We start from the raw sequence: 215,495 nt of genomic DNA, 5'->3' as shown, positions 1-215,495 counted from the left end.
TGCTTTTAGTTCTAAGTACTGACAAGGGCCTGAACTAAAATGCCTGCTCCAAACAAACTTTAGGGAAGTTCAGATCCAGATCAAAACTTCAGTAGACAGTGCTGGGAATAAAACTCAAAAGTTCAGACTCACAGTGTCCTGCTGAAATCTCTGATGAAGACATCCCCTTTCTCCCCTCCCTCAGGAATCAGAAAGCCATGCATTGCGGGCAGCTAAGGTGTCTAAGTGCAAATGCTGGAGGTGTTAGAAGACCGAGCAATTAGAACTACGAGCACAACATGGGTAGGGTTCAGACATTAAGGCCTTGACTTCAGCAAAGTCATTACATGCCAAATGTGAGGTGTAGTAGGGGTATGAATCTACTTCTGAAGGAGGCTATGAAGGGCCAGATTTTCATAGGCGCTTACCACCTGCCAGCTCACATTGACTTCATTTGGGAGTTGTGGGTGCTCAGCACTTCTGGGATCCGTGGGTTACCACAAAGTCCACAACTGGTGGCAGTGCAGAGAAACAGCTCAGAAGGAGCTTAGCCACTGCACCACTCTTAAAGAAAGGACAGAGTGTGATCCTACCCTGGGTGGGCTGAGCTCCACTAGCTAGTCTGAAGGGGCTGGGGTCACATCCCACACTTAGCCATGCCTCTTCTGGGGAGTCGAGAGACTTGCAATCAGGGGAATGCAAGGACAATTACGCGCAGCCCCCATTCTATTCTTTCAGATTCTTATTCTGTGCCCATCACTGTGGTATCAGAACCCTTTGTATACATGTGGGAGGAGAGAATGAATTGTCTGAGCTTCCCCATCCTCCTCCCAACCTTATACATGAGCCAGGTAAGTGAGCCCTATATATTTAAGGAGGTTCAGTAGAGAACTTGGGAGGAAGGGTAGACTGTTCATGGCCTAACATCAAAGATGGTGATTAGGGTGCACTGACAGCAGAGATTTTCACTACAAAGGTCAGGAGGAACAATCTAATGAAAAGTTCACCTGATACCGTTAAGAAGAACTGCACAGGTTGACTAGAAAGGCTAAACGCAACAGTTTGTGGAAAGGTTCAGGAAGGCTGTTGCCTGACCTATTGGGTTAGAAGAGGATAGAGCATGTGCTTGGAGAGGTGCAAAAAACCAAGATTACTCTGCCCCTAACCAGGTGAACTTTCTTTCACCCAACAGCCCTAGAGCCTTACTTGTGATGAATCGGATTCACTTCTGCCAGGGTCCCACCCAATACCGAAATTCTCTGACTGCATAAAATAAACTTCCCTAGCCCCACTGTGATAGGGTAGGACCTCGAATATATTTCAGTGCACTCAGTGCTTGGGAAAGGCATTGGCCTGGCTATCCTGGAGAATCACATTGTCTCTCTATCCAGGTACGGCCCTAACAGCAGCCACAGTTTCACCCACACCTCCCTACCACTGGGTAAGTCTCCGGCGCAGTCAGAGGTGTGACATACCTGAGCTAGCTTTGATCTCGCTAGCTTGGGTAACATTAGCAGTGAAGCACAGATGACAGCATGGGTTGGACAAGCCCACCCAGGGCCCTGGGTCTGTACTTGAGTGGCTAGGTTGACATGTGCTGTAGTCACATGTATTCAAAGGGTCTCAACACTGCCCAGGAGGAATCCCCTTTTGGGGCTCAGAGGAGGGTTCAGCCACAGTGGCCAGGTCAGTCCGTGGCCTCTCTAGTGAGGCTGTCAGTAAGCGGGCCACCTGTGCTGTGACAGTGCATTTGAGGATGTGGACACCTGTGTCCACTAGAACTGGATTGAGTCTGCCAGACCATTTCATCTATGAAACCAAACAGCTGTCAAATGCTCTAAGTGTGAACTTGGGCCAATTACAAACCCAGGGATCTAGAGATAAAAGGCTTCATATCCCATTACCAATTCATATCTGAGCCAGCCAGTGTCCCCAGAAAAAAAACAGCATATTAATGAAAGCCAGACGGCACTGATTTTCCAGTATTTGCAGCACTCCTGCTAGAATCTGAGTTGCCTCCAGGAATTTGCTCTGCCTCATGAGCTCTGGGTTCCATTGGGCAAATATGTATCATTTGTAGCATGTTTAGCAAACCATTATCCTTCAGGTAAAATGATGTGGCAAACTGGCCAGAACTGTCCTGGAGGGATTCACCTTCTTTTCAGAGACAAGTTGTATTACAAGGCCAACATGTTTTTTGCAGCCATACACATGGTGCAATAGTGACCTCCTGTGGCTGCTGTTCCATAGACATGACCTAAAGGAAAGAACATGAGTCTTGTGTCTTATTTCCAAAGTAGAGCACTGTTTAAGTGATATGGCAAAAGGTGCTGCAGAAATACCTATAGATAGATCCTCTCCACCTTGTCTCCCATGTATATTTCATCCCAGTGCAACCAAAGTCAAGCCTTTCCTTCTCCCATCTCCCCACCCTATATCATTCATAAAAGAAAACCTACTCTTACGAGATTAAATTAACCCCTAAGCATCACTCATATCTACAAAATAGGGTTTAAATGGTAAGTGGGTCTTATGCAGATCACCTGCAAAGGAGTGACTTTCACCTGATGGAGTACTGTCGATGTACCACTCTAAGGGATTGAGATCACTGAAGTGTCTTCCCAGCCGCCCAAGGTTAAATCTACATACAGAAATGGCATCATTTCCCAGAGATGCCCTCTTCAGAAGAAGGGACACTGGAAGAAGGTGGGGCTACAGAGTCATTCCCATGGATGCTGCCCTCTGGAGACAGTCCTTCTAGGTACGGTGCTCTGAGCAGGAGAGTGGAAAGTCTGCTTGCTGGGTATTTCTATGGTAATAGGTACCAGGTACTAAAACAATTAAACATCTTCAGCCTTGTTTCTTCTCTTCCAACAAGCAACTCCCTTCCACCAGAGGTGAGCACCAAGAGGAGAAATTTCCTTCGGGGAGACATTTGCAAATTCCCCATGATTTCCCATCAAGCCAACCAGCACTGCAACTCATTCCTTGCAGCAAGGAATCCCAAGGCAAAGGCAAGAACTTTTAGTCGGTCACCACAGCGGTGGTTTCCAAAACGCCAGCCACACTTAGAAACCTTCGGGACACATTCTATATAATATTGTCCGTTTTCATGTGGAGGTTTTATTCCAGTGAGTCTTGTTTGTGGTTGGCGGAGCTGCAGTGCGTCACACCACGCATAATCCGATGCACGGGGGGCGCTTTTTTGTTATTGTTATTCTTGCTTTGTTTCAAATAGTTGGGGATTTGTGGAGACTGCATGAGAACAGTAAGTGTAACCCTACTGGAGGGATACAAATCTTCTGTGCGTATATAGCAATTCACATAGGGTAAAATTCACCCCTGGGGAGTGGGCTATGTATCATTTAAGCCCTCTAAACAGGGATTAAGTGAGATGTAAACGGTGCATGACCCTTGTGTTGGCCATCAGCATGAGGTGAATTTCACCCATATGCAGTAGGGGGAATTAAATATATTCATGTAAACATCCTTATCATTCCACTATGTCCCTTAAAGCAGATGCCAGACTTTTTGGTCACTTTTCAGAACAGTCTTTTGACAAGCTATTCTGCGATGGCTGGAGGTATCAGAACAACTATGACTCACCGTGGTGATGTAGTTTTGTTAGTTTGTCTGGTTAACAGCCTTGCTCTCATTGCTGTACACCATTCCTGGATTTGTGGGAAGAAAGCAGCAGAGGTCAGATCAGATATTAAACTGGCACTGCACCTGATTTTAGGCAAGAAGCCACCATCTCTGAAATGCTTGATTCGTTACTGAACATTTTGCGGTTCTGTCATCGCTGATAGTGGAAGATCCCAGTGTCAACAGCCAGATTTGGATTCAAGTTCTCCCACAGTATAGGAGATAGGGTTAACACCCATGGCACCCTCTCTGCTAATTCCAGACTTTTAAAAAAAACAAAGGTAGACTATGCCTTTTTCAAAGAAAAATGCACTGTGTACATATGTCATCATCAATATATGATTAATTGCATGTGTGCTGTGACAGAGACACTGTCAACGGGAACGTATGTCTAAAGACACATAAAAGTGAAGAGACATGCCGTGACACGCTATCATTAAGGAATCATAATTTCCTTCCTATATTCCCACAACAGCTGTCACTAATGTCTTGAAGACAGGCCATGTTCTAAAACACCATGTCAAACACCTTCTCAGACAAAAAGGAAAGGAGGGCATGTTAACGAGGTGAACAGAAGGAAGAGTATTTTGACGGCTTGAATGAATTCAACCTCCCCATACAACACCCACATCCTTCGCTATAAGTCAACTTGATAAAGATCTTCAGAGCTGCACGATTCTGATATATGGGGCTACGTAATAATTACTACTATTAGGGTAGTGCCTAGAGGTTCTAACTGAGATCAGAGCCCCATTGTGCTTGGCACTGTACATGCACACACACCAACAGTAAGGCCTGGTCTACACCTAAAACTTAGGTTGACAAAGCTACATCAGTTAGGGCTGTGAAATAATGTAATGCCCTGTGTGAAGTAATTAGGTCGATCTGACCCCCACTATGGACACAGATAGATCGACAGAAGAATTCTAGCCACTGCCTCTCACAGGTGGATTAACTACATTGACAGGAAAACCCCCTCTGTCAGGGTAGGAAGTGTCTACACTATGGTGCTACAGCAGCACAGCTTGTAGTGCAGGCATACTTTAAGACAGAGTCCGTGTCTGAGACGCTTAGAATCTAAGTAGGAAAGACAGAGAAAGGAATTATTGTTGTACCCATTTTACAGAGGGGAAAGATTGATTGAGGCTGGAATTTTCCCAAAGACCCCAAGGCAATTAAACACCCAACTCTTATTGATGTTCTATGGGATTTGGGCACCTAACCCTTTTAGGTCCCTTTGAAAATGCCAGTCTAAATAAACTGCACAAGGTCACAGGGGAAATATAGGGCAGAGGCAGCTATTGAACCTTGTACTGAGTCTCACTGCAGTGCCATAGCCACAAGCACATCCATCCTCTCCCCACATCTACAAATTCAGCTGCTTCTCAACCTACCCATGGTTGTTTGGCTGAAATCATACATGCAGTCAGGAGAAAGTGGGTCTGGAGGATGGATTTGAAGGAGGAGAGAATAGTTGGCTCGTGGAAGGCATTTAAAATGTTGGGATTAGGGTTAACTCTAAATTCACACACATTTCCCATTATCCACTTTGGAAAATGAGATAGAGAGAGATGACGTGATTTGCTCAAGGTCACACAAGAAATCTGGGGCAGAACTAGGAACTAAACATAGATCTCCTGTCTCCTACTCCAGTGTCTCCATTGCAAAACAATCCACCCTTCCTCTCTCAGCTTCAAGGCTATATTTGTTACATAGGAGGTCAGACTAGATGACCACAATGGTCCCTTCTGGCCTTGGAATCTGTGTGCACAGAGACAGGAATGTCCTTCTGTTACAGCCACTAGGTAATTAAGAACCAGATCCTGAGATGCGCTGAGCACCCACAAACCCCACTGAAGCCTTCAGCTCTGACGTTTTGGTTCAGACCATTACAGAGAGAGGGAGCAGAGGCAAAGTTCTCGTCCAGGTCCGAACATCTCCATGGTTCAGTGGTAACTGGGTCGAGTGCTTGGGTTCAGACCCCTCTTTACTTTAAGCTAGAGTTAGTCGAAACTTTTCCAGTGCCAACAAAAATTTTCATCACAAATTTGCTTTTGGATGTAAAATATGGGGGGGAATGTCAGCAGAACTTTCACTAATTTTATCTTCCAGCAGGCTTGTCTACCAACTAGAGAGGAGGTTAGGTCTTTTTTTTTTTTTCAAAATGTTGACCAAAAAGGTAAAAGGCTCATCTCTTAAAAACCCAGGAATGAATGAAGTTGTATCAACATGAAGAAATCCGCAGGAGGATTGAGTTTGGGTTAAGTTGGAATTTTGAGGGAGGCTAATAGTGGTTAGACAGAGCGACAAAGGACAGGCTTGTTAATGCGTTGCACTAGAACTCAGGAGACCTGGTTCAATGGCAAGCTCTGCCACAGATTCTCTGTATGGCCTTGGGCAAGTCACAGCCCCCTTTCTATGCTTCCGTTCTCCAGGTGCAATATGGGGATGATAACAATAGACCCCAACCTCATGCCTGTTGGGACACTCTCAGGCCTTGTCTTCCCTAGGGAAAAAAACATGTGTTCTTAAGTCATCTTAGCTAACACATGGTAAACAACATGAGGAAATTCCTAGTGAAGACAATAATGTCAACATGTGTTAGCATGTCAAATTAAACTCTAGGCCCCCTTTGAGTCTTTACCTTAACCTAGGGTGACCAGATGTCCCGATTTGATAGGGACAGTCCCGATTTTGGGGGCTTTATCTTATATAGGAACCTATTACCGCCCACCCCTGTCCAGATTTTTCACACTTGCTGTTTGGTCACCCTATCTCAACCTGCTAACATATGAAAGCTACAAACTGCCTTGTCTTCATGAGGATTTTACCTGATGTTAGTTACAGCACGTTAGGCTAACATGAGTTAAGACCACATCTTGTTTCTAGTGTATTCTCTCATGGAACGTCTACACTGCAAAAAAGGTGTGTTCTTAACTGAGGCAAGCTTATTCAGCTTACAATAGCAATGAGGGCATGGCAACTCAGCTTTTAACTCAAGTTGGCAGCTCAAGTTAAAGCTTAACTTGAGCTACTACCCTGAGTTAAAAAGTAGAGTTGCCATGTCTTCACTGATATTTTAAGCAGAGCTAGCTAACCCAAGTTAGCTAACTCAAGATGAGAGTACACTTTTATTTTACAGTGTAGACATATCAGAGATTAGAGCGATGGGGCTACATAAATACCTTGAAACATAAGCAATTTACTCATCCTAACTTTCAATGCATCTTTCACGTCTTTTGTAGTTCTTATTGCAAGGCAGGTTGGAACTATTTCATCAAGCTCAAGCAAAAGACAATTAATCAGGACCCAAAGCCACTGAGTCAGTACAAAGCCTGGTTTAAACAAACCAAAAACAAAACAAAATCAGTGCAGAGCTGTTGGCACATGTCAACTCCTCTTGATTAAACTTACTTTCACTTCCAGGTGCACACACAGGACAAGGTTTGTTAATTAAACCTGCCACTGGCCTTATTATGCATTCAATTAAAAAACTTGATGCCTTGATTTTATGCAGCCTGAGCGATGTGATGGTGACAGACTCACAGGCCTGTGTTGTTACAGTGCATAAGATCTGATGGAACTGGGGTGGGAAGGGAAGCTTTAAAATATGGTTAAGTGTGATATATGCTAATTGGATACCCTCTTTGTATTTTTTTAAGCTATAGCTGAGTTTAGCATACCTGAGGCATGTGGAATGTAAAGTGAAGGTCTAAAGGTGTGGGGAAGTGCATTTGTCATCTATGGAAACCATATAGATTTTTGCAATATTCAGTATCAACTCTGGCAAGGTTAAGGGATGGGAAGAATGGCATCTAGATGCCCGATGGGTGCTATATAAATAGATTAAGCAGACAGACAGAGGCATCAAGGATTCTCTAAAGACACCACATTCCCACAGTTTTAATTTGGTCGAAGAATAGTCTTGGTGTTAAGGCATCAAAGGGGGACTCCGCAGCTCTGGGTTCAGTTCCTGCCTCTGCTACAGACTCCTTCTTGTATGACTCTGGGCAAGTCACTTAATGTCTCTATTCCTCTGTTGCCCATTTATGAAGTGAAGACCATACTTCCCTGCTCCCAGTCTTTGTCTTGTGTATTTGGGTTGCAAGCTCTTTGGGGCTGGATTTGTCTCTTCCTATGCATTTGTGTAACACCTAGCACAATGGGGCTCCTATCTGAGCCGGGGTGCAATAAATAATTATTTTGGTAATATATGAAATGATGAACTGTTGTGACTGTTCTACAAGCACTGCGCCTTTAAATTTTTAAAAAGTCTGCCTGGCTGCATGCATTTTGTGAAATCTGTTACAGGGGAGACAGACAGACAGCTCTCATGTGGAGACTTCATTTCTGTTCTTTCTTGTTTTTGTCATTTCCCTTAATATACAAGGCATTTGGACTGAAAAAACCCTAAGATAGCTCTTTGTATGTGGAAAAAACAAATTAAGGACCATTTTAAAATCACATCCTATACTATTTATCAGCATATGAAACAAATAAAAAGCTATTCTTTAAAATTGTAAGCTCCTTGGTACGTGATCCGAACTCTGTCCAAATTGAGATAAACTATCAGTAAAATTGCTCTATTTCCACAAAGACTAAGGCACTTCTGGTCATGTCCAATGGCTGATTAATCAAGGACCCTCTGCAAATAAGGATCTAGGCCCATATGCAAGGAAGCTGTTTGTTTCCCCTGATGAACACTGGCATTGTTGCCAGCCGAGAGACCAGCTAACTGGTGTGCCCAGCTCTGTAACTGCTCTCCATCCATGGGAGAGAGCCTTGATCCTCAGCCTTGGAAGGGTTAAGGTTCTGTGTGCTAATCTGGGTCCACACACATTATAACCACAGCACTTTGCATTTGCATCTAGCCTCTTTCATACAAGGCTTACAAAGTCCTTTACCAATGTGAATGAATTTAGCGCCTCTATGAAGTATCATTTCCCAGTTTTTCAGATAAGGAAACTGAGGCACAAACAGGGGACGGGACTTACCAAAGACCACAGAGTGAGTCAGTGGCAGAGAAGGGAATAGACGCCAGATGTCCTACATCTTAACCCAGGAGACCATCTTTGCACAGCTCCCACCTACTGTGCCAGGTACATGACTCCAGCCAGCACTGTTAGTTCTCCACTTTCAGGCACCGTAAATTTATCCGGACAAATTAAAAACAAACAAACAAGTCTTTATAAAACCATACCATATCAGTTCAGAACAAGCACATGGAAATGAACTGAGCAGACGGCAAGATTTTCTGGCCTAACATATACAGTCGACACCTTTCCACCACCCCTCTGGGAGGTGACTGTATGACCATCATTCCATCACGCTGTCACACTCCTCAGGGGGTGTCAGAAACATCTTGTTTCTTTTCATTGGGGCAGAAGGGCTCAGCACTCACAATGGACCCTTTATCAGACTGGCCTTATGTTTTCTGTGTCAGGCATAGGCTCCCAGGATTCAGAACACCATGGATACATGTAATTAATGCAGGCACAGGCAACTGGGGTGGGGAGATCACTGCTTGCTCCATTGCCACCTCTGAAGACAGTTTATTAGCTAGAATCCGTTTGCCTTCCTAGCATCCTCATGTTTCTGTTTATTCAGATAAGATGGCCGTTCTGCAGTAAAGCTGGCTTCCAAGAGTTTACCCTCATATTATTCTCTGACTCTGGAGAATATACACATAGACTTGGAAGGATTAGATTTTTATTGGGTAACGTCAATGTACATATTGATTTAATCGTACACACACATCAGCTGATGAAAAAATATTTCCACTGATAATATTCAAAATGTACAGAAGGCAAAGTCAGAGGGGTGCTGCTTGAGGACTTATTAGAGTTTGATTTCAGACGAAAATGTTGACATATGATATTGACCGTTTGTGTCCGAAGGGTTATTAAGCTTTAACTTTTTGAATCTCAGTGCCTACTGTCATTAAATAATTATTGTCTGACCCCCCCCCATCACTCTCTGACCTCCCCTATAGTTTCTTACCACAGTGAAAATTGAAAATCATAAATTTTTTAAAAATTGCTTAACAGCTAGATTTTTTTTTTTTTTGCAATTGTGGACATTTAAATCGATACAAATTGAAAAAAATGCTTACAAACGAACATCGACATTATCCATCGAAATGATAAAAGAAATAAAAATCAAATTCTGCCAAGCCTCTGTATACGCTAAGACACCAATGTTGAATCAATGCAGGCAGACTTGTGTGGTGCCCAGTAGGCACAGATCAGATTGCAGGACTCTTGGTCATTTATATATGAGAAAGCAAGGAAGCTACCTTTATGGAACAAGCTCGATAAGATTTAATAGGGATGAAACCAATGGGCGCTTCTACAGAAATGTAGGAATCAGTGGGTCAGGATCTTTGACCTGTGCTATGCAAGAGGTCAGACCGGATGATCATAATGGTCCCCTCTGGCCTTAATCTATGAAAATGTAATCGGATTCCACATAAACTAGTGAAGAATCTGAGAGAGAATGGTATTCTTTCTATAGTTTTTTTTTTTTTAAGAGCCTCCCTCTAGGAAACATGGAATTTTCCATGAAAGCCTATAAGGTTTTTCCATAAGAGTCTGATTATTTCTTAAGTACGGAGAGCATATGAGACGCATTCTGCAGGTATAGGATATCTGCTGCTAATAGCAATATTCCCATTACCAGAATCACCATTGCAACAGGCCTGTAGTTAGCTATGGTTATTTAACTTTCTAAATATGAAACAATGAACAAGGCCCACTATCCAGTTTTAAACTATCTTGATTCACCGGTAGAAAATTCTCCTTCCTGTCTCTCCTCATTTCCAGAAGAGGGAAAGCCAGGGGAAATAGATGGGGCTTACATACATGCATTTGGGCTCTCATACTGAAGGAAGCAAATTCCAGAGTTGAGGACATCTCATTGCAGGCACCAGGGGCCGGATTCCATGCTGACTCTTGCAAGATGCAACACAGAAGGTGAAGGTAACTTGAAGCCACCTTCGTGCCAACCAGAGTCTGGGATTCTCCAGGAGCTGACGTGCCCTCAACACAAGCTAGAATAGCCCCAATTGTACAGCTTTGCTGTGCGGCCAAGAATAACCAGAGCACAAAGTACTCAAGCCATTCCCCTCCCTAGCACCAATCCGCCTTCAGCCCAACCCAGGCACACTGCAGCCCTACCCTGCTCCTGCACTGAGGGAATTCCCAGCTCAGCTCTTTAACACTGCAAGAAGCTGCAGGTCTTTGACTTGCTGAGCTTACAAATTCTGCAGCCTTCAGCCTTGGTCTCTTCTGGGTAGCATTGTAGCAGCAATAGCATGGAGAGGGTGGGATTTACAGGGCCTTTGCAGTGCAAACATTCTACTCGATCAGGGGTTCTCAACCTTTTCCTTTCTGAGCGTCCTCCTCCACCCCACCCCACCGCCAACATGCTATAAAAACTCCATGGCCCACCTGCGCCACAGCACCTGCTTTCTGTTAATCCAGTAGATTAAAAGCCAGGACCGGTGTTAGGGGGTAGCAAGCAGGGCGATTGCCTGGGGCCCCGTGCCACAGGGGGGCCCCATGGAGCTAAATTGCTCAGGCTTTGGCTTTAGCCCCACACAGCAGGGCTTGACCTTTGGCTTTCTGCCTTGGGCCCCAGTGAGTCTAATGCTCTCTGGTTTATTTTGGAGGACCCCCTGAAACCTGCCTGCAACCCCCCCAGGCAGCCCCAGACCCCTGGTTGAGAACCTTTGCGCTAGATAACAACAGCTCCCCTCAGCAGCATCACAACCGAGCCATATTCGGCTCCCTTTGGTGAAGAAGCAGGGGGTTCTTTTCTTTTGGAACAGGAATATTCTAAGCATTTGCCAGGAGGATCTGTAATGATGAACTTTCGCATTCACGGGAAGTTAGGATGTTAAAAAAATATATATATATTAGGCCCTCTAGTCCATCCCCTGCCTTTTGATCAGGCTTATGTTATTACTGGGGTGATTTGCCTGCCAGGATCAAAAGGCTAAACATTCATGCTAGCTCAAAGGAAATTCAAAGTGGAAATTAAAAAAAAATAAAAATAAAAAAAAAATAGAAGAAGACGAGGAAAAGTTTAAAGGCCTTTGCTAATCCCTTCAGTGGAGTTGCTCATGTCCTCTATTCATATTTATTTGCAAGGATGAAACAAAAAGAAAGAGAACATTACTGGTCTATCTACAAGTAATTGCTTTCTTCCCCTGACCTAGAAAATAATAATTGATTGCTTTTTCTAGCTCCCTTCACCCAAGGATCTCTAAGCACTTTAATTATTGCTCTCAGCCCCGTGTGAGGTAGTTACCTGAGGTGCAAAGTAAGTGACATGCCAAAGTCACACAGAAGGTTACTGGTACAGCCACAAATAAGCACGCAAGAATCCTGGCTTAAAGTTCCTTGCTCTAAAAACTGAAACCCCGTCTATCAAATGAAGGGGCCTGATTCTTAGTCACTCCATTCCAGTGCTCGGGGTAGGAATGAGGGAATTTTGCACTTCTTGTAATCTGGAGCTGTTCAGCCCCTGGTATAAATTAGAGCAGCCTCAGGGCTTTTCTAACCTATGCTCTGCTTCTCAGGGTCCTGGAAAGCAGAATAGCCACTGTGCAGTGCACTCCAGCCATACCCCACTGTGCCACTGATTTCCCAGTTTAATCCCTATCTTGCCTTTCAATACGGGGGCTGTAAAGCCTTATGTCACTTTTACATGGGCTGGAGAGGTCCCTAGTCAGGTGGCCCTTCCCACCATCTTTACACAGCAACAGCTGTTTAAAGTGGCCTTAGTGTACCTGAGAATCAAACCTAAGAACTTCTGTGGGAAGAGTAATCCTGGAAGTTTCTAAATACAGTGTCCTGAATTACTCACGAGTCTTTGCATTTTCCCCAAGATCCATCATTGTCATTTCATTCCCCTTAACAAAATTTTTAAAAAATATAGATCCTCAGTGTCCTTAATTGATACTGAATTACTCTTTCTAACAGCAGAGAGGCAATCACTTAATTAGCAAGGAAAAATTACCAGCATCAGAACAAATTCACAGTTACTGAATTTAACAGTATTTAAAGCTGCTTTCTCTTTCTCTCCCTCTCCACCAGATGGCAAAGCTGCTCTATAATTGACATCCTGAAACATGCAAGCTGTGTTCACCATTTGCAGTCTTTAAATCAAGATACACTTTAACCCAAACAGAAATTATCATCTCAATGCAGAAATTATTGGGTGAGGTTCTTTGGCCTGTGTTATGCAGGAGGTCAGACTAGATTATCATAATGGTTCCTTGTGGCCTTAAAAGTCTATCAGTCTATGAAAGTGATGGTACAATAAATTGTTCTGGCAGCAGATAGTTCGGAGATGGGGTCCATATAAGTACCTAGATACATTAGCTAGGACAGGACAGACATTCAGTAATAGCTCCAGCAAACACCTTAAGTATGTGTCACATTTCTCCAGGAAAGCCAGGTTCATTTTGTGCTGATGTTTTAGTATTTTGATGTTGGTCCACGGTTGTCTGGTTTCTTGTTCTTTTACACACTGCAAGAATTTGGGGGTGGGGGTATCTGAATTTATACAAATGCCAAGAAGAGGGATCCTAATCAAATGCTTGAGACACTCTTGACATTATTTTAAAGACACATCCTAAATAATCTCTCGACATTAGATTGTAAATTCTGTGGGGCAGGGAACTTGTCATTTGGTTCTGTGTTTGTACAGCACCTAGCACGGTGGCATCCTGGTCCAGGATTCCTAGGCATTCCAGTAATACAAATAATAAATAACAATAATGAACAGAAATTCAGTGTAGCCCACTGTCACACAGTGTTAGCTGCAGCACCCTGGTCACTTAGATAATTGTGTAACAGAGAAGACTCCAGGCTTAATTGGAGGCAATTAACCTATTATGATGGAGATTGTTGACACTTGGGGCAATGATTGGGCTAAGAAGGTAATTAGTTCAATAAGGAAAGATATATAATTGGCGGGAACAGGAAGTGAGTGGGGGTAGGGGAGAGTAGAGAGAAGCTGTGTGGAAGTCTCCTCTGTCTGTACACTTGTGGTATGTTCTGCTAGGTGTTGAAACTGAAGGTTAAATACACACATGGTGAAAGGGAACCAGCCTGGGTGTTTTTGTGACTGAGAGACCACAAAAAACAGGCGAGGCAGCACAACTTACGGAGTCGCTGAAGAAGCGCCCTGTGACACCCACTCACAGCAGACATGGGGACTGAAAAGCTCAAGTCGTAGATGTGTTTTCTAAAAAGTAAATGATTAAAAATAAAATATTGGAGGTGAAGAAATACCAAGGAAGGCTTCAATGTGCTGAGAAAAAAAAATCCATTTTCAACTGATTGCTTGACCAAACCCATTGATTTCAGTATTGCAATATCAGATTTAAAATTGTGGCTTTAATCTCATTAGTGAACTGTTACTCAGAGGAGCGATTGCCCTGATTCCTCACCACTAGGATTCCATTTTAGGCTATGTGGTTTAGGGAGATGAATTTAACAGGTATTGACTAGTTGGGATTTGACCAAATGACCCGTTAGAGTACAATATTCTAACCAGAGAGGCACTGTAAACATGATCCTGGGGTCTCCTCCATAACGGCTTGGCAAGAAAGTTAATGGCTGTTTTTCCCTTATTGATTGACAGACATCTCTAGTGACCCATCAGCTTCTGAGACAGGTCTGCTGGAAAAGCTTCTTTTGGACCACAATAGATTTGCTTCCCACTAATTAGCAGACAGGGAAGCCCTAACTCTTCCGATTTTTCCCCTGACAGAACTCATCTATTGCCAGCAGAGAGGCTGCTCTCTCTCCCCTTTCTGTCAGGTCACATTGCCTCCTGGAATTTAACTAGAGCTCCTCCAAAGGCTGGCATCCCTTTCTGATGGCAGTAAGTAAAACAATATGATCATATCAGGCAAGACCTTGACAAACAGTAGGAGGACGTATATACATTGGAGCATTACTCTGTTAGAAGAGGGTTAGACTGTAACCTTGTCTTAATCAAGCAGGGTGGAGAAAGGCTCTCCAACTCCCTGCTCAGCAAAGTAAAACCTACATGGATCTGAGTCCAATCTGGAACAGTCTTTCTTCTCTGGATATTCCTCCTCTGCAAGCGAAGGGGCAGGGAAGGAATGGGGCTTTGTCTCTGCCTCTTGAACACAATAGTCAATAATAATACCGAGATCTTACATGATGCTTTTTGCCCATAGATCTCAAAGCACTTTACAAAGGAATTCAGTATAATCTACACTTTACAGATAGGGAAACTGAGGCACAGGGTGGTGAAGTGACTTGCCCAAGGTCACCCAGCAAGCCAGGAGCAGATATGAGAATAGAATCTAGGTCTCCTGAATCCCAGTCCAGTGCTCTACCCAATAGGGATCACTGCCTCAGCTGTCCCCTATTAAGGATGCAATATCATCCTTCCCTTGGGGATCAGGGGCAAAACAGAGGTGCCTGTGAGGCATGATGACTTCCAGTGCCACTCCTGGTTTCAGACAACATACAGAATACATATAAAATGTGCTAGGCACGGTACAAAATAAAATGTGGTCTCTGTCCTGGCAAGTTTAAAATCTGAAAAATCTTATCAACAAAATGTAAATCAAAACATTTTAAACAACAACAATTAACTTTTCTCAAAACAAATACTTGTGTGGAAAATTTGTTTCTTTTGAAATTTTCTAGTTTTCACAGTAAACTTTTTTTTTTAATTAAAATCAGGTTTTCATTTAAAAGAAGAACATTTCTACCAAAAAAATTGCAAAAAAGGAATTAGTATTTCTTTCAAAAATTTTCAACAAAGTATTTGACTTTTTCCAGCCAGCCGTTTACAAGCTAGGTAAATCAAGAAAAAGAGGTTAATACACACCAACAGTTATTACTTCCTTTATAATAACTAATGCTTGAAATATTTATTTCTCCCTGAGAAGTAATTCTCTCCGTATTTTTTTAGTATGCACAAGTATTAATCATAAAAAGCCTATGTGAAAAATGAATTGCCTTCATGAATGGCTTGGAACTGCATTTAAATGTGCTGAATGCTAAATTACTCATGGAGACAAGGTGGGTGAGCTCATATCTTTTATTGGAACAACTCTGATTGGAGAAAGAGACAAGACCTGAAGAAGAGCTCTGTGGAGCTCGAAAGCTTGCCTCTTTCACCAACAGATGTTGGTCCAATACAAGATATTAGCTCACCCACCTTGCGTGTCTCATATCCTAGGACCAACACAGCTGCAACACCACTGCAAATTACTCATAGTTGCATTGGAATCACTGTAATAGAAATGGCCATGTATGCGCTTTCTTAAAGAGCAAAATTAGCTGCTGATGAAGTTCACCGAGATCCAAGCTCCAGTTACAGGTGCCCAGCAATCGGATGCAAAGCTGCTCTGATGCTGGCTACCAGGGGATTACCAAAGCATAGGAGCATGAAATAGAGCTGACAAAACTGCTCCCATGCCATTTCTCTCCCCGTAACCAGACGAGGGGCATGGCTGGAGGCAGGGGGTGCGGCCAGGGCTTTGCTGTGCCCTGGTGTTACCCAATTATCACAATGCCCCGTTGAGGTCAGTGGCTGCTGGCACAAGTTAGTGTAGCCTGCAGGCTGAGCAACCCCAGGATCGGGGGGAGTGTAAAAGTGGCTTAAAAACACCTTTGCAACCTCCTTCCTGAGAGCACAGAGTTCTCCTTTGCCAGAGCTAAGGATCAAGGCTAATCAAGTGGTTTTCTGTCAGAAGCCTTCTGCTCAAAGCAATCTGCTTTCCCCCTCACATTGAATAAACCTGTGCTGACAAAGAATAACTTGAGGCAGCAACAGGAAAAGAATGAGCATCATTAATCCCAACCTACCATAAAGAAAATACTTAGACTTCTGCTTCCCTATCCTATTGACACGGGGCTTCTCCAAAGAGCAGACTGGTTTTGGCTGTAGTCTCAGCATTCATTTGGCACAGGCGGTCCTGTGAGAGACCCAAGTAATGGCCTAGTCAATTACTGCAGCAAGTGAAAAATCAGTCTGCATGCGCCTTTAATCATGAAACAAGGTCTGGAGAGGGAGTCATTTGCCAATGTGTTTCTCTCTAGTCTTTTGATCTTTCCCAGCAAGCAGAGACTAGAGAAAGAATCACTGAACAGCCTAAACCTTAGGCCACACACAGTCGCACAGGGCACAATGGTTTGATTCTATGCAATCAATTTAGTGCCAGGGGAAAAGTGCCAACGTGACAGCCCTGGAGACGGAAGCTCATGTTAATACAGTAAACAGGTGCAATGCAGGCAGTGCAAGCTTCAGCTCCCTCTCTTTATTTGCCCCAGACCTGACTTGGATGAGACAACCTCATTAGAGGCAAGAGGGGAGTTTAGTTATATACAGCTTGTCACCTCTACAGGCCAGGTCCTCAGGAAGTGTAAATAAATAAATCCATAGACTTCAAACGGAGATGAGGATCTGTCTCAAAAGGTTTCTACTTGAAATCCAACCCATTTACTGCACGGCCAAATGTTACAAGACTGATGGCTAGTTGGTGGTCTCTGCAGTTTTCTGTGTTCTGAGCTCCATGTTATGAAATGCATCCCCTCATTGTTGGCTGTCTCAGCAAAGAGGCCCAGGATGGAATGGGTTATGAAGACAGAATTGCTTTCTCACCCTTAGAAGTCACCAGAGTGGAGGTAAATTGTTGGGAGGATGACTTGCATTGCCACTTTCCCCACTCTATCTACTCCATGGATAAGTGGAGGGCCTGAGTGTCCAGCTAGCACCTTGGAATACCAATGCCCACTGCAAGTTATGACTAACCTCCCTTGAAGCCCATGGGAGATGCTTGTATGGAAGTTAATTCAGATCTCTCAGTGGGAGAATTGGCCCCTGGATGTTGTTTCTCTAAGGAAAGATATTTGCACAGAACTCAAAAGTTGAAAAGGCCCCAAGAAGCACGAAGCAGCATTGCAATTAGTTGTCACAATTAAATTAACATCTGCAATCAAGAGTTAAAAAACAACTAAAGCAAAGCTAGACTGTTACTCAAAGCATCTGCCTAGGAGGATGAGTGGACATCTCCTTTTCTGCAACCCCCAGCGTTAAAGACGAAGGAAGGGAATGCTCATTTGAACAAAGATCTATTAATGATGCAGAGCTCACCTGATTGACAGCTCAGTGTGGCATTAAGCACCACGTGAACCCGAAGCAGATGTCATGAACAGTTAGCTACGCAAATGCTGAGCATAAGGAGAGGTGGGAATTTTACCCCTTTGTCTGCCCACGCTCTCCCTTCGGCATGCACATTTGGCAGAATAGCTCTTCCCAACCATATGCTAGGGTTGAACAGTTGCCCCTGATTTTAAGCCCCTGTTTCTTTGGTCATATGAGAGCCCTTTGTCCAGACAAATGTTGATATTAGGCTGTGTTCTCCTCTCTGTTATACTGATGTAAGTCCATACACCTCCACAGAATTGCACCAGCCTGAAACTGATGTAATGGAGTGGGGAATCAGGCCCTTTGTTGTATAAACAGAGTGGGGAGGGAGATACACCTGTAGCCTAAATACAACAGGACTCATGTCAGGCAAATTACAAAAGCCCTTTCTGGGGGTTGTTGGGGACAACAGACTCATCCCAGTGTAATACAGTGCCCCTGGGGGCAGTTCAAATTGAACCTGGATCCAAAAACATTTCGGGGAAGGGGTTGGAATGGGTGCAGGGAAGGGGTGGGAAGAGGTGGGGCAGGGGTGGGGCCTCATGGAAGGGGTGGAGTGGGGGTGGGGCAGGGCAGCAGGGAGCATGGTCAGTGGTGTGGCCCTCGGGCCAATGTACTAGTCCTCATGTGGCCCTCGAGGTCATTTGAGTTTGAGACTCCTGGGCTAGGACATGTCTGGTAGCTACCCTCATTATTTCCCCTACTACAGTGTCCCCTCTGGGGTCTGCGGGGCTGCAGCTCCAGGCTGGCCACACACCTATCAAATCATGCCTCTCCTTCCACTTTGCCCTAGAAGGCCGCCCTTGCACACAAGGCCGCCCTTGCACACAAGGCTACTGCAGAACTGGTGCAGAGCTGACCCCACCCCTGGGCATAGAAGTCCCCTGTACTGAAGGTATTCCATGGCAGGGTCTTACACCTGAGCTATCGTGCAAAGGGGCACAAAGCAATAAAGTGTCAGGCCCTGGCTGTCTTCTGCTCTCTCTCAGACAGCCTAAACAGCAGACGCACGCACCTAAACCTGTACCTCAAGGCTATGGAATCATGGGAAGACACATTTGCAAGCACAGCTCCATGTCACAATAGTTTACTATCCAGACCTTTCATGAGGAGACACTGACCCACTGCAGGCATCACAGATGCACTGCCTGACACTAATACTCTACATTTAGCCAAGATCAGGCTCACGGCTTTGAAAGATTGATCCAAGGCAAGCACAATATTGGCGGCATCCACATGATTACAACTAGACGGTGTTTTAATGATGCCCGGCTGAGAAGCAAAAGAACCAGCTCTGAGAATTACTTGTATGCAACATTATTGTGTTAATACTCTGCCTGAGTAGGCAGGATTTCTTGGCCTTTTATGCTTGGATTGTACTGGGATAGAGAAGCAAATGGTGGTGGTGACAAACAAGGCATTTTCAAACCATAGCCATGACTACTTGTGGCTTCACTATGGACCTGATCCAAAGCCCATTTGCAAAAATGCAAGGAAAAGAAATTTTAAATGGAAGGTGGTGACAAACAAGGCATTTTCAAACCATAGCCATGACTACTTGTGGCTTCACTATGGACCTGATCCAAAGCCCATTTGCAAAAATGCAAGGAAAAGAAATTTTAAATGGAAGCTAGGCAAAAGTTTTGCCTAATAAAATGCAACTATCCATTATGAAAATTCAAAATTCTACAGGCACAGATTATTAGTTCAGTTTGGAGTCAAGAATCAATGCCCCTGCTTTCTTCAGATACACTCACCCCATCCCTTTCTTCCCAGAAATTCCTGCTACAACAGGAAATTCCTTTTTCCTCAGTTGCATGTGAGGGAAATTGACTCAGATAATATTCAACAATCTTGTTGCTTGCTACAGCTCCCACTGTTTTATCAGTCCCCTACTACTGCTATATTCTCCTCACTGGAGTTGGTCAAAAAATTTGCGATGGAAAAACATTCCACCAGAAAGTGCAATTTTGTCAAAATCACAACTTTTTTGCAGGAGTGTATGGATCTTAACAAAATTTCATTTTGACCCAAAAAAAAAAAATTAAAAAGAAGCATTTCAGTAAGTTAGAAACATTCTGTTATGACCTTGTCAGAACATTTTGATGTTTTGTTTCTACACAATTTTTCATCTCAAAATTTTAATATATTATAAATGATCATACAATTTTAGCACAGTTAAAAATCACAACAAAATGTGCCAACAGACACAAAACAAGATATTTTTGAAAATTTTGTTTGAAAGGAAATTTTAGTTTTGTTCCAATTCAAAAGAAACAAAAATCTGGAAATTGGAGTTTCCTGTGGAACAGAAATTCTGTTTTGACCAACTTTAGTTATCACCTAAAGAAATACCACCAGTCAATGCTCAGCAATGCCATTTCACTGAGAGAAATTCCCCCTAAACCCCAAAGCTTCTTTTTTTTTTTGAGCCTTAAGATCCAATTACCAAAAAAACAAATAATTTGTACTTAAAAATAAAAGCAAACAACAAAACCCCACCTTAAGTTAGAATCTACCCCCAATCTTCTAGGCTCCAAATGTGAAGCTCTGCTCAGTCAAGCCCTTTTAGCTACTATTACAGAATTTCCTTGATTGCCTCTGTGCACCTTTCTTGTTACACCACCTAAACACCTGTGTGAGAGCTGATCAGGAAGTTAACTCTTTGCTTACTGGAATTCAGGTCATGCACCCTATTGCAATTATGCATTGCTTCCCAGAGACTATTTGAAAATGGCCATTTCACAGATAAGATCCTGATTCTAGGTACAGAACTTTAAGCTTAGGGGTACACCCACTGAAATCACACTTGCACATCTCACTTTGTCACCCCGAAAATGAGGCCAGCCCTAGGCAGAAATGTGGTAGCTGTTTGACAGTGGTTAGGTTTAGGGCAGAAATTAAAGAACTCTTGTGCTTGACTTCAATGGGACTAACTCACAGGCTGAAAGTTAAATCCCATGCTGAATTGGATGGGAATTTAGATTATTAAATAAAACTAATTCATTTGGCTTCTTTTGTTTATGGATCAGACTGGCTTGGGGGTTATTTTTTCTGTGATGACTGAAATTCACTGTTAATAAGCAGCGATCCATTATCCACCACTAACAAAGCACCTTACAATATTCAAAGAGCAGGCTTTTGGCTCACACTCCTATTCCAGCTAAATGGACGAATGCAATCTCATTATAGGTCCAACGGCATGGCTGAAAACCTCATCTTCAATCTCATGCTTGGCCTGAGAGTCCTGTATCTTGCTTCATCTTTTCTTCTCCCTGTTTTGTAATAAATAATTGGCAGGTTTCCAGCTAGGAGAAAGTCAGTGAAAACAAGCCATTTCAGTCTGGCATTCAGATCACCTCTTCCCTCTTCACCTGACCTGTTGTAAACATTTCCTTCAGCGCTGTTCAAAATCAATGGATAAATGGCACCAAATATCCCTGGTATTCTATAGGCAGAACGTCAGGTAAGGAAGAATTTAAAGAAAGCCCATTTTATAAGGCATAAGGTTAACCCCCGTTAAACAGCTACTACATTTCACCCCACAGGAAGCTGTTTTTCAGTCATGGTAGTGAAGTGAGAGGCAAGCTGGCAGGCAAAGGATATCTCAATCTTTCCTGTCCAATGGTACAGCAGAAAACGAGTTGGTAATGCTATCCCCTAAAGCCCTGAAGAAAGGAAAGCAATATAAACAGGGGCAGCATCTAAACCCCGGATCCAAAGACCCACCACAACTTTAGGGTTGTTGAAATTCAGACCCAGGCTTTTTGACGAGACGCTCTCCCCCACCCCTAATTGCTAATATTACATGCACAGCTGGTTTACTTTTGCAATAAAATATTTTCACTGAAAAGGCAAATTCACAACACTATCTTTAGCACCTTTTTGTTTAGTTTTAGTTTCAATTCCAATGGTCATTAATAGAGCTAATAATAAGTTTCTAATTCTCGTCATAGTCAATAAGAGCGAATCATTCTAATTATTTTAGGGATGCCTGGTTGGGGGACACCTGCAGTCCGAGCAATTTTGTGTTACTAAAAAATGGTTTTCTAAAAAGCTTCCAAATCCTTTGTGAAAATGTACTGAAATCTTTGAATCCCCAAATCAGCCATGTTCTCCCACCCCTAGACCTCACCCTCAAAATCCCACTGTGCAGAAACCAGTAGATACAATTCTTCAGCCTTTGCCAGAGAATTTAGAAGAAGTAAAATAGTGAAATACAGAGACTGGGACTTACAGAGGTGCAGTCGGTGACAATTACATTCTAGCCCTGGATAACTGATAAAGCCCTGTTTGAAATACGGCATCCAGTTTTGTCACTGTCATAATAAAGATATGACATATTTAAAAGATGGTAGACCTGGGAGCAATTGGAAGGATAGAATGACTCAAGCATCATAATGACAGGTTTCAGAGTAACAGCCGTGTTAGTCTGTATTCGCAAAAAGAAAAGGAGTACTTGTGGCACCTTAGAGACTAACCAATTTATTTGAGCATGAGCTTTCGTGAGCTACAGCTCACTTCATTGGATACATCCGATGAAGTGAGCTGTAGCTCACGAAAGCTCATGCTCAAATAAATTGGTTAGTCTCTAAGGTGCCACAAGTACTCCTTTTCTTCAAGCATCATAGTCACTGAATGAGGCTGGAAAAAATAGCTCTGTGTTCTCTAAACAAGAGAACCATTCTTCCACTGACCCTGCTGTGTCTACACTGGGGCTTAGGTCACACTAACTACAGCACTCCAGCCATGATATTTTTCACAGCCCTGAGTGACATAGCTAGATCATTCTAATATAAGTGTAGGCCTGGCCTGAGAGAGGACAGTTTTAGAGGCATGCAAAATCCTGAAGAGAACAGGTAAACTGAAGGAGTCTATTTAATGTACTGTCAAACAGGAGAACAAGGGAACACCAACTTGACCCAAGTAAGATACAATCCCTACAGGACCTCAGGATGGATTTATTTAATTTGCAGAGTGAGCTCACAAGATAAGCAACAGGAACAACTATTAATTAGGGATGGTACCCCTCCTTTCCTTACTCTGGCGAGAAGTTATTCACACAAATAACTCCATTGCCTTCTCAACGGGGCTCACAATCATAAGACTTTAGGAAAATATCACCTGAACTCCAACTCAAACAGGAAAAAACCCAGTCCTATTTTTGCCCTCCTCAAACAGTTCAGGATTGTTTCAAAAACACTATAACTGGGATCTGATTCTGGTCTCTCCGATGTTGGTTTCAGCCAGGTGTAATCTCTATGCCCAGATTTACCTCAGAGAGAAGAGAACTAGGCCCTCAGTCTTTTTAAACATTCCTTTGGGCACTGCTTTTCCCCAACATGGGCTCTTCCACACAGGAGATGGGTAATGCCATAGTCCCATAGCACCACACACCCTCCCCTCAGCCTTAGGGAAATTCCATGCCTAATGCTGAGCCGGTCAACATGGTCTCCGGCAGTGTGGCCTATAGCACAGTGAAGCACCCTCCCTCAGAGACCAGCGGGAAGGCTACAGCAGGCAGAACTTACCTGGAGTAAGGGAAAGGATAATATTTGTATTATTATTTAACCTCCAAGATGTGCTAGGTGCTTCATACACACTTTTGAAGATAAGGTCCCTGGCTTCAGTCTAAATAGGCAACATACAGAAAAGGAATGAGGAATACCGACGGACCATGGGTTGGCAGCAGAGACAAATCCCTCTCATTTCCCCAGGAAGACACCCCTTCTCCTGATGGGGCCATTCAGTGGAAATTCCATGATTCCAGAAAAGGAATTGCTGTATTCCCCTCCCTCCCCCACACCGCACCTCTAGTACAAAGCAATGATTCCTCCTTCAAGCTGTTCTGATTCATCATCTCAACGTCCCATAGCTATTCAGGCATGTTCAATGGTGCCTCAGATATCCAATTTGTCCAGCTGCCCTAACTCACACACACACTCCTCCCTGCACCAACACCTTTCTTTTGATTCTCTCCTGTAGTTCCACAAATGGATGCATTCAGCTTTAGCTGTTGGGATACTCTGAGCCGTTTGCACAGCGCAATGAGCACAGAGCCCAACCTGGAACCATACAAGCTGCACTGAGAAAACTTCTCTCAGCCAAGGAAAAAGATCAAGGAAATCATCTTCATACGCGTCATACTTCAATCAATCAGGAAATTGACTGATGGACTCTTGCTGCTTGAGGCTCATCGATACGCAGTGAATACGTAATTCCGAAAGCAAAGATGAAATACAATATTAACATCAAACACAAGAGGGAACTAGAGCACCAGAATATGGTGCCGGTGAGAAGGCATACAAGACATTTAAAGCCTTTTTGAAAACCATCTGATCAATAACCAGCCTTTTCAAATAATTTGGAATCCTTACCTAGATAGAATGGTATAAAATAAACTGTTCCTTCCATTATAGTCCTTTTGCCTCAGTTCCTTAGCACAGACCCCCTGCATCCATAAGAAGTTCCATTAACATCAATGCAACTCCACATGGATGCAGGGGTCCATCCTAATAGATTACATATCCGAATCAGCCTATGCGTGTGAAGTCCTGCTAGGCATGGACCTGATTCAGGAAAGTATTTCAGCACATGCTTAACTTTAAGCATGTATTTAAGTTCCATGGGACCTGAATCAGGAATCTATATGAAACATTTAAAAAAAAAAGTGATCCAGTTTTTTTTTGTTTAAATGAAGATATTATTTATCCTATTTATTGACAAACCGGCTTTTAAAAGACAGTGTTAACACACCAGTATAACTGGAATCAGAATCTGACCTCTTATTTTGATGTCTATAGCACTCTCTGGATCGGTCCTGTGTTTATTTTTGTGGGTTATATGGGAAATCTCTATTTGATTTTATGGCAAAAAACGGGGGAGGGGGGGTTGGACTGCCCTTTAAATTTAATAAGAAATTTTATTCCTTCTGTGAACTGCTATGGGATGACTCAAAAACGTTATTGCAAGTTTATCCTTCTCTGTTAAATTCTTTAGGGATTACTGTAATTTCTATAAAACCCTATTACATTTCTGTAGAACCCTCTTGGTTGCCTCTCTGTTCTAAGAACTACAAAGAACTTTTCCATAAGGACATGGACTGACAGGCACTTAAGCAACTCTCATGAGAACTTCCTTGTTGCTTTTCTCTGAGGTTCAAGTCTCTTATGCTTCATTATTACTAGATTTACACTGCAAGTAGTGGCCAGAGGCTTCAGCTGGGGCTAGGCCCCATTGTGGCTGGCACTGTACAAATGTATAGTAATTGACAGCCCATGCTCCAAAGATCATCTTCATTATTAAACAGATGTTTGGGTCTCATTTTGATTTCCCGGCCACTGCTATGAAATCAGCGTCACCCTGTTGACTTTAGTGGGATTAATGTTAATTTACAGTGGAGTAAGTGAGTTCAGATCCCAGTTCAAGGACAACTAAATAAAAGCATTAATCTCAAAGCCAAACTCTGTATTCTCTAAAATGAGGACTGTACAGTGCAGAAAAGTTATCTGGAGTCAAACAGAATGAGAAACAGATGGAAAATGGTTTGCAAACAGGTTTTTGTTTTGTTTTGTTCTGATTATCATTCAAAATCCTAATCAGAAAAAATGGAGAAAAATACAACTGCAAGTCACTTTATATTGACGTGCACTGTGTAAATGAAGATACAAAGCAATAACAAAGCAAGACATTTATTTCTATGTTATGTGTTGAACATGGCATCAAGTCTTACTTTAAGCCTAGATCTGAAAAACACGTATGCGTGTGCTTAACTTTATGGCTGGCAACAGTATTCCTCCAAGTAGTGAAGTTAAGCACACAGAATCATAGAACAGGAAGGGACCTTGAGAGGTCAATCTAGCCTAGTCAATCTGCCACTTGTGGCAGGACTAATTATCATCCCTGACAGATGTTTGTCTAACCTGCTCTTAAAAATCTCCAATAACCTCCCTAGGCAATTTATTCCAGGGCTTAACCACCCTGACAGTTAGGAAGTTTTTCCTGATGTCCAACCTAAACTGCCCTTGCCGCAATTTAAGCCCACTGCTTCTTGTCCTATCCACAGAGGTTAAGGAGAACAATTTTTCTTCCTCCTCCTTGTAACAACCTTTTACATACTTGAAAACTTGAGGATACTTGAACACTGTTATGTCCCCTCTCAGTCTTCTCTTTTCCAGACTAAACAAACCCAATTTTTTCAATCTTCCCTCATAGGTCATGTTTTCTAAACCTTTAGTCATTTTTGTTGCTCTTCTCTGGACTCTCTCCAATTTGTACACATCTTTCCTGAAATGTGGCGCCCACAACTGGACACAATACTCCAGTTGAGGCCTAATCAGCATGGAGCAGAGTGGAAAAATTACTTCTCGTGTCTTGCTTACATCACTCCTGCTAATACATCCCAGAATGATGTTCACTTGTTTTGCAATAGCATTACACTGTTGACTCATATTTAGCTTGTGGTCCACTCTGACCCCCAGATCCCCTTTCCACAGTACTCCTACCTAGGTAGTCAATTCCGTGTTTGTATGTATGTGATTGATCCTTCTGAAGTGGAGTACTTTGCATTTGTCCTTATTGAATTTCATCCTATTTACTTCAGACCATTTCTCCAGTTTGTCCAGATCATTTTGAATTTTAATCCTATTCTCCAAAGCACTTGCAACCCCTCCCAGCTTGATTAGAATCATGAACTCGATTGTTTCATGATCACTTTCACCCAAGCTGCCTTCCACTTTCAAATTCTCAACCAGTTCCTCCCTATTTGTAAAAATCAAATCTAGAACAGCCTCTCCCCGGTAGCTGTCTCCACCTTCTGAAATAAAAAATTGTCTCCAAAAGAATTTATTGGATAATCTGTGCCCTGCTGTGTTATTTTCCCAACAGATGTCTGTTGAAGTCCCCCATCACCACCAAGTCTTGTGCTTTGGATGATTTCGTTAGCTGTTTAAAAAAAGCCTCATTCACCTCTTCTGCCTGGTTAGGTGGTCTGTCGTAGACCCCGACCACGACATCACCCTTGTTTTTTATCCCTTTTATCCTTACCCAGAGACTTTCAACAAGTCTGTCTCCTATTTCCATCTCAAGTGTATATATACATGTTTAATATATAAGGCAACACATCCTTCCTTTTTTCCCTGCCAGTCCTTCCTGAGCAAGCTGTACCCTTCTATACCAATATTCCAGTCATGTGTATTATTATCCCACCAGATCTCTGTGATGCCAACTATGTCATAGTTGTGTTTATTTACTAGCATTTCGAGTTCTTCCTGCTTTTTCCCACATGCATAAGGTTTTCTAGAATCTGGGCCTTAGTTTGTGAATCTGAATAAAGCTTTTTTGCAACTGAAAAGTGCTATGTTTGTGCTGACTGCTATTTTTAAAGATTAATGCCCTGTCCAGAAAGACAGAACGTGTTTTATCCAGTGCATTACTGAGTCAGATTAAAGCAATAGCAATTGAAATCAGCCCATCTTGTGGATTTAGATTCTATGCACTATGAACCCAAAATTTCATTCGAACTGGGACTAAAATGCTGTGTGGGCCTGCTGCTGGCTGTCTTCACGTGGGAGAATGTCATTCCCTAACAGGATAACAGAGCCAGCAGATCATGTTTAGTTTATAATACAGTGTAGATTTAGACGATCCATTTAAATATGATCTGATCCTCAATATTTGGTGGCTTAAGTGAAACTATTCTTTATATCACATAAGTCAGATCATATTTAAATGGATTTAAAGCTATATCTATATTTTCTTCCCCAATAACCCTAATTATAATTTTATTTTTGTGTACTAAGGGAAGGTCCTCTGGGTACACGTAAATATACACACACGTGCACAACAGACATACACATTTTTAAATAACCCCTCTTCTGTGTTATAAGATATGTGCTATTATAGGGCAGCTTCAAGCTAAAAATCGTACTGTATCTTTAAAAATGGTTGACCTGTGTTCCAATTACTAAAACTGAAACATCTGAAAAAAAATAGAATTTGCATGGACCTTTCTCCATTATTGCTGTTTTATTTTACTTTTTTCCCATTTCACTTCGGTTACCCAGTGAAACTAGATTAGTCATTTTTGCTATTATTTATAGTCAGACTTTCACGGTCTATTTCTCCTGCATTTACACAATGTTATCGTATCCAAAACTGCAGAGGAAAATTTTGAGAAACTCATTAAAATGGGCCAAAGTTATCCCTGGTGTCACTCCACTGACTTCAGTTTATTACTAATCTCACTGATGCCAGTACAACCCTACTGATTTCAATGGAGTCAACACCTGGGACATAAAATGTCTAATAATTCTGTTCCTGTAAGAATTAGTTGTTGTTGTTAATTTGCTTTAGTTGTTTATCTTCCCTACCTTTGTTGTTTTAAAGCTGCAGAATCTATTATTCTCCTAAACAATTTGACAAGGATCTCCCTTCAAGCATATATGAATGTGGCCAAACACATCAAAACAAAAATAATAAAATAGAAAGCTACCATAAAAATATAAGCCTTTTCAGACATTCTGCAAACTTTGTATTACCTCCTGCCGATGAGCATATTTTGCTGTGTGTGTGGGAGGAGGGAAATCCCAACAGCTTTGCATTGTATCAAGTTATTTCTTGGCTCACACCCAAGCAAATAATAAGACAGTAATAATAATGAACCAGATACATACACCTATAAGAGAGACAGACTTAAAAATACAGCTGATGAGGTAGCTCATGTACAAGATGCTTTTTAGTTCAGATGTTCTTTTTAGAATTCTGGTGCAAATTATTTAATCGATTGCCAGACTCTAATTGTCATTCTGCTAAAAGGGATGAAGATTTCAGAACAGAGCAGGACAGGAACTAGTTAAGCATGCATCTCAACCAGAAGGGTGACCAGATGTCCCGATTTTATAGGGACTGACCCAATTTTTGGGTCTTTTTCTTATATAGACTCCTATTACCCCCCACCCCTGTCCCGATTTTTCAGACTTGCTGTCTGGTCACCCTACAACCCAGCATAAGTGGATTTGATCCTGACATTCTAATTGGTGGCTTCAAGGAAAAGATTTAGAGGGCCTGATCCCTCTTTCAGTAGGAGTTTTGCCATAAAATTTCAATAGGAACAATATTAGGCCCACAGAACGCGAAAGAGTATACCTCCAAGCAAAAATATTACACTCTGCAGAGGATGGATGGAGAACATTCAGTTCCATAAGAATGCTACAGATACAAATGGGCCAGAAATAGAGCAAACTCAGTATTTTTTTGGCATGCTATGTCTATAGCTTGTCTTTAGGGCTTCCTTGGAGTAAGTTACATTACTGAAGACCAAAATCATTTGGGTTGGGACTTCCGTAGGAGCCTATGGGAGTTGGGCACGCAAAACTCCCATTATATCTGGGTATTGATCTCCTTTATTCCCCTTTGAAAATCAGAGCTGTGTTTATTTACTCGACACACACAGTATGGGCTTCCCGTCCACACTACCCGACCTCTCACCCTGACCCAGAAGTTTGTTCATTCTTTATGATCCATTCAATCCTGGGCCTGTCTGCTAAACCTGCTAAACACGGTTGCCAGCTGTTACCAAACGCAGTAATTCTGCTCTCACTTACGCTGGTACAACTCCACTCACTCCAATGGAACTGCAGTCATGTAACTTTGAGGAGAATTTGGCTCAAGAGGAACAAGATTCAAATCAGCAACTCATTTCACACACAGACGCACCAGAAACGAAAGACTCCAGCTGCCCTGACTCACACAGAACTTGCCATTGCCTTCAAGCCAAAAATAGTTCAACCTGCCTTTTAAAATATTTTATTAATGATTATGATTATTTATTAACCGGGAAGGGGGTGGAGTTGAAAGTTATGCAAGCTCAGAGCTGGACTAGAGAGCAAGAAAGTTCAAAATGATCCTAGTCATCTCCTACCCTGAATATTCTGCATACACACCTCTTCACTGATCTTTCTCCTCTCATGTCAGCGTGTCTGAAGAGAATATTAGCAGTTCACTCATAACTGACTCCAGTAGTTAAAGCTATGATTTGCATCTGGACTGGCCTGCTCAGTACCCCAACCCTAACCAGGATCTGTCTGTCTGTTTCTCTTTGGGGGCAAATGGAGGGATTGGGGGATTTTATTTTTAATCCAGAAAATATCTCCTGAACTTGAAGTAAACCCAGGCAAGTACAATCAAGCTCTTCCTTCTTTGTGGCCTGTGTGGACAATCTGCGCCAGATTCTCAGCTGGTGTCTATTGAAGCCAATGGAACTATGACAAATTACACTAGCAGAGAACTGGCCCTTTCCCATGTATTCCTGTTGCAGTTTCTGGAGCCATTGGCTCTGTCGCACCAAACGGTTTGATCATTAAAGGCAAGTGCTGAGGACCTAATGAAGCCTGAGACTCAGGACAAAAATCTGAAGTTAAGCAGGTACAATCCTTCTAATACCTTCTGGACAAAATATGGATTCCTGTTCTCCGATAGCAAACTAGAAGTTATTTTTATTTTTAAATACTCTGGAGAGACTCAAATATTATGGTGACTGGGGAGACGGGCATATTAACAGACAGACAGCTGGATGCCAGAAAAAGGAAGAAAAATCTCCCCACTAAGCAGAACCCTGTTCAATTATCATTTCAGCCCAGTTATTGGACCCCAGAGAGGTATAAGATCTGGACAAAGTTGTCTTAGGCTTTAAGGCTAATGGACATCAGGAATGTCGTTCAACCGCATTCCCCAAACAGCAGTACTCGCTCTGAACTTGTCTAGGTGAGCCTGTAAGTTTCTAGCAGTGTGAGCCACACAATGGCAGCCACAAAGAAAAAGTCAGAATTACAGAGCGAGCTGGTTGAAATTTGCTGAATTTCTATTTTTTGGCCCCCCAAAAAATCCACGACAAAAAAAGGAAATTTTGACTAATTGTTCACAATTTTTTTTGGTGCTTTTCAACCAGTTAATCAATTTTTTTAACGTTGACTAAATTTTCTATTGAAATGTCATTTTGATGGAAAAAATGCAAAAGAAGCTTTCGACGATTATTTTTTGTTTGCATTTTTTCAACCAGCTCCAGTTTTTGTGTGTTCAAAAGCTTGATCCTGCAAACACTTTAACAAATTGTTAACACACACACACACACACACACATATCCCTTAGAATATTTGTGTCAGTAAAATTACTCCAGTGTGCAAGTGGTTGCAGGATCAAGACCCGAAAGGCCTAAAAACACATGTCTTATTTTACCTTACTGTTTAATTTACTATTTTTTGGATCAGGTTTAGACTGCAGGAGCTTTGGGGTGGGGACCATCTTTTTGTTCTGTTTTTGTGCAGTGCTTAGCACAACAGGATCTTGGTCCATGACTGGAGCTCTGAGGTGCTGCAGCAATGCAAATAAATAATAATTATTGTTGGCTGCAATAGTTTTAGCCATGTTGGTCCCAGGATGTTAGAGAGACCAGGTGGGGGAGGTAATATCTTTTATTGAACCAACTTCTGTGGGTGAGAGAGACAAACTTTCATGAAAAGCTTGTCTCTTTCACCAACAGAAGTTGATCCAATAAAAGATATTACCTTCCCCACCCGGTCTGTCAAATAATAATTTTTATGATTATTCAAAAGCAAACTCTTGTGTGAGCTTTTTCTGAAAGTATTGGGACCTTTTTAGGAGGAGGAAGTTGTGGAGGAGGAAGACAGCCCCACCCCTTCCCCTGCTTTATGTCTCCTGCTCTTGTGGTGTTTATTTCACCATATTTCTATTGTTAGTCAGTAAACCACTCCACTAGAGCAGAAAGGTGGGTAGCCTTGACCTAAATTCTTTATGAGCATAATCTTGTTCCTATTGAAGTTTACAGCAAAACTCTCACTGACTTCATGTGGCTATTTCAGAGGACTTCCTCCCAAAATAAATAAAATATAAATGGTTCTGTAGCATTTCTTCCACTATTAAAGGAAGTGATATAAAGAGACCCCTCTAATGCACTTTTCCTGTTGGAGGAGAACAATATTTGTAAAAAGAAAAGGAGGACTTGTGGCACCTTGGAGACTAACAAATTTATTTGAGCATAAGCTTTCGTGAGCTACAGCGGAAGTGAGCTGTAGCTCATGAAAGCTTATGCTCAAATAAATTTGTTAGTCTCTAAGGTGCCACAAGTCCTCCTTTTCTTTTTACAAATACAGACTAACACGGCTGCTGCTCTGAAACCTGAAATCATATTTGTGATTCACTGAGGACCACTGCTATTCCATGGTAGTAGAATCGCATTTGAGCACGGGACATGCAGCGGCCCGTATTCTGCACAGGCATACGTATGTGCATTGTGAGTGGCAAATCAATAGAATTACTCTCAGTGCATAAGGTTAAGCACTTGCATAAGTCTTTTTGAGAGAAGAGTAGGTGGAGAAATGAAATGGGGTGTGTGTGTGTGTGTGTGTGAAAATTTTCAAACATTTTGAAATTGTTTTAATTTCACAGGTTTTGGCATGGGGCGATTTCTCAAAAGTCAGGAATTTTTCACCAATATATATATATATATATAGAGAGAGAGAGAGAGAGAGAGAGAGAGAGAGAGAGAAGTGTCAGGATCAAAAAATGTTCAGGTTTGTCCCTTATTGATTCTACCTTTTCCCTCCTTTTGTTCTGTCACTGAAGACAGGGGAAGGGAGAGGGAAGGAAAAACCAAAAACATGAAAAATCAGACCACTGGAAATATTTCTGTTTTCAAGTTTCATTAAAACAAGGATCTGAAAAATTTAGAAATCAGGAAATATTTTGGTTTTGGGGTGGGGGTGGGGACAGAGTATGTCCATCCTACAGTCATGGGGGTATGATTGCAGTTCAGGGGGAGTACCAAGGGGAGATGGGTACCAGAATTCTTTTATCCTGCCGTGCTTCCCCCCCCCAACCCCAAGAAATATCTGAATGGGTGCCACCCTTATTGACTTCAGTGGGGATGCGTGAGGGTGCAGCAATCCAGCTACAGGCAGTGAATTGCAGGATCAGGCCTTAGACTATACATGCTATAGTGCAGGGTCTGTCACTGACTATACATTTGTGCTGTGTTTAGCCCTGGCCCGGTTAAAGCCTCTGAGAGCTACTGCAATAACAAATTATTATTATTTCAAGGTCAAGTAATGCATCTAGAGCAAAGAAAATCAAGCAGTACCTGGAGCATATCCAGAGTCAGTTAAGAAACACAATAATCTGTGCAGATCTCTGCTGGCCAGCACCAACTCTCGCACTTGTTATATTTGCTTATCAGACTTTTCTAGACAGCTGTTCGCAGTATTTATTTCACTGTGAGAGTCGGGGAGTTTGGGTAATAAGAAAGGATTGATGCTAACTTGGGCTTTTACATCTCATCCATTACAACCACGGATCCAATACAAATGGAAATCTTTGTGCAACACCTTGCACAATGGGGCCCAGGTCCAAGACGAGGGCTCCTAGGTGCTATGGTAAAACAGATAATAATCCTCAATTTGAATGAAGAAAAGGAGGACTTGTGGCACCTTAGAGACTAACAAATTTATTGGGCATAAGCTTTCCTATGACTGCATCCGATGAAGTGAGCTGTAGCTCACGAAAGCTTATGCTCAAATGAATTGGTTAGTCTCTAAGGTGCCAAAAGTCCTCCTGTTCTTTTTGTGGATACACACTAACACGGCTGCTACTCTGAAACCTTAATTTGAATGGTGATTCCACCGTTAAAACTGCTACTGAAACTACTGGCCTGATTCTTGTCTCACTTAGAGCAGAGTAACACCACTGGGTGAAATCCTGGTCCCATTGAAATCAATGGCCAAGGTCCCATTAATTTCAACAGGACCAGGATTTCATTCACTGGCATGAATGGAGTTCCTCCTGATTTACACCAGCCCAGCCTCCTTGTTCTCACGTCTCTTTGAACATCACAGAGGTTCAAAGTGACTTCAGAACAAATACAGAGTTGAGCAAGTGGTGTTTTGTATATTGTCCACTTGTGCTTTAATTTTGATGGGACTTTAGCCCAGCTGTCACTGTGAGAACACAGATGCCAGTTTAATGCTGATGGGCTGATCACAAAATGTTGCTCTCTCTTACCCTGACTTTGGCTAAAGACTAAGGAAAACCCATTGCTGGGAATTCTCCTGCTTTGGCAAGAAGATGGAGTGGGGATCTAAAGGGTCATTTTCCATCTATTACTTAACTGATTCTGTGACTTGAAAGAGCTGCACATGTGACATGAAATTAACAAGAACATTTGTTTTCAATTCGTTTTTGAAAATGTTATTAATGATGCTGGGAACAATCCTGCCAACCCCAAACATTTAAAAATCATGAGTCATCACCCCTCTCAAAATCCCCCATGACACTGGCTTAAAAAAAAATCACAAAATTTATAAAAATAGTAAGTATGGGGTTCTTTTTATTTGCCTTCTCCTTTAAGGCACCAAACTTTCAGGCTTTTCTCTGCAACCACGAGAGCTAAAATCTTACTCTTATTTTTAAATGAAAGCTGAGATTCTTACATAACAACATTATTCCCTCCAGGAGCTAAGACTTTAAGAGAAACACCATATATCACAAGAGTTGGCAATACTGGCCCCTTTGTTGTTTATGGGTGGGAAAGAAGGGGTGGCCAATATTTGAAGAGAGAGGGACAGAGAAGTTTGAGAATGTAGGGAGGGGCGGGGGGGGATAAGAAAAAACTAGAGGGAAAGGAGACAAAGGAGAGATGAGGGGAAGAAGGATTTGCATAGATAGGATATCTTGAGAATAATCTCCCTGGTCCACCTCCCATGCACCCTAAAATGTGATACCCTGAACTCAAATACAATAGCACACAAACTTCAAAAATACTTACAGCACTAAAGAGCAAAACACCCACCTTGTTAAAGACAAAGAGAGGGTGGAGGGGGTTTGGAAGAGAAGGAAAGAGTCCTATACAGGAGCAGGCATTAAAGGAAGGAGGCAAACCCACGCAGAACATAGGTGCCATTGGGCAATATTTGACAAGCGAGGAATGGTGGGCTGTGCAGAATGATCCAAAGGCTACAAACAGGAGTTAAAGTAAGGGGATGGATCACTTGAAAATTGCCCTGTCCTGTTTGTTCCCCCTGAAGCATCTGGCATTGACCACTGTCAGAAGAAAAGATACTAGGCTAGATGGACCATTGGTCTGACCCAGTATGGCTGTTCTTATGTTTCTCACCTAAAGGGAGAAGCTTCAAAGAAGAGTTAAGCTCCCCCATTCCCATTCAAAAGCCAAGGGGGAGTTTACCCTGCTCGGTCTGGCTTGGGTAAGCATTCCCTTTCCCTCAATAGCTCCCTCTGCTCGTTGGCTGGTGTGATGAGAGCTTCCCACTCTTGTTTCAATCTTCTTTAACCACTGCCTACAAGTTGCCTACTGTCAGGGCTACCATAGCAAAGCCCTGCTCATCCGATAGTCTTAGGTAGAGCCCCAAATAGGCTGATGGTGACAAAGTGTGCATTCCTGTCTAGCCTGACCCATTCCATTTATTTATGTGGAAGATGATGGGCATTTCTGCATAATTCAAGTCCAAGCCATGCAGCATGTGATAACTTTCCATGCTTCTTAAAATAAAATAATTATTAAAATCTTCATTTTGATTAGGTCCAGCAATCGCTGGGGTTTAATATGGCAATGAATTGGTGAGTTTGCATGTGGATCACTGCCCTCTCTTGGCTGGAATCAGAATTGCACAACTGTGGGTCATATACCCTATAGTGTTAGGAGCAGACTGAGATGTTCAGGCTGTAGGGATTGTGCTTCAGGAGCAGGAGGAGTTGAAAGCTGTCCCCTGATGCTAGGAATCTCCTAATATGCAGCCTTAAAATGACAACAGCAAGCCCTAAAATGGCCACGGATTTGCTACAATAACAAGAAGTCAGTGTTGTAATTTAGATGTTCAGTTTCTCCAAACAAGTATCCCATGACAAAACTTTATTTTTGCAATTTCATGCTTTGATCAAAAAGCAGGAACAAGTACTGGGAGTTGACACATTTGAGTGTAGCTGTCCAATGCAACCAACCAACCATGTAGGGATGTTTTGAGGAACTAGCTTTTTAGGTTCACAAAAGCAGCCCCACAAACTGGGATACTGGATTTGTGTCAAGAACAGCAGTGCTTGTTCAAACCATTCAGCAAAGCACACTGGTTAAATGTCTGCGGCTTGGTATAAAATCCACTGCAGCTTTAAGAGAGGGGAGGGTTTCCAGGAGAGGAAAAGGCAAAGCCTGCCCACAAGGGCTTCTTTTTGCCTTTCTGATCCATTCAGAAATTACTCATTGCAAATTCCTGACTTTTCAAGAGGAGGAAGTGCGATTGCATGGATTTCATTTGCTGCACATGTGTGGCACAGAGTGGGAAAGAGACTTCTTAACTGGGGAGCTAGTCCAGCAACAGCGATGACTTTGTGAGAGCTGGGGTGGGGGGTTGCTTTACACCAGGAAGCTGTGCTGTATGTTTCCACGCTCAGCTGCTGAGACAGAGAGAGAGACACACACCAACACAACAGCAGCCGCTTGCCTTTCTCGGTGTGTGGATCAGCTGTCTCTCTCTCTCTCTCTCTCTCTTTTTTTTTCTTTCCGGTGTGTTGTTGTTTGTGTGTTGCGATGGCTGAATGATGGCCCAGTACAACTCCACACCACACACCATGGCTGCCAAAGAAGATCTCTACAGCAAAGTCACCCCCAGACGAAACAGACAACAACGAACGGGGACAATCAAACACGGGTCGTCTCTGGAGATCCTTTTATCAATGGGATTCCCCAAAGCCAGGGCGTAAGTTGGGACATCTTTACTTCCCCCTCCACCCTCTGAACCCCCCCACCACCCTTTTCTGGGATACAGGCGAGCTGGTTAAAGGCCGTGGGGGGGGGGTGCAATTTCTGGTTTGCATGTTGATCCAGGGTAGAAGGCGTGTGTGTATCTGGGGCGTTCTCTCGGGGATGCAGGAGAACGTGGTGCGATGGGCAGCTGCCTGCGGTGGGTACCCGATCGCTCGGTGATGCAGGTGCGCCTCGGCCCAAATGGCCTTTGCCGGTTTCGTTTTTCGGAGGAGGGGTTTGTTTAGGAACCGGGAAGGGGGGGAGAGGTGGCTTTCGAGGAGAGGCTCCGCTCCGAGCTGTTGAACTGCAGAGGCAGAGCCCATCCACTGCAGTGGTTTGCAGGCTGGGGGTGTGCAATTTGCAGGGAGGTGGGAGCGGCGCGCGTGTATCGCATACTCATGGCCAGGGAAGAGAACCGGGTCCCTGGAAGGGTTGGTCTGTGCCAGGGCTTTAAAGGCAGGTGAAGAAATGAGCATGCATTGCAGCAGCCCCGGCTGGGGCGTTGCTATTTTACGGCGGCTCAGTACTGCTGTTATGCATCCAGGCTCAAGGTTTTGATGTCAGGATGCACAGCCTTGGCAAGGTAGCAACAGCAGCGGCGCACAAATCCCGCGGCTCTGGAGCAACCGAAAAATCAAGCTTGTTCACAGGACTGTGAAACCAGGGCCGGGCCTGGCCGCGGAATGGATGCGCTGAGCACCGCTGGCCTGTCTCCCGATCCTGGTGAGAAATTGCTTCAGAAGTTTTGGATGTCCAGCTTGCTCCAGCTAGACAGGAAACTGGACTTCAGCAAGGTGCAATTAGAACCCATGTCCCTTCGTCGTTATTTGACAGTGGTTATTCCTCAGCAGTTATTTTAGCTCCTGCAGTCACCTGAGATCATGTCTGTAACCTACGTGCCGGTGAAGTCAATGGAAGCAGTGTTCAAAAACCCCAGACCTTTGTAATCCAACGTCCCGTGTTTTTCATGCGCAATTTAGCAATAATCTGTTGTAATATTTCTTTGCTGTGCTTAAAAGTCATTGGGCAACAGCCTAAATATCATGTAATACTGACCCTCCCCAACCCCCTTGTTAAAATGATGACTACTGAGTGGGGTACTTTAGGCTGTAAAACAAACTAGGGGAATTTGGATGATTGCTTGATCTGCCTAGATTTGCCTTTTATAGTTGAGATATCAGAACTCAGCTGGTTTCCCACTATTTTCTGTCCAGATTTTTATAGGTTCACAGATACACATGATTTGAAGGACAGACATCATCTATAGATTCATATGACCACCGTGGCTTTCACTAGAACATACACACACACTCAAAATCCAATGTGCGTTTTCCATTGTCCTACTTATGCTCTTTATGTGTGTCAATGATCTGTAGCCATATAGAGAGAGTGGGATGTGGCATTTATCAGGATGCTTGCAGATTGGCACACTGAGGAAGCAATGACTTAATGCACCCAGATTGGATGGAAATGCACTAGCATATTACTCAGTCTAGATGGGGGAAAGAAATGCTTGATATGAAAGATAAAAACAATGATTACCTCTATGATGGTGATGTCTAGTTTGACAGCCAGCTATTTTACCTGAGTTACCATGCCGTTCACATCCTTGTTAATAAAAGCTTGCTTCATAGTTGCAGTACATAAAAATGAAACCAAAGCCTAGATAGACCAGCTGGGAGAGGTTAAATCCAAAGAACAGGTATCAAAAATACCCCCAAACTTAAAGGCTTATTATCATAAAGTATTTGGACTCAGAGGCGAAACCAGCTAGTTCTTTACATACAACCGGATACTATAATAGTATATTTAACTGATAAACTGTGCTGGAATTGGATGACTCAGTGTATAACATAGCTCTTGGCACCATATTCCAGTCTGCTGATAATGTTGCAATTAAATGGTTATTAAAATGTGAGTAAGAAGCAAAACAAAAATAAAAGTGGATTGGTAATTGCTGCTGCCAGTGGTGTGCTATTATGGAATAATCCACAGGTCAGTGGTCAGGCTCCCAAAAGTGCAGGGTTTATAAGCAGCACAGAGCACATTGTTGGGATGATTCCCACAAGATTGCTGCTTCCCAGAAGAGGCCTTTTATCCAAATGCTCATTTCTGTGCAAAGGGAGGAGACTCAGGCTGAGATTTTCATATTCAAGTTTCTAGGTTCTTCCACATTATAAATGACAACCACAATAAAAATATATAAGGCTTAATATAATTGCCGTGGCTCTGGGTAGGTCAGTCAACCGATTGAACCTGGGACTGCTGGTTCTAAAAGCATGACCCGCTGCTGCCAAAGCCCAGCTCTGTTAGCCAAAGCTGTAGCAGGCTTATCAACCTCTATAGGTAGGTCTGTACTTCCAGCTGGGGCTGCAATTCCCAGCTCCGAGGAGACACATCAACACTAGCTAGCTCTGGTTGAGCTAACACCCTACCGAGTGCAGCTGTGGTGGTGCAAGTGGCAGGTGGGACTAGCCATCTTGAGTATGTGCCCATCTGAGACAATAGGCACATGCTGGGGGTGCCCAGCTCGAAAGTGTAGACACACCCTATATGTGGTTCAGCCATCACTGTAGGAGAACAGAGTGGGACACCAAGTGGGAATGAGTTCCATGTGCAACTGGTGTATTCAGGAAGTTCACAATGGATCCACGAGGCTTCCATCCCACTAGATCAACTCTGCCACTTCCCCTACCGTACACGACCCCATGTTCCCATGGAGAACACCGGGTTGAGCTCAGCACTGCATCATCCAGGGGGCCAAAGAGGAGTCAACACACAAAGCTACACCACTTCCTGTCTCCGACCTCAGCAGAACCAAGACGTTGTCATGTTTTGGCCCTTGGTAGCTATGGAGTACCAGCAGGAGTTAGAATATGGGTATTTATTGCTTCACGATGGTCCTCAAATTAGAGGGACTCAGTCCAATTTCTACATAGTGAAATCTTTTCTCTCTGGTGTTCCAAATGTGTTTTCTGTGCTGTTAAAACATGTTTGCCTAGTAACAGACAGAGTAACATAGCAGCATTTCAGTAAAGAGGCTCCTATCCCTCCAGGGTTTGCGCTAATGCTGGGAGAATACTGAGAAAAAAAATAACTGGAGCCTGAAATAAATTCACTTCCCCCATGTGTGTGCCCCCATCCCGCTAGCTTTTTGCAATTATTCTAGGCTGAAATTCATCCTTGTCCACAGGAACAGCACAAGGTCTGTGCATCACTTAAGCTCTTTGGGCTTTAGTGGGACTTAAGGGGGATTCAAGTGGTGCTTTGAGCCTTGTGTTGACCTTCTGTGCAGGGATGAATTCCACCTCTAATGAACGTGTTTATTGATGGGAATGTTTCTTGACAGAGCAATTTTTAAGGGCATACTGGAAGAGAGTGAATTTCAAGTATGTAATCATGCTGGAGCCAATCGCATCCAGCCATGGAATAGAATATACCAGTACCATGTCCACAAGCTATTTGGGGCAGGGACTTCATTTGTACAGCACTCAAGACAATGGTGTCTTGATCCTGGCTCGAGCCTCTGTGTGCTACTGTAATACAAATATGCGTAGTACCACATGTCTAATCAAAACCACTTCCATTTCAAATACTGAACACTCAGAAGCAAGCTGCAGACCAAGGGATTATTTGGTCAACAGTTTTAAATAGCAAATTTGTTGAAGATCCCAATCTGTTCACTCGGTGAACAGTAATAAAAGAGGCATAATTAATTGAATAAGCAATCCCTTACAAATTACTCTTCCAGATCTGCTTTTCTCTCTGGAGTGCTTATTTTTCCCCTTTCGAGTACTTCTTTAACTGTTTTTGGAAGTAATGAGACAGAAGGCTTTTTGCATACTCTGGCTTTTAACGGATGAAATTCTGCATCCTGGCTTGAGCAATAGCTTGACTAATTAAATGGTCTAGTACATGTGCTGCAGTTCCTAGGTTCAGCATTGGGGCCTCTGAACAATTGTGTACATCTGTGCTGGAATGCATCCAAGAGGGAAGCATGGGGTTGTGCTGGGCAATTGAACATAGATACTGCAATTGAGTTAGCAGCTGTAGGGAAGGAACACTGGAGAAAGGTTTCAGCAAACATACAGTTGGGGCCATATCCCACTATCATTCCACATATGGAATTTTCATTGACTTCACTGCAAATTCTGCTCCAGGACTGAGGGATTATTGTTATTTTATTTGTATTACAGTAGTGCCTAAAAGCCCCATTGTGTTAGGCACAGAATATACACATAGTCAAAGACAGTCCCTATCTCAAAGATCTTTACAGTCCATATATACTACAAAAATAGGAAGTATCGATATCCCCATTTTAGAGATGGGGAACTGAAGCACAGAGAAATTAAGTTACTTGCCGTGGCAGAACTAGGAATTGAACTCACATACCCGAGGCTCAGTCCAGTATCTTAATCACAAGACCATCCTTCTTCTCTAAGAAAAAGAGAACATGTCCCTTTAGGAAATGAACCCTGTCTTTGAATGCATTTCCTACTGTTTGCAGCATTTTTGCAGCTGTGTTGGTCTCAGGGTATGAGGGCACAATATCTTTTAGTGGACCAACTTCTGTTGATGAGAGAGAGAAGCTTTTGAGCCACAAAGAGCTTTTCTTCAGGTCGGATATAACCTCACCCACCTTGTCTCTCACATATTTTACCTCTTTTTTTTCTGTAAAAATAGCAGAGTGAAACCGATTGGAGGAAATGAGAAAGGTGAATAAAAAGGGAAATGGAGTAATCATTCAGATAGATTGGCTGCAATACACCATCTTTATTTTGTATAGTGCTTTTAATGCAATCTGTATTATGAAATGCATTACAGATTTAAATAATGTAGTTACAACATGAAATAATAAACAGAAGGAACTAAACAATCAGAGAAGAGAGGAAAGAAAAATGTTCACAGGAGAGCTGGAAATCTGGATGGTTGACTGGGCAGAGAGTTATAAGGAGATTGTTCCATGCGTCTCAGAGAAGGCGTTTGCACCAAGAATGACAAGAGTGAAAAATGGGACAAATTAGATGTCTGTGGACAGAAGAAATATTAAAAGACAAAGAGTAAAAATTTTCAAAAGTGCCTACGTGATTAATTCCCGTTTTAAAACATGCCTTAGGAACTTAAGATCATAAGGGCCAGATTTTCAAAGGAATGTAGGTGTATAAAGATGCAGATGGGCACCTTGTGGAATTTTCAAAAGCGCCAAAGCAAGTTAAGTGTCTAACTCCCATGGACTTTAGTCCTTGAAAATCTGGCCTTAAGTGATTTTTGAAAATGGGACTTAGGATCTTAATCCTTTTGAAAATTTTGCCCCTGGTCTGCAAGGTCAAATTCAGAGACCTTTTTAGAAACCAGGGAGGACAGCTTGTCCTGAAATGAATAGGGAGCCAAGGGAGTTGTTTGAGGATAGGGGCTGATGAGGTAGTCTTATTTTGATAGTCAAGGAATATAGTGGGAGGCTAAGAGAGTGTATCCTATAAGGATGGACAAGCAAAGAAAAACTTGTTTTCCAGAACTACCTCGACATAGTCTGCGTACAGCCCTAACACCAACACTTCTGAAGCCCCACATAGCTGTTAGTGGGTCCACTGCTTATTCCTGGACATTGAAGCAAGGAAGCTACACAGTTCAGATTTTAACATGTCAAAGAAAACTTAAATGATACAGTTATTAGTGCAGAAAGTCACTAAATATTACAGAGGAGGTTGAGAAAAATATGATTTTACACTCTCTATAGCGCTTTTCATCCCACTCTGACGACCTGTGAAAGGGAGCCACCTCTGGGTTCAAACATGGCAGCTGTTTAACAGTGCACCCTAATGTTACACCAGCTTTTAGGAAAAGAAATTCAGGATACTGTAGGAAGTTGAATCTGCAAGGCAATTTGGGAAGACAGATGACTGCAATCATCTGAGTTGCATTCTGGACACGACATTAGATGTGGCATCCCTAATCATTTTTGAAGAGGACTTCTATTAATTACAAGTGGTCACTCTTTGTATGTCTCATTCAAAAGGCAGTGACTCCCCAGTGTTACCAGACACCATACTGGGACATTATTTCTATACTGGGTTAGGCCCCAGTCCTTCATTGAGCTCCTTGAATGCACACTCGCGTACTCTGGGGCTCTGGATGGGCAGGCACAGGCATCTCTGGCACAGAGCTCATTGCTGTATCTAGGCCTTAGAGAGAAGAGTGACGCCCATTGAATTGCCTTCACAAGTTCTTGCAGTGCTGCAAAAGAGACCATCTGACTCAAGTGCTGACCAACTCTGTCCCTGTGATAAGATCACAATCTAAAGTGCTGTGGGTGTAGCAATACTGCATCCTTGCTTGGAGGTATTTTATACATAAACCACAGCTTGACCTGTCTTCACAGTAATCCTGTTTCTACAGGAGGTGGGAGGGGAGCCGAGAGAGGTGAAACAAAAAGACACTTCTGCCACACTGACAACCAGGACACTGGGGAAACTCAGACGTTCTTGTCAACTGCTGGAAATGGCCCACCTTGATTATCACTACAAAAGGTTTTTTCCTCCCCACCCCCCACCCCGCTCTGCTGCTGGTAATAGCTCATCTGAAGTGATCACTCTGGTTACAAAAAGAAAAGGAGTACTTGTGGCACCTTAGAGACTAACCAATTTATTTGAGCATGAAGTGAGCTGTAGCTCACGAAAGCTTATGCTCAAATAAATTGGTTAGTCTCTAAGGTGCCACAAGTACTCCTTTTCTTTTTGCGAATACAGACTAACATGGCTGCTGCTCTGAAACCTGTTTCAGAATGGTGCAAAGATTGCTCATAACAACCATGCCAAGGTCAATGAGTCACTGGGATATTTGCTGTGTAAGTGAGAGTAGTGCAGAATGAAAGCTTCCCAGTGGAAGTTTTTCTTGTACACCCACCTTGTTTGGGGGGCAGGGAAAGAGCTGCATTGCACCTTTGTGCGGTTAGCTCCCCTTACTGGGATTCTGCATTTAAACATACAAATAGCATTAAGTAATGAGTTCCTGGTCTAGAGACAAGTCAGTGAGATCCCCATGATCCTGCATCTCAGAACTCTATATTGTAGGGCTGTCAAACCTTTACAATATCCTGGGAGGCATTAGCAACTTGCCAGAGCCCAGGGGACCTTTGCCCATTTCGATATCAAAATAAATGCAAGCAACATAACATTTGCTTGTTCTTGTCCTTCTCGCTGGTGATTTGTCTTGGGGGCAAAGGGCTGATCTTGTTGCCAATGACTTCACCAGCTTCAAAAGATAAGTAGATGGGGGTCAGGGAGAAGTGCCATGGCTCTACCTCTGACACACCAGCCAATAGGGCAAAACTTTAAAAAGAGAGCAATTTTGTTTGGTCAAATAGATTTTGTTTGTTTGTTTGTGTCCCCTGCACTCCCCAACTTTGTCAAATGTCTCTGGGACTTGGGGGGGTCTAGTGCACTGTTTCACGCCAGGCCAATGTCATGCAAGTCAACGCTTGTTAATGGGGGGATTATTATGGAAAAATACTGACAAAAGGTTAACGCTGCCGCTGAGCAAACCTAGAAGCTTAGAGGCAAAGTTGAAGATATGTAACTCTGATAAACAGCAAGACCTTTAATAGCTTGACACTGACAGAGGTTTTAACCATATTTCACTTACACTCTTCCCGTCACCGTTATTACAAGCAATTTAAAGCAAGTGTCATTTCTTCCTTTTACATATTATTAAGGAGGCACTGCAGTTCATGATAGTTCAGAATTAATCATTTGCGGATAGCGACTGCTAAATAATTTCTGCTGGAGAGGTGGGAGTGCATTAGACATATTTTTCCCCTCTCGATTCTTAAAAGCACAAAACTTACTATCTTCTCCCCCCCCATCCCAACAAAATATAAACAAATCTTACCCCACTAGGATCTGATCCAGTTCCCATTAATGCTCTGATTCAGCAAAGAACTTAAGCCCATCCTTAACTTTGAACATGAGTAGTTGAGAGCAAAGTGCTCTGTATTTTCCTCCTGATTATGGAAGGGATGTTTTCAGTAACATTGGGGACACTTGTGACACATAAAGCAGTACATTTCTTTTCCTAAACTATACCTTATTTTGGGGGGAAGGATAAGATTTTTGCTGCAAAATTCTATTTCTCCTGTTTTGCACTAATATAAAACATTACTGTTTTATTTATATTGTAATACAACTTAAGAGCTCTGATCATGGACCAGGATCCATATATATATATATAGTGCTAGGCGCTATACAAACACCAAACAAAAAGAGGGTGTCTGCCTCGAAGAGCTTGCAGTCTAAACAGATGACAAGAGACAACAGGTGGATGCAGACAGTCAGACACAGGGAGAGTACAGGAGACAGTGTTGGTTAGCACGATAGGTACTGATCTCAGCATTGTCTCCAATAAGAGCTTTTAGTCCTGATTCTTCTCATTAATAATATTTTGGTAAAATTCACCCCTGTGTAGAGGACTGGTGCAAAGGTCTAGGCACCACTCTTTTGAGGATAAAGTGGAACTTAAGTAGTGCATACGGCCCTCTGTACAGAGGTGAATTCCATCCTATGTAAGTTTCAGAGTAGCAGCCGTGTTAGTCTGTATCCACAAAAAGAATAGGAGTACTTGTGGCACCTAAATTTGTTTGTCTCTAAGGTGTCACAAGTACTCCTATCCTATGTAAGTGTAATTCTAGCTAATAGTTAGCACTTTTCATCTTCACACAAGGTTAAAAATAAATGAAATGAGCTTCCCAGACCCCATGTAAGGTGAGTATTCTCTCCATTTTACAAATGGAGAAATTAAATCAGAGAGGTGCATTGACTTGTTTGAAGCCACAGTGATAGACTTAATTATTTAATGTTAAGTTTTTTGAATAAAGGGTACAATAGAATTACATAGTATTATTCTGATTTCTCACGCAAGAACCACATTCCTCTCCACATCTGATTTTTTTAGTTTATTCTCCACAAAAAATATTTCCCTTCATCGCATGCTTGAAATGAGTCTGATTGGTAATTAATAGTAAATGTCAGATAACGGTATATTACCAGTGGATAAACTGCAATCATTTCTCTGAGTCAGAATTCAGACCGTTCTGAAACATGCTGGGGGAGGGGGGTCTGATTCTTGTTTAGGCTGGCAGTGTATAGGCTTACAATGAGCCTAAATGTCAATTACATATACACCCAGTATGTTACCTTCACGCTGCTGGAGTGGTGTAAAGTGCCTTAGAGTCTATGAGTATCTGTCCAAAGGGCCAAGTCCTCGGCCGGTGTAAATTGGCATAGTGCCTTTGACTTCAATGGAGAAATGCTAATATATATCAGCTGAGGAGTTTGCTCCAAAATAGCCTGGTTCTCATTTGCACTAAGACCCCTTCATGCCACTCTGCCAGTGGCTTCTTTTGCACCACTCAGGCAACGCAAACAAGTTTCAGAGTACGTAAGAATCTGTCCCCAAGTCTTTGGGAGAAAAGCTATGTCGGCAGTATTCCTCCCCTCCCCCACAATACATTTTTACACCAACAATGCAATATCTTTGTAAATGGTGACTCACTGCTTCTGTGCCTCACAGGCCATTATCTACACACCTACAAGATGCCCATTACTGCCTTCAATAAGAGCACCTGGGGGGCTTGAGCACACTTTAAAGAGTCACAGCACGTAACAGAGAATGCAGGGCTGTTTCCCAGGCACTGGCTATGCCGCTGGCCTCCTGCATGGTGTGATCATTCTGGTCTAAAATGTGTCAGTGTAAATTTAGCCAAGTGCAGAGGGCTGTGAGCAGAGCATGACTCAAGATGGCTCCACGACTCTGAGCCCTGTGCACTGAAGGAGGCCGGAAGCACAGAGCCCCTGTTATGGTGTCATGGTGAAATGGTATGCTGTTCCATTGCAACAGGGAAGTTGGGTGGCAACTGGCATCCTAATGTCCCACGGATCCATGTCCGCTCACCTTCCATCCTGTTCACCTACACTTAGGGTGACCAGAGGTCCCATTTTTAAAGGGACAGTCCTGTTTTTTGGGACTTTTTCTTATATAGGCGCCTATTACTCCCCACCTCGGTCCCGTTTTTTCACAGTTGCTATCTGGTCACCCTACCTACACTTTCTTCTCATCAGTGGCACCTATAGACCTATGCAACCTGTAGCCACGATGCTGCAACTGTATCATCTGCAATGGCAGACTCCCATGCCAGTGTGAACTACCCATGGAAGTCAGCAGGGCTCCATACATCATAGGTGCTGGAACTAGGGGTGCAGGAGCACCCCCTGGCTTGAAGTGGTTTCCGTCATATACAGGGTTCACAGTTCGGTTCAATGGCTTGCAGCACGCCCTCTACACACATTGTTCCAGCACCCCTGCCATACAGGCACAGGATTCTTCTTATCTGGAGCCAGCTGCAGGATCAGGGCCTCTCACACCACAGTGGGACTTGCCCTTCCAGTGTTTTTTGGACTTCATTTTGATTTTACAGAATTGGTTCAATTTTGGAACAACAAAAAAACCACCATAAAAAAACTGCAGTATTTGCTGTTTTCTCCCTAATGTCCTGCTCTCAAGAAAACACAACCCTTATTGGAATTTTCAGTTTCAAAATCAAACTTGGTTGCACTGATCCTTCGCAATGAGGTTTAGTAGATATGAAGACTCCTGCTCAAAAGCAGATGCATGGTAACCAGGATCAATGTATTTGAAATAATTGCCGACAATCTGAAAAGGGCTGTGATGCCTCAGAGCATTGCAAGTTGTTTTGATGTGAAAGCTGTCATATAGGGACATGGCTTTTAGCTCCCATTTGAAATGCAGGGCAGTGGGGGAGCTTTAGCAGGGATAGTACTTCCGTGATTTAGTCATAGATATACAGGGTACCTGACCAATGCATCTTGCTGGGGCTTCCTTTGTCAGTCAACCTTAAAACAGGGTCTTCGGAGTTCCTTTTTCAGTCAACGCTGGACTCCTGCTGGGATTCTTTTGTTGTTCTCTCAGGAAACTCCTGTGACCGGCTGTTGATTTCTCTGTCTTGTGTTTGGTTTTTGGATGGGCCATGCTGGTGCTTACTGGGTTTTAAAAGAAGTGAGTCAAGAGTGCCAAACTAAGTGGGAAATTAGACTGGACAAACACACAGTTCTATAAGAGGCATGTGTAAGAACTGGTGGCTGGAATTTGCTGCATGGAACTGTGCAGCCATGTAGTAGCTTTCCCTGTCTGAGTGCACACACCGTGGAAGAGAGTGCTGGAGCTCTCTTAGCACAAGGATTGTGTGGCTGGGTCTATACGAGATTATTAGGGCCCTGCCACATTCATGGCCATGAAAATGCATCATGGGCTGTGAAATCTGCTCTCCCGGTATGAAATCTGGTTTTTTGTGTGCTTTTACCTGATACTATACAGATTTCTCGGGGGAGACCCAGTGTTTCTCAAATCGGGGGTCCTGACCCAAAAAGCGCTTGCGGGGTGGGGAGGGGGTTCACAAGATTATTTTAGGGGGGTTGCAGTATTGCCACCCTTACTTCTGCACTGCCTTCAGAGCTGGGTGGACAGAGAGCGGCAGCTGTTGGCTGGGCACCCAGCTCTGAAGGCAGCGCCCGCCAGCTGCAGTGCAGAAGTGAGGGCAGCGGTATTGCGACCTTCCCACCACAACTCCTTTTTGGGTCAGGACCCCTACAATTACAACACTGTGAAACTTCAGATTTAAATCGCTGAAACAATGAAATTTGCTATTTTAAAAACCCCATGACCGTGAAATTGACCAGAATGGACCGTGAATTCAGTAGGGCCCTATAGATGATTCATCTTTAAATATTTCCCAGCCCCAACAGGAGCGCTAGTGCAGACCCATCATTGCTGTGTTAACGGTCTTGTGGTCTACCCCTGTATTAAGAGCAGGCCTAGAAGACATGGTAGTTGAACATTCCCACCATTACTACCCTAGTGCTGCTCCACCGGTGATCACAACAGCAGGAGCAAAAGTGCAGATGAGTTGCTAGGGTTTTTAATGAGAAAAAGGCCCAGTTCATGGAGGCCCAGCTTGTGATTCTAACACAACTGGAAGCTCTAGGCTGTCCAAAGGGCCCAGGATGAAGGTAAGACCTGAGCGTCACCCCGCCCATGGTGGCGAACATGAGGGGAATATACTCTACAGCAGAAGCACATGGTTGCTGCCCTGAAGGGCTCTTCCCTGCACCCTGCAGAGGGATCCAGGCTGAGTCAAATGGAATTCCTTCCAGGATTGTCGTGCATTCCCTTCACAGGCTAGCCCAATACAGACTGTAGCTTAAAAGCTACAATATAGCCCCCTGTGTACAAGGCCTGACGCAGCTGGAATGGCTATTTGCCACACGGTCCCCTTAATTAATTGCATGAGACCCAGAGAGATGGGAGAAGATGCAGTCATAGCAGGGGGTTTTGTTTTTAATTCTTTCTGACATTTAGAAGGTCAGTGGAAAAGCTTGTCAAATAAAACAGGAAGTTAGTCTGACATGTAAGCATTTGAGCACGGGATGAAAATCAGCCAAGGCAGCCACAAGCCCTTGTCTCTGAGCACCAAGCTTTCACACATGAAGACCAAATAGCATGTGAAGCACCAAATCACCATTTGAAATATCTCCCACAAATGATCTTTTGCTGTTTTTCAATACCATGACTAACTTTTACTCCACTGACTAAACGAAATTATCCTCCCTGTGGACTGAGTCTTCTGAGCAGACTTAGGGAAAGAATAGTCCCATGGCTAGAGTGCTAGCTTGGGACTCACAGGAGCGGGGGGGCAATTACCTGCTCCACCACAGACTTCTTTTATGACCCTGGGCAAGTCACTTAGTCTCTCTGTGCCTCAGCTAACCATCTGTAAAATGGGAGTAATAGCACTGCCCAACCTCATAGGGATGTGATGAGGATAAATATGCTAAAGATGGTGAGGTGTTCCGATACTGTGGTGATAGGCAGTCCTAAAAGTACCATAGATAAGGCACTCGCCTACACTTAAAATGTAGAAAGAAAAGGAGTACTTGTGGCACCTTAGAGACTAACAAATTTATTTGAGCATAAACTTTCATGAGCTACAGTTCACTTCATCGGATTGACTTAGCTACGTCACTCAGGGATATGACAAATTCACACACCCTGAGCACTGTAATTAAGCCAAATCTAATCCCTGGCATAGACACAGCAAGGTTGATGAAAGAATTGTTTAGTTGACTTAACAATTGTCACTCGGGGAGGTGGATTACCTACATCAATGGAAAAATCCCTGCTGTCAATACAGGAAGTGTCTACCCTAGGGTGGTGCAGCTGTGCTGCTGAAGCACCCATAATGTTGACCTGCCCAAGATGAAATTCACAGAGGACCAGCAAAGGCCCATGCATTATTTGAGTGGGTCCCAGCACAGGGATTTTCACCCTTTTTCTTTTCTTTTCTTTTTTTCTTTTTTTTTTTGAGTCAGAATTAATTAAATCCAGGACAAGATTTTCAGAAGTTACTAGTGATTTGGTATGACCATGTGAGGTTCCTGACAGGGGCCTGATATCCAGAGAGCAGCTACTCAGCACTTTCTGAAAACCAGGCCCCTTTCAGTTGTCCCAAGCTGGGCACCCAAACCAACTAATCACTTGTGAAAATCTTGGCCCATGGATGCTCAGCTCCTCTGGAAATCAGGCCACTTACTTCAGGCATCTGAAGTAAAAAAGATTTTGGCCTAAGTGACTTGCCCAAGGCCACGCAACAAGTCAGCTGCAGAGCTGGGTCTAGATCTCAGCAGCCTGAAATCACTGTTAGGCTGCAAATAACACAAAAATGGCCTCTCACGTGAACCCTTGAGATTCTAATCCAACCTTTGAACTCAGATGTGCAGAGGCAGTAGCATAAATTGAAAGAAGTTTTGTTAACTGAATATTTCAGAACTTTAAAATATATTTAGTTTGAGTGTCATTTTAGAAACGGACAAAGGGTTTTTATGGTTGCACAGGTTGGGTGTAACTGTGGCGAGGAAGGAATCTCATATTTTCTGAGCCAGTTCTCTTGCCCTTCGAGGTAACAAGTTAGTTTTGAATTTGTGTTGTGTGCAGCTGGCTCTTCTATTGAACATCCTTCCAATCATATGAATATTTGAAACAATTGAACAATTAATCTGAGATCATGAAAGCGGGACTGAATGTTGTGAGTAGATAATGATCCCTTTGCTACAAAGTAAACATCAAAGCAGGAGACAATTTTTCAATCACAATATAAAATTCACTGGAAATTCTTGCTACTGTACCCTATTTTTCTTTTATTAAATGAGACGAACATTACGATCAGGCTGTCCTCTGAAAACATCCAGAAAACACTGGCCATGCCCATTTCAAAATTCATAAAGGTCTGCATGAAGGTCATCCGTGTTCAGAGAGCTGGTGCATGGCAAATGCACCACATAAATTTCACTTGAGCTCTGAAGATTTAAGAGGGACTAGGGTGGAACATTTAGAGCCTGGTGTGGATTTCAAATAGAGAGTGAGTTTCATCCTACAAGCAAAGTGCTCTTAAAAACTGCTCAGGATTCCACAGGATCCACCACTGTGATCCAACCCAGAGGAGGAAATTGCTATGAATTGAGGAGCCAGACTGGCAAAAGCACTTAAGTACATTGCTTAACTTTAAACACATGAGTAGTCCCACTGCTTCAGCTGGGACTACTCACATGCTTAGGTGCTTTCTGGATGGGGGTCTTTCAAAAACCTTTATTTTTAAATTCCATAGCACAGTCAGAATTTCTGCTGATTCTACATCATTGTCAGTGTTCCAGTTAGCCAGCTCTGATCCAGCATTAGAATAGCTACATTCGGTTATCTGGATTAGCATCTCTAATTCCATTTCCTCGTGGTTTTCATCAGCTAGCTGGTTTTTTTAATGTGTACTATGTGTCCTGTTTGTTATGATATGTTGCGCAATTCAGTTATCTGGTTGCATGTGTAACTATCACTCTACCCACGGACCATTCTGTTGCTGGAGCCTCTGACCCAGTGGACGTACACATGCAAGGATTCACTCTTCTCTGGGTTTTAATTTCAAACCTACATATTATGCTATAATTGTATGCATCCCTATAATAACTGGAATTTGAGTATCGCAAATGTAAATCCTCATACCGCTGTGAGGCAGGGAATTATTATTATCCCCATTTCACAGATGAGAAAACTGCAGGACAGAAAGACAAACCCTACATTTTCTAAAGTGACTTTTTTGTGGGGGTGGGGGAGGGGCATCGCATTTTAAATGCTGATTTTTAGAGGTGCTGAGCATCTAGAATCTCTGTTCTGGGCATTGGGAAGGGTGGGTGCTCAGCACCTATGAAAATCGGGTCCCTTAGGTGTCTAAAATTAAGGCACCTAAAATTAAAGGCTACTTTTGAAAAGCTGACCCTAAGTAACCTGTCCAGAGCCAGGCAGCAAGTAAGTGGCAGAGTTAGGTATAAAGCCCAGGAGTAAAGTTTTCAAAAACACCATGAAGGGATTTACGTGTTACAATGCTGCACGTCATGGCACCTAACTTTTAGACACCTAGAGAAAAATCACAAGAACAGCACTATGATCCACAAAGCCGAATTAGGCACCTCGGCTCCAGACACAATGAATGGGGAGAGAAAGGGCCCCTAAGAATGTGATCCACAAAAAACAGTACATTGACCGGAGGGGTGACAAGACAGCAGCGCACACCCCTGTTTTGGAGATAGGTGCCTAAGTCCAGACTGCAGGGAGCCGCCTAGCTCTGCTCAGCAATCCACAAACAGGAACCTGCCCCCTGAAGTCAGCTGGCTGAGGTGCCAAAGGAAAGACTCTAAACTTGAGTCCTCACTAGAGCTGGGATCTCTGAAGCTCCTCGCTTCTTCAGGATCACTGTGTTTAATCTGGTCTTGGTAATTCTCCTAAAATCTTGTCAGTTTCCCTCACACGGAATTGTAGATTATCGTGGGACAGATTCTGCTGTAAACTTGGAGTCACTCCACTGAAAGCCATGGAGTCACTCTGGAGTCACACTGCTTTAACCAAGAGCAGAATTTAGCCTCGCCCTCTATTGTATGTTGGACAACAAGACTTGCTTTTGTATTATGGGTGCCTACAATCTTCTAACCATATTTCATGGGGGGTGTAAAACCTAATAAGAAAAGCTTTTTTTAAAGAAGTAGATTGTATTATAGGAAATGAGAGGCGACAGCCAGAGGAAGCTGTTTGTTCTCGTTATCAGCTCTAACTCTCATCTCTTGCAAATGGCTCTTTTAAAATCCATCATTGTAACTCTCAGCCTATGTTAGAAAAGGTCGTGTGGTTCTCATTTAAGGGCCTGATTCAGAGCTGACTGAAGTGAATGGGAATCTAAGGAAAGATCTTTCTCCTGCACCTGCATCCTAGTAATATCCAGGTCATCTGTAACCGAGCTTCAGCCAGTGCAGTAAAGCTGAATAGCCCCACTGCCGTTACTGGCATTTGTGCTGAGCCCCAACAAGGACATGCAGGAGTTTACACCAATTGGTTAGAGTTCGGCACTGAAGCAGCTGGACTATTTAGGGTTATTCCTGAGTGTAGACAAGAGCATTTGGGGTATGTCCGCACGGCCCTCAGGAGATGATTGCAGCATGTGTAGACAAACCCAGCCTTGATTGAACTTGCTCACTAAAAGTAGCAGCATAGCCGTGGCCTGGACTAGATGCATGAGTATATACCCCAGGTCGCAGCCACCTAGTGCATGCTGCTCCCCCTACATAATTTTTAGCAAACTAGCTGGGATATGCCTACGTGTGCTACAACTGCGCTTCCTGATTGCAATGTAGACATACCCACAGCTTCCCATTCAGCAAAGTCCTTAAGCACATGTCTAACTGCAGGCATGTACTTAGGTCCCACTGATTGCAGAGAATAGGGGGATAGGACTTAAGCCCTTTGCTTTGCCTTACCAAGTCAGAATAGGGTGCCAGATAGCAAGTGTAAAAAATCGGGACAGGGGGTGGTGGGTAATAGGCGCCTATATAAGAAAAAGCCCCCAAAATCGGGACTGTCCCTATACAATCGGGACATCTGGTCACCCTAAGTCAGAATAGCAATGTTTGCCACCCACTCTGCACAGGTGTAAGAGATTAAGCAAGGGGAAGCAGAGCCCAGTGTTTTACAAGGCTGCGTGCCTTAAAATCTATAAAGATGCTATGTAAAATGTTCAGAAAGCACCTAAGTGACTTAGGTGCCTAAATCCCATTGACTTTCCAGTGATGCCTAAGTCACTGAAGCACTTTTGAAAATGTCACCTGACTCCCCAAAGCTGCAGCATAGTTCTATCAGTGCCCTTGCTCTCCGATGGAATAATTCTCTCCTCACTGCCCCACCATTAGAGACCATTAAGTATAAATATAATAGTACCAGGGAGACTTCTTATCTCAGCACTGCTAACACTTTCCAAGCACATTGCACAAACATGCTGTAGATTTGCCTGTGTTGCTGTGTGTATTTTTAATCCTCTCGCTGAACCCTGTATTCCTAAGGTAGCTTAAGACAATGAAACAGTTGAATCCTGTCCAGAAACGCAGTCCCTTCCTTCCTTTTCCTCCGGTCCCTCTCCCAGACATGTATATCTGATCACAAGAGGCTGATAGACAGCAACACTACTGACCTTGAGCTCAGAACATGTCTGCCCAGTGCAGGAAATGTGTAATAGAGCAGTGGCTAAGGAGCGAACAAAGGTCACAAACCCGCAGATGAATAGTTGTAAATCTACATAACTGATCAGCTGTATTTTTAGCCTTCTAACTGCGGAATTAGGGATGGACACTGGACCCAGATGCATTGAGGGTGTATTTACGTACCCACCATAGCAAAATGTGACCTGCACAGGAAGTGTTAAAAGGTGGGCTTTCTTACTCTTTCCTCCTCCTTCATCATGTATTAAACACCACCTGCAAGTTGTTTGGTTTTTTTAAAGTGATTTTCTGGTTATTTGGGTCAGCCCCCAGACAAACCGAGGCCAGCCCTGGAATAAGCCCTAACTTGTACCCCTTCTTCAGTGACCTCTGTAGGCTGTTACAGGGGGCACAACGGGCACAGGGCATAAGGGACACCTCATCCATATCTTCTACATCCTGGCCCACCCTCTCCTCTGGGCTGCCAGCTGCGCTGGGACACTCCAATAGGCCCTTCTGCCAGGGCTATTATGTCTAGCCTCCGGCTCCATTCGCATCAGTCTAGCTGGCACAAAGGGACTATAGGCAGGCCCAGTGAGACAAACTGGTTCAGACCACAGGGTGAATATGTGGGGGCGTTACAACTGTACAAACACAACCTGCTTTACAACATCATAGGTCTGGTTAGGCTTTAAGGTGTCTTCCTGACCACAGGTTATGAGGTACGAGGTGCGTGCCCAATAATATCTTACATTTATATAGTGCCTTGTAGCTTACATGGCTGAGCAAATTATAGACTGTGCATGCAACACCCACTTCTGGGAAGAAGGGTATCAAGCAATCAGTGCAAAGGACACTGCACAGAGGGGGGAGGGAAATGGTTTGGACACCAGAGCACTCGCATGCCCTTAATCTTACTCAAAGGGCTTTAAATTTAGTGTCTGTGTATTGCCCACAGGACCTTTGATATTGCGGTTTTCTCTGAAAGAGTTGCACCACTGCATGGTTGCACACAATTGGAAGGGCAAAGGGCTCAGCTGACCCTGGCTGGGTACGAACCAGTGGTTTCAGGAGGTGAAAGGGCTTGATTCTGATCACACTTTTACACCAGCGTAAGTCAAGAGTGACTTCGCTGAACTCAGTGCGGTTCCAGGTTGTAATTCCGTTGAATTCCGTGATGTCTCTCCTGATTGACAGCAATGTGAGAGAGAGCAGTTAGTCCTTATATGTTTCAAACTCTGTGTTACTAAGCCACCCTCCAACACACACTGCAACTGAACTCCAAGTGCTCTTATTAGGGTATTATAGTTATTTCCTTCAACAGTCCTCTGGGGGGTAAAGTACACTGAGTAGCCCTGAAATAAAAAGATTAACATCCCCCCCTCCCGCCCCACCAAATCTACCCTAGTCTCCTTCTGATCCATTACCGTGTGTGCTCCTGATGTATATTACAAATCAATGGATATTAGGAAAAGCTGCTGTACATGGCATAGGCTTGATTCTTTTAGATGCGTTTAGTAAACGTTGTATATTATTCTAAGTCTATATTTTGCCAGCACAAAATACATTGACCAATGTGTCTAATCCATTATAATCCTAGCCTTCAACAGATATTAACAATTCAGTAGTACAGATGGGGCCACATGCTTTCCTCCTATAACTCCATTAAAAGTGCTACACCAGGGATGGATCTGGCCCATGGCAGTTCATAGAGACGTGACAAAGACAATACAGAAAGCCACATCAAAATCAATGAGCGTGCAGTTATGGACTGTAATCACATCATAACCAACATAATTTAGAGGAGTCTGATCTTATTGATCTGAAAAGGAAATGGAGGGAATTTAAGGATGGAAGTTACTGTAGGAGTCCAGAGAAATATAGATTTGTGTGAACAACAAAACCACCAGTAGAAGAAAATTATCCTTATTATTTTAGAACGCTACGTGCATGTGTATGATAAACAACTGAAATGCTCAGCATGAGATTTCAACATGTAGAGACTATATTGCCAAATAGCTGCTGGTTGGGGATCTTTTCTCACTAGACAATGTGCATCGGGGTGCTGGAACAGCTAGTACACTGGGCATGCTGAGAACCGAACTGTAAACCCTGTGTATAATGGAAACCACTTCAAGTCGGGGGGAGGGGGGGAGCAGCACCCCTAGTTACAGCACCTATGATCTGCATCCAGAATACCCTAATGTTCTGAAGCATTTTTATGTCACTTAGGCCCTGTGTACATTACAGCCAGTCAGGGTTAGCAAGAACTGTCTAAATATGGTCCCTTATCAGCAAGGTGTTAATGCAGTTTCCTGTGACCAGTATCAACAGGGAAGGGCTGGGTTATAAATCAGTTTACAAAATCATTTAATAGTTTGGACAGTGGACAGTATTAAATCCCAGGCACCTAATTCCCTTGGGTTCCTTTCAAAATACCAGCCTCGGCTCGTTAGACTCTAATAGGTAGCATAATACGTGGTTCTTTACAGGCCTATGAAACAAGGTCCCTGAGTCAAGCTTTTTAAAATCAGGGGGCAACATCCAGAGGTCTTTTTTATACTACTCCCAGCTACAACCATGTAAATGCAGAATGAGGTCATTGGCGTTACCTTGGATTCACACATATGTAAACGAGTGCAGAATCTGGCCCTCAGTTTTGTACACTGCTTAGTCAGGAAGAAATGCCAGTGCAGTGAACAGGAATGGGCATGAGTAAAAATTTGGAAGGACCTCAGGGTTTGTCCTGGAATTAATCTGATCTAATCTACACTTTGAGAGCCAGATCTTGCAATCAGTAAGAGTTTGGCCATTTACTTTCCTTTGGACCTTGATTCTATCCCAAATGGAAAGACCATGATCTCTACAAAGATAAAGTGGATGGATGCTAATAAACGAATAGGCAGGCCTTTGAAAGCACAAGAGGGCGTCGTATCAGCAGCCTGGGTGGCAAAACTACTCACTTCCACTTGATGGTTCTCTTGCCTGTTTGTACAGCTCACGAGATGGCACTTGGCGCGCCTCTGACATTTTATAATAGTTTCTGTTCCAAACGCTGCAACTTGTCTTCTGAACATATCCTCAGCTGGCGTAGACAGGCGTCACTCCATTGAAGTCAATGGAACCACGCCCATGACTTCAACTGAGCGACATCTATTTATACCAGCTGAGGATCTGGCCCTTTATGTTCAGAGCTATTTTTAATCATAGCAGGGATGTGAAAATGCTGTTTTTATGTACTGTGCAACTGACTGCTAAGTACCAAAGTGACGTCTCACTCCTAAGTGACCTAGGAACCTACAGGCCACTAAAAAGTCAACATGATACTGCAGAGTACCTAAGACACTTTTTAAAATTGGATTTCAGCTTCTAAATCACTTAGGCACTTTTGAAAATGTACTCCGTGTCTGAGTCCCAGTCCCACCTTTTGCATTAGTATATTGCATGGGTCTGCACACAGCTTGAGTGAGCCCCAATTTGCCGGATAAACTAATACTGGAGGTTATAGTGCATACAATCTTTACAGACAGCTGGATTAAATACACAGTCTCCTGCAGATTTGATAATGGCCTAGAACAAAGCTGCTTCCAAGATTTTGTTGAAGGTTGGTCTCAGCTAGAGATGGCAAAAGCAGATTTTGAATCTAAACCCTTTTGCATTAGCGGAGGAAGATTCAGATTTGGATTCCCCAGAGGCAATTCTGCCCCTACGGTTTTGGTTCCAAAATTACAAGGGTGACATTTTCTTGATATTACAAGGGCAAAACCCAGGTGATCTCACAATATTTCTACCATTTGATATGGTAGAAATCATGCAGATTTCAGTACTGTCTTAAGCCATAACCAAATAGGAACCCTAAACATGATTCAGCCTGGAACCTGATTCTCCCCTCTAATCTGGATCCAGACCCCATTTCTTTGACCCCACCCCTGGACAAAGGGAGTTATTGGTTTAAACTTCTTTAAAGGTTTGCGGGGGACGGGGGGACTTTCAGGGTAAGTGTGGAGAAAACACCACCATTTATAGGTTTGGCACAAGCCCCGTAACAGTGAAGAGGCAAATCAGTGTGCGTAGTATGAATGAATCTTTATTCTACCACCAAATGTGCACCAGATGCTGGGATTAAAATTAAAACCTTCTCCCAGTGTCCTTGGAAGGCTGAATGGAATCTAAACATGGGCCACTTCAAAGCTGTTCAGTGCCTGAAGGCTACTTTTAAGTGATCTAGGGTCAATCTTCTCGTAGCAGGTGCAGCTGTTACGTTCTACAGGAGACAAGCCCTGACAGTATATGAACAGCCTCGCACAAATGGGTCACTTTTCAGTTCCGGGGCTAAACTGGAAGTCCTGTGAACTACCAAGTGTAATAAGGGCAGTTTACAACCTCCCCTCTCCACCTCCTGCAATCACATATCCTGTGCATACATCTTACAATGGGTTTGTTTGTTTTTTTGTTTGTTTTTTTAAAGACTACAAATACAACTCGGGTAAATACTGAAGGAAGATATTAAGTAGTCTGTTGGCTTCTGTTGCACTGAATCGCTAGAATGATAGATCAAAGACTTAAACATTCCACCGTGTTGAATGTTCACGTTGAGCGATAAATCTCGATACGCTCCTTAAGAAAGACATCTATGAATTGTTAATAGGAATGTTTTGCATGTACATAGCATCCTTTATTGGGCATTTTATATAAAGAGGCATTCAGAAAAACTACAGCACATTTGTGAGGAAAGTAACTACTATTTTCCTCATTTACCAATGGAGCAGCTTGAGCAGACAGGTGCGGAAAGAAATGCAGCTTCCCAGAACTCACCCTCTCCCAGGCCCAGATGGAAGGTGGGCCTCCAGAATTCTAAGTCCTGCTCCAAACATGGAACCCACAGCTTCTAACCCAGAGAAAAACTCATTTCTAGTGCGTGCCCTTTCCCATAGGATGCTTCTCACCCCATCAGCACTGCTTCCATGGAGGACACGGCTATGAACGTTGCTCAGAACTCACAGTTCAGAACACATGACTGTAAAAATGCAAAGCAGCATGGGAAGCTTTAGGGTTATCAGACGTCTGAGAGCCAGAGGCATGCTGTGAGTGGGACAGGAGTATAGCTCTTCAGAAGGCAACAAGAAAGGTTCTGTTTTGCGTCTCTCAGGCTCAGCTGATGGAGAACAGGGCAAAAGTGGTTTTAAGCCACCTTTATGCCACCCGGATTCTGAGCAGATGCTGGGACCAAAATAATTCCCAGTGTAAGTTATAGCAAGTCCCCTCCGGCCCCTGACCAGCCTCATCTTGCCCCAGTCCTGCTGTCTAGCACACACCCTACACTGGGGCCTGCGAGTATCGTAGAATCATAGAACATCAGGGTTGGAAGGGACCTCTGGAGGTCATCTAGTCCAACCCCCTGCTCAAAGCAGGACCAGTCCCCAGTGAAATCATCCCAGCCAGGGCTTTGTCAAGCTAGGCCTTAAAAACCTCAAAGAGTAGGGGACAAGAAGCTGCTTACATCTGCCCTGTGCTGAAGGAATTCTCCTTCACAGCACTGGTACACTGCCAGAGTCAGGCCGGAATTGCCTCTGATGAGCCTGTGCAGTTCAAGGGAAAGTGCACTTAAAATCAGCAGTGACACCTGATCTGCAGTGGAACCTGCTTGCCCCTTCCCTGCCGCCATTGCATAAGGGAGAGGGGCCGAGGCCACACCTGCATCTGCCCTGACATGCTCCCTCTTGAGATCAGGAGTGCTGCAGTCGGAGCTCCATCTGGCCTTCCCCCTCCACACAGGCTACCTCCAGGACAAATTTCTCCGAATGTAGACACACTGTGTAGAGGGGGGAAATTTGTTCCTTACTTCTGCTGCATGTGCACCAGGGAGACGTAATTTAGCCCTTAGCAGGTTGCGTGGGGTAAAGGCACACAGTCAGCTCTGTATGATTTAATTTAGCCAGGACTTCCTTCATTCTTAGCAAGATGGGATCTTTACCAAACCTTCCCTCTGCTCCAGAGGGGGGGTGAGTGCCTGCAATTGCAGCTGAACCCCCGGTAACATACTGTCCAACTGAACAAGCAACGCTACCGCAAGACAGCAGAGCAGCTCTCTCATTGCATTCTTTCCATGGGACTTAATGCCCTGGCTTAATATTTGCAAAATGCTTTGAAATCCTTGGTTGAAAGAGGCTGGACAAGAGTTACCTTCTAGCCCAAAAAGTTGGCCACCCTAATACTCAGAACCCAATCAGTTACTGCCTTGAGCTCCCTTTTCAGCTTGCTTGTCAGAATATTTGCAGCAATCGGTTACAGATTGTGCGTCTCCTGCGTAAATGATGCCAAATCATTATTTATATACTGGCGGACTTGGCAGGCAGCTGAAAACTCCAGTAGGTAGCCAAGGTCTGTGCAAGCAATGCATGTGGGAGGGGAGACAGGGGAAGAAGTTGAACCTTAATCTCACTGCAGGAACAACACTGATTCATGAAAGAAAATCTCTTCCAGAAATATTTGGCCCTCCATCCTGACCTAAGTCACCTGGGCAATCCTTCTGGCCCCTGAGCCAGGAGTTCCTGCGTGACCACGTGTTCCCGAAGACCAAGCATGTCCCCAGTTTTAAGGGCTTGTCCTGATCTCCGCGTCAGTTTTAAAGTGCTTTGTCTCGATTTTGGGAACTATGCTGATTGGCTCTTGGAAGGAGCTATAAGTCAGCTGGGGAAAATGACAGCCAGCTAGCCGAGCACTTGTACACGTCAGGGACCAACTCCTAGGAGACCCATCACATGTTGACAACCCACCCATGCTCCTTCCAAGGAGCCTGCACAAGTCCTCTTGCCAACTCCACACCTGCATACTCATATACACACATGCAGAGCAGGGACATAGTGAGAGGAGCAAGTCCCCTTTCTCTTCCTTTCTTCCATGCACTCAGACCTGTGTCTCCCCACGCCCCTCTTTCCCCCTTGATAACTGGCTTTTCACTTTGCAAATCTGACCAGCCCATTCCAGCCACATGGGGCAATCTACCAGACCATGTTTGTTTTCAGGCTGAAATAGGCCCAACCTGAAACTGCAGATCTGCATTTTGGGGGGCTCAGAAACCTGGAGTTGCATCTGCATCTTAATTTTGATACAGCTCACTACCATTATAATGGACTGAAGCAAAAATCTCAGGCCCAAATGACCCCCAAACATTCAGACGTCACACCGAAATTTTACATCTTGAGCCCTGTCAGCAGGTCTAGAGAGGAAGGTTGGTCAGTCTTGTGGTTAACGCACTGGACTGGGACTCTGGAGATCTGGGTCTAGTTCCTGGATCCACCACATGCACCTTGTATGATGTTGGAGAAGTCACTTTGTCTCTCTGCTTCAGTTCCCCATCAGTAAATTGGAGATAATAATACTCCCATACTCCATCTTCACTGTAAGCTTTTTGGGGCAGGGCTCTCTCGTGCTATACAAATGTGAAGCATCCAACACTTTGGAGGCCTGATATCAGTTGGGTACTACCGTAATACCGATAAATAATTATGCTGTTGGTCATAGGTTTTATGGGCTGCAGATGGCATGATCCTTATTTCTATATAATAATTAATCAAACCATGGTTTCTCGACTATTGGGTTGTTCTGCACAGAGTGCTAGTGAGAATTTACGGTTTGTTCATATAGAAATAGACAAGTATTCTAAGCAAAAAAAAAATCACATCCTATTAGATGTGATCAGATTTAAAACCCATACTAAGCTACCATCTGCCACTTACACCTGGAAATTAAATCAACATGCTTGAGGTTCAGAAAGCTCCATGGGTATGACTGTTTCTCAGGTTATGCCTGCCCTCTAAGCAGAGATTTGTTCTGGTGCAACATTAGGAAAAAGAAGCGGAGTTCAGAGCATGCCTTGGGTATTTTGGCAATGCAAGATACAAAACTTCTTGAGACTGAGCAGCAGTTAGGTTTGTTTGGGCATTTATTTGTGTCATTGGTAACTGTCAGCTATGGGGTATATAATTACTCTCTCTCTACCATGTATTTATAAAGGGGGAAAACAGTGTTTAAAAGGTCATGCTTTTGTCCTTGTTAACAAAATGATGAGAACAGATGCTGTCTGCTTTTGGTTGGCTCTCTTTGGCGACCTGTAGAATTGGTTCTGACTAACATGAAACAGGCTGCATGGTTCATATGAATCCAGATACCACACAGGAAGTTGTTCTCTTAGTATTTCCTAGACAACCAGAACAAGGAAGTATCTATCATCTTTTGACGGAGGTGATTCTCACAAGACGTCAAGCCTGAATTTCCAAATGAAATGGGCTCGGAGAAGTTATTATTTGCTTGTGGTTGTACTTGCAACATGCTAAGTGGACAATCAAGAAGGAATGATCAAGAAGACAGAGAGGTGATTGTATGAGAAGCTGGCAAACAGGCAGATAAGGGCAAGAACATAATACACGGGACTCTTGGATGGATCTAAAGAGCACTGTGCGGTTTGCCCATCATTCCCTGGAGGACTGTCCAACTGAGGAGCAGCAACAGGAGGAGATTAAAAGGCATCACCATGGTATTGCACTGCGCATCCTCACCACAGCATGTTGGTGATGCCTCATGGCATTGGAATGCAAGATGGTATCATGGTGGCCTTGCACCAGCCCAGGCTACTTTGAGAGGAGATCTATGACAGGGATAGGGAAAATAGTTCCAAAAATATAACTACATCATGAACCTTTTTTCATTCCTGGAGATGAACTCTCACCAAAAAGCTCTCAGGTTCTGCACTGATCAGACAAGTGCTTTCACTTCCATTTTACAGCTGGAAAGTGGGTGAGAGGATAGGGAGAAACAGAGAATAAGCCAGCGCTTGGTTTTACGAGCGTTCCAGCCCATGAGTGAAAAGGATCAGATAATTCAGAAAAGCATCCAGGCTTTTGTGCCCTTTCCTGCACCAAACCAAGTGAGCACAAATTTGCCTAGATGAACAGCAGTTCTGAAAATCCATCCTCCTTTAAGCTGTTTCTGGTTGAGCATCCAGAAGACTGAGACAGTGGTCTCACGGCATCTCTCAAATGGAGTGAAACTCATATAAGCAAAAGACTAGAGCAAAGCATACAAGGTCAGCCAGGTGCTATGCAAATATCCTTTCTGTCTTAGTGCACCCCAGTCGTGATTTATATTAATGTGGTTACTCAGATGCTTTGTACATGGGGTCTACAGCATATGGGTTTTCATCCTGGGAGGTGTGAACAAGTTTCAGAGGGTCAGTGCCCTTTCTTTAAGGGTAGATGGGAGAGGGGGTTCTGTTGTAACATAGGGGTCCCTGGATGGAAACGGTTGTGAATCATTTCCCCAGTGATTAATGTGGTCTGGGTAACTAGACACAATGGCTAGAGACTTCTGTTTACCCTATCCAGAGCAGAGACTGTCAGTTACTCAACTGCACGGTAGTTTTGTGTTGGGAAGAATTTAAAGTGGGGATTAAGATAATGCCACTGGATTCAATTCAGTTATGACCTAAAACAGATTCAAATCCAAGTTTTCAGGAACTGGGCTGGACAAAGCCCTGCTTATTAACAAGATGATAGGTGTCATAAAAACAGTACACTGGAGAGAAGAGAACAATGCTCCATTGCCAGTAGAATGGATAACATGACCCAGGAGGGTTTTTCCATCTGTAATATAATTCCAAAGATGACACACTAGCTCCTATGGTTACCTTCCTCTTCTTCCTCTAAACCGCTCTCCAGCCACGAACCCTGCTGTTTAACTATGTCGATCACATCGGAATACATTATTTATTATATTGTGGGAAATCCTGGAGGCCCTAACTAGATCGTGGTCTTGTTATACATTCTGCAGACATGTATTAAAAGACAACTTTGTCCACCCAACAGTTTACAATCTTAGTTTAAGACAGGGTGTGGCAGGTGAGTGAAACACATGGGCAGAAGAAGAAGAGGGTGGAAGGTGTAACAGTAATAGCAGAGGGAACATTTTCTGATGGTTATAGTGGAGGGCTGAGAATGTGTGTCATTTTTTGGCTCTGACACCGACTTACTGTGTGACCTTAGGTGAGTCACTAAACCTGTCATCGCCTCCATTTCCCCAGGGACAATAAATATCTCAGAAGGGCACTATGAGGCATCATTGAATAATGCCTTTGAAGCATTCTGAACTTTTCAGGTGAGAGCTGCAACGTAAAAGCAAACTATAATGAGTAATTTAAAACGAAGGAAAATTAAAATGTGTTCCCATTTGGAGCACTGCCCCTTTAAGTCATTAAACACATAAGTGCAATATAGACACATTTAAATTAATTATTTAAAGTTATTTCCAGTTGTGCGTGGGAGGTAAGTGGGAGATGAAGTTGTTACTTAGTGGTTAGAGCAGCCTTAGCCTTTACATTTCTCTGTTTTTCACACAAGTGTTTTTCTAGCTTTTAACTCTTCTGCCTGATACAGACTAATCAGCCAGCTTTGATTGCGCCTTTGTCAGCTTATCAGAGCTTGCTCTATATTTAGAAAATTGTCGGACTGGTTCGCACACCTTGAAAATGTCAGTTTGCGACAACACAAAAGCAGTTTCATTCTTTTCTGTCAGAGATATGCAGAAAAGGCAGGGAAAGGCTAATTTCTCTGGGTTAATTGCTTTGTGCAGGTTTCAGTGCAAGGATTAAAATATCAGTTATCATGGGATTCTGGAGCTGTTTCATAACCCTTGCCCTACCTGTAACCACAGCACAAAAATGGTTTTCCATGCCTTAACCAGAGTCACGTGAAAGTTCCTTAATGAATCCAAGATTCATGATTGAGCTGCCTCTCTATCTATCACACTCCTAATCACGCAGCTAAACAAAATTCCAGTTCCAGGAGCCACAATGAATTCCCAAAATGTAATTATGGACTTTTCCCTTGTATCAGGTTTGTATCTCCCTTTTAAATACAAGGAGCCAGATTGTCTGCTCGGGCAAATTTGCAACACAGAATTCAGGCCATTATTTTTCAAGAGAATAAAGGCCAAATTCTGATCCCACTGTAGTCACTAGGAGTTTTGCCACTGAGTTCAGTGCATTCCAGATTTAACCTCTTGGACTACCAGTGAAATGGTTTTCTGACATGTTGTGATCAGAGAGGACCACAAGGCAACCTTAAACACTTGCAACTGGTTTACATACTGCAGAGCAAGCGTACACACACACTCCTGAAATCTGAACATAGTTTCTCTAAATGATTATTAATTTGCTTTCATCTGTATTTGCTTATGGAGCCCCACCCACCCATGCTTGTATTTACCCATCATATGTTGCTCTTCTTGTTGAGGTCCATTTAGAAATATGTTACTGTGCCCCAATATAGCATGATCATAGACAAAATATCTTTATACTTTAGACTAGAAGAGGCCCAATAGTGCAGGAAAAAATTGAGAAAATGTTTCCAAGTGTTTTCACAAAAAAAGTCACAACATTTTGAAAATACTAACGTTTTTACCCAGCTCTGCATTAGGCCCGACAAATATAAAATAAATGTAACCATTTGTCCTTTTGTATCTATCTTTCTCCAGAGATGTTAACACTGGACAAGCAAATACAAATGCTGGTCCCATCCCACATCACTAATTATTATTGTATTAATGTGTATTGTGATAGAACCTAGAGTCTCCAATCACAGCTCAAGTCCTAAGCATGCACTGTACATCCATGTAAGGAAAAGATGGTCCTGGCCCCAAGGAGATTACAATCTAAGTAAACGATGAGTGATAACAGGTGAATACAAACTAACAGATGGGGGAAGCAAAAGGAAGAATGAGATCATTATAAAGAAAGAGCTAGAACCCACTTCATGATGATACATAAACATACGATATGTCATGACAGATCAGACTGTTGGACTGCCTCTGTCTATCCATAAAGATTTATAGGAAGATAAAATCCCAGCTCTCCAGTAACGTACTACCTAGCCAGTTGGTCAGTAATGTTCATTTCCTTCCAGAACCCTGCAGGTTACTGCACTGAAGCACCAAGGGTATGTATCTTTTCATTTGCACCGCCATTTTTAATGAGCGATCAGTGCAATGTGGTTGCAAAACGTCACCGGCAGCTGGGATTTTCAAAGGAGCCTGAAGAAGTAAGACAGTCAGATTTCAATGGGATTCTTAAAATTTCAATGGGATTCTGGCATCAAAAACTCCCAGGGGCTCCTTTGTAAATCCCAACTCATGGCAGTTGGGGATGCATGGGCATCTCATGGAGAGTGAAAATCCCCCTTCATATAGCACTCATGAGAAAGACTCAAAGATTTTGAAAACAGAAAGATAAGCAGCGGAAAGATGTTGACAAATTCAAGGGAATTCAGAGAAGAGCAACTAAAACGATTGGATGAAAAGAACTGCATGGGTCTAGCTTGGCGAAATGGGATATGATTAAAGGGGATATAAAAACCATCCTCAACTAGCTGTAGGATGCCAGTGACACACACTAGCAAAGTGGCTGGTCCACACAGCCAGGAACAACCTATTACTGCTACCAGTGAATGGAGATACTCCTTTAGCTGAAGAGGTCTGTACTATGGTTCCAAAGATCCATGTTCAGGCCCTACTGATAGTCCATGCAGGGTGGTCTTTATGACACCAAGGAGGAAAATGCCATTGTTTAAGGTTTTTTTGGGAGCAATGGGATGAAAATGAACAAAGCCAAATTATGTTTGAAGGTTTGTTGGACAAAGGCATACTTTCCCGTGGGAACTGCTGGAGGCCCCATTCCTTGAACCTTTTAAAACTAGACTGGACAAAGCAACTGAAACTATCCTGTTGGGAAGAATCCTGTGCTGTATGGGAGCTGGATCGGATGAGTAATAGGGAAAACACTTTCCTAAAGATAATACACTTTTTTTCAGTCATTTTCCAAAAATCCAGCCACATTATCTGGCTCTATTTGTTTTGTAATCTTGTGTCTATAAGAAATGAAATCTCTGTTGCAAAGTTGTTTTTCCCTTTCTTCCTCAGAATGTTTTCACAGTATAGATTAGGCTAGGGTGGGTTGAACTGATTCAGGAAAAAAATAAACGTCTCTCCCCCATCCCCAAACTTTCAGCCATTTCTGGAACCAATTTCAAACAAAACTTAACATTTTTGGCTCTTATTTTTTGTCCATTTTCAGATTTTGGCGGGTATTAGAGCTGGAATTGCCAAAGTACTACATAAAAAAAAAAAAAAGCTGTTCTCAATATTTCCAGCCAAGAAGAGCTAGAAATCTTGCCTGTTCTTGCTTGATTTCCAGCATGCTTCTTGCAGATTTAAGAGTTTCTCATAGTTTAGTTAAGGGAGGTAGGGATTAAATCACAGGACTGGGAGGAAGTCCCCTTGGTTCTCTTTGAAGTTTTTTCACTCACTCACTCACTGTGAACAAGTCACTTCAGGCTATATTCACAAAGGGATTTAGACATTGCAATACCTAACTTTTAGGCACCTTGCCACCCAGTAAAATCCACAGCCTCGAGTTAGGCGCTGAGGCTGCCCATAAAATGCATAGGGAGAGTTAGGCACCTAAGACTGGGATGCACAAAAGCCAGCAAGCTAAGTGAGGAGCCGCCTAAGCTAGCTAATAGGAAATGCTGGGAAGACGAGTATGGCATAAACCTGGCCTCTCAAAGAGAGTTAAGTGCCTAAATCCAAGCCAGAGGAAGGTGCCTATCGCCACTTGGGATTCACAGCTGTGATCCCTTACTTGGAGTTAGGGGCCTAAGCCATTTCTTGCAAGAAACCAGAGGTGAGAGGAGGCGGGAGGGAGAAAGAGAGAAGGAGGCCGCCTTTAAAATGATTCACCCAGTGGTTAGAGCTCTCACTTGGGATGTCTCTGGCTGATGTGGAGAAAGGATTTGGACTTGGGTTTCCACCGCGCAGGAGAATGCTCCAGCCACTGGGCTATGGGATATTCTGGTGTGGGGCTCTCAACCTCCACTGTTGGAACTGTTCCTCTGTGTATAAATAACTAAATAATTAAATATGCATTTGGCCAGATAGAGGGAGAATGACTCTGTAGCCCAGTGGTTATAACACTCCTCTGAGAATTGGAGTCTTCTAGCTGAATGCCCTAACAATACGGCTAAAGTTTATACGGGAAGGCCTCTCCTACCCTGACTGCTTTATGCCTACTGGATCACGCCCTGGATGGGGAGGTTTACTTTGAGGATCCCACTGGGCTTAGGCATAGCTGTCTTTCTGCGCTGACAGAAAGTGAGACACATCAGGAACTTTCATGGTGGAAAGTCAAGTGCCGAGGGATTTCAGGCACCCCCAGGATTAGGTGGCAGCTGAGCAGGAATTTTGTGACACCTTGATGCTGGATTTAGGCATCTGAAGTGGCAGTTAGGTGCTTAAGTCCTTGTGCGGATCCATCCCTTCCCTATGCTTCAGTTTCTCCATCTGTAAAATGGGGATAACTACTTAAAAATACTTCTCCACCTTTATAAAGTGTCTTGAGTTTCTTGGCAGCACCGTGCACATGGAAATTAGCATATTATTATCCAAACAGAACCAGTACTTCAAATCCTTTCATATTCACCCCACCCTAAGAGGAGTAAGTATGGTGGATAAGAATACACATGTAACTTTTAAGCTCATACATTTCTGCCAAGACACCTGTGGGTGTTTATCCTTTTGTAGTACATATGAATATCTATCTCACACACATAAAGGGGAAAAAAATCACAAGATGGTGGTTAAATAAAGTTTGCGTAATTACCTACAATTTTCCACTATGAGTCACAGTAATTTACATGTAATCTAATACTGAGAAGTTCCAAGTTCATGTTACTTTCTATTATGGACAAGTAAGCATCTGATAGGAATTAGTTTATTGCACCACTGGCATGTGATCTCTGCTTAGGGGATGCATTCTCTGCACTGAAAGAGTTAACAGTTTGCTAAAATAATTGTCATCAGACCAAAATACATGTTAGACAGCTGAGCAAAAGAACAATGCGGCTATTGTATTGTAACCACAGAACTTGGCACATAGATAAGCTTGAAAGGGAATCATGTTTTGTTTATTACGGAAGTGATGAAATCCACTGAAAAGTTATTGTTCGACTTTAGAAGCAAACTCTGTCTCCTTTGTAGATGGCGGGGGTTGCAATCACTGTTGCCTCTAAGCTGTGCGCGTGTACACAGATCCTAAACCCCGTGCACAAAAACGAAACACGGCGAAATACTGCAAGCACAATAATTTGCACAGAAGAATTTTTTTTGCGCACATGGCCTGTCAGAAATTGGCACAGAAGAAATTTTTTGCACACACGGCCTATCAAAAATTAGAGGGAACATTGGTTGCAATCTCTGCGTAAGAGGAAGGGCAGATATTATTCCGTGTCACTAACTTTTGTCCAGCAGGAATGTGCTCGAGGATGCTTTCCATGACTATTTTTGTTTTGCCGAAAACCCAATTTTCCATTACACAAAAAAAATTCAAAAGAAAATGTTCAACCAGTCCTGCTCTACAGCAGTGCTGTACACAACCTTTAATGGCTGGGAGAGCCATTTTAGCTATCTGATGGAGTCTCCAGGAACCACAAACATCACCTCATGACGATCATAGCATGATGCTGCATCTGTACAGCTCCATTGGCCGATATAATTCCATCCCTCATGGGTGGAGTCATGCTGCTGACAGGAACTTATGCCCAGCCTTGTTACGAAGACTGATAACTGCACACTCTAGCCTCTCCTCAGTGGGCAAAGTCTTTCTGGAAGTGGCAGGTGAGATACTCTGCCGCCCTACCACTTGTGGATAGAGATCCAAACGAGCAGATACCAATCCCACTGATGTCTGTTGGGGCTATACCCTCTGATCCCACGGCTGAATTTGGCTCAGAGACTTTATTGACCTCACTGGGCTGAGAGTGGCAGTTGGGTTGGGAAAGAGAAGGTGTAAGGAGGCATTTCAGGGTCTGGCTGCCCATCTGTATGTGTAGAGGGTTTGGGTCTCCTTGAGGGCATGTGTAACTTTCTTTAGAGGCTGAATAAAATGCACAGACGTTGATGTGTATGTGTGGGTGGGGGGAATAGGAGGAGGTTTTAAAGAGAGAAATTGCCATATGTTTTGGACGTTCAGGCAATACACATTGCTAGACTATATATGGGCCTGATCAAAAGGCCAGTGAAGTCAATTGAAAGAGTCTCCTTTATTTCAGTAGGCTCTGGATGAGGACTTGAGGTAGGCATTATCAAAGGAGCCTAGAGAATTTGGCACCCAACTCCTATCAAAGATCAGTGGGAGTTGGGCACCTACAGGCCCCTTTGAAAATCTCAGTTTAACAACGACTGTAAACTTGAACCTTCCTCCCCCATCTATTTGTTACATCTTGTTTTAAGGTAGGTTGGTAAGCTTTTCATGGCAGGCATTATGTCAGCTAGCGCCCTTGGTACTGTGTTTAATACGACAGCTGCCATCTTAGCTGACACACCAGAGACTGAACCACTGACCTCTAGAGCTGAAAGCAGGAGCTAGTATAGCTTCCCAAGGCTCCCTTGTGCCTGTACCAGACCTGCTTGCTCTGTGGATCTGCACAGATGAGAGACCTGTCACACGCACGCACCTACTAGTTGAGCTGTGATCATGGTAGTGATGGGCACTATTGAAATACAAGTAACGATCACTACAGTCTAGATCACAGAACTCAGAGCAATTCTTCCCCTTTCTGAGCTCCTAACATTCAAAGTTACATCAAACCCCAAACATCACAAGACTGTCATTAATTAATTAAATTAATTAATTGTTTGCATAGCACTTTGAAGATGCATAGGGCTATAAATGCTTCATATTATAAGGGGTAATAAAACTAACATGTAAATAGCACTTTTCAGCTTCAAAGAGTTTTACAGCCATTAACTCACCGGCTCTGAGGGCTGTTTGAGTTTAGTGAGTGTTTGCTCAGTTTTTGTGTCTATTGGTCAGCTTGTGGGAGACAGCAGGGTCCTGTAGATAGAGTCTGCGAGTCAGGAGACCTAGGTGAATGCAAGCTATGGGTGTGCTGCACCTCGAAGGTTCCTGCCCTGAGAATGACTTCCCAACAGCTAGAGGACTTTGGCTTAAAAAAGGAGTGATGAATTGAGGGTGGGCTTCTCTTCATATTTGCACTTTCAAATCCTTAAACGAGTGGCTTTAGAGGAAGGATGATCTTGTGATTAAGGGTATGTCTATAGTAGACAAGTTACAGCATCACAGCTGTAGTGCGCACACTTACTACTGTGATGGAAGGAGTTCTTCTTTCCCTGTAGTAAATCCACCGCTCCGAGACACAGTAGCTAGGTCAACGGAAGCATTCCTCCAACTACCTAGCAGTGTCTACACCGGGACTCAGATCTGCTTAACTACATCTCTCAGGGGAGCAAAATTTCCGTGCCCCTGCGTGACGGTAGCTAGGTTGTCCTAACTTTGTCACGTAGACCAGCCCAGAGGGCCGGAACACAGACTCAAAAGACCTGGGTATGATTTCTAGCTCTGCAGCAGACTCCCTGTGTGATCCTGGGCAAGTCACTTCATCTCTCTGTGCCTCAGTTCCCCATCTGTGGAATGGTGAGAAAAATACTTCCTTTCTCCCAGCCTTGTCTATTTAGATGGTGAATTCTTTGGTGCAGAGCCTGCTTTGTACTTGGCATATGTGCTGCCCCAGCCCAATGAGCCCTGATCTCAGATGCGGGCCTCTAGTCGCCACTGTATTACAGATAAGGAGTGCTGAATATTTTATAGTATTATAAAATTCAACAATGGACTAACAATCTCATCCACATAAAACAATGTTTCTCTTCAGCAAGTATAAGCCCACCTTACCCCTTTACATGTGCCATGTACGTATGAATTCAAGTGGCCTTGATTTGGGGGAAGAGAGGTAGAACAGTGATGGTATCTGTAAGGCACCGAGCCTCTTTTAAAAAAAATATTAGACTCTCTCAGATGTTTCCCCTTCTGCCTAACCAGTAACAGATTTGCAGGACATGCTGACTAGCCACATCCCAACCACTAATCCTAGCATATTTCCCACATTCCTATGTAGAATTGCTACAGAATTCTGGGGGGACTGAAGAGTTAGACCATCTACTCCCCAGTACAGTATTGCCAAGCCTAAGTGTTCAGATATCACAAATCAGGAGCCAGAAACTCATGAGACTGGTTTAAAGATCATGAGATTAAAAAATTGGGAGGGGGGGTCCAATTTCCCTTCTGGGTTCTGAGCCTACAGGGTAGACTCAGGTCATGTTTTCAAGATTTTCTGCCCAGTCATGAAGACGGGGAACTTACTTTTTCTGAACAATAAACACCAAGATTCTTATATAATCACTTGACTCCAGGAGCTGGGGCTTTAAGAAAACACAGCCAATATCACATTTGTGATGAAAATCACAAAAGCTGGCAACATAGCAAATAGCACATAAAAAAGCTTTTACAATACCCGAAAGGATTTCACATCTTTGACACATTGCTGGGTATTTTTTGAATCCATAATTTCATCTGAGTGACTCCCCCTATAAATGATATGCTTAAAAAGTTATTCAAGACACCTGCAAAACTGAAACATCCCATTTCAGAAGCAATTTTGAATTATTCCCCCTTCTGCCCGCCCTTCCCCATCTTCAGATCAAAGGATATTTGTAAGCAAATGGGGTGGTTTGTTTGTTTGTTTATTTCCTTAGGGCTTGTGTGGAGTAACTTAATTACAACATGGCTGTTGACCCAGCACTGTTCCATCTTGTAATGTAGACATAACCTAACCATGATTTTAACTGTGTCAAGGAACAGCCACCTCCCTTGCCATGGTGATTTTTGTAGCACAGACAGGCCCTAAGATTCATTCCATTCCTGCTGTTTATTCCTCAGATGACAATTTTCTGTGACTTTGAATTCATTTGTGGCTTGATTTTGCAAAGTGCTAAGCACCCTCCATGAGGGTGAAAGACACTCTGGATGTCAGAGGATTTAAGAACATAAGAACGGCCCTACTGGGTCAGACCAAGGGTCCATCTAGGCCCAGTATCCGACAGTGGCCAGTGCCAGGTGCCCCAGAGGGAATGAACAGAACAGGTCATCATCAAGTGATTAATTTAGTCTTCGACTGGAAACATCAAGGCCCCCAACACTTTCACACTTGGATACGTAAGGTAAAGCAGCTAAATCCAAACAAAGGTGCCTAAATAAAAGTAACATGGTTTTCAAAGATATAGGGCACCTGCTGCTCCCATTAGAGTCATGGTTTCTTCTCAGTACCTTTGGGAAAAAACTGCCACTTTTAATTAGACTCCTGCTAATGAATGTGGGTGCCTGGCTTTAGTGGCCCAAGTTTGAAAATTTCAGCCTAATGAATTAAATCTGGCAGTGCCGCTGTGAGGCACAATAGGATATAAAAGTATCATCATCCCAGATACACATGGACACAAAGGCTCAGACCCCACACTGTGGCCACTTTCAACTGTGCCACCAGTGAAAAAGCAGCCCTAAAAAGCCGGCAGAGCTGGCCCTGGGAGGATCACCTCAGTTGAAGCAGCTGATTTAAAGGCCTTTCAAGTCAATGAGAGTCTTTCTACTGACTTAATGATCTTTGGAAGAAGCCTTTAGTGACAAATAATACCACCTCTCTCTTATATAGCACTTTTCATCCCTAGATCACAAAGCACTTAACAAAGGAGGTCAACATCATTATCCCCATTTTACAGATAGGGAAAGTGAGGAACAAAGAAGAGAAATGAGTAGCCCAAAGTCCCCCAGCAGAAGAGCTGGGAATAGAAGCCAGGTCTCAAGTCCCATTCCAGTGCACTATCTACTAAGCCACACTGCCTCCCCAGAGTCATCTTTGCACCTCTCTCTCCCTGAATCGTGCTTAGCTTTCTTGGATTGCAGCTGAGGAGCTCAGCCACTGAATAACTATCAACTATCCCCTGCCACCGCCTCTCTTTCTCTGCCTCTTTTTGATATCTCACAGACAGGGGACTATGATTTCGTGGATGGAGGGAAGGATATGCAATGGGAATTCAGGGGATTTCTTGTGTAAATTAATTCCTGAACAACAAAGATCCTGACGTCATGCAAACATTGCTGGCAATAAACAATAAAACAGGAGGAGGAATATTGTTTATAATCAGAATAGTCTCTACAGTTTTCCATAAAGCATCAGCCCCTATTTAAGCATGTTATTTGTAAGGAAAGAGCCTAAAATCTAAATAATGTATAAAAAAGGAGCAATATAATTTAAGGATTATAATGCACTTCAAAATAACTTAAAATTCATACATTTTATAACAGCCTCTGAGTGAGAATAGTTTTAATTGCTATTGCACATTCAGCAAAGGCAGCACAAGAGTACAAAGTGAAAGCTGTTAAGAAAGTTAAACAGTCCTATAACCAAGTGGCTGTGTTTGGCCAGCTTGTTGGGGAGAAGACCCAATCCCAGTTTGACCCCCTGGGGTTTTGGGGGTGGCGAAAGGGCACGGGCCGCATAAACCTTCCCACCTGCGGCCTGCGAGTGCTATCGACCACCCCCGACCTAAGGGAGGGCGTGAAACTGGAAGGGCCTGGTGTAACTCCTACCAAGGAATGGGAGAGATGCTGGGGCATCCATGGGAACATTGGTGGCTTCGAACTTCCCCAGGTCACTGGCTAAAGTGACCCCATTCAGTTCGATCTCGAAGGGGGGAGAGATGTGATGAAGTGGGACTGTTCTCAATGTTTCCTCTGAATAGTGTGGGGGTGCCTCACTTTCCCCTATGCAGTTCTTAAGTATCTAGGTGGTGGGGTAAGGGTGTATGATCATTGCAGAGCCCTAGGGGGCAGGTGTGTGGAGGGGTCTGGACACAGAGAATTGCCAACACCCTGTTTCCTGGCAACTGATGGCCAGCATTCTTTTTGTAGATCCTACAAAAACAGAAATTATAAATCTTTATTTTTAAGTTTATCATCAAGAGTAGCGTGTGTGTGTATCTGTCTAAATAGAATGTATATATGTGTCTATGGAGAATTTGTGTGAGAGAGAAAGACAGAGAAAGAGAGAGAATGAACAACAGATATTTCCACTAAATTGTAACCATTTTAAGATCAATTTTACACTACTAAATTCCACCTAGTGGTGTCCCCAAGGTCACTGATATGAATAGGTTACACATAAAATAGGAAATGTCACTGTACTCTGGCTTAGTTATATAAACATGAAGAGTGGATTGTCATTGAATATTTCAGAAACACGTTAAGAGAAATAAAACCACTGTGAGTCAGGGAGGTGCCTATTAATAGTGTCACTTTAAACATTACTACTGCTATGCCTACACTACCCGCCGGGTCAGCGGGTAGTGATCAATCTATCAGGGATTGATTTATCGTGTCTAGTGTAGACACGATAAATCAATCCCCGATTGCTCTGCCATTGACTCTGGAACTCTACCACCGCGAGAGGTGGAAGCGGAGTGGACGCAGGAGCAGTGGCCGTCGATCCCGCGCCGCGAGGATGTGAACTAAGCGATTCTATGTCGATGTAAGATACGTCAACTTCAGCTCATAGCTGAAGTTGCGTATCTTAGATTGATCCCCCTCAGTGTAGACCAGACCTTAGTTTACAGTTTTTACTATAAGGCACAGTCACATAACAATAGCATGCAACTTCTTCCAGCTTTGAGCAATGTGGATATAACATATCTCATGCAGTTCTGAACCACGTGGTAAAGTAAGTGTGTTTCAAGGAGCTATTTGAGGGTGTCATCCTTCAGAAATGCTCCAGCACACTATAGAAGGAATGATTATTGTTCACAGGTCAGCTGACTTTCCAACAGAGTGCCTTTCATTGATACTGGACTGTGTATCTAAGGGGACTTGGCAAGTTAATGATCTAAAAATACATGTCATATTTCAAAACAGAAAAGAAAAAAAGCTTTTCCACAAGGGACATTTTAGCAGAGTATAAAGAAATTATGAGTCAGATGTAAAAGATGGTTGCATGGCTTGAACTAGCAGAACTTCCTCTTTAGCTCAGTAGATAGTTTGGAGAGCACATTGTATACAACTCACCTCTCTCTGATTGCTTTTTCCTTTCTGTATTTATTAATGCACAAGTATTATTATTATCATAATTACAGCTGTGCCAAGTGACCCTCATATGCCAGGCGCTGTACAAACACACAGTAAAAGCAGCTCTGCCATGAAGACTTTATCCTCTAAACATACAAGACAAAGGATGGGAGAAAGGGACAGAACGTACCAGCAAGAGATTGAGAACCAAGTCAGAGAGACATTAAGTGACTTATCCATGGTCACATATGAAGCCTGTGGCAGAGCCACGTATTAAGGGCCTGATCCAGCTGCCTTGAAGCCAGTGCAAAGACTCCCATGGGAGCAGAAGTAGGCCATAAATATAGATCTCTGAGTCCCAACCCAGTTCCTTAGCTATAACACCATTCTTCCTTCCTCCTAAGCCCTGACTACTTGAAAGACCTAGGTTCAGTTCCCTGTTGCAGCACTCTGTCTCTCTGTGCCCTCAGTTGCCCCCCTGTAAAATGGGGATAATAAGCCTTCCCTACCATACACGGGTTCTGCGAGGATAAATACAATAAAGACTGTGAAGTGCTCAGGTTTGATGGTAATGGGAGCTATGTAAGTACCTAAAATGGACAGATCATTTGAGGCATTTTTTTTAATATAAACCTTTCCTCATTAATTTAGTCTGGTGAAAGGTGTGGCATTGACAGTTCCAGAGATGGAAGCTCTCAGTTCATCTCCAGAACAGGAACTGCCTGGGCAAGATTGCCTCACACGACCCTGTCAAGCCCCTCATGAAAGGGCTCTTCATTCTCTCTGGCCCAATCGCTGACACTGCCCACAACGTGGGCCGTTAGCACCAGTTGTGTCTGTTTATGTGATGTGAACTGAATAAAGTTCCCTCCATCTCCCCTTGGAGCATAAGGCATTAACTAGTCTAGCCTGCACGTTACATGAGCAATTCTTAACTGCATCCAGATTGACTGCTACTAAGGAACCGACTCTGCTTGAAATGTTATTGAAATATCTGACGGTGGGAAGGAGAAAAGCCTGCCATAAAGCAATAAAGAGCCACCCAGAATCGGTTTTCTTTTTCTCCTTCCCTGTTGTCCTGCTGCTTCATGCTAACTGCAAGTACAGAAAATATCTGGCCTCTGGGACAGATTCTGCTTCCCGTGACACAGATGGAGTTACTGGGGATTTACACTGGTGTAACCTAAAGCAGAATCTGGTCCTTCTTCTCCAGCAGCTCTTCACACTGTGCTGGTTTAACGTCACTTTGACGGGAAAAAATAAAACCCTAAAAGGTAACAAAGTAAGATACCACTGTGTGCTGGTCTCTGCCCCTGCTCAATGGGCTAAATACCTTGAACATACTTGATAGGTTGGTCCAGGAAAGTTTTTTCTTCTGGTGCTTGGGATCCTGCTGGAAAGCAGTGACTCAGCTAACATGCGCTCCCCTACCCCGGCAGAGCTGTAGATAGCCTTGGACCTCTAAGCTATTTGCTCTCAAGCTTTAACCTCTTGCCTGGGTGGGCAAGTTTGGAAATTAAGGCCTTCATCCTGCAATCTTATACCTGTGGATGAACCCTTACCTCTTACATTGAAGGGCTCTGCCCACCCAGATCAGATCAAAGTCAGGCTCATGCTGAGCCATTCTAAAAATCCCACCCGACCTATGCGATTCAGTACAGCAAACCATCTTGCTATATTTGCTAATTTTTCTTGTGGGGTGCGGCGATGTGCGTGCACCGCAATCTGTCTGCACAGAAGTCAGTGCAGGATCAGGCCCATTGTTTACAAATACCCCAAAACCTGGCATAAGAAGGAATCACTATTGCAGCATTCTGTTTTGTCTCTTGCAAACAGCATGCGTCCTGATTACGCCATGCATGTCAGCATCACTTCACACCATTTTAATTGCATCTGGCATAGAAACCAGGTCCTTCCCCCCACCCCCCCACAAGCTTTGCAGAGTTAAACAATGCAATGAGAGAGTTAAATTCTAAACAGTGGCAGAGGAAGAAACAAAGTGGCTTAGGAGAGAGGGAAAAGGGGTTTGTTTTCAGCTGTGATTTGAAATGAGAGCACACCAAGGATACATGGCAACACTTTTAGATGGCAGGAGCTGCAGAGTTGAAGGTTCTTGTAAGTTTATAATGATTAACTTATCATATAGCACTGTCATCTGAGGATCTGAGGGAGAGAAGCACAGAGGCAGTAGGAAATCCATGGATGCGACCTGGATTCCTAAGAGAATAGGGAGGATTGAGGCTAAGATGACATGATCTCACTTTCCTACACTGGGGTGCATTGGAGTTTGAAGATCTGGGGAGGCCATCAAGTGCGGCGTTGCCAGCACTCATGATTTTATCCAAATCTTGTGATATTTGGTGATTTTCTTAAAACCCTAGCTCCTGGAGTCATGAGACTGCTTGAGAATCTGCTACCATTGCTGATGTGTAGTGCTTATATCAGTGTAGCTTATGCACTTTTATACTGATATACCTGCGATTACACTAACGAGGGCTTTTAGTGGTATAAATATGTCTGCAAAAAAATCGCATCCCTAACTGACGTACCTGTAGCAAGTAAAACTTTTAAGTATAGACCATGAAAACATAAAAGTAGGTTTCTAGCTCTCCTCATTGCGGAAAAAGCTTGAAAATGGGACAGAAGTGACCCTACCAGCTGAAAACCAGACAGCAAACAAAAAGAACCAACCTTCGTTTTATTTTATTTTTTAAATCTCACGCTCTTTAAAAGCCAATCTAATGATTTTGGTGGGGACTGAGTCAAGATTTTTGAATGCTTAGGGCTGGCAATAGTGCAGCTATGCTGGTCTCCAAACTATAAAGAGCAGCTTCAACATGCAGCACACACCGTGCCAGTATCTGAACTCAATAAATAAGGCTGTTCAGGGGTAAAAATAGGCATGCATCTTTCAATTCCCAAGAAATGCATTGGACAGAGCTTCTTGGAAGTATGGGTTGACAGAGATTTTGCTTAAAAAAAAAAAAATCACATAGGGACTGTCTCTCCTTTATAGGCACATTAGGTATTCATGATTTACTGCAAAATTATTTAGCGTCAACTCCTTAGAATGCTACGGCAATGGCTTTCATTTTTAATTGGTGTTCTCTCCTCTTCTCTACCCCTCTTAAAACACCTCCTCAATATTTATTGCAAAGTAAGCCAGCATCAGTCTAGACACTCTATGGTAGTCATAGCAGCATGCATAGTAAAGCAGACTCTCAAAACCAGGAGAGTTTTAGGCCTTGGCTACACTTGAAAGTTGAAAGAGCTTGAAAGAGCGCATTAAATCAGCACCGGGCGCCTTAACTCCTGAGGTGTCCACACTGGCAAGGCACTTAGAGTGCCCAGACCCCGTGGCTGGAGCGCTCCTGGTAATCCACCTCCATGAGAAGCATAAAGCTTTCTGCACCCCAACTGGAGCGCTGGGGTGTCAGTGTGGATGATGTGTTGCATTACTGTGCTGTGATTGGCCTCCAGAAACATCCCATAATCCCCTGAAGTCAAGTGGCCACTCTGGTCATTGTTTTCCAACTCAGCTGTAGGCATGCAGATATCCCCTTTCAAAGCTCCATTTCTGACAGCCGGCATGCTTATCTGCTCTGGGACACAAAGTAAACCATTACTGTGGAATGCTCCTGCTGCAGAGGCAGGCATGTGTGTGTGCATGCGTGTGTGAGAGACAGACAGAGAGAGAGAGGTGGGAGGGTGGGGGCTGAGGTTCCCCCTGCTGCTGTCTGAACTTACAAGATAGCATGCTGACACACTCTGCCCCCCCATGCTTTGCAAACCCTTTCCAAAGCACACTGCAGCCACTTGCATGCTCGGTAGGGTGACCAGACAGCAAGTGTGAAAAATCGGGACGGGGGTAGGGGGTAATAGGAGCCTATATAAGAAAAAGCCCAAAATATCTGGACTGTCCTATAAAATCGGGGCATCTAGTCACCCTAATACTGGGATAGCTACCACAAGGCACTGCTCTCTGTGGCGTTGCAAGAGCTGCTAATGTGGACATGCTCCACAGTCACAACGAGCACAGTGTGAACACACAGCAGCGTTTTCCCCGCTGCTGTCTCCGAGGGCTGGTTTAACTCCCGGCGCGCTACATCTGCAAGTGTAGATGTAGCCTTCGTGCCAGTTCTTCCCCCATGCTACGCCTTTTCTAGATGGCTATCACTTTTAGGCTCACAGTTACGTGCAAGAGCCGTCAGTGTAGAAAGTGGTAGGGGCTAGATGCAGCACAGGTGGTGTTTTGTGATGCTGCACTGTGCTTTCCTTGAGTACCACTGCTGACTGAGTGTAGAACTTGCTAATGCCGCAGTTAGGGGACACACTTTGAACTGGCTGACATGCCATCAGCCACCATCTGGAGAGCAAGCCATTTAAGTGCAACCGTGATAGATGGCAAGCTGGCCTGCAAGGAACGGGCATTGCAAGTCATAGATTGCCTAGTCAGCGTGATGCAAAGAGCTGTGGCCTCAGGTTGAACTGTGATGCTGTTACACTGCTAGCATTTCATTTTCATGCAAGGAATAATTTGCACTTCTTAGAAAGCTGTCGGGCTATTGAACACTCATGCAAAATAGCTAGATCTGGATCAGTTGTAAAACTTCTGCATGACGAATAATTTTAGAAATACTCTCCCACGTCTGTTACTTCTACTCTAGAGCAGGGGAGAACTATGCTATGGCAACCAGATTATGCTAGCGTGACTGAAGAGTTTAAAATGGCAAGGTCTTTGAGTCTCTTACCCCAGACTTGGCTTCAGAGCCATTGATAGTGAGGTGAGGTGCTAAGCAGTCTGGAAGGTGATATTCTTCCAGAGAGATGCTAAAGTGGGGTGCTTTCTATCGGTCTTTGGCAGTTGTACAGAATAAAATGATAATAATACTTACACTTAGATAACACCTCTCATCTGAGCCTCTCTACAGGCAAAGAACTTTACAAAGGTGCGGCCTTAATCTCACAATCTTTACTTGCTGGCGAAGACCCATAGATGTCAACAGAACAGTTTATATAAGGGCAGCAGGATATGGCCCGTAGATATTATATTACTTTTATGAATAAGTCATTTTGAGTATGAGTGACTTGGACAGAGAGTCTGAGCTGGAAATCGAACGCAGATCTCCTGACTCTTTCTCCTTTGCTTGATCAGCCTTATGGCCTCCCAGAAGTTCAGGGTACACTAGTGATATTAGCCGGGGGAGCGGAAGAATAAAGAACAGAGCTGGCTTCTGGGACTTTCACAATCTGAGCTCAAGCGGGTTCCAAATTTGAAGGACAATCCCAAATATAACACATGACTGCCGTTTTCCGAGCACCTTCATAGCCAGATTTTCACAAGAGCTCTGCTCCTGTTTAGGCACCTCAGTGAAGTGACCAGATTTTCAATAGCGCTCAGTAGCTCCCATCGTTCTCAGTCAGAGATGCCGGGTACTGAGCCTTTACAGGGCCTCTCTAACGTGCAACAGTTACCTCAAGTTATTGCCCTTGAGCTAGCCTTGCTGGAGGGAGAGCCACCATGCTGCTGAATGGCACCTGACACACAGAGCAGCCTGAGAGCAGCACAGAGTGGCTGGATTAGCTCACGTTTCAGAGTAGCAGCCGTGTTAGTCTGTATCCGCAAAAAGAAAAGGAGTACTTGTGGCACCTTAGAGACTAACCAATTTATTTGAGCATAAGCTTTCATGAGCTACAGCTCACTTCATCAGATGCATGTGATTAGCTCTGTGACTGGATTAGCAAATGCTCAAGTTTTACAGCACCACTTCACTAGAGTTAGAGATCGTTGTGTGTGGACAGGTTCAGGTTTGGGGCAAAACTTGCCTTACAGTTTGAATTTTCACTACAGTGAAGACAAGCCCTTTAAAATCTTGCCCTGGTTGGGTTTATTCATAGAAAGATGGAGAAGAGACTGAAAGAGTGAGATGGTCTGGTAATTCAGAGTATGATGTTAGTGCCCAATGGAGATCAGAACCCCACTGTGCTAGGTGCTATACAAACATACAAGAAACAGCCTCTATCCTCAAGCGTTTACAGTCTAAACAAAGGAGGGAGAAACAGAAACATGGAAAGGTGAAGTGACCCACCCAAGGTCACTGACAGAACTAGGATTAGAACCCATGTCACCAGTCCAGCCTCTCAGTGACTGGACCACACAGCCTTTCACAGTACCGCTCTTGTCTAGGGGTGGGAAGTGGGTCATGGGGAAATAGATGCTTACAGGGGAAAACTGCATCCAAGATGCCCCTGTATATGGGGAGAGGGGGGTGGTAAAGGGCTTGTACTGGTTATTTAAAGGTAATACTACAATTTTTAAATTAATTGTAAAGAAATGGGAGCAATTCCAACCTAGCAAATACACATTGATTTGGTACTTTATCACACCAATTCTAGGAGCCTTTATCCAGTTTATACATGTTTTTACCCTGGCAAGTGTTCATTTTAAAATCCTTAGAAGTTTTGCCTGAATGAAGAATGAATAAAGCCTCAAGCCACGATCTGAGAAAACACTGAAGCATGTACTTAGCTCCATCCCTTTTCAAAAAAGCATTTAAGCATGTGCTTAATGTTAAGATCATGCTTAAATCCCAGCAAAGTCAATGGGATTTAAGCTCATGCCTGAAGTTAAGGGCACGTGCATGCACCCTTCTTGAACAAGGGTGCTTTCTGAATCCAGGCCTGATTAAGGGCTTTCAAGATGTGGCCAGTTTCTGCCTTCTAGTTTGCCATTTAAGGGCTCCATCCTACAAACCCTTACTTCCATATGTAGTCTCTCCTTTTCTGAGTCATCCTGTTCAGGCCAATGAGATAACATTCATGAGTAAAGACAACTCACACTACCAGTAAGACTCATCAAGATCTCATCCTACTGCAACTTTGGCTTTGATAAAACCAGAAAAGTATTTGGAGAAAAATGTTCCCCCCATTTGTGAAGAGTTTCTCACTGTGTCTTGGGATCCTTCTTTATCTCAGTGTTTCTCAGTATTGCTCCTTCTCACCATTCCTTATTTCCTGTTCCCTTTTAGACTTCATATATATTATATATCCCCCCTCCCGCACTGGCCTTGTCTTAACCCCTCCCACAGTTAACTCTCAGACATTTAGGAAACTTAGAACCAAGATATGCCTTCAAAGATGTAAAGCTGAAATAACGTCATTGAACTCAGCAGACACTCTCCAGATTTACACTGATGAAACTGAAATTAGAATCTGGCCCACAATTTAAAACTTCCAGTTTGCAGACATATACAACGGAATTCATTTTTATAACAGTAAAATAATTTTACTGTTCTATAGACTCTACCATCAAATGATTTTAAGGCTGGTGGCGTGGTGGGAAAAAGAGACTAACATTGCTATAGTAATGTATCACTCAAATCTGGGTCTTCTACATGATCAAAGTCAAAGGGTTCGTTTTTTAAAAGGTTTCAGCATTGCATAAATCTACTTCTGCTGGTATTCAAAGGGAGTGGAGTTAAGCCAATGGGGAGCCCCAGCCAAAAAGTTCTGATACATCTGTGTTTTACTGGTGCCATCCTAACATCTTGGGTCAAGCAAAGGTAATAACATCTGAAGACAGGATAGCATCAATACCATATCCATTTAAATCTACGGATGGAATTTAAGGAGACAGGATGTAGTTACCTAAATTGAACTTTGGCCCAAATCCTGCTAGCTAACTGCCTTACTCTTACGGAAATTTCCATGTGATCTTTAATTTTTTTATTGAAGTGCATATATATAAAAATAAGAGGTCAAGACTGCAGCTTGATGTCTCAGCCAAAGGATGCACATTCTAATACTAAAATGCTCCCAGCCCCCAGTATTATGCCATGGCATTGATTCAGTACTGACTCAGAGGGAAGTGTGCCTCACACTTTGAGTCACTTAAGCACTTGGGGTTTTCTCAGAGGTCTCCCTTTCAAGCATTGGACTGGTCTGAACCTACTTAGCTTGCAGGATCCCAACAAGATCACAGCCCCAGGAGGTATTATTTAAAAGACAAAGTAAAAAAGTTCCTGAACAGAGTTCTCCAGAGCAGAGTTTCTGCTTTGGCATCTAAACCAACTGTATTAGCATCCCATCGTTCTTCCTTCCACCTTCCTTTATTTCTCAGACTTCCTTCCTGTTGCATTTTGTGTGTCATTTTAGCTGTCAGATGGTGGTTAGCCTCCTTTTGGGGCATCTACTTCCCTATTTCCATCTTGTGGGTTTGCCTTTTCAGCCGTGTTGCAAGTGCTTTCCTACACATCCCTCATAATAAACAGATGCTTCCACAAGAAATGGGATGCAAGCACTTTGGACCAAAATAAGGACTTGATCTGCATGTACCTAGGTTCTTTGCACTCGTACACAAGTCTGTTGGGGGGGGAGTCTTCCATGCACAAGGAGTACAGTATAAGTAAGTTCAAAAAAGAACTGGATTAGTTCATGGAGGTTATATCCATCGATAGGTACTAGATAGTCAGGCAGGCAACCCTAAATGTCTGACTGCCAGAAGACAGGGGTTGATCAATCCATAATTACCCTGTTCTGTACATTCCCCCTGAAACTCTGGTATGGGCCACTGTTGGCAACAGAGAACTGGGCAAGCTGGACCATGGTCTGACCCAGTAAGGCAGCAATTGTGTTCTTATGATCAGGCCTACAGTCCATTTTTCAAACGTATGCATCTTAATAATTTATCCATGTCCTGCATTTAGATCTTCAATTATGCTCCCTTTCAAGGTACTAATCTGAACATCAACAAATAAATTAGGACGGCTTATTTGTAAACTGGATCCATAGTCTCCAATTACTTTGTATCTTGTTGAGTTAAATCTACATTATAAACAAACATGCCCATTCCTGAGAGTGGGGAATTTTAATGTTATATTTTGTTGCTCATACGTTTTGCAAACTTCCTGGCAAGTTTGGTCTTTGTTTTGTTTCTGCAAATACAAGGCAAATGTTTAAACATTTTCACTTAAAATGGCTTGAGCCAAAGTCCTCGATTCCAATCTGTGACTCCAATCTGTGGGGAAGTTTGGATCTGGATCAGAACTTTGTGTCACAGGGCTCATCTCTAACTTCAGATTCAATATACAGTAGACTGACACTTTATTTTCAGCCTCTAACTATTCACATTGATGCTTATTTCGTCTTAGTTGAGCTGGGAAGCCCTCCCCATAACTGGTTTGTTAGTCTCTGTAGAATGAAAGTGAATTCTCAGCATGACACATGGTGGGGTGGGGTTAGGAGGAATTAGCCCACAGTGTCTCCCACTGCTGCTGGTGGAAGTAACGCACCAAAACCTTGATGCATCACATTGAGAATTCACCCCAGGAAGTTACTAAGGCGGCAGCTTTTAAACTTGCAGTTCCTGGTGTAACTCTGTGCAACCGACTTCATAGAACAGCATCTGTCTGACAAATTGAGCAACTGTACCGCCCCCAAGTTTCCTGTTTTGAAACCCTGAGATGCTGGAAAATGTTAACACCAACACTTTAAAATGCTACTTGTTGCATTTATTTTTTCTCTTCAAGACCTCTGAGATACAAAAACTCCATTCAGAAAGCAAAACTTGGGGCTACACTAGGAAATGGCCATGGGGGGAGGGAGGGAAGTGTCTCTTTCTCCCAGAACTCTCTGGGCGAGATTGTAATCTCAGTGTGTTTAGCAAAATCTGCTCCTCTCTAGGTTTTAGGTTGAGCCTAGGGCCAGGTGTCAGGAGACCTCTCTCCTTCACTCTTCCAGGACTCACTGTGCAATTCTGGACAAGTCACTACCTCTCTGAGTTAGTCTCTAAGGTGCCACGAGTACTCCTTTTCTTTTTACCTCTCTGAGTCTTACCCCCCCTCCCATCTGTAAAATGGAGATAACTACATCGGGCAATAGAACTGGGGCATGCTGCATCATAGTTCTTATTTGTGTTGCAGTAGTGTCTCGTGACCCCAATCAGGGGTACTAGGCACTATACACACTATACATTACAGTACACACTATACACTATAAAGCACCCCTAACGAAAAGATGATCTCAGGCCCAAAGAGCCTACAGTCCACATATAAGATGGGAAGCTGCAGATGAACGCAGAGACAGAGAGACAAGACAGCAAAATAACAGAGACACAATTATGGTTAGCACATTAAGTAGCAGCTGCCACGGCCAGCGAACCCACCCGTCTCCTCGCTCTGAGAAGATTCATAATAGATCCATGATCTGTCAGAAAGCTACCTATGATGGGATCCTGCTCTAACAATAAAAGGCCCTTGCTATAAGGGGCAGAGATGGTGCAAATCTCTGTTCCGTTCCTGGTCATTTCTGTATGAGGAACACAGGAGTAAGAGAGAAAGCATCACATTTGTCTTCAACCCCTGTGAAGGAACTTATTTATTTCCAATCAATATGACAACCACTTCCTTTTCTGGCTATCACTGTCACTCCAGATGGTACATTTGAGCACATTTAATCCTCTAACTTGGCTCCTTGCAAAGACATTGTCTTCCTGGTTAGCTAAAACTGTATTAGTATTTGTGGGGGAAAAACTTGATCTCTCACACTGTTGAGAAAAAAAATTGAATAACGAAAGCTTGCTCGAGTCTCAGCTGTGGTGCAAAATATTAGACCGGGTTTAAAGCCACTATTACATCAAATGCAGTATGTGTAGTATGATGAGTTCTATTTCTACTGACTACCCCCCTGCCCACAGGGGAATAACACTGGAGTGATTCCATTTATTACAACCTGTACATCTGAAGGCATTTGCACCATCAAATAGAACAGCTCAATGAGTTTACTAAAATTCAGATTCCTGTAAATGAGTTAACAGAGATAGGGCGTTACCTAATTTCTCTTCGAGTATACATTTAATGTCACCCACCAATGTTAAACTATTCGTATATCTAGCATTCCTTTTCTCAATGCCTGCCTGATCCCAAATTCTGAACCTTTGGCCATTCAGCCGCCACTAGCCTAAGTATTGCCAACGTGCGTGTTTTTTTCATATGTCTTGATATGTGGGGTGTTTCTTAAAGCCCAACACCTGGAGTCATGTTATTTCCAGAGAATTTCAACTTTCATTAAAAAAAACAGTAGTAGTTACTGCTGGCCTCATGGTTGCAGAGAAAAGCTTGGGAAAAAATGTCAACTCAAAAGACTAAAAACCCAGAAAACAAAAAGAATCCAAAACTTATTTAATAAAAAAACAAAACACTTGAGGTGGGAAATACTGTAGTCTAAAGGCTCCTTGTTGTAATTCACGTGGTGTTAGCATTACAGTGCACTTCCAGGCCCCAACCTAGCTCAGAAGCCTTATGCGCTTGGTGCTGTACATTCTAGATAGACTGGGAGAAAGGAAGTGTTGTTTCCTCCATTTTAGAGGCATTAAGAGGAACAGAGGTACATGGAGGTTTTGAGGGAGATATGCCATTGTACAACAGTTGAGAAATTGGCTCTAAATAACTTGTCCAAGGTCACACAAGGAGTGTGGGGTAGAGCTGGGAACTGAATCCAGATCTTTTAAGGTCCAGGCCCCAACTTATTCAGAGGCCCACGCTGTCATTTTGCTTTAAACAAGAGATATTTTTTTTGAATGAATGCGTCTCTCTTTATAAACATAAAATGGCTGCTAGATTCCTCTAATTTTGCAGATTGCTTTTTTTTTAAAGCTGTACTTCCCTCTTTGGGGTTTGATTTAACAATCTGGCAAAGCAAAGAATTAAGGGGATGTCTTGGTGCATATGTGTTAAAGAAGAAAAACATCCTGCAGCACATATGAGTCTTCTGCCTTCAAGAGGTTACGTAACTAAAATATTAATAAATAACAATAATAAAAAAATAGAGCACACACACACACACACACACACACACACAGAGTCCCCAAATCTTCTCCACTTGAAACAAAAATAGTCACATGGCAGGATTGCATTTTGGGCAGCTGGATCACCCCCTCACGAAAACATCATTAATTATGACAACTGTAAATTCACAATGTGAACAGCGTGCTTACCAATCCTGTTTCTGGTTGGGTTTCCCACTTCCCTCTCTTTTCTATTAATTGCCTTTGGTATTAATGAGTACTGAGATATGGCAGCCACTGCTCAGGGAAAAGGCAGGAAGAAACCCTCAATCTTACTGTGTTGTCATGTACGTTCTAGAAATATTTATTTGACCTAGGGGATAAAATCTTCCAGTCTATCTGTAGACTGTGCAGCCACTCTGCAATAATGTTCATTTGAAGGTTCTTGTATTTCAGAGGGGGTGGGGAGATCTTTGCAGAGCTGTGACCTGTTTATGGTATTTGCTGACCTAAATTAGGGAGATTTTCCCAAATGGTGTGTGTATTTTTAATGGGTCTCATGATTTAGCAGCAGAAAATACACCCCAGCCTTGTGACTGCTGTAGTGGCAACTAGAGTTATTTGGCCAAATGCTAGGGAGGAGTGTGGGTCCCACATTTTGTGTTAAAAGTAGCAGCAGAATAAGCTAGGATAATATTTAAGGGACTGACACAAAGCCCACTGAAAGGAGGGAAATTTACGTGTCTGACCAAAACAGTATGGTACAGCATGGGAGTTACTTGCCTGCAATAACACCTATGAAGTTTAGTTCTTAAAATGTATGCAGAAGAGGAAAATCTAGTAGGAACTTGTTCCTCTCCTCCCCCCGGCACCCAATAGGAATGGAATCCTTAGGGATTTCTGTGTGCACTCAGCTTATTTACAGTGGTTAGGTCATCGGAACAGGCATCAGAAACAATATCATGTGATTTAGGTGACCAATCACACAGAGCGAATTCTGAATATTGAATACTCAGAGGATCAACCTCTTCAAACTGTTTGCAAAAACCCATCATGCCCGAATATGTCTGGGGAAAAACTAGAGGAGGTGGTTGATAAACTATTCAGGAATTTTAGCATTTTCCCCCATCAAATAATCAAGGAATTAGACTGCTTGAAAGAATCAGGGACAGATATTTCACTTGCAACTATTTATTGAATGCAGTAATTAGACAAATGTGTCCATTTTCCCACCTTTGCTAGTAAAAATTATTTGGTGAATAATTCTGAAAAATGAATATTCATAAAAAAAATAGAAAAAAGGCCCAAACCTGGCAAATTAATTGTTTGCAAAGGATACACAATGACTCTCCTTTACTCACTGGTCATCACCAGGGTTTGAAACCAGGGACTTCTGCCCCAAAGCTAAGACCTCTGCCACTTAAAGTAAAGGAATACTGCTATTATCTGTAAGCAGTAGTAGGTGGTTATGGCTGTAGGTGGAGAAACCACTCAGGAGGACACAGCATACAGTTTACAAGCACATTCCAATCTGTTCTACTGCTGAGTTTAATCTTGAAAAGGTCTGTATCCTGTTATAAGTCCCCTGAGCCAGCAGCATTGTATATTCTATTCTTTGACCATAAACCACAGCAAGCTGGAAAGTTAAACTTTAAATATAGATATATATTTAAAAGCAAAAATAAATATATTTTATAATCACAACAAAAACACTCCACTTTATAGCGCTCTTCTTTTAAACAGTCCCATTTGGCATAAATTATGACTCCATAATTCTTACCTTGCCATGTCGGGCAGCTTCAAACCAAATCTAATGTTGGAAAGAGCCAGATTTTTCCATCATGTTTAATGCAGTTTCCAACAAATCCTTACTTACGCAGCTAAATATTTTATGGACCAGAGATTTAGGGGCTACTTAAAATGATGAATTCTTCCCCCTGAGGAGCTTTGTTCACAGATAAGAAGTTTGTACAGGCATGAGGCACCATCATAAAATAGGAGATTTAGTTTTTCCCCCGTACTGTCTCTAATGCTTATGCTCATTCACAAATCCCACAATGCTTGCGTGGGCTGATGGCTTCATTTTAGCTGGCTCAGAAGTAGAGAATATTGGTAGCATATTTGTGCTTGTGTCCACAGGCACATACGATGGACCAAGTTCTTTTTGACAAACATGCAGCACGCAGTATCACCAAGGGCAAAATTTGACCCTCTGCTCATATTACAATTTTAGAAGAAGAGTGGATAGATATGGGGAAATTCACGTAGCTCTATATAGCATCCAGTGGGGACAGTTTAATTATATCCTAAACATCAATTTTGGATAAGCAATAAACTCTCTGGAACTGTAGGTTCAAATCCCACTGGGGTTTACTCAGCCCTTCCTCTTTCTGAGCTCTGTGTATTTTAATGGGTGGGGGGGTGGTGTTTAGGAGGAGATGTTAAGACAGGAAGTCTCCACTGCTCTGCAGTACTTGAAGGGCTAGAGTGAAGTGGAAGACACAGGGGTGTTTATTTAAATAAGTGAACTGAGAAATGATAATGAAGTCAATAGGTTTGAGCATGTGTTTAAGTCCTTTGCTGGAGCAGGGCCGGCACCTTGCAGGACTGACCCCTAAATAGACAAGACAGACAAAAGGGGGGAGATAGGGATGATTATTGTCCCCATGTCACAGATGGGGAACTGAGACACCAACATCACAAAAGGGCATCTGTGACAGAGCAAGAAACTGAGCACAGATCTGCACCCCTGTTTAGTGCCTTAACCACAACACCCTCCTTCTTCTGGATTTGAACATCCCGTCCCCACCCCCAGTTCTGGATAGTGTCCTTTTGTGGCTCAGGAAATACAGTCGCTTTTATTGTTCTGTAAAATGCACAGCAGGCAGAATTTGTTCTCCACAGAGAAAGACACATTGCTGTTCCAAAAATAGTAGTTTCTCCTTTTTCCTTTTCCACTGTGACATTTCATTCTGAAGATGAAAAGGCCATTTCCACCAGTACCTGTTAGCTCCTAATTCATTACCCCACAAGCTGCCACACCATTGATAGCAAAGGCGTGCTCTCTTTTAAATGGGGCTCCAGTAAGAAAGCAGAGCAATTAGCGAGAGGAGAAAAGATTTCTATGTGCTGTTACTGAGACTGAAGTTTCTCTTTAAGGTTAATGCATCATTCCCTGAAAGTCATTTCCCTTGAAGTAAATGGGTTTTGGCCATTATGCTTTATGTTTATTGACATGTATCTCTAAGCTGAATTGACATTCCCCCCTGTTGCTGTTTTTTCTCCACCATGAAAATTACAGGAAGCCAAAATCCTTTTACAGTAATGAGTTAAGTTGTGTAGTACACAGGGCTATATGCTTTTCCATTGAACAGCTGTGGGCTGAAATGGGTATTGTGTGCTGTTTACTTATTAACTGCTAAGGTGTTATTCAGCTGTCCCTGTGCAGCAATATACCATTTATGCTGTGGCCTTGCAAGATCTTACAACTCAGGGTGGAGAGTTTGGCTGCGAGACTTCCTAGGAACATTTAGGTGCTGTTTTACTGGTGATTTAGAACCCCCCATTTAAACAGAAGCTTACTGGTGATTTAGAAGTGGGTGCTCTTCCTTCTGACTTGATACCAAATCGCTGCCTTAGCAAGGTTTTAATGGGCACACAGATGACTGGAGAGTCCAAAGATTTGTGATGGCTGAAGATCTTACGGCACTTTCAGGAGAGATGATAGAGGTTAACAAATTCCAGCTTGCCCACTCTCAGTCCCCTCTGTAATTTCATTTGGATGCAGTATCCTCACCACCTCCTGCTCCGAACCGTTGTACTGTGTCCTTATTAAACACGTGCCTCGATCTCACCTCAGAGGTGGCTGCATGTGGTGGTGGATGAAGTGACTCCTTGTGTTAAGTCTGTTAAAAGCCACAAGGCTCAAAGGATTAGTAATGCTCTGTGAAGCCATTTCACCTGTAGGTCTCCATGCTGAGTCCAGCTCCAGTGAGTCACGACCTGAAATTATCATCTGATGGCTGCTTGGTGACCTGTCAGAACTGAGGTGGGCTCAGTCTAGGTCCTAACCTGAAGTAGCCATTTCACAAAACCACCCAACTGAAACCAGCTTCCATATCAGACAACAAATTTCAACCCCATGTGCCTATAGTTAAGCACCTAATGAGGTGGCTTGACTATGGATTTTCAGTAATTTTCAGAGGGGATGAATACGGTCCACCGGCTCCCACAGCAGGTGGTCTGCGGATGTAAAGATCAGCTCATTTATTTAGGTGACTGCATATAAATGCACGTACCTAGCTGTCAGCACCCAGCTTTGAAGGTGTCGGCCTGAGTGCTAACGGTGCTGCGGAGACTAAGCATCTTGAGGAATATCCCTTCCTGGCCTGAGTTGATGGCTAACGAACAGGGCATTTGCGGGGAATTCTTTACTGTCCCTGTTTTGTGGTGACAGGGAAGGCATCAGTCTGAAGCACAGTTACCTTTCCCTTCAACTAAATAGCATGGAAAGAAACCGTTTCTCTGCCTCAAATGCCATGACAAAAATTTACCTTACACAGTGTTTCCTTCCTTGCGCTGAAAATTAAACTGGGCTGTGGGGGTGGAAGTGGGGGCAGGGGGATGCTCCCTGACAGAACCGGAAGGGTGGGAGGGGGAAAGAAAAGGCATTTACCTTCTGAAGTTGCTCGTGAACATGGGTGCGTTTAGCCCAGACTAACATTTTTCTGGTTTCAGAGTAACAGCCGTGTTAGTCTGTATTCGCAAAAAGAAAAGGAGTACTTGTGGCACCTTAGAGACTAACCAATTTATTTGAGCATAAGCTTTCGTGAGCTACAGCTCACTTCATCAGATGCATAAAAGTGGAAAATGCAGCAAGGATGTTTTTATACACACAGACCATGAAAAAATGGGTGTTTATCACTTCAAAAGGTTTTCTCTCCCCCCACCCCACTCTCCTGCTGGCAAAGCCAGCAGGAGAGGGGTGGGGAGAGGTATTTTTTCATGCTTTGTGTGTATAAAAGATCTTCTACACTTTCCACAGTATGCATCCGATGAAGTGAGCTGTAGCTCACGAAAGCTCATGCTCAAATAAATTGGTTAGTCTCTAAGGTGCCACAAGTACTCCTTAACATTTTTTTAACGTCCTTCTGGATCCCTTGAGTACAAAAGGCAGCAGAGAGAGAGCTGCTGTCTATTCTAACAGAGCTTTATTGTACCACTCGTTCCAAGAAAACATTCATAGGTTCACGAAGAGAATGGAAGAGGGGTGGGTGGCAGCACACTATGTCCCGCTAAACAATGCATGATGCCTCGAATGATCTGCTCTGGGGTCTGGAGAGAGTAAATCAGGGGCGTGAGCCAGCCTGTCAGCCCGCACTATGCAATGGAGAAATGGCTCGTTTCAAAGCAAGTGGGGCTTTGCAGGAAGTAAATTTTTAATGTAAATGGAGATTTGCTGCTGTGGATGCAACAGAACTTAAATGCATTAGATGCACCAAGTCTATGGTGTGGAGAGTTACATTTCTACAGCATTTTAAAGGGTGTAAACCAGTCGTTCTTAACCTTTTCACACAACTGTACCCCTTTCAGGAGTCCGATTTGTCTAGCGTACCTCAAGTTTCACCTCACTTAAAAACTACTTGCTTACAAAATCAAACATAAAAATACAGAAGTGTCACAGCACGCTGTTACTGAACAATGGCTGACTTTCTCATTTCTACCATAGAATTATAAAATAAATCAATTGGAATATAAATATTGTACTTACATTTCAGTGTATAGTATACAGAGCAGCATAAACAAGTCATTGTCTATTTGAAATTTTAGTTTGTACTGACTTCGCTAGAGCTTTTGATGTAGCCTGTTGTAAAACTAGGCCAATATCTAGATGAGTTGATGTACCCCTGAAGACCTCTGTGTCCCCCAAGAGGTACTTGTACACCTGGTTGAGAGCCACTAATGTAAACAAGCAAGAAGGGAGGGGAGTTGTTTGGTTGGTCTGAGAAAGTTTGACTGGAAGCAAGTGGAAGAAACAGAGCTTAGGAAACTCTAGGGCCAGAAATGTAGCTGGTATAAACAGGCAAAGCTTCGCTAAAGTTAATAGGACTATAACAGTTTACACCAGCTGAGGATTGGCACTCCCAGGCTCTGCATCCCCAGGTCTTAGAGAACTGTGGAATAGTCTTCCACAGCTTCACTGTATGAGTCATTTAGAGCTATGCTAGACAAAATGCATCTAGGTAGAACACACCAGGGACACTATGACGCTATGCAACGTTATGTCCTAATAGGAGTCATGTCCCAGTGTTCCACTGATTGCAATGGAATGCTGGCAGATAAGGGCAGCACAAACATTGAGTAGGAAGTGTTTTCATAATCACACATTTGCAACACTGCCCTTTCTGCACCAGTATTTTTTGCCTTCCTCTTAATTTCTCAAAATGAAAGCAAGTATTGGTGGGGAGAAACAACTGAATAGAGGGAATGTAGCCAACTCAGTGGTTTGAGTCTCTCTCATTCATGCATGTCCATGCTATTCCTGCATGGATATCAGAGTGCTTTCAAAAACATTAACTAAGGGTAGATAGGGAAATGAAGGCATAGCAAATCTTCACAGGGAGCCGTTGGCAGAACTAAGAGTATAATGCTGGAGAGCACAGACTCCATTTCCCGGTTCTAAACACTAGACTAATTCCCTCCCAGAGCCGTGAACCCAGAAGTGCTGACTCCAGGCCCTTTGCACTCATTTGAAACCAGTATGTTCTCCAACCCCAACTGTACGTTCCCTCAGAAGATAATAATGCAGGATATTCTTATTGATTCTATCAGCTCAGCCTACATGCACTGTCAGCGGTCAGTTTAAAGATGTCAGGAAGTCTTCACTTTACAATAAGCCATACCATAATATTTAACAAGTTTGAGGGTATCAGCTAGCAGCTGAATAGAGCTTTTCCTGTCATGAGGCAAATTTTTACTGCACAGAGTTCTGAGACAGATTATACTCTCCATAGAAGAATATGAAGGCAGCTGCTTAGACCAGTTTAACAGCTGGCAAATAAAACCAGCCACTTCCTAAGCTGGTCCCAGCCCCATGTTCCTGGACCTGTTGTGAGGACAGCAAGCAGAATTGCTACCTTTACAGAAGCTGTCCATGTAGCTGAATGCTTCTGCTGCTTGATCCTAGGAAAGATGCCACTGTATGTATATGATTTATTATTCAAGGCTTCAAAGCCCTGAATTTCAATGTTGTAGACTCTCTGGTGCAACCACTGTGGTTCACCTCTCAGTGGGATCCGCTCAGTCCCCTTTCTCCTGATGGGACAGTGACACAGGGTCCCCCTTGATATGACATTTTGGAGGCATCCTTCGAAACTGAGGCAGTCTCTGCTGCACACGGCGTGTTTTGTCCCAGTGCCCTGCGTCAAACCTTCTCCTTCCCCATGATGTTGTACAGCAGGCAGTGTGCTGGGCAACACATACCTGACTGGATCAGACTAACGGCCTATCTAGGTCTAGTATCCTGTCTCCAGCAGTGGGTGGCACCAGTTGCTTCAGAGAAAGACACCCCTGCAGTAGAAGTTATGAGATAACCTGCTCCCCAGAGAAGGTTCCTTCTGACCCACAATTATGAGAGGTCAGCTTATGCCCTGAAACATGAGGTTTCTATCCTTTCCAAAGTTCTTCATGTTTTAATATACACAATTATATCCGTATAAACATCTACTCCTGTTCTGAATCCTAATGAGTTCTTGACCTCATTGACATACTGTAGCAATGAGTTCCGTAGACTAATTGCCCACTCAGGTATAATTGCTTTTCAGTGCAATATATCGATATTTGGGGAAACATTTTTTGGATAAACAGGTGCTATCCAAAATTAAATTGCAGTGTATTGATTTCCTCCTGTATTTTCCTGACTGCTCAACAACAGAACACTTTGGTGCATTTTTATTTAATCTTTGTTAGAACAACAGGGAATATTTATGCACTTAAAAGGGAAAAATCAGGACGGGAACGTGATCAGTTTAGCAGGAGCTGCACACATTTAAGGAGAGTAATCACTTTAGATAAGCTATTACCAGCAGGAGAGTGGGGTGGGGGGAGAGAAAACCTTTTGAAGTGATAAACACCCATTTTTTCATGGTCTGTGTGTATAAAAACATCCTCGCTGCATTTTCCACTTTTATGCATCCGATGAAGTGAGCTGTAGCTCACGAAAGCTTATGGTCAAATAAATTGGTTAGTCTCTAAGGTGCCACAAGTCCTCCTTTTCTTTTTGCAAATACAGACTAATGAGGCTGCTAATCTGAAACACATTTAGTAGTTTTTCTGTAGGTTATTCCAGGCTGAAAATATTTGCTTTGTGCCCCCTGGTGGTGGTTGTTTTTCTCTGCTCTTCTTAAAGCTGAGTGAGATGCCCCATATTTTCATATCCATCCCCTTTGATTTTCATGCTGATCAAAAGGCCAATAAGTAGGTCATTTTAAAATCCTGTTAGCAACGCATCTGAAACAAAGGGGTTTATCTATCATGAAGCACACCAGGTGAAAGAGAAAGAAAACAGACACTGCACGCTGTCTTGTGTAAATTGATCAGGCAACATTTAATTTTATTGAGTCTGAAATAAGGTGCATTTGGAATAGATCCAGATTCCATGTATGTTCACATTTAGATAAGTCCTGCTTACAAATGGTGCTGATATGACATGTGAAGTGCCATAGGGGCAGCTAAGAGGTTGAGCAGGGAGCAGGAAGACATTTTTGTAAGCAGTGGGAAACCATATTCTCTGTGTTTGTAAATAAAACACTGCAGCCCTTTGACAATGAAAACCCGAAGAGAGAATATACCTCCTAAGCCGGGTATTCTTGCAATGAGGCAATGTGTGAATGCTATGTTGTCAACCCCTCACCTTCCAAAATCATGAGTCAGATCCCAGAAAGTCACAAGATTGGCTAAAAACAATTATAAGTTTTTTTCTAAAAAAAGAAGTTTGGAGTACTTTTTGTTTGACTCCTAGTTTTTAAGCCTTTGGAGTGTGCTCAGGTCACTTTTTCAAACTTTTCTGTGCAACCATGAGCACTAGAAACATAAAAAGAAAAGGAGCACTTGTGGCACCTTAGAGACTAACTAATTTATTTAACACGGCTGCTACTTTGAAACTAGAAACATACTTTTCTTAAAATGAAAGCTAAGAGTCTCACATTATCACATGTCTCCAGAAGCCGGGGCATCACGTATGACATTAAATATCATGAGGCTGACAATAAAATTGGAAGATCTGGCATTCAACGCTGTGACTGGGTTTAGGTGATCTCAGCACGGCATGTCTCTGCCCCTGCTCTAACCTTGCTGCCTTGCAGAGAAAGCAACTCCACCGCCCTCTGCCCCATTGACTGTTCTTGGTGCCACAGTTGACATTAACTTTGCCGCTCAGGTTAGCTAAGGCCAGAGTCTGACTCAAGCCCTCATTTAAGCCGAACAATGGTGCCACTGCTCAGAGGAGCTGAGTTCTCTCTTCTCCCATAGGAATCCAGCTCACCTGAGGACAGGAAGTAGTGGGTAGGAAGGAGCAAAACTTCAGCCTGGCAGCGGTGGCTGGACCTGCAACAGCTGAGCAGACTGTCCATGTTTGGATGGCCCTTGCCACTACCACCTTGAACAGGGGCATGGTGCAGTGGGTGGGGCATCAGTTCAGGGGGCGTGTCTATGGGCCTGGATTGCCTTAATCTACCTGCACTTGACTCCACAAATAGTTTCATTGAGTTAAATTGGAGCATTCATTGAGAAATGCATTATTCACAGGGAGTTAGGACATCAGACTCTGGCCCTTAGTTATTGCCGCTGTCTGCAAATCCAGAACCACAGGTACCAGGGTTTCTGGTGGCTGCAGAGTCCAATTCAAGCAGCAGATGTTACTATCCACTTTCTGTCTACCCATTAACACTAACAGTGGAATATTCTTTTCCTCCCCCTCCTCAGACAAAAAGCACTGACATCCACTGGAGGAAGAAGTGTCCAAGCAGCATGTGACTGGTTGGTATGAAGTAATAAATAATTTTTAAAAGTGGATAAGATTTATTTACCATACTTTACAAACTGTAATGTGAAATGTTATTTATGGAAGCTCCACGTCATTGTTTGTTGATACGAGGGCAGTACCTAAGGGACACAAGAAAGATCAATGCCTCATTGTGCTAGGCACCGTAAGACATATGGTCAGAGACAGTCCCTGCCCCGAAATGCTGACCATCTCAATAGGCAAGGTCGAGAAAGGTGAGAGAAAGGAAGTTTTATCACCCCCACTTCACAGTTGTGCGAGTTTGAGATCTAAATTCGCAAAGGGAACAAGAGTTTTTGGGTGCCTCGGTTTTGAGTGTCCGCACTGAGAACAAGTTAAAGGGCATGTTTTACAGAGAGTACTGAAACTTCTGCCTTCTGGAAATCCGGCCCCTTTAACATGTTTCAAATTGGGTACCCAAAATTATGAAGCACTTTTGACACAAGGTCACCCAGAGAGCCTATGGCAGAACCAAAGACTGAACGAGTCCCAGTCCAGAGACTTAACTGAAAAAGCAGACGTCCCTCCTACTTAGTAATAATAACTGGGCCACACTGGACATATAGACAGCAGGAATGTACATTTCCATGCCTGGTCCCTTGGAGATCAGTGGCCCCAAGGCTAGTAACATGTGGGGAGTAGGGAAGAACTCTAATTTTGGTTCTTTCTGCTACAAAAATATGCGTCTTTTTAATTTAATCTCTTACTCAATATTTCTGCTGTTCTTGAATAACCACCTCTTCCCTTCTCTCTCTCAGGTTGTTCTCTCATGTGGGGGACCCATTCCTTGATGACCCCCTGCCTCGGGAATATGTCCTCTACCTGCGCCCCACCGGCCCCTTGGCTCAGAAGCTCTCTGATTTCTGGCAGCAGTCGAAGCAGATCTGTGGGAAGAACAAGGCTCACAACATCTTCCCACACATCACTCTTTGCCAGTTCTTTATGGTGAGCCAGCGCTTCTCATTCAATTGTCCTGTGCGTCTTTTTTGGCAGCAACCATTACCAGGTTCAAGCAGGTTGAGTTACATATTTCTCCACTCATTGTAAAATGCTTTGTGCTCGAGGGAATTCAGGGAATATTATTACTGGGTTTGCTTGATGCACACCAGGCTGGGAAGCAAAATGATTGTTAAACAAGTCCATTCCAAGCCACCACTGTCTTAACAGAATAATATCACTGGAGACTAGGTCCTTGAAATCTGCTGAAAAATATGTTTGCTCATTTTTCATTAGAGTTCTAGGAGATGGTATCCTGCTGGAAGTCCTGCTGATGCATTGCACTTCTATACGGTGCTATATCCAGGGATCTTTTTAAGCACTAATTAAGTCTCACAGTTCCCCCCGCTGAAGCAGAGAAGTGTCACTCTGCACACTTTACAGATGGGGAAACAAGCACAGAGGGGTGACATGACTTGCCCTTGGTCACAGAGTAAATGAATGGCAGAGCTCAAAAGAGAATTCATGAGTCCCTTGTACTAAATTGGTATCAGTCACAGACCGGCGTCAATATGGTCTTAACGATTGTCACGTGTATCGCTAAAGTTCTCATCACCATATCATCCGCATATCTCACTAAGTAGACTATACACAGATGCTCCTCCAAGAGGCCACTGTTCGGTACTTAGGGCAGTCATATCACAATCTGATTCGTTGCTTGGCTGGCCTTTCCCCAAAGAAAATCAAATCCATAACCACTTTTAATCTCACCAGCTCTCCTTCGGTACCAAACTGGAATAACCCGCAATTTTAATTACTAATAGCTCAAAACTCAAATCCTCCTGGCTAACCATGGACATATTAACCATAAAAGAGATTACTGAACAGACATCTTTAGCCTGCTTCACATATCTTCATGAGAAACACCAGCTACCCAATAGAGCAAGGTCCTTTCTACAATAAGCGTGGACTCAAAATTATAAAGGAGGTGGGGAATTGTTGGCAGACAACAAACAATCCACTCAAAGTGCACCTTAAAAAGTATGTTAGCCAAAAACATTTTGTGGGTAACACATACAAATGGTGAACTCCTTGATTTATCCTACTGACTGTACCATGCAAGAAAAATGGGAGAAGATGCTAAACATTTCCTTTTGCTCTGATAGGTGGGACAATATCTGGCATTGTATGTGCAGAACATCCAGTTCTGTTTTTGCATTTCATTCAGAACAAAATTCTAAAGAGATGATATCGGACTCCTGGGCAAATGCTTAAAGCTGGACTCGCCCCGCATAGCAAATATTGGAGTTGTGGCAGCTGCAATGCAAACCTGTCTCGGATAGTCTTTGAATGGCAAAATATGTCCATGTTTTGGAAGAAAGAGTTTGGTGCTCCGGGGTAGAGGTTTCCCCCACATCAAGCCTCTGTTTTGGGCATTCTAGGAAATCCACCTTGTTTGAGTAATGCCAGGAAATGGATTGCTGCAGCACTCAGTGGCTAAAAGAGTCATTTGACGGAAAGGGAAATCTGCTATCCCCTGCCCCACACACACATTCTTTGATTGGCTGGAGCTAAGCTAAAAAAACTAACACTAACCTACAGAGACACAAACTCCACCTATGAATGGAGCTCTTGAGAGCTTTACCAAGAGTCTCCCGCTAGATTGGGCTTCTGATGCTTCTTTTCTGGGGAAAAGTGTGGGGGGTGTTAGGGAATTATTTATCTTATACTCAGGAGTATTTATCTATGAATATTTCATACTGTGTTAAGATTAAAGCTGTACTCCTGCTTTGTCATTGTATTTGACTATATAAGAATGGCTATGGTAAAACTTCTGAAAAATAAAGTCGAAAAGCAAGACACCTGACCCATCTCTTCTGGGAATCACAAGAAAGAGAAAGTTCTTCTTCGGAGAGGGTCACTGATGTAACTAACTTTGGAAGGCTACTATGGTGATGGGCATGTTGGAAACATGATAATCACTGGTGCAGGCCTGGTTTGCCATGAGTAATTAGATATGGATGCGTCTTTATTTCTTGGGAGACAAGATTAGGGAGGTAAATGGATCAGTAATCTGTAAACAGAATGTCTGTATTAGCTAAAATAAAGGGGAACACCCAGGGAACCATTTACAATGGACGAGATAGCAATGGATAAGATAAGCCTGGAACCTAAGGTGAGGTAAAGAGTAAGTTGTGTATGGACAGTGCATGCTGTCCTGGGATTGGTTCCTATAAAGTGACCAAGCCAATCCCAAAACGTGTAATGTAATGTATAGTAAATGCAATGTATGGTAAACATATGTAAAGGAAGAGGTTTGCTGCGTAATTTTGGGGGTGTGGTCTGCCTACACCCACCCCTATGCTTGAATCTAATCAACTCAACATAACTTTGCTCTATGCCAAATAAAGGCGCCTGAGTGACGAGCGGAGATGAGCTCAGTTCTTGGGGAACCAAGTGGAAGAGGTCTCAGGGGAACCCCAACCACTAGGCCATACAACAAATGCAACAGGAGAGTGAATACCTCTGAAGCTGGTTAGCTGAAACATTTGAATGCAAATCCATGGAAGAGTTTTTTGTATTCACTCAGCTCTTGGTTGTTTCATTTTGTTTGATGTATATGCTAGTTCTTTACATTCTTCTACTTCTATGAAAGTCCAAGGTGTAAAACCATTCAGGTCCCTCACCCTAAACCCTTCCTTTCTTCTCTGAGTACACTACAAGGGTATATACGGTCCCAGTGAATGAATTCCTGCCCCCTAAGGAACATGTGTCCTGCTTTCATCGGCAGTGCGAAGACAGCAAAATTGATGCGCTCAATGAAGCCCTGCATGCCACAGTGATGCGATGGAAATGCAAATTCCCTGCTCCCCTGCCTTTAGAACTCTACACATCTTCGAACTTCATTGGGCTTTTCGTCAAGGAGGACAGCGCTGAGGTCCTCAAGAAGTTTGCGGCGGACTTTGCTACAGAAGCTGCTTCTAAAGTGGGTGAGTACACGGGAAAGAAATGTCAAAGGCAGGCTATAGGGGCTCCAAGCATTTTAGCTTGACTAGTGCCAAATACTCCTGGTATGTCATGGTAAAATGCAGCCATTGTGCTGCCAAAATCTTGCCAGAAGGTCCTGACAGAACCTCTGGAGGGGCTGTTTAGGAATCAGAGTCCAATCCTTAAGGGACAGATGCCCACACCACAACTGGCCTCCTTGTTAGCAGCCTAGACTGAAGACTGGGTGGGGAAGAGAGACTGAACTGTTTTCCCACAGATGTGGTCTTTCCAAATCAGGGTTGAGGCACTTTTAGTGGGGCAGTGTCACTCCCTGCACAGTATCCCTTCTGTGGTAATAGTAAGGGCCAGAGTCTCAGCTGGTGTAAACTGGCAAAACTCCACCCAAGTCACCAGCTAAGGATCTGACACTGAATAAATTCATTTGGTTCCCAAGGTTGGTCCTCACACTAAATTTACCCTCCCCAAAACATGCTCTTCTTACAATTGTATTCCCCTTCTGTCAATATTTCATTTATGCTAAAAAAAAAAAAAAGCTTTATCATAAAGGAAGCCCTTTTAAGTGACCATTAAAACAAATAGCTAATTTTGTCCAGTGAATAACTGTAATCAGGTGACAGCAGTAAGACTACTCGTGCTTAAAGTTAGTCAGGCGCCCAAGTGCCTTGCTGAATCAGGAGCCTAGTCAGTGTCAGTGTTATCTACCCTCCTTGCACCCTCCATGCAATTGTATTGCCCAGTTTGGTGCATGGTCTGGGAAGGTGGGAATTTCGCCTTCTTTGAAGTATTCAGCCTTGGCCACTGTCTGAGACAGGACCGAGATGGCCCATTGTTCTGCTCCGCTTTAGTGATTCCTCTGTTCATAGGTGCCCCAGAGAGCATTTTCAGATGCAAAAGTTTTGATGCCATTCAGAAGTAGGGCTTTCAAGCTCAGGGAAGTGATGTTGGATTTTTAAGCGAGGCTTCAGGGCTAGGAAGATGAGAGAGGAATACCCCACCACGTGTTCTGGGGTTTCAGTACCTCTTCACAGAACCTATTGTTTTCAGTTCAAAGAGCACAATCCATTTGCTCTGAAGTGTTATCTCCTGGAAGGGAAGTTGACATTTGACAGTTCTTTAACCTTTCAAACAGACATTTTGTCTCTGAGGCTACAAGTTCCTGCTCAGCTCACTACCTCAAGCTTTTTCCCCCACCACAGACAGAAAGCGCATTTAGTTTCCTTACAGAATTTCTGCTTCCCGGAAGCAAACCCGGCTCTCTGTGAAGATGCGTAAAATACCTCAACAACCAAAGGGAAACCCCTTTCAGCCTTTGTACGTCCAGAGGAAATTCACCACACCATCTTGGGGACCAGATTCTCGGGCCTGCTTACCATCACTTAGCTAATGCAAAGCGAGAGGAAACCTGCCCTAATTCTCTGCTGGAGCGTCCCATGGCATATGGGAGTGGCCAGCAGGCACAGAACCAGCAAAACTGACTCCAGTGCCTCCTTGCCCTGGTGCAGGGAGCACGACAGGGGGATGGAGTGGGAGTGGCCACAGCTCAGTGTGCTCTGGCGATCCCCCGGCAGCTATATAGCCCCTGAGGGAACAGCCACAAGGCTGAAGCAGCGCCTCAGAGAGCTGTAACCAACTCCGTGCCATCCCACCCCTGCAGCACCCAGCATAAACTGGGCACAGCAAAAGATGGTCCTAGATTTTCACAGGCTTACACCGCATGGGTTAAAATGCATCAAATCAGCGGTTCCATACATACGGGGTGGGGGAGGGACTAGAACTTCTGACTCTCAGGAGTCTGTTGCTGCTGGTCCAGCACAGGTTGTACAGCCGCACGCCCCCATCCAGAACTCAGAACAGCCACCATTTAGGTGCTGTAGCTAAAACAACGACAACTAAGTAGATACACTTGGCCTTGTAGAACTGCAGGTTGTTCTGAGCCCCCAGGAGTTTCACCTGACAGCGACCTAGAGACGCTCACTTTCAGAAGAGGGAGGAAATGGCTGGAAGCTTTAAACACCTGCTTTTTCTTTGTTTTGTTTTTTTTTGGCGTGTCCTAACACAGCATGAGCAGCTGCCCTCACCGCTTCTGGTCCTACCGGAAAAAGGAACAAGCACTGACAGTCTCCAGGCAGCCTGTCCCCATGAGATTTGTTCCTCTTAGACCAAATGTTCCTCTGAGCTGATTCTTACGGGTGCATTGCTCACACACAGCGCTGTCGCGTACCCACATTCGATGCCCCGGGCCCTTGTCAGAGATCACCCCTATAATGTGTCCTTTTTTGCTGAATGAGAGAGATTCAAATGGGCTGGGCAAGCACCTGACATTTTGGGTTGGGAACCAAGCCTCCAAATGTCTGCCAGTTTGTCTGTCCCTAATTTTTAGATGTGGTTGAATGAGGGAAAATAAGTTATTTTTACAATTTATTCCTGTTTGAACAGTTCTGTTTATTATGATTTATATAAAACATACGAATGGCCTTACTTGGTCAGACCAAAGGTCCATCTAGCCCAGTATCCTGTCTGCCAAAGTGGCCCATGCCAGGTGCCCCAGAGGGAATGAACTACTAGGTAATCATCAAGTGATCCATCCCCTGTCGCTCATTCCCAGCTTCTGGCATTTCCTAATTTCTTCACCTGTGTGTTCACCTTTTTTAATCCCTTCATTATGTAGGTTCTCTCAGTAGCTTTACCTCTTATCCTGGGAGTACCCTCGCCTCACCTCAAACTGTGTGTGTGTGTCTCATTTTAAAATACTTCAGCACCGTGGGTGAAGTCCTGACCTCACCGAAGTCTGGCAAAATTCCTATTGACTTCAGTGGAGCCAGGACGTCAAGCTGCGTTAACCTGAATATTTCAACTTCAACATGAACTCTAAGAGTCCCCAGTTTGTGTTCTCCACCTGTGGGAGGAAAAACGGCGCAGAGTGGGCGGGGGGGGGGGGGGGAGGGGGCGGAAATGCAACAGATGCACAGTATGACAGACAGAACAGATAGAAAACACAGAGTGGAGAGACCAGGAGAGAAAAGATCTTGTGTGGGGGAATTAAAAAGAAAAACAAACGACTGTCTGTTTTTCAAAAGTATTGAGCACCCATGTCAGAGGCAAATAGGAGTTTGAGAGTGCTCACCACCTTTGAGCATCAGACCTGCACCATATGCAGGAACCCACTCTGAGCAGCCTATTTTTGGAGAGAACGTCAACCCCTTAGATAGGGGGAAAGGCTGCCCGTTCGCTCGAAAACAACCTGGGACCTCCAGAGCTAACAGCATGAGCCTCTGTAGCTTGAGCCTAAGGACTGCTAAACCCTGGAGCTGCGGGCAGTCGCAGATTCCTCTCCTCTGTACATCAGGCACACAGGCTGGGGAAGCATAGGCTGACCAGATAGCAAGTGTGAAAAATCGGAACAGGGATTGGGGGGGGTAACAGGAGCCTAAATAAGAAAAAGCCCCAAATATCGGGACTGTCCCTATAAAATCGGGACATCTGGTCACCCTAGGGAAGCATAATGCAGACTCAATAGGCAGTGGGTTATACAAGATTTCATGAGACATCCCTGGTACCAAATGCTCCTCTAATCAAATTCCTAAGGGTCAGACTCAGATCAATGGTGCATTACCAGTGCGCAGCTCTATAGTTTTAATTTCAGAGACCAGACTGCCATTTGTCTTCCTTCGCTAACTGAAAAGTTTTGCTCAATTCTCCTGCACTAATGGGATGAATGCTTTGAAAATGGAGCAAGAGTCTGCTGTTCAAAGTGACAGTTGCTTGCTTTTGATTGCATCTTTCTCATTTCAGATGTTCATGTAGAACCCCATAAGAAACAGCTGCACGTGACATTGGCCTACCACTTCCAAACCAGCCACTTGCCCACGCTGGAGAAATTAGCACAGAACATCGACGTCAAGCTAGGATGCGACTGGGTCGCCACAATCTTCTCTCGAGATATAAGATTTGCTAACCATGAGGTAATTTTTGGAGTTCATCTCAGTTTAAAAAATAAAAAAGCAATCAAATACCATTGCAGTTGATTTGTATCTCAGAGTTGCTGCAAAGCTCCAAACTGAGATTGGGTCCCGCTCTGGTCCAAAGGCACATATCACAGAATATCAGGGTTGGAAGGGACCTCAGGAGGTCATCTAGGAGGGACCTAGGAGGTCATCCTAGGCCCTGTCCCAAGATGTTTACTGAGATTCAGCCTGTTCCCCAAGGTGTCTGTGGCAGAGCCAGAATCCAGATATACTCTCGGAATTTAAGGCCAGAAGGGAGCACCAGAACGTCCAGTCTGACCTACAGTTCATCACAGGCCACCAGCACCACCCGTCACCTGCACACTAATTCCCACAGCTGAAATTAGACCAAAGTATCACAGCCCACGGAAAACTAGATTATGATGTGCCACAGGGAGAAAATAAGAGGGACCAAAGTATATACCCAGCACTCCTATTGATTGCAGTGGGAGTAGCAAATGCTCAGCAACTCTGGCACTTTTATTAGGTGTACAGCTTTAGGCATGCCCAAGCGTGAAAGTTTTGGCCTTGGGATATTAAGGGACAGTGACTAGTTTCCATCTTCCTCTGAAGATGCTGGCCACTGCCAGAAACAGGATACTAGAATCAATGGAGCCACAGTCGGCTCCAGGCATGACAAGTCACATTTCCTTACGGAGCATACAAGGTACATAAAAAGGATAGAGTTGCTCATTAGATGTTTGCTTTGCGATGGAAGTTGCTAATGCAGAAGTCAGGCAACAAGCTTTTTGCTGAAGTGGAGGATGGCTGTGGGTATTTACCAGGAAAGTTACTGATCAATATTTGACTCCACTTCAGTTAGCAAAGAAGGTTACTTGCCATTCTATCTCATGACCTACAATACATTCTAGCTCCCAGCTGGCAGAAGGGAACAATCGCATTCAAAGCAATTTTTTTTCCCCATAAGAACATTTTTGTCCAGTTTTACAGAGCTTTTTGCCCTTTTGTAAACATGTAACAAAACAAAACAAAAATCGTTTAAATCCCATCCAGTCTCTCTTGAACATTACAGGTTATATTTGTACACTCACACCCCAATACGTGCACCTGTGTGCACATCAAATACACAAACAAGCATGAACACACAAAACGGGATATATATTTTCACAGTGCAACAGACAGAAGTAGAATTCTAATTACTTGCTACTTCTCTGCCTACTTTGAAACCTGAGCCCATTCATCTTAAGAAATAATAGTAAAACGAGACGGTCTAGGCAGTACTCTCCTCATCGCCTTTAATTTTGTTTTCTTCATGTCCTCGTAAACAGTTCTGAGAGCAGAATATCATGAGTTCAAACGTATTAGCCCAGTGACAAAGGGTCACTGCCCCACTTTCAAAGCCAATAAAGAGTGGGGAAGAAAAATGCTCTTTTAACTGGAAGTCGAGTAAACACATAGAAGATGATCCTTGGGAACCTCACATGTGTAAATGCAAAGTCCCCAATTCAACTGTGGACTGGAGCACATGTTTAACTTTTAAGCACATGAGTAGGCCCAAGTCAACAGGATGCTTCAAGTTAAGCACGTGCTTACATTTTTTACTGAATTGCAGAACAAGGAAGGGGAGGAATTATTTAGGATGGCACAAGGAGCAGCTTGACTAGGAGCAAGAGGATGAAAGGGAAAAATGGAAACTGAATACTGAAAACTTCCCGACAATAAGGACTGAATACTTTCCCGATGGGACGTGGCAGACACCACATTCTAAAGATGTCTTTTGTAGATGTATAAGGCCAGAAGGGACCACTGTAATCGTCTAGTCTGACTTCCTGTTAAAAACTAGAATGAATGAAGCACTAGGACTAGGTAATACAATGCAGAAAGCTGAGACTGCAGCAGCTGGAGTGTGGGACTGGGTGATTTCACAAGGCTTTTCCATCTTTAATGCCTGTCATTCATTTCTATAGTCCCCTTTGCTCTCTCTTTTACTGGCCTAAGAAGGGTTAATTGTCTAGTTGGGGGAAGGTAGTAGACAGCCGGGGAGAGGCATATGCGAGTTCATTCCTTCAGCCTTCTCGCATGGCCCAGGATTCTGTAATGCCCTTCTCACATACTCTCGCTTTCTCTTCCATCTCCCCAGACACTGCAAGTGATCTATCCCTACATCCCGCAGAATGACGACGAGCTTGAGCTGGTTCCAGGGGATTTCATTTTCATGTCCCCAGTGGAGCAAACCAGCACCAGTGAGGGCTGGATTTATGGCACTTCCCTAGCGACCGGCTGTTCTGGGCTGCTGCCTGAGAATTACATCACGAAGGCAGACGAGTGCGGCACCTGGGTGTTTCATGGGTAAGCAATGCTCAGGCTGGTTTCTGGCTGCAGGAAGCGACAGTGGAACTCAGCTAGTGGGATTCACCTAATGCAAGTGATAGTAGAGTAAACAAGGTCTCTCTTTGTCACTGATGTTGGGAGGAACATACAGTCACAGAAACACTCACCTGAACAAAAGGAATAGCAGGCTCTATTCCTCTTCATGGGACCAGCAACTCAACGTAACTACTCAAGGCGTTCCAACAACATGATTCAAAGGGTCACCACCAACCATTACAGGGCCAGAGGTAGATGGCAGCTGTAAAGATGCATCCTTGCAGTAAGAGGGGTGGGGAATTACGAAGTGTGCTGTCCCATAAAGAAGTTCGCAGTGGCAAGACCAGGAGCAAGAACCATAGTGGACCTTGCAGCTCCCTTTGTAATGGAATGTTACAGAGTGTGCATTCCTGAAAGACCATCTCTCTGGGGAGGTTAGTGCCATTGTGTGTGATGCCTGAGCATAAGGACCAAGGATTGGGTTAGATTTTCCAAGGTATTTAGGCAGATAGCTGTCTAGTGGGATTTTCAGAAGCACCTAGGAACTTATCTCCCATTGAAACCAATGCCTGCCTGCATCTTTGGGTGCCTAAATGCCTCTGAAAATCTAGCCCTTTGTGACTAGCCCTCGCATGGCACCACAAGATGAGGGAGGGGAGAGAAGGAAAGCGTCTTCCTACCCACTATCCCTCTAACAGGACATTGCACCTGCAGAATCCAAGCCACAATCTGGCCTCTAACTTTTAAGTTTTTGATGGGGGAAGTTGCAACATTTTTGGGAAGGAGTTGCAAACCAAATGTAGGCATGCCTTATTTAAAACTTCAATGGACACACAAGTCTTCTGGGGAAAGGCGGGTAGGGTGGAGAGTTAACAAGCCAGTGCTGGCCACTGTGTTAGCACAAGAGAGCCAGAAGCATGAAACTGACTAGGAACAAAAAAAGAAACCAACCAAAGAAATCTCCAAGTTGAGTGAAATGCAAGAAACAAAACAACAGAAAAGTTCAGGTTGGTTTTTTGTTTGTTTTTCACCCTTTCAGTTTTAGTCACATACGGTGCGGTTAGGAATAGATGTACGTACACCCAATGGCTAGTTTCATTCTGCAGCTTTGAACCCACATATCAATGCAAATGACTACCACTCCTTGCAAACAGGACCTGAATTCCCCCAAACCCGAAGGCCACATTCCCTCAGGTGGGCACCAACATACAACTTCAAAACAGAAGGGCTCACATTTTGTAGGTGTCTGTCATATTGCTCTAATCCACACTTTGCCAAGTTCTCCCCATGAGACAAGGGCTGCTGATACATGGTTTCCACATTTCAGTCAGATGAGGCAAACCTTTCTAGATCTCTGTGCAGGTATTTACATGGTACCTCTTCATCCCTCTAATATCGCCATACCTCCCAAGTAGTTATGAAGTTATCTTCAAAACACCCCCACGAGTGGAGGAAACATCTCTGGTAACCAAGGCACAGAACAGTGAAGTGATTTGACCAAGGTTAATTAGAAAGTCCGTGGCTGAGGTGGGAATGTGCCGCACAGTCTGGTGCCCTAACCAGACCATCTTTTCTCAACTAAAACCTCACCGACCGCAATGGGTTTGCGGTCTGTGTTCGCACACTGAAGCTATTCTATAGCAAGCTGGCCTATTTTATTCTGAAATCTACATTTTTCCTCAAGGTTTCTGAAGGAGTTTTGGGCCAGGGCACCAATACATTAAAAATATTAATTAATTATTATTACTACAGTAACTAAAAGGGAAGCAAAAGTTTGGCAATTCCAGCAGTTCTTTGTCTCCAGGAAAGGGAAGAAAGGAAATGCCCCTTTCCCTGATTACCATTAAAGAACATAAATAATGAATCAAAGCAGGCAATATGGAGCATTTATCAAAAACATTCTTACATACTCAGAAACAAACCAATTTTACATAACAGATTCCCACGGTACATATTAGGTAATAAAGTGCCATTTAGAAGAAAGCAAACTTAGGACAAGTTAAGCTCAACTCCCAAACTGCAGCCTAATGCAATGTACTGCAGGCTGGATTTTCATAATAATTGGAAAGCCTCTAGGCATTCAGACTATCTTTCCAGGCACACGGGTCCTGTTTTCATCATTGCCAATGAAAGTGAACATAGATAGAAATACTCACTGCAATACTACGGATCCGCCCTTGGGAAAAAATGGCAACCCCGTTCACTGACTTATGATCATGCGTCCGGCATTCAGAGGCACTCAGGTTCCAAGGGGGTTTGAAACAGGTGGCATGTCGTTGGAACTGGGGCTCACACCGAGAATACTGGGCAGCCCTGGAGTTGGATAAAAGTGATAATGACAGTGAATATTTTCCTGCTGGTCACAATAAACATACTTCGTGATCATATAGCATGTACCATCCCAAATGGATGCCGAAGCGCCTTCAACAAATTCCTTGTACACAACATCATTGAAAAGTAGCCATTGCTGGGGTGTTGGCCAGCATCCTGGTAGATAGCCAGCTGGACCACACAGCAGTCAGGAGAGGACAAATGTTCACCTAGGACATCGACGCAAGCCCAGTAGCCTACAAAATAGGATCTTCAGTGTCCAGGCATAACCTGGCTTTTGAAGGTCTCCTCTGAAAAACCCCTCTCTCTTTTCCTCCCCTCCTTGCTCTGCCAATATAGTAAACTACAAAAGCTGGAAGAGATTGATTCAGCTCTTCAGAACTTGCATGTTATTAATTAATTAATTAATGTATTTATATTGTGGTAGTGCATCGGAGCCCTAGTCATAGACCAGGACCCCATTCTGCTAGGTGCTGTACAAACACAGAACAAAAAGGTGGTCCCCGGCCCCAAAGAGCTTACAATATAGAGTCCACTGCAGGGTTCTGTAGAACACTAGGCCACCCCTTCTGCCTAAGGACAGCAAGCCTGGCTAGTCTGCCTAACAACGTGCAATGGGATGTGCTTAGAGCAGGCCAGCTGGGCTGTGTAATGGGAGCTTCTCCATGCCCACGGGCTGCAGAATGACAGTGGGATCACTTCTCAGCTGCCAGGGCAGCAATTCCTGAGGACCTCTGTGCCCAATAGTTGGGGACCCTTCCCCCACAGCCCTGTAAAATTGTGGTATGTGCATGGGCGGTGGGTATCGAAGGTCAGGGGAGGCCAAGCCTCCCCTAACCCGGGATGTGGCCCCACCCACATTCTGCCCCAAAGCCCTGCCCTCACTCCCCCTTTCCCATGAAGCCAATGGGGGCTCAGCTCCAGCTGGTGCCCAGGAGCTCGGGGCAGGGCCAGTGCTCCCACACCAGTTTTACACCAAGGTCACGCCAGCAACTTCAATGGGAGTGACGGCCAATTTCACACTCGCATAAAGGAGATGGTCAAGTAGTGGGGGTGCTCACCTGGGAATCAGAAAACCCAGGCTCAATGCCTTGTTCTGCTGACATCCCATGTGACCCTGGGCAAACCACTTAGTCTTTGTGTGTCTCAGTTCCCTTATCTGTACAATGAAGATAATAGCACTTCCCCACCTCACAGGCATGTTGTGGAGGTGAATGCATTCAAATGTAGGATGTGGCAGTGCTCACAATGGGAGCCATATAAGAACCTAAGAAATAACAATCGGGCTCCTTTGGTTTTGCTTTAATATGTTTTGCTGGTGTTTCCCCCGCAAGTAAGGAATGTAGAGGAAAGCTTGGAGTTTGCAATAAATGTAACCTAATGGCTGTTCTGTTACTGACACCACGGCATGTTTGAATCACACAGAGGAGGAAAACATAGGAAATAAGGACCACATCCCTCACGTGCTGTGAACTGGTCTAACTGTACAGACCTCTGTGGAGCTACCCTGATTTACACCAGCTCAGGGTCTGGCCATAAGTATTCCTCTCCTGCATTATTTAAAACTTCGGTCCTTTCCTTCTAACCGTGCTATTGTGCTGTAACAACTCAGAACCAATCTAAGCCACACCCCGAAAAAATAGTCCGTTCCAAGTCCTTCCTGGAAGAGAGTTGTCTGCAGGCTGTTCCCTAAGAACCCATTCGTCTCTGTGAATTACTGCACTGCCAACTCAGAGTCAGAAACTCCCTGCCCGCAGCAGAGTCCGGAGACTGGAAGGGAAGTGGGAAGCCCAGCAGAGCTAGTTATAGGCAGCTTCCCCACAGGAGCCACAAAACCAGACGCTCAGCACTGTGGGTCCCTTGTGAACTTAAAGGGACAGAACTGTAGAAACCCGCCCATTGTCATTGTGTGGACTCAAACCAGCTCAAGTGGAGGCTGCTGAAGCTGGAGGTTTGAGTACATGCTTGAGCTGCTTGGCTGGAGAGGTTTATCTTGTTTGCAAAGGCCGAAGTACTCTCCTCCCCCAGCCTCATACCAGCAGCGCTTGCAAACTGCTGCATTAGATATTACAAGGCTGCCTATTTCTGCTCTCACTTATAGGGCCAAAGCCACTCCTGGCCTCCTTCAACAAGTCTAGGAGGGAAGAGAAGAAATCCTCAATTCCCAAGCCACACTCAGTCACCACTTGGGCTTCAGTAGCCCCTTCCACTGCTGCAGTCCCATTCTACAGCTTGCAGCGGCTGGTGAATCCACTGGCTGTAGCTCCCATCTCCTCTAAACTCCAGTGAGTGGGGACATTGAAGGAACCTCCCACCTGTCCCACCCACCTCCCCTGAAAGCCTGTAGAGGATTTACCTTCAGCAAAATTGGTAGAGACCCCTTTGGCCAGCCTTTCCTCAGATCCTGCACCGGCCTTCCTGTGCTATATAGGAAAATGCACACTTTGCCCCCAGGGAAGAATCAACAGTGCTGGCAGCGATGTTGTCTGGAAGGCAAGGAGCGTAATTGCCTCACCCAGAAGACAATGGATATTTTTATCTGGTGTCTTCCAAACAATGAGCTATGTGTGGAAAATGACTAACTTGAATTGGCTCCAGTGGTTTCTATTTTCCAGTCACCAGCAGAGCAAGGGAGACATCGGCAAAGTCCGATTTATGGCACTTCTCTAGCCACAAGATATTGGAGGTTGCAGAGAGGTTCGTTTCTGCCTCATCCTAATTCTTACCCATTCCTAGCATCCATGAATGGATGCAACTCTGCTGCATGAACTTTAAGGAGGGAGAGGTGGAGAAACAGCATCTAAGAAGCGATGGAGCGATTGCTCAGAGATAAATGGAAAACAGGAGACTAGACAAGTCACTTTCCATCCGCCTGGGTCAGCATCTTCCCACACTATCACCTGACTAAGGCAGTGGGACTGCTGCTGGCCATCTTCAAGGGTTGAGAAAGGACCAGGAATATGCCAGCTGCTCACTGCTGCCCATTCCCATCGGGTCTCTCGGCTGTGCCTTTCGTCTGCACGGCCACTGTGGTGTTCAGCACACTATGGCTTGACAGTCACTTTGAAGGGGATCAGAAGTAGGTTCCAGCATGCAGATTTCCTATATCCTACATTTTGGGGGATATTTATGTCAGTTTCAGGGCAACTGCACTTTTATTCCCTCTCTGTGGTCCACCCAGCACGTGCCACCGAGGCTTCACCTCTCTTGGGCAGAGACCTGCATCTCTCTCCCTCCTGACTAGGATGTTTTTAAGGCTGCACATTTCCTTACCTACATTGTGATATTCCCAGCAAGCCAGATTACTTAAACAGGCCACTGTCTGTGTTTTGCTTTCTTTTCCAAGGTTATGAACAGCATAATTGCCAGCAATTATAAGTCACAATACAACTCTTTCTAGGCAAGCAGATTAAATTTTAAGTGAAATCATTACAAAGAAAACTTTTAAAAAAAACAATATAGGAACCTACACACATGCTAAAAAGCTTTCCAGAGGTCACCCCCAACTCCAGCCTTGGGCTCTGGTAGGTGTCAGTCCTTCAAAACCCACAACTACATTTCCCACCTGTTTACTAGTTCATAACTGTCTCAGATTCTGAGAATCCCGGCTGGGCAGTTCAGCCATTTCTTTATATGACGTGGGCCTTTGATCTCCAACCTCCAAGAACAGCTCATTAGCGGACAATGACTCAGCTCCTCAGGGCATAGCTTCAAAAGGCTGGAGTTTTGCACAACTGCAGAGGAGGAATTTTTGTTAACCTTTCCCTAGGTATTTCTGAGGAAATCCAATTCATACCTATTGTCTCCAAGGTCCATTCTTGTCCGGCACATTTTCAATATAGTCCTTTGAACTCTCCCAAGCCTCACATCACATCCCCCTCTGCTGTCCAGAGAGGTTACCAACAATCCCAGCCCACCATAATACATAAACTTTGCATTTAATACAATTGACCCTGAAGATACTTAAACTCAATTCATAAGGTCTCCCAAGGATATTGCAGGATTATTGCCTTATCTGTCACAATTCAGATCCAGGCTTTTGGTTCAGATCATCATCATTAAGATAGGAGCCAGCTACAAAATTGGATCTGGCTTTCAACCTCATGCATGGTGTGACCTTCCTGGGCTCATCTTTATGCCGCTGCCCTGCATACCTGTAAGTCTCTCTAAAAAAAAAACAAAAAACAACTTTCTGCCATGCTGCTGACAGTGGCCTGCATAGAAATTGCATATTGTTCTTCCATCTTCCCTTAATCTCTGTCTAATTATCTCTCCACCCTTCAACTGTGAGCTCCTGAGAGCAGGGACAATTCCTTGTGTATTTGGAAAGTACCCAACACTTGATGGGAGCTACTGTAAATTATAGCAATAATAATAATCCCTGCTTTCCTCCTGGCAAGTTCCAGGTTGTTCAGAGATGGGATTTCTACTTCAAGTATGAAGAGTGTGTGACGGAGAAGGCAGTCTCAAGACTCCACCCCAGAACAGCTCCCTGGCTTCTGTTGCTCAGGGTGTGCAGAGGGGCCTTTCTGTGGGCTATGAGGATGCTGTGATCTGGACAGAGGACTATTCTACTGTCTATAGATTCTTTTACCATGCTCACTATCTTAATATCTGAGCACCTTCCGGTTCTGCTTTGCAGCCCACACTCCCCTTGTTAAGGAGTTTCGGGGGGGGGGGGGCATCCAAGTGTAGTGTCCTACCTGAATGAGATAACCCTATACATTGCTCCACTGGTAAGCCCAAATATTTATTTTTCTCATAAGGTAAGGGGGCATTAGCATCAAGGGCATGATACTTTTTATTGTTTGCTGGCCAGGATATGATATGATCTCCTGGCAGATCGCCTACTAGCAAACACAGATGACCTATTTTCTTCCATTGGTAGAGAGAGACCCCTTGGTGCAAGTCGAGAGTCTTCTCCGGACACATTTAAAGCAATTAATCCGAGTGCAAAGAGAAAGTGGCTATCTCTGTGTCAAAGCAAATGACGGCACACATTAGCCCACGAGTTATTTTTAATAACTAAGAAAATGCACATCGCAGCAAGATCCACTGCAATCAATAGAGGGTTGGTTGAAATTCTGTAATTGCCTGTTTTAATTTACTCCCGAGGATGTTGGCCTAAGCCCTTGACCATCTTGCTGGGATGGCTTTATTCTGAGCATGCCTCATTTGATTAGCATATTTAATGAAAAAGAAAAAGTAGTCTATTCTCTAGGTAAGTAGGGAGAGAGACTCTCTTAAGGAGATGGCACAATTAATCCCTTTTCTCTCACACCAGCTGTAAAACTGGTGTAAACTCTATTGACTTAAATGCAGTTACTCACAATTTATGCTGGTATAATTCAGATGAGAATCATGTCTAAGATCTCGGCTGCTTTTATTGTTTACATCTTATCCTTTCTCTTGCAAGTATCAAAATTGGATGTTCCAGTGATACTTATTGTATCCATCTGTAATGGCCCCTTAAAAGCATCCTGATGCACTGGCAAGTTAGTCTCTCAAAAAGATTCCAGGATTGTCACTCTGTCTGCGTGCCACACCGAAGCCTAGAACACTGAGTCAGTGTGAAGCGATGGAAACAGCTACAAACATGGCTGAGAGCTCTTTCTGTTTAGAATATCACCAGGTTTAATCATGACCAGGAGTCGTGATCTGTTATCATCCATCCAATTTTAAAGTTCTCAGCCATTTTGACTTTACGGACTATACCCATGCAGTGAACAGCTACAGTAAGACACAAATCTATGCCATGCCAAGTCCTAGATCATTGTGATATCAGAGGTAACTCAACCAATTACCACTCTTATTCTACAGCTAATTTGCATGAAACAATTTCATTGGTTGTATGAGGAAGACTGCACACGTGGTATATTACTTGGGCCAGCTGCCACACCCATGTGATAACATGGGCTTTCAGCTACTTCTTTAACATGGTACACGGCAGAAGCACCTAAGGGGCATGACCAGGTTGGGCCCCATTGTGCTAGGCGCTCTACAATCATATAATAAACAACAGCCCATACCCCAAAGGTGGCTGAAGACTTCCTCCCACCCTATTTTTTTTCAGGTTGTTCTCGACTGCAGTGGTTCTCAATCTTTTGGGGCTCAGGACCCATTTGCAAAGACCTGTTGTAACCCTGGTAAACAGCTTTCATGCAAAAAAAAAATCGGAGTTACTAAATATTTCTTACCCACAATATATAAGACCCACATTAACTTAATAAGCATTAAATAAGTATGCCATGCCGATCACGTAGTCCCTTGTCCCATGGGGTAGCTGGGTACAGCTCCCCGCTCTGGACATTGTGGTATCTAGGGTTGCAGTGCCAGAGGGTTGGCTGGGTCAAACCTGAGTGGAGCCACAAACCTCATGCACCAGGTCTCAATGCCCAGATCAGGGAGCCAAGCCTGCCAGACCCGCAGGATGGGAGCCACAGGATCTGCTGCTTTGGGGGAGTGTGGCACGGGCTCTGCAACAGCTCCCCCCGCAGGGCCTCCAGCCACACTGTGACAGAAACCAATTCCCTCACTGGGCCTCCCACGCAGCCCTTGGGCACGTTCTGTTGACCCAGTTTGGGGTGATGACTCATGGGTTAAGAAACCCTGTCTCTAATGAACTGTAGAGTTCTTTGGGGCTGTCCTTTACTCTGTGCATTACAACACTGAGCACATACTGGAATACAAATAATAATAAAACCACTTCTTGCCCTCTCTCAGGCTCTGGGCACATCCCAGCACAACTCTGAGGACAATAAGTCAAAGGAACATTTTCTAAGCAAGTGTCTCTTTATTTGTGGCAGATCTTACTCGATTCTGAGTACCAGTTCTTCCCCATCCCCTCTAACCTTCAATGATGGAGCTCTGGAAAGAAGACAGCAAGAAGATCAAGGACCTGGGGACACAGGGCCACTCACTATCATCTGCCAGACAATGCACGTAAGGATTCATGACACTGTGAACAACACAACTAAATACAACTGAATTGTTGTAATATAAACTAGTAATACAATCAGTATAAATGCTAATTAGTAATTGGTTATATTAATTAGTGATTTTTAATTACGGCACCTAGAGCCTTGGGTAGACCTCTTTATATTATTTAAATTAACATTTAGAAATAGGGAACATCCCCGTCATATCAGCTTTACATCCCTTGCAACTGAGGAGTTTCTGGCTCAATGAACGTTGTTTCTGGCTCAATGACCGTTAAGAACTAAGGCAGTGGTTCTCTCAACCTTTTCCATATTGTGACCCCATTTAACGGCAGCAAATAGTTTCAGGACCTCTCCACTTTCCATCTAGCTTGGGGTGGGCAAACTTTTTGGCCCGAGAGCCACATCTGGGTGGGGAAATTGTATGCAGGGCCATGAATGTAGGGCTGGGTCAGACCGTTGGGGTGCAGAAGGGAGTGCGGGGTGTGGGGTGGGGGTGCAGTGTGCAGTGTGCAGGAAGAGGCTCAGGGTTAGGGGTTGGGGTGCAGGAGGGGGTGCAGGGCAGGAGGTTAGGGTGCAAAATGGGGTGCAGAGTGCAGGAGGGGTGCAGCAGAGGGGTCAAGGAAGGGGGTTGGGATGTGGGGTCCAGGAGGGGTTCGTCCCAGTGCCACTTACCTCAAGCGGCTCCAGGGTGGCAGCAGTGCGCAGTGGGGCTAAGGCAGGCTCCCTGCCTGCCCTGGCCCTGTGCTGCTCCCAGAAGTGGCCAGCATGTCCAGCAGCGGCTCCTGGGGGTGGGGTGGGGCAGGTGGCTCCACCGCACGCTGCCCCCGCCTGCAAGTACCACCCCAGAAGCTCGCATTGGCTGCAGTTCCCTGTTCCCAGCCAATGGGAGCTGTGAGTGGTGGTGCCTGCAGGTGGGGGCAGTGGCTGCAGGTGAGGGCAGCGCATGGAGCCCTCTGCTCCCTACCCAACCCCCAGGGGCTGTAGGGATGTGGTGCTGACCGTTTCTGGGAGTGGCGCGGGGCCAGGGCAGGCAGGGAACCTTAGCCCCACTGCACCATGGGGGTGGCAATCCCACAGGCCGGACTGAAAGCTCTGATGGGACGGATCTGGCCTGCAGGCCATAGTTTGCCCTTCCCTGATCTAGCCATACCCCTCAGACTTCTTCGCCACTCTGAGTTTGGGAACTCAGATTAAAGTAGGGCGGTCCTGGAGGCGAGTTGGCAGGAATTACAGCCTATTTCAAAATGTAGGTGGGCTTGCCCACAAGGACTCGGTGGCCTAAGGACTGGTAACAGACTAGGGAGTAATTTGCTGCTAGGCTGCCAATTGGAATCTAGCCTAGTGCTGGAAAGCCATTAGCACACGGGTATGTATGTCTACACTGCATTTAAAAACCTGAGGCTGGCCTGTGCTAGCTGACGCAGGGCTCGGGCTGAGGGGCTGTTTAACTGTGGTGTAGACATTCAGGCTTGGGCTGGAGCCCGGGCTCTAGGACCCTCTGAGATGGGAGGGTCCCAGAGTTCAGGCTGGGGCCCAATCCTGAATGTCTACAGCACAAGTAAACAACCCCCTTACCTGAGCCCGAGACAGCTGGCCCAGGCCAGCTGCCAGGGTCTAACAGCAGTGTAGACATACCCTTAGTGCTCAGCGGAAGGGTCCACACAGACATTTAGTGTGCAGCATGCTGCAGTGCTATAAATATATGCTCCAGCTTGCTGGACGAGCCCTTAGACTCAGATGGCTGTTTGGTGGCGTATCTTGAATGAGCTGCTTCTGGTCCTGCTCCCAGTGGACAGCGTCACAAAGCTGCCACCAGTGTTGACAGAAACGCCAAGAACTGAATGGGATGGGGAGGCGGCGGGGGGGGGTGGGGGGCAGAAACTGAGCTGTGGAGGTGGTGAGGAAGGAGACACACAGGGTAATGTGGGAGATGGTTGCACTACCTCTGCCTGTCGTGTGGGTGAAATGTGTGTCTCTCTCCAAAGATGCCAATGCAGCAATAAGTTTATTTTAAACTATTCAGAAGCACCCCTCCACCCCACCAGTAGCTAAAGGGTCGCCCTGTCAAGACCACAGGGGCCTAAACGTTAGATTGACCATTTCTGCGATTGGTTTGCGGTATCCGCACACACCATTACACCATCTTCCCATTCCGCCTGTCTGCTCTCTTCTTGCCGGAGTAATGAAACTTAAGAAACCTGAAGCTTTCACTGTGCTAGTGAAGCTCGCTCCCTATACTTGGCACTGGAATCTAGTCCCACTTGGGGTACATCAAGTACTGTTAAAGTAAACCCAGGTGAACAGGTTCTGTATGGTTTTAATGGCAAATCTCCAGCAGCTAGTTTCACACCAACAGCTCATTCTTTACAGCTGATTCAACTGGCTGTGCTGGGGAGCTCAGGTTACAATCCTCTGCTGGCTTTAAGGTGACATGACAGATCACAAGCTCCGAAGATAACATCTGTCCCCAGAATACCTATGCAGCAAGGATGCTTCTTTCATGTACACCACATTTATACTGGTATAAATGATTTACTTCAGTGGAGTGACCAGTGCCCCTTGTTCGTACTAGGATTAAGTCAAGAGTCAGGTCCTCACTCTTAAATAAATTGGAACTAAGAAAAAGGCACTTGGATTCTCACCATGGCCAAACTTCCTGTCATTTTGCTTTCAGCCCCTGAGAGTAACCAGCCAGCCAGGGCTTCAAAAACGATGTCTTTTTGTCTGCCGGCATGGGGAGAGAATGGATGTTGTGTTTGGAAAGTACTGGTTGTCCCAGTGTTTTGATGCCAAAGGTGAGTCAGTTGCTGCAGGATCGGTTACTCCCTAGCTTTTGGGGTGGAGTAGGGGTAATAACCGCACAAGAAAAGTTTAAATGGATTGTCTCCTGGGCAAACTCCGCTGGAATGTAACTCATCGGGGGAGGCTGATTGAGATACCATTCTGACAGCACTCTGAAGTGGTTAGGAAAGGGACAGTGTGAAATACCAACAGAACTGCTCCTTCTCTGCAATCTTGAATTAGGCCTTTGATTAAGTAGGGTTGTATCATAGTGGGGTTAGGCACTCAGTGGATCTAGCCCATCCACATCCATATTAATCTGTGGCTGCAGCCACTGCAAACTACCAAGCTGGGGTGGGGATGTGGTGGATGGATACTATGCTTGACCACATTGGTCTGCCCTGCAGTTGGGGTGGGAAATCATCTGAATAAAAGATGTCACTGAAACAACAAAACCTCTCCACAATCATTCTTATTTGTAAATTCAAGCCATTCCTACACCAGGGATTTGTCCTGATTCTACCCGTTAGCAATCCAGCCATTGGGGCCCAATGCAAACTCTTTGGGCATGTCTACACTTACCTCTGGAGCGATTGATCTAGCGGGGGTCGATTTATCGTGTCTAGAGAAGACGCGATAAATCGACCGCCGAGCACTCTGCCGTCGACTCCGGTCCTCCACCAGAGCGAGAAGCGTAGGCGGAGTCGATGGGGAAGCATCAGCAGTCGACCTACCACAGTGAAGACACCATGGTAAATAGTTCTAAGTACGTCGACTTCAGCTACGCTATTTTCTTAGCTGAAGTTGAGTAACTTAGACCAACTTAGCTCGCCCTCTCCTCCCCCCCAAGTGTAGACCAGACCTTAGTGCAGACAGGCAAAGCCACTCTTTGCACTGGTAATTCTTAATCCTAATTGAAACCAGAGTAAATGGCACGAGAGCAAATCATGGCTTGGAACGGTTTGCCTTGTCTACACTAGGATTTGCAGCAATGCCATTAGGTGGTGACTGATGGCTAAAATTGGGGTGACTCCCCAATACAGACAAAGCCTTAGTATTTCCGATAATAATAAGGTATCCATAGTAATTCCAGGCATAGTTAGTACTTGAGCTGGTTGGAATTTTTTCAATTATTTTTTTTTTCATCAGAACATGTTGATTCGTTGAAACCAACCCTGTTTGCGGGAAAGGGTCAGCTTCACCTTTCGAAAAAATGTGAAAATGTCAAAACCTCCCATTCCCATGGAAACAAAAAAATCATCCCAATTTTTGGTTTCAAATTACTTTTCATGTAGAAAATTAAGCTAAGTATAGTTAAAAATATTAAAATTTTAAAAGGTCCAAAATAAAATCGAACATTTTGAAATGATCAAAATGAAACATTTAAATTGGCCCGAACTGAAATTGTTCTCAGATTGCCATGGAAATCCTGAACATTTTCATGAAATTTCCTCCTGATTCGGAACAGGAAACATTTTGAATTCTGACAAGGCTCCCACAACGTGAAAACCCTTTCCCGCCCAGTTCTGGTTAACGTCTGTCGTGTGCAAGCCATTGTGAATGAAAGGTTGTAATAGGCATGATACTGAGTGCTTTTCTCAGTCATCCACTAATTCCAGCACCTGCTTCTAAACTTTCCCCTAACAGGAAGGTATATGCGTACAAATTTGAATATGCCTCACAGCTTACCTCAAAGAAGTGGTGGTTTCAGGGATTATGAAAAAGATGCACCAATTACCGTGTTTGGCTGCACACAAGCAAGACTTGTTGGTAAGCTCCCGTCGGCTGAGACAATAGTTTGCACAAGAAGCATTTATATCTCCTCCCACACGTGCCAGAAAAGAAAGAGCAAGTGCAATACAGAAAAATTCAATCAGGTGCCAGGAGCTAAAAGAGTTTAGACACGTTGAGAGCCTTCAAAAAGTTTCTTCAATGTAACTAGAAAAGAACTTCCTTTAAAGTCAGCCTGGCCCCACTCAGCTGCCATTGCAGCAGGAAGAACAATGCACAAAATCAAAGCCATTAGACGTGCAGCTGCGTAGCACATAAAAGTGCCCTGTAAATTTGCCACACTGTGGAAGATTGTTGATAATGACGGTCATAAAAGTACTGCAGTTAACATGACAGTTGCTGTATGCAAAGTATGTTCCTGACTTGATTTTGACAAGCTTAATTTTTGATCTGTAGTTTGCAACACAAACATGGTTTTGTCTCCCCAGTGGGGTTTCATATTTACACTGTCAAGTATAGTTCAAGTCAAATCAGGCATCTCCCCCATTCTGTTCTTGGCCTGTTTCATTAGGGGAATACGTAGCCTTCTACCACTCAACTTTTATAGAGAGTAAGTTATTTGCTGAGTTCAGGAACAACCCCTGAAAATGTTCCAGATTTTGGTTTGCACAACTTCAGACTCCTTTAAGGATCTGATTTTCAGAGCACTTTCTGAACATCAGGCCTCTTATGTTGGGCACCCAAGATTACTGCACATTTTGAAAACCGTAGGCCTTTAATAAAACTGGATCCGAATATAATAATAGTATGGCCAGACTGCAGGGGCAGTTCTCAGGAAGGTCAGTAAAACCTGTGCTTATAATACACACAACAGAAGGGCTAGATTGGAAGCAATGAGAACACTTTGCTGGCACCATTCATTGGGGTCTGGGTGTGTGAAATGTATACATGATCCACACTGCCCTACATAAAAGAGCTTTTTAGCACTGTTACAGCATGCCTGCCATCTACAGGCGAAAGCTCTGTTCTGCACAAATGCTAGCGTGACCTTGAAGAATCCCAGAACTATCATTTCAAACAGTCCTCTGACCTGGTTAGTAAAACAGCAGCTCAGAATCCAGCGGCGAAAGATTTTCATGCACAGCATCTCCTACAGCTGCACACTCCACTTTCCCCAAAGGTTCAAAAGCCAGTTAAACATACGTACAATTATAATTAAACATTTAACAAGATTAATAACCCTTGTATTCTCCCTCCCTTTGTCTGCCCCGTCTATTTAAATTGTAAGCTTTTCATAGGGCAGGGACCGTTTCTTACTATGTGAATGTACATGTACAGCATCTTGTACAATGGATTCCCAATTTCATTTGGGTCCCTGAGGCACTACTGTAGTATAAATAATCATAATGTTAGGCCTGATTCTCATCTTACTTGCACTGGTTTTACACCTGGTTAACTAAATTAGACTATGGAGCCATGGTAATTTACACCAGATGAGGCTCAGGACTACTGAGTTAAGTGGAGTTATTCCTGATTTACGTGAGTATAAATGAAATGAGACTCAGGCCTGTTATATTTTTCCCATGCACAAAGAGCAAATCTATGTTTTCAGTGTAAGATGGCAATCTAAAATAGAGAAATCTCCAAGAACAAATAAGAATCAAGTCTCCAGGAGAGAGCACAGTGTTGCTGTGTCTGTCCTAAAACAGGCTACAGCCATTCTGAATGCAAAATGGCTGCCGTCTCTCTGTACACTGACTGAGTTCTTAGAAATCGAAAAGGACAGTGCACAGAAAAAGGTATCACAATTTCACAGCTGTCTATGCCTCAAAGCATAGTATACTACTGAAATAAAATCTGATGGATAAATAGGTCTACAAAAAAATAACCAATCCAACTGGAGAACTTCATTCGCTTCCTGCTATGTTACAACTACATTGAAGCATGCATGCTGCAATTATTGTGATGTCTACTGTAACGTTTGTATCAGTGATGCTAAACTTTTGCTTGCAGGTGAAGCCTTGCTGGAAAGTAACACTGTTATTGAACATGTCTACTGTTCCCCGTCGCTGCGCTGCGTACAGACAGCGCACAATATTCTGAAAGGTAAGAAGCAGACAAGGGGAGAGTCTGGATTTTTCCTGTTTTCTGGGGAAGCCGGCAATGGAAAACCCATTTGTTTAATGAACGGCCTCAAAAATAGCACGTCTCTTCCCCGCGCTATACAGGTTAAGTTACAAGGGACACTGATCCTCATGCTTTGGGCATGAAGCCACTGCCAGCTGAGGCAGGAAATGGATTTTCTTTCCTTCTCCTGCATTGCATAGCACTGTACAATAGTCAGGCACAACATGAGGCTCTACTGCATCAGGATACCAGCTAGATGGATAAAGGGCCTGTTTCATATGGCAGTTCCTGTGTCCAAGCGCCGATTAACATTACATTCATTCTCAGTCTAACAGATTCCAATGCTCTAGATCAGTGGTTCTCAACCAGACGTATACGTACCCCTGGGGGTACACAGAGACCTTCCCCGGGATACATCAGCTCATCTAGATATTTGCCTAGTTTTACAACAGGCAACATAAAAAGCTCTAGCAAAGTCAGTACTGGGTTTTACAGTTCCATATACTGAACTGAAATTTAAGTTTAATTTAACTGAACTGAAATTTAAGTACAATATTTATATTCAAATTGATTTATTTTATAATTATATGGTAAAAATGAGAAAGTAAGCAAATTTTCAATAAGAATGTGCTGTGACACTTTTGTATTTTTAGGTCTGATTTTGTGAGCAAGTAGTTTTTAAGTGAGGTGAAATTCAGGCATACTCGAGACAAATCAGACACCTGAAAGGGTTACAGTAGTCGGGAAAGGTTGAGAGCCAGTGCCCTAGATCATGTGTGAGCTATTGAGTACATGGCAGCATATAGAGTATTACAGGGCATATTCCTGGGGGACAGGGGTCGAGGGGAATATTCATGGGTGTATGCTTTTCAACAAAGCAAAGCCCTCAGCAAATAGTTGCCTTCCCTTGATTACACTCTTAGTAGGCATAGATTGTGCATGAGTGCTGTGGGCAAGCCTGAGATTGGGGGCATATTGCTTAGATTGTGAACTCTTCAGGGCAGGGTCTGTCTCTTTGTTATGTGTTTGAACAAGTGCCTACCACGCTGGTCTCTCGGTGCTACGATAATATTAACACTGCCTTTGTAGTAGATATGCGAGCCTGTAGAGAGGTGGGGCAGGCTATTACCCATTTCCAGGTGCCAAAACACATGATTTTTAAATCTTTTGTGTGAGGCTCTGTATGTATAAGTTTAGTGTTCAGTATGTCCTTTTTAACTTCACCTTCCCAATGCAAACACTCTGTGATGTAAGGAAAGTGTGAGCTCCCCCTGCTGGTTCTGCAGCTGTTAGCCAATACTAATTTCTTTTACCAGTCAACATGCTGATGCAGACATCAGACATCAGACTGGACTGGGAAGCAAAGGCTAACATGTTAGCTCCCTTGGGCAAGGGTAGCGTAAGGTGTGCATGGAGCTGCCATCGTCTTCTCTTCAGAATCATCAGCATGCTTATCGGCTCTTGATCTGGAACGTACAGTCCAAAGAGGGCTCCATACAAAATACAGAGTTATGTCTAGATTAGGGGCACTTCTTTAGTTCTGTGCATCTACATGACACATACACATACCTGCCATTCATATATCTGGTTAACTGGCTACATGCACAAGCAAATACTGGAGTTGTGCACATCTGGCCCTGTCTCCCAACCAGTAGAAGAACTTGTTGATTTCTAATCAAAATACCACACGCACAAAAAAACCCAATCCTAAATCCTCTTGTTCCCAGTCCCACCTGCTGCTTCCAGGGATTTCCACCCCCCTGCTTTTTTTTTCTTTCAGGTTTGCAACAGGAAAATAACCTAAAGATTCGAGTTGAGCCGGGCTTATTTGAGTGGACAAAATGGGTCTCTGGTACCACATTACCTGCCTGGATACCTGCAGTGGATTTAGCTGCAGCCAGTCTGTGTGTTGATACAACCTACAGGTAGCAGAACTTGGCATGTCACTCCAACAGAGTTTCCTTAGCAATGAATAATCTTGAATTTAATGCATAGGAGAGAAGGAGCGAAACACCAGGGACCCAAACCTAAGCTCTGGCTGAGCTGTTGGCCACCTTTGTACTCCTTTGTATTGTCCCTGGGGCTGCTGGGAGCTTATTGAGTTCCCAGCCTAAATTAGAGCAGGCCCAGATCTGCTCTAATTTGCACTAGCTAGTAATGGTGCCCTAGAAGCCAGGGCTCACCAGAGAATTGCTGCTCTCTAGCTATGTCCTTGATAAACTGTGCCCCCTGAGCTAGGGTTCCCCCATTCCTGTGGAATCCTATATGCCCCCTTAGTGCAGCTGAGCCATGCAAAGTGGGGCATTTCATGGGCCAGGATTTATTTATTTTTTAACCACATTTCAAAACTTTGGGATTTGGGCTCTGGATCTGAACTCTACAGTCCAGCTTATCTCTGCTTCAAAAGGTAATTAAAGAGCTAGTTGAGCTGAGTCAGTTCTCTGTGGTGGACATTTTTAGCCTGGGCTAACTCATGACTTCAGTCACACCCAGCTACCCCACTGATGCAAATCTTGGATATGGATTTGGGTATCGGATTGCATTGCCCTTAATTATACACTTGGCAACTTGCTGAGGCACATGTTAGCATCCAGCTATAATTTCAAGGCATCCTTGGGACAGACACTTGTCCTCTTTCCACTCCTAGTGCCATCATCATCTTCCCAACTCAGGTAGCCCAGCCCTATCCAGCCAGCAGCCAGCTAGCACCAATCACTCACTCTTTCGTCCTAGCCATCTCTCCACAGGATTCTGGTCCCAAGACTCCTGCCTTTGTCCACCTCTATGATGCCTCCATTTTAGGGCCAGGCCCTCAGCTGGTGTAAATCAGCATAGCTCCAGGAGCTATACCAACTGACACTAGCGGAGGGTCTGGCCCTTAATGTTCAATTTTCCTCTGGTGTTTGTCCTTCCTTCCTGGGCTACTATTTCATTATGGCTGGGAAGGCAGCCAAAGTCCACAAGAATAGTAAGTTAATGGTTAATCAACATGAGAAGCTCCTGCAGTGACCCACATTTGACATTTCCAGGTACAAAGTGCCCATATAAGTCTTCAGTTTCCCTTCCAAAAGGCTCACATTCCCTAAAGTGAGCATTAAATGTCACTGGAACAAATGCAGAACACACATGTTTTTTTAAACTTTCAATATTATTGCAAATGAAACTCCTAACAGAGAAGGCTCTTTTCCCTCATGACCCTCTCCTGTAAGTAACAGGAGATGAGTCTTTAAAGCCAATTCCAGTTTCCTTTTTTTATCTGTACGTATACAAAATACAGCTGAGAGGTTAATACTGCTTAATAGTAAGCACTGATCGTTGTGCCTTCCATCAGAGAATCTCAGACATTAACTGCAGAATCCTCACAAATGCTCCTCTGAGTGAAGTATTCTTCATGAGAGGTGGAATGAGGGTTTTGTCTCCCCACCCAGTGAAAAATTTCAACCGTTTTTTTTTTTAATTGTTTTCATCAGAATTTTTGAGATTTTCATCTAAAAGCCTGAAAATAAACATTGTTTCTACTTTTCAGCAACCAAAAGCTGAACATTTTCAGTTTAAAATGTTTCGGTTGCCAGACTCAAAATATTTTAGTATTGGGGTTTTCAGCAAAAACTCAGAAATTACTGATGAAACCAGAAATGTTTTCATTAAAATTTTCATTTAATTGAAAAACCATTTTCCCCTCAAATTAACATTTTGATGGAAAGTTTCTGATCATTTTTCATCCGAGGAAACTGACAAAATTGGCACAACATGCATTTTTCTTCAGTCTTCTGGAACTTCCCCCGTGCTCCAAGACTTGTTGAAAAATCAACAGTTGATGGCCCTGTGAGCTCCTCAGCCAGCTCTTTTAAAACTCTATAAAACCCCTTTGATGTCAGCAGCTTCTGCTGTCGAATACCATTGCATTTAGCCTCAAGTTCTCAGCAATCGCTAACCACAGCTCCACCTTGCACCAAGGGAGTTGCTGCTTGAAATGTAAGGATGCTGACACATGCACAGTGCCTGCCTGTGTTATAAACAGCTGCAAGGCATACAGAGAGGCTAAATAAAACAGCTTGGTAGGAACAGTCCCACATATCGTGCAAGGAATTAAGGAATAGACAAGATGACCTGCTGGGTTTTCCCCGCTTCCAAATCTATGATTCTTTTATGCTAAACAGCTTCTGAAAAATCCCATACGGCAATAGATTCCAGGGAAAGGGCATGTGGTCCTGGTCAGCAGTCAGTCACATTGGTGAAATCTCAGGATTATTGTGAATTCTCATCAACAGTAAACCATCTGTTTTGGAGAGAAGGGAAGGATCTTCAATGCAAACTAAAAGGTCTCAGATAAAATCATTCCCTCCTTATAAATAATGTAACACAGGAAATTCCAACACATGAGGGTTTGGTGACAACTTATTTTGCAGCTGCTTTTTGTGGCTTGTGATATCATCAGAAACCCTGAATCCTTCTATTACACCCTCACTACTCTATTTTAAGATGACCGAGTAGAAATAAGCAACCAAAGCAAAAAAAAAAAAACACCCTTTCAATCCTTTCATGCCTAATTATACCATATAGCTGCTTATATTTTGTCCTCCCTGCCTACAAATTACCTTTTCGGGTCTGTGGAAATATATAGTCCTGGTGCATATTGCACCTAAATAGAGATACTTACACTGCACTTATTCCAGAAAGGGTATCATCACATTGCTAGCACTAAGCAAAACAGCTGGACCACAGGAAAATAGCCAGTTCAGGAAACACAAAGCTTCTGGGAAGACTATAAAGTATGTTCTCCTAGCCAAAAAGGAAACCTGTTCTTGTGTGGTCTGATGGTTAAACTAGCGGTCTGGGTGAACGCCTGGAGCCCTAGTCTCCTGCCGTCGGAGATGAGTAATTCCCTCTGACACTGATGGGAGTTTCATCATATCCTGGGATGGAATGAGGAGACAGAGCTTTTCCTTGTGTCCCACGGAGAGGAATAGGGCCTTCTGTTCCCCCACCCCAAGCTCCTCCAATGGCTTGCCTCCAATACCACTCCCATTGAATTCATTGGCCAAACTCACACTGGGCAAGTGACTTAACCACTCTGGCCTTGTTGCACTGAGCTGGTCTTAAACATTTCCCACAAGTGCAGTACCATACTTTTCTCAGGCAGCAGCAGCCCCTGGTGTTTTTACCACCACTTCATCTGGTCCTGCTCTGAGCAGGTCTAAACAACACCGTGATTAATAACACCAGCGCCTCATCTATACTAGAGTTCCCTCCATTGCTACCACTGGCAGAGCCATACTGGTGGGAAATTTGAAGAAATAACTCAGTAAAGACACAGTCTCTGTTTCATTTTACCCACCTCTAAAACAGGGGCAATATCACTCACAAACTTCACGTGGGTGCTGGGGAATTTAATTAATTGCTTTGAGATTCTCTGATCAAAGGACCTATTGAAGTGCAAAGTGTTGTTATTATTACTATTACACATGACTGCAAGTGTAACATGCTTGTATAAGTATGCTGCTTTCCATCTCTAGTGACTGGTGTACATAGAGGGAAACAGTTTACTACTGCTGCCAGCTAATGGAATTACTCCTTTAGCTCAAGAGATGGAGGTCTGTACTTGGGTGCTTAAAGGCCAGGGTTCAAAACCCACTGATAACCTATGGAAATGCTCCTTACACAAATGACGAGGTCTAGGGGTTTGAGTTATTTAGAAGAATTAGAGAAACAACAGGGATTTCTTGTTTAACACATGGGCATTCGCACGCATGTTTTCAGTCAGTGTGTACAGGGTCTAAGTAACTTGCATTTAAAATCTCTCCGCCTCAAAACTTACTGTGTTTGTTTTTCTGCCCATAGACCTCATATACCAGTCAGCAAGTTAGTGGTTTCAGAGTCTTACGACACATACATAAGTAGAAGCTATCAAGTAACGAAAGAAATCATAAGTGAATGCAAAGGCAAAGGTAAGCGGTTCTGCACCTTGGTACAAAGGGATCTAATGCCTCAATAGTGATCAAAAACCACAGATAGGCACTCTGGAACCGAACGACACTGGCTAGTCACTGTCTCTGTCAAAACCCCATGTCTGCATCCTCTCAGCCCACAGACATTGGGGATTCAAGACCTGGGTGAAACTGTGTAGTTCAGGCCCACTTCTAGGTAAAATATTCTATTGTCTGTTATTACCAGGTTTGTCCATACCCAGAACCAGTGGTCACTTGAGACCCTATTGTTTTAGGGGCCCTACAATCTATGCAAGCTGTGCAGGTTTCCCCTATCTTCTCTGGCCATGAAACAACTCCACTCCAGGCCATTTCCTCCCTCCCATCTCCACCACCACGGCCAGAAGGAGAGTCTTTGCATGTCCTAGTATGGATGTCTTAGGCTGGTCATCACTACTGCAGTGGCTTGTTTTGCATCTGAACAAAACCAGAATTTTTTTTCAAATAAAATGTTGAAATCAATTATGGTGCATAGAAACTGAACATTAATAGCATTGGGATGGGATATTTCTAGAACCCCAGCTGATTTATTTGTTTTTTTGTTTGTTTTTTTTTTGACTGATCCTTTCCCAAGGTTTTTCAGAAATAATTTGCCCCAAAAAGCAGGTAGAAGAACCCAGAGTGAAAACATTGGCCTCTAAAGAGACTGACAATTTATGCATGCCCAACTTGAGTCTCCTTAAAGGGACCTGATTTTCAGAGGATATGTATTGAAGGCTTTCTGAAAATCAAGATCCTTTAAGATACCTCAAGTTGGACACTCACAAACTGAGACACTCAGAATCACTAGTCATGTTTGAAAATCTTGGCCTTAACCTCTCTGCCTGTTTCTCCATCTGTTAAATAAGAACAGCCATACTGGATCAGACCAAAGGTCCATCTAGCCCACTATCCTGTCTTCTGACAGTGGCCAATGCCATGTGCTTCAGAGGGAATGAATAGAACAGGTAATCATCAAGTGATCCATCTCCTGTTGCCCATTCCCAGATTCTGGCAAAAAGAGGCTAGGGACACCTGCCCATCCCGGCTAATAGCAATTGATGGACCTATCCTCCATGAACGTATCAAGTTCTTTTTTGAACCCTATTATAGTCTTGGCCTTCACAACATCCTCTGGCAAGGAGTTCCACAGGTTGACTGTGCGCTGTGTGAAAAAATACTTCCGTTGTTTATTTTAAACCTGCTGCCTATTAATTTCATTTGGTGACCCCTAGTTCTTGCGTTATGAGGGTAATACACGTCTCACATGGATATCTGAGGCATAATGAGCTAATGTTTATAAAGTACTTTTAGAAGATGGAAAGAATTGGGTATGATTCTTGGATTACTATAGCATTGTTTTCTTTCAACATGTTTGATTCAGTGAAGTTATTCTATCAAATAGAGCTGGTTGAGCATTTTTGAAAATCTGGAATTTTGTGAGGAAAAAACTCAGCATGAAAATGTTTCTACCAGCTCTGCTACTGAATAGAATTCCTGTTAAGATAGGTGAACCCAAAACAATTTCTGCTCTTTCCAACATTTTTCAGTCGTTCTCATGAATTTCCTTGAGAATTTTACAACTAGTCGTATGTTGAGTTAAAAAAAATCATTCTAAAATAAAATACACTCTGGCTAACACTTAAGAACTGAAAAACCAATGGTCAGCATTGACATGGCCAAATTTGAATTTAGGGGGGGAAAAAACAATAAAACCCCACTTTTAACGCTGAAGGTCTGATCCTAGAAGTGCTTTCAGTCAAATGCAGTACTGTTAAAATAATGGTATTACTCAGTGTAGCAAGCACTATGCTCAGTATAAGGATTTGCAGATTTGAGCCCCAGATTATATTCAGATTTGTAGATTTTAAAGCCGGAAGGGATCATGATTGTGATCATCTCGACTGACCTCCTGCATAACACAAACCAGAGAATTTCACTCACCGATTCCCGCATCAAGTCTAATAACTTGTGATTAAACTGGTACATATCTTTTAGAAAGCCAGCCAATTGTAGCTGAGGGTTTGTCTACACTTAAAATGCTCCATCAGCACAGCTGTGCCACTCTAGCTCTTCAGTGTACACACTACCTATTCCAACGGGAGGGATTCTCCATCAGCATAGGTTATCCACCTCCCCAAGATGCAGTAGCTAGGTCAACGGAAGAATTCTTCCATTCACCTAGCGCTGGCTACATGGAGACTTAGATTGGTTTAACTATATCGCTCAGGGGGGTGGATTTTTCACAAGACTTAGGGCATGTCTACACTTGCCATTTAAAGCAGGAAAAGTCCCTTTTTTGCACAAAAACCATGAGAGCGTCTACACTTGCCAAATGACTTTTTGCCTTGAAACTCAGAAGTTTCATCGCAAAAAGAAAACCACCTCCACGAGAGGCGTACAGCTCTTACCGGTGATGCTTTTGCAGTGATGTGCAAGTGAAGACACGTTGTTCCTGTTTACACAGCTTTTAGCCTCCGGAGGCTATCCCACAATGCCCAGGTGACCACTCTAGCCAGCAGCTCTGCTGCTCTGATGCCAGGTAAACAGACATCCACTCCTCCCCCTGTAAAGCCCCGGGAACTCTGAAACTCCCCTTCCTATTTTCTTGGCAATTGCTCACTTATCTGGTCAGGTGACCATGCCTGCTCCAAAACGATCCCCCGCTTGGAGCAATGCTGAGCTACTGGAGCTGATCAGTGTTTGGGGAGAGGAGGCTGTGCAGGGACCCAGGATGCCCCATGATCACCCCCTTCCCCACCTTCCCGCAAGACCCATCATCAAACTGGAGAGAGCTGCACTGTGGGATAGCTAACCTAGAGCGCTGCTCTCATCCGGGATGGAAGTGCTGCTAATGTAAACCCTCTCTGACACCTGAGGAATTAAGTGAGTACACAAACCAGCGCTTTACTTTCACCAGTTCCCTACCACCAGTGAAATTTACAGTGCAAAAACTCTGCAAGTGTAGACATACCCTAAGTTATGCCGACCTAGTGTAGAACAGGCCTTAAAGGCTTCAAGTCACAGAGAATCAATCATATCCATTAGTAAACTGTTCCAATGGTTAATTATCCTCACTTACAAAAAACCCTGTGCCTTATTTCCAGTTTGAATTAGGAATATAGGCCATTATATTCAAACTTGGGTGCCTAAGATTAGCTCCCAAAACCATCCCTATCCATGTGAATGAAAGTGGCTTGATTTTCAGAAATGCTCACACTGAAATCAATGAGGGTGTTAGCACCACTGTTAATCAGGGCAATTTTATTTAGGTGATTAAATAAACTTTAAGCAACCTGGATTTGAAAATGTTGTCCAGAAGTAGGGCTGACTGAAAAGTATAGGTATTTTCCATGAGAACTTTCAAATGAAATGAAACATTTTATTTTAATTGAAAAAAAAAAAAAAAAAACTTTTGCTGAGATTTTTTTTTTCCACAAAACAAATCAAAACAAATATTTTGTATCATTTGAAAAATCAAAAATTTCAAAGCAGGCAAAATCTTTTCACCAAAATTCTTGTATTCTTCACAAAGCTATTGGTTGCCTAAAAAACAACAAGTGGGGACAAAGAATTTTCAATCAGTTCTAGCCATAAGCACTTTGAAGATTAAAAAGTGCTAGAAGTATTATTCATAAACAATAGTTTCCCACATATATCAACTGTGTTGTTCTGTATACAATTAAACCCATTCTTTAAGAACCTCAAACTGATAGGTTTTGCCTTGGACAGTTGTCACATCGAGCTTTTTTTCCCTGAATCCCAAACAATCAGTGTTCATTCATTTTGTTGCAGGAAATAACATTTTGATAGTGGCTCACGCGTCATCTCTCGAGGCCTGTACTTGTCAACTCCAGGGCCTCTCACCTCAGAATTCCAAGGACTTTGTACAGATGGTCAGAAAGGTAATTACCAATGGGTAAAGCTCTTCAGATAAAAAAAATTAAATCTCCTTACAAGCCAGAGGAGACTTTGTTCCTAGTGTCTGATAATTCAGTCCATTGTTTGAGCTATGCAGGCTTCAGAAATCATGTGAGTAGAGAAGATTGGTTTAAGAGGCTTATCTTACCAGTCCGTTTCACAACAAATAAAAGGGGAGTGAGCATACAAAGGGGCTGCATGTCTCAACTGCACTTTTATGCTTTTGGGGTGATGGCACCTTATGGTCCCCCTTCTTATGCACCTTGTTATAGTTAGGAAAGTGATTTGAAAAATGTCATTGTGGGCATCCAGAGTTATTCCTTTTCCTTGGCTTCATGTTAGGAGATAGTGTTGTCTGTGTGCCAAGCCTGCAAACACAACCAGGCAGCTGGAAATCCATCTGCGCTCTTTCTTTTTCTCATATCACAACGTTTTATTACACAAGCTGACCCGTGTTGATAAGTGAGCCAGAATCGAATCCAGGTCACTCTCCCATAGCTGTACTGACCCTTTATACTGTTAAGCCAGCCCACAAGACCTGGACATAAACACACACATAGCTAGGTGCTGTACGTTATTTAGTGGAGACTGTAAAGTTGGAGTCTGGCCCTCAAATATTTTATATTCACAGTGAAGTGCTTTAAAAAGCACGTCTGAATTAGAGATATACAAATAACTGATTTTTCAACCTGGTGGTTCAGATCAACTTGAAATGAAAAATTTTCAGTTTTTCTTGCCAAAATGAAAAACCAAAAATTTTTATTTTTATTTCTTTTCGCATCGAACAAAGTATTTAGTTCAGCCTGAAACAAAATATCTTTTTGTATTTGTTTTGAGAATTTTTTTTACCCTTTTTTGTTTTTTTAAAAAATGCATTTACCTAACTTTCAAAATGAAACATTCTTTCGAAACAAAATGGCAACATGTTGATGAATTTTTCAAAAAACTTTTCCCCCTCTTTTGGAGGGGTGGACCAAAACTATTTGTTGCATTTTACCCAATCCATGCATTTTTAGGTCAATCCAACACTGCATTTTACAGAAAATAAACTATTAAGTCTGAAAAAATTCACCCAGCTCGAGTCTGAGTGTTACTCCTGAATCCTGCTGTGTCTCAGATTAAAAGTATCTTCTGAATTTGAGGTGGAATGTTCAAAAGGGCCCAAATAGTTAGGAACACAAGTCCCATTGACTTGGCTCTTTTGAAAACTTCACCCTTGCTCCAGATCTATTCCTTCTCATTGCTTTTCTGTATTTTAATATTTCCTGACAGATTCCATACTTGGGGTTCTGTTCCTGTGAAGAATTGGGAGAGACAGGCATTTGGCAACTAACAGACCCCCCCATCCTCCCTCTCACACACGGACCAACTGGAGGCTTTAACTGGCGAGAGACCTTACTACAAGAATAGGCAAAGCTAAACTTACAAACAAACAAAAAATGGCCTTTCTAAGCATTGGAGAATGTCTCTTATTTCTTGTGTTTAATGACAGTGGAAAAAATATTCATAACATTTTAGGTGACTCGTTCACAAAAACATTCTAGCATATCACCTATAGAGTCGCATTTGTGCAAAAAGTTCTCATATGTAAAACTAGGCGAATATAAGAAAGGGCTTAATTGATGGAAGAATATAACTATATGTCCAGGCTTCTGCACTGCAGGAAATGTCTCTGTTATCTAAGGCTACATAGCCTGGATATATTTTTCATCTTGAACTGAACTCAGACAACACCACCTTCTGCACCATGTTAGTGACAACTAGGACTGTGAAAATTGTGAATTTTGAGTCTTTTTCATTTGCAAAATTTTGCAGAACAAACATTTGCAATTTTGTTCTGGGCTATGTTGGCACCTTCCCCATTACTCCCAAATTTTGCTAAATAGCAGTTTCGTGTTCCCCCAAAATAGCTACATTCAGTGTGTTCCATAAGATAACCTGTCTCATCTCCAGGAGGAAGGGAGTTCTCTATTCCAATTATAGACCAGCATCAAACTATTCCTTTTCATTACCGTATTAAATGCCTACATATTACACAGGTGGGTAGGTTGCAGATGCTTAAAATAGACAGAAGCACATGACGCTGATCTGCATCAGAACACAATTTTGAACGTCAAAGCTGTCAGAGGTAAAGTTCTCACATGAAAAATAGGATCATTTTTCAGTGAAGAACTGGAGCAATTTTGCTAAATGGAAATGAAAAGAGTACTCCAAATGTGAAGGTTTTCTGATTTTCTTGGTTGAAATTCACCACTATGCAGAAGACCAGGATAAAATCCTATGCATCACTCAAATCCTGTTTAAGACCTCACAACAGGGTTTTATATGAGGCATGGGCCTTCTCCTGATTTCTCTATACAGAGGTGAATTTCACCCCTTTGTGAATATTTCTCACAGCCCTAGTGATGTTCTACAGTAATCAGCCTTCATCAAGGATAATGATGAAGTCAAAAGGATATGCTAATAATTCAGATTTAAGGTGGGGGGGTTGTTGTTTTTGTGGGGGATTTTGTTTCTTTTTGTTTTTCACCTTTGTTTTCTTTACATTTTAAGTGCCGTTTGTAACACATAGAAAGCAGAGCTGAGAAAGGATACACTGTGATGAAAAAAGCAACACACTGAACCCAAGAAGCTGTTACTTATGAGGTGATTTGTTTCATATTGAGCTAAAATCTCAATCCCATTAAAGTCATGAGGAACTGCCATAGTAGATCCGACCCAATGGTCCTTTTAGTCCAGCATCCTCTCTTTGACAGTGGCCAGTGTCAGCTGCTTGAGGAAAAGATGCAAGAAAGCCTGCAATGGGCAGTTATAGGATAACCTGCCTCCAGGAAACTTCCTTCCTGACCCACAATAGTATGAGGTTGACTTATGCCCTGAAGCATGAGGGTTCCAAAGCTATTTTGTTAAAATATTTACTATTTTAGGCCCCAGTTCAGGAAAACACTAAAGCACATACTTATATTGAAGTAAATGGGAGTTAAGCACTGTCCTGAATAGAGTTGTTTTCCTGGCCATAATTCAGAATATTCTTGTTATCCATATAAATGTCCAGGGTTTTGTTTTGTTTTGTTTTGGGGGGAGGGAGTAATAATCCTGTTAAATGCTAGGCCTGTCAATAGCAGAATTCCCATTGACTTCAGTGGGTTTGGGATTTGGCGACTCATTCAGTATATCACAGTGACCTAAAATAAGAGAGCCTAATCTTTCATATGTGATGCAGGTAAAAGGCCCACCAGCTTCAATGGGAATTTTGCCCATGTGGCAACAGCAAGAGAAAATCTTAAGGGTTTTAAGCTCAGCTTGGTCTAGAACAATTTTAACTAGTATATGATGTGGACCTTGCCAAGGAATATACAGCAGATTCTGTACAGAATTTAAGTCAATAAACAACTCAACTTGTGCAATATGACCATAACTATAGTCTATTATTTGTACATTTACAGTATATGTAATACATAGTAGAACATCAATAAATGCATTATTATACCAGGGATGTATACTGAAAAGTCAGGGAGATAACTTATATGATGACAGAAAGAAACTGCCTCAGTATCTGTGCAGTTATATTGCTGTCACTTTTTTTATTTTAATTATAATTTAAACTATTTTTATCTGTGTACAGACATTCTGAAGAGTGTTTATTGCTTGTTTTCCTCCATGCTTACTTACCACAAACTCGCAAAGTAGTTTATTTAATTAAATGAATAAACAGACAATCAAACCAAAAATAATTTGGGTTTCACTGTATATTTAAATTCCATTGATAACTTACTGTTTTGTGCTGCAGGCTTGCAAGAGGTTGGGTAACATATGCAATATGGTGAAAAGCTATCCAGATTTGACCATTGTTAAGCAGCGTTTCAGGAATTTGTTTTGACAGTAGCACGTAATAGGTATGGAACAAAACCTGTATGCATAGACTGTTGAATATTGTAGTAATTGATCTTTGCATAGAGTTAGTATTTAAAAAAAAATGTTCTGTTTGAGAAGGGAAAAATGGTTAAAACATTCTCTTCTTATAAAAGTATATTTTTAGATGTTTGGGAAAGTATTTTGGCAATTGTTATCTGATCTCACATTTGAGTTTCAGGTGTCAGGAATCTCAGAAAAAAAATCTTGTTTTCTTCCAGTATTTCGCTTTCTAATGAGGGTTTTGCATTAAGGAAACTGGTGCTGATAAGGTTCTTTGTTAAAAATGTATCTTACATTATTTAAATGCATCATACTGGGAAAACCCTAGGTATTTTTTAAATGTTTTTAATTAGAACATTAAAAAAAAGCATCACTGCTTATATTTTGCTACTTTGCTGCTCACTAATGTGTATTTAACGTATCTCCAGTGTCTTGTCCCGGGGGAACATCGGCCTGATAGAGCTGCAATGAATAAAATTCCTTCCCTTGACTTCATTGCAGTGGTATCAGGCCTCATCAGTTCAGTCTGGATCCATATGGAATAACAGTGGTTCTTAGATTCTCGTGCAGCCCCTCAGCTAAGGAACAAGGCTGGAAATCTTGCGAGAACAAATTGTTCCGGAGAAATTCCTAGGTTGGGCCTGGTCAGAAATAACATGAGAATTAGAGACATATGGCTTGGGTGTATCACAGCAGTAGATTAGGGGTGATACCCAGCAGCCACAAGAGGAGAAAAAAAGGTAGACTATTTTTATATCATTTTTCCATTTTCTATTTAATTCAATCAAGTGTTTCAGTAGGGCTCAATAGATGCCTCCCTGATTTCTTGGGCCTTGAGTCCAGTATATCTTTGCCTTGACCTGAATGTTTTGCCTATACTCCCTCCCTTAAGTGGAACAGGTTGGGTTGCAACAATCATAGACCCTTATCCTGCAAACTAAGGTGACCAGATGTCCCGATATTAGCTTTGTCTTATATATGCAACTATACTGCCTCCCCACCCCCAGAAAAAAAAGTGTCCCGATTTGTCACACTTGCTATCTGATCACCCTACTGCAAGCTCACACATGCAAGAATGCCCCTTGCCCTATACAGAGCCCACTGAAGTATATTAAACCTTGCCTAGAACACTTTAGTCTCTGGCAGACAGGATGTGCACAGTTCCCAGTGATTTCAGCAATGTACCACTTTGTCCATTGTGCATGGGAATAATTGGATGTGTTGATGCAGACATCAGGTGCCACATTTTCATGAGTTTCCCTCACTATCAATGCACTGGTAGCTACAGTCGATTGCTTAAGTTCTACAAGTACGTATTGGGCCAGGTCCTCATCCAGTGTAAATGGATTTAAGTCCATTAAAATCAATGGAACTATGTCCATTTACATCAGTGGAAGGTGTGGCCCATTATTTCTAGAATGTGATGTTTTCCATTACATGGAATCTGAGCAAATCTAGAATAAATGGCCAACTGGTGGCTAGAAAGCATTTTTTTTCCTTTTCCCTGTGGAGTTAGTTTCTTCATGATCATTATTAATGATTATTATTATTATTAAAGTGATAAATCTATTATAAGCAAAGAGTGAGTTGTTTAAAAATGGCTCTTTGTGAAGAAAAAAATAATTACCACTTTGCAAAACAAAAACAACAACAACAAAAACCAAACCAAAAAAAAGGGGGGGGGGAGTGGTGAAATGATTCCAGAGTGGTATTATCCTAGTAAATCCTTTTTATCAACAGACCTGGCTTCTACAGGTTTTAATACCAGAAGGACTCAGATATGGAAATCTGCGTCACTCTGTGTACTGCGTGCATCTATTTTTAAAGAAGGTTTGGGGATATAGTTGTGCATCGCATTATTATTAACAGCCTTTCCACTAAACTAGCTGTTAGCATATTATAGTGATATTTTTCATTTCAATTGCATAGAAATGTTAGGAGCTAAGGGCCTGATCCAAGCTTACTGAAGCCACTGGACTTCTAACGTCTTCAGGGCTTGGGATCAGGTGACACAAGACCTGAACCTGCTAAGTGCTGTGTCCTCTCAATTGCCATTGAGTTCAGTGGAAGTTGAGGACACTTTACACATATCGGGATTGGCTCTTTGGCCCTGATTCAGGAAAACATTTAAGCGTGTGTTTAAATCCTGTTGACTTCAATGGACATTAAGCAGGTACTTAAGAACATTCCTGAACAGGGAAGCGCCCCTGAATTGGGGACCAAATGAAGAAGTCAGATTAGTTCAGGTCTGTTTTATTGTGAAAGAAAATCCTTTGTGCAGTGAATTGAGGCGTTTGCTATGAGACCTACCTGCATTACTACATGAGTATATCATTTAAAAACAGTGATGAATTGCTCTTTTGAATTTACACTAAATAATGAACGTAAACATAGATGAACTGCAGTTCATTTCAGCATCCTGTAGAGCAGTGGCAAACTCTATACACACTACTGTGAACTTTGGTAGCACCCAGAATTTGCATTTAAATTGCAGTCTTGTAGACGAAGACGATGGGAAGAAAATCTCAATAACTCATGTGTGGGGTATGGGGAAAACTTAACATCTGCTTCAGTTAACATTCATTTTAACAAGAGAGATGTAGGATATTTGAGTCAGGCAGTTGCCAAATAATTTTCACGTTTAAATACAGGACTGAAAATTGATTTGCAGTACTTCAATATTTAAAACATATTGAAAGTCAGGAGGAAAATTACTGATTATAATGGAAAGTCTAGTGGTAACAAAATTGAGCCTAAATGTAGAGGAAATCATTTGATTCTTAAATACATATGAAATGATGCGAAGAGCAGGCACATTTAAAGTGAATAATCAAACTGTAAATGCAATTGACTGCATACACTCTAATATGCCACTTAGTTGTCACTGCTGCCTCAAATACCTAAACACATTTACTGATTGAATATTTATGAAATATAAATGTAAGAGAATGGAAAATATATGACCAGATCCTTTTTATTAACTTGTTTTGTTGCCACTAAAAGTACTTTCTGAAGTTTCTCTCTGTGGACAGTTCTAAAAACTTGATGTCATCAATGGATGCATTTTTTTTTTCATTTTAAAGCTGTTGTATTGTTATGTTTACTATGTTTTCAGTGTGATCAGATTGTATTTATTTGAGAAAAACGTTTGACATTTAAAAAAAATGGTCTTGCCAAAAAAAAGAATTGCTGTAATTACTTGTGACATCCTTATTTGTTTTATTTTATTTTTTTAATCTTCTATTTCAAGTGCTAACAACTGTTGAAACAACCGTGCCATTTTAATTTGCTTGTTATATTAAACGGATTTCTCAAAAGTTAAACCAAATGGCTCACAGATGATTTAATAAAGATGAAATGCACCCAGAGTAATTCCTGCCTATTTACAGTTTTCCTCTCAAATACAGACGTATGCCAACCGGCAAGGAGTGAATCTGAAAGCGAGTATTCAGGTAAAGCATATGGGTGAAGTATACCCCTGTGGAGAGAGCAGAGGGCTTTGGTGGGATTTGCTATTCCTCTGCCATAGGTCAACTTCACCCTGCATGAATAATTTAGATCAAGGTTTCTCTGTCTTTTCAGGTTGACAACCCCTTTTTCTAAGGCAAAAATGTTCATGAGCCTCTTACATTTATAATAAAAGGAAGAGTAAAAAAACATATCAGTGATAACAGTGATCAGCCTTGATAAATAAGCACACACACCCAGTTTGTTTTCAAAGGACTGAGAGAACCTTGAATGATAAGGGCTTGCTTTGCTTTAGATTGTAATAAAATTTTCAATCCCTCATGCCTCATCTGAATGCCTTTTGTGATCTCGTCTTGACCTTACTTCCTTTGTTTGCCTTGCCACTCACTGATAAAACAGTTTGTATGACCGTTATGTGCTTACTTCAGGGAGGAAGGCGAATTAATTGCTTGTTGAAAATTCTCACTTGGTTCTGTCGGGGTGAAATTCACCCCTGTACAGAGAAAGGGCACAAGGCTTATTTAAATTCAGTTTTGATGGCCCACTGCACAGAGGTCAATCTCACCTTTGTGAGAGTTTTGCATCAGTGCGGAGGGCTTCATGATTTGGGGCCCAGTCCAGCTTCCATCAGTTTCAGTGGGATTTGGATCCCCTTTGTGCCCACAGTGACTTCAGGAGAAGATTTGGTTGTGCAGGATTGGAAGCACCAGTTCTAAACTGAAGAGATCCCTTACTTCACAGGCTGCATCTCCTTCCTTCTGTGATTTTTTTCCCCCCAATGTTAATTTTATCACCCACATCCAGTTACGCCCTTTGTTGATCAATTGCATTCATTAAAGAAGCTGCTTTACCAGAAAATGGAATGCTAGGCCATAATGTTAATTAACTGGTCGAGACGTTTAAGCAGAAAAATGCATAATGTATTTATGATTAATTGGTTCATCCTGGGCATCCAAATGTGTTCCCTACGAATGTGTGCAGTCTGTTCTAATCCAATTGGCTGCCTCGTTAACAATGCCCTTCTCAACTGAAAAATCCACCCAGAGACATATTTACTTGGGCTTGTATCTCCCAGGATAACAGACATAGCTTGTTGGTTGAGTTCACCAACAATAAAAACAAACCTCATGGGGTATTCACACACAGCCTCTTCCACAGGAGTAGCTGACCTGGGGCCTGAATGCACCTCAGCTTCCAAAGCACCCAAGAGATGTGGAGCAACATGCAGGATTAGGCTCTGGCTCCTCAAAGTTTTTCTTGGGCCGCCCTGCTACATCTGAGACTTAACAGGTACATCAGACCTCCAAGCAGCACTTTGGGGGCCATGTATTAACATTATGCTACCACTGTTCCACAGTGCTCATTATCTAGGGCAGGGGTGGGCAAACTTTTTGGCCCGAGGGCCACATCTGGGTGGGGAAACTGAATGCAGGGCCATGAATGTAGGGCTGGGGCAGGGGTTTGGAGGGCGGGATGGGGTACGGGGTGCAGGAAGGGGCTCAGAGCAGGGGGGTGGGGTGCAGGAGTGGTGCAACAGAGGGTTAGGGGGCTCAGGGCAGGGGGTTGGGGTGCGGGGGGCAGGAGGGGTTCGGGGTGTGGGCTCCAGCCCAAGTGGCTCTGGGGTGGCAGTGGTGCGTAGCGAGGCTAAGGCAGGCTCCCTGCCTGCCCTGGGCCCCGCCGTTACCGGAAGTGGCCAGCTTGTCCTGCAGCGGCTCCTGGGGGTGGGGTGGGGCAGGCAGCTCCGCCGCGCACTGCCCCCACCTGCGGGTACCACCTCCCAAGCTCCCATTGGCTGCGGTTCCCTGTTCCCGGCCAATGGGAGCTGCAGGGGGCAGTGTCTGCAGGCGAGGGCAGCACACGCAGCCCTCTGCCCCTCCCTCCCCCAGGGGCTGTAGGGACATGGTGCCAGGTGCTTCTGGGAGCAGCCTGGGGCCAGGGCAGACAGGGACCCTGCCTTAGCCTCTCTGCACCATGGGGCTGGCGATCCCGTGGGCCGGATTGAAAGCCCTGACGGGCCAGATTCAGCCCGCGGGCTGTAGTTTGCCCTCCCCTGCTCTAGAGCATTTGGCCCTCACCACCGTAGTCATCTGAACACCTCATAGTCTCTAATATATCTAGCCTCACCATGGCCCTGTGAGGCAGGGCAGTGCTCTTATCTGCATTGGACACACAGGGACCCGAGGCTCAGACACACTAAGGGGCAGATTTTTTGAAGCTATTTAGGCCCTGATGATTCAGAAAGGTGCCTGCTGGGATTTTCAGAAGCTCACCATTTTGAAAATCTTTGAATCTGAGAGCTTTTGAAAATCCAACTAGGCACCCACCTGCCCCTTCAGGTACCTACATAGAGTTAAAAATCTGGACCTAAATCCCAACATCACACAGGGAGCCTGGGGTAGAATAGGGAATTGAAACCAGCTCTCCTGAGGCCTAATCTCCAGACCATCCTTTCTCCACAAGTGCACCCCCTGTCTTTAAGTGGTTTCCATCATATACAGTGTTTATAGTTTGGTTCAGTGGCTCTCAGCACCCCCACTATACACATTGGTCCAGCACCCATGCCTCCCAGGACTCTATATTTCTTTTTATCATTGTCTCCCTCTCCTGCTATGTTCCTTTTCGCACAGCACATAAGTGGGATGCAACCCCTATGACATCTGAGTCCAAGTGGGCACAGAGTCATAGCATCTAGCACCTGTCAACCCACAGTTTAATAATTTTAGAACATGTGGGGTCACGCAGCTTTCTCCCTAGTGGTCACGGCAGGGGAAACAACCCAGCGAGAAAACATGAGCTCAAGTAGGAACAGCAGAAAAAGAAGAGGGAGGCAGTGACCTCAGCACTGATGAAGTCATGATAACCCCACTCCCCACCCCGTTGAAAAGGAACCCACTGCAAATCTGCACTTCTAAAGTGAAGAGGAAGTTCGTGCAGCATAACAGACAGAGACGGGCTACGCTTACATCCCACAACATGACTTTCACCGCCGTGCTCTGTATCGTGGCTTTGTTACCACTGCAAGGTAAGTGACATCGTTTAACTGCCTGTCTTAAAAGCTCTTAAACGGAATTATTTTGTTTATAGAACTTCACTGCACCACACGCCAGAATGCTTTTTATTATTAACTGCATTGCACTATTACCACCAAGCTTTTCAGCAGGATCTTCTGCCACCTAAGGGCCACTCAGTTCCAATTAACTGTTAAACCCAAGGACAATCATTTGCCTTATAAGCCTTGGAAACACAGTGTAGAGGACAGAGAGCCAGGAACTGCTGGATTCTCATCCTGGTTCTGATCCTGACTCACAAAATAGCCTTACATGACTTACATCTCTCTACCTCCATTTGCCCATCTGTAAAATAGGGCTAATGGCAGCTACCTTGCAGGTGTGCTGTAAGGGTAACCTAGCCTTGTTAATGTTTAGAGAGTGCTTTGAAAACAGAGAACACTATATAAATGCTCAGTATTATTATTCCTGCTACAGGATGTAGCCCTGTTTACATATGTTGCTAACCTGCACCTCATCACTCACACGCATCATCATGTGTGCAAGGATTGCCTGTGAACATGTCAAATAATGACCAGATTTAAACAAACAAAGGCCATGCAAGTCAATAATTCACACTGAAGGACACTTACAGCTTCCATTCCTGATCCTTGCATGATTTTTGCACTGCCTGCAGTAAGAACCCCAAAAGGATAGTCTCTCCCCACTTCTTGACAAAGATTTAAGAGAAGAAATTGCAGTAAGGTCTCATTTCCTGAGACTTTGATAATAGTGCAAAATATACTACTATACCAGTGTATTGTGAATCTGAGTCCAGATTAAAGAAAATAGACAAAATACACTTTACATTACATCATCCCTGGGATGGGGTATATCATTATTGCTTGTGTTTGTTAACTAAGTGATCACCTTTAAAACTGGTCATTTTAATCTTAAATTAAATTGATATGGTTATTTTGGTATTTACAGTGTTCCATATACTTACTCTAAGGAATACCCTGGGAATACAGTGAACCCTGAGATCATAGTATTAAGTTATTATCTGAGGCAATTGACCATCTTTTGGGGCCAACCACTGTACTCTAATTTGCAAAAATCCTGTTGTGCATACCATAAGCTTCTCAGATATCAGTGTAAATTAGCGAGGTTCTACTATATAATCAAACCAGTCATAGGCAGGGCCCCATGTATTCTGCAGTCATTAAATTTGCCACAAAATTCACTCCTTGCTGCAGAATTGCTCTCCAGAATCTCACCGTTCATTTCTTTGTTAATGATATTTCTAGTCTGATGGTTGTAAAGATAATGCTGAAAACATGAACTGAGTGTAAACCTCTGCAGTGATCTCTGTACGAGTCTGCAGACAGCCTATGACAATAGCTCTGAGAGATGTGAACTGCTCCATTCATCCCAGTCCTGCTACCTCGTGCTCTCCAGTTTTCCCCAGGAGGAGTAATGGATTGTACTACAGCGCACACTCTCTGTGTTGTTCCATGGAACTGGGAAACAGGGTGGTCATGGAGACAGCGCTTGTGGCCAGCTTGCAGCCAGGGAGCTGGCCTAGGGATATACACTGGGCTTCCCAACGGCGTAGCTGCCAAGGCCCAGGTGGCTGAAGTGATGAGCCATTGAAACTGGCTACCAGAGTCACCCCTTGCCATCTTCAAAAGTAATCAACAAATTTTACATCAATAAATATAGGCAATTCTGAGCCAGGGCTGAGTGTGTTTGCGTGAGGGTTGGGAGAAGGACGGGAATGAAGGGTATTTCACGGTGCCTGAATTAATTCACATTACCCTAGCACTGGAGCTGTTGTGAAATTTGGTCCCAATGTGCCTATAGATTTTACTTTAATAAGGTAACTTGATTCCCAACACTTCTATGGAACATGGCGCAATTCTGATGGGGAAGGGTTGTCAGGGACTCCCCACCAGCCAGTGCATTAAGAACGCCCACCCGAAAAGAAGGGTTCAGGCATTCAGAGGTGGACGCGACTAAGATAACACTGCCTCAGGCAGCATTAACACAGGCTGAGATATTCCACAGGCTCAGCAAATGGGAGAGGATGACGGAACAACATGCAGACATGACCATTACCTTCCCCCCACCAGTCCCACTTTCTTCCACCTGCAGATCCAAATGAGTTTCCATGGGGCTGGGTGAAGAGAGAACAATGCTGCAGAAAGGGCCTCCCATCCCCTGCAGCCACTCTCTCCATTATGCCCCTGGGGTTTCTGTCCTCCTCGCCCCATTCATGGAGATGGAGGAGACGTGATCTGGTCGCTGGTTACTCAAAGTAATGCTCTGAGGAGATACTGTGCAGAATGTGAATGATCTGCAATGCCCAGTCATCTGAAAACCCAAACAATACCATTGTTCACTTCAGTTTAGAGACAGGCCTCAGTCCTCATCTGTGGTTGAGAAGCACTTGGGACAACTCGAGGAAGGGAAGCTGGCCAAATCTCCACTCCTCCCTGCAATCCTGAGCTGGCTATGCACTGGGTTGCTCCCATGGAATAATTCAGCACAGCCTAGAGGTGGCTCTAATTTCCTCCAGGTACCAATGGCTCAATGGGGTCATTAGAGCAACTGGGGATCAATGGAGCACAGAGATAACCCTGACTGTATCCCCTACACTGTCCATAGGGAGTGGGGCAAGATGAATATCTCCCTATATTAGGATGACCATTTTGTGACCAGCTACAATGGCTTTAGAACCGCTGTGCTGTGGGAACAGGGCAACATTGACCCCAGACAGGGAGGGAAATGCGGCCCATGAGTCATGGCCGGTGAACATCCCACTGCCTCAGATGGAAAGTCTGTGTGTGTTCAGTTCTGGGCTTTAGTCTATTTTTTTAAACATGCTTTCCTATTTAGAGTCTGGTTTCTCTCACTTCAAAGAGTGTGATCTGACAGACCCCTCCACGCCAATGTTAGTGACAGGAAATAGTAAAGATGCAGAAAGGCCCTGTGGAAAACCACAGACAAGACTACCTCAGCTACACTAACAAGATGAACCCGATAACGCACTTCTTCATAGATGGAACTCCGGAGGGCTCACAAGAGGAATGTCTTCTTTTGCCACTGGGTCTGTGGCAATCATTTCTAAGTGCCATGAAACCTGAAAAACTAACTTATTGTTATTTCCCTCATATAATGGACCCTTTTTTGTTTCAAAAACTATTTAACACTGGGAGATGGAAATGGTATCCCCTGTAAACAAATATATGGCTGAGCCACTTAAATAGAACACAGACTGCCGCCAAAGTATCTTCTATGGGAGAAACACCAACCAAATCAACTTCTTCCTCAATCATAATTTCTCAAGTCACTTTCATTGGGGTAATTTTGGTCTGTGTGCCCTGAAGAGGTGTTAAAATGGCTAACTGAAAGCACAACATATTCATGGTTGTCACTATCTGCTTGTCTCCTACAAAGGCATCCATAAAACAGCCCTGGTCATTATAATTAGGTATATAAATTCGGCAGCAAAAAATCACATCTGTTGAATGACATGAATTGAACGATTTGCCAGCGTGTCATTATGGTGCTGAATAATGGGTTGACCACTGAATCAGAAAGAATTAGAATTTACGAACGCATCCCAATATATGGATTCTATGGCCACAAGGGACCACTGTGATCATCTAGTCTGACCTCCTGCACAGAGGTCATAGGACTTCCCTGAATTTATTATGGCTTCAAGTCCAGTAGCTGTGCTTGAACTAGAGCATAACCACAGGTCTCCCCTCACTTACACTGGGTGAGAATCAGGAGTAACTCCACTGAAGTCAATGGAATTTCACTGGGGTAGAATAATGTAAGCACGAGAAGAATCAGCCCCACGGTATCTTTTTATGACCAATTGGTTTGTATTGGATGAGTCACTCCTTCATGCAAAAGGACACCCTCTGTGCTTCCTGGTTCTGGCCCAGGTAGACAGCAAAATACTCAAGTACCATGAGAGTTAGTCCTGCAGCTTCATGGACCCTATAGATCAGACAGTGAGGGCCACATTGATACAAACAACTGAAGCCTTGGGTGTGCATCCAGCTCAATTTACAGTGACCTACCCTGGGGATGAAGTTTGCCTTCCATGGGAGCTCCCAGCTACACTGCTAACCATTTCTCTCTGCCACTCCTGGGGTGGGAGATGAGTAAGGACATGGAGGGGGACGTGGCTACAGACCTGCATGTCTACCACATTCCCTACAGCCAGCCCAATCCTGCTGTCACTGAAGTCAGTAAAAAACCTCCTGTTGACTTTAGTAGCAAAGAACCTAACATTGCCATTTTTGGTTCTTTTAAGAAAATAAAGTGCTTCCTATTTGTGCAACCAAGGCAGACTTATTGCCCCAAAGGTCCAGCACTCCCACACTCTGGCAAGCAATTTGCTGTAGGCAGCTACTTTAAAAAAAAACTGATTGAAAAACAAATTCCCTTAACTGCCTATTTACTTAGCTCTGACACAGTTACTGCTGTTCGCAATTTCTCCAACGCATGTTTGTTTGGAGGACGCCAAAAAACATTTAAGGCCATAAAACATGTTCACAAAGTGCAGTATATATCTCAGCATGGTCAATTCTGGCTGGGAAGAGGAACGTATGTTATTGCTTCACTGTAAAATGAGCCAGGAGAATGGAATTTCTTTTCAGTTACATATGTTAGGCCAGATCCTGACTTTAATGGAGCGCCGTACCAATTTACTGCAACTGAAGATCTAGACATTTGAATATAAAAGGGTTGATTTTTCAAAGATGCTGAGCACCCACAATTACTGTTAATTTAAACGGGAGTTGGGAGAGCTCACCATTTCTGAAAATCGGGCACAACGATGGGTAATTGCAAGACAGTGCTTTGAGCTCTGAGTCATTTGCTCAGATCTGGCCCAGGCTGGTGACTAAAAACCACTGTGTGTTTAAATGCATGAAACATGTATTCATTGAATCCACCTATTTCTGGCTCTTCGATGGCGTGTGTAAAATAAATTGAGGGGTCCCATTGTGGTGGGCAGGTGCGCAATATCACAAAACCCCCCTACAAGGGTTGGGAGTCTCAGCAGAGCTTCCAAAGATCAAACAGGTCATAACACTGAACCCTCTTCTAATCCATAGAGGGCTGTGGAAAGACGTCTGTGGGCTGTGGAAAGACGTCTGTGGGATTATGGCTGCAGGCTAAGACTCTGGAGACTTCAGTTCGGTTCTGAGTTCTTCCACAGACATTGAGGCCAAGATCCTCAAAGGTATTTAGGAAATTGATTTAAATGGAACTTAGATGCCTAAATACCTTTGAATCTGGACCTGAGTGTCTTTGTGCCTTAGTGTCCTACCTTCAAAATGGGGATAATAGCACTCCCCTGCCTTAGAGTGATGCTGAGAGGATAAATACACTAATAACTGTGAGGTGCAGAGATACCTATGGCAGATGAAGACCATAGAGATACCTACATTAAATAGAATGGCACATTCACGAACAGGGAAGCATGAGATGCCATTGTCCATCCTGTCCCTGTTCTGGGGATAGAGGAGTTCAGTCCCTAGATCTGTCAAGCCAGCGCCTCTTGTTGGCATGAGATTCACTCTCGGGGCTTGTCCACAAGGGGAAATTTACCAGTATAACTCCTATTCTAGAACAAGTGCGTCTAAATGGGGAGTTTTATTGGTATAAATGTACAATTATACCAGTAGAGTTATGCTGGTAAATTTCCCCTTGCAGACAACCCTTTTTCAAAAAAGCAGCAGGCTGGTGTATTGCACTGTGCAGAATGCTCTCAGTTTGCCTCACATCAAATGTCACAACTGTTTTTCTCTGGCAGGGGATTTTCAAGAGGTTCACACTGAAAGTGTAACTGTGGAGGAGGGGCAGGATTTAAGCCTACAATGTGATTTTACTGGAGACCATGAATCTGTCTTCACGTGGTCAGACCCTCGGGGGTTTCTCATTTTTCTAAAGAGCGACCGAGGTAAGTGTCAAAACCTGCTTCCAGGTTACTTTCCATTTGATAGGAAAGGGGTCAGTCACCGGTGGTCTTTCCTATCTCCCACCTACTGTAAGATCTGACTCACCTATAGGCCCACTTAGAGCTCTTGTACATTCAGTCTCTTTCCTACAGGAAGTTGATTAAATGGAAACCCCACCAGAGTGGTTTGTAAATGGAGCCTCAAGCAATAAACTGTATTTACCACTAACACCATCATCCCAGCTCAAAAACCCACCACCGACTGAAAGGACCTACGCGTGCTATAGATTGTGTCTTATCTAGCTGAGAAAGAAGGTTCAACGTGTTCCTTGCTTAGAATCCACATTGTTTTTTAACTTATTAAAAAAGTAACTGTTTTGATAAGAAGCTGGTGAGTGCTATAACCATGGAGACTGCTAACTGATGCAAACACACCCATGTTTACTGCTACCTTGTCTTCCACCCCACACCTGTCCATCCCCTAATTCTATCTTGTCACTCCTAGATTGTGAGCTCTGTGGGGCAGCGACTGTCTGTGTCTTACTTATTTGTACAGAGCATAGCATAGCGGACCCTGATCACTCTTAGGTGCACTAAAAACTACTGGGATTTTTCAAAGGGAATCCGGCACCCAACTCCCGTTGAAATTCAGCATGAACTGAGTACCCCACACCTAATGGGTACCTTTGAGAATTTCAGCTAAAATCATCATTGATATGATTGCTGAGTGGATAACTGCTAAATTTATTGAATAAATAATCTGACAAATTCATTTGCCAGATAATTTACTCAGTAAATTTTGCAAACATTTCCAAATGGAATACATGGTGAACTTTTTAAATATTGATATTATATTATACTATTATTATTATTTGCCCAGCTCCGAAATCACGTATATGCTTTTGAAAATTTTGTCCAATTCAATTGACCAATCTCAAAGAGGTATAATAGTAGGTTAGGATGGAAGATCATACAAAGAGTCTATAAACCCAGATCTTCAGCTGGTGTCAATCTGCATGACTTCATTGAAGTACGTGAAACTACACTGATATTGCCAGGGGTGCTGGAACAATCTGTATTGTGGGGGTGCTGAAAGCCATTGAACCAAACTGTAAACCCTGCATCTGATGGAAACCACTTCAAGCCAGGGAGTGTGGCACTATCCCTTGCTCCAGCACCTAGGGATATTGCACCAGCTGAGGATTTGACCCACCGTCTATTCCTCTGCAAAGGCATGTGATAATCTCCTTTCCGGGCGTATAATATTGAAGTGATATTAAACATGAGGATTAGTGTTTGCAAAGTAATTGATAAGTCTAAAGCACCAGTATTTTAGCTTTTATTTTCCATGTTAGTGGAGAAACAAATTTTATGCCCTATGTGGGCATTTGCATTCTCAGTCCTATCATCATAAGCCTCTGCTCAAAGAAGCAATGAGACACACAGCTTAACAAATCATTTTCTTATTCCATATGGTGAAAAATTAAACATGACGAACCATCTAGCTTACACACAACAGTGATTTGAAATTTTTTTTCTCATGTTTAGTTCTTTCCAGAAATTTAATCACCTGTGAGTCCATCACTCGCCTAAATATTTTTAAAGCCTTAAAAAGCCTCAACTAAAAAAAGAAGTTTCTGAGGTCCTTTAGTCTCTCCCAATGGATGACCCATTTCCTCAATTTCAGTTCACTTTAAAGGCAGGCTGTTACTTTCTGTGTTGTGATTGCGGTGAGCAAAGGCGAGGCCGGGGAGGGGCGGGGGGGGGGGGAAGGGTCACATGCCCCTCCCCAGACCACTGGGGGTGGGGGCACGTTCAGCAGCAACCGCAGCGGTGAAAGGAGCAGAACGTGGGGCTACCCGGCAGCCCCACGGCAGCAGCTCCTCCGGCATCCCAGCCTTTCCACGCAGCTGGGTCTCCTGGGGTCTGTACAGCCGTGCCAGAGGACAGGGCTGGGGGCACGACCAGTGCAGCCACGCCAGAGGAACTCCCGGCGTGGGGCTGCCCAGCGGCCGTACAGACCCCAGGAGACACAGCTGCGTGGAAGGGCTGGGGGCGGTACATGGGGCTGGCCTCTTTTGGCCTGAAATTGGCATCCTGTGCAGCGGGAGGACAGAGCCGCCCCAGCTGCACGTAATATGGGATGGGGAGGGGACAGGGACAGCGCGGGGGTCCAGGCTGGGGGACGGAGAGGAGTCACGTGCCCCCCTTTAGCTGGTGCCCACCTTTGTGTCCCTCCCATGAGTCGCCGGCGGGATAGCTGATGTGACCTGCTGGACTCAATCCCAAGATTCCCATGGGTCACACGGGGGAAAGAGGGAAGGAGTGTCCTGAAAGCCCAAAGAGATTAATCTGCTGAGAGATCTGGATATTCCAGGAAGGTGTCTCATTAAAGGGCAACTAATTAGGCAAAACCAGGATCAGACAACTCATTAATGCTTCAAGATTTATGGACGTGGCGCATTACATAATTCCACCCCCCTTTTGCAGATGGGGAAACAGGCCCGTCACCATGAGATGGTGCATAAAGTAACACAGTGAGTCTGTCTCTGAGAGGGGAATAGAACCCCACGATCTGGAGTCCTAACGTGCACTGGATCATGGTACAGCCCCTTCCATGTTGCCACTTCATAATCCTCCAAACATTTGCTGACATTTCCCTGCCTCGGGACCCAAATTCCATTAGTATCTTGAGAGCCCCCACAAACCAACATCAATCAATTTAGTCTCACAACCCTCCCCTGTGAGGCAAGGAAGTCTAAGAGGAGGCCAGGTGGTTCAGTGGATGGTGCACTAGCCTGGCTCTATTCCTAGTTCTGCCTGCTGCCTGGCCTTGGGCAAAGCACTTCATCTCTCTGTGCCTCTGTTTACCCTTCCACCCTTTAAACTGTCTGTCATCTCTTTAAACTTTAAACTCATTGGAGCAGAGACATCTCCTACTGCATGTCTATACAGCACGTAGTACAATAAGGCCCCAGTCTAGGTTGGGGGCCTCTAAGTACTACTGTAATATAAATGATTAACATTAGCCCCATTTGACAGATGGGAAACTGAGGCAAAGAGATTTGCATAAAGTCACACAGGAAATCCTTGGCAGAGCCAGGGGATGAACTGTAGTTTCCTGAGTGCAAGAAGAATGTTTTACCCACAAGACCCACCTGCCTCTCAAACCAAACTTCTTTCTGAGCTTTGAAACACACAGGAAATGTTATGACCTCCCTTCCCCCTCATATGCATTTTTAATTTATTGATATATCTCTATTTCTCAGATCCAGCTAGGAATGATTAGCACTAGAATTGTTCATTAAACACTGAGAACAAATGAATGAAAAAGAAGGTCATTCACACCTGATGAACAAAGCCAATCTCTCCTTTTATCACTTTGGTTACCCATGTCGCTCGTATGGACCAATGCACTTACTATGCCATTCTTTTTTCACTTACAGGTTTAAAAGATCAGAGATACAAACTTATCCATTATTCAAAATATAAATTATCTATCAGCCTGTCTAATGTAACAGTACAGGATGAAGGCACATACACATGCTTCTACTATGACGTACCAGTCAAAACCAAGAAAGTGAATGTTACTGTCTTAGGTGAGTTCCATTAGAGAAGCTAAATTTGCATAGGTTTCTAAGAAAATCCAACCTCCTCCTATGCTTTTTTTTCCTGAATGAAGGCTATCCCATTTTACTGTATTCTTTTGTAATGATATGTTTAAGAGGCTGTGTTGTAGTAACTAAGGCCTCAAAGTTATGAGTTATTACTATTCAAGAATTGCCCAGGTATCAAGACCTTTTAGAAATGATAGAACAGAGGGCTAAGAGAATAAAAACCCAATGTCTAACAGCTAGATTTCTTCAACAGGCTGAGGAAATGCAGAGTTGCGGCAACCTTTCACAAGAGCGTACTGCTGGTACTGCTAACAAGAGCTCCCCTGTTCCTTGTCTGTCAATGAGTTAAACATTAAATGCATATCAAAAGTGAAGATATTATATAATATGCCAAATAGAGCTGTCAATTAGGGAACTTAATGGAATCTAATTTTATTATTCAAATGTGTATAAGAGAGAAGTCAGCTATAAGTAGTACAGTATTGGGCAAAATATTATCAACTTTAATGACAGGGTTTACCTCATGGGCAATGCTTTTAGGAAAGCAAGGGACTGTGCTCATATTGATTTGTTTTTACTTTAAGTGATAAACTGAGGAAGTCAGGCTAATGCTTGCAATCAAACCTGCTTATGCTAACAAGTCAGTGAAATATGCTTGTGCTAAAAGAGGCAGTGAATAAAAGGAACTGAAATCAAATAGTATGTTTATAAGGACATTTGACCACAGAGAGGAATAACCAGAAATGTAACTATTTGATTCATAATGCAAAGACTCAGCTCAGCAAACATACCAAGATTCTACCATTCTTGTTAAAAAGAACAAAAACAGAAGATTTACACAGGTCTACCAGCCTGTTGAAGAACAACAGTTCTTGAAGTGACATTGTATTCTATAACGGGCTGTTAAAAGAAGTTTGAAAAGCATCAAAGACTATGGAGGGACTCTGTATACATTATATGAACCTTAAACTGAACATTTCAGCAACTAGCAAAGTGTTGATAGAGAAACTCCTACCTGTGTAAGCATAACTGCAAAGAAGGCCAAGGCATACACCGCAAAGGGGCCCATGAAAAGTGATTTGGTTTATAAGTTGGTAAAACCAGCTGGTGCTCAAGGTATGTCCCAAAATGTTTGCACCAACAGTTATGACCTAACTTATTTCAGATACGCTGGAGTGACCACATGTATTACACAAAGAGACTAGAAAATTCAAGTCCACTGGAAGAATTCAGCTGACATATCATTCTCTGATTGAATGGTGAGAGAGGACAACTTTCATTTTGGTTGGACATTTAGAATCTTGAGAAGTATGGGTCACCATCTGATTGAGCCACACCCAGAACCTCCAAGAAGAGCGACAAAGTTGGACCACCCAGCAAAAATAGGATAAAACAGCCTGTCTCCTTCGGCACATCGCTCCCTGAAAGCCAAAGACACCTGGAAGGAGGAAGAACTGAGTTCCTAGGCTGGCCACCTGGGAATCCTCTTCCATGTCACCTATCTCTTTCTATTTTCCAGCAACTCAGGTTACCCCCTAGCACACCAGGAAAAGACTATAGTCACGTCCATCCTTTGCTCCACCTATTTATACATGGTCAGCTCCTGCTGTGGAGATATCTGAGCTGAAAGCTAACAGCTGAGCAAAGATCTGGTGATAAGCAACACACAGACTTTCTTTTGGGTCACAATGCAAAACAGTCAATTTACCACTTACTGAAACTGGACACCTAACTAGTCAAGAAGTGTATATGTTCCCACGTGCTTTAAAGATGGTCAGAGAGTTGCAATGTGTGTCCTTATTTTGTAATAGATTCATAGATACTAAGGTCAGAAGGGACCATTATGATCATCTAGTCTGACCTCCTGCACAATGCAGGCCACAGAATCTCACCCACCCACTCCTGCAAGAAACCTCTCACCTATGTCTGAGCTATTGAAATCCTCAAATCATGGTTTAAAAACTTGAAGGTGCAAAGAATCCTCCAGCAAGTGACCCGTGCCCCATGCTACAGAGGAAGGCGAAAAACCCCCAGGGCCTCTTCCAGTCTGCCCTGGAGGAAAATTCCTTCCCGACCCCAAATATGGAGATCAGCTGAACCCTGAGCATGTGGGCAAGATTCACCAGCCAGATATCCAGGAAAGAATTCTCTGTAGTAACTCAGATCCCACCCCATCTAACATCTCATCACAGGCCATTGGGCTTATTTACCATGAATAGTTAAAGATCAATTAATTGCCAAAATCATGTTCTCCCATCATACCATCTCCTCCATAAACTTATCGAGTTTAATCTTGAAGCCAGATAGGTCTTTTGCCACCACTGCTTCCCTTGGAAGGCTGTTCCAGAACTTCAGTCCTCTGATGGTTAGAAACCTTTGTCTAATTTCAAGTCTAAACTTCCCGATGGCCAGTTTATATCCATTTGTTCTTGTGTCCACATTGGTAGTGAGCTTAAATAATTCCTCTCCCTCCCTGGTATTTATCCCTCTGATATATTTATAGAGAGCAATCATATCTCCCCTCAGCCTTCTTTTGGTTAGGCTAAACAAGCCAAGCTCCTTGAGTCTCCCTTCATAAGACAGGTTTTCCATTCCACAGATCATCCTTGTAGCCCTTCTGTGTACCTGTTCCAGTTTGAATTATCCTTCTTAAACATGGGAGACCAGAACTGCACACGGTATTCCAGATGAGGTCTCACCAGTGTCTTGTATAACAGTACTAACACCTCCTTATCTCTACTGGAAATACCTCGCTTGATCCATCCCAAGACCACATGAGCTTTTCTCACAGCCACATCACATTGGCGGCTCATAGTCATCCTGTGGTCAACCAATACTTCAAGGTCCTTCTCCTCCTCCATTACTTCTAATTGATGCATCCTCAGCTTATAACTAAAATTCTTGTTATTAATCCCTAAATGCATGACCTTATGCTTCTCACTAGTAAATTTCATCCTATTACTCCTGTTTACAAGGTCATCCAGATCCTCCTGTATGATATCCCAGTCCTTCTCTAAATTGGCAATACCTCCCAGCTTTGTATCATCTGCAAACTTTATTAGCACACTCCCACTTTCTGTGCCAAGGTCAATAATAAAAAGATTAAATAAGCGTTGACTACTATAGATCCATTCATTGGGAAGGGGACTTTGGTAAATTGGTATGTAAGTAATCAACCGAATTACCTTGTGATCTAGCTTTGTATTGTTTTTCTTCTGTTGTGTTCACAACACTGGAGTTGATAACCAATTGGCATAAGTGAGGCCCTATTCTGAGGGACTCAGTCAAAATCTAAACAAGGTCACTTTCCTAAGATAGTGAATGAGTGTAAGTGTTATTCCCTATTGTGGTTATGTAATTTGATTCTGCAAACATAAATAGTTATAGAAACCCATTTTCTAGTTTGTTAGCCAAATCATAGTTCAATGCTATTTTTTGTTGCTTTATATAAGAACATAAGAATGGCCATACTGGGTCAGACCAAAGGTCCATCTAGCCCAGTATCCTGTCTTCCGACAGTGGCCAATGCCATGTGCCCCAGAGGGAATCAACAGAACAGGTAAACATCAAGTGATCCATCCCCTGTCGCCTATTCCCAGATTCTGGCAAACAGAGGCTAGGGACACCATCCTTGCCCATCCTGGCTAATAGCCATTGATGGACCTATCCTCCATGAACTTATCTAGTTCTTTTTTTTAACCTTGTTATAGCCTTCATAGAATCATAGAATATCGGGGTTGGAAGGGACCTCAGGAGGTCATCTAGTCCAATCCCCTGCTCAAAGCAGGAGCGATCCCCAATTAAATCATCCCAGCCAGGGCTTGGCCTTCACAACATCCTCTGGCAAAGAGTACCACAGATTGACTGTGCGTTGTGTGAAAACATACTTCCTTTTGGGGGTTCACAGATAACTGCATTACTTGATTAGAAGAGATTGGTGCTTCTTAAGCTTTCTGGGCCCTTCAACTAGCTTGCCAGAATGCCTTTGTGCTTCACAAAATAGTGGGGCACTGATTTCTCCTACTTAATACTGTGATTGACTGCAAAGCTGCTGTGTGGAGCAGCCTACGTTCCATCATAGGCTAGAGCTGCAGAATTGAATGGGAAGCTGGGAATGACAGTGGCCAACAGAGAAAGTCAACACTAAGATAGGGATAGGGAGCCTAGAGTATTAGTTTTAAAGTCTGAAGTACAGTGAGTAAATAAAGTACCCTAAATGCAGCTCAGTGTGGATGGTAGGCCAAATTCTCTGCCCCCTCTCTATCCCTGGGCAGTGCAGGATGGAATCTGGCCCTCGCCTCTTTGCTGGGGAGGTTCGAGTGTGGAGATGTTTCCAGTGAGTACAGAGACAGCATAGCACCATCCCTGCTACACTTCATCCCCGGAAAAGGGAATGTCTGGGGGAGATAGAGGTGTTGTCACAACACACTGTGCTCTGGCTATGCTCAGCTGGGGAACAATCTCTTGGAAACTGTTGCCAGGTGGTGCAAGTTAGGACAGCCTCTATGCTGCTCTAACCAGTGATGGGGCCAGGGAAGGAATCAGGCAGACATATCCAGTTTTTTGGGAGAGGGGCTACATCTTCATATGCATCTGTATCGTGCCAAGCAACAGGGAGCCCTGATCCTGGCTGGGGCCTCAAGGTGCACCCTTAATTGAAAGAAATAATAATATAGGGTGAAGTACATGCAACCAATCATAAAACTGATTGCACAAGACTGCAAGAGCCTATCTCACCATGTGTCCCTTTGTTACAGCTGCTCCCTCCAAGCCACTGTTGGAAATATCAGATATTAGAACCAATGGCAAAGAAGAAAAGATTGTGCTGAGCTGCTTAACCCAGGGAAGTAAGCCCCCTCCTCAGATTACATGGCTGCTAAATAATGGGCTGGAAGTCTATGGTGAGTTTTAAATGGCCACTGAGTGGCGTGCATTTGTTGGAATATTTTTATCAGCCATTAATGTTCTGTACAAATACCCTGAACCAGCATTGGTCCCATTTGGAAAGGTCTCAGCACCTGGGGATAGGAGGCCTGAGAACTGGATACAAGTGCTAAATTCTGGGGAGCCCTCTTTTTAAAGGGAGGGGGTTGACTCAGGACAGCTAACAGTGGCTCAATTTTCACAGCACAGACATAGTAGTTAATCCTTAATCTGCCTCTGTGACTAACCCCATTTTCTATGTGCAGGAGCTGAGGAACACACAGGTTAAGAGCCACATTCTAAATCCCTTTTTCACACTGAATATAGCACTTACCCATGCCAGTAGTTCCCTTGCTTACTGAAGGTTGCACTATTTGTCCTTGAGTGACTTGCTCAAGCCCAAACAGCAAGCCCATAAAAGCCAACATTGGAACTCAGATCCTGGTTCCTGGCACTCAACCCACCAGATGCCTCCCAATGTCAGTTAATGAAGATCCATCTTCCCCAGTAGAGCTCTGAGCACAGGCATCTAAAGGGAGAGTAAGGAGCTACCGGTGCAGTTTAAACAACCATTCTAAATATTGTGATCTAATAATAACTGCCTTGCTAGCAGGAGCAGCAATACACTTAAGAGGAAATGCAGGTCACTCTGAGCATGTGGGGGATAGATCAGAAAGAATAGGTGTGAATGGTTTCCTCTCTTACTTTACTTGCTGTTTTGGATCATGAAGTGAAACTTGTATTTTGGGTCATGAAGCAAAGCTTGCAAGTCTTCACCTGTAGTCTTGGTAAAAGACATATTTTCAGAGTTCCCTATTTTAAAGGAAGCTTGGGGGATTCAGAGTTGTGCAGTCTATCTAGAAAGTAATAAAGATGTAGATTATATGGACAATATTACACCATGCAACCCAGAGAGGTCTTCTATGTCTTGTATAAACTGCTGCATTATTTCAGTGTGCCTTGCTTAGTTTGTTAGTCTGATTATGCAATTGTGCATGCAATACTGAGGCCTGGAGAATTTAAAAACTGCTGCTTACCTACCTGCTCTCTTGGCAGTTTGGATCTTTATGTAATAGGGGTGCAGCCCCAAGCTGGAGCATTTTATTCCTGATGCAATGTGCCCTTTGACCTTAAGTCACATGGACATCTAGTAATGTAGTTGTGTAACTAAGGATCCATATTGTTCCAGGCTTTTTTGTTTGATACCTGAATAGAGTTTTATGATGCAGGCTTTGATATTAAAGAGTGATGATGAATTCTCTCATCTGTTTGCAGTACATGCAAATTAAATGGATTATAGTTTTGAATGGAAAAATTTTAATTTTGTTGGGTGATAAATTTTATCTCCTTCTTTAAAGAAGGCTAGAACCAAGGAATTTCTCTGACTGAAAAGTCTAAATATTACCAGAGTTAACAGAGAGAAGGCTAGTTCTAGGAAGAGATTCTAGGCTAAAAGTATTAATGATCATTTGTCTTATCAATTGACAGATACTGTGAATTGATTTCAAGACCTTAATGCCTGCAGTAGAACATGCCATTAGCAGGGCCAGCTCTAGGTTTTTTGCCGCCCCAAGCAAAACAAAAAAAAAAGAAGATGGCCGAAATGCCGCCTCTGGAATTGTGCTGTTCCAAGCATGTGCTTGCTTTGCTGGTGCCTAGAGTCCATCCTGGCCATTAGAGATTATTGTGCCACGAAGAAAAATTTGAAAAGAACTGATTTAGCACACACATTTAGAATTTAGTCATTTATTCCTTGTCATCATTAACTACATCCTTGTTTTTCCACGTGGCATTGTTAATAAAGAGGTAACATCATCTAATAGGCTGAGGAGGGAATTGGGAGGGCAGGAATGCTTGTGTCCTCAATCTGGCTGTCCCATTAGTTTACTAGATGACTTTAGGCAAGTCACTTAATCTTTTTGTGTCTCTTTCCCCTGTTATAAAATAAGGATAGTGAAAGCAACATCACAGCGTTGGTGGGAGGATTAATATAGTGCTTTAAAAATTAAAACTGCTGTATCAAGGATTGTTAGTGTATGTGCAAATATTGGGCCACATGCATAATATATATTTATTTGCAGATTTAACAGCTGCAATCTGTGTGAATATGGTAACAAATCTAGGGCTATCTGGGAACTTCACTATGTGACTAGGGTGACCAGATGTCCCAGTTTTATAGGGACAGTCCAGATTTTGGGGTCCTTTTCTTATATGGGCTCCTATTAACTCCCACCCCGTCCCGATTTTTCACATTTGCTGTCTGGTCACCCTAGTTGTGACAATGTTGCACTCAGATCTCCGAGTTGACTGCAGAACCAAAACTCAGATCCTTGTCCTGTTTTAAAGTTATAGGCCCTTATCTCTTGAGCTTAAAGCCCTTTAGCAGTATAGGGCTATGACCCAGCTGATTCCATTCAGGAGAGATCAGAGGTGCTCATGTGGGCACACAACCCATGAGATCAGAGGTGCTCATGTGGGCACAGTACCCATAATAGTGTGGAACTTGCTTATATGCTTATAGTGAACTCTGATATAGTGAAGTAGAACAGAACTCCTAGGTTTTTTTCCATGCATGGTAGGGTGTAGATTGCAACTAAGCGATTCTGTCAAAAACATGACTTTGCTCTGCATGGGCTCTGCTGTGATCCATTTACACAATGGAAACACTTTTGCTCAGCATTCATGTGTTGCTTTAGCAGACCAAAAGTAAAGCAGATTTGTGACTGGAAGGTTTTTCATTAAATTGCTTTTGACGGTAAAGCACTTAAATGTTTTCTTCAAATGGTTACGTAGGTGACATCAAACACAAGTTTGAAAACGATGGAAAGAAATGCAACACAATCAGCACTCTCATAGTCCATGCATACAACCGAAATTCAACAGCCAGTTGTGTCATTCGTCATGAAACCCTCCGTGGAGAAAGACTGACAGCATCTTTCCAGTTTGAACATTTCAGTAAGAACAGCTTTTATTGAAGCATTGGTTGATCGGTGGTGATTCCTTTTTAACGTTTGAACTTGAAGAATAATACTGCTCTCTTGTATAGTGATTTTCATCAATAGATCTCAAAGCCTGTTGCAACACATAACAGTAGTATCATCCCCCTTTTACTGATGGGGAAACTGAGGCACAGAGTAGCAAAGTCACCCAACAAACCAGGGATAAAGCTGGGACTTGAACCTAGGTCTCTTGAGTCCTAAAAAAGTGCCCCCATCCACTAGGTCACATTGAATTACCCTATTATGTTTCTTCATAGATATAGATGCATAACTGAAGGTGTGGTCTACCATTCAGAGAACAAGGTCTCTTCAGTGTCTGGTTTTGGAAGACCGTACTCTCCAGTGGTTAAAGAAGGGACTTGGAGCTTGATTCCTAGGTTCTACTACCATTTCTGCCTCTGACTTACAGTGAACCTGATCCAGAACCCATTGAAGTCAGTGGGAGTCCTGGGTTCCCATGTTACATTGGAACATTCACTTCTGCTCCTTACGTATCAGAGGGGTAGCCATGTTAGTCTGTATCCCCCAAAACAATGAGGAGTCCGGTGGCACCTTAAAGACTAACAGATTTATTTGCTCATAAGCTTTCATGAGTAAAAACTTTATGCCCAAATCAATCTATTAGTCTTTAAGGTGCCACTGGACTTCTGCTCCTTGTACCTCCGTTTAAGCATCTGTAAAATGGGCCTGATACTTATTTACCTCCCATACATACTGTTAGATTCAGTTAATGCTTGTAAAGTGCTTGGAGAGCTTCGGATGAAAGAAACTAGGGAAATTCAAAGTATTATGATTGTTTTCCAGTGACTACTACAGGCTCAGCTCCAAATGTGTTAGAAATAAGCACGAGGACCTCTGAGCATCCTCAGCATTATATGGGTAAGTACAATAATAAAAAGCCACTGACTTAACAAAAAAAAGTTTTTTATTAATATCATTTATCAAGGTTCTCCCTTTAACACCTTGGTTGTTCCATTAGAATCCACAGAAGCTACCCCAAAATCTATAATACAGACATCACCTGTGAGCATATCTCTAGCAACAAGTACCCAACAGGAAGTTGTTTCTTCTCAGACGACTGTTGGTGGGTTCCACGTTTTAAAAACTTTTTACTGTTGTAAATTAAACAATATAAATTATAGAGTAGTGCTGAATTAAGGCAATCTGGGGCTTAGTGGGGAAAGGTTCAATATCATGGTCAAACTGCTTGGCCAATGTTATTTTTTATTATTTATATGTGTCCACATCATTGTGAAATAAATCATATAAAATTATTCGTAAAGTGCTTTTGCCCAGAATATGGGCTGCAAAAGAATACTAGGGGATAGTACTGAATGCTACTTGCATTGTGGTCAGAATTGGGTTCTTCTTTTCCAGTGATTGCTACAGAGTCCAATCCAAATATTAACGCCATCTTCTCTCAAAATCCTCTGCACTCTACTGGTAAGAATTTTAAATTCACTTTTTCTTTATTCCATATCATTTTGAAAAAAAAAATGGATAGTTAGCCCCATATCAAAACCTAGAGCCAAATATCTCTGGAGCTTGGGAAATTTCAGATCTGGATTCCATCTTTCTGGATTGGGTTTATTTCTAAAATACATCTTCCAATTTTCATGTCTCGTTTGGTGGATATTCCTTTAGGATCCACCCAACCAAACTTTCCTTCCACTGTACCTGAGAAGCCATCTACTACCAGCTTACCAGCAATACCTACCCAGCAGAGGAAACTACCAGCCAACACAACTATTTGTAAGTAAAGTTTTTTTTCTTAATGACATTAAGGCAATTTGTTAAAATGTCACATGCAGAGCAGCTGGAAATGCTGCTGAGAACAAATTTATATTCCAGCTGTTACAAGATCCTTGAAACACAAAACACAATAGTTGTTTCACACAGGTGAGCATTTTAGAATTGCATCCATCATAGAGAAAGACTGCCCTTCTCTACTTCTCTCTTTGTTGTGAAGACAAACACATGGAGACATGTGGGGGCAGGTCCTCAGGTGGTGTCGATTGTCATAGCTCCATCAATGCATGCTATGATTTTATTAATACCTATCCCTATGGAGGCACTAGGTGGCACTGTGCCACAGGCTGACAGAAAATAAGCATGTCAACACACCTTAAGGCTTAAGCTGTAAAGTTATTCAAGTGATAACAGCAGGATTGTCCCCAGATATAAAGAGGGTGGGAGGAACTGCATTACCACTACATGAATTGTTTGACAGTGAGAGACTTTCCAACCTTTAAAGGGATCTCTCTGGTTGTGCATAGTCATTTTATGGAAGAGATTTGGAAATGGAAATTAGTCAATTAACTTTTTTTTTTTTTTTACACCAATGCAATTTGTGTAAAATACCCAGATCCTCAAAGGTATTTAGCTGCCTAACTCCCATTAATTTCATAGAAGTTAGGCATCTAAACATCTTAAAGAATCCCAGCCTTTGAAAATCTCCCACTGTACATGTAATGTCATAGATAGACGCAGCATATAGAGCAATTTAGTTTTACGAAAGTGAGTTTAATTTATAGTCTGAATGTACATAGTTATTTGTGTATAAGAAAAAGAAAATATTTCTCTTTTCATTTCTGCAGGGTCAGAAGTAGCACTAACAGTAAATGAGGAAATTTCTAGTACAGAAGCACCAGCAACAAGTAGTGAACTAGCCACTCAGAATGCTAACGGCACCATTGGTACGTGTGCTACTGAATGTCCTTGTAAGCCAAGTGGCCCTGTGCTTTAGTGAACAGGGCTGGGAGGCAGGGACTCCCCAGTCCTAATTCGGGGTCTACCACTGCCTTATTTCATTACCTTGGGCGAGTCATCTAAAGGCTCCACTGAGACTTTTCAAAGCTGCTTCAGGAATTTCCATGTCCAGTTCCCACCAGGAATCCAAATGCTCTCAAGATTTAGAAAACATCAGCCTCTGATTCTGGTTCCCATACTGTAAAATGGGGATCATTAATGCAGGTGCCTGTCGGGGGTGTTTGAGACTCAGCTACAGCGGGTGTTGTACAGTGCTTTGAAGGTGGAAAAGTCTAAGTATTGTTATAATTAATATTAGCTAAAGAATACGATATCTTGTCTTCCGTGGGACTTTACATGAGTCAGAAGTGAGGAAGAACTGAGTAAGGACATCAAGGTTTGACCCTAAGGCACTTTTGAAAACTCCAGCCTTAAATAGCATTTATTAGAACTGTAGCTAAGAGTTTCCACAAAACATATTGTCAGAGTCCTGAAATATTTCCTTAGTAAGGCAGAATTTTTGTTGGACCTGTCAATAGTTTGGGAATCTGATCAGACTGCTGAAAGGGATAAGGAAGTCAAAATATTTTCTACTTTTATTTCTACAGAGCCAGAAATAACTTTGAACACCTCAGAAGAAACATCTGTTACAGATGTACCAGCAATAAGCAATGAACAATCAACTCAAAACTCCAACATCACCACTGGTAAATTTCTTAATGATGGAATAACATGGTAATCTAATGAATTGAACACGGGGCAGGAGCCAGGAACTCAAATTCTAAACTAATTTGTAACACTGGATCACACTGTAATGTTGGCCAACTCACTTAACTTGCTGTTTTTCAGTTTCCTCAATCGTAAAACAGAAACAACACTTGCAAACCTACTAGAGCTATTTTGAGGCTTAATTGTTTGATCCTTCTACACTGTGGCAAGGCTAGAAACCCTAAGTTTTATAATTAATACCACCTAAAGAATACAGAGCCAGATCATCAACTCATGTAAATCAACATAGCTCCATTGAAATCACTGTTGCTATCCCAGTTTACACCAGCTGAGAACCTGGCCCATATATATTCCTCAAAATCATTAAATGTTGAATTAATACTGCAAAATTTATATAATCTGGGTGACTGTGATTGGGCTAATCAGATAAACCCTTTTCATTCTACAGGATCTGAAATGACATTAAATATGACCTCTGGGACAGAAGAACCATCAACAAACCATGAAGAAACAACTCTGAATTGTAATGCCACCATCAGTAAGTTCTTGTTAATACTAAACATGAAATGGGCCTTCCTGAAGTCAGCCTGGTTCCCAGCAGCTAAGTGTCTACATCACCAAACCCACCATGAAGGACACTATAGGGCTGCCCTTGCTAAGAATCTCATAGGTGGGCCCATGGAGACCTAAAACAATGTTAGCATCTTGAGGCATTGGGCTAAATTCTCTGCTGGTCCACTGACTTCAGTGGAGTTTTTCCCATTTTTACACAAGCAGAAAATGTGTCCTGGTTCCTCCAGGTCAATGATGGGGAAGTTTACATTGCTGTTTCCTATGTATTTCTTCTCTAAGATCCTGGTCCAAAGACCACTAAACTCAATGAAAAGACTACAATGGATTTTGGCTCAGACCCTGAAACCAGTCTCTAGTATTGTCAACTTGCCCCTTTTGTGGCCAGTATGTTCTCAAACACAAAATTGAAGAACAATCTAATCATTAGGCTTAAAAATGATCTCACACTATCTACATTGTCCGCTGCTTTATTTCTGATGAAGAGGCCTCAGTATTGCTATCCTATCACCGGGCAATCTCTCTAATAGACAGTCCTCATCTTATTAGCTAAATGTCACAGGTAGTAACTACCTAACTATATTAAAAATATTTCTTTTATAGAAACCAATCTTAATTCTGAAGGAATCAGACAAAGGCAAACAAGTGTTTTGTTGCCAGTCCTGGTAGCTGTCCTTATTTTTGTGATGCTAATCATAGTCCTGCTCTTCATGAGGAAGCTGCAAAAAGCACACGGGATTTGGAAGAGAGGTGAGTGATCACACAATCTAAATCTCCAGGAATGTCTAAATCTCCAGTAATGTCTTAGGATGGGTGTGAGGGACTGGATAGTCAAGGGGACTGGTAACAGGATATGGGATCCTTGCATGTCTAGGTCATTGGTTAAAATCAAGCCTGTGTCAGTGGTGACTGAAAGTTATTACAAATAGCTGTTCAGGATCCAAGGGGAATGATTGGTGGTCTCAGGCCAAACCTCAATGGACAATAGTCTTTATCACAAAAGCTACCACCAATGACTGTCTCTAATCAGCTCCTTTTTGGCAGTCCAACTACTGAATGGACATGAGGACTGAATTGCCCTCTTAACCCTGGATATTCTTCTAGTTCAGTATTTGGTCATGCAGGGATGGAGGGGTGGGCAAATGTATGAAAAAAGCTGCAACTTCCTATTTTCATTTGTTATCGGCACAGAAAATGACACTTCAGAACAGACATTGGAGAGTTACAAATCCAGGTCTAATGAAGACAATGGACAAGGTAAGCTACCGCCATGACCTCAGGCTATTGAAGCTCCCATTGAAATCAGAGTTTTGCTACTGACTTCAGCCAGACCAGGTTCAAGCCAACCTCATTGTTTAGGAAAGATTTGCAAACTGCAAATCTTAAACTTCAGTCATATATTTTAGTCAGATCTTCTTAGTAGGCCCAATGCAGATACATGACCACTTTAACAGTCTCTCGCATTCACCATAATAACTGGGAAACCCATTACAGATTACATTTATGCTTAACGCTTTTGACTGGGATTTTCAAATGAGTCTAACAGTTAGTTGTACAAATCCTATTGGAATTTAGAGAGCTGGGTGCCCAACTCCCATAAATGTCTTTAAAAATCACTGCCTTTATTTGGTTTTTATTGGCTGGTTTTGGTAGTTACGTGTTCACAAATATTATAAATGACAAATGCTCACCTCTAAACTCATTATTAGTTATTTGGGGGTGACGAGATGTGAAAGATAAGGGAGGGCAAGGAGATTTTCCAAAACATTGCAGGTGGCAAAATGCTGCAAAGCAGGGGCTACCCAAATTTCAAGACACCAAGAACTTCCTTGGCAACTTGCTGTGAACCTAAGGGGCACACCTTCTCTAGGGAAGTGGTGGATACCCCATGACTTGCAGTCTTTAAGTCAAGACTGGTGTCTTTCTAAAGAATATGCTACAGCTCAAACAGAAATCATGGGCTCAATGCAGAAATTATTGGATAAGATTCCTTGTCTCATGTTATGCAGGAAGTGAGACTAGATGATTGTAATGCTCCTCCTGGCATCAAGATCTATGAATACTTACAGAAAGATTTTTATCAAAAATAAATACGCACACCTGTAATATTTGGTGGGACTTGTACCTTTGTTAGATTAACAGAAATTGCTTGTTTGTGGATTTCATCAGCAAAAAACACCTGCACTTCATCAGCTTTGTCCTCACTCTGTAGTTACAGAAAGAGCCAGCTGTGGGCTGCATTTTCAAACTCTGTGGGACACCTGGGTGTAAAACGTATTCCTACTGTACCATTGGAATCTATATAAACACATGCAGCTTTATGGCTAAAATGTCAGACGAGTCAAAAAAGGGAGGGAAATTTGCAAACACTTTTGAAATAAAATTTACTTTTTAAAATAAAAAATGTCCATAACCTTACACTGGACAAATTTTGATCAGCTCTATAATTGGTAGAAAAATGAGGGGGGGAGGGGGGAAAAATCAGACTTTTGTCAAAAAAAAAAGGGGGGAAAGATTTTATTTCAAAAATCAAAGTATTTCAACCAGCTTTAGTAGAAAGAACGAATTATTTTCTTGACCACAAATTAACCTACATTAGCTTACATCCTCCAGCTCAATCGCTCTTAGACATTGATAGTGCTCCTGTCACTGTAATATCTATACACCATCTCTTTTGGATTTATCAGTAATGTTGTAGCAAGAATGAATTTCCATCAAAATAAACCCCTCAGTCTATACGAAGACATCGACAAATTTGCATTTGTCTTTCAGTTGCCAATCAGAAGCCGAGCATGCAATACGTAACTGAAGGATATGCAGGAACAAAAAAGTCGAATTCAGAAGAAAGAGATGTTTCAGCATTTGAGAAACAGCTGGCATATGGAAAAGAAACTAATGTATAGAAGTCAGGACTTGTTGGCAACATTGTACTATGTACAGAATCAATATGGTGTGTTCTCATATTTATAGTGTGACTAATCTGATGGTATGTAAAACTGTCAATCTGTGACTTATCAACATCACAGCAGGATTTCAAACTGAGGAAGAAATGCCTGATAAAATGGCTGGTCTCAACCTGGATTCTAGTTTGGATCACCGTGTTAACATTAAAAAGACGTAGCTGGAAGAGGTGCTCATGGAAATCCATTAGCAATGCATGCTTTCAATTAGCTATTTAATCAGCAGATTTAATCAGCTATTTAAGTCAGCAGATTTAATTCATGGGTATCATAAATGGATCAGCCATATACCAGAGCAAGTCAAGGGTCCTGATAATGGAATGCACAACCAGCCATCATTATATGAGATACAAAATTACTGAGAGGTTCATGCAACAGTTCTGCAGCCTCCTGAGATGCATTGTCTAACGATGAGACTGGGAGACAGGAATTTCTGAGAAAGCACTTACAGCCAATATTTTTGAATTTGGGTGCCCAAAGTTAGGCATCTAATGCTATTTCACCTAAATCAATATTTAGTTAATGAAATAAAAACATCATGATTTTAGAGGTGCAGAGCAACCTGCAGTTCCTGTTGACTTCAAACATTTCTGCCTCAGTTACCCACCTGTAAAAGCAGGATAATACTACTTCCCTGCCTCACAAGGCAGTTGTGAGAATTAACTAGTTGTTTATAAAGTGCTTGACAATGAAACCTACAGCTACTAGTCCTGTCTCCACAGTCGTTTGCCTTTTGAGGGCTTCCATAAATGTTACTAAGGGCATGATCTGAAGACAATGGGGTGACACAGGCATGGCCGAGGGTATAATTTGGCCTTCAGATCTATATTTCTGGTGGAGCTGTCAGGGCCCAGGATGAGTTTGTGGGGCTGTTCGAAAAAAAACAATTTTCGCTTGCAGACTGAGTGAATCTGATATGAAAACCAATGACACACAATGACGACAGAACCCCACACTACCACTGTTAGTAACTTATTAGCACAGAATCATGCTTCAGTGAGAATTGCGGATCTGAATTAAGTCCAGGCCATGACATTAGATTTAAGGTAATCCTTAAAAGGATATTGCACCCATTTTGCTCATGTCAGATGATACCACTTCTCATCACAGGAAAGGGGTGAAAAAACAGACTTTGGACTAACCGTAGATGTCACTGCCATTACTGTTAGCAGTAATATGATTTTAATACTGGAAGATGACTTCACATTTGACACGAGGTGTGTGGACTCCAGTGGAAAAGACTACCAGTTTCCAGCAAGTTTTAATATTGGTTTAACAATCAGACTTGAATTGTTTAATATTTAAACAAAACCGTGAAAGAGCATAAACAACTGATTCTTTGTAAACTTAGTTTGTAAAATGCTCTGTAATGGTGAAGCCAGGTGTTTGTGAAAAAATGTGTCATAACTAATAAAATTTCAAATCCTGATCTTCCAGTTCCATTGGCACACAGTACCCCTTTAACTTCAAGGATAGTTCTATGTGTAGAAAAGACTGCAAGATCAGACAGTGTTGGTACGAGGCCTTGAAACAGCAGTCTATTTTAGGTTTCGGAGTAGCTCACGAAAGCTTATGCTCAAATAAATTTGTCAGTCTATTTTAAGTATTCTTAGTTCCTTTACATTTTAAAATGTCAAGTGAATGCACTTTAACTCTATATGGTTTGTCATTATTGTAAAAATGTTTATTTCTTTTATTTAAAGCAGAGTAGCACTTTAGGCATTTAGACACCACAGTTCTGATGGAGACCATCTGAGAGCCTAAATAGATACAGTATGGATATTTCATGCTTCTGTCTTGGAAGATTAAGGATACTTTTAATTGAAGTTTTGTTTCTAGCTGCAATTGTTGGTGTATCAGTTTTGTACTTTCCCCCCTGGCTTGTAGCAGACATGCTTATAGCATGCTTCATAGTAGTGCTCAAATGCTGCCATTTTAATAGTTCATGGGTTTTGTTGGTGAACCTTTTGGTTGCTTCTCTTAAGATAACAGTTGGCTATTCAGAGTGACTTTTTTAATAAACCAAACTTAAGTGTTAATGTACAAACTTAATGTCTTTCTTCTTTTTAAAGAATAGTTTGGTAGTACATCAGTACATACATACCAATAAAACAGGTACAGTGATAAGTACACAGAAAAGCTAAAAGTACAAACTCAGTAAAAATAAGGGGAACGCTACCGTATCACATCCTACAACAAATAAACCAAGTCAGATCCATCAAGAAATATTGATTTGGCACTATCCTCAGATGAAAAGTATTTGATTGCTTTACCCCTGGATCATCTTCAACATATTGAACAAATAAGGGCCAAGTAGCTATGTAACTGGCATACCAGTTATGTTTAGCATTCATCAGCTTTAAAATGGCTCGGACATCTCACACTTTAATAATCCAATTGTTTAAGGAGGCAGGCTCTGGACTACTCCAGTGTGTTGCAGTAACCAATCAAGTAACCAGCAATGGATGTATTAATAAACCATGACATTGGGGCTTGTTTGAACTTTATCATATTTTAATTGTTCCCCTGCTTTTATTATTTTTAAGCACCAACACTGCACAAAACAACAAAAGGCATGGCCCCTGACTGAAAGAGTTTACAAGTTTAGGAAACACTCATGCACATACTTAACTTTACTCACATGAGAACCATTTAACTCAATGAAACTATTTACATAACTGAAGTTAAGCATGTGCGTGACCTAAAAAAGCAAACATGGGGACCCCAGAGGATGGTGCTACTTCAGAGACGTTGTTCTTGTCTTTGTTATAAAGGGTGGGTTGTGTAGTAATGTAACATGTAACAAAACTAAATCTAGATCATTCATCCAAAAGCTTGACTCTAAATCACTTTGATAGCACCAACACCTTAGCTGTCCACAATACCATTAGGTCCATGCAGTGAAAGTAAATTATAGTATGCATATAGTACCACATCATTCTAATTACATGAACTAAGTATCAGCAGATTTGAACTAATGGGCCCACTAATCTAACCCAACAACATAATCTCCTATTACAGATCACATCTAAAGTAATGGTAATTTACCATATTCTTAATGGGGTTTTGATCTTATTGAAATGTAATTCTATTTTTACAATACTTTACCATCTAAGAGAGGAGCCTTTTCTCCTGTTTCCTGTATTCCATTCATGTGCAAATTTGCTATCATTAATGCTTAGGCCTGTTGCTGTGTTGTGTGTGTGTGGGGGGGGTTCCTCCATTTGAAAATAGTAAGCCTATACTCTGTAAAATCCAAGGCTGCAGAAGCATATATAGCCTGTTATGCTTTTAGATCCTGCTAAATATTTTACACACAAAGAATACTAACTTTAACTACTAATTTTAATCATTCTGAGAGTGCATCACATGGTTTCTTGGGTCAGGAAAATGGTCCCATATTGGTTTTGACATCAGAGGTTAAACTCAGACCAACAGCAGAATACAGTCCAACACATGGTGTCAATGGGGACGGGAATGAGTTGAACCACTCACCCCAGGACTGTATTTAAGGGAATGGTCTGAAACAGCTCTCATCCCATGTGAAAAAAACTGGTTTGCTTGGGGACTATTGGCCCAGTAAAACTTCCATTAAGAGTCAAAGAGAGTCTTTCCACTGACTTCCTAGGAATTAGATCAGGTTCTATGCACCTGAATCTGGTGTTGCAGTTGTTGTAAGTCAGGAGCAACTCAGCTCAAACCTGGTGTGAGAACAACTTCAGGCCTGGTGGTCTCCTATTCATTTGAAGAAAATGGCAACCGGAGGACCCGCAACAAGAAAAATTGTCACGTTGATCCTAACATCTGAGGTCTATTTCACCCCAGGTCACTGAATGATACCTCGCTCCTATATAGCGCTTTGCATGACAAGATCTCAAAGTGTTCTAGCAGGGAGCTCAGTCACATTGTCCCCGTTTGACAGAGGTAGGTTGGACAGGAGAATGACACCGATCCGGTGGCGGGAGCAGGGGACAAGGGCAGAGAGGCTGGAGCAGGGCTTGAAGGGATTTACATTTTAAATGGGCTTCTCCCCTTTTTTCTCTCCTTCCTTTCTTATTCCTTCTTCTCTCCCCTCCTCCCCCATCAACTCCTCTTTTCCCCTTCCCTCTTTCCTCCTCCCTGGCCCCCATCTCCCTCTGCCCTGCAGCCACCACCCCATCCTCAGCACTGGGCCAGGGGAGAGCTCACCCAGGCTGGAAGGTACCACACAGACTGGCGGGGGACGTTGGAGGAGGGACTGTCCCATTCAGCCGGTTGGTAGGTGCAATTGGAGGCGGGGTTTTGCGTCTGTGTACCGCCGCCATGGTGACACGACGCGAGCCGCGCAGCCGGGGTTGCGGAGAGCAGGTTCGGGAATAGCTCGTGGCGCACCGTCGCTGGTGGGGAGGCTGCTCTGCAGGGTCAGTGAGGGGGGGTTGAAAGGACTGGGGGAGGGGTAGAAGGGATGGGGGCGGGCTGAGGGGCAGAGAGGACTGGGGCAGGGGTAGAAGGGAGGATTTGCGGGGTGGGGAGGAGAGGTTTTGGGGGAGGGATAGAAGGGAGGGGCAGTGAAGATTTGGGAGGGTGGAGTGAGAGGACTGGGAGGGGGAGAGGGGCAGGGGTGGGATGAGAGGGGCAGAGAGGATTTGGGGGGTGGGGAGAGGATTTGGGGGGTGGGAGGAGAGCACTGGGGGAGGAGTAGAAGGGAGGGGCAGAGAGGATTGGGGGGTGGGGGAGAGCAGACTGGGGGAGGAGTAGAAGGGAGGGGCGGAGAGGATTGGGGGGGTGGGGGAGAGCAGACTGGGGCAGGGGTAAAAGGGAGGGGCAGAGAGGATTTGGGGAGTGACTGAGAAGACTGGGGGAGGGGTAAAAGGGAGAGGGCCGAGAGGATTTGGAGGGTGGGGGAAGAGGTCTGGGAGAGGATGGGCACGGGATGAGAGGACTGGGGGGATAATGAGCAGATTATGGGAGGAGGGAGTAGCAGGGTAGCACATATCTACTGTTCAGTTTCTTGTTCTTTTCAGATTTGCTCTTCACAGTGTGTATTAACCAGTAATGAAAGGGTGGCGAGTGCTGTTTTACAATGCAACACCACTGTCCCGGAGCGGGATTTAGGAAGGATTACAGACCCTCCTTAGAGGAGTTGCAAAACACCATCCAAAGGGCTGCAACTGTTCGTACACTTCCCACCATCACCACAACCATTGCACTCCCTTTCCCAACCTGCCAGGAGTTTACATAACCTCTGTCCAGGTGTCTCCATGCAAAATGTCCCTTCACTCTACCCCAAGTGACAAGATTCCTGTAAGGATGGGTGTTTCCTTAATTGTAACGGATATTTAGCTTGAGGCCCAAATAATAACATAACTCCTTGACCTTAAAATCTAAAATGCAGGTAGAAATTATGGCTGTTTAAAGGAGGATTTTTTTTTAAATTATCGTCTCTGCACTGAAAACTTACAAAGAACAGAGTCAGAAACCCAGTTTGATAGATGATATTTGTTTTCTTCTTCCTCAATTTTTACCTGAATTTTTGTCACTGTACTTGACACCTCCTAAACAGAGTGCATTAGAAAAATTTGAGCTGGGATTTTCAACAGAGCCTGAGGTGTTAGGCAAATCCCATTAAACTGGTCATCTAAACTTCCTTAAAATACTTTAAAAAAATCAAACTAGATTAATATAGATATATGACTCGCCTCCACCTCATGCCTAGCTGCTGGGAAGGAAGCAAAGTGCTTTTATGGTAGTGTTACCAAACCCTGCTCAGAGCTTTCACTTTTTGTTTCAGCCTCTGGCTGTTTGCATCTGACACCTGAACTACACAAGGTTTCACTGGTGTAATTTAACCTTGTTTTAAATCAGTTTAGCTAAAGTGGTGCAAATACCTGTGAGGCCATTCTTAGTTCAGAGCAGTTTATTATTCTTTATTATTCTTATTAAGAGCAGTTTATTTTATTTTATCTTCAACCGGTTCTCAACTGACATAATATAAACTAAAAAAACCCCACTCTTAAACCAAAATAACCATGTCCACATAGGGTTTGCACCTATTTAACTAAAATCATTTTAATTCACTTCTTAAGTTAAATCAGTGTCTTTTTTTCCTTTCTTTTTTTTGTGTCACCACCTCCTCTATGAATAGCTCTAGTGTCTCCTTTTGCTGATACTAGTAGATTTTCTATACAGTGGTAGTAGATTGAAATTGACTTGATTTTTGAAAGTTTCACTGTTGCCCACAATGTTCTGAACAGAAGCAACATATCTGACCAGATTTGTAAATTTTACTTTGCTGCTACTTTGAGAAAATAGGTACAGCAAGAGAAACAATGGAAATGGCTGTCTGAAATCTATGGTCCAAAAGTGCTAATTATTAAAGTGCTGTCTCTTTGAATATGCAATATACTTTACAAAGGTAGATCACTGTCATCCTCATTTCACAGATGAGGTAACTAAGGCACAGATAGGTGAAATAATTTGCCCAGTGACACACCGATTCAGTGGCAGAGCTAGCAGCAGAATCCAGGTCTCCCAATACTTGCCCTATCCACTGGACCACCCTTGCTTTCATTAGTTTGCATTTGTAAGGTTGTCTTCACAACCGTTAAGAGCTAGAAACTTTAAAAATGAATGCTTAATTTCTGTAGAAATTGATGGGTTAAATCCTGCAGCTCATCAAAGAAAGTTTCTTACTCATCACTGAGTGGGTGAATGGATATTTCAAGCCCCACTTTATGTTAAAACTGAAGCATAGCTATCAGTTTAAAAATCTATACAGACTAGTTGATTCATTACTTCTTAGCCCACAATGTACGCATAATCTCCCAACATAGATCTGCTGTTACATATAGTATGATCCATGCCAGAGAAAGGACAGTCATAGATATCCATCAGTGTGTTAATAAAAGGCATGATGAAGAGCAACAATTTTATGCCATAAGAAGTGTTGCCTCTGGAAAACTAAAAATTGATGCAGTGACATACATGACACATGGCTTCCTATACCCATACATTAAAATTAAACTTATATAAATAATCATTTTTAACACAAACAGACTTTCTTCCTGCTGCGTCAAGCACTCCCCTGCTGCTGTAACCTATTACGAAAGAAAATGGCACTAAAATGTCAACAAAAGTTTCCTATTTTCAGATGCTGACACTCTTGTGTTTTAACTCAGCCATTTGATTCCTTATGTATATAAAGTGATTGCACATGGATTGTCTGTTAACATAAATATGAAAAAAAAACTTGTCAATATATTTTTGTAAGTAAATATTCTTTGTCCTGGGTTTATATCTAGAGGGATATAGCTATAGCTATTCAACAGGGTGTAAATAAGATCACTGATGTCCAACATATGATAGAACACCATCCCTTGGAATCTTGCAACTAAAATCTGTTGCCTTATCTTTATTTCTCTGATAATATGTATAAACAGATTTATTGTTGTAGGGTTAAGTAAATTGTCACTGCCATTTTTTATAATGATTAAAGGCCCTATTTTGCCACGCTTACTCATGCTGAGTAGTAATTTACTACACAGTTAGGCCCTAATCTTGTGAACACTTGACTCATGCTTAACTTTACTACCGGGGTAGTCCCGGGATTTTAAATGGGACAATTAGTAATAGTAAAGTTAACCACATGTGGTTAAGTGTTGGCATTATTAGGGCCTTAGTGTCATTGATTTCTTATTGTACAAAATACTACTGAGTGTGAGTGGCAGACACGCTCCCTGAAGTATTTATAAATAAAGGAGTGCATCAGCTTTGCCGGATCAAATTCTGAGTCTGTCCACAATGCTACTGACTGTGTAAATAATTTGATAGGACTTATCTAAATATTTAACAAACATAACTGTTATTGACTATTTCAGTGAACAAATTGTTTGTTTACATTTAGTCTCATATTTCCTAAATACAGGTCTGATCTACACTGCAGCAGAAAATACAGAATGAATTCTTCATATCTGAATCATATTTTTCCACTCTTTCCTTTCTACATGTTTGTAACATGAATAATAGCTTATCTCAAAGAGTATTAATCCAGCCACATGATCATCATACTAATTTAAAAGGACCATCTTTAAGTGAAGGCAACTGGCATCCAAGTCTGCATGACTCTCAGGAGTCTGATTCTGAAAGCCTTACTCAAGAGATACAATATCAGTTAGAACTTCAGAAATGGATTTGTGAAAATGAAGTACTGGTAGGCCAGTCTTCTGATGAGCTGGAGAATGACAGCTTAGATGAAGATAGTCTGGAGGAGAAAAGTCTGAATGAATCAGAAGGAGCAAATTATGACAAAGTACAGTTTTCAAATGGAAAAGATTATGGAAAACAGAACCATAATAATGAAAGGTAAGGAATATATTTTTAGCTGTGATAGCTGACTGTTCTTGTCCTAAGTCCTTTCTAAGCCATTTGGGTAATGCATTAAAGTGGGCATAAATGTAACTTACACCTAATAGAAATAGTTCATTGGCACAAAGACTATATTTAGACCAGGCCTTAATGCGAATGTGAATTCAGGGCGATGTGTTTTGAAATGTACTGTGCTGTACAACTTTGTTGCTTTAGAAAAGAAGGGAGAGCAGCCATTCTTTGTTCACTGAGGGCTAGGTTGTAGCTTGCGCTGACTACACTCCCATTCAGGAAAGTAAGGGCAAGTCAGAACCTGCCTTACACCCATATATAAGCTACCTAGACATTGGTTCTGGGAGTGCAAAAGTAGGAGGGTGCTTCATACTCACTCACTTGCCCTCAAAGTAGGTGGGCAGGGAGGTGTGGGGAAATGAGCAGAGCCTTGTCTCTGTTCACCCACAGTGCCAGCCAGTACAGCTGAGTGATACAATTTTCTGCTGGTATAGGCCCAGTAAAAATAGACATCCATTCTTCTCTATGAGCTTTATCCAAAGCCCACTTAAGTCAGTGGAAGGAGTCCCACTAACTTGAATGGCCTTTGGATCAAGCCTTAAAGCACTTATGATAACGCACTGGATACTTGTTCAAAACTGATAGTTGGTGACTGTTGTTCTTTTCTATGCACTTGATAGGATGGGGCATCTTTCTAAATAATTTAAGAAATACATGTTTCACTGTTACATTCAGATAGTGATTTTTAATCACTTTGGTTTGCTGCACTTATATTAGAAAACTTATGTTTAAAACAATATTGAAAAAATTGGAGGGCTGAATAGATGCATTTTTATCCAGTAACTGTATAAATGCAAAATTAAAAATTCCAGCAGACTGTCTGTCATCCTCACACATTCTTACAAAAGCATTAACTTTATACATAAAATAAAATTGAATATGCTGTCATATGCATCAAAGGTTTAATGCTGTATAAATTGGGAATAATTGTTGTGTTTAAGAGAATTAAATTAAACCTGAAGCAATAATAATGTGCCATTTCAATTTAACTGTCTACTTAAAATAAAGTGGCAAACAAATGAAGGCTAAATGATTAATAGCGTGCTTTTATTCACCTCCTCAACACGCAAAATGGCCAGTTACTGAACATTTTATTGCCAGTGCAAAGGATGTTAATTGTGCTAGAAACATGCTCTAATTTTAGTAATTTTTTGACTGAATACTATGCTGAATATGAGGCTCTTCGTTAAATGGAAATTTTATTTTATTTTGTTTGAAGTTGTCACAGTAAGTACTCAAATACAGTCCATTAACTGGAGCAAATATGATAGTATATGCATTTGAAACCTCCTCTCTACATCCATTACTAACCTAGGAATTTGAAGAGGAAACCCTGCATCTGTTGTCTGCTCATCAACAGAAGTGCTGAATACAGAGTCCATCTAACCTTTATATCAAATCAGGGGGAGGAATAAGAGGTGTGTGTTTTGTCTACAGATGATTAGAGATGAAGGAGCTCTTCATACTCATTTTGTTCCAGTGTGGTGACCTGGACAACATAATACAATCAAGCCGCTGTGCACACATTTCAACACAATAGGCGTCTTTGGAATCGTATTTTGTTATTTGAGTGATTGTTTTTAGTAGAATATTACATATTTCTGTGCTTATGTTGTTTCAAAATAGGCATTTATTCTGGCATATGATTTACATTTATGAATAATGATGATGTTTTAAGACTGCTGTTACTTCATTGGTATAAATTATCAGGAATTGAAACACTTATCTCAAGTACAAAGTATATCAGGTCACCGACACTTCTCTGAAACAAAAAACATCAATATAGAACTAGATTCTATTTGTTATTTAGATCACACTTTATATTAAAGTACATTTGTAACTAGTTTAGAAAGTGTTAATAAATGTTGAGTAGATGCTTTAAAAGTTAATTGTTACAGATTTTATAGAGTTCAGCAGGCCAATAGGTTGATTGTAACCATGGCTTGAAAGCCAGTAAGAGTTGGGTGCCTGACTTCTTTAGACACTGTTGAAAAACCCACTTTGTGGACAACTGTTCCTAAAATGTGGTTCATATATGCCAGTTAAGATACTGCTGATCAACCCTTTACTCCTCTCTCTCTCTTTAAATTTCTTTTCTGGTCTGGGGCTTTTTCACATGGATGCATGACATAGTTGTGTTCCTCTTTCATCTCAGCTACAATCTGTATTCTACACAGAAGACTTTTGGGAAAGCTCTATTAAAATAGCGAAGGACATATCTTGGCATTGCATGGCAATGAATGGAGATAATACCATAAAAATCTATTGGCTGTTCCCTCTTAGGTAACCAGTACTCATGAGGGACCAATGTTAATTGGAATATCACTTTTCCTCAGAGAGCAGAGTCTCTGGGGAGTGACTGGAATTTTGTGTGGAAGATAAACCGTAATGATGGCCTTTTATAATTTATTCCCTCTTAAATGAAATTTTACCGGACAGTTGAAAAAGGTAGTTGTTGCATTTTTATAATTGCGTTTTCTGGGTGTTCCTCCCCCTCCCCTCTCCCCCCTGTAAGTGCCATGATGAATTTATATTAGGAAAATGTTGTATTCCTTGGTCAGATTTGATAGTTTTAAGCCTAATTAGCACTTAATGCCAATTAAAATTAAAGATTAAGAAGGTGCTCTTCGTGGATCTTTTGCTCATGTTCAGTGTAACTATTGGAGCCCTAATCCTAAAAATGGTCTCATACATGAGAAACTTTACACACAAATGGTCTCATTAAACTCAGTAGAACTTCTCACATGTGTCAGGGTATACACAAGTGTGGGCAAAGGCCGGAATATTAAATTGGTTAGATATAACTTATTCAAAGTGTTGAATGGTGTTTCTCTTTTTAAAATGTTAATATTTCTTTGCTGGTTTTCATAGCAAGCAGCAACCTACAGACAGATACTGTAACCTAAGATACAATCCCAACTGGAAGAGCAATAAAGAGGAACCAAAATTTTCTGAAGTGAATAGAAGACACCGCGTTGCTGAGAAAATCCCACAGGGTTCCTCTCAGGACTCATTTTACTTCCCTTCCAAGCACATCTTAGAGGAAAATAACCAGCTGGTAGAAAGACTGAATGTATCTTCTGCATTTGATACAGAATTGTTAAGCCTTGATGATCAACCTGTTGGGATAAGCAGTGCACCTTTTAGATTGCATACAAAAGGAGACCTATCAGCAGATGATTGTCAATACAAACACAGTTCCAGTACATACAGTGATGTTTTTTCTCCTCGATCTGTAGAAGTTCAGCAACAGAGAGCAAAAAAAGACTTTGTGGAAAAAAATAAACTTACTTTGGGATTAGCTACACAGAAACAGGATTCTTATCTTCATTGGCACAGTAGAAAGCGAGAGGAAGTTCATCAAGGGCAGGTGGGTAATGCACTGTATTTAGAACATCTCCTGACAGGTTATGAACTAAATGGATGGGCCACTGATTAAAGGGGCACACCTACTAAATCTCTTGGTTTTGCAGAGTGATTCCTGGATTTTCTGTCAATCACATAATACTCCATAGCACAACTGATGGAAGAAACCATTTGGGCTGTGTATCTTCCTTGCCCTTGATAGGATGATAGTGTTCTGTGGTGTTCATATTCCCAGCTGTAGCTTTTCAATGGCCCCCAGTTGTGCTATGACTTCTAGAAAGCTGGCTATGTCACCTGCTGTTGGTGCAGAAGCCACGCCTCACTCTTAGTATTCAGTTGAACAGTAGGTAGGAAAGAGGTTGCTCATGCCATTTTCTCCAAGCTCATCTATGCAGCAGAGGGCAGGACTTGAATTTTAGAGACATCCCAATGGAGGACTCAAATCCATGCCCTGATTTGGACAAAAAAATGTTTTGTGCCAATGCTAATTGATTACATTAGGTACATTAGCTAAAAGCCTGTTCTTTGATGGTTACCAGACTCAGGATTATATGTCTTGGGAGCAAGGTCCCAGTAGCAAGGGCTGTCAGCTGAGAATGCCCTTCGGTCAGTCTTGAAAAGCAAGTTCCGGGGACCAGTGACCGCATTGCCCTGGAGAATCTCAACTGTTCTGACAGAACAGAAGGGGAGAGGTGGTCTCTTGGGTAATGAGCCCAGAACTATTTGTAAGCTTCATGCAAAATGTTGAAATTTATTTTTTATAACTCTTGATTTTGCTTGGTAATAAAGTGATAAAGTTATCCATCTTACTTGATTCGATTCTTCATCACATCTTATTAATTGATACATTTTGTTCTGCACTGGAGATGTTTGGCTTAGCTTACCTGATTTTGTCCATTGCGTGCTCTTCTAATAATGTATGCACTTGTCTCCTTATGGGTGGACAACAGCAGTGTTGCAGCATGAAAGAAAAATGACTCCTAATGGTAGAACGCTGATAATACAATAGTTTTGAGAGAATCAAAAAAACTGATCCCATTAACAGTATAAAAAGTTTGCATTTGCAACTTTCCAATTGCTCTGATCACAATAAAAATACAATTTATATCCTTTTCTCTGATTTTTCAAGCTGCATACAATATAGATACGGTGCAGTCTGGGTGGATGCATTCACACATTTACTCAGTGACATTTAGGCCCACATTTTTCCAAGAGTATCTGCTAACTGTGGAGGGGCCAGATTTTGTGAGTCTAAACAGGTTTCAGAGTAACAGCCGTGTTAGTCTGTATTCGCAAAAAGAAAAGGAGGACTTGTGGCACCTTAGAGACTAACCAATTTATTTGAGCATAAGCTTTCGTGAGCTACATGCTTACGAATAGCTTATGCTCAAATAAATTGGTTAGTCTCTAAGGTGCCACAAGTACTCCTTTTCTTTTTGTGTCCAAACAGACAACTCAAGCTTGATTTTCAGGTTTCCTGAGCATTTACAATTCTATTTTAAATCATTGGAAGCTGCTGGTACTCCAATCCCTTAGAAATGAAGGGCCTAGTTTTCTCAAGTTCTGTTCTCAAAATTGAAACAGCCAACATTAGGGGATACTTTTGAAAATGTTGGTTAAACGTACTGGACTACAATGCAATACAGCACTATCCATATGTTACATAATGTGACGATTAGCAAGATAAGGTGGGTGAGGGAATATCTTTTATTGGACCAACTTCTGTTGGTGAGAGAGACAAGCTTGAAAGCCACACAAAGCTAGTAAAAGATATTACCTCACCCACCTTGTCTCTCTAATGTCCTGGGTCAGACACGGCTACAACTACACTGCATAGATTAATGCGAAAATGGAAGTTACAACATAAAAAGTTACACTGTTGAGTTATACCACAGATTTCTCTGACAAAGCTGGCTAGTGAGACCTTCCATAGTAAATTATGTACTGTTCTAAGAGGCTAATGAACAGCTGATGAAAACACTAGAGGGCACCTGCTGAATGTATTACAACAGTGGAATAGTGGACAAGCTCTTTGCTAGAAGAGATATTAAGAGCACTTGTTTTTCCATCTATAATTCAGTTGATGGCAAAAATTATTAATTTAGATTAAGGCTAATTAAAGGTTATGTTGATCTTTTATCTCCCATTTTGGGATTCTGAAAATATATTTGTAGGCTATGCCTAGCATTACATATTAGTAGTAAGTAGTAGTGTTGTTATCGTGGTTGCACCTGGAGGTCCTAATCAGGGATTGGGATTTAATTATACTAGTGGCTGAACATTGGTGCAGGGACTATGTCTTGTTATGTCAAAGAGTTTACAATCTAAAGCCCTGATCCTGCAATAACGTGTGTGTGTGCCCACATGTGCACAGAGCCATGTGCCTATGCAGACTCCCTTTGACTTTAGTCGCGCTCCATGCATGAGCAATACAGTGCAGAATTGGAGCCCCTAAATAACAGATTAGGGATAACAAGGTAGGCACAAAGTAAATGTGCCCACCATGATTAGGCTAATGAGCAGTCATCATTCTTTTATTTATTGTCATGTTAGGCGTTTTCTTTAGGACATACATGGACTAGAAAGATAGAGGTAGTTAAAAATATCCACTTTTGGGACAAGACATTGTGGGCCAGGCTCTGTCCACAGTTAAAATTGTGATTCCGTGGAATTACTCTGGATTTACATGGTTGTGACAAAGCAGAAACTGGCATTTTGTGTGCCTTACAATATCACTGAGTACCCTAAAATGCAGGAAAAAACAAGAGAGAGAAAAAGTCTGTTCTGCAAAACACATCCACCTGAAAAACAAAAGGTCCAAAAATGTCAAAATAATGAATCCCAGATGGATTGAGTTTGTGAGGCCATGTCAGTTTAAGGAATGTTGTTGTTTTTATAACAGCAATGTCCAAAATGTGCCTGGGGCTTTCCAAACAGCCCTTGCCCTGGTGAGTGTGCAACCTAAACACTGCTTGTGTGGTTATTATGGGGATGTGAGATGAAGAGAGTGGAGTATCAGGAGCGGAAAAGATAGACCCCTTCAGGTTGATCAGTAGATTGAAAAGTACTGGATGAGAATGTATTGATGTATCTGAGCTGAGGTAGTGATTCAAAAATTCTCTCTTTGAACTGAATGACTGGAGTTTGTGTCAAGTTTTGTTTTGTGTTTTAGTCTGGAGTTAAAAGTTTAGATAATCAGATATCTACTCAGGTACATTTGTGGTTTTAAGGTCAAAGAGATGATGCAGAGATACTGATTTTCATTATCTTAGATTTCAGAATAGGTGGAAGGAGAATTAGCCATTATGAATTACAATGATTTCTAGCCAAGCTGGGAGGGCCATATAACTTTCCAGTGGATCGTCACTGGCTAAATAAATGAACAAGTCTAACATTCTCTAAAGGAGTAGCATCCAGCCATCCTTGCTGTACCTCAGAGCCTTTGAAGGGTTGAAAACAATGGGAAGGAAACCCCTGGAAAAAAAAGGGAAAAACCACTGGTTAGATTGTTCGTGTGAGTTAAGGTCTATTTTTATAACAGAAGGAACAAAAACCTTGATTCGGTCTTCACTTATGCCTGTTTTACGACAGCGTAACTACGTTGACTACAGTGGAGTTACTCTTTATTTACTGTGGTGTACATTGGGCCCAAAGCCACAGATGATAAGGCCCTTAATATAAGTATCAATATTGTCAGCAGGCTAGGAATCAGAGGTGCCTCTCTGAAACACCTACAAGATCTCTATCAAGCATTCTAAAAACTACAATACCCACCTGCTGTAGTGAAGAAACAGATTGACAGAGCCAGAAGAGTACCCAGAAGTCACCTACTACAGGACAGGCCCAACAAAGTAAGTAACAGAACGCCACTAGCCATTACCTTCAGCCCCCAACTAAAACCTCTCCAGCACATCATCAAGAATCTACAACCTATCCTGAAGGACGATCCCTCACTCTCATAGACCTTGGGAGGTAGGCCAGTCCTCCCTTACAGACAGACCCACAACCTGAAGAAAATACTCCCCAGCAACCACACACCACACAACAAAAACACTAACCCAGGAACCTATCCTTGCAACAAAGCCCGTTGCCAACTCTGTCCACATATCTATTCAAGGGAAATCATCCTAGGACCTAATCACATCAGCCACACCATCAGCGGCTCATTCCCCTGCACATCTACCAATGTGATGTATGCCATCGTGTGTCAGCAATGCCCCTCTGCCATGTACATTGGCCAAACCAGACAGTCTGTACGCAAAAGAATAAATGGACACAAATCAGACGTCAAGAATTATAACATTCAAAAACCAGTCGGAGAACACTTCAACCTCTCTGGACACTCAATTTCAGACCTAAAAGTCGCAATTCTTCAACAACAAAACTTCAAAAATAGACTCCAGTGAGAAACTGCAGAACTGGAATTAATTTGCAAATGGGACACCATTAAATTAGGCTTAAATAAAGACTGGGAGTGGATGAGTCATTACACAAACTAAAAACTATTTCCTCATGCTAATTTTTCCCCTATTGTTACTCACACCTTCTTGTCAACTGTTTGAAATGGGCCATCCTGATTATCACTACAAATTTTTTTTCCTCCTGCTGATAATAGCCCACCTTAATTGCAAAAAGAAAAGGAGTACTTGTGGCACCTTAGAGACTAACCAATTTATTAGAGCATAAGCTTTCGTGAGCTACAGCTCACTTCATCAGATGCATATCGTGGAAACTGCAGCAGACTTTATATATACACAGAGAATATGAAACAATACCTCCTCCCACCCCACTGTCCTGCTGGTAATAGCTTATCTAAAGTGATCATCAGGTGGGCCATTTCCAGCACAAATCCAGGTTTTCTCACCCTCCACCCCCCCACACAAATTCACTCTCCTGCTGGTGATAGCCCATCCAAAGTGACAACTCTTTACACAATGTGCATGACAATCAAGTTGGGGTATTTCCTGCACAAATCCAGGTTCTCTCACATCCCCCCCACCCCCATACACACAGAAACTCACTCTCCTGCTGGTAGTAGCTCATCCAAACTGACCACTCTTCAAGTTTAAATCCAAGTTAAACCAGAACATCTGGGGGGGGGGGTAGGAAAAAACAAGAGGAAACAGGCTACCTTGCATAATGACTTAGCCACTCCCAGTCTCTATTTAAGCCTAAATTAATAGTATCCAATTTGCAAATGAATTCCAATTCAGCAGTTTCTCGCTGGAGTCTGGATTTGAAGTTTTTTTGTTTTAAGATAGCGACCTTCATGTCTGTGATTGCGTGACCAGAGAGATTGAAGTGTTCTCCGACTGGTTTATGAATGTTATAATTCTTGACATCTGATTTGTGTCCATTTATTCTTTTATGTAGAGACTGTCCAGTTTGACCAATGTACATGGCAGAGGGGCATTGCTGGCACATGATGGCATATATCACATTGGTGGATGTGCAGGTGAACAAGCCTCTGATAGTGTGGCTGATGTTATTAGGCCCTGTGATGGTGTCCCCGAATAGATATGTGGGCACAATTGGCAACGGGCTTTGTTGCAAGGATAAGTTCCTGGGTTAGTGGTTCTGTTGTGTGGTATGTGGTTGTTGGTGAGTATTTGCTTCAGGTTGCGGGGCTGTCTGTAGGCAAGGACTGGCCTGTCTCCCAAGATTTGTGAGAGTGTTGGGTCATCCTTTAGGATAGGTTGTAGATCCTTAATAATGCGTTGGAGGGGTTTTAGTTGGGGGCTGAAGGTGACGGCTAGTGGCGTTCTGTTATTTTCTTTGTTAGGCCTGTCCTGTAGTAGGTAACTTCTGGGAACTCTTCTGGCTCTATCTGTTTCTTTACTTCTGCAGGTGGGTATTGTAGTTGTAAGAAAGCTTGACAGAGATCTTGTAGGTGTTTGTCTCTGTCTGAGGGGTTGGAGCAAATGCGGTTGTATCGCAGAGCTTGGCTGTAGACGATGGATCGTGTGGTGTGGTCAGGGTGAAAGCTGGAGGCATGCAGGTAGGAATAGCGGTCAGTAGGTTTCCGGTATAGGGTGGTGTTTATGTGACCATTGTTTATTAGCACTGTAGTGTCCAGGAAGTGGATCTCTTGTGTGGACTGGACCAGGCTGAGGTTGGTGGTGGGATGGAAATTGTTGAAATCATGGTGGAATTCCTCAAGGGCTTCTTTTCCATGGGTCCAGATGATGAAGATGTCATCAATATAGCGCAAGTAGAGTAGGGGCTTTAGGGGACGAGAGCTGAGGAAGCGTTGTTCTAAATCAGCCATAAAAATGTTGGCATACCACCTTAATTGATTACTCTCGTTAGAGTTGGTATGGCAACCCCCATTTTTTCATGTTCTCAGTATATATATAATCTTCCTACTGTATATTCCGCTGCATGCATCTGATGAGGGGGGTTTAGCCCACAAAAGCTTATGCCCAAATAAATTTGTTAGTCTCTAAGGTGCCACAAGTACTCCTAGTTCTTTTTGCTGATACAGACTAACACAGCTACCACTCTGAAACCTGATCTCTGAAACATAATTCATCTTAAAGTTCTTGAAACTGAATTGAACAGTCAAGGCAGGTAAGTTAATCAGTTAACTGAAGTGACTAAATGAGAATAGTTAAGAAATGGATAATAGACATTAGAGAATGATGAGAAGTATACAAAAAATAGCATCTCGGATATCTGTGTCAGCATCCAGAATACATGCTTTGGATGTTGTCTTTATAAACTGGATCATTTTCCACTTTTCAGCAAGTTAGAACTGTCATAATTGTTAGCAACACAGTTAACAGTGAGGTATAGTGGGTATAAAATGTTGCATTAAAATACAGAGTGCTTTTCATGTAATTTTACTAAATCATCTCTGTAAAAACTTACTATGGAGTAAGATATTTGAATGTTTGATACGGAAGGATCCTTTTTCCAAGTTACTGTAAGATTCACAGCCCATTAGATCTGTGGGCTATATATACACACCCAAACATACTACAAATGCGTGTGTATGGGCTGATATGTATGTTCATTAATTCATATAGCATTTTATAAAGCATCAACTTTTTTGCAGCGCTGCCTGATTCTCTAAGAACCTGATGATGGGTTTCTTTGAGAGAGAGAAGTAGCTGCCCAATCTAGCTCAGCTGTACTCAATATGAGTTGCTTTCCTCCCTAGAAACCTCTTACTTCAAAGCGAGGAACATAATGTACAATTTTTTAATGGCTCTAGACCAAGGCACTCAGACTCTCTGTGCACTGCGCCTTACTTCAGTGTAAACACCTAATCAAGATTGCCTGCGCTTCAACAATAGCAGCCAAATGCAATTCGAGAACCACAAGCCTTTGAAGTCCTCACTGCAAAGGCCGGTTTTCTAGTCTGGGATAATGACATGCCATGATTGCTGTCTTTGTTGTATCTTTTCAGTAGAGAAGCAATTATGGGCCTCAATTTAACAGAATAGACATTACACAGCTTATGATGCTCAAAATGCAATTTCATTTGATCATTTTCTCAATTTGATTGGTATTAATAGAATAGTTCACAAAAAAATGCTGGCAGAGGTTGTGTCCGGTTCCTCTTTCAAAGAGATAATGTAGAAGTATGCTTTACCTGCCCAGTAAACTGTCAATGCAGTGAGTCAGTGGGTTCCACCAAAAACATCTTACCAATGAAACAGCTGTGTTCCTCTGTCTGCTGTGGAGAAGGAAACCTATGAAGAGTCTTCCTAATTTGTTAATTTCTTTCCTGTAAGGAGAGCTGGTAGATTCTTTCATTACCATTTGCAGCAATATGCCTCACCTGAAATATCAGCAATAAGAGCCAACCCCACTACTGTTAACTCATTCCTGTTCATACTAGCTGAGGCAGGTACCTGCATAGACCTGGTTACAGCATATTACCTGAGTCAGTGGTTCTCATACTGTGCTCTGTGGATCATTGGTGGGATACAAAGCACTTGCTGCTAGTCCAGAGAGAGGCTGGCCTGATGGCAATAAGTCAGTATGCAGTTCTTAAGAAACTGTAGCTTGACTCATGGAGCTTCCTCAGGTGCTAAGTGTCTGCTGTGCATTCTTCTGCAATCTGTGGGAACTGCATAGTCTTTCCGAAGCGCATGTGTGTGCGTGGTTTAGATATAAGTCCAGAGCATTAAACTAGGCATTTCACTTGTACACAGCACCCTGATATAACAGTTGGGTATTTTACCTGAGAACACCACCCATATGAATGCTTCCTAATTTCAAGTGATTTGCCCTGTGTACTCAGTTTGTGGATATCTAGTACTCACTTCACTGTTGGGTCATTGGTCTTAGGCAGCTCCAGTGTAATCCAGATGGCCTACTCCAGGTGGACCCTGAACAAGCTTGGTGTAGTTGTCCCTTAAGTATGCTCTTTGGATTGCCATGCTGTTATAAGCGCCCCAGCCACTACTGCTATCTGTGCTCTTCTACCAGCTAGGATGCTGATTGGTTGTGTGGAAAAGAGACAGTCATTGATGATCTGAGCTCAAGTTTGCACAGTTAGTAGTTCCACCGGTCACAGACATCTTCTCCCCGTGGCCTTTCCCAAATTAGCCATACCCACTCGTCAGTGGTGCTTAGTTATCCTTACTGCAGGCAATGGCTTAGTAGAGCAGCCGGGTATGTTGTCACAACAATGGATGGACTGGCTAATTGTCCGCTTATTTGGGTACTGTACTGTACTGTCATATTTAGCTATGGATCATGGCAAAAGCATTGTGTAAAAGCAAACCAGGACAATATCTAGAAGTAAAGAGGCAGAAAGAAAGGTAATAGGAGACAGACAAGATCAGTTGTTTTAATATGGTATGTGTTTCGTTCTGTTGCCTGGATTGCTCCCAGCTCACACTCTGTGCATTTCCAATATGATACTGCAATGGCACCTTGCTAGCACCTCACGGTTACCCTGGTGTTGGCCATAGCATCTGTTTTCCTCTTATAGGAGACAGCAGTTAGAGCTGGTTGGAAAATTTTCATTGACTCCATTTTCCAGTCAGAAAAAGCTTAACTGTTGAAACGTCTCATTTCCTTTTTATGGCACCCTTAACAGCACCATGATGAGCATGCTTTGGCATGCTCTATGTAGTTTGCCTGCTATACAAGTTTTGTATCACATATTTGGCTGAGCCTGTTACTTGGCTTGTAGTTCTGCAGTGCTTAATGGGGGCTGCTACTTATCTCTCGCACTTAATACTTGCTTCAGCTGTCGATCTTTCTCTGATTCCTGCTGTACTATGTGCAGACAGGCAGGCCTGTATAGCTTCTTATTCTCCACCTGTTGCCTGCTTTGACAATCTGGATGCATTCTTTGAAAATCTTGCCTCAGTTTTGGGTACTGAGCCCTTCTAAAAATTCTGGCCATAGCATTTTTGCTGGTTGATGTGGCCATATTGATAGTGGCCTTAAAATCTATAGTAGACTATGATCACCCCTGAATAACTCCTCAGGTCTGATTTCCCATGTGCACCTACTGTGCCCACTGTTATGGGGGATGTTTATGTTCTATGCTTTTGCTCATGAAGACGACGATTTCCATCTAAGTGGTTTGCTGCCTACTACCGGCTGATTACTGTTACTGCCTGGCTATAAGTGGTGGAAGTTTTATTTGTGCTCTGTGGCTACTCCCATTACTTTTCTACCCACATAGTTTTGATATATAGTGCTTTCTGTACTGGATGAGTAACTTCATTGGTCTAGGCTTTGCTATGGTGTATGTCCTCTCATGACTCTTCTAGTGCAGTGGTCATTGTCTGCATGGCAGTGGTGGATGTGTAGTCTGCTTACCTCTACCTTACGTATAGTGGGCAGCTTGGTCATCATTTAGCTTCTGCCATGAGTAGGAGTCCCTACGGTATGCAACTTTCATTCTCTCTGAAAGTGCTCAGAATGTCATCCACAACCTCTCTTATTAATGGACACGCTACCATGGTCTCTAATAATACTCAATTGTTTGTTTGTGCACTCCCTTTGCCTATGTTCCTATTTGGCCCCATCTTTGTCCTGCCATGAATAATGTAATGCTGCATTTTACTGCTTATCTGTACTAGCATACAGATTGTTGCTTGTTTTCCCCACCCAACCCCATCCATAGATCTTTTATGCTGTTCCTGGACCCACTGAACTACCGCAGTGTACCCACTGTGGCTCTTAATACAGGTTTTTCTTCTTTAGGTTTCAGATGTTAAAACTGCTGATGAGAGGCTTATTCAGAATGCCATTGACTTTCACAGCATGGATCCTGAAGACAAATGGCTCCAGAGGTCACACCAACTAAAGGTTCCTTTCTGATGGCATATGAATGTGGTTTTTGGAATCTATAATACAAACAATCATGTTCTTGATTTTTTTTCTCCTCTAAATTTAACTTGTGGCAGATTTGTTACATTTGTTTCTTAATATTTCTTACTATTTTGAAATTCTTTTAATGGTTTTCATCTGAGGCTCTCAAAGCATTGCTGTTAATCATTTACACTGCACATGAAGTGTGCTAAACTGCACATCAGTTATGCCTCAAACCTTTGTAAATGCATTAATCATTTTACTGATGGACAAACCCAAGTGTAGAGAGACATTAAGTTTTTCGCCCAAGGCCACATAACGTGTTAGGAATCCTGGCTCCCAGCGCTACGCTCTAACTAATAGACCATATTTTTGCAAGAGAAATAGATAGGTAGGTGGTTTTAATATTATAGCTTTCTAATACAATGTCAAAAGAAATTAGTAGTTACCAAAGTAAAATAGGCTATCGAGAATACACCAAAATATCTTTTTAGTCCACAAATCTTGTGCACTAAAATCCATCACATACATTAAGCATGGAGGAAATGGACTGGATGACCTCTTGAGGTCCTTTCCAGACCTACATTTCTATGATTAAGTAGCATATAGTATCTGCTTTCATAACTATCTATCCTACTCTGTAAATCCCATGACTACCTACTGACTGTCCAACTAGATAGGTAGCTGGGGGATTTATAGAGCTGGAAAGATAGTTATGAAAGCACAAAAACTATGCTGCTCGATCCATATGATGGATTAAATCCACATTATACCTCCAATTTTCAAGGAATCCTAGATTTAAAAGGTCAAGTCTCTTTAGGATTATATGGTGCTACTGGCCCATAAAACTAATACATGCAGTGCTCACTGTTTTTGGTGAGTTACCAGGGCTTCTTAATTTCATTGTTGCATTCTGTGTTCTTTGGGGTGGGAGGGTGCTGATCTCTATCAAGGCGATGTTTTAAGACAGAAAATGTTTACAGGTGGAGGGAGATGCACCTTAGGGTCTGTCAAGCTAGGTAGTTACCTAAAATTGATAAATCTAGTAGATGGCTGACTGCCTTTCACACTAATGCAGTGAAATAATTACCTCTTGGAATAAGGCCAGAGTAGACGAGGTTTCATCACTGACAAAGACATATGCACTTTAGAAGCACCTGAGAAAGTAGAATCCAGCTAGAACAGATGTGAAAACTATTTATGGTAGCATCAATAATTAATTTAGTTTGCTGCTCAGACTATAGTGGTGAAGGAAATTGGGAGACTGTAAGGATCAAGAGATTCATTTTGTTCCTTTGCTCTTAGAATAAAGAGCAATGCAGCTTTAATGCGGAAGATTGTAAGTGGAGTACAGTATTTGAAAGATATTTAATTAGGCATAAATAAGGAATGGAATAGTCAGTTTAGGGCAAGAATAAACAGATTATGCTCTGAATAAGACCAAAAATAGTCTCAAACAGATATAAGGCCAACAGCACTTGATTCTCTATATCAGCAGAAAATTGTTCTCCTAAAGAAAATAAACATGCAGTAAAAAGAAACAAGAGTTAAGCAGTCCTAAAACAGAGTAGAAGGGGAAAGAAATCTGTCCCTAGTTAAGGGTTGGCAGAGATCACTTCCCTGTTGGAATAAGAGGGAAACCAAGGACTCAAATCACAATTCACTCATTGGTCAGCTCCTGGGCCATCAAGGTTATGTCCTATTTCTTATCAGGGCAGACTGTATTGTTAGTTTAGAGTCTAAAAATAATAACCAGAGTATAAGGTAAGTGTTAATGTTCATTGATAATCTTAGCTGAGAATTCCCATTTGCGTTTGATTGAGTTCTGTAACAATCTTGTTTTTTCCCAGTTGGTAAAATTTTCCCCACTTGTAAAAACAATCTTAATTTTGTTAATGAAGGTCTCTATTTGGGAATTTAGAAGCAGTGTAGCAGTGACTTTCTCAAGAGGTGCTGGAGACAAAACAATAGGGACCAGCAACTGAAGGACCTTCTTATGCAGCAATTTCTGCCATGGAACTGACCGCTTGTTGTGTAGATGGGACAAAACCAAGTCTGCAGCAGTCTTATGGTACTGTGCTAAAGCCCTGTGGCCTAATTCTCCACTCACTGTGCCAGTTTTACGCCATGTTTCATAGGTTTTTAAGGCCAGAAGAGACCATTAGATTATCTAGACAGGCCACAGAATTCCACACATCCACCCCCATACTGAGTCCAACAGCCTGTTTTTCACCGATGCATGTTGTCCATAAAGAGATCCAGTCTCAAGTTGAAAAATTAAGAGATGGAGAATTCAGTACTTCCCTTGATAGTTTGTTCCAGTGGTTATTCATGTTCACTGTTAAATTGTGCTCTATTTCTCTCTTGAATTTTTTGGGCTTTAACTTCCAGTCATCGGTTTTCATTGTGCCGTTCTCCGCTAAATTGAACCTGGAATCAAATCTCTTACTGACCTTATAAAAACCAAGATGTTCCAGGAACATGTTCATGTTTTGTCAGATGCTGTGTGAAGTTCTGGCTTGAGGCAAGAGCAAGGCAATGCCATGGTAAAGGTGGAGGGGAGGGTCTGGAGTTTTCCATGATTTGAAATCTTCAAGTTGAGACTGGACATCTTTTTTGAAAGATCTGGTCCAGCTCAGCCAGTAGCCAGTGAGGTGGATGCAGGAGCTAGTGGGTGAGACTTCCCAGCCTGTGTGATGCAGGAGATCAACAGTCCCCTCTGGAGATATTTTTCCATAGGAAAGCTGGGCTTTTCTCCATTCATTGCATGTTCCAGGCTACAGCATTCCCCAGTGAGGCGCTTCTGTCACTTTGGAGAGAGGTTCCCAAGCATTTCCTTGGCAGCTGGCACATGTCACCAGATAGAGACCCTGCACCAGCTCCAGCTCTGCTCATTCCACTGTTTATATCTGCTTCTTGGTGTTGAAACCAGTCTAAGAGGAAGCATTAAGTGCTAGAATATTGGACTGTGTGCCAAGGTAATGCCACTTGAAGCTGACCGAGTTATGCTGGTGTAAAACTGATGTAACTGAGTGGAAGATCAGGCTCTCCTGGTCTTTACATGTCCATTTCCACCTGCTTTTACAGATCTTTCGTATGTTTAAGATAGTTATAACATGGGTATGTCCCATCTACACAGGTAAAATCAAACATTGTGACAAGATATCCTGATATTGCAGAAATTGCTCTGCAGATGGCTCATAGGATAGTGGCCAACTGGGTCTATGTGACTACGAAAGGAGAAGTGTAAACAAATCTACTTATTTTTCTTGCAAGCTTTTCTTCTCCTTCTTGTTTTTGTGTTTTCCTTCTCCTCAGACACTTCCCCTCACACACAGGGGGCTATGAATCACAGGCTAAGCCCAGAATATTTTGTCAACTCCTAAAGGATTTGGACACCTAGTTCCCATAAAATTAATGGGAATTTGGCATCCAAATTGCCTAGCCTCCTTTCAAAAAATCTGTGCCCTAGTTTCTATATTAAGTTTATTCTGAGGTAGCTCAAACAGATTGTTTGAATTTGCTGCTGTTCATTTGAGGCAAGAAGCTGTGCTCCTTAAGAGAGCAAACAGCAGTTTATGCTATTATTCATGGTAAAAGATGTTCTGTAGATTTCAAATTTCTTAGTGGAGGAAGAATTTTACAATGCTACTTGATCCATCTAAGTGGGAAAGCAATGGCTCAATCACAGTTTGTCCCTGGTTCATGCTGAGACCTGGGACCCTTTCATAGGTGGCACCATCGGTAAAAGCACTAATCATTATGGAAGAGGTCTAGCTAACAAATTATCATCTTGGCACCAGGAGCCAGGATTCCCCAGTGCTAAAGCTTTCACCAAAACATTCAGCTCTACATGTGGACTTAATACCTACCATTAAGCAGTTACTCTGAGTGCATATGCTCTGTAGTGATTGCAAGTGTTGGTAACAAAGGAACCCTAGTGAGACTGGAGGATGAAATGGAGGATTTCAGTTCTGATGAAGATTAAATGGACTGAGAATGGCTTTGTATATTACCTCTAAGGGAACCCATATCTTGCCTCAAAAGGAACAACACCTGGTGCCTTAATTGGGAAGACGATAAATCTTAAGTAAACCCCAGATTTCAAGTACGTTGCTTTGGGTAGTGAGAGAAGTCCTGCTGAATTTAAATTCCGGAATTGTTTGTTTGTTTGTTGCTGGGATGACATGTTGCAGGATTTACAAGCACATGAATACTTGGTTTAACGACTGAAACAACTTAAACTGTGCATATTGACTTGTTTCTTTGTCCACTGCAAACAAGTCTAAAAAATGCACCCTTCGAAAAGCTCTTGTGTAATCTAGACTGTGACTAGTGCTGTGGATATTAGCAATAAGGAAAGGGATGAATAACTTGAATTGAGACCACTACATGCAGACAATGACTCAAGGCAAATCTCTTACTATATAGAGAGAGAGCTTTAACTTGCAATTCCAAAGACATCTAAGGACATATTTACACTAAATAGATCACACTGGGAAAATACTTATTTCATCAGGCTGGAGAGCTTTTGACCAATAATTTGTCAGAGCAAAGCTCTGCCACTAGCTCCTTCTACAGTATTTTAATTTTTACCATGTGGGAGAGGGAAATAATTGGCTGCCTATATTTTTATTTATTTCTACTAAAAACCACGACACTTCGACCTACAATTAAAATCATAAACAGCAATAGCAAATCAGAAGTGAATGCCTTCTGTCCACCTCCCATTTCCAAATCTAGCAACAAAACAACCAGTAAACAGAGCCAAATTCTCTGCTGTTGTAAATTGGCACTCCTCTATTGAAGTCAATGAAAGTGTGTCAATTTACACCAGAAGAAAATCTGACTCCAAAATTTCTCCATTATACACTGGACCAGATCCTCGATTGATATAAATTGATGTAGCTTCAGTGACGTTAACAACTTTCAGAGTAACAGCCGTGTTAGTCTGTATTCGCAAAATTGGTTAGTCTCTAAGGTGCCACAAGTACTCCTTTTCTGTTAACAACTTTGCCACAGATTACAGTAGCTGAAGATCTGGCCTATTATACATACAAGTATAGTAAAGTAAAAACAAGACAGTACTTCCGCATATTGTTAATCTTAAGTACATGCTTAAATCCCACTGACTTCTATGGAATTTAAGCATATGTCCTGAATTGGAGCCTAAGGTTTGTGGATGTAGAGAAATCCCTGAATGAAAGGTGTTCGAGCAGCAAAAAGTATGTGTAAGTTTAGTATGTTTGTCTCTTCAAGATATCATTTAATATGCATGCAAAATGATCACCTCAGAGTTTCACAATACTCTTTTTAGGATCACCGAAATAAACAGCCACAGGCAGACAGAACAAAATTAAATCGAGTGCTAAGAGAGAGATCTTTACCAGCAAATGATGTCCAGCATCCACCAGGAAGACTAGCAGAACCAAGACCTCAGCATCACACACATCGCAATGTTTCAGAATTTGAGAACTTTCATATGGATTCCAACTCTTCTGAAGTGCTAGAACTTGAACAAGATGACAATAGTTCACTGCATAGTTGGTTACAAACAAATCCTTTTGTTGGTCCAATGACTCCTTTCATTAAGACTAGTTCAGCAGCAGATTGGGGGACACACTCAAATACTTCACAAAATAATTCAGATTTGGTAAATTGGAATCAGAAGCAAATCTCCACAAACTTGGCTTTATCTAGGCACCATCTTGAACTAACAATGCATAAAAACCCTACTGGGTTGAATTTATCTTCAGCATATACTAGTGAAGAAAACAAGAAATATCAGCACAACCCCGGAAACAGACCGCCGTATAATCAGCAACATTTGCAGAATAGTTATGTTTTGGAGCCTCTTCCACCTGATGGGTATGCCAAGGGTCACGTGCTCCTAAACCAGAAAAGCATCGCATCTACTTACAATGCTAATTTTCAAGAATCAGTAAAAGACCAAGTTTCAACTCCGAATCATAGAAAGCAATTTTATATAGACAAGAGCCATCACAACAACTATGCTACCAATAGCTTGTGGTAAGGACCCATGTTTCAAAATGTTATTAGCATAATGGTACATGATACCAAGGAAGTCATATTAGAGAAGGCCAAGGAAGTGTTCAGAAAAATCTGATACATTCAACCACAGTAATTTATTCTTAACTTCTAGTTTGTTCATTAGTGTTTGATTTAATAAACAGTTTAACACTATTTTTAAGCTTTCAATACCCTAGCCATTCCTACACATGAAATTCCCATTGATCTTAGTGTGTTTGTACATGCAAGGACTGCAAGATCAAGCTTAAGAATGGTTACTGAAAAGCTGGCATTAAAGAGCAAAACAAAAAAACGTTTAGTTGCATCATTCATAAACTGAGTCTAGAGAAGCCTATTTGTACTCAACTTGGTTACACCAAAACCCAGCTTGTGGCAATGCAGAATGAAAATCCCAAATTGCTCTAATGCAGTTCAGTGCGCTGCCACTCATGTTTCAACACTTGTTTCACTGGTATTCTTCTTAACAATCTTCCCCAATTGCAGGTCCACCAGAAGTGGTGCTCGTGTATATAAGGTACAAGCAGCTGGGCGCATTTTTACCAATCCTGCACTTGCTCTGTTTATCAAATTCCCATCAAAGTCAACGGTTTTGTGTGCAGAAGTTCTTAGAAGAATAAAATATGACACCACTATCATGAAAAAGGCATGAGAGGTTAAAACTATTTGTATAGAGCTTGTATGTGGATTGATGGTAATAAATGAAAATTCTACTTTAAATGAACACAAAGGGCCTGATTTTCACCTACGTAAAAGAACTGATCCAAAGCCCACTGAAATCAATGGATATCTCTTCATTGACTTCAGTGAACTTTGGATCAGGCCCAGCGTTTGCCACAGTTGACTTCATGAATTTATTCCTGGTATACATGAGTGTGTGACTGAGATCAGAATCAGTCACAAATGGTCATGTTCACTTCTGATGTTTTGAAAGTTTGCATGGTGTGACGGGGCCGGGCCAGATAGTTACAGGAGAGTAATAGAAGGCAGATATATTAGCCCCAGGCTAAGCAGTTCCCTTTTCCCTGGGTAAGGTAACAGGGAAGGTTCCAGAACAATCAGGAACCTTCTGGAGACAATTAAGACAGGCTGATTAGAACACCTGCAGCCAATCAAGAAGCTGCTAGAATCAATTAAGGCAGGCTGATCAGGGCACCTTGGTTTTTAAAAGGAGCTCACTTCAGTTTGTGGTGTGCGTGTGAGGAGCTGGGGGCAAGAGGCACTAGGAGCTGAGAGTGAGAACGTGGACTGTTGGAGGACTGAGGTGTACAAGCATTATCAGACACCAGGAGGAAGGTCCTATGGAGAGGATAAAGAAGGTGTTGGGAAGAGGCCATGGGGAAGTAGCCCAGGGAGTTGTAGCTGTTGCACAGCTGTTCCAGGAGGCACTCAAGACAGCTGCATTCCACAGGGCCCTGGGCTGGAACCCGGAGTAGAGGGCGGGCCCAGGTTCCCCCCAAATCCTCCTAACTCCTGGTCAGACACAGGAGTCATCGACCTGGACTGTGGGTTCAGAAAAACGGCCAAGCAGAGGGCGGCTGTGAAGCTCCAAGGCGAGCAAATCCGCCAATAAGCGCAAGACCCACCAAGGTAGAGGAGGAACTTTGTCACAGTGAGTAGTTCAATGAGTTGAAAATGTACCCAGCAAACAATATCTAACGGTTTTTAAAATATGTTTGATTAGCAATGACAATTTCAGTTTACAGATTGCTTATTGGGGCTTTGCATCTAGGTATGAGTAAACACAATTTCCTTCTTGCATTTTGTTTTTTTTTAAATTGAGGCCATCCCAGTCGTCTGCTCAGAAGCCGCTAGCAGGCCCTTCTCCAACCACACAACTTATACAGACAATGGAACAACATCATCAAGAAATCTCTCAACTGGAAGACACTCACCTTGCCGAAAGGCAGTTCTCTGGCTTGTTTCCACCTGTAATCCCAAGGGTAGAAAGTGACTCGGAAATTAACACAGAAAGAAGTGAAGGAAGCCAAGTGAAAATTAGTCGCAGCAACTCAGAAGGGTACCTGCTACAAATGGAAAAGCAAAAACAGCTGAAAGAAAAAGGGACTAGGAAGGTAAGAAAATATGGGTGAGTTAGAAACCAATTTTATATTCCTGTTTCCTCCTCTGATTAAATTAGTACTTTGTGCTCATTATCCATAGATCTCAAAGCACTTTAAAAGGGGTATTATTTCCATTTTACAGAAGGGGAATTGATTCTCTGGGAGGTTAAGTGACTTGCCCAACATCAAACAAGTCAGTGGCAGAAGCAGATTTGGAAAAAGAAAATAACTAGTAGCTGATCTGACCAACTCACTCCCACACTTTATATTCCAAGGAGTTGAAGCAATTCACCACTGCATCTTTCCACTCCACTTTTCAGAGAAGGTCACCTGTTAGAACACATGGGGAACTGTTTATCCTTTAAGTTATTCCTGTGGTAAAATGATTGAGAAAGAAGCCATTTGTATAGGACAGCAGGTAGCCAGGCCGCAAGTCTGAATAAGTTATTATCCTTGTCATGCCCATTTGCCAGTCAGATCAAATCTCTTGGTTTCCAAGGGAATTCAAACTGAACAACATTAAAAGTTACAGGATTTGTGAAGCTAATGTTATAAACATTATTCCAGGTCTACTGACAATCCCATTGTGATCATTTATTAAAACTGAGCTCTTTGTCTCTTCTGTGTGTCCGAATTTCATACTGTAACCATTTACCACTGATGCAATGGAACGGTATAAAGATATCCTTGTACACCCATGACAAATTAAATGTTTAAGAAGTTAGCTTGTCTGCACTGAGAAATGCAGCTAAGCTGGAATAATTACTCATGTGCTTCATCTAGGAGGCAGTTCGTGTATTACTGCTTGACTGCCTCTAAGAAGGGTTAGCTGGATTAAGATAGTAACTACAGGGCAGATTTCCTTCCTTTTCCATTCCCTGTGTTCCAGCCATTGTTTTTGTCCTTTTTTCCCCAATAACTCTCACACTTACAAATCTGAAGAATTTTGTGGAGAATCGGATTGTTTATGTCGCGCGGTACAACCCAGCTTCTCACATTAAACAGAAGTCCATACAAACACACCAAGGTCAAATTTAATTCACACACATATTTTGGCTTTGAAAATATATTGGAAATTACTTCAGCTGCTTGAGAAAAACCTGGCTTTATTCCATACAGCTAAATGGTTAACTCCCTGTATTAGCTTCAGTTTAAAAAACGATTATATAATTTTTCCATAAAAGAGTTTGGATTCTTGACTCAAAAAAAAGTCTAATATAATTTCTAATGTAATATAGATTTTATTTGTTTGCCAGTTGGGTCTGACTTAAAACATGTTCATCATTTGAAGAAAGTACTTTTTTTGCTAGTAGAAATTCTTTTGGCATTTCTGTAGCCACTCCATTATTGGAATTACTGCAGTAGAAGGCCAGAAAGAAAATAAAGCAAGCCAGAGTCTGGATTATTAAGCGTTTTCATTGGCAAGCTTTTAAAATTTAGCCCAGCTATGAACATTAATTGAATCTCTTTGGAACAGATGTAACGAGATCCAGGAATGCCCAGCCCTCCCCAGACAAGCCAGAAAAGCACCTTATCCTGGAGCGAACATAATGGATGGTTAGAAACGGATTAAGATGAAGTTCTGGCTCCCCACACAAACAACCAAGAAAAGGGTTTTGCACAGGGGATCAGCACAGGGGCAGAAGAGAAGTGAAAGAGCACCCAAGCAGGAGGATGGGTGCAGTGCATTTGTGTGGGCTCAGTTGTGGCCATTGCAACAAAAACATAGTACGTGATCCCACTAGCAATGACCTTCCTTTTTGCCTGCTGCAGCCAATTCACTTGTAAAGGTTTTGTTCCATGCTAGTACTGTTAATTTTTCACCTTTTTAGGTGAATGGTTGCTTCCAACTAAAAAGGGTCAAGGGGTGCTGCTCACAACACTGTCATGTTGCCAAATGAGGTTCCATATAGCGGTATTATTGGGAAAGAGTAAACTTTGCAATCCCTAGTTATTGGGAACTGGGTTCAAAGTCAACCTAATTAGAAGGTTCTTGTGTTACTTATGGCATTTCTGAGAATGTATAAGGGCACTCAAAAGATGCAAGAAGAATTTGACTAGCCTCATGGGAAAACAGTGTCTAATTGTCATGCATCACAATATAATATTGTAAAGGGGAGTCATTTTAGAAAATATTATAGATTGTTTTCATAAGATTAAGGGAGTCTCTGGCAACAGAGCACTTTCTTGATTGGATTTATGAGCTGTGGGTTTTGTTTTGGTAGGGATTTTTTCCAAGAAGTTTGTTAATTTAAAGCTACTTGGCCAGATTTTTCTCAGTTACATCAATGTAAATTAGGGGCAACACTGATGACTTGAGTGTAAATCAGGAATAATTTAACTTGTGTAACTGAGATCAGAATTACACTCAGTCTACCCAAACCATCTTCTAGAGCCTCTGTCTTTGTCCCCAGGTCTTCCTCCCCTTCCTTCCATTCTGGGTGAAATCCTGACTCCACTGACTCTTGCCATTGATTTCAGTAGGTCCAGGACTCCACCTTGTGCCTTCTCTCCCACTATCACTGAATTTGCTATCCCAGGCACAAGGTCTTTAATTAGTTACCAGGAGGAGGAGGATACATATGAACTTCTCTTTTATCACCAAAAGCAGGGTGTTTTCTGTAGTTTTGCTACAAGACTCTGTTCAAAAGTTCTGTTAATGTAATAACTGCCAAATGCATTGTCATTTTAAGCTGTTTAACAGAATCCAGCTCATGAAATGTAAATTACAAATTACAAATGGAGTTTAGCCTGTTAGTCATTCAAATGTCCACATAATATGGGAAATTTCTAAAGGAATATTATCACATGAAACAAATTACGTTTACTCACTTTCATTTATAGTAGGACATACCTGCTCAGGGTAAAGACACCTTTAAGACTTTTGCATTACTGAGGGAGATTTTTGCCTTCCATACCAAGTTAAAGGAAGATGTATTTGATTCTGTCTTTAGTCTTCTAGGCCAAGAAACTACATGAATCTGGATGTGAAGCTCGGAGGCCTTGGGCCTGACTATGAAGCAGTCAGAGAGAAAGTAAGTGTCACAGATAGCATTTTGTCTGCTTTTTATGTTGCAAAGTTATGCAAAGTAAGCTGATGTAGAATGCAATGGAGATGAAAGCACAGTTGATAAAGTAACTAAAAACTGCCTGGTAGGTTATACCCTTAACTCAAGCTAAATATTAAATGCAAAGGGGACCATCCTTCTGAGTGTTAGGAAAGCAACTAGTACATAGGTGGGCATTACCATCAAATAAATGATAAAGATAATGTTCTAGTCAGGCATCTGTTAACCACTCCATTCATGAGTCCAACTAAGACAATAAAACACTAAGATCTCCTCTACCAGTTAGGCTAAGAAGTAGCCCCCTTTTTTTTTTATGAGCATCTCTCTTGCCAGATGCCCTCTCTCATCCATATAAACAATATTGATGCAGGTCCATGGCCACCTAGCACATCATGCCTGTCATTAGGCTGCACTCCATTGCCCTTTGGAATTTTTTTATAGAACACTCAAACTTCCAGCCACCTGTGCTAAAGGAGACTCTCCTTAGCAATATAGAGTTTGTTATACAGTTGAACAAAGCTGATCATCCATTAGCACTCATTCACACTAGCCAGTTCATTGCAAAACTAGGTATAAATATATGCTAGATTTTGAGACTTGGTTTGCACAAATCCACAGCTAATTTTCATAGGTCAGAAGGGACCATTGTCATTATCTAGTCCAAAGTCATGCATAATATAGGCCATAGGATTTCCCTGAATTAATTCTTACTTCAAGTGGTTGACCTAGAATATGTCTGTTAGAAAACCCATCACAACCATTGATAAGTTGTTTCAGTGGTTAATTACCCTCATTTAAATATATACTTTTTATTTCTAGTCTGAATTTGTCTAGCTTTCAACAATTGGATCAACTTCCAGTCATTAGAGCTTGTTATATCTTTGTCTGCTAGATTAAAGAGCCCTTTACTATCAAACTTAACTATAAGGCATGTTTTCCAATCTTTTAATTATTCTTGTGGCTCTTCTCTGAACTCTCTCAAATTTTTCAACAGCCTTCTTGAATTGTGGATACCAGACCTGGACACTATATTCCAGCAGCTGTTACACCAGTGCCAAACACATATGTCATGTAACCTCCATATTCCTACTCAATATTCCCCTGTTTTTACATCCAAGAATCACATTAGCCCTTTACAGCCACAGCGTAGCACTGGGAGCTGATCTTCAGCTGATGAGCCACCATGAACCCCAAGTTTCAGAGTAACAGCCGTGTTAGTCTGTATTCGCAAAAAGAAAAGGAGTACTTGTGGCACCTTAGAGACTAACCAATTTATTTGAGCATGAGCTTTCGTGAGCTACAGCTCACTTCATCGAATGCATACCGTGGAAACTGCAGCAGACTTTATATATACACAGAGAATATGAAACAATACCTCCTCCCACCCCACTGTCCTGCTGGTAATAGCTTATCTAAAGTGATCATCAGGTTGGGCCATTTCCAGCACAAATCCAGGTTTTCTCACCCTCCACCCCCCCACACAAATTCACTCTCCTGCTGGTGATAGCCCATCCAAAGTGACAACTCTTTACACGAAAGCTCATGCTCAAATAAATTGGTTAGTCTCTAAGGTGCCACAAGTACTCCTTTTCATGAACCCCAAGTCTTTTTTCAGAGCCCCAGCTTCCCAAGATAGAGACCTCCATCCTGTAAATATGGCCTGCATTCTTTGTTTCCAGATATGACCTTTCATTCAGCCATATTAATACATATGATTGCACCTAGCTTGGCAAGTGATCCAGATCACTCTATAACAGCGACCCATCCTCCATTATTTACCACTCCCCCAATCTTTGTGTCATCTCAAAACTTTATCAGTAATGACTGTTTTCTTCCAAGTCATTATAAAAATATTAAATAGCATAGAACCAAGAACAGATCTCTGAGGGACCCCATCAGAAATCATCCAATTAATTGTAAAATAGAGAATCATCAGAGAGCTAACCCCACTTCAGTAGGTTGAGACCTAACCCCACTTCAGTAGGTGCCATTGATTTTGTATCATTCTAGTTTCTTAATCAAAACTTCTCATGGTACCAAGACATCTACATTTATTACATCAACACTGTATTGTAGTAGCACATCCTTACCTCGTGGGCGCCCCGGTGTCTCTGGTAGCAGAGTTGCATGGGGTCTTTGTCGGTCTCCCCCACCTGGGCTCTCCTTTGGACCTGCAGCTTTCTCAGTCTGTGTCTTCTTCTGACTCCCCTCTGGGTGTTCTGTGGCTTGACCCTCCAACCAAGGGCAGGTCTACTCTACAACTGGCATCGCCGCTCTGAGATTGAGCCACCGGTGGTCGATTTAGCGGGTCAAGTAAAGACCCGCCAAATCGACTGCAGATCACTCTCCAGTCAATCCCTGTACTCTTCTCGTCAGGGGTAGAGTAAGGTAAGTCGACAGGAGATTTTCTCCCATTGACCCCCCCCCACATGGCATAGACCCCACAGTAACTTGACCTAAGGTACATCGACTCCAGCTACGTTATTTACGTAGCTGGAGTTGCATAGTGTAGGTCGACATACCGCGGTAGTGTAGACATAGCCTAAGTCACAAAAATGTCTAAACCCTTTCGAGGGCTGCAAGAGCAAGTCCAAATAAAAGTCCAGACAAATCTTCAAACTAACAGCCCTTCCACCCCTCTTGGGCTTCACTGTAGTTCTCTTGTTGACTCTACCTCAGGGCTCCCCCAGCAGGAGCCTGAACTGCTAAGGTAGTTTGTTTCTCTATTTCCTGTCTATTAAACCATATCCCAGGGCTTCTCTCCATGAGAGAGACCTGTCTTCTATTTGGGGTTCTTTCCCTTGCTTTACAGATGATGGAATTACACCCCATCACACGCTTTTATCAGCCCAATTTGCAGTCTCATAAAAAAAAAATCAAGTCAGTTTGAGATGATCTATTTTCCATAAGCCTGTGCTGAGTAGCATTAATTATATTATCCATCTAAACTCTTTATTAGAGTCCCATATCAGCCGTTCCATTACATTGTCGAGGATCTATATCTGACTGACAGCCTACCATTACCAAGGTCATCTAATTTACCTTTTTAAAAAAATATTGGCACAACACAAGCGTTCTTCCGGTCCTCTGGATATTCCCCAGTGTGCTAAGACTTGTTCACTACCAACATTAAGAGTCCAGATTTCCTTTGATATCATGGATATCTGTCCAGAAAACTCATGCATGCACATAAAAAGGGAGAAGTGTATAATAGAAGGAGAGGTTTCAGAGTAACAGCCGTGTTAGTCTGTATTCACAAAAAGAAAAGGAGTACTTGTGGCACCTTAGAGACTAACCAATTTATTTGAGCATGAGCTTTCGTGAGCTACAGCTCACTCTGTAGCTCACGAAAGCTCATGCTCAAATAAATTGGTTAGTCTCTAAGGTGCCACAAGTACTCCTTTTCTTTTTGCGAATAGAAGGAGAGACAATTGTATCTTTGATAGACTCATCCCTCTAGTTTTGTAGTTCCCAGAAGCAGGTATCCATTAAAGGAATTTTCAGCAGGTGAGTATCCAGCTGAAGGCAAGTCCAAACTACTTTGTTCTCCCTGTGGTAGTTGAAGTGTACATGAATGACTTTAACATGATTGAGCTGCACTGTCATTCATGTGCAGAAGACAGTCTCCTTGAACCTTGGAAGGGAAAATGAAAGCAAATACAGTAGAGTAAGTGCAACAGGGAAGTAGCTGAATGCACATCACTCACTGTTAAGCAAACCTCTGATCTTACTGTGCCAAAGAGGAGATGATTGTCAGAAAAAAGTTCTGAATGAAAAATATCATTTGACCTCTTCACTGCCAGTGACTTTACTGGTTAGATTAAGCAGTTGTACATCTCAAGAGCTGTAGAATATATCCCATGTACTCTTGAACCTCACTGATAAGATAACTCTTTATATTTATATAGTGTCCTTCACAGAGCATTGCATAGCTAAAATGATAAAATCATCAGCCCTTTGGAGCAATTTAAAAGCTACAGTGATTTCTTCAGCCTTGCAGTAAATGAGATAGATTGGTCATCTCAAATCTATATCAATAGAGAGAGAGATGCATTGCTACAAAATGGCCTTCCTCCATACAGCAGAGGGTTCTGTCTCTTTTTAACACTTTGGCAACACTTATATAGCTTGTCACTCCCATAAAGTGTTATTAAATTGCAATGGGGGAAAAAATTGAATGTTGACACCAGCTCCTGACTGGGGCAAACTAAAATACCTTGCTGAGCCTGAGAGTAACAAATGGTTGGAAACAGAGACAGAAAATGGGTTAAATAAAGAAAATAAAGAATTATAGTTATCTAACCTTGAAAAATTAGATTTTTAAGACGACCTTGCTGAGCAATGATTAGTGGCATATCTATTTTAAACAGCCTCACAGGCGTAAATGGGAAGGTCCGGCAGTAAAGGGGTCTATTAACTGGTCCCTCAAAACTTTAAATAACCATTACATTTTTCATTTGCCAGACAGAAAAGTTAAATAAGCAAAAGGAATATGCAAAGCAAGTTAAGGAGCACAACATGAAGAATGTTGCTACTGTGCAGAAACCGCCAGCAAAACCTCAGATCAAGTCATCATTATCAAGACATAAGGTCAGACTAGAAAGCATCTCATTAGATGGGGCTAGAACTCTCATTAGAGTGAGAGGGAGAGGGCTTGTCCATGGGCCTCAGAGAACCATGGAAGTTAACTCCTAGAACAATTTTGGGTTAGATGCCAAAAGATAGAGGGTCTCCCACTGCCGTTTTTATTGTCTTTTAAAACAATCCCAGACACTCCTAATACAGAAAGTTGCTCAAGGTCAGTTACCTATTAATTATTTTTGTACAATCCTCATTGTATTCCTTCTCTTGTCAAGAAATTTATCAGCCTTCAAACTAACCAGAAATGAAATTTCCAAGGGACTCCATTAAAGTTAGTCTAAGCTTTGATTTGAAAGTCTTCAAGAGTATCTCAGCGTCTTATTTATCATTTTAGGTCTTTTGTAATGTAATTTTTGGGGAACAACGGGGGGGTCTATTATAGAACAAATCTCTGTTTTCTGGGGCTATGGAACTCACTGTCACGAGATATCATTCAGATCAAGAGCTTAACAGGAATGAAAAACAGATTTGATATTTATAAGGCATGTGAGAATATACAAAATTATAATACTATTTTTGTTATTAAAAAGTTTTGGAAGGGATATAAACCTGCATGCTTCAGGGCATAAAGACAGCCTCTAACTAATGATGGTCAGGAAGCAATTTTCCTTGGGGCAGATTATTCGATAACTGCAGAGTTTCTTGCACCTTCCTCTAAAGCATCTGGTACTAGTCACTACAATATATGGAATTATTACACTCTTAATCTGATCTAGTATGAAAATTCTTATGTTCTCCTGCCATTTTAAAATTGTTGTTCTGATTTTATTGTCAATTTCAATCTTTATATTTTTAGGCTCTGGAATATGCTAAGAAGATTCCTAAACCAAAACCTTTCTCAGCAAAACAATCAGATGAAGAACCAAAAGAGGAAAGAACTCTAGCACATAGTTTAAAAGCACAGAATTTACCTCAGATTTCTTCACTGAAAAGTCTGCAAAACAGACATGAAATAGAGAAGCAAGTTGTGGCTGCTTTCAAAACCCTTCACATTTTATAATAAATTTGAAATTATTAGGGAGCTGTAGAGGGTAGACAATATCTGAACTGTTTATGTGGTGCATTAAATTACTTAGGTTTCCCAGATACAGTATTTCAGGACTCCACTACTTAAATAAGAGCCTCTACCATCAAAAACATTGATTTCAAAAGGTGAAATATTTTCAGATCAATTGCCCATATTTTAGTCCAATATTATTATAGCCAAATTATTTTTTAAATGTAATCTTTATTTTAGAATTGTGCTTCTTTTTATTCTATTGTTTCCTTCCTTGGAATATCCTGATTAAGCTGCTGCTTCTTTCTGAGCAGTTTATCCAGAAAGAGTAGGGAGTGAATTTAGGTGCCTGCAGGGTTCAGCAGGAGTTTTGTGAATTGTAGTGGAACCTAAACCTGGGACTTTGATGCCTAAACATGTGTGAATCTAGATCTGTGTGTCCTATTAGTCTTTCCCAAAATGCTCATTCTTTTTATGCTGTGAAATAAACCTACAGCTACTTACAAAAACATTTTTTATATTTTACATAATGAACCTTTAAAAGTATTTCCATCAAATCTAAAAACAGTCTCAGTGACTCTGTGTGTGTGTGTGTGTATCTATCGTAATTGCTTTTCTCTTAATATAACTTGAACTGAAATGAAAACAGGAACATTTCCATAATGCTCACTGAGCCATTGACCCAAGAGACATGAATTAATGATAAAATATTTTAGCTATGGCCCAGGTTTCCATGACTGGGGGTCGACAGGCGTTAGAGGGTTAACAGCAGTATTTGGTTAAAGAGTACCTTATGTGTATATGGTACGTCGAAACACATAAGCCTTAGACCCTGCTCCAAAGCAGCTTCCAGCTGGTTTTAGTAGACAGACAAGTACGATACAATGGTAAAATAAGAGACACCCAAGAGGGCAGAGGAAGATCTGCACAGGAGGCTTCACTTACAGAGAAGGAAGAGAGAGCAGTTGGCCTTGATACATCAGCAGTTGGATCCAAAGCCCCCCTGAACTCAATGGAAACACTCTCTCTGCCTTCTATGGGCTTTCAGTCATGACCCAGGAAGGGGAAGCCATTCCAAATATAGCAGTGGCATGAATACAGCCATAAAGCTGAGAGTGGGAGAAGGTGACAAAGGAAACAACTGAGAGGATTTGTAGGAGCACAGAGTGAGTAGCAGGAAAGAGAGCTGAGATGTAGAGCAAGGCAAAATTGTGAAGACTTTTGAAGGTGAGGACAGAGAGCTTGAACTGCATGCGATAAAAGAAAAGAAGCCAGATTCAGCATCGTCCCATGGCCAGGGCACTGGACTAGGGTTGGTTACTTGATTTCTGTTTCCAGTTCTGCCCTGGACCTGCTGTGTGATCTTGAACAAGTCACTTCACCTCTCTATACATGGGTACAGCCCCTGTTTCCCCCACCCCAATCCCCTGGGTATGTATTCAGATAGCTAGCCCAAGCTGCTGCCTGTTCCCAGCTATCCTGCTATTTTTAGTGCACTAGCTCAAGCAAAGCTAGACTGTGCCTGTCTTGTTTGAGCTGGGAAGCACAGTCCCAGCTGCAGTGTATATATACCCAAAATACATGTACAGTGGGGTCTGATCTCTTTGGAGTCCTTATATGCTACATAATAAAAATAAACTAGTTATGAGATATAAGGAGGGAAAGATGTGGTCAGAATGATGGAAAAGGAAACTGTTATCAGTTCCTGTAAGGAAAAGACAGAATTCTGAACCAGTCCCAGCAGTTAAGCCAGAGCTGATTTTTACATGTTTTATATAATGTAATAATCTCTCATTTTTAGACAGACAATCTTACAGGTTTGGGACCTTAACAAGTTTTTAATTTAAATACTTGTACCAGTTTACTTTTAAATTAAATCTGGCACATCTTAAATTAAAAAAAAAGGGGGGGGGGGGAAGACATCAACCTCATTGTATTACCTTAACATCTACAACATTTTCTCTTTCTTTAAAACAAAGAGGAAGCTGTTGGCAGGTTATCCAGGAACGAAGCCAAACTAAAATACTCCCAATAATGAAGAAAGTAAAACATGAACCAAACACAGGCCATCAATAGGGATACAATAATTAATTATGCAATTGTTGCTTCATTATTGGTTAGTGATTCATTGTCACAACATCACAGCAAGCCCAAGAGTTTAGAGCCTCATTTAGGGCAAGAAAATGCAGACAAGTAATGGCTCTTCAGCTAGACAATCTGTTATTAGATAGGAGTAGGTTGAAGATACACTGAGAAACTGAGCAGAACACTGAGGATAATCAAGAACTACACTTTTGATAGGAAACAGCCTTTAACAGATTAAGTGTAAGATAATAAACAGATGTGATTCTTATGATGGTTCTGTTTCTTTAACTTGGTAAATGAAGAATTAAATCCACAGATGAAATGTGATAAGGAAACGCACAGAAAAGGAGTTTTGGAGAACACATACTAAAAATCTTTTTAAAATAGGCAATTTCTGCAGGTTCTTGTTGACTCTTGGGTTTGTTTTCATCATATGTTGTCTTAGGGTGACCAGATGTCCCAATTTTATAGGTTTCAGAGTAACAGCCGTGTTAGTCTGTATTCGCAAAAAGAAAAGGAGTACTTGTGGCACCTTAGAGACTAACCAATTTATTAGTTTATTAATAAATTGGTTAGTCTCTAAGGTGCCACAAGTACTCCTTTTCTTTTTGCAATTTTATAGGGACAGTCCCGATATTTGGGGCTTTTTCTTATATAGGCTCCTATTACCCCCCACCCCCTGTTCCAATTTTTCACACTTTGTCTGCTCACCCTACGTTGTCTGCATAATAGATATAGAATCATGGTCCTGGCTCCATAGTTATGATTGCATCTAGGTTCCATCATAAGCCCCACCCCCAATATATTTAACCATGAATATTTGGCCTGAAAATTCCCTGATTTACTCTCAGGGCAAAGGAGAATTTTCCTGACAAGTTTGAGAAGCAAAAACAAAACCAACAAAAAAATCCAAAATTCATCCGGATTTGAAATTTTGACCAGTATCTAAAGTTTCTTTGGATCCTACTAGTCCCAAACTGCCTAGTTACTACCCGTTCAAACCTTTCTGTGCAGTTAAATCTCCTTGAAAACAAATGTGCGAGTTCACTTTAAAAGAAAACAAGTTGTAATTAAGGCAAGTCATTAACAATAGCTGTATCTAATCAAAATGATTATACTGTATGTGTGGGAGCCGAGGTCCATGGAATCCTCTGGCCTGAGCAAAGTTTGGTCTTGCTGAAGAAGGTGTACAGTGGAAGGGTTAATTGGGGAATACAGCGGAGAGAGTGAACGTGAAAAGCTTAAGTCTCTGTGCCTGCACTGAGTTTTCTGTAAAAGGTAAATATGGAAATGAGTTCCAAGAAATATTTTTAGTCTTATAATGGGCTAATTCTGGACTTTTGGATAGTTGGATGCAAACTCCTGCTAGGAGTTGAAGGTAATGTCACAAGTTAGCAGGAAGATCATTTTGCTTTATAAAGACAGGCCACTGAAAGACTCCAGTTGATGTCTGTGGGCTTTGAATCCCACTCTAAATTATTGAAATCAATCCATGATCTCAAACACTAGGAAACAAATGGCTCCTAGAATTGACAAGGAGTTAAGCATCAGTGCCGTATGTCATTGGAAAGGTTGCTTCCCCTCGATTTGAAACGAGGCCTTGATTACTTGGGCCTGGATTCAACGAAGTACTTAAGCATGTGCTTAAATGCTTTGCTGAACGATTACCTTAAAACAGGGAGACTTACAATCATTTTGGTCTATTTACCATAAATATTATGGAAGCACTGGAAACTTGCACGAGAAAATTCTCTGCATAGAGGTTTGGTTCAGCTTACGTGCAGTAAGTACAGCAGCAGGGCAACCGTTTTGCAGCTTTCAGTGGATCCAGGACAAAATTATCCCTTCTTGGATTTTGGATTTGCTCTCTCTTACCTCTTGGCCCTTCAGCTCTGTTTAGCCTCAGGATTCACGTTACACAGACAGTTCCGTACCAGGCCAGTTATAATTGTTATCCTACTTATATTTTTTAAATAAAATGGTAACACTTTGAAGCATTTCTGGAGAAGGCCATAAACTTGTTGCCTCTGCTTTAAAGTGATAATCCCCCTTTAATACAAACCCGAAGCACCTATTTTTAATTGAACTTTTAGATGAATATCAAAGAGCTATTTATGTGTATCTAATATTTTAATTAGAGTATATTCTCAATTTAACCCATTAAATCCTCTTTGATGATCTCCATGTTTAGTGCTTAGCCCCAGATGCTAGAGATAATGAATACTGGACCTTTTGATTTAATGAGAACTTCTGCCTTTCTAGCCTGTCTCCCTTTGTATCCTTTTTTTCCCTCCGCGCTATAGAATTCAGTTAATTGAAGGAGTCTCTCACCACCACACATTAAGGAGTCGAAATTAGCATCCCTTTTCTGATTAGAAAATGCAAGCAGACATTTTCCCTTTGATCTCAGGATTGAGTTGAAGTAGGCAATAGCCCCCTGAAAATGAGCTGATGGCCTTATTATTAGGCTAAAATGCAGATGCGACCGTGTGTTGCAAAATGCTTAATGTCTTAATTGATCACCTTCCTCACTGTTTGTCATCCTAGTACCTTTTATAGCTCATGTAAACTCGGGGGGGGGGGGGGTGTTTTTTTTAAATAGTGACCTTTTAAGGAACATTAAAGGGCACCCACCAATATCCCCTTACCCCCAATATTAAAATTGTATCAATAAGTCCTGTCATTAATAGGATGCTTCCCCATGGCAAATACATAAATAGTCCCATGAACACGATCATCTTGCAGACCATTTGCAAAGGATTGTATTTTCCCAAGGTGAAATTTGAAAAGAGGTTATTTTCAGTGTGCGCGCAAAGGAAGTCTTCTGATCTGCTTTAATAGTAATGCAAATTCTTTTTGCACCAAACAGATAACAGTGGTACAAAAGGGACTGCACAAGTAAATGATGAGCCTCCATCTGCTTAAAAGCAAAGGCCAAAACTTAATGTAATTCAAATTAGAAAGACAAAGAATTTAATAAGAAATTGGCTTGAATTTTGCATTAAGCATTCGGGACCACATTAAGGTTGACTCAGGCCCTTACTCTCCTATCGAAATCAATGGAACTACATGGCAATGCATAGAGTAAAGTGTTACTCACATGAGTATGGGCGGTAGAATCAGGCCTTCAGACAATTAACCACCATGCCTCTGAGATTGTGCCTCCTCGGGCTCTGTAGTGTAGTGGCGGGGAATGTTAGAGCAGCATACCTCCCCTGGAACTTTCTCCTGGCTACTTTCATTCTAGAATACATCACAGAGCTGGATCCTTTCCCTCCATGAGCCAGACCTAATTGTTGTAAAGTCAGTAGCATGCAATGAAACAGCTTGTGTCTAGCTATAACTCTTGGCCAGGTGGTAGGTGTCACCTTGCTGAGGTGGGGATACCTGAATGATATTTACATTAAGGATATCTAAAGAATCTCACTTCCCTCAAAAAAGGAACATATATTAAATCTATTTTTATTTCTGGACGATATAATTGGTTTTATGCAAATGTTATATGGGCATAAATATCTGGGATTCCCTTATATGGAATTAGTCTTCCTACTGTTTCCTTTCTTGGTGTCTTTCAGACCCCTCAAAAACTCTCTTTTTTTGGGGGGGGGAGGGTGTCCCCCCCAGTTAGGTTTGATTGTTGTAGGCAAAAAATATTATGCTGTGAAGCTGAAAAAGTGCCTGAAAAATAAATCCACATGCTAATGACATTATTCACCACTGGAGATCACGTATTTAACCAAAGGGACAATAAGTTTGTTCTATTTTCTACAAATTCCCATCTAAAAGCCACATTCATCCCTGGCATGCTCAATGGAGTTGTCAGATTGCCAGTGAACTCAGTGGAATTACAGCAAGGAAGCCCATGACTAGGGCTTCTAGGCTGTATGCAAATACAAATAATAAATAATAATAATTTGGCCTAATGGTTATACTTAGTCAGATCTGAAAATTGGCACACAGATCCAAATTGAATGCGGCCTCCTTGCACAACCGTTGCACATGATGGTGAGACAAAAATACAAACACCTCAGCAGAGTAGGAAAATTAATTTCACAAGGAAATAATGAAACATACGGGGACAAATTCATGCATCTTGAACGGAATTACACCAGGGATGGATTTGACTCAGATTGGAGGTTTTTAGAAAGCAAAGCAAACCATTATCCCTTGAGTTTAATAAGTGAACTCCAGTAGAAAGTAATGCCTTTATTGGTCTGTGGCTACAGGCTTAGTCAGTGGTGTTATACCAGTGATAAACTTGGTCCAGTGCCTTAAAAATCTTCCACCACTTCCCTTTGGAAACAAATTCTGCAATAGATGGGATCACCAGAGGGAAGTATTTCCTAATACTCAACCTAAATACTCCTGGCACAAGAATAAATGAGTACGTGCACTAGAGGGTGAGATACGCTGGTTGATTTGGCTACAGAAGAGGTTTCAGTGAACACGGAGTGGTGTACAGGGACAGTATATACAGAGTGAAGCTCTACTGATGACAGCTGGCAAGAATGAGTTAAAGAAGCTTGCCTTACAGAAGAGGGCTATTTTGAATGGAAATACAACTGAGCCAAAAACATGGATACAGCAGATGCTATAAAACTACCCAACAGCTCGTGCAATCACTGATTGTAAGTGCAGAGAGGGCAGCTGCAGGTAATGCCATATGGTTAGTTTTCCATGTACCACGAGGATCACTTAAATCAATTTGCCTTGCCTCAATACCTATGGCAAAGCCAGCATAATGCATTGCAATGGAGAATTCAGTCCCCTTGGCAGGAGCAAAGCAACCCTTAAGTAGCGTTAGTGATAGATAGCAAGATAAAATAAAACACAGAGTTCAAGTGGCTTGCCATAGGTCACAAAAATGAGGAGGTTAGTTAAACAGAAATTAAAAGGTACAGTGCTACAAGTGAAATCCCTGCAAGCTGCATGGAATTTTTTTAAAGACACCATAATAGAGCTCAGCCTAAATGTTTACCCCAAATTAAAAAAAAACATAGTAAGAGAACCAAAAAAGCTAAACATCCAAGTAAAAGAAGCAGTGAGAGGCAAAAAGGCATCCTTTGAAAAGTGGAAGTAAAATCATAGTGAGGAAAATAGAAAGCAGCATAAAAGCTGGCAAATTAAGTATAAAAATATAATTAGGAAGGCCAAAAAAGAACTTGAACAGCGAGCCAAAGACTCAAAAAGTCATTGCAAAAAAACTTTTTAAGTACATCAGAAACAGGAAGCCTGCTAAACAGCCAGTGGGGCCACTGGACGATGGAAATGCTAAAGGAGCACTCAAGGACGATAAGGCCATTGCAGAGAAATTAAATGAATTCTTTGCATCAGTCTTCATGGCTGAGGATGTGAGGGAGATTCCCAAACCTGAGCCATTCTTTTTTAGGTGACAGATCTGAGGAATTGGCCCAGATTGAG

At 42.6% G+C, this 215,495-nt stretch overlaps 3 protein-coding genes across 4 annotated transcripts; all 3 read left to right on the top strand.

Moving 5' to 3' along the window:
• Positions 1-36,064: 36,064 nt before the first annotated feature.
• On the top strand, positions 36,065-141,798 carry UBASH3B (ubiquitin associated and SH3 domain containing B). The gene is made up of 14 exons (XM_084611737.1): positions 36,065-36,605; positions 98,058-98,111; positions 98,895-99,081; positions 101,864-102,062; positions 105,874-106,043; positions 108,187-108,395; positions 117,551-117,686; positions 120,360-120,480; positions 122,114-122,236; positions 124,211-124,303; positions 126,105-126,249; positions 130,166-130,272; positions 134,086-134,195; positions 135,484-141,798. Exons 1-14 carry the CDS (start codon positions 36,445-36,447, stop codon positions 135,619-135,621), a joined length of 1,953 nt encoding a protein of 650 aa, XP_084467863.1. The 5' UTR covers positions 36,065-36,444; the 3' UTR covers positions 135,622-141,798.
• A 2,769-nt stretch (positions 141,799-144,567) lies between these two features.
• CRTAM (cytotoxic and regulatory T cell molecule) lies at positions 144,568-169,050 on the top strand (the record flags this gene model as incomplete). Its single annotated transcript, XM_084611644.1, has 15 exons — positions 144,568-144,616; positions 150,418-150,564; positions 154,008-154,160; positions 158,936-159,079; positions 161,895-162,056; positions 162,905-162,979; positions 163,080-163,184; positions 163,478-163,543; positions 163,745-163,852; positions 164,698-164,796; positions 165,457-165,555; positions 166,026-166,115; positions 166,751-166,897; positions 167,339-167,404; positions 168,920-169,050. 15 exons carry the CDS (start codon positions 144,568-144,570, stop codon positions 169,048-169,050), a joined length of 1,641 nt encoding a protein of 546 aa, XP_084467770.1.
• A 4,352-nt stretch (positions 169,051-173,402) lies between these two features.
• JHY (junctional cadherin complex regulator) lies at positions 173,403-208,534 on the top strand. 2 transcript variants are annotated; one of them, XM_084611872.1, is made up of 9 exons: positions 173,403-173,454; positions 177,011-177,447; positions 180,394-180,892; positions 191,065-191,169; positions 196,490-197,202; positions 199,004-199,295; positions 202,238-202,318; positions 206,816-206,941; positions 207,789-208,534. In XM_084611872.1, exons 2-9 carry the CDS (start codon positions 177,101-177,103, stop codon positions 207,990-207,992), a joined length of 2,367 nt encoding a protein of 788 aa, XP_084467998.1. In that variant the 5' UTR covers positions 173,403-173,454; positions 177,011-177,100; the 3' UTR covers positions 207,993-208,534. The 2 variants fall into 2 exon arrangements, with proteins under 2 accessions (XP_084467998.1, XP_084467997.1); XM_084611871.1 differs by having other exon boundaries at positions 173,413-173,507.
• The last annotated feature ends 6,961 nt before the right edge of the window (positions 208,535-215,495 follow it).

The sequence above is a fragment of the Lepidochelys olivacea genome, assembly GCF_965140295.1.
Source record: "Lepidochelys olivacea isolate rLepOli2 genome assembly, chromosome: 22".
Taxonomy (NCBI): Eukaryota; Metazoa; Chordata; order Testudines; family Cheloniidae; genus Lepidochelys; species Lepidochelys olivacea.
This window is presented reverse-complemented; position numbering and strand designations above follow the sequence as displayed.

Bases quoted from the DNA above. Each gene is read 5' to 3' on its own strand.
- UBASH3B (XM_084611737.1), top strand. From the start codon at position 36,445: ATGATGGCCCAGTACAACTCCACACCACACACCATGGCTGCCAAAGAA. The intron at 36,606-98,057 runs GTAAGTTGGGAC...CCCCCTCCTCAG, and splicing joins GGATTCCCCAAAGCCAGGGC to ACAAAAAGCACTGACATCCA. The intron at 102,063-105,873 runs GTGAGTACACGG...TTCTCATTTCAG, and splicing joins AGAAGCTGCTTCTAAAGTGG to ATGTTCATGTAGAACCCCAT.
- JHY (XM_084611872.1), top strand. From the start codon at position 177,101: ATGAATAATAGCTTATCTCAAAGAGTATTAATCCAGCCACATGATCAT. The intron at 177,448-180,393 runs GTAAGGAATATA...TGGTTTTCATAG, and splicing joins CAGAACCATAATAATGAAAG to CAAGCAGCAACCTACAGACA. The intron at 197,203-199,003 runs GTAAGGACCCAT...TTTTAAATTGAG, and splicing joins TATGCTACCAATAGCTTGTG to GCCATCCCAGTCGTCTGCTC.